This window comes from Sinohyriopsis cumingii, chromosome 17 (genome assembly GCF_028554795.1).
Source record: "Sinohyriopsis cumingii isolate HCF-2022 chromosome 17, ASM2855479v2, whole genome shotgun sequence".
Lineage (NCBI taxonomy): Eukaryota > Metazoa > Mollusca > Bivalvia > Unionida > Unionidae > Sinohyriopsis > Sinohyriopsis cumingii.
In genome coordinates, this window is record NC_142977.1 from 55,786,814 (window position 1) to 56,047,806 (window position 260,993).

Sequence of the window (260,993 nt, forward strand, 5' to 3'; positions counted from 1 at the left end):
TAAAGCATTATGGAAGAAATCAATCTGGCATAAGAGGCAGCAAAATACTGATTCAAGGAAGTGAATCTTTCTTTGACAGGATTCATGTTAGTGAAGACTGACAGAGGTCTCGGAAACGCTTATAATCACGCGTATTTGGACGCCAATTTTTTTTAATTTAGGTGGGCGGTAAAATTCAAAGACTTGCCAGTCCTGCTTCAGTCACCTGCACAGTGGGAAAATGTGTTGGTCAGTTAGCTGTGATGATATTTACAATGACAGAATTTAGTGGTTGAAAGCCATCCCCCTCCCCCGCGTCGTCACCATTATAAGAGTACATCAAAAGAACATGCTGCAATAGCTAGCTAAGCGGCGAGATCAAAGGCTTTGACTGGCAGCTGGGTGGGAAAATCTACTTATTATTTACAGCGCTTGAATTCAGAGGCAGAAATACCCAGAGATGTACATGTGGTCATTTATAACAGTACATCAAATAAACAACTTTAGCTTTCATTATTGTGTTCATTTCCGAGTGTAACCGAATTAAACAGTGCACGTGACCTCGGAATCATGACATGTTGAGACATAGACTTGAATGAGTTTTGTGGGGTTCAACGGCAAACTGACGAAGATTGTGAGATTCAGGAGAGAGCTAAAGTTGCTAGAACTGATAGTTTGAAAGGGACATTAGCCAAGTGTAAGAAAGTGTGTGATGCCTAGCATAGTGCTTTGAATAAGACCTTCTTTGGATCGAAAAAATTCAGACTCACTCTGATGAACAAGCAAGAGCTATGTCAGTGTTATAAAGAATGTAGAAATTAAACTCTGGCAACCAATAGTTCTTATAATTGGCATAGTTCAAAACTTTTCTTTTTGGGACAGAGATATCCAAGAGAGAATACCCATGGGGCCATACATGTGAGATGTTGAAAATTGCACAACCATAAAGAACAGTAACTTGTTCAAGCTAGTTATGCATATGCGTTTCAGACAGCAGGCAATGAAAGGAGTTCACAGCACAGAATAATATTTGTACACAGAGGATGAGGAGGATCATATTAAATTCAGATACAATTAACAGATTAATGCTCATAGGGAACATCAGAGAATCCCCATACAACATAATTAAGTGTGTGTAATCTCAAGTTGGCAGAACCACTGAACAACAAAAGAATAAAAAGACAAACTTTTGTATCATACAGATGTATGACCAAATGATGTACATGCTGTCTATGTGCAAAAATTAAATGGCATTAAACATAAGAGACTGCCTGATCTGTGTAAACTCAAAGCAAGATGGATAACATTTGTCATGTTGGTGTTCGGTTCTTCCTATGTATATTGTGATCATGGTGGTATTTTCTGCAGACCTTTTGGCACCTAGTTCCAAGCCATCATTTGGTATTTGTATTGCAAAATGGAGAACTAAAAATGTCTATCATCTAGTACAATACATTTTTAAGCAGTATCATTAACTGATGATGAAATTGATGAAATAATACTTGATGTCATTCTGATATATGGATTCTTTACTACACTACTAATCTGTTCATCCCGATTCTTTTCTTTTTTACCATCTCCTTTAGTCTTACTGGTACCAATGCTTTTAATAAAATTGTAACTTCTGTTTTCTTGCAATGTAAATATTTGTAATGATGTGTTATTGTCAGAAGGTAAAATGTGCTTAGTATTGTAAAATCTAAAACTATTAATTAGCAAGGGACTTAAAGTAAAAAGTGGACAGAAATTATTACCATATTACAGTGCTGTTAGAAACAACAGAATAGTCGTACAAGATGTATTTTACACGAAGTTGTAGAACTAGCGCTTGTATTGTCACCATATATTCTACTTAAATAATTATATCATTATTTCTGTAGATTCCTATCAGTATTTTCCTAGTGGTAGTAATTTTCTGATGTTCATTTCTTGGGCAATTTTTACACATCAAGAATTCTTACCATATCATTAAAAAAACAATGTAATCTGCACCAAATTGAGTTGTTTGAGAAGAAATTAATTTTTTTTAACCCAAAAATCACTGAAGCTATGAGTTCTTGCATTAAAGTCTCACATTAAATAACATTTGAAGTAGCCACGATAGTAGTTTAGGATGCAACTGTACCAATTTCACCTTTGGTATATCCAAATCTTGAATGTGATGGAGGAACATAGCTCCAAAATAAACACATCAGTTTTAGAACCTGTTCACCGACTATGAATCAAGTATCCAAGTCCAACTGAATTGCCAGAAATTTTTGAATTCTTTTGACAACATCATAATTAGCTGTCAAATATGGAGTAAGCCTATAGTCTTTATGCCATCCCAACCAAGACCCCACCACAACCACGTGACCATGCCCAATGACATCACAGTAATAATCGCTATACAACTAGAGATGACATCTCTTCGAGAATTTTGATTTCAGTAGAGCTGTAACAGAGTGGAACAGTAAGAAAGAGTGACAGATATTTAAGTGTTAGGGAGATATTTAACAATGGCTATTCCCACCACCACCACTTTCTCACTGGAGCTCACACACACACAAAACTTAAAGAGTACATCCTGAAATCCTGACAGCATCTCTGCAGAGGAGATAATTTGACTATTCAATTGTATTGGTCTCTGGTTATCCCATTGTATTTCTGTTACTTGAACATTATCTTACAGTGTGTCCATTCAGCATGGTCGAAAAAGGCTTACAACCATTGAGAGTTGTTCAAGGACTCGCATTACTACAGATGTAAAAGAACGAGAACCATACTATAAATCAGTGAAGATAAAATAGAGTATATATGGTTGACTGTCCCTGATTGGTTGATAATGAAAGTAAAATTTTAGTATAAAAAAATCTTTTGAGAGCTTGTTCTACTTGTAACTGAAAAAAGTGAGGGACATTGTTTTATTAACGTAATTTCCATCCCTTTACAGACCCGAGTTTGGGCGACTCATTACTGAAATCAGCAGCTGACTCTTTGGTGCAGTATTGAAAGCACACATTTCAAATTTGTATAGATCCAGAAAATGGGGCGGCTGTTATGTTTTTTTTTCTTCACAAAAGCTGTCATAGATGTGTCTATACTGATATAAATTTGATCATGAGCACTCAAAATTTTAAGTTACTGAATTTTATTATCGTGGTGTTTGCACAAATTTACATTGGGAACTAAATTAGTGCAGAGTCCTGAACTCTTGAGTTTTGTGCAGAAATATGGAATCCAAGCAGAATACATCCAGAAATGTTGAAGTTTTCAATCTTGGATTTAGTCTCCTCATTGTGTTTCACACTGATATGCATATTCACAGAACATTTGTGTAGTAGTAGGAAAAGTAAGTGAGAAATTTAGATACATATCATAAACAAGACAAACAGTATGTGGGGGGAGAAGATTATAAGAATAGGCTGGAATGGAGAAGTATAATAAAAACAATAGTGAGTAGAAGTGTGCCTCTTTTTTTATGTGCGCAACATTATTTTCTTAGCTTCAGTAAGAAATTTCATCAAAAGGAAGACAAAAAAGGGTGTACAGTTAACTAAACCAATAGGAATTTAGCTACTTAAAAGATGTATCAAATTGATTTTAACCTTCTGATCTGTTTCTGTCCATTCTGGCGATATGTCCAATGAATCAGTATGGTTGGAAAAATTATCTGGCAAATTTAAAAAATTAAAAATCTTTTGTCAGATTATAATTATACCCTACTTTTGCCCGAGAGATGTGAATAATTTTATTTCTTGGTTTGTTGATTGTGGTTGTTGCTCAATTCAAATGCATCATTGAAAAACATTGATGCATTCTCATACTTTTTTTCAAATATTTATTACAGATGCATATCATCAGATATTGGTGAATATAGCTTGAATAAGTTATAACAGTTCTAGTTGGAACAATGAACATTGTTAAGAGAAAATTTAAGTGAGCTAAAATGTAAACTTTTCGGCAGTGTGGGATGCAGGATTGATCAAGACTTTTCGATCTCATATGCTCACCATGAAAATTCCATTTGCACCAACTGATGATGACTTTTAAGTAACTGACAGAAAGGCATAACTGACGATATTCTAAGGTCTACAAAAATTACTAGAGTCAAAAGTTATAAACTCGTACAGCTGTGGCAAAAATAATTGACTAGTACCTTTGCTGCCGTTGCCACAGTTGATTAGTTGGTTGATTCAGTGTGGTTTGATTTGGGGTTTTTTGGTGATTCTTTTACAATATATTAGGTGGAGGAAGAACCCCAAAAGACTATATATGGCAGCCAGTTTTACTGCCGAAAAAAATCCAAGTCCTTTTGAGACACCAAACACCACTTATGTAGAACCACTGACCTTCCACAAGTAACTGGCAACATTCTCATTAGCACATTGGAGGCAAGTAATCACATGACAAGCATCTTGTACCACTGCCATGGAAGCCCCTCAGTTCTGTATCACAAGACAAGCATCTTAAACCACTCTGCCATGAAAGCCCCTCAGGCCATAGGTATAAGTCTCATATGAAAGACTAGAAGTGGGAGATAGAACCTGTGACAACTGGATTGAAAGTGCAGAATGTTACTGCTAGGCCATCAGTGATGATTATGATGCTGTTGACAATACAGTTAACTGCAATGACATTGATTTTATGAGTGATCTGGGAAAAATGATTCCTTGACTTTCTTCCATTTTTTTAAATCTATGATATAAAAATGTTTGACTTGCTATATTTTTTTATAACTTATACTTGCAACAAGGCGTAAAAATAAGACATCAGTTAACTGAAAAAGATGTTCTTACAAGAAATGATATAGTGTAAAAGTAGACATGATGCAACATCACTTCCACAGGCATCATTGGTTTTTTTTCTGACAAATCATACAAGTTTACCAAAACATTTATTGGAAAAAATAATAATGAATCATAGAATCTGACCACACATTTAAAGCAATACAAGATTTGACTATTACTCTAATCAAAAGCAGCATGCCTGAGAACAAAGAAAAATAGCAAGACATATTGATCACTTTAGGAAACACAGAGTTTAGTAAGGATACAAATTCATGATTTCTGTATTAGAATGGAAATATCTATTATAAAATCTGTATTCATGGATGTTAAATTAGTAGTTATTTAGGGACTGGTCAATGACATCTACAAATAATAAGCCACCATGAAAATCTTTGATTTCACAGTATCAGAGACATACTTGGCTGACAGACAAACAAACAAAAGGACAAAAGACTCATTATAATGAATGAATACAAATAAAAATATGCAGTAGATTATATGATGTATATGAATTCAGTAGATTACCTTCAGCCAGCTGTCATTTAAATTGCTTCTGTCCCCAACCCATTATTAAAATTGCTTCTACCGCCCACTAACCCATAGCCAGAAATTATGTTTAAAAAAATATACTTCTGTAGGGGGTAGTGTTTCTCGATTAAAACACATCTGACAATGGATCACAATTGTGGGTTATGTTTTGCTCTAGTAAAAGCTTCGAAGCCAGTACAACATCATACCAAAAAGCATTTTTTGTCTTTTTGGATAAGGTCATCACATTTTCATCTCCTAGTAGGAACAGGTATCTAATCTCGTGTATTTCATATTAAAATAAATTGCCCAATTTTATGTGAGCTAGAAGAACTCCATGAATCCATTTTATTTTCAAATATAATATAAATTTATCAATATCTGTCAATGCCAAGCCACAATTAGAAAAAGTTTGAATCATAACCTCTCATAACTTTATTCACTTTTGATTTCCATAAAAAGGTGAAAAATAATTCATGTAATTCTGATAAAATTTTGTGGAGGATTTGGTAATGAGAAAAACAACCAAGCTTTGGAATAATTAAGGTTTTCAGAACTGTTATTTACTAACTTAAATGTTTTACCCAATGTTTTAAACAAGTTTTATTCATTTTAGTTATATTTTCACAATTCATTTTTACCGTTTTAAACAAATCCACCAAAAACGTAATGCTGAGCGATGTAAATTTTGTCACCCACTGTAACTTGAACCTTTGATGAAATGTTTCTTCACTGTACTTTTTGCTTCCTATCCAAACGTTTTGTTTAGGCAATGTTAAGTTTCAGTCCTGAAATCTTTCACTTTATCAAAGTAGTTAATCATACAGTGATTAAGAATCAGTAAATTAGAGAAATATCGAGATCAATAAATAAAGTCTATCTTATGGATCAGATTAGAGAGCCCTACATTTGTGAGACAATTAGAACATTACACTGAAAAGATGACACGTATACCATGTGAAGATTGTTTAATGACCATATATTGTACTTTTCAACAATTGTGTCACTCGGCACATGAAAATCAGTGGTTACCAAATGAATATGGGAACTTCTTAGCTGGTTCCTGAAGGTCTGAAAAAGAAGAAAGAAAAAAATTGTAACTTCTATTACTGGCAATGTTTGGTAAGACTGAAAAAGATGTACATTGCCATTTGGTAGAGTATAAAAGATGATATCGTGACCAGAAAAATATGATACATTCACTTCTTTTTGTTCTTGCTGCAATCCAGGTATGCAAGAACAAAACCAACAGCAATACTTCTTTGGAAAGAATAGGAATTCTTTTCCAAACCATGAATTCAAGTACCTACAAAGATGTAGTCCTCAGTAATTAAAACTTTTGAAATGAAACCACTTGGCTTCTTTCAGTCAAGCTTCTTCTTATCACAGGTGTAAGCCATCCAAGATCTCTGGTTGTACAATATCAAAAAGATTCTTAACTGAGTTCACATACAAATATTTCTGTGTGACTGGGAGTTAGTGACAAAAATGTGTTGTTTTTTTTTACCGCTGATAGACACTGGCATTGTATGCACTCTGGTAGAGGTTTGCTCATTTTCCATTGCCAGATTCCACCGACTGCTTTGACAAAAAGCACGTTTCTGGTTGACCTAACTATTGCCTAACCGATCCCAGTCAGTATGGTCTGAAATTGTTATCAACCGGATTGATTCAAAAATTTATTTCTTGGTGATGTGAAATTTAGGATCATGAGAAAAATACAAAATAAGAGTGTGTTTTAAAGTTTTTACACCTAATAAATGCTTTACAAAATTCTCAATGAAATGGTTCTATAGGTCCTGAAACCAGTATGCATGTTGGGGCAAATTCCCATCAAAGTTAATCTACTGGCAGGAGTACCCAGAATTAATTTGGTGGCAGAATTTCAAGCCAAGTCACCGTCTCGTTGAGAAAGATGATGATTTACACAAATATTATAGGATTTCCTACTATAAAGAAAACATAAATTGATCCAAAATGCAACTGATAAAAATGTCTTCCCCGATTACAAAAAGTTAACAAATTTTCTATCATTTCAAAAAAAAATCTGCAGTATGGTGTGAAAATTCTGGTACACAAAATTCTCAACAACTTGAGACTTGTGTGATGAACACAAAACAATTGCAAAGATATAAAAAAAATCTGACAGAAACTGAGAGAGTACTGATGTGGTCAAGAAAGAAAGCATTAAACCAATAATGAAGCAGACACAAAGCTTCCCTGACCAGACGTGCTTGTACACACCACATTTAGAATTTTACAAAGTCTAATTATCTTTTAATAGTAATGGTGAAGAGAGAGACAAACAAAAATTATTACATAAATGTTTATACCAACAAAGGAGTGCTTCATGTCATGTTTTACGACAAAGGAGACTTTATACTTGTTTGTGTTGTTGTTGTGTTGTGATTGGATTTTTAACGTAGCTTTAAAAAAAATTCAGTCATATCACTACAATGTCTGCAATGTGGGAGTTTACAGTGATGTCTAGCAGTGGGGCATCATGTCGCAGACATGTAGCATGATGTCCCACCCAGTCACATTATCCTGAAACCAGGCCGACCAGTCCTAACACTAACCTCTTAATGCTGAGTGCCAACCGAGGCAGCTGTTAGTACCATTTTTGTAAGTCTTGTGTATGACTATGAACCTAATACACTAGCAGTACAATACTATTACTGTTCTCAAACTTTTTGCAAGGTGACACTATCACCATAAAATCATGTTGAAGTTTACTTTAACCGATTCTTTAATCCGAACCCTGTAACAATTTTCAAGTTGTTGGCTATGGCTAATCAAGCGCTCTGTTCTTCAAAAATTGCATTGCTAATGTCAAATTTGTTTTCTCTATCCAGCTGTATTATTTCTGGACTGTTGGACTCCCACATTCCAATTAGCTCATAAGTATAACCAACACAGAGCTGTACTCGGTCATTTGCATATGATGCTGATTAAATGGTAAACCCTTTCATTAAAAATCATAAGGAATTATGTTTGCAGACACATCAATGGATTCATTATGATTGTAACAGAATTAGGCAGATTTACTATATATTGCTTGTTTATGATGGATACACATTCTAAAGCTCCTATTTTGCTGTTCTACCCACATCTGAGTATAGCTGTCAAGATGATTATATAATTTATGGACTTGATTTAACTTTTTCATGAGATATATATGTAAGAAAAACAGAATTTACAATTCTCCTTCCTCAATATAATTTGCTACCTCCCCGTTTCACCCCAACTAACTTTAGGTCTATCTCAATCTCTTGTATCCTCACTAATGCCACTGCCTATGTTTTGGCACCCCATCGATTGCAAGTTATAAAGGAGGTATATACCAAAACAGTAATAATTCCTGAGCTCTATCAGTAAATTATAGTTGTTGTGACCTACTTTGCCCATTCTACATTGAGAATTAGGTGGTCATATCCAAATCCTGAAACACCAGCTATGGCTCTTGCAGCATCCTCCCTTCGGTGAAAGTTGATGAAGGCAAATCCCTGCAATGAATAAACAAACAACAATTCAACAGAGTGATTTGTCACAAGTTGTGGCCAAAGAAAAAGCACTGTCAAAACAAGTCAAGTTTTACAAGGCAAATTTGAAGTGTTATAATATTAGTGATATGTAATGGGCTTCTGTGTTTGGTGACTGTGACAAAGCTACTTACTGAATGAGAACTTGCAAGAAGAAAATGCAACAATAACTTGTAAGAGATTGAAGTAACAGAATTTTACAGAGTTGTGGAAAGCTTAGTTAAGCAGTTTGCATACTAAAAGTTCAGTAAACTTCCAGTCTCTTGATTCATTTTCCAACAATAAAGAATATTCTCATGGCAAGAAATATTCCATAAAAAGCATAAGAATTCACTTTCTGAAAATTTTCTCCATAACTGACTCTGAAACTGCAATACATTTAGATCAAAAGGGCGAAGTGGCTGGCATCTGATTTATTTTATAACCAATCATCAGTTCTTCCTTACAAATGAGGGACTAAATCTACAGAAACAGATCAACCTTAGACTGTCCTGTATTTTTATCTTTAGCCAGATAAATTCTCTGTATTGGCCCAAATGGTCTGAAGAGTTCCTGAAGGTCAGACTCTCTTGTGTCCTCGGACAAGTTGGTGACTCGTATTGTGGCTGATTCATCTAAAAAGAAAACCACAAGAAATGACAAACTATCACTAACAAGCAAACAATGCTGGCTAAAATGAAGCACACACCAGAGCTATAGATAGGAATTTAATAAAAGTGGGCATTTGATTCCAAGGTTTGGAATAAACTGTTATCTAAAATTCAGTGGTGTATTTTTGTCAACAGTGCACAACTTACATAGTATGTGGCAATCATCATGATATGAAACATGTCTTTACTGATGTGTGAAAGACTAATCCAGTCTAATGGCTTGGTTACCAAGCTGAATCCAGGGTGCATTCAATGACATGGCTCTATATGAGTAAGTGTTCTATCATTTCAAGCAAGTATGTAGACTCTGGAACCTGAATTTAAAATATTTTAAAATATAAGTATTGTTAACATTCTCCAAACACACCATCATACAACATGAACTGTGCTTATTTCAAGAGAAATATGCGAATAACTTTTGACTGAATGCTGAAGTTAAATTATTATACATAATTTAAAAAATTCATTATGTATTCTCAGTCTATTTTTCTGTATGAAATATACCAATATGCTACTGTTCTAGAGCTCTGACATGAGTCAATGATAACTATTTCTGCAATGAGCCATTGAAAAGATGTACAAATCTACCACATATACCCACAAGTCCCATCCCAATAAAAACAACACAGATCCAGATCTGCTGTTGCATAATGCACTGGTAAATCAGGTTTTATTCTGTTTGTTGTTACAACTATTTCTAACAAACTGCATGCACCCATATCTGATTGCACTTTATGAGACAGCAGATCGGTGTCTACAAGGTTTGTTGCTGGATCTGAATTATACACATGTAAAAGATGGTAGTTTTCATTGTATATCACCTATTCAAATTCATACCGAACATCCTGCCACTGGAATTACTGAACAAACTCTTTTGGCATATCACTTCTTAGCACTGTTTAAGGATACCTGTATATTTTAAAACAAAAATCAGTAATTCTATGAAATCTGGATTCTAAGTATAGCATTTAGGTCAAATCTGATAAACCCTATGTGCATGTAAAATCTTGATATTCAAGACTTTTTATAAAAAAATCCCTACAGGACTTTAAATTTCTGACATGTGAAATCACAGACACATAACTGTACACAAACTGAACCAGATGGATAAAGTCAATTAATGAGTTGTTTTTGTCAGAATTATGTAATAAAACCATGACAATGTCTTCTCTAGTCTTGTGATCTGCTGGGATTACAAGAAGAAAAAAAGAAGCAACTCAATGAATATTAACAGTATTAAGAATGATATCAAGTTCATACTGGACTAACAAATTAATTTCACCTCTTTTACTCTGCATGACCTCTCCTCGTCCTTTATTTGCACCTTCACGTAAACTGGGTGGGACATATTTTCCAGCTGATTTTTGTGGTGCTGCCTGTTGCTGCTGAGATCCTGGTGCTGTTTCTGCAGCCTTTTTCTCATCCTGCTGAAGCTGTTCCTGGAGAGGGGCCAGAGTATCTTTATAAGGACATTTTGTTGTCCAGTGGTCACCCTTACAGATACGACAAGACACCATCTTCTGGTTTTTTAGCTTTAGTAGGGGATCTTCCTCCTGCTCCTGCTGCTTTTGCTGTGAAAACAAAAATGGCATCCAAGTTATTTACCATTTTATGGCACCAAAAAAACATAAAGTTTGAAAATTATAAAAAATAAAGAACTGCACAGCTGTGGGAGAGACACCAATTTCTACAAAATTGTATTGAAAATATACCAAATACAAGAAAATGGTACATTATATTTTGAAACCAAACTTTCAGTTATCGATAAATCCCTCCAAGATTCAGAAAATTTCTGCAATTTATTTGAAATTATGGAGGTTGTAATGGGGGGTATGGTGGGGTTATTGTCTCACTAAATTTTCATTTTTAAAAAAGACACGGATGCGGGAGGTCATGGGTTTAAACCCCAGTTAAGTCATAGCATTGAAAGGTTAGTATTAAGACTGGTCAGCCTAGTGTCTGGATAATGTGGCTGGGTGGGACATAATGCTACATGTCTGCAACATGATGCCCCAGTTTATAAACTGGTATAAACTGCCACATTGCAGACGTTATGACGATATGACTCAAATTGTTAAAGCTATGTTAAATATCCAAAAGCACACACTTAGAAAAGACCCAGGTCATGTGCACCTGCATTGACTTTGGGAGATGTTAGGGTATTTAACACCCAATGCATGTAAGTTACCCATGGAAAGACTGAGACACAGAGTAATCAAATACTTTTCTACATAGTACCACTTTAGCCAATATATATAATCACAAAAGATTTCTGTGTATTTATATATAAATGGTTGGTCTGCTTCTATACACATTTTTCTTTGCCTTTAATCATGGATATAAAAAATCTAAATGCATTCCTAATTTTACATCCTGATTTTCATCAAAGTGGACTTAACTCTGGGAATTGTACATTTTCAATTTATTTCAATGAAATCTGAATTACCTTATGCATGAAAGCATGGCTTTCAGTTTCTCTCATAGTGTAATAAATTTATATAATATTAGAAAGATATGTATAGAGGTTAACAGGTAATCTGCACAATAGTGGCTATATAATGCTTAATTAAAAATTGTGTTTTACAAACGTAAAGATAAAAACTGAAAAAATCTCTGTGGGAACAAAAATATAACTAATCCAATGGACTATGCACAATTTAATTCCAAGTGACAACGACTTATATTTAAATTATGTGTGTGTTTTGCATTTTTTTTTCTCGGTCATATCGCTACAATGTCAGCAGTGTGGCAATTCATAACGATGTCTATCACTGGTACACCATACTGAAGACATCCAGCAGAGTGACCTTTTGTGCTATTTCTGATGCAGCTGTTATATAATCCATCAGGAACAAAACATGTCTCAGCAGCTTTTTCCTGTAGTTCAATTTGGCCGTCTGGATTATCCCTGCATCCAGGAGCTGAAGTTCTGAAGTTGTATTTGGAGGAAAGTATGAAACCTCGACATTTGACAAATCCAGTTTTTGGGTGTGCAGCACAGTTGTCGAGGAAAAGCAGGATCTTCCTGTTCTGCACTTTCATCTGCTGATTAAGTCTTTTGATCCAGGACTCAAATATCTATCCTGTCATCCATGCTTTTCTGTTTGCCTCATATGTAACTCTCAACTGTGTCCGGCTATATCCTTTAAAGCACCTTGGATTTTGCGATTTTCCAATCACCCATGGCTTCAGTTTCTCACCAGAACAACTGGCGCAGAGCAAAACTGTAAATCTCTCCTTTGCTTTTTTCCGACCTTTACATGAATCTCCTTTTTGTACCAGTGACTTTGTTGGTAACAATCTAAAAAACAGACCAGTCTTGTCACAATTAAAAATACCCTTGCTGTTATATCCCCTGCATATATCGTTCAGTCTTTTGTTTCAATCTTCAACAACTTCATTATTAACATTAGCTGATTCTCCACTAAGGACAGAACACTTAATTATTGTGTCGGACTTGAAATCTGTGCAACCATCCGTTACTTGCAGTAAAATCATCATATCCCATTTCAAATGACAAAATTGTTGCTTTTTCTTGGATCATTCAACCGGTGAGTGGAATTTTTTAGCATGTGCAGCACAAACCCATTCAAAAACCTTGTCATTCAAATCGGGATACAAACATCTGGCTCTAACAATCTTCCTTTCTCCGTCCATTCCACCTTCCCATTTCCGCAGAATTGTTTCCTTATCTTTCACGATATTGTTTATCTGAGTCTTTCCGAAATCATAGTTTTCTGCCAGGATCCTTGAACTCTCATTTTCTGTTAGTTGAACTACTTTCACTTTCTCTTCTAAGTTCAGAATTTTTCTTTTCCTCGATGACATGTTGATCTTTTCTTGCAGTAACTTATTCCAATGTTGCCAACTACAAGACTGATAAAACAATTTTTCTGCATTTAAACAAACTGCCATGTGTTTTTAAAGGAAGTAATCATGTCATGTGATTCGTTAGTCACAGTCTGGTACCCTATTGTCTTTATACATTTCTTTACACTAAGCAAGTGAAGCCAAAATGGCTTCGACATGTACCATTAATTAACATCATGCAGATTTGACCTTGCGGCCATTAGGATTTGTGATCATGACAATTATTTTCATTAGTAATAACCACTAATTATCAAAGGTGAACAATCTCAACATCTTACTAAGGGAAGCCATAAAAGCTATCAAACCATTTTCCTGCTTACTTGTGTATGTAAATCGATACTGCCACTTCTCAGCTGTAACTACTGTTCAATAATTGTAATCTTAACAATTATCAGTGATTAAACCGGACATCTCACGATAACACAGCAGTATGGCTAATCAGATTACATGTACTTACTCTTTTGTATGGATTAAAATTTGAGTCTTTCTCAGCTTTATGGAATAAATGTGGCTTCTGGTGAGGCGTAAATGATATTATATTAACCTTAGTGGTACATGTACTCTAGTCAACACTTCTTTCAGTAATGAAAACCTGACATCGGGAAACAGAAATCAGATTACTTAACACATGTTATGAATAAAATACTGGTTCGGGATACATATTAACTATGTAAGTTTATATTATTGCACTAATATGCTGGCTGCTGGTTGCGTAAGCAGGGTGGCTTTTTGTGAGGGGCACTTTTTGAACACAAACTTGTCGGTGCGAAAGGATTCTGGTTGTAAGGAGCAGCCGCTGGTCAGGGGGGCCGTTCAAGAGGGGGATTACTGTATGATGTTCACTGTCAGACCAGCTTTGAATGGTCATCGCTGTTGGCCTACCCAACAATTATTACACTGGACACATTCAGTGCAGCAATTTGTACCTGAAAGGATATCTATGTGACACCATTCACATGCCAAAAGCCCCTTTTGATATCCTTGTGTGTATGTCCACTACAGCTGCAGTTTGGCTAGTACAGTAGTCCCCCTCTTATAAGGCCATCCCTAATGCAGCAGGGAAGTGGCCTTATAATGCGGGTGGCCTTTCTAGAGGGGGATGACAAATGCGAATAGTAAATACATATGAAAAAAGTCACAAGTACATTTAATTTTAAATATTTAATATTTTAATTAAAAAATTACATGCATGATGTGAAATAAATGTAAAACAAACTTTGTCATCATTTGCAAAAGAATGCTGTGAATAACCATTGATACAGTTTTAAAACTGTCTTTATAATTATGTTACAGTTCACATCACGTCACTTTGTTGGTAACAATCTAAAAAACAAACCAGTCTCATCACATTAAAAATATCCTTTAGTCTTTTGTTCCAGTCTTCGACAACTTCATTATTAACATCAGCTGATTCGCCGCTAACGACAGAACACTTGATACTGTGTCGCACTTGAAATCTGTGCAACCATCCATTAATTGCGGTAAAGTCGTCATATCCCAGTTCAACTGACAAATTTTTTGCTTTTTCTTGTCTTTCAAATCAGGATACAAACGTCTCCTGGCTTAAACAATCTTCCTTTCTCCGTCCATTTCACCTTTCCACTTCTGCAGAATTGTTTCATTATCTTTCACAATATTGTTTATCTGAGTCTTCCCGACGTTAGTTTTCTGCAAGGATCCTCGACGACCCCCTCCCCCGTCAGTTGAATTACTTTCACGTTCTCCTCTAAACTGAGAATTTTTATTTTTCTCGATGACATGTTGATCTTTTTGCAGTAAGTTATTCATGTTACCAACTACAATACTGATAAAACAATTTTGTATGCATCTAAACAAATTGCCGTGTGTTTTTAAAGGAAGTGATCTTGTCACGTGATTCGTTAGTCGCAGTCTGGTACCCTATTGTTTTTATACATTTCTTGAAACTAGGTGAGAGAAGCCAAAACGGCTTCGATATGTACCATAACATCACGCAGATTTGACCTCGCGGCTGCTAGGATTTGTAATTTTGACAATTATTGTCAGTAGTAATAGCCACTGATTACCAAAGTGAATAAGCTCAACATCTTACTAAGGGAAGCCATAAAGGCTATTAAACCATTTTCCTGCTGACTTGGGTATTGTACATCAATACTGCCACTTCTCAGCTGTTTCTACTGTTCGATAATTGTATTCTTAACAATTATCAGAGTGACTAAACCGCACATCTTATGATAACACATCAGTAAGGCTAATTGGATTACATATACGTACCCTTTTGTATGGATTAAAATTTGAGTCTTTCTCGGTTTTTATGGAATAAATTTGGTTTCTCGTGAGGCGTAAATGATATAACATTAACCTTAGTGGTAAATGTACTTTACTCAACACTTCTTTCAGTAACGAAAACCTGACATCGGGAAACAGAAATCGGATTACTTAACACACGTTATGAATACAATACTGGTTCTGGATACATATTCAAATAAAATGCGGCCGCTTGTGAGGGGTAAATTTTATGATTTTGCACTAATATGCTGGCCGCTGGTCGCGTTAGCCGGGTGGCCTTTCGCGAGGGGTACTTTTGAACACAAACTCGTTGGTGCCAATGGATTCTGGCCGTAAGGAGCGGGTGGCCGCTGGTCAGGGGGGCCGTTCAAGAGGGGGACTACTGTATTCTGTTTCAATAACATTCCAAATCTCTTAGTTTTATGAAATCTCAATTCTGGGAAAGTATACTGTTTTTGGACATTTTAATTCCGATGTTTTTTCCAATCTCTCTTTTATACAACCATTGAATATTAATAGACAGATGGAGAAAACACTACTGGTAAATTTTTATAGATGATGCTTACTTCAAGAGAGAGAGAGAGAGAGACACTGTAAAGAATAGACTGTCTTACACATACCTCCTTGTTCAATATGATCTGCATATTGATTTCTTCTACCTGTACAATTGTGTTTGCTGGATTTGGACCTGGAGGATCTCTCTCAGCTGCTCCAAATTTACGCCAATTCTGAAGAAAAAAAATGCATGATAAAAGCTCAATAATTAAAAAAAAAACAATCACTTTAACACATAAACCAAACCTGACATACATGTTCTAACTGTAAATCCTTATACCAAACATAATTTCAATCCATAAAAACATGCAAAAGTTACAAAGCAGAAATGAAATTTGTGATGAACAGATGATTGGTAACTCTATTTATGCTACCTCCAATGATATGGTGAGGTCATAAAAATACACAAGTACTTACAAATCTGGGCAAGGCATTGCATCCCTCTAAATATAGTAAGGGGAGGGGGCAGGATGAGGATGGGGGAGGATGACGACAACTGTCTACATCAAATATACAATAGGTTCTGGTAAACAAACAAACACAAAAAACTGTTTTATTACCTCTTTTTTAACATAATAACTGCAGTTTTTATAAAAACATTTCACCTAACCAATCAATCAGCCACTGCAAGTTTAAGCTTATGTCCATCCACATGACATTTTTCTTGGAGCCGTGAAGTACCATTTGTCAATGGCTTGACTTGGATCATAAATCTCGGCCACCAGTCTGTTAACAGATCATGCTGGGTGGAAGTGTCTAAAGCCAATCTATGTTTTGTTTTAATTCTGTTTATGTAACTGAACCCTCACTCACACGATGCTGTTTAGACAGCAACACAATCTGTGGCTTCCAGAAACTTTTAATTATTTAGAATTTTTTTAAAAATAGCTATCTTAAATATCACTGTAAATAATAATTAATAATCCAAACACAGGATACTCAGTGAAGTGGGGGACGAATAAAAGACGCTGTGAACACAAAGTAGAAAAGAATGAACTTAAAACAAAGCAGGCGGAAACCAACACACAGCACATGATGTCTGAGCAGGACAGAGTGCATGCTGCTGACATAATTTTTTCTTCTGAATCTGAACTGATCAGAATATTGCAGAGCTACTTTGGTACAGATGCGCAGTTGACAATATGCCAAAAGGGGTGATTATTAATGTGCAGAATATGCGTCTCGCCCATGCATGGCACACATTCAAGACGTATAAGTACATTATTATTGTTATCCTAATTCCATGTTCTCGGCATCTAAATTAATTTCCAGTAAATAATTTTTTTTTAACAGTAGATAGAAAAGCATGATATTTTTTTGAAAAATATCGCTGTAAGATAACCTACTTATTTTCTGAGCTCACAAATGACATTTCTCCACTCGCAAATTGCAAGCTTTCGAGTGGGATTTTTAAGGGTTGAACACTGCATTTTCCTGGTGTAACGTGTTTCCAAATGATATCAGTTTAGACCAATGTCTTTAAGTCTACAATGCTATTACAGATTTGGCAGTATACTAGTTCATAATGCTGCATAGCTGCCAACCTTCCAGGCTCACAATTAGTGAAAATATGGATAAAAAGTCGTGAATTTGGACACGAATTCGTGAAAATTACCATGACAATAACTCCATCCACTCTGACTACTCCTACCGTCAATACTACACTATATCAAGTTTGCAAAATAAAAATAAAACACTACATATATGCAGAAATATTTATTTATCAAGACATGATACTGTGGCAGACTTGAACTTCCTCAACTGCTTGATCGTAAATTTGTTTTCTAAACAGTTCCGACTTCTTGCCTGCTGGTAGATCTTGGGGACTAAAATTGTTGACAAATTTTCTGCAGCTAAGGAGGCCCTAAAGTCTGTCTTTTTTTTTCCTCATTAAAGAAAATACTCTTTCGCTGTCACTGTTCCTGTGAGGAATGCACAAGATCTTGCTGCAGCATTTTTGGTTCTTCCACAGGAAAATTTGGAAGCGATTTTCGAGTCCGGGAACATATGTCAGAACAAATGTTTAGCATGGTCTCCAGCTGATAAAGGTAGATTGTGTTCGACACAAGAAAACTCACAAATAATGCTTAAGTGTTGGTAGCCTGCGGGTCTTCCGCCAATGGTTTAAAATATTCCAGATCTGAAATCTGCGAATTCTTAATTTTCCCAACTTCTACTTGTTTTTTGCAACCGACATTCTTCCTCACATCGTCTCTGCGATGGCACACTGAGTGCAAAAAGCATGAATGAATATCGATGTTTAATGGCAGAATGCATGGCCAATTTTTGATATATTCCAAATTAAACTTCACTTTTTGAGTAATACATTTCTTTTTCCTTGGTGGTGAAGACATTTTCAAAATCTTACATGCGATGCTGAACGGTAACTCCAATCAGTGTTTTGACGCATGCGTGGAGCAAATTTCTGGTTATGTCCTAATTTCTCTCAAAAGCACTTGTAAAACTACTCTTGTACATATAGATTAAAATAGGCTAAAATGCCTGCGACCGGGCCAACTGTACTAATCGGCTGTAGATCTACTAATATCGTGACCAGCGGTACCGGACCGTTTCGGCAACTGCGAATATCACGATTTGCGCTTGACGGGAAATCGGTTATTTTATTAAAGATTTAATATAATTGAGGATCGGCAAATTCGTGAATTTTTGTCTTATGGCGTGAATCCGTGAATCGCTGAAAAAGTCGTGAAATTCACACCAAATTCGTGAGGGTTGGCAGCTATGATGCTGTTATACATCTACCAGTCCATAATTATATTATATATCTACAAGTACATAATTCTATTACACATCTACCAGTACATAATACATTAGAGCGTCAGCCTCGGATGCGGGAGGTCGTGGGTTCAATCCCTGGCCGAGTCATACCAAAGACTTACAAAAATGGTACAAACAGCTGCCTCGCCTGGCGCTCAGTATTAAGAGGTTAGTGTTAGGACTGGTCAGCCTGGTGTCAGGATAATGTGACTGGGTGGGACATCATGCTACATGTCTGCGGCATGATACCCCAGTGCTAGACATCACTAAAAACTGCCACATTGCAGACATCGTAGCGATATGACTGAACAATTGTTAAAAGCTACGTTAAAATCCAAATCACCAGTACATGATTCTATTACACATCTACTGGTTCAAAATGCTGTTACACATCTACTAGTTCATAATGGTGTTACACAACTACCAGTTCAAAATGCCGTTATGCATCTACCAGTTCATGAAGGTATTGTAATATTGGCCAGTTCAAAATGCTGTTACACATCTTCCAGTTCAAAATGCTGTAACAAATCTACCAGTTCATGAAGGTATTGCAATATCGGCCAGTTCAAAATGCGGTTACACATCTTCCAGTTCAAAATGCTGTTACACCTCTTCCAGATCAAAATGCTGTAACACATCTACCAGTTCAAAATGTCATAACACATCTACCAGTTCAAAATGATGCTAAACATCTACCAGTTCTTAATGCCACTGCAATATCTGCAAGTACATAATGCTCTTATACCAGGTGATAATGCTATTACACATCTACCAGTTGATAATGCTGTTACACATCTACCAGTTCATAATGCTACTGCTATGTCTGCCAATACATAATGCTGTTACACATCTACCAGCTCATAATTTACCTTTTCAAAATCATGTTACACTTCTACTTGTTCAAAATGCTGTTACACATCTACCAGTTCAAAATGGTGTTACACATCTACCTGTTCAAAATGCTGTTACACATCTACCAGTTCCAAATGGTGTTACACATCTACCAGTTCCAAATGGTGTTACACATTTACCAGTTCGAAATGCTGTTACACATCTACCAGATGAAAATGGTGTTACACATCTACCAGTTCCAAATCTACCAGTTGAAAATGGTGTTACACATTTACCAGTTCGAAATGCTGTTACACATCTACCAGTTCATAATGCTATTGCAATATCTGCCGGCACATAATGCTGTTACACATCTGCCACTTCAAAATGCTGTAACACATCTGCCAGTACATATTATTATTGCAAATCTGGCAGCACATAGAACTATTACACAACGGGCAGTAGATAATATTATTACAAATTTGCTGAGTACCTAATTCTATTAATAACCAGGCAACACATAACACTGCTACATTACAGCAGTACATAATGTTATAAATCTGGCAGAACATAATGTTTTGACAAAATCCTGATGTATATAATACTACTGCAGACCTATCAGGATGTGCTGCAAGGATCTGAGGTCTCGGAAACTCTTAATCATGTATATCTTTACACATTTTTTATATATCTGGGACGCAGAAAATCACTTACGCAGGAGTCCTCTGGACACATGCAAAATCTTAACAGCAAATTCAAAGGTATGCCAGTCCTGCTTTAACCACTTGCTGAGTGGGAAATTATGATGATCGATTGATCATTTTAGCCGTGCTGATATTTACGAGAAAATTCAGTGGCTGAAAGGCACCCAGATGTAGATGTTATCATTGTAAGAGTATATTGAAAGAACATGACCCAATAGCTGGGCGGCAAGTTTAAAGACTTTGACTAGCTGCTGAGTGGTGGGAAAATGTCCTGATATTTACGATGACTGAATTCAGAGGAAGAAAGACCTAGTGATGTTTTTATAAGAGTACATCAAATGAACAACTTTAGCTTTCATTACTGTGTTCATTTTCAAATATAGCCAAATAAATAGTGCATGTGACTTCAAAATCTAGATACATTGAGACTTCGATAAATGCCGTTGCAAATTTGGATAAGTACTTTGGGGTTAAAGGTAAATTGACTAAGATTGTAATGAGACTCAGAAGAGTGTTAAAGTCGCTAGAACTGATAGTTCACATGGGACTGTAGCTAGATGTAAAAAAAAAAGTGGGTGATGCCTAGCCTGGTGCATGGTATAAGACCCTTCCTTGGCATGGCATAATTCTGTCTCACTATAATGGACGAACAAGAGCTATAAGTCAGTGGTTTAAATAATTTACAAAATTAAATTAAATAGCAAGCAAGGGTTCTTCTCATCTAGAAATTTAGCTATTTCAGGTATGCGCAATATACTTCTGGGAGGTAACTGCAACTTTTGCTGGTGGGACTCCTATTTTCCAAAATTAGAAGTCCTGTAAAGTGAGACCTCTGGATCTGTCAGTACATAACACTATTACAGATCTGTCCATATATAATAGTAAAGATCTTGTTGTTCTTGTTGTAGGGTTTAACGCCATTTTTCAGCACATGATAGGCTATACATGGTGGTCAGTATTAATGGTGGAGGAAGAACCCGGGAAAATGCCGGAAAGAACCACCAACCCACAAGAAGCTACAAGCAAGCTTTCTCACATACCCACATTAGCCGAATCCGTGACTCGAACCCATGCAGACAGAGGTGAGATGGCAGTGATCCATAACGGAGAGCACTTTAGACCACTCGGGGCCCCTAGAACAGATATGTCAGTACATAACCTAATTACTGATCTTAAAGTTCATAATTATACTATTACAGATCAGTCAAAATATAATATAATTACAGATCTGTCAATATATGATTCAATTCAAATGTGTCAGTACATAATATCACAGATCTGGCAGCAGATAATACTATTATAGATCCATCAGCATATAACACTATTACAGATCTGTCAGTATATAATACTATTACAGATCTTACAGTACATAATAATAATACTATTACAGATCCATTAGTACATAACACTATTACAGATTCAACAGTACATAACACTATTACAGATCCATCAGTACATAACACTAATACAGATCCATCAGTACATAACACTAATACAGATCCATCAGTACATAACACTAATACAGATCCATCCATATATAACACTATTACAGATCTGTCAGTATATAATAATAGCTGTCACTACATAATATTACAGATCCATCAGTACATAACACTATTACTGATACATCGGTACATAACACTATTACAGATCCATCAGTAAATAACACTATTACAGATCCATCAGTACATAGCACTATTACAAATCTGTCAATACATAACACTACTACAGATCTGGCAGCACATAACACTATTACTGATCTGACAGAACATAACACTGTTACAGATCTGGCAGTACATAACACTATTACAGATTCATCAGTACATAACACTATTACATCTCCGTCAGCACATAATACTATTACAAATATGTAGATATATAATACTACAGATCTGGCAGTGTATAATACTATTACAGATCTGACATTACATAACACTATCACAGATCCATCAGTATATAATACTATTAGAGCTCGGACAGCACATAATATTATTACAGATCTTCATAACTGGATGTGGGATATACATAGGTAAATACTGTGATATACACAAAATAAATTCAATGGTTACCTTCCTTCGAGCTATACTCTTAGCAGCTTTCCTTTTCTCCACTTTGTATATTTTTACAACCTGTAAATATAAAACAATCTTAGAATATTTATTCCTTCAAAGCACATAAAGTAACTTGTTTATTGGGTGGCAACAAATAAAAATATAAACAAGAAAAGTGCTCATTAAGATACAGTTATGCATCACTTTTCATTACTCTGTAAACAACCGTGTCCCAAAAAATGAGCTAAAGCCAACGACTAAGGCAGGTCATAGGTTGCATTGATCTAGTTTAAATAAACGGATGCAGTAATCCACACGTTACATTAACATAATATTGCTATCATCTCTGTCTGAAAACTCAGCAAAACTTGAATTTTAAAGCAGGTCACTGGATCATGAAATGTAGGTCACAGTGACCTAATTTTGACTGAAAGATGCAACACTCATCATCACACAAGTTAAAATTCTCTGCCGGCAATAGTGTAATATGGTGTCCAGTCATCTCATAGTGGTTGATTTTATTTATATACAAGGGACTGATTTTTCACCCTAATAGTCGTCAGGTATCTATCTGGTCTCAAATACATGACATTTACAAACTATGGTCAAGGTATCTGGTATATAAATCAAGTAACTTTGTTTAATGTTTTTCCTTTGTCAGTTCCTGTGACCCTGACATTTCATTTTGTTGACCCCAACATTAATTGGTTTCTTCACTGCCCTAAAACAAGTTTGGTAACTGCAAATGGAAAACTCCAGTTATTGTGAACAAAAATAGGGAACAAAGACACACCGACAGATGGGCATTATAACATGATACACTCTTGCCTTACAAGAAGTGTATAAAAACAGTTCCTATTGTCATACTTTGCAATAAACATCATAGAAAAACACCATTCCTCGACGTGCTTTTTATCAAAAGGTTGATTTCAAATTTGAAAATGATCACAATACATAGCTTCCAAATTTAATGGATCCTAGTCCAAATATTAAAAATACAGTCAAACCAGTCCAAAGGCCACCTGGTGACAATAGCACGGCAAATTTCCTATATAAATGTCATGGAATCACTTGTCACCTGTCTTCTGTGGTTATGTTTCTTAACCAAGCATTGCTTTCACCCTGCCATCTGCAGTCGCTGGCGCATACCAACAATGACCACTCCAATTAGGCAAATTAAGCTTCCTTTGTTTGATGTGCAAGTGATGGTATATATAAAAGTATATTACTCCACTATTCATTCATTGTAAGCAAATATCCTCTTTCACAGCACTCAAATTTAATACTGTCAGTGGATATGTCACTTCATTATAATGCTGCCACCTGATACAGCACTTTCTCATTATAATGATATTACCTGATACAGCACTTCCTCATTATAATGATATTACCTGATACAGCACTTCCTCATTATAAAACTGTCCACAACAGCAATGGAGTATATCACCTTACAGTTCAACAGCTGTATTATTATACTGCTATGCAATAAGAATGGATCCATGACCGTATCCACTTTATAAAATAAACATTATAATAATGAACTCGCACACTCATTTAAGTCCAACTGCAGACTGCACACACCCAAATCTGCCATCACATAATGCACTGGCAGATCTAGGTTTATGCAGTTTGTTTTGGCATAATCAGTATAACAAACAACACAAATTCTGATCTGGCACATTATACGACAGATGAAGGTTTGTTGTTTGCAGTTTGACTTGACTTCTAAGCAAGAATATATTTTAGCTTTGTAGTTAACCAACCTTGACCACTTTTCCATCATCATTGTACTTGTATTCTGTGATGGTTTTGATAGCATTCTCTTCATCAAAATCTTCTGATGAGGGAGGAAGTGAACCTGAAAGTGCAAAAATTGGATTCTTGTTAAAACATTACCTAATATTTTGCCACTTTGAACGCCAGGAAAAACTTCTTATATAAAAATTAAATGTACGTAAATGGAAAATTAACTTCCTCAAGTTACTCAAGTCCTTATAAAGTTTCTTGTGATGGAATTTCTTTTACACTCATGCTATTAAAGATTCCAGTAAAAAAGCTGAGGTTGGAGTTGAAACATTACTGAAATTTTGAAAGAGAAAATAGCTAGTGCCCAAATTGCCAACAAAAACAAACCCTTAATGAAATTTATGACATGTGGTGTGCCAAGTTCATAAATGCACTGTGATTCCAAAGTTGTTAGTAAATCCATAGAATTTCAAAAGATAGAAATGTACAGGTTTAAACAATATTAGACATGATTTTGGTCTTCCATAAAAAAACTGAAAAAATGTTAAGGGGGCTTTGGGGGTTCTCGAGGGGCAGCGCACCAAATCTGGGAATCCAGGGGCAGAAAGCCTCTGGCAAAAAATGCATTTTACACTCATAAAAACTGCTCCTGGTGAATCTTATGATCATAAAATAAACCAAAATAATCATCTGAAAAACTAATAAATCATTTTTTTTCCTTCTCAATGACAGCCTTATACCTTTCAGGCTGGTATTGGCAACATGGTTGCACATATTCTGACAGAGGGTTACATCTGTTCTCTCATGCAAGAAATCTTCTGATAGTAATAAACTGCACTTTTTTCAGATGCCTTCTGAGCTTCAATTTTTCCGTATGCAACTTCTTTAGTAGTAGGTGCTGTTCCAAACTCTTCCAACCGTGATTACCTTAATTCATATCTTTCTTGCAGAGGTCACAAAATGCCAGTCCTCTAGCGTTCAATTTTCCTATAAAATAATGAACTAAATTTCCATCATATTTTTGCTCCAGCCATTCCCATTTCCATATGTTATTTAAACCTTTCTCTAAACTTTTCCTGTCATGGTCTCTCTCAACAACTCGGGATGCCATGTTTTGCAAGTATGCTTTTTCTTTCCATTGAGATCAGATTCCATTACATGAAGATTCATTGGATGAATTTAAACCTTTGACCAATCAGAATACTCTTTATGACAGCCATGTACTAACTAATATATGGAATGAATAATTTACAAGGGTCATTGCAGAATGGGATCGGTAAGACCATTTTAAAAAACCTGATAGGAGATGATATAAAAAACAGACTATATCAAGAAAAATTTGATAAAAGTTAAGTGAAAAGCAGAATTCAGCTTTAAAATAATGTCTGCAATATATTTCAGCAGTTAAGTGCTGCTGTGGAATGTTATTAGTTGGGTTTTGATCATGCCAAAATGTACCTATATACAAAGTGAAGTGAAGTGATTGTTCCTGCAAGTTTCTGATCCCGAACGTATTGAATAGTTTTCAACATAGTGTATAGCATTACAGATTGGGTATGGCATTATATATAGGGTATGCCATTACAGACAGAGTATGGCATTACAGACAGGGTATGGTAGAGACGAATGTTATTACCCATATAATGCTGCATAATTTCCCAGTGGTACATACCACGGTACATTTTCACATTATGGTACATCATTAGTTTCCGTCATTAAGGAAGGTACAGAAATTCATTAGAGGAATCTTGTTACTGTTTTAATGATATTAACAGCATGTTTTCATTATTCTAGAAAAAAATTAGTTATCAGTTAAATTAATTATCTTTTCTTTAACCAAACTGTTGCATCTGTCACAATTTAATGCTGAGTGCCAAGCAAAGCATCTGCTAATACCATTTTTAAAAGTCTTTGGTATGACTCAGCTAGGGTTCGAACCTGTGATCTCCCACATCTCAGGCAGATGCTCTAACCACTTAGGCCACTAGAATGGTCAAGTATATCTGTCAGCATAATGTGCTTAAAGTGATGCATCAGCAGACAGAGTCACTAAGGAAAATAACATATCAGACAATTAATAATTAGTTAAGTAACTATTATTCATTGTAGTGAATTTACTTAGTTTTGGTCCCACTTGCACTTTCCTGCTTAAATTTATGACAAAAATAGTTGTTATGCTAATCTCTCTCTGTTATAAAATTAGCATCAGTGTGTGAAAGGTGGATTTCTAACATGAAGCCATCTGACTTAGCATGGTAGTTTACTGCTCAAATTATGGTTCCTTCATTAACAACAGAAGTTTGATAATTGTTCCTAATTAATCTGACCTGATCATATTGTTGAAATGAATAATAATGTGGAAAAATTTCAAATCTTAAATGTTCAACAAATTTAAGTGATTATGTGTGTTTGATCCACATGCATCCTACTATCTGTTTGTTCTTGTGAAGTAAAATATAAAAACAAAATTTTTATCATGATATAAAAAAATAATTAGTTGTATGGAAATGATGCATCAATAACCTAATTGTAATACAGATCTTAGGCATTTAATTATATCAATACAGTTTCCTGTTTCTGACTATTGGATAATTTGGCTACTGAGACAAAAAAATTAAACATGCAAACCAATTTCCTTTCATTAGTATCTAGCGGATTTCTGCATTTGGTATACAGATTTCCAAATAAAATGGATCCAGTGGATGAAATGGGATCCGTTCCTCATCTCTCTCTCTAGATCGATCAATCAGTAAAATGATGGCTGATAAATTTACATTTCTCTGATATAAAGTAATGACTTTACATAAATAAAAGACCTATCAGTAGCAGTAATACCATGTTTGGTCTGTACATTTACCTGAAACTAGTTTAGTGCTTTCTAATGCATATTATGAAATCCAGAACTTAACATGAAATACAAAGCTTCAAAAAGTGTTAATGGAATTATTTAGAGTTTATTTGGAGCAATGAATCTTATTTTTTTTAAAGCTCTCATTACTATGTTGTTGAAATGTACAGACACATTCACTTTCCTTATTTGTGTTGCAGTTTGTGCGAAACATACTTTGCTCAGTATCACATGAAATTCAGTATTATTGCACTCTTCGCAGCGAAAGAATGATAGCGAATGATATACATCAAAACATTTTACTACAAAATTGAATTCATATTTTGAATAAATATTGCACTAGTTTCAATAGTTAACCCATGCACGAGCACAGCTGGATCAGGTCAAGTGAGTGGTGTGTCCCTAACTTTCGTCAAAAAGGCACCAAAGCAAAAGTATATGTGTCTATTTACTCAAAGTTGTGCATAATACCCAATTAATGTGTGCAAGAATAAAACATGGTCAATTTAAGTGACATGAGACTAAGTTTGTGTGGGTGTATCTTTTGTTTATTTCCGCACAGTGGGGTGGGGGCCCTGATGAGTTCTCAGTAATCTTGTACTACTGCTTCGGACATCCAATCACATGATCATAGGCAGGGATCGTCCTGGGCTTTGCCAATGTCGCAAATTGCGATTTTTTTCCCTTATTGGCGAAAAAAATATCCCATCTGGTGATTTTTTTGGCGACATACTTTTTGGTTATTTAATTTGTACATACAATCATGGATTTGGACTGGATAAATTAAAAGGGAGAACAAAAGGAAGCCACAAACTTGACTAAGCAATGCATTGGAATCAATCTGTTACACAAATGATCCTATGTTCGTATTGACGACCCCATCTTTACAGTGCATTGTTACATCATAATCTGCTTATGCTGACATCTGGGCTGAGTACTGTATGCTGCGATAGTCAATCATGCTACCGCACTATACCTACAACTGACTGACTTCTGAAGATGCGAATAGCACAGATACAATTAATTGTATGGCTAATCCTTCTGTGGGTTTTTTTTTTTTTTTTACATATACCAATACAATAATTTCGCTGAACCTTTATAGAAAACTGATAACGTTTGAAGTACCCACTGTGTATTTTTAAATACATGTATGTATAGCTTTCTCATAACAGAAAGAAAGAAAAAAAATTTAAGTACAAGAAATAGTATCTAAAATGTTTATTATCATTTTGGGGAAGAGTTCACATATGAATTTTAATATAATACAATCCTGGTGTAGCTTCTGAAATTTAACAATATCATGAGGTTCTTGAAGTGTTATGCCAAAATAAACATTATCGGTAATGTTACTTATTACTGGTCCATGAGTAAATCCACGCGTGAAGCCAGTAAGTCGTCTTTGTGATTGTCTTCAATTAATTCTGTATACAATCATTGCTCAAACAATAGCCAACATGTGTTAATTCTTTAACTGCATACACAGCCAAGCAGCAGACAATGCTGTGGGTGATAAAAGATTCTCACAATTTAATAAACATCAAAAAAAAAGAAGCGGCCAACACGTTTGCTGAGCTTGGCGGTGTTATTAGATGCAATCAGTTGGCCAGTAAATAATATCCGCTTTATTAGCTGGAAATTGAAAGGGTATGAAATTGTACATGCGTTCAGCTTAAATTTTTTTAATATAAAATGCAGGCTTACTTCACTTAGTTCTCAGGTTTTACATGGGTACGGTGTTTGTTTATTAACTCGTTATTAATTTCCTATTTTTATAAAAAATATTTTGCCATTATGGAAAAGCAAGTTCACGAACGCAAGTCATTCTCTGCACTTTGCATAATGATTAGTATAGTAGTTTTCACATGTTTCTGTCGATATTCACAAAATCTGAAGTAAAAGTTATATGCATGCCGAAAGCATGTGTTGATTGTTAATTATTCTTGCTGTTGTCTTTCAAACAAATAGACATACAAGTATTAATTATTGGAAATTTGCAATGGATAAATGTACATGGAAACACATATGAGAAAATTGTAGCAGTATGAAATTTGTAGATATCGTTCATAAACCCTGGAATGTAATGAATCATACATGTGCTTCATCTTTCTTAACCTAATTTTGCTGTTAATTTTTCCCATTGAATTCAGACATATAATGATGTGTGGCAAAATTATTGAACAGTTTAAATCTGTGCGCAATTTTTCAGTGGAATTACATGCATTATAGATTAACTGAATGCCATGACGGCATGACAGTAAACGGTGCTGATACCCTATTCATCATATACATTTGACATGAATATACATATATGTGCCAATAAGTTGTTCTCGGGGAAAATGGAAAATACTGTAAAACCCCGCATTAACACAACCCTGATATTAACACAATCCAATTTTCTGGACCTCAATTAATGTGTTATAGTGGGGTTCAACTGTATCATGTGATACATCTTACGCTGTAGGACTATTATCTGAATTTGAATATATACAGTGCAGGGCCAGCTACAGCACAAAATCACACTGGATGAGAAAGCCACTAAAAATTTATTAGAATTGTTCAAGAGCTTTCTTGACATTCTACAATGTTTGCCGACACACAACATCACTAAGATAATTCCAGTCCACAATTGTTTTTACAAAGAAAGAATTTCTGAATTGTTCTATCTACAATGTTCAACTACAAAACATGTTATTTGTTACTTGTTTTTCTACATTGTTTATAGTTTCAAAATTAGGAAAACTTTTGGCTTTAATATGGCATTTAATTGGGGACGTATCTTTCTAATTTGGTTTTGCTTATCTCTCTAGTTTGTGCTTCTTTCTCATGTTATCATGCCTGTACGATTTTCATGGTATATTTAAAAGTTTATATGATTAAATCAACATAAAATGGAATGATAATTAGAGAAGCAGCACTATATAAGCTGCATTATTTGTATGGGGCGAGTTGAATGGAAGAAGGGTGAGTTGACATATGCGCATTATTTTTATGGGGCGAGTGGACTGCAAGTGTGAGCTAGTTGACACAAACGCATTATTTTTATGGGGCGAGTGGACTGCAAGTCGGGGCCAATTGACTCCAAAGTAACTGACGGAAAAGGGGGGGGGGGGCAAGTTTGCAATGGGTGAGTTGACTAGAAACCATGTATTAACAGTATAAATAATGTCTCCAACTCCGGCTTCTATGACAATAACGTCGACGGAAAAAAAGATGAAACTTTGTACCCGAATATTAATTATAAACCACAAAAGACGAGCAATTTAAAAATATGGTAGCATATGTCACTATATTTTTGCATGCCGATTTCTCAATTCAACATACTACTTACGATCGTCTCCTTTTTCAACTTGCTCAGCCCAACTGATTGGTCTGAAAAAGAAGAGAAGCAATTTAAACCAACTTTTAAAGTTTAAACTATGCAAATAGTTGCTTGAAAGAGCAGAAATTTAGTTAAGGTCATTATTGTACGAAATTCCTACTAACTCGTCCATTGCCGGCATGTTTTTCACCCCGACGTTGTTATTTCCGGAAAATGCGCGCACTCTACAGTATTCAGTCAAAAGTAAGAGAACATTTTAACTTATATTTTGTCTATAGAATAAATATTTAGTATAAATATTAGAAAATGCAACAATTTATAGTATTTATACTATATCTACTTATGATTAACCAAAATGAAACAAAACTATATCATATCTCTGCTACCTTTTATCACTTCGTTTTCACTAATGTAAAAATGGCAGCGTCCATTCAACATTTCTCAGTGCAGGATTGCAAAGGTTGCCAGTTCGTTTACGAAGTAGTTTTTATGGACACATTTTATAAAACGACCCAGATAAATGGAATTTATTATACGTGTCCTTTACAACTAGCAGTGATACTTGTCTGGTTCCTCAATTTCGTCATGATTATATGTTCATAGTGTATCATTATATATATAGTCCTGCATGTAAGACTTTGACACTGATATTTATGTTTTGGGCGTCACCAAAACAAAATCAACATGTGATATGTCTTACATTATAGGACCAAGTGTATCATATGTCATTGTGGTCATGTATGCACAATTATTCAAATTAAATATTTGTTGATCAAAACCATAATACTGAAATAATGTAACCCAAGTGTCTTCATTCCACAGGTGCTCGACGCGAGCTTGATGTTAGGAATAAAATAATAATCTGAAGGAAAAAATTCATACAGAGTGACAAAAATACCTTAGATTACCCCAATGACCCGTTCTGACATAGGACCCTCTCTATCATTATATATGTGATTCATTCCTGAGTGTTAAATGCTCTGCATCTTAAATGTCGTCAGTAAACTTCTAGACTAAAATTATTGATCGCTATGAAGTTTACATTGGTAGCCATGTAATAAACACAGGTGCTCGACGCGAGCTTGATGTTGACAAAAAAACAATAATAATATGAAGGAAAAAAATCATATAGAGGGACAAAAATACCTTAGATTACCCCCATGATCCATTCTGACATAGGACCCTCTCTATCATAATATATAAGAGAGAAGGTACGTAACTTCCAAATACTTCGTTCCACCCATGACCCTCGATTTCCTTTTGCTATTTCCGTCTTTAAAGGCAGAAAAGTCTATGATGGCTTGATGAACAGAAAAATATCTCAGGCGTAAAATAAGCCATTTAATATGGTCGTGTGCATTTAAAGACACAGATAGCTCACTCATAAACCGTAGTCAAAACATACCTAAACAGAAACATAACCAACTCACTGTCAAATCAGTGTGCGCCTTTTCACCACAGAACACATCAAATTGCACCATTGACATCTAATACAAATATTTTTTTAGTAGCTGTAGTAGTTTTGGCATGTGAAATAATGCTTTAAAATACGAAAATCTATCATCTTTATATAATTATTTGAAATGATTATAGAATTGGGTGATTTAAATTAATATTCCTGATTTTATACATTAGATTGTTGTATATATTTATAGGATTTGTTTAATTCTCTTTTATGTTTTGTTTTCTACATTGTTTCTGTCTTTATAATATTCTGTTGTTTATTTTTCCGTTGTTTATTTTTCTGGAAGTAATCACAGTGTAATTTATCAATTCATTTAACTCTTTATTTGTGAGATCCAGAATTTCTAAATTATGTCTATATCTATTATTGAAATAAAGTATCGCAGCCATTTGTCCCATTTTTCCTCTATTTGTCCCATATTTTAGACCTGAATACAGGTGTACATTTTTCTTGTTAAAAATCATTTCTTTTAAAAAAAAATTAAATAAAAAATTTCCTTGCAATTTCCTGTTTAGAATTAGCTCCAGTTACATTCTGTGAGTAAATGTGTCACATATATATATATGGATATAGAGTTCTTGAGTATGATTAGTTCATTTGAAATCAAGGCTACAATGCCAGTCTTTAATCTTATTGGATTGCACAAAGCAGTTGCTGTTATCAATGTATCTCATCTTTGTATTATTCAGTTTCAACTCGTGTTGCAAAGGAAAGCAGAAGATGCAGAATTTTCTCCAGCAATGAATAGAAAACAATACAGGAGATACAATTATCCCATCATATTTAGATTTGTAAACCATCTAGTAAAGGAGAAAACTTTGCATTTTCCAAATTGCGTAATTATGATTTAATTATTGGGCATCGAGGTGCCCATCAGCTTGCTGCTTCATCATCAACTATACGGCCTGAACTTGAAACGTTTATAAATACCAGAGAGAGCATTGATGTAATTTGATTGGAGGTTTGTTTTACTGAATTTCTTTTAGCAATGAACCATCCTCTTTCAGTTTCTGGTGTTACTGGCAATTTATTTCACACACTTTTTTTGATAATTTCCATTCATTGAAATTCAATATATAATGCTGTTCTTATGGTATCATGGTTTATATACATGATACTGTTTTTGGTACATAATGCCGTCAGTGGTTATGGACTCCTGCTACTATGTTATAATGGAGGAGAGCTGTAATAGTACTAATAATAACAATAATAATAATAAGAACAAGCCCAACAACACTTCACAATGAAATAAGCACAAGATATTCATTTAAAGACCTCTTTTTTGAGGATTATTAAAGTTTTCTTCTTAGATTTTAGGAAAAACAGTTAGTTGAAAGTTACACCAGAGTGAAATTTATTGAGAATCTGATTGTATATGTTTGCATGTGCGTGCACAAAAACATAAAAATACTCCTTTTGTTTGCTCATGTGTTAGTGTGTTTGTATGTTTAAAACAAAATAATAAAATAATATCCCCTACCTTGGTATGTATGGTTATATGTTGGATTGTTAGTATATATATATATATATATATATATATATATATATATATATATATATATACTAACAATCCAACATATAATCATACATACCAGCCATTCCCGACTAGTTTCCACATTGTGATTATTAAACATTTGGCAGGCATATAATATGCTATTTACAGTAGTTGTTTTGTATTTTTATGCCCAGTCAGTGTGTATGCGCTGTTAAATGGTCAGCTCAATCATGGCTACATAGAGTCAACTAAATTTCATTGAATGCAGTGGCAAACCACCTCATCCAATCAAAATTAAGTTGTTCAAATTTGAACACAATTCCTATATGATTAAGACAAGGGGAGCACACAGTTTAAATGGACTGATCAGTAGCCAATTTTCCACTGCCAGTCTGTTTGTACAAATACATTTCACTCAAATACCCATGTAATCACTTCCCTCTGGTACATAGTCATACTTTAGATGATAAACTTACAAAGTATCCTTTTTAAGTCAATTGCCTCCACTATTAAAGACTGATGTACAAGGCACTGCTGTAACATACTATTGGTTAGTTGGCATTACATAGTAAGGGAGGCAACCCATGATATCCAATGGATGTTGCTAGGACAGAGCACTAAAATATCTGTTTGATCTGCCAAGGAGTAGATAGGGGTATCATATCAGAACCTTTGTGTGTGAAGATGGGATAATTACTTGATTGATCAACACCTGTTTCAAACGAATGCTGATCATGAGTGTATGGCATGAATCATATGATGCCACTTTACAGTTTTTATACATGTATTTGATATTTGTATCACATCACAATGTGTACATGAGGGCATACTCAATTAGCCATTCAGATGTAATTCAATTGTATTCACTAAAATATTGTTCACTTTTTTTATATCACAGTCACAGATTTCCATCTTCCGACATAAAGTTTATGAAACTGATTGAATAATTTGAGTTTTTACTTGTCTGAACTTGCCCAAATGAAACATTTTGAAATTACAATTTGTGATCATTTCCTCTCAACTGCATTTATTAGACTGATTTAATAATTTTTTTGTTTACTTGCCTGAACTTGCACAAATTAAAATTTTTAATAATAATTTGTGCTCGTTTCCTCTGATGCTTATTTAAGTTACATCAAATAAAAGTTTAAGTTTGCTAAAACTTACACTATATTGTAATATAGGTTATTTTTGTTGCCTATATTTTTTCAGACGTTTCATAAAGTTAAAATTCATTGAACATAAACTGTCGGTTTGCCAAGATGTACAACACTGAAAATTATTCCGTTGATTGAGAAGCTTTATATATTACCCTTACACTCTTATTGTTATGCTTTTAACTGTTTGATTTTTTTTATTGCTGTTCGATAGGAAGCCCTTTATCACTTCTTAATAATCCTACATATAAACTTTTGTGTGGCATAAATAGCCTAACAGTACTGATGGGCCATGAAAACACAATTAATAATTACCCGTTGATCGGAAAGATTTATATATTATCTGCACCATCTCATCATTTTGCTTTCAACTGTTTGATTTTATTATCGCTGGTTGATAAGAATCCTTTTATCAACTGTTGTTAATGCTACGTGTAACCATTTTGTATGGTATTAAATAGCCTAACACTACTGGTGCACCGTAAAACTAAAATCAATCAATCAATCATTCAGTTAGTTGCCTAAAGTTTATATACAATGAACACTTATGATTCTGTGTGTGTTCCAGCTGCACTAGGTGACATACTAATGGCACTTCAGCAACATGACAATGTTTTACGCCTTGATGAAGCACGAGAAAGTGCTGGCAATGACATGCTGAGATCCATGCAACTTGTCTTCCCACTGGCTACACAGATAGAAATGGAAGTTATTGAGAAGTATGGCTTTCAGCCAGATGGAGATGGTAATTATATTTATTGAATACTTATAACCCTTTTCTTCTGTATTTTACCTTGATAGTACATCAAATGCCAGTGTTGAACCTAAGAGCATTTGGGCAAGACTGCCCTTTGCCCTCCAAATTTGGAGGACACACATCATTTCAAAGGGACAAAAGAAAATTATGGTATATTATAATATATAATGCACTAGAAGTGCTAAAAAAGGAGATAATCTTATTTGCTTTGACATTTTTGGTACCTTAATTATGCCATATTTTCCTTTGACATTTACAACCTTGCAATAACTTTTTATCATGTGATTAAGTAACTCATTGAAAAATCAACATTAAAAGACTGTCCAGTTTGGTTGTCTACAACAAACCATGCATCTTTCATTGGCCAGGTAAACTGTTTTGATATGGGTATTCATTGCTATCTTACAGTTTTTAACACCTTTAAGCGAAACTGGCCAATACAATCATGGACATATGTCCAGTAAAGAAATGTGGTAAGCATATTTTTAGATATTTTTCCCAACAAACAGAGTGCACCCAAGGGTAAACAGGGACAAGATTTGGGAGACATGGGACCCAGAAATTGTACTATCACAAGTGGCAAAGCAATGAGCAACACACTGACATGCTAAAATATTAAATAGCTTACCATCCATTTGATGGCTTCAACTTTAATGTGATCCAACGTTTTAGCACACCAGGCTATAAGGCCAAATGAACTTATGGTATGGCCTTGCATCCATCATGTGCTTTGCATTGTCCATCCATCAACATTTGTTACCTCTCTGGAGTCCATATTTCTGATCTGATTTTGATCAAACATAAAATATTGGCTTGTAACATAAAAGATCTGGGAAGAGTTTAATAATGGGCAAGATTCACACATATTAAGCATGATCTGGGAAGAGTTTAATAATGGGCAAGATTCACACATATTAAGCATGTAACTTCAAATTGGTTGAGCTTGTCACCACTCGGGAAGCCTATTTTTACCAAACATGGAATATGTGCATATATCATCAAGATCTTGGATAATTTTGATAATGAGCAAGATTCAAGCACATTTTTGGGTGTTTTTTTTCTTCTTCTTCCAAATGCATATTAATAAGGGATCTTGAATCTGATTAGCTGATCTAATTGCCACTCTAGTAAACTCCAATCTGACTTTGCCCTAAATCATCAAGATATGTAATGTTTTGAGCAAGAGACTGTGCACATTAATTATGCCATTATCTTTAAAACATATATTTATCAGGATATAATTAAATAAATAAACTAAAAATCACAGTAAGTTTGGGGAGATTGATTACCTTGGTTGGATTCATACAATACTATATACTGGGTAAGTCCAGGTGATGATATTGTTACCTGTTAAGTTATGTGAGCCATTTTAGCAATAATAGGTAACTTGGGTCTCTTGGTTTGATCTGATTTAGATCAAATGCTGAATATATGCTTCTGTGATCAAGGTCTCTCACAAGTTCAATAATGTGTGGAATTAATATATATTAATGAGGTGATTTGCATAGGCTGGACTGAATTAATATATATTAATGAGGTGATTTGCATAGGCTGGACTGAATTAATATATATTAATGAGGTGATCTTGCATAGGCTGGACTGAATTAATATATATTAATGAGGTGATCTTGCATAGGCTGGACTGAATTAATGTATATTAATGAGGTGGTTTGCATAGGCTGGACTGAATTAATACATATTAATGAGGTGATTTGCATAGGCTGGACTGAATTAATATATATTAATGAGGTGATCTTGCATAGGCTGGACTGAATTAATATATATTAGTGAGGTGATTTTGCATAGGTTGGACTGAAATTAATGTATATTAATGAGGTGATCTTGCATAGGCTGGACCTTTTATCACTCTAGAGACAATTTCTAGTCCAGTTTTGGTCAGACTAGGTAAACAGGCTCAAATCACCAAGATCATGAATTAATATAATAAGTGAGGTGATTTGCATAGGCTGGACTGAATTAATATATATTAATGAGGTGATTTGCATAGGCTGGACTGAATTAATGTATATTAATGAGGTGATCATGCATGTGCAAGATACATGCCTATTGATAAGGTGATTTTGGCATCTAATTGGTAGAATATTTCAACAAGATCTTAGACGATTTTGATTATAGGTGAGAGATTCTGCATATAAAAATGCTGTTGTCTATGAATTGTTTTTTTGTGTTTCATCAGATTATACTAAAATAGGTCAAATGAACATGCAGTAAAATTTGGGAGATAGTTTACATAGGTTGTGTTTTTACAATGCTGCATAAGTATACTTAGTGAAATTTAAAGCATTATATTTACAGGTTGAATTTGTCAATCCTAACATTATTTATTTAAAAAATTCTGACCTTTTTATCAGTGTATTAATGTAGCTGTTAATTGCAGTGATATTTAATAGAGCAAAAATCCACACAAATAGACAGTTTATAATTTTTACAAATTATATAATAAAAAGAAAATATAAGGTTTTTTGTAAAGTACATATATTGGAAATATTTTACTTGTGAAGTGCAATCATTTTGCATTTTCACTCATAAAGTTTCCTACTTAACTCCTGAAATATTTCTTTATATCTACTCAAGGAACATACATATTCTCTGTTTATTTTGTTTCATTTGCTGTCAGATGTGTGATTTGTTGCCAACGCAAGAATTAAAATTTTAGATCTTAATGTACAAGCTAAAAGGCACAGTTGGTGTCTGTGACTACTTCACTTACAACAACATCACACTTTCTATGCTAATGAAACCACAGATAACTATCAGCCACCATCTTTGTATAAGGTACAGAAATGTAGTGTGTATGATCAACATTAGGTGCAGATGAAGGCTGTTTGATATTGCTGAAAGTTTCAAATTTTGAAGATATTTATGGTCTGAGTATAGAAAATTACTAAAGATCATTAAGTAATTCACAAAACAAATTGCTTGGCTCAAAACAGGAACAGCGTTAAAATGCTAAAATTAATCAGCAGTGTTTTATCATAACAGTAAAAGACAAAAATTTGAGATCCTCTGTATTTACTGCGAACAGTGTATTTTACAAGAATCTTTTTTTGTTTTGTTGCAGGTTTAATTAGATTCACCCAAGCAGTGAAGGTGTATGAAAAGCAGGATCCAGAAGTAGCCCAGCTTAATAGACAGTTGAAATCGATACTGATTCCAGGACTTCCTGAAACGGTTGCTGTGACCAACACAAATGGTGCAGCATGAAACATCGTCTTGCATGATAGACAAATATTCTTCATAACTATAATGAATGCTGAAGGAAAAAAGGATCTGATATACAGGATGTGACTTAGATCCAATCTTCGTGCAATATAATATGTCTGTATCCTAGATATTTCTATTTAGGATCATTAAGAAACTTGACAATTTATTTTATTATGTACCTAATATACACACTTAAAAGTAGACCCAGCTGCAGATTGAACAGATCCAGATCTGGTCACATAATGCACCAAAAGATTTGGGTCTGTGCTGTTTGTTAGGAATAATCAGAAGAAGAAACAATATTGACCCTGGTCTGCTGGTGCATTATACAATGGCAAATCAGGGTCTGTGTTGTTTGTAGTTGTGGTCAACTTATAAGCAAGTATATATGGGCCCCAATATTTTATGACTCATGCTTTAGCTTCTGAAATCTTGTATCTGGTACATGGCTGATAGAGATTTAGATTCCTTGCTGTTAGGGATGACATCACCTAACATTGGTTGCCTGAATGGACAATACAATTTATAATGTGAGTAGATGGATTGAATGAAAGAACAAAGCATAAAATCTGTTCCTTTATTATGAAATTATTGTTTAGGGTATATAATAAATACATCTACAGTACAGTAACTTCAGCTGGGTGCTTGTATTGTGACTCATTTGATAGCATATGGACATCAAATGAATAAAATACTTCTGATGTTTCTGATCTCAATATCCGATGTTCTTCTACTTCCAAACTCAATGCAGTACAAGCAGATTAAGTTACTCTACTGGTGTACCAGCATTATCCTACTGGAAACTCTCTGATTAGAAAAGATCATGAGATCTTTAATGAAGACCATGATTTCAACTCTAAGTCAGTTTCACTGACATATGCCTATCATCTACGCTGAACAAAGTTTTCAGTGACATATGCAGCTGTGTTGAACAAAGTTTTCTGGCTGCAGTGTTAAATGGGAGGTCTTTTCAGGTTTCATGAATCTGTTTATATTGAATTAATATTGGCAGGGAGTCATGTTGAACTCCACTTTTCCAGTTTAATATGGTGCAATATGGAGTAATATCAATTTTAAGCAGAATGAACCACTCCTGCTGTAGTAGAAATCTGGTGTACATCCTTGCTTGAGATTTCGGCTGATCAGATTTAGATTTGGTAAAGTGCATGTCCATGTGTGACCACTCATGGCCAAGTAGAAATTAAGTTTTTAAGGTGGGATAAATATTTCTGCTTGACTTTTATAATAATTTGGCAGGACAAAGATTTTTCTAGGATTCAGATTGTACAATTAAACTGGCATATGTTATTTCCTTTCTTATGGTTGTACAGTATTCTTGTGTTTATAAATTTTTCATTGGTTCATATCAATTACTAGCTGCAGAAATAACCCGATTCTGTTGTGGTACAAATGTTTGCATACATATAGGAATGTGCTATTTCAACTTAAGCTTCAAATATGAAGAATGTTTTCACATTCTATTTTCAAAAGCAGGATTATAAAATATCTGATGAACACATATGTATATGCACAGAGTACTAAAGAGACCATTTCTGAATTGTACTAATTACATTCTGTGTTGTAATAATTGGTGTCCATATGACCAAGTCAGTAGATCATCACACATTTGAATTTAGTTTGAGCTTGAGATTTTGTTTCATCCAATCACAGATTATTTGACTTTTGAAAGGCAGAAACTGAAAACTTTGCCTCAAACTTGCATGATTGCCACGACTATTTTTTAAAGGCTTTTGTTTGGTTACATTTATTTTGTAACTAGATGCATCCACTGTATTGTTTATTCATATGTGGAAAGTTTTACATCAGTATTTTGTTAAATTTGAATTTGACACAGGAAGGTATCATTTTCTATTTATTTTCATTTAGTTCTGCAAAATTTAAAATTAAAAATCTGCATATTTGTTGAAAAACTTATTAGTTTATACCTTTTGACTATCTTTTTAACTAACATTAGTGTTTGTACTCAATATTTTTGTTGAAAGAGTAAATTTTATGGACATGTCTTTTGACATTACTTACATTTTAATGACAAAAGCATTTTATATGACTCTTTTATCATCACTAGTATTTACATTTTAATAGTCATTTCAAATATGATTTTTTTAAAACAAACTGCTATTGAAGTAAAACAATAAAGTTTATAAATCTCTAAATATATAGTTATGCTTTGGAATTTTTTCAATATGTGTTAATCACTGAACTGTAATATTATTGATCAAATGGGAGAGATACATATTGTATCACACGAGGGAAAAGATAGTTCATGAATTCAGGTTAATATGACCATCAGTTATCAAATGAACTTCTGAATTCTTCTTGTATATAATTTTTGATAAAAGTAAATGTCAGTATTTTAGTAAGTGGTTGTTTGGGGTAAAACAAGTATTTTATTCAAACTTACCCCTCAATTTCTTAATAGCGTTTGCATATACATTGATACATTTCAATAATCTAGGTATAATTTTAATGAGATGAATTTTAGCATTTCGACAAGCTATCACACATTTTTATGAGTTAATGCTACACCTGTCTCAATCTCAGATCATGGGTATTTTCAAGAATGTTAAAGCAGCAGTGCCAGCTGATGTTATATATATGTATGTACTTACTATTCCCACACAAAATATTGCTAACTTATATTTGAAAGGAGAATTCCATTCATCTCTACAATTTTCACCAACTTTCATACTAAGTAATCCATTTTAGTCAAACCTCCATTTCTCCAGAACTTATGCTGGGTGACAATTAAAGGGAAGATTCCTAACTGGCCAGTTATTACATCATGACCCAATTAAATTATGAGTGTTTACCTGTTGTTACAACATGTGCATTATAAATAGATGTTAATTACATACATTGTATTGTTTGGATGCAAGTTGATAGGATTTGGGGGAGACTTGTGACAAACTTCTTTTAAACACATTTGTCTTATGAAAATTAATTACATTCTTATAGAACTATCTGCTAGTGTCTTCACTTTAATGTGACTATAGTAACAATACAGCTGCACAGTCTTGAAAATACCTCTGACCTCGGGTGTGCACAACGCAGTGTCTTGATGACATTTACAAAAATGTTGATACTGGCTCATAATACATCACATGTCTTACCAATAAAACTTGTGCCATAGGTTGTTGAACAGGAAAATTTCTTATCATAAGTATAACTGTAAATACAAAAGCCATTTAGAAGTTGAGGGCTGAGTTCAACTGCACTATCTTGATTAGTATATATACCCTGTCTCTTAGTATGTATTTATCTAAGGAGCTGTGTATTAGAACATTTTTGAACCCACTGTCTTCACTTCAACATAATATTTTTATGATTTAGATCCATTTTAGTATCAAGTTTGAATTGGGTACCTGTATTGAAAAACAAAATTGTCTGTCTTTGGGACATGTTCTGGACTGACAACAAATGGACAAAATGTGGGAGTGTGATTTGGATTTTTAACGTAGCTTTAACAATTTGAGTCATATTGCTATGATGTTTGCAGTCTGGCAGTTTATTGTGATGTCTAGAACTGGGGCATCATGTGCAGACATGTTACGGGAGTTAGCCTTGGATGAAGTGGAAGAACTTAAAGCCAAAAAGCTGCGTCTTGGAGCTGACATTGCCAGCCTACATGCTTCCTCTGTACAGAAAGCAGAAGAGGCAGAGTTAAAAGGACTCATTGTGCTTGTCACAGAGTCAAATGCTCATAGGAGAAGAGCAGAGGAAAATATGACAGTGGTGGCATCTCTTTCCAAAATGATTGAAGAGAAAAAAAAGCAAATATAATAATGCATTTAAAGCAGTGCTGATGTCTGTTAAGAGAACAATTTATTTTGTATTAAATCTGACACGTATGTTACATATTTCTGAAAAAATAACAAATGTTTACCTATCTTCCAGATCATTATAATGCTATTTTAGGAAATTAATTATAGTTTGACTTTAATCAGTAAACAATATTGTAGTATTTGGCATTCGTTGTTTTCTCATATAACCTGTATACACAATGTTAGCAAAAATAGGTCTTGGAAATCTCTGTTTGTGGTCTTTGAAAGTTTGGGAAAAGTCTTTGAATTTATCATTCATAGTTCAGTAGGAACCCTGATGTAGCATGATGTCCCACCCAGTCACCTTATCCTGACATCAGGCAGACTAATCTCTTAATGCTGAGTGCTTAGCGAGACAGATGTTAGTACCATTTTTATAAGTCTTTGGTATGACTTGGTCGGGGTTCGAAAACACTACCCAAATGTCACCACTGTCCATATGAGTTTGAGTCTCTAACTCAGCCTGTATGGGCATGTGAGAAAGCTTGATGGTTCTTCCTGGGATTTTCGTAGTTTCTGCCTCCCATCAGAGATGCTGGCTGCCATGTATAGTCTATCGTGTGCTGAAAAATGGCATTAACCCTACAAAGCCAAAAGAAACCAAACACTGACAGAGAAGGATGACAAATATTACCATAAGAGATATGCATTAGAGAATAAAAAACCTGCAAGAAACAATTTGTTGAAAATAAAATCCACATAATTATGGAAAATGCTTGTAATACATTCAAGACATTGTGGGGGAAACAGCACTGTCAAGTCAAAGTCAGCAGTGATAAAATAGAGGTGACAGTACTCATCAATACTGCTAGCAAACTGTATTTTATTTCTGCAAAATTGTTGACCCTGAATATTGTTATTTTCTTGAGGTGAAATTAAAATGTAACTATTTAAACAGGTAACTTAAATCAAACCATTTAATGGTGCAAAGTATGACCCAAAGAGGCATAATAACCTTTTATTAGAATACCAGTATATATAAATGCAGTATGAAATTCCTGCTGTACCTTTGGGTTTTAGCACATCTGTACTCTCAGTTGATTTTTGCCAAAATGTTTAGGCTGGTAACAACATTACAAGTCAGATCAAAGCAGACAAAATGGAAGATGAACAATATTTTTTCTCTTTCAAAATGTAATTTTTTTGACCATTCTTTCAAAATAATCATCCAATTTGCATCACCGCTGTTGAAATCCCCAGATATTAAAGGAGTTGAAAATTCATGAACTTACACAAGACATTGTTGATGTCATGGTTATAGATGTCAAAATTTTGGGAAATTTCCACAGGGTACCTGTCGATCCTACCAATCAGGTACCCAATCAAAGGAAATTGTACTAAATTTGAATCTGAACTGCTTTCTTGAAGTTTCACACATACCAACCCCAAGAGAAGTATAAGTGTAATTATTACTAATATAAGTGGCAAAAAAGCATAATTATTACTAATATAAGTGGCAAAAAAGCATAAAATGAGCAATCTGTATATATTATGTGCTATAATGACAGAAAACTGTATGAAAAATGTACACTTATTTTTGCTACCTACCTGGATCTGCAGTTAAAAATTTTGTCACAAATTGGCTAAATCCATGTGGATTAGTAATTAGTACAAGAGTATAGACACAAAAGAAATTGATAAATTATTTATGCATAACACCCACTTTAACTATTTTACATGTCTACTGTAACTTTCGATAGTCATAAAGTCCAGAAATGATAACTGTTATATTATCCTCAACCTGACATGGTTTGTCCCATTACAACGGTCTGGTGCAACATGTTTTTAAGTTTAATAAAATCCCACTTCTCTTACATTTTTCAGTCATATAACATCCATCAGTCACATCGATAAAGCCTGTTTAATATTACGATATCTGGTGCCAATCATTTTCAATTTAGACTGGTCTGCTACATTGTAGTATCAAAATAGAATGAATCTGTGACAAGTGGTTTCACATTCAAGAAACGGGGCTGTTTCTTGGAACCATTTCATGTAAAACTCATCCAAAAATTACCACATTTACACACATGAATTTTTAGTAGATTTATTTTTCAATGTTATTTGATAACAAAAAATATTTTTCCCTTATATTTAAATATTTAAGAGAAAAATTTCATTCTGTATAGTTGTCCATTTCGTTAATTTTTTCCTAACATGGTATAAGAAGTTCATGTTATGGTAACCAAGTGTTTGTGTTACCTTTGCCATGATAAAATATATCTATTTGGGTTTCCCGCTAATAAAAAGGTCCAGTAAATAAAACTGTAAATAATGGCCCTGACTTGAACAGTTAACACTTGCTCCAGGGCCACAAACTTGAGGCAAATATGGCATTAGTTAAACCAGACATTTGTGCTTTCATTTTTTTTGAATTGTTGTACTATATTAAAAAAATTCATCTTATATTTCTTAATCAGTACTGAATGTAGCTGTCAAAGAAAGGTATTGACCCAGCTAATGACATCAGGATCTGAAAACAAGCATATTTGAGTGGCAAGAAAAATGGTGCAGGAACCATGGATGGGCACATAGTTAGGATGGTCTAGCTTGAAATATTAGCATTGATTCTTAAATAGGTCGCACGAGAAAGGAGAGAAGTGTCATCACTTGTATTATTATATAGTACATGTTTAACAAGTAAATTGTAAGCAACCATATGAGCCACTGTGATGATGAATAAATGTGAACACATTGCCAGCCTTTAACTGTAATGATCGTTATTCTGTATCTTGATCTAAACAAGGAAGCCTTTTTTTTTTAAACGGATACCCTATTGTTCATTTTATTTCACGGATTATTATCAACGGTCGAGTACCCGGGTACCTGTTGGCATCTTTAGTTATGGTATGCACAACCTTGAAATATCTTTGAATTTGAGGGCTTGCCTTGAACAAATGCTTGAATTGTTGAAAATGGTGTTGAATTTGTAAAGCCTTTCACTTTTATATAACCTTCTTGGATTTTTCCCACAACTCCTTTGAATTTATCTAATTGAATTCAGAAAAATAGTACTAAATAAAGACTATCACTTCGATAATGCAAAGTTGTTGTTGTTTACATATCATAAAAAGTTTTTTTTTAAAAATTGGATCAAATGACATGAGTAATTACTAGATGAAGTAGCATCCCTTTGATGTAGTGTTGAATTAATTTTTTTATTTTATCATCCTTTTACTTTTGTATCTATTAATGTAACTGAGGTGAGAATAACTTTTGGGAGTATGAGAAAATTCCTTGAGAAACAACTCTTTTGTACTATATGAACCCTGGATGTTAAATTTTCTCAAAAAACTAGGACATTGGTAGAAAAAAACAAAAGAAAACTGGAAATCCTAACTACATGTGAAACACCTAATTATGCTGTTAAAGAGTAGTTCCATAGAGCTACAAATTAAATCTAATTTTGCTGCATAGACTCAAAGATAAATGTGCACTGATGATCAATCTTACATGATCAATCACAAACTTTAAAAGTGCTCATTTTCTTAAACATGTTTTAATGCAGATATGATAATTTTTAGTAATTAGTTACACACCAACATCTACATTTACATGTACCAGATAACTGGCAACATTGTCAGAAAACAACCATATGAATTGACATATTTAAGAGCTATCTGCAGTAGCAGTTTTACAGTCTGATAATCTGTGTAGGTTTGTGTCTAGGATTGGGCTAATGTGGTTATGTGAGAAAGCTTGCCAGTAGCTTCTCGTAGGTCAGTGGTTCTTTACAGGGTTTTCCCGGGCTCATCCTCCACCATTAATACTGGCCGCCATGCATAGCATATCGTATGCTGGAAAATGGCGTTAAACCCTACAACAACAACAGTCTCATAAAATGCCAGCAATTTTAAGCTCAGCTTGAGTAGTGTTAGATATGTTTTGATATTACTATTGATATTAGAAATTAACTTTTTGTTTTTGTTTGTTTAATGGTACAGTTAAGACATTATCGATTATGTCATGCCAAAGAAACAGGAGTAAAATGCCAGTTTACACACTGAGGCAGCTGGTGTGAATTTTTCTCGGCTGGTATTTAACCAACAACCCTTGGATTACAAGTCTGATACTATCCCAAATGAGGTACTGCAGCTCCTGACACTATGAGAGGTTTAAGGGAAATGAAGGAAGCTATGAGCCAAGGAATATAAAAAGAATATTTTATATCTTTTCTAATGAAATTATCATTTATAATTACTATTGAGTTCATTCATGGTCCTTATTTTATGATAGTGAAGACTAGGAATGAACATGAAACAAAAAATAAAGAGGACATCTTAGTAGTGAAAATTTGATCAAAATATGTAATTTTTAAAGATATGAGTGTTTCAAGATTTTTTAAGAGCACAGCTTATCACAAAGGTATTACATGTACCTTCTCTTGATTTTGATGTCACAGATGAGGAAAATTAATGTACACTAATAACAACTTTCTTTAACAGTATTAAATTTCCTTTATTTTCAATGAAATGCATCCAGTTAACATTCATCTTCAGATAAACATATTTGAAAAGAAAGGAATAAATATTATTTTTATTTCAGGCAATAATGGATGTTTAAATTTGGGTTGTAAAATGAACAAGAAAAATATGGTTTCAGTATAATTTAGTTGTCACGATATTTAAAATGTGTCTAGCAGTGTATGATTAAGGTCTGTCGGAAATAATTTTGATATTTTAAGAAACTTTAATTTTACATAACAATTGAAATTTCATTTTTCATTATTGTGCATTGCTATCTGCTGTATCTTTAAATTGCCAATGATTTGTATTTTAAGAAATCATTCAAATATTGTTAAAAAAACTTCACCCCATGTATAGGAACAGAACTCATAAAGGTTTATGAGTGACCAAAGTTATCTCCCCTGAAATTTATTAAAGCTCAAAAATCTCAAGAACTTCTAAACTGAATTTGATGGAAATTTTCAGTGTCATTTATGTTAAGAGGTCCTCTTTATGTTTTACAATATTTATATCTAAACTTTAATATCATGAGCCGTAACTTCCAATTGGCTTCTATGGCACTGTGGTCTTCATGGGTCAAATATGAAACATTAATTTAGATAATTCTAAGAAACAATTTAATTTAGATCTGTCTAGCATATAACTGTATTTGTCAACTTTATCTCTTAGAAATACAAGAGTTATTTAAAACATTCTAAATATTAGTGCTAGTGAACAGTCATCTTTGCTAGCCAATTTTCTTAATGTTAATTCTATCTAAACCATGGTGGAGCGAGCAGATATTTTAGTGCTTTGTCCTAGCAACATATGTTGGATTTCATGAGTTGCTTCCCTTAGTATGTTTTTCCAACTAACCAATAACGTGTAACAGCAGTGCATTGTATATCAGATGAAAGTAGTGGAGGCATTTGACTTTAAAATGATACTTTGTAACTTTGACATCGAAAGAGTGACTATTCCAGAGAGAAGCCATTACAGGTGTATTTGAGTGAAAGGTATTTGTACATACATGAACCAGTAGTAGAAAATTCCTTATTTATGAGTCCATTCAAGTTATGTGCTCCCCTTGTTTTGATCATGTTGGAACAGTGTTCAAATTTTAACTTAATTTGACTGGATGCAAAGAAATATCTGCTCGATCCACCAAGATGTAGATAGGGTTAACATATCGGAACCATGGCTAGCAAAGGTAGTGAACAGTCTGCCAGTGCATCTGCTAAAAACAATCTCTCTCTACCTCTACACACTTTCTCTTCCTGATCATCCAACTTTTAACTGTCATTTTGTATTTACTTTTGGATATGATGTTGTTGATACATTGGAAAACTGCATGGCAACTTTCAAAACATCTGCCCCTTAGGAAATCATTGTCAATGAAATTCAGCCAGAAATCACTTGGAGCTAAATTAAGACTGTATGAAGGATGTGGCAAAGTTTATTCTGCATCAGGAAGCCTTGGCATGAAGTAGATGGATATCTCATATATCAGTGTGCAATTGGGTGTTTGATAGTTTTCTACAATGTTTGGCAACACTGGTTAGGCATACAAATTCCCAGTGACACTTGCATTCAGGCACAGGTACCTCCTGGCCAGTGGCCAAGTGGTTTAAAGCACTCACCATTACGGATCACTGCCATCTCACCTCTGTCTCTATGTGTTCGAGTCATGGGCTTGGCCAATGTGGGTACATGAGAAAACTTGCCAGTAGCTTCTCGTGGGTCAGTGGTTCTTTCCAGGGTTTTCCTGGGTTCTTCCTTTACCATTTATATTTGCCGCCATGTATAGCTTGTATTGTGCTGAAAAATGGCATTAACCTCCTATAACAACAACAACCTCCTCCTGACCAGGCTTTTTGAATTGGACATTATTGTGTTGTAATCTTTTCAGCCATATCTTTCCTGTTTTATTTCTGGCAATAAATTGCATTCTCCACCAATTATAGTTACCAAACATAATGGATAGTTGGATTTGGGTCAAGAAAGAAAACTTGTGATTAGGGAGTTAAAAATTGTAAGGTCAGGGTCACTGTGACTAGAAGGTACAAAATGGTTTCCACCTAATAACATGTGTTCTACATCACATACCAGGACCAGTCTTTGAGATAGCTTTAACTTGGGAGCTGGAAGAAGCCTACTTATTTGGGTGTCAAACAGGTAAGTGGTCAAGGTCACTTGACGAAAGAAAAAATATGTTTCCTGCACAGCAGATTCTGTTCTTGACCATGTACCTTTACCAGAGTTATTGGTCAACTTGTATGTTGGGGTACAAAGTGAAGCCTATTGATTTAGGGGTAAATGGGACAAAGTTCAGGGTCAGTTTGGCTCAAAGAAAATTAGATTTTGCACATAACATTTTGTACCAGAGTAAGTTCCTTTATGGAAGACTAGTACATTAGGCAATAAAGAAATCCATTAGATTCGGGGTAAGGGTGGGGTTGTCTAAAGTTCAGAGTCATGCTAAGGTTAATAAGAAATTAAATTATACCATTGCTATAATAACAGATAGGAAGTAAGACAGTTTGTACTGTACTTAAAATCAATGGATAATTAGAAAAAACATTTACTTTGCTTCACAACTGATGTGCATGATCTGCACACCAAAATATGCTTCCTTATGGAAAATTGTTTATTTTGGGAGAAAAAGAAACATTTCCGAGATATGTTGCAAATTCATAATGTAGCACTAAAGAGTTTTGTATGATTGGCCATCAGTGGGGTACTTCTCTTAGTATACAAGAGGCATGGACAAGGCATCTACAGTATCTCAGTCATTTATTAGCAGATGTGTCACATTTATGCATGCTTATGGTAGGCCTTGTGGAACATCAGCTTTTTGCAAGCAAATCTTTGTGCCATTTGGGTTTGAGATTAAGCTGAAGATCATATGTAGTACTGAGTGGCTGTTAAATCTGGAGTAAGTCAGCATGACTTGCTTGTCATGGTCAAAGTTTCCATTGATGTTTCACATATTTGGGTCTCATTTCATAAACCTTTACTAATGTCATTTTCTCAGTTTTTATTTGTTGTTCACCCGTACTGGTTTTAAAAAAAGTACAATTTTACTGATTTCAACTCTGTGATGGGGTGTGTGTGAAATTAAACAGGTGAAATAATCTAAGGAAATGTTTATCTAGCAAACTGTACCAAGGATTGTTGGATGCAAAAGGTCGCAGGTTCGAACCCTGGCTGAGTCATACCAAAGACATATAAAATGGTACTAGCAGCTGACCTGCTAGGCATTCAGCATTAAGAGTTTTGTGTTAGGACTGGTCGGCCTGGTGTCAGAATAATGTGACTGGGAGGGACATCATGCTATATGTCTGCAGCATGATGCCCCAGTGCTAGACATTGCTATAAACTGCCACACTGCAGACATCGAAGTATTATGACTGAAAAATTGTTAAAGCTACTTTAAAAATCCAGATCACACACACACCAAGGATTGTTGGGTTTCAGCCAAATTGGTATGCAGATCTGTATTGATGAGACCTTGAAAGAGTTTGATTTCCAATGTTCCATGATGTTCATTTACAGGAGCTATGGCCTTTGAGTGCTTGTCCTCCTGTATTTGGCTTCTACGGACTAACTTTATCTAGAATTTTAAAATTTCTACAAAATTTAATATGTGGCTTTATTTTGATGGGATTTTTAAGGTGTTTGATGACCAGCATTCAGTGACATCTTGACTTTGGTTTCCATGATACATATTTATTGGATTTTAACTAAGTTTCATTTGCATGTCTATATTGATGAGCTGGAATAACTTTGATTTCTGTTATTTCACAACAGCTTTTATATGAGTTATCCACCCCACCCACCCACCCCATCCATCCTCCTGACTTTTTCCATGCAATTACTTTATAAGGATTGTTAGATTTCAATCAAATTTGGCATGAACTTTATACTGACGGGACTGAAAATGAATATGATTTCCAGCATTCCATAACATTGTTTAGAGGAGTTATGGCCCTTGGTTTCCAGTCCTCCTAACTTTGGTTTTTGTAACTTGCATTGACCAAGGATTATTGGATTTAATTTTTTTTAGCCTGCATCCTTTAGGTGGCGCTCTGCAGTTTTGTATTTTGCATAGGGTTAGAATTTTAAAGAAAAAGCATTACCCCCGGCTTTCCTCTCTGGTTATACTGGCTATTTAAAAAAGACCTTGTATATCTTGGGTATAGTTCAAAGAACTTTTAATTCCCTTTATTTTGGTGTATGATTGATGGGTGTAATATGGGTTATAGAGTATACAGCTTGGCCTTACCCAGATGTGCACCTTTCAAAAAAGTGCTAGCTTCACTTGGTTGTTTTCACTTCCTGAACTTCAGAGGTAAATTGTATAAAAAAGAGCTGATAACTTTTTTTTACGTTTTATATATTTGGTAATTCATTCATTGCACTTTCAGAAGCTTTATTGTCTAGTCTGGCAAAATTCATTTTCCTTATTCTAATAGCTGCTACGGATAAACTTAAAACTAAAGCAACCATGTAAAAATTTAAAATAGTTTGTAAGTTGTGGTAATGTTTAGATAAAATGCAAAACGTATGTGAGAATATCTAAAATGTCAGGAACTTAAACAGGGCAATATGAGCAACTGTCAAGGTTTATTTAATGAAACATATCAAATATGCTTCCAAAGTTTAAGAATTTCAGATATGGTAGCTTTTTTTCAGTAAAATCAAAATTAGAAGAAAAAAAAATTGCTTGAAAGTATCTATCATTGTGTAAATAATTCTGAATTTTAATTACAACACTACACACTGTTTATGCAAGCCTGAAATTTTACATATTCTCCAACTTATGATCTAATGTGTCCTCCAGATCTCTCATCCATTCACCTTTCCCAGCACATCATGTTTCAAGATTGTAATGATTCACCGTGTTATAAACTGACCTTATTGCCAATGAAATTTTTGATTTAGATGCTATGCTACATTGCTTATCGCCTTGTCAGCATGTGTGACCTATTAAAATTACAATTATCTGCCCAAGCAGGCCATGAGAAGAAAAGGCAATGACATGACCACTCGCCAGACCCAAGTTCTTGTTTTCCTTCACCCATGATTCTGCTTGACTTCGTTTGACTCACTGCTGTCATAATGTAGAGTTTTATCAAATCTATTATACATGGTTTATTTCCATTTTATTTTTTTTTCAATTATAACATGTGAATAATTATTATCAATCCAAAGATACATTATTTTGCTCAGTTTTATGAACTTATCTGTAGAAATGTATACAAACTGTATTCGAAACTTAAGTTTTAGATAAATCTGGTTTGCAATTATTATTATTATTATTATTTAGTTTGTAGTTGCAAGGGGGAGAACCCCGTTTAACCGCAACTCGTGATTCTCAAGAGGCAATATAATGGGTTACGTATCCTGCTTTTATTTATAGGTGGAAGGTTACATGAGAATCAAATTGATTACATAACATTGAAATTGAGAGCCATTTAATTACTGTCCACTGATCTTTGCACGTAACAAAACTCGTTGGATATCTTGTGGATAACAGTTTGACGTTTTTTTTCCTTCTTCCCCAGCAGCCATGTCATTCAATGGTCGGCCCCATTAGGTTTTTCATGGTAGTCTATTAAACGGATGTCGTTGTTGATTGATTTCTGACCCAGTTGAGCCTTTCGTTAGCACTCTAATCATGTCCATTTTTTAAAAAAATATTTAACCTGGTATCTTGTATGGTCGCTTCGTATTAATACCTGTGGCAAATAACATTAATATTGCACGAAATTCTGTTACTTTTCGTTCCACTGCCTGCCTCTACTTTTTTTATTTTGTCGAGTTTCTTACTTTTATTATTTCGTTTCTAAAAATCGATGACAGAATTTCGCTTATAATGTTATACAGACACTTATAATGTGAAAGCAAATTCTTCACGTATAACACTGTATGGATTGGTATTACATAACTTGTACAAAGGAATATGTCCGACAAATGTTCGAAATTTGATCATTTGATGACTAATATTTTGAAGGTGGCCTTCCAGGTTACCTCCCTTGAATTAATAATATATAATTTTCTTTTCGTTTTCTATGCCTTTTGGAAACTACTACAGAAGTCTTTTTTTTTAAATAGAACATGATTGTTTTTGTAACCTTCTGTTCATTTTTAAGAACAATTGACCCATTGTAATGAAAATAGTGCTTCTTCGCATTTGTACGAGATTTGAACGAGATCTATAACAGCCATAATGGATTTGTAATGAAAAAAGGTGCAGAAGTTGACTAATAAGTGCCAGATTATTATGTGAATTTTACGGACCCAAGAACTGACACTGAGTATTGCAGCCATGAGCTGGGGAGCGGAGCTATGGGTAAGTGCGCTAATAAATGTCATCAGTAGAAAAATCTCGAAAATGCAAACCTATCCTAAACCTTAACTTAGGTCGGGATCAGGAAGAGAATGATGTACTACCGGCTCAGCAGCCGAAGCACGAAACGGGAATGTCCTAATCTAACTTTGTCAACGAGTATTTCTAAGTATTGTTCGTGTTAGGTCTTTAATGATTTTTTGGCTTAATTCATATCCATTTCTGAAGCACAGCATAGTACCAACCTTGATGTTCGTGTGCCAATGTTTACATTGGATTTTAAGGACTCTTGCCCTTTCTGCAGTTAATCAAAATGTAGATTCAGCTTTGATCTGAAGTTTTGAAAATGCATGCGACCATTTATCCCATTTATATATAATTTGACGCGTATGATTTATTACATACGGGGGATGGAGTCACAGTCTCACATGTATTGACATTAGACTAGCTGATGACACATGCAAATTATGAGATATCTGAGGTATACAACTATGGAATGTTTGCAGTTTATGTAATTGCTCTAGCTCCACCCCAGGATCATGATAGTAATTAATAAAGTGTAGGCACATTATACTCATAGGACTATCATTGTCTCAAATTATAGATGTATATAGTAAATGTTTCACAGGTCTTGTATGCGTTTAGTAACAACTATTTTAGTAATTGGTGTATTTTTTAAAAAAATAATTTGATTACACATATCTTTAAATAGCAGGTATTCAGTTTATCTATATCTTCATGCATATCCCTTTGGAAGGTCATTATTTAGAAGCACATGGATATTTTTTTGAGGTCACCCTATAGGTGTGATTCAGTACAGAGTGGATGGAACGTCACATACTGTTATGTAACATTGAAAGCTATGCATGTTGAATTTTTGTTATATTACCCCAATATTTTTTTTTATTGGACCCACCTAATCCTACAGCGTAAGACACATCACATGATATTTTTATTCTGGGATGGTGTTGATGGGTCTTTCTTCCAATATAACGGCGCTGTGTAGCATGTTTTGATGTCGACTAACAGTATAACGAACGTCAAATTTTCAGAAATATCACACACAACTGGCAACCAATGACGATGTTTTCCTACAAAGTAAAGTTATAATGTTTTTGTCAGACTTTACTTACCCTGATATCTTTTCTCTAATAATTCAAATTCTCACAAAAGAAATGGACCTCTTTTCAAGTTTCAGTGGCCTACATTTCAGTGCATAGATAATATCCTAATCCATTTATAAGAGAATGTTAATTACAAGGGTTGGATATTTGTCATGGCAAGTCATGAAAATAACCCTAGTTCTTGACAGGTCATAATTTTGGTCAAAATAGGAGTTCCACCAGCAAAAGTTGCAGTCCCCATAAGCATATTGGGCATATCTGTGGCTAAATGTCCAGATGAGAAGAATCAGTGGTTGTCATTAAGTATAATTTTCCAGATTCTTTACACAACTGACATATAGTTCTTTTCTGTTCATTAGAGTCAAGACTGAATTTTGTTAATCCAAGGATAGGGATTATTGCAAACACTAAGCCAGGCATCGTACACTTTCTTACACTTGGCTACTGTTCCATCTGAACTATCAGTTCTGGCAACTTTAGCACTCTTCTGAATTTCATTACAATTTTCATCAATTTGCCATTTAACGCCAAAATACTTATCCAGATTTGCTAATGGTATTTTGTCTAAGTCGCAATGTGTCTTGATTTTGAGATCATATGCATTGCTTATTCGGCTACAGTAGGAAACAATAATAATGAAAGCTAAAGTTGTTCATTTGATGTACTCTTAAATTGACCACATCTACATCTCAGGGTCCTTCTGTCTCTGAATTCAGTCACTGATAATATCAGCACATTTTCCTACCACTCAGCAGCTAGTCAAGGTCTTTGAACTTGCTGCCCAGCTATTGCATCATGGTCTTATGATGTACTCTAATATTAATGACAACATTTACATCTGGGGCCTTTCAGCCACTGAATTCTTTAATTGTAAATATCATCACAGCTTAGATGATCGATTGATCAACTCATTTTCCCACTCTGCATGTGGTTGAAACAGGACTGGCAAGCCTTTGAATTTGTCGCCCTGCTATTGAGTGTGTATAGACGACTCCTGCATAAAGCTGTACCGATTATTCTGCCATAATTGTAATCGGGCCGATTATTAGAACAATCGGTATAATCAGTATCAGCAGAAATAATCAGTGCCGATGAAAACAAATTTCCAAAATATAAGTTCAATCATAACACTCATCTTGACATGGCTTGAACTTTAAATCAGAATTAAATAGTGGAAATTAAGGAATAAACATTTGATTTAGGGGTTAATTGAAAGACAATATATTCTTAAAAGTAAATACTTTTTAACACACTTGCTGTAAACTACTGCTGATTGTCTGCACACAACAAATTATCAATACCAATGATGCACTCATCCCAATCACAGCAGCCAACAAGGCCTCGTGTGGCTGTTGAATTTTCAGCATACACATTAGCAAATAGCTAGGCAGATTAGATAGCTAGCGAAATTTCCAACTACTACGAAACTATGGCTCACTATAGTTAATCTGTTCTTTAATCAATCCTGCAGTGCTGTTAATCAGTGAATAGCGGTCGCACGCTGAAGCAGCTGAATGCAGACATACAGATATTATGCAGCATTGATATTGGCATGCCAGCGCCAGCGATGTTACCCCAGCTTCTTCAGTGCACGACTCGCAGCTTGGTGTGTGCATCCATCCAGCCTCGTGGACAACTTAGTAGTAACTTACTAGATTTAAAACATTGTTTCAAGAGCACTAATTGATTGGATTATTAATAGTGACTAGTGATTGTACACTATTAAATATACTCCCAAGCCTATGTATAATGTCAACACCTTAGGCCCATTTGCGGACATTACCAAAGAAGTAAGTGATAGCCAAACATCAGTATCCGTCATTCTTCCTATGCTGAAAATGCTCTGAATATTGCTGGCTCAAGAGCATGAATCAAGTCAAGGTATTCAGACAATGCGCCATGATATGTTGACGTCACTGAACACACGCTTTGCTGACGTTGCCAGCAACAAGAAGCTTGTCTTGGCCACCATTGTGGATCCACAATTCAAACATTGCCTGTTCAGTGAAGAATTACTTGTGATAAGATCCAAAGAATGGCTTATAGCAGAATGCATCATAGTTGCGTTAGCTGACAAGCAGGAGAAACCCCCGACAAAAAAAACCAAAAGACTGAAACTGAAACAAAATTAACTGGACTATCAATGTTGCGTCTCTGGGATTTGTTTTTTGTGGCTTGTGTCAAACCTATCCACACCATCAAAAAAAAACCCACGTGGAAGATGCCGTTGACTCGATGCTTGAATTGTATCAGCCCTCTGTTGACACGAGAAGACATACGGCTGGTGGAATGCTCACAGGTTTCAGTTCCCCTACTTGGCCAAATTAGCTAGATGCTATTTATCTGCACCAGCTTCAAGCATTCCGAGCAAGCAGCTGTTTAGTGTCGCAGGCCAGATTTTTGTGGATCGTTACTTGGCGAGAAGAGAGAAATGTTACTGTTGCTTAAATGCAGCCTACCTCAACTAGGCTTTCATTAGTAGCTGCAGCCAGCATACAGCGACATTTAACTTTAGTCTTAAAGCATGCATATTATTAATTTTAATTATTATTGGGCTTTTGTTATTAACATTTTTTAGTAATTTATTGAACTCTAGTAATGGCAACCTGCATCACTGAATGTAAGTTAAAAGACTAGCTTAATACATTTATATTCATTTATATCTTGAATTGGCAAACCGTAAGTTTTATCAGTGTTAGTTTTAAAGTTCTTCAAGTTTTATGCTTGTGTGATCATTGTTTTCTATAAATAGCAATGTTCTTCTTATCCGGTTTCTGTTTGTTTTTTAATAGAAGTTCAAATTTACATGCTGCACAAACAACCTTGTTATAACTCTGACGACAAAATACCTGCTTGCATTACACTAATATTTTTGAACCAGTCATTGTTATAAAACAAATAATAATGGAATAATTGGTCTCATAAGCGGTATCAGCAATTTTAATAATCTGCTATACGCGGTATCAGCATAATCGGCAAAAAATGACATCGGAACAGCTTTACTCCTGCGTAAGTGATTTTCTGCATCCCAGAAAAAAAAATGGCCTTCATTAAATTTGATTAAGTATTTCCAAGACCTCTGCCAACATTTCCTTTCTTAATATTAGTCACACAACTTTGCAGCATCCTACAGTTCAGATATAAATTTAATCAGAGTTTGGAGGTAATTAAAGTTTCATGATTGTTTATCAGTATCCTCATTAGAGACTGGATGGTTCTGGTGTTCAAACTTCCCTGCTGGATTCTCTGAGAGAATTATTCTGACAAATGAAATGATTATGCTTTGTGTTTTATACATGCATTAAAATCTGACTTAAAAGAAATGTTGCTGCTGTTCACAAACTAGTCAAAAACCTATAATACTAGGCTTGAACAGTTTCTTTCAAAGCAGTGATACATATAACTTTTATTCTCTTATATGCATCTAGCAACTCTTTGATTTTACCTATATTTAGTTGTTCCATGTCCAGATCGTACCTATGCAAATTAGCACAATGTGCTAACCTACTGCAGTCTTCAAACACATCTCTAGCAATTATCAGCCATTTATGTAATATGTGAAATGGTGGTTTATACTTGATCGCTTTGCCTTTTAATTACTGCTGTTTAAACCAACCAAAGTATAGATTAACATAAGTTCCAGTCATGACTGTTTAATGTTTATATATACTACATATAACAGGCATATACAGAAAGTGTTTCTTTTTCTTCTTCTTTTATTTTTGAAGATTATCGAAAATTGTGTTTCCTCAAAACATGACATGTCAGGGGTTTGGGAGTACAAAATCTTGTTTTTGTAGATGTCCTGTAACAATTTGATTAAAATCAGCTCTCTGATTCACGTAGAACAGTTACAATTATCCAATATGTTGTTGTAGTAATTTATCAGTTAAACACGTTGCAAAGACTATAAAAACATCCAGCAGTTGTTTTTCATATTATTTTTTAAATATTTACATGGTAAGACATTTGATTAATGAAATAACCCTATAGTCATTTTTTTCTTCTTCAGATATGAAAAATAACATTTTATGCTGTAATACATGGCATTGTGACTGACACTTGTTTAGATGGCCTTTGACATGTATCAAAATAGCTTTTTAGTGTAGTTATAATAGTGTAATTATTAGTGTAATTATTATTATTTAGTGTAATTATAATACATTTCATCGTGACTAACACTTGTTTAGATGGCCTTTGACATGTTTCAAAATAGCTTTCTAATGTAAAAGTTACCAGCATGACTACATTATAAACAGATACACTGTTGGAAGAATTACCTAATTTTGCTAGTGTATATTACTCTCACTTTAAGATTTAATTAAAAAAAATAACATGTGATTTAGTTTCCTGCTTAAAAGTTAGCAATATTACTTATTTTGTTATGTAATGAACATTTGGGATAAATGTTGTTCATGGGAGCAATACAAGTGGACTGCCTTACAGGAGAAGTCACCTTATATTGAGGTATTCTGTTCATAATACACATAACTCCTATGCAACAGGATCTAAAAACATAGCACTATGAGCAAGTGCACGATATACCAAGGGACCTCCCCGAAAAATATGCCATCCCTACTGGATATTGACTAAATCGTGCTAGGAGGTAGGATTTGGTGGGCTTTTAAATGGTTGAACACTTGTTTCGTATTTGTGTTGGGAATAATTGTCAATAAAGTGCTTTTTCTTATGAAGTTGTTGGTTTGTCTGTAAAAATTACCTTTATTTATAAGATGCACAACCACTTGAGGATGGTTAACATTCCAACTGGTTCCAACAACCTTTGCACCAAAACTTGGAGTATTTCGTCACTACTTTTTGTCGTTGATTTAATTCACAACCAAGCAAGATTTCTTTTTTCAAGAACATGGGACATTGTTTTCATGAAACAGCTGTCAATGTTGAAACTATGTTTTTTGTTCTATTAGTAAAATATAAGTAATACTGAAACTTCGCATCTTTCAGGAGATCTTTGTGCACCAAATCAGGGATTTTAATTTCAGTACAAACTCATGAACTTTCTTCTATACATGAACTATGTATATCTGTGAAAATAAGCTTTTTTTTCATGAAGCACTCGTTTTGCTTGGTTGACTTGCAATCTTTTATCACAATTGTGAATGAGTAGGCTAATTTAAGGTAGTTTAGTTATATTACTTACGTAATGATATACATAACGGTGTTTGATTGGTCAGTTGAAAAAAGATGACCTGACACATGACCATGAACTCAAGTTATTTCACTGGCAGGATTTGCATGCCTTTTAACTTTTCTTTTATTCCATTTATTTTATTTGATTTGATGACAAGCTGAGGACTTTTGAAATTGAAGTGTGGAATAAGTTTTTAGATTTACATTACTTACACCCAACACATTCAGTGTGTGTGATGACATTATACGACTTGGGGCCCTTATTCCAGGGATGTGACATCACCAATGTTTACCATTGGCATACATGTACCGTTTGTATAAAAAGAGGAAATATCGTGTCACAGTGATGTAGCTTAGTGAAAATTATGACAGATAAGTCTGATTAAATGATTAGCTAAGGTCTTGATTATGACTAAATAGCCAGTAGCCAATTCCAGATGACTCCTGGTGACATATATAGCATCATGTACACTTAGATTTCATTTGATATGCTTAAGATAAATGGTCATCTTGTGGTCCCCCACCCCACCCTAGCCATCTTGGGTGAGAAAATTATCAGGTGGTGAATGAATTAACAAAACAGAGCTTGCTATCTTGAACAACCACACCTTTTGCAAGCAGAATAATATTTTCTGGCAAATCAGGTCTCTCATTAAAGGTAGTTACAGAAGGCAGCTGACTGATTTATTAAATCATGTTTTGAAATCAGGTTTTATTGTGTATTCTGAAATTTGTTTGGTCCATATTCCATGTAGACATGTTCCCCTGTAGCTTTCTGATAGCTAGGTGCTCCCTGTTCTTTTATATTTTTATTTGGAAAATTGAATTCTCAGATTCTGGTCATGTGTGCTGTCTGTACATGCCTTGTATCTATACGGCTCACAATACACTGCCTGTGTCTTGATGTTGTTGTTGTTGTTGTGGGGTTTAATGCCATTTCTCAGCACACGATAGGCTATGCATGGCGGCCAGTATTAATGGTGGAGGAAGAACCCATGAAAACCTCGGAAAGAACCACCGACCCACAAGAAGCTACTGGCAAGCTTTCTCACATACCCACATTGGCCGAATCCTAGACACGAACCCACGCAGACAGAGGTGAGATGGCAGTGATCCATAACGGAGAGCGTTAAGACCACTCGGCCACCTGTGTCTTGAAACATTATCATACATGTATCAGATTAGATGGTCTTTTCATAGTTTGAAGGTTTCATTGGTAAAGCTCTCAGAATTTTAGGAAAAGCTCTCAGAATTTTAGGAAATGTCTACCTGTTAATCCTAAAGATCAATTACTCTGGTACTCGATCAAAGGGAAATTATATTAAATGTGAACCTGAATTGCCTTGTTGTAGGTTCATTCATGCCAATCTCACAGAAGTATAAGCGTAGTTATTTCTAATGTAAATAGCAAAAAAGCATCATCTGAGCATAAAAGAGTAATTGATATACATGCCATAATTACAGAAAACCATATGAAAAATGTACATTTATTTTTGTTTCTTACCTGAATCTGCAGTAAGTTACAATTCTTGTCACCAATTAGATTTGTACAAGAAAACAGGCACAAAACAAAATGATAAATCGTTTATACACAGCATTAACTTCACCTAGTCTACATGTCAAACTATTGCTTCATGGTCATAATGTCAAGTCCACACATTCTGAATGCAGCATTACATTGTCACATTTCATTTTCAGAATTCGTAAAGCGCTATTAGGTTTCCTTTTCTTGATGCGACTTGATCTTCATTTGAACAAAATCCCTTTTCTCTAATATTTTTCAGTCATATAGCATTCATGAGTCATATCAATAAAACCTGTTTTGTTTATTGTCGCCATGTTTTTGTTTGTTTGTTTGTTTAATATTGACTGGTCTGCTATCTAAGTGTGTATCATATATATATATATAACGAATCTGTAAGACATGGTTTCAGATTCAAGAAACCCATCTGTTTCTTGGAAACATGTTATGTACAGTCAGGGTACTAGTAATAGAAAATAAGGAAACTATTTGATTCCATGGCCAAATGGCTGCACATGTTAAAAAAATACAAGATTATTAGGCCTGAATGGAGGTCTTCAGTGGATAAATGCGCAGCAGCCAATGGTCACATGATATAGGCCTCATACTGTACTATTATTCTGTGTCTTGCTTGCTCCAGACATTGCCAGATATAATCTTTGAGCTGAACGTAGAAGCTTTCACGTTTGCATGAACTAAATGGGTACCCTATAGCTCATTTTATTACCTTGGTAATTATGAATGGGTGAGTCCCCTGGTACCCGTTGACAGCTCCATTCATTGGTTGTTAAGTGCCATTTTATGTTTTGTCATACCAGTTGTATTTTGTTGTGTGTTTAGGCTCTCATAAACAGTAACATGAAAAAAGTGAAGACAACAAGCTTTGTAAAATTTAACAAATAATTTATTTCCCTAGAAAAGCTAGGTAAAAATGAGGAAAAGAACTTAAGGTTTTAAGAATCAAATCCAAAAATAATTCAAGAATTAAAAATTACAAAAAAGTACTAGTAAAAAAAATGTTCTAATGAATTTGAGTTCGAGTCCCGACGAACATCCAAAATGGAAGGGGATGACATATGCTGTAGTCATTATCATACTGATGAGTCAACAGTTCCTTGTTGAACCACATAAAATAATATTCCAGTTTTAAATTCCAAATAAAATTTTAATAAATGTCTTTGTCCAAGATTTCTGTATGAGCACTTAAGTATTCCCAGGGAAAAGAATTAATCTCTTAGAATCCAAATAATTTGAAGAAAAATTAAAACTCCAGCTGGTCACAACAGAAAGAACACCTTGACGTCTAAGTGTTTTAAAAGCCCAATTGAAATTATTTCTCAAAACATCACTATTAAATCCAGCTGCTGTGCAATTCCGGTAAAAACAGAATTTTGAAATAACAATTTCTACTAAGCAGATTACAGACAGACATAAACATATCATTTGTTTATATGTTGTTCTCATCCTTGACAAGATACAAAAGGTACCTCAAAGCAGACTACCTATTAGGTATTGGTGATTATTCATCCTTTTAGACTATCTCAGGCTACTCCATTTGATAGGTGCAAGACTCACCTCAGTCACCATGCCCTTTGTTTTGCACTGCATTATCGTTTTTAAAGCATCTTACTACAAATATCATGTGTGCACTAAATTTTGGATGTCAGTACAGTGCTCTCTTCAAACAGAAGAAATAGCGCAATTTCCTTGTGCAAAGAAAACCATTTCTAGAACAAGTTTGCATCTGGGAGCAGAGATGACTAACAACCAAATCCTTCGCATTGTACTTTCATCAGGTGCAAAACAACTGCCATGGCAATAGACACTTGCTAATGCACGTGAAAATGGAAATTGTGGACAATACCCATTCTCCTTCCAGAATTTAACAAGGGGAAAGTAACTCATGCAATTTGGAATCAACTCCCTTGTTAATCCAGTGATAATTTATTTTAATCCCATCATGTTTAGTCGCTGATTACATTTATCAGCATTAAAGAAGACATTACAAACTTCCCACATACAATTTTAGTACTTTACAGATAGTTTAATATCCATTCTTGTATGTAGTTTCTCTGTTGCATTGTATCTCAAAGACCTAGTTTGCATGCCAGTGTGTCACCTAATGAATATGCCAGTTTGTTTACTCTGGACCAGCAATCAGAAATATATGTAACATTTCTATGCGAACTGCACCAAAAGTGTATCCCTCAAATTCGATGCAAGCAGACAAGATGTGAAGCAACAGAGAAATGTGGGTATCACATGATCAGTAAAGTACCTAAGTCGTACACGGAGAACAAATTTGGAATGTCTTTAAACATAAATGTTATCAGTGGCTGAGCATGTTGACAGGATAAAATAATCAGCATGGAATTGATGGGATTGGGATGTGGGGCATATTTCAAATGATGCAGTCAGTCACCTTGTGTTTCTTAATTTGTAAAAGGTGAGTGTGTGTTCCTGCTATGGCTGTCTCAGACGAATTCTCATTTTAAAGAATGATAAGACAGATGACTAATAATTATTCACAATTGCTAAAAAATTTAATTGTTGTCAAAACGAAAAGTGTTTTGCATACTAACATTGACAATTGTAATTTTGTTCTGGGAGAGAGAAAGAGTACATTTAAAATTGCAAAAACATGTCCAGCTGCAAGCAGATTTGTTTGTTTTGAAGATTTGACTGTCTTTTGGAAATGGTCAGTTGACTAGTGGAAGGTTGTAATTGAGGGGTAGGGGACAGGAGAGAACCTTCAAACACGCTTTCAAATATATGGTACAATCTTTTGCCAACAGATAAGTGTAGGGTAGCACTGTACAGTTTATGATACGGTTATAATGTCTGTTGTTTTTTCGTCTGTCTGTCTGTCCATCCATTACCACAAGTTTTTTATCGCTGCTTCTAATAAACTACTTGGAGGATGGCCATGAAACTTTACACAGTAGCCATCTTGAAAATATTTTATCACAGCTTCTGAATGAAAGCAATATTGATGGATTTTCACCAGAAGGCTGCTTATGATATCTAGCTGGTCCTATGCTGATCTGATGGCAACTATGGCTGCCACAGTGACCATCATGAAAATCTTGTTTTTGCTACTCTCTCTGAATGGATGAGTCATATCAACATGTGGTTTTCATTAAAAGATTTCCTATGTCTGCTTGGTCCTAAATGAAAATGGAGCTGATCTGATGTCTAGTATAGTTGCTGTAGTGGCCATCTTGACAATTTTGATGTCTGCAAGGAATGTCATATTGATATGAGTTTTTATCACAGGACTTAAGGTCTCATTTGTCTGAAAGAAAATGGTGCTGTTTAATGGCCAATATGGCAACCACAATGGCTGCCTTGAAAGTTTTGTTATAACTTCTCCTGGTTGAAAAGTTATATTACCACATGGTTGTCACCTGAAGACTTCTTCTGATGCATAGTTAGTCCAAAATGAAAGTGGTTTAGATCATGTCCAATACGGTCACAATAGCTGTAATTTTTAAAATATTGTTATCACTATTCCAGAATCTATTGTATGTCTCAGTATGTAAACAACTTCTTGTGATGCCTGGTTGATCATTTTGGTGCCACTTGGATATTTGATATGCCTGGCACAGAAACCATCTAAAGAATCTTGTCGCTTTATTTTTCTGACTGAATGGTCACATCAGCATGGGGTTTTCACTTAAAGACTTCATAAAATATCTAGTGATTGATGGAAATGGTGCTATTCAGGTGAATATAATATTACTGTCACAATGGCTGTCTGGAAAATCTTTTTATCACTACTTCTCTTAGATGGTTAGTCTTACTGTCACATGACATGATATGATGCCCTGTTGGTATTAAATATAAATGGTGCCAGCCAATCTGATACAGAATGTGGCCATTATTATGGTATCCATCTTGAAAATATTGTTAGTGCTGCTCTTGGGCAGGTACTGAACACATACCCCATGGATTTTGAGTCCCACCCTCTGCCAACCTAGCTGCCTTAGCTCCCCTCATAAAGTTTAATATTCTGTGTAATGTGATTTGCAATTTCTTGACCCTCTGTTTCTATTTCCCCTCAGTAATTATTGACTGTTCCCAAACAAATGAATCATTGGATAAAGCAGAGAAAAGCAAACTTTAATTAACAGACTCAAGATAAGCAGCGTATTTAAACAAATTGATTAAAAAATTCAAAGAGACATATTTTCATGTTTTTTATTATGTTGCATTTATAAATAAAAACTACGTTATCAGTTCCCAGAATCCTAGTAATGCACAGGTCACTCCCATTAGGCATTCACTTGTCTTAAGCAGTCGTTTTTATTCATGTAACTTACATAGAACCCTTGTACTAATGATCAATAAAGTTGCCATATTCACTTGTGTCTTTATTTAATATTGAGACTTAAATGTTGAAGAAATTGACATTTATAGGTGTTTTTATAGCGTGTCTAACCTCAATTCCACCATTTTATTAGACCAAATGGTTATTGACCAGAACAGCTTATGGGATGGACTGTTCATCATTCATCTGTTAGCACAAGTTTGTTACCTCTGATTCTAAACTACTGGGAGGATTGCCGTGAAACTTCACACAAATTCATCCCAAAATCTATTTGGTCCTAATGGAAAGGGTACTACAGTGACAATAGCCATCAGTGATGTTAACAATCTTGTTACTTCTGCTCATGAATAGATGTTCATTTTGACATGGGTTTTTACTAAAAGACTTCTTATGATGTCTGGTTGTTCCAAAATGAAAATGGTGCCAATCTGACATCCAGTGAGTTAAAATCTGATATCCACCATAACAACCCTGGTAGCCATCTTATAAACATTTTTTTTTTCACTAAAGAATATCAAAGATGGTTTCAGCACACAGCAAGCAGAGAAGAAGCTGTCTTATGATTGATTTTTGGAAATTCTTATCAACCATTAGAAACAGCAGTATTTTTACACCCTTTTATTGAATTTGCACAAAATATACTCCAAATCCCATAAGAAGAGATTTAATAAAATTAAAGTGGTGCAAACAAAATGAACAAGGCATGTTTTTTTATATATACCTTTAATCAGATACAGTTATGCCAGTCAATTATTATTATGTCCAGTCCATCAGGCAATCTTTTCTAATTGCTCTGGTTGCTATGCTGGGACTATAAATTGTTCCTTATTCTCCTAATCCCAATATAGGGCAGACTAAGAGGTTGATACAGAATGAAGATAACTGATTTCATTATCACAGTATCATGAAAGGGAGAACACAGATGATTGTAGAGATAATGACTCTCATGAACCATGCTAGTAAAATGCACAAAATCTGACGTACAAGTAAAACAAAAAAAGTGTAATTTCCATTGAACAGTTGGATTCCAAAATGGCTGAACCACAGAAGACAAACATTGCCATACCCTCAAGAAAGTGCCTGAAAGCAAAAACCTTTGTAAATGTTGATGACTACAGTGCGACATAAAATTGCAGTCTTCTCACACGCTGTTAGAACATGGTAAAAGGCATCAAGATGGTGATTCTTTAACATTTGTTTCATTTTTTTTTCTCCCATCCAAATAAAATGTACTTTATTGTAAATGAAATCCAATTATAGTGTGAGGTTAGCCCATTATGATTACACAATTGTTTGACATCTTGAAATTTGGCCAAAACACTTGCAGAGCATCAGTCCAGCTAAGGTAATCTTATTTGGATGAGAGTTTCACTGGGCTTGTATTTTTAACATCATTTTTTAGTGGTTTAGTCACTGAAAAAATCAGTCAGCATTAGTTACACGCACAGTAATGATTTATTGTATGTGTGTGTGTGTATGTATATATATATATATATATATATATATATATATATATATATATATATATGTGTGTGTGTGTGTGTGTGTGTATATATATATATATATATATATATATATATATAGTGCTGGAAAACTGAATGATTCTGAAATATTTATAATTGAGATAAGAGTTAATGGGGGTGGGGTGGGAAGGAGGACCCCAACAATAATCAATGTTTACCTGAGTGTAGAGCAAGTCTTCTGTGAATCTTTTCCTTGCCCTTAGGTCTTATTTAAGAGTTAATAGTTTCCTGGTTGGTGTGCCAGCCTTAGTGTTTCATTTGGATGTCCCCAACAAAATGTCTTTCTGGGCTGAACAAGACCTGTTGGCAGAATCATTTTACAGACTTATCAGAAATAATTAGATGTGTATTTGATGAAATTAATTGCAAACTTTAAAAAGGAATCCATTTTAAGTCTGATGAGAAGGTTATTCCGACTGAAATTTTCTGTAAAATAAAGTGCAGCTATTGACCTTTCAGTACGGATATTTATTATTTTATTTTGAAAGTTGTGAAGATTGTCATTTTGTATATTTGATTCACTACTATAAAATTTTTTTGGATAAGTTGAAAAATAATAAAATGAATAATTCCATATATAATTGCTTACAAGTCGAGTTTAACTGCAAACATATGCGCTGATCAGCTGTAATGCATCGGCAGCTCCGGGTCCATGTTATTTATTCTGCTGATTACTCTTAAGGAACTGCACAGATCCTGAACTGCTGGTGCATTATGTAATAGTTGATATGAATCTGTGCAGTTGACAGTTGGACTTGTCAGCAGCTATATAGATTAATTCATTAAGGTGTCATTTATGTTAATATATACTCCATATGTAGGAAGGGGAAGAAACCTCTAGGCTAGTGGAACAAATCAGGTGGATTATACAGTGGACTTTAGCTCACATGTTGTTTTACTTGGAACAGATTGCTTTCTTTTGGTGGCTCCTATCACAGACTAGCCATGAATCGTTATAAAATCAAACAATTGGATAATTCTGCTGTAAACAAAGAGCAGGTCACTCTGCGCATGGTGAAACAGAATGGATCTGAGATAAAGCAGAAGCGAGCCCGAAGTCTCAGTGTTGAGACTTTAGAAGTTGATAAAATGTCATTGCTTTCACAACCTTCTTTCAGTCTTCCGATGGATTTGTCAGTTTATTCCCATGCCAAGCCTAGTCTGCTCACATATGATCAGATGTATGGATACAAGGTATAAAATAATTATATTTGGATAAAATGCGGCCATGGATTTATTATTGTATTTCATAACATATGTCCACTTGGCAAGATGTATAGTGAATTAAATGTTGGAGTTTACATGGTCTATTTAAGTGATCACCGATTTATACAATTTAGTTCTTTTTGTTGGGAATAGGCCTTGTTATGACAGAATTTAATTACTTTCATTCTCAAAAAAATTTAGTGATTTTCGAAGTCAGTGGTTTTAAATAAATATCATGTTATATTTAAAGGATGATGCATTCAATGATGTCAATATGTATATGCTGTATAAAAAGCATACAATATCATATATTTGTTTTTGATTTTGAATTTTACTTGTCGGATGTGTAACTTGCCCCAAAAATTATATTTTACCATATAGTAGTACTTACACTCAAATGATTTTGTGTTGTAAATGTTTTTCATTACTTTTTTGTGTCCGAACAAAATCAAGATTCAAGTCTAAACACGTTTTTTTTCTAAACATGTTGAAAGTTAAAAAAACAAGTACTGGCCCAACAAGTATGTTAGCTCATACATAGGGCTATAGACTATATGAATTTATAAGATGGGAGTTTTATTCTTCAGATTTAGAACTAATTGCCTTTATTGACATATTTTGGGAACAGTTTATAAACACTGAAAAGCAAAAAGTTTTTATGCTGCAAGTCGGAGACCTAATCATCAGGGTGTTAACTGTGCCATTTTGAATGTATTAAATGGTGTATTGACCAAGACTTGTTGACTGTGCATTGATTATATAGCTCTGTTTGATGAGTGTTTTTGCAAGAATCAAGTATAATTTCAGGCATGGAAGAAACTTGGAACTTGATGCATTAGAATCGCTTTATATTAATTGAACATATAAACATCAACTGTGCTTACACCAGGAACAATACACTTCAGAAATGCTTAAAATTAAACTTTTGCAAATTTTTGGACATTAAATATTTCTTGATGCATTTTAAGTTAAGTTTGTCTGTCTAAAATAAGCAAATGCATTGCTTATCTACAGCTTTGTTATGCAGATTTTTATCTTAGAAAAGGAAATATTTGTAGCACCCCAACAGATAGTTCTGTATGTTATTTGATTTTTGTCGAGTCCAACTTGGCAGAAGTTTGATACTGTGATCACTTTGTTCAATCTTCCAATAGATTTGTTAGGATCCCCATGTACATCTCTGTCCAACTACATCCTAAATGTTTAATTTTTATATGCCCACAATAAGGCAGCGCATTAATAATAATAATAATAATAATAAAAATAATAATAATAATTATACAATGTCTTCATTTAAAGAGGGTAACTCAGTTAGTTAAATTGAGCTTATCTCCCATGAGGCCCTCTACAAATAATGTTATGTCTGTAGATCCTTCTATCTGTTTCCAATTTTGTTTTTGCACAAAGTCTTTGAGTTGTGCATGATTTACAAAATTGATCAACTGGAGGTTTGTATTTGAAGTTAAGAAGAATCTCATTGATTTTAGAGTCTAAAGGTAAAAGATCAAGTAAGTAAAATGGTTTCCTCAAAATAACTAAAGTTCTTCAACAATCTGTGCTTATCAAACTTTGTGGATGACTTGCACATGTGGTAATGAAGACCCCTAAAGGTCATTGTCACTCTGGAATAAAGAATTTAAAAAAAATATTATTTGTTGCTTTTAATAGTACTTTTAACAAAGAATTGGCAATATCATGCAGAGGAAATGGGTGTTAGGTACCTGTTCCAAGCATTTGCTGAGGTTGTGAGCTGGCTTAGGCAAGTATCAAACTTCAGAATCTTGGATTATGTGTCCAATGCTCTACCAGCTGAGCTACACTGCTTGGTTTCTGCACAATAAATCGATTCATCACCATCAACAGTTATTGGATTTTGAGCATGGTTTGTACTTGAGGTAAGGAAGAAGCCTATGGATTTTTGGTTAAAACCTTCAAGGTCTCTGTGACTAAAAAATGATAAAAGGTTTTTGCACACTTCAGTAACATTAGTTATACCTCACAGGCCTTGACCTAATTGGTACATGACTTGCACTTGGGTTAAGGGAAAGCCTGTTGCTGTTTGGGGTCAAGGTTAAAGGTGAAGTTAACTACAGAAACAGAATTTCTGAACAATACCACCAGCTCTCCATCATCCATAGTGGCAAAACTTTGTGGATGGCTTATACTTGGGATAAGAAAACACCCTGTGGATTTTTGGTTTCTGCACAATAACATTAGTTCTAAATCACGAATTGGACCGAACTCTGTGGATAACTTGCACATGGAATAAGGAAGAAGTCTATTGATAGCAGCTTCAGAAGTGAAAGGTCAGGGTCACTGACTGAAAAAAGAAACATGGTTTCTGTTTATAAATTTCATTTATCTGTTGAGGAATATTAAACATGGTGTTTGTGTATAGTGTGTCTTTATGATATTCTTAATAATCAGTGTATTAATGTTTGGGGAATGGTTCCCAGAAAAATGCTGAGGCCGCCATAGCAGCAGTGTTAGCACTGTTTGAAGCTTGTTGCATATTCTTGCACCTTTAGGACAAAGATTTAGTATCCCATAGGTGAAGAGTGTGAATTTTGATTTATATCTGCTTGTTTATACATACATGCCCCTTATACCTCTGTGCTTTTTATACATATGTACAACAGTTTCTCACAGGTTAACACAAAATACAATTCACATATCCTCAGGGCAGAATGATTTGTTATCGGCCTATCAATACAGATTTGGTTAATGTCCCTTCAACTCTGCTGTTATTTGTGTGGTCAGGAAGAAAGGGCTCCAATATTCAGGAAATATATACGCAGTGGATACCTCACAGAGCATGAACCATTGTGGGTCAAGATTGTTTGTATGCTCATTATTTTGAAATTACTACACAAAAAGATTACATGATTTTTTAAAATTGGGTAGGGACCATTGCTATTGCCTGATTTCACTGGATCCCATCCCATATTAACCATGAGTATATACAAAAAAAAGCAATCGGACAATCCTGTCTTAAACAAAGACCAAGTCACTCTGTGCATGGTGAAACAGAAAAATTATGAGATAAAGCAAAAGCGAGCCCGGAGTCTAAGTATTGGAGCTCCAGAAGTTGAAAAGATGTCATTGCTAACACAACATTCATTCAATCTTCCGATGGATTTGGTTGGATATTCCCATGCCAAGTCCAGTACATATACATTTGAGCAGATGTTTGGATACAAGGTATTTAATATGAACATTTTTATAAATGCAGCTACGAATTTAGTGTTGCAGTTCTAAGCAGAATGTCCATTTTGCAACATGTATAGTTAATTAATATTTGATTGAAACTGATTAATATTTATTGTTCATTAATATTTGAAGACAATTATAGAGTTGACAGTTTAAATGCCATCATTAATCTCTTCCTTGCAGAATTTCATTTCTTTCAGTTTCATTGAGTTTTCGAAAAAAATAGTTACACTTGATTTTTGTCATTTACTCGAGTGAAGAGTTCATAGTGAATCTAGTGTTTATATTTAAATGATGAAAATGCCAATTTTGAAAATATTTACCAGTATGCAGTTTCACTACAGATTTGGTTAGTGTACTTTAGTCTCTACTCTTACTCATTTGATCAAGAGGAAAGGACTCCAGTATGCAGAACAGACTCCAATATTTAGAAAGGACTCCACTATGCAGAAAATATTTATATAGTAAATACCTCACACAAAAGTGAACCTTCCTGGGTTTAATATTGCTTGTATGCATGCAGCACATTATTTTAAGTCATCTATAAATAAGAAGTACAAGGATGAGATGATTTCAAAATAGATTGGGAACCAGTAGTTTGTTTCAAGCTTCAAACTTGTGGCAGATATTTGAGTAGTGGCTTGGAAAACAATCTCAAGACACAAAATATTGGATTCATAATTAAGTAGCTGTCAGAAAAGTCTCAGTTAACAAATTTCATTGAGTGGATAGTTTTTAATGAAAACTGTTGACTGTTAAGCAAGTACCTTTATAAGAAGGATCACAAAGTTTGGGGGCATTAAAATAATTGGTCTGTCACTTGCTCTTAAGTTTTTGCACTGATGTTAAATTTTTAATTTTTGTATTGTAAAGCTGGGGCTACTCTTGGAAACACAGTTGCAGGATTGATGCCAGCTTTTAAAAAAAATCGTGCTGAAAACTAAACAGATTGTTAATACACATTGTATCATATTTTCAAGCCCTACTAGACCACTCCAGTGGCCTAGTGGTTAGAGCGTCCACCACGGATGTGAGCAATCGTGGGTTCAATCCCCGGCCAAGTCATACCAAAGACTTACAAAAATGGTACTAGCAGCTGCCTCGTTTGGCCTTCAGCATTAAGAGGTTAGTGTTAGGACTGGTTGGCCTGGTGTCACGATAATGTGACTGGCAGGGACATCATGCTACATGTCTGCAACATGATGCCCCAGTGCTAGACATCACTATAAACTGTCACATTGCAGGCATTGTAGGATATGACTGAATTTTTTTTAAAGCTACCAAGAAAAGTATCTCACCCAGTCTGCTAGATTACATTTCTTAAATTGTCTGAGTAATGATTGTGAAAAGTATCTCACCTTGTCCCCAGGATTACAGTTCTCACAATGTCTGTGTAATAATTGAGAAAAATGTCTCACCCTGTCCCTTAGATCATTTTTAACCAAACTGTGGTCCATGGGGACTGTGAGGTAATTCCATGTGGTTTGTATTTCTAATTTAACAGCTAGTAGTAGAGCTATTAGCTGGGGGAGTGGTCAGCAATAGTTTTGAAATTGAAAAGGGGTCATCATACATGTACTCAAAAAGGCTGTGTGCCACTGTCCTTGGTTACAGTTCTCACAATGGTTGTGTAATAGTATCAAAAATATGTCTTGTTGTTGTAGGGTTTAACGCCTTTTTTCAGCACAGGATAGGCTATACAAGGTGGCCAGTACAAAGACTTATAAAAATGGTACTAACAGCTGCCTCGCTTGGCGCTCAGCAATAAGAGATTAGTGTTAGGACTGGTCGGCCTGGTGTTAGGATAATGTGACTGGGTGGGACATGATGCTACATGTCTGCGGCATGATGCCTCAGTGCTAGACATCACTATAAACTGTCACACTGCAGACATCTTAGCTATATGACTGAAAAATTGTTAAAGCTACGTTAAAAATCCAAATCACACACACACATAATATTTATATTTGTTGCAATGGTTTCAATATACCATTGCAGTGATATTCACCTACCATTGCAGTGATATTCACCTGCCACTGCAGTGATTTTCACCTGCCACTGCAATAATATTCACCTGCCATTGCTGTGATATTGATTCATTCACCTACCACTGCAGTGATACTGACTTACTATTGCAGTGATATCCACTTGCCACTGCAGTGATATTCACCTACCACTGCAATAATATTCACCTACCACTGCAATAATATTCACCTGCCCTTGCCATGATATTCACCTACCATTGCTGTGGTATGCACCTACCATTGCAGTGATATTCAAATACAGTGCAACATTGTTTTATGTCATTTCATTGGTGTATTTTAATGTTGGAATGGTAATTTTTCCAATTCAGTAATACAAATTACAGTTATAATAGTAATAGTATGGTTATGACATTAGGGTTACCATTGCAGTATTAAATTTTAATTGTTGTTTTGTGTAGGTAAAAACTACAATTATGAAGGTATTTTTGTTGCAAGACAAAAAGTACTGTTTCACTCATAATTTAATATTGCAACTAGTATTTTAATATAATTGCATCTGTTAGTGGATATTGTTGGCACAGTATATTTATCATTAAAATGACTCCAGTGTTAAAAATATTAAATTGGTAAATTGTATCAGTGTGATGGCAGTTTTGACCCTTTTGCTAGTGGATTCCATTTCATTATTTTACTGTAATTTTATGTATAGCTCTATACAAGGTAGTATACAAGGTAGGTAGGTGCAGTTTAATTGGCGTATCAGTACATTATGATAGGGATAGTACCTGTATCATTATTATATAGGATGGAACTAAAATGTGTGATTCATCTGCTATTGAAAATTCTGTTGATAATACAGGTAGCTTCAGTCTACAAGACAGTTCAGTTATATGGCTCCCATGAAGGTGTACTGTAGAAAGATTTCAGTCATAACAATGGTAACATTTGCACCTTGGAATAAACACGTAGATTATGTCCAGTGTTGTATACTGTTTGTCCTGTCAGTGGGACATTTTATGTACATCGGTCCCACTATAGGGGATGCTGGCAGTTTGGGATGGAAGAATGACTTGGTTAAAGTGGAATACTGAATTTTCCCTGATTATTTAGTACACATATTCAACACAATTGACTACTTACTGAAATAAGATATAAGTGAATTCGGAGAACAGTTTACATTTTATACAAGTGCACATGTACTATATGACCTCATAGATAGGCAGATCTCACAGAATTTACTTAAATCTCACAGAATACCGAGCATTAATTTATTTCCATATGTATAAATTTTCATGGTTTAATGAGAGAAAAAATGGTTTTTTTTTTTATGGAATCAACAGAATCCCATATTGGTAGCTATTTCTTTTTGTTATTGACCTCCTGAATAAAAAATTGCTGCCTTTGGTTGTAATGGTCTTACTGCTTTTAAGTTCATTTGAGGAATCTGGAGTTGAATGATTTCATTTTAGACAGAGCTGTAAGGTGGTTTACATTTTGCACACTTCCAAATAACTGTGTATTACATGTGTTTTATTTTCCATCCATTTATTTTTCTGTCCAACCATCTGTCACCAATTTTGTTTCTATGCAATAAATCAAGTTCTTCAACATTCACAGTTACCAGAATTTAAGGAAGATGCCTACTGATTTCATTGTCAAAAGGTCAGAGGTCAAGATTATTGTGACAAAAAAGAAATGGTTTATGCACATTGATATTAGTTCTATAAGTGGCATGTACTGTGGGTAATAAAGTGGTCCATTGATTTTGGATCAAAGGTTATAAAAATAAAAAAAAACATTTCAGTGTCAGCATACTGACATGAACTCAAATTTGCTTTGATTCTCAGTGCTGAATTCATGGATTGCAGCAGAGGTCTTGTTGTTTTCATGTATAACAATATTCATTTGGGTTTAAAAATTCATAGTTTGTTGCAAGCATGATATTCTGAAAAAAATTGGTACACCCCTCCCACCTCCCCACCTCCCAAGTGAATTCATTATATTTTTTTCACAATAGCTCATTCTGGTCTGCTGTAAGTGTCACTGGTACGGATATAGTGCTCTAGGTTTTGCAAGTGGTATAGTAACATTTATCATGAGCATTTAGCAGGTGGTATAACATTTATCAAAGAGTTATAGTAGGTGGTATAACTATTGTAGGGCCTGTCTGCAAGTGGTATAACATTTAGCAACTGTCCTGTCTATAGATGATATAATATTCGTGGTAGGGCCTGATGGAAGGTGGTGCACCATTTATCATAGTACCATTTTGTGAGTAGTAAAACAACCGTCACAGGAGCTGCATGCAAGTGGTACAGTAACATTTATTATATGGCCTGTGTGTAGGAGGCATAACATTTAAGATAGGGCCTGTGTGGAAGTGGTATAACATTTATATTAGGAAGTGTTTGTGAGTGGTGGTATAACATTTATCATAGGGCCTTTGTGTAAGTGGTATATAGTGGAACAAAATTTGTCATATGGCTTGTCTCTGAGTGGTATTAAATTTTCATAGGGCCAGTGAGCAAGTGGTAACTTTTAACATAAGACCTGTAACTGAGTGGTATAATATTTATCATGGGGCCTGTCTGTAAGTGGTATAACAGATATCATAGGGCATCTAAGCGACATAACATTTATCATGTGTTATATTTGTGAGTGTGGTAAAGGATTTATGATGCATGTAGGTCCTATTGACAGTAATACATTTATTTTAGTTCCTGTGTATAAGTGGTACAGCATTTATTATAGGGCTGGGCCTGTTCTTAATTGGGCCTATTTCTGCATATTGTTTATACTGTTGTTTGATTATGAAAAAGCTATATGAATAATAGATGGCAGTTTTGGACTATCTCTGAATGAAAGATTATCTTGATAAACCTGGCTGTGAAAACTGCCCAGTTAAGAATCATTCAGAGGTATTGACACCAAATATATGTGGTTGGTAATAAAATCAAGACTTTATTCCTCTCAAGGTCAAAATGGTCTTAACTGCCTAGTATACATCTCTTGTGGCAGTATTTATTGGTCATCAACTTCATGGTGGAAAGTGAGTAGGTAGTCTTTATTGCCATTGCATGTTGTGTGTTATATTGGCATGCAAGACAGTGATAAACTGTCAGATGGGTTTATATTCTAGTTAAATAGTTTGACCTGAGTGATACAGAGTTTAACCTTTTACCCATCTTCATTTTACAAAAGTTAGGCAGATATTTACTAACATATCTTTGATAAAAATTGGTTTTTATGGTTTTATGGTTTTAAACACTAGTCATTGGCAGCCAGTGTATTTCGTGGAGGAAGAACCCTGCAAAAAATGCTGGGGAGAACCACTTACCCATGGGAAGCAACTGGCACGCTTTCTCACATACCCGTGCTGGCTGAGGCGAGACTTGAAACCTTGTGGACATAGGTGATATGTCAGTGATCTGTAAAAGTGAGTGACTTGGCCACACAGGGCCACTGTCAGATTATGAACTAGGCTGGCAACCTAGTCTTGTCAAGAAATATGCATTATAAGGAAGTAGGCATTGTGCACATGCTAGATAAGTAAAGTGGTGTGCATGCACTTTGCATTCTGTGACATATTTATCAGAATAAACATGGAATGTACATAACTACTTATTTATTGATGAGATAAATATTTTAAACTTGAAATGAAACATACAAAAATCATTTTAAGACAGTAACAGCCCATGGTAACAGCAGTTCTCTCCAGGCTGTGCCCTTCTGTCTTTTTTACAGTAAAATTTGAACAGGGGTTCACATAAATATTTGCAGCATGTCAAAGATAGTGCACAGTAACTAGCCATCCCAAGAATAGCGATCTTCATCATTTACCATCTTGTGTTATGCATGTCAACTATAGTCATGCCAACTGAGTCAATAAGATGAATGATTTTTTTAACTCAAGTGATGTTGCAAGCTTCTTGTTGATCAAGATTAGTCTGTGCCTTGATAAAGATTTCAAGGAGCAAATCGTACAGAATCACTTTTTTATTCTGAATACTTGCCATACATACTCAGTTTTAAGTCTGGTCCAACTGCAAACAGCATAGACTCTAATATGCCCTCACATAATGTGCCAGCAGATCAGGGTCTGTGTTATTTGTTCACCTTATTGCTCCTAGTAAACTACATAGACCCAGATCTGCTGGCACATTATGTAATAGCAGATCTGTTTCTATGCAGTTTGCAGTTGGACCCAACTTATAAACAAGTGTATACCATCAATCATTGAGGCAAATGTAAGAGTAAAGCTAACATTTTATCCCTCAATCATGAGGGCATTTACACTGATAATCCAGCTGACATCTCAAATACTTTTAACAACTTTTTTGTTCAAATTGCCGAAAAACTTCAAGAACCCAGAACTTCATCTGATCATCTGGAACTCAAACATTTTTGTGCTAAAAAAACTACCAAACAATATAAAGTTTGAAATTCCTGAAATGAGTACCGAATTTGTGTTGAAATATATTTAAAAAATGGATGATTGTAAAGCTACAGGACTTGATATGATTGGACCAAGGCTACTAAAGGTAGCTGCACCTGCAATTGTAGAGAGTATAGCTTTCATTTGCAATGAAAGTATTAGGTCTAATAAATTTCCACAAACATGGAAAACTGCCAAGGTTATGCCATTGCATAAAGCAGGAACAAAAGATGATGTAAATAACTACAGACCCATCTCTATCTTTCCTTGTCTCTCCAAATTACTAGAAAAACATGTACATGATTCTTTTCTCAACTATTTAAACACTTATGATCTTATTCATGATAATCAGTCTGGCTTTCGCCAGAATCAGTCCTGTAAAACTGCACTTGTATCTTTGATTGATAAATGGCTGAAAGCATTAGATCAAGGAGAAATGGTAGGCACAATTATGGTTGATTTTCGTAAAGCTTTTGATCTTGTAGACCATGAAATTTTGCTTGAAAAACTAAAAATCTATCAATGCAGTGAAAACTCCCTAAACTGGTTTACTTCTTACTTAACCAATAGAGTGCAAAAAGTATCTTTGAATGGTCAACTTTCTGAAAGTAAAAATATTAATTGTGGAGTACCACAAGGCTCTATCCTTGGGCCTCTGTTATTCATACTATTTATCAACGATTTACCTCTTAAGATTGGAACTTCAATTTCTTCCACTGACCTTTATGCAGATGATACTACACTGTCTGAGATTGGTAAAACCAAAACAGTACTTGAAAATAACTTACAAGATGCTCTCAACAGACTTCAAGTATGGTGCAAGGAAAACAGTATGATCATAAATACAGAAAAAACGAAAGCCCTACTAGTTACAATGCAACAAAAACGAGCAAGGCTAGATAGCGACAAACTCCAGGTTCTATTTGACAATGTGAGCCTCAATATGACCTCTCAAAATAGAATTCTTGGTGTATTCGTGGATAACAATCTTACTTGGTCTATTCACATTAAACATATTTCTAAAAAGGTTAACTCTTATCTTTGGCTACTGAGGAAAATCAAAACATACATTCCTCTTCAGTATAGTGTCATCTTTTATAAAAGTTATATTCGGCCATATCTGGACTACATACTGTAATGTAATTTGGGGTAATACCTCTAATTCAAACTTAACAACACTTTTAAGACTCCAAAAGAGGGCTTGCCATTTAATTCTAGATCAAAGTATAGACAATTTTCAGGATGCAATGAATAATATAAAGGTTTTAACAATACATGTACTTGAAAGAACATTTCTTAGAAAGGCCAAATTGATGTATAAAGTATCCAGAAAAGACATTCCTGTCTATCTAAGCAATATCTTTCACCAAAGAGATGCTTTATGGCACTCCAAATTTAAGGTCCATAAGAAAAAAAATTACATTATACCAAGGCCAAAGAAGGAATTGTTTAAAAAATGTTTTCAGTATACTGGTCCACTGGTATGAAACAACATTCCCAGTGACATAAAGCAGGCTCCTATCATTTCATCTTTTCACAATCAATGTCTTAAATGGATGAAATCTTTAGAAAATTGAACAGTTCAGTACAAAAAATACCGCCTGCTTTTCTGTAATTTTACATAGTTTTCATAGCTGAATTTTTCAATGCAGGATTATATTTTATGTTTTATATATGTTTATGTTTTCACTGATGCCTGTGAATGTGTTCCAGGCTTGATACTTTGAATTAAAAAATTACTTAATTATTTAGTGTCAAGCCAGACTCTTCACATCATGTTGTATATACTGTATGTATTGTACATAACAGATAGAAGGCCTCAAGGTAGATTAGTTCTGTAACTAATTGAGTTACCGTCTCTAAATAAAGTCTTTATTATTATTATTATTATTATTATTATTATTATTATTGTTATTGAAGGTGGTAATAATTGCTGGTCTAATGCAACAACTTTTCCCTCATCCTCAGATACAAATGCAAGAACTCTGAGTTTATTGTAGGAAACTAGAGAAATTAATGACACAGCCAATTGGGACTTTCCCTCATCCTCAGATACAAATGCAAGAACTCTGAGTTTATTGTAGAAAACTAGAGAAATTAATGACACAGCCAATTGGGATTTTCCCTCAGCATCAGAGTATGGCCTATCATGTGTAAAGAATGCACAAAAAAATGGAATAGCCACACTTTATATCCTAGATAAAGTGTTTGGCTTCAAAAGAAAAGAACAAGGTGAAAAATAAGATTTCATAATTGTTTACAGCTTCGTAGCCATTTATCTGAGGCAAAAATGATTCAGGTTACAAGAGTCGATAGAAGATCAAGGTGAATCTGAAGCAGAATGGGAGATTTATGTTACTGCATCTTGTCACAAATGATAAGGTTTTAGATGTGCATGTTGATAACGTAATATGAAACGAATATGTGAGACATGTAATGAAAAAGTCTCTTCTACACTTTAGTTGCTATCCAGGATTAAATACTTGTTTCTTGGCCCTACTTTGATCATTTTAATATGGTATGGGGAAACTTGTAAAATTTCTTTGACTGCACTGTTCAGACTCCAGAAATAAGCACTGAAGCTCGTGCAAGATGAAAATTAGATTCCATTCATGTAATGGACCTACTATGAATAAATCCAGCAGAAATATTTTCAATTAAAGAAACTATATTTATATGATGTTGTTGTTGTTTTGGGCTTATTATCATTTTTAAGTGCATGATGAGCATGACAACCAATATAGCTGGTGGAGGAAGAACCCAGGGATGAACCAGTGACACACAGGAAGGTACTGGCAAGCTTTTTCACATAACAACATTGGCTCTGCCAAGCCAGAGACTCTAACCCATATGGACAGAGGTGAGATGGCAGTGATTGGTAAAGGCAAGTGTTTTGACTACTCTGCCACCTGGGGCCCCAGCTATTTATATAAGAATCTAAATTAGTTTCAGAATTTCAAGTCAAGCCTGTCCTCATTGTCTTCTAACTCATGTTAAACCACACAGCAAGTAAATCCATTTTCATCCTTTTTCTGATCTTCATGAATTAATAATTAAATATTCCAGAAAAACAAAAAGAATTAAGTGATAAAGTTGTGCATAAGTTTGCCTATTGATTTGGACTCTTTTACCTAAAGGTGTGAAAGAAGAACCCTTATTAAATGCTTTCATGAATTTATAAGAAAATTACCTTATAAAATAGCTATTATGATTATTATCATTGATTATATTCGTTCATTCCTTCACAGTTTGTTACCTTTCCTGTTCTCATCACAATATCTTGCTATCTTTTTATTTCCATCTCCTTTAGTCCAGATTTTTGTTATGGCTACTTAAAAAATGTTTTTTTTTAAACATTTAATTAAAATATTTTTTTTTATAATAGAGTCTCAAGGGAAATTAGTTTTGTTAATTAAATTTGTTACCCTCTGAAATGTAAGACATTGTTGTTATTATTATTATTATTATTATAATTAGCTTCTTTATTCATAGCCAAAAAGAGCATATGGGATGATTTGTAGTACATCGTCCATCAATTCATTAGCACAGATTTCTTATTGCTACTCTTCCTGAAGTACTCGTGGTACTAATTCAGTTCCATTAGTAAACCTATTAAAAATTCAGTAAGTTTAAATTTCTGAGTGCTTGTGATCAAACCTATATTTATCAATAGATGAAACCTGGATGGAAACTTCTGCGTAAACTAATAATAGATACTTTTTTGTTGCAAAAACAAGTTTTCGACTCCTTTCAACATTTAGATGATCATGTGACTCGAGTCCAGAAATTATTCCTATGACTAAGACCTTGTGGAAAGGTAAAAATTTTAATGGAACCCTACAAACTGATGTCATTGTTAATATTTACTATGTACTTTTAATATTGTTTTTCTCTGTTCTTTTTGTTTTCCATTTATATCCATTGGGACTCTTTAGACCAAACTAATGGAATCAGTCTGAAATGAATCATCTGTGTCTTGAAAAATGCTCCATGGATTTTGATACACTTTTGATATAGTATTTACATTAACTTGGTATATTCATTTGAGGCACATATACAAATTAAACTTTAGATTTATTTTATTTTTTAAAATTCATTCTTTATGGTCCTCTTGCTTTGTCTGTAGCATGTACACTGTTATTTTTGACATTTTATAGGTCTCTGTGCCTGCCTAGCAATACATAGGTTAAATTTCCTGTTACTCTTTCTGTGCTATAGATCAATGTTCACTTTCTGTTAGCATAAACAGTATATGCTGAAAGAAAAATATGGTTGTACTGATGTACCCTGCAGTGTTGAACCTATGACCACATTTGTAGGGAATCCTGTGTATCCTATCCTTCAGATGATGGGGAAATGCAGCATATTTAAAGGGACAATTTAGGAAGATAATAGAATTTAGTATATAATACACTAATACTATTAAATAAAAAATGACAAACATATTTGCTTTGAAAGCTTGGCCACCTTAACTCTTTACATGTATCAAGTAATGAAATAACTCAGGAAAACATTACTATATATTAAGTTATCTGGTTTACCAGAAATGAGCTGTACTGTGGAATTTTCCTTTCTTAATCATGCTCTGTTTTAATTTTAGTTTTCACTGTTTATCTGCTAGCCATTGTTGTTATGATTGCCATTGTTAGCTCTACTGGCCATATATCAGAAGTGCTTATGGGATGGTCACTTCTGTGTAATCCATCCATATGTCAGCACAAGTTTGTTACTTCTTTTTCTTCTAACTACTTGGAGGATTACCATGAAACTTTGCAAACACATTCATCCCATAGTCTGGCTGGTCCTAAATGAAAATGGTACCAATCTGATGTCCATTATAGCCACCACAATGGCCATCTTGAAATTATTGCTCTTGCCTCTCCTTCTACAAGGATGGTTGTATCACCTTTTGGGTTTCCACTTTTTGTGGTGTTTTGCAGGTCCTGAATGAAAATGGTGTTGATCTGACATCCATTATGACCACCAAGGCAGCCATCTTAAAAAACGAACACTTTTTGTACATTTCAAGAACACTGGAAACCAAATTGGATATGTGTTGAATATGATCAGTATACCGGAAAAATGTGTTTAATCTTTTTAAAGTTGCATTATTTAGCTGACATTAAAGGTTGATTTGACTTCAGTTATATTGATCTTGAGTCCTCTGACAGGCCATTTACGATTACGACACAATTTTATTCATATTAGTAATGAAAGAAAACTACATTCTTTAAAAATAAAAACTTTTTTCATTTATTAAAAGCTCATACATTTAACTGCTTTTGTATTGAATTTGGTGTTTTTCACAACAGCTCAGCAACTTGACCAGTTTGTTCGCATGTTGGACCTCAGACTCTAACAAAAGGTGACAGGACCTGGACCTGCAACCCATCAATACTATTTTCATGCACTGATTGCCATTGTGTTTTTGCATAAATTGAGTTCCAATTGTAATTAGTTCAACTTCCAGAAAAATTAAATCTTTGTTGTTGCACGGGTGTGCATTCAACCTTGAAAATATGTTGCAATACTGCCCATCTAGACTTAGATTGCAGCTTGACAGACTACTGCAAATTTTGAATGTTTTGATTGCCAAATATGCTGTTTTCAAATGGATATTGATTACCATCTTAACAGACTTTGGTGACTGCTAGCACCAGCAAAGAAATCACTGGATGTTCACTAAAGAAAAGTTGAAATCATATTTTTATTATTATTTCCTAATTAAGTGTGTTAAAGGCTTGTACAGATGTTGAAACTTCTAGAGATAGGACAAAAGTGTGCCAAGGGGTGCATAGGTATCAAGATTACAGGAGACATAAGACAAAAGGTGTGCCCAAGGGGTGCAAAGGTGTAAAGATTTCTGGAGACACTGGATAAACTTTGTGCCCAAGGGGTGCAAAGGTGTCAAGATTTTGGGAGACATATGACAAAAGTTTGTGTAAAACCCACAATCTCCCACTCAGGGTGCAGCCAGTATCAATTTAGACTGGGCAGCTTTTATGTGTTATCATCCCCATATGCCAGCAGTCCAGCAAACAAAATGGGTATGTTTGTTAATATTCTAAGCAGGTAACACAGGGATAGGTAATGAACTAGACAGGTGACTGGCAGTGTAGTGGACATGAGATAAAAGACTATGCTATAATAAATAAAAAGAAAAACTGCAAAGGTTTGTGAACATTTATAAGGGGTTTAGGGCAGGGGTGGGCAAAATATGGCCTGTGGGCCAGATCCAGCCATTGGCATGGTTTTATCCATTAGGTTATATCCTAGGGTGTAGCTTTAAAAATCACTTATCTGGCCCATACCCTGGAGGATGATGCCCATTTCTGCTATAGGATGTAAACTTAACTGTGATTTTCTTAGACTGTGTGTTTATTAATTGTTACCTATTCTACATCATTAATTTTCACAGTTTGGATATACAATTATAACAGTCATAATTGCAATGGCTGAGCCACTGGGTATTTTTTGTATAAAAAAAAACATTTATTTTTGCACCTGAAAGTACAATTATGTTAAAGTTGCAGGTATGACTTTATGCTTATAATAAAATTCAGACATCAGTAATTATTTTTCTTCTATGGTTTGTGTATCTATTATGTACAGTAATCAAAACGCATACAATTTAAAAACAGAATGCAGTTTTCATTTCTGTTCTCAAAACAATTCATGATTGAGAGGGTTTTGTGCTACATGACAATAGAGCACTTGACTGGTTTAACACTCGATTACCACAAAGCACAAGACAAAAGAGTTGTGAAAGCTTATCTCCTGGATATCAAGCAACCCTATAATTGACTGACTGCACCAGGATCTGTACTAAAGATGGCACATCAGTCCCTCACACATGTTTGTTTAACTATATTGTTATCATAGTCTGTCCACACATCATAAGATCAGAAAAACAATAAGTGAAGCCTAGACCTCAGTTAAGAAAAAAAGATGCTTGCAACAACTTTCATTTTCCTCATCCAATACCTATTTGTGGAATTTATGAAATGAAACTTCACCATGGACATTACGGAAAGGTCTACACAGTAGGTTATACATATTTTCAGGGTAGTATGCCTGCTTGTTGTCAGTTAACAATTTTAAAAAAAAAAGTATAATGGAATAAAATACTTTTTTTCCCAATAAAATGTTATAGTATAGGTTTTAAAAATGATTTTGTATAAATAATTAGTTTCAGAGGAAACGATTTTGTATAAATAATTAGTTTCAGAGGAAACCAGTAAATCATTATAGGATAATGTTAATACTAAAGAAGCATTAAATATGGAATGATACATTTTATGGTACATTATACTTCGGCATATCATTGGTTTTTTTGTTGTTACAGTTTGCTCTATCTTTGAATGTTTTTATATTAAATTTCACAAAGACATGACTAAAGCATTAATTTTCAGGATAAAATGTCTGGAAAGAGCCATTAGAATTTTAGGATCCTGTTGTTGTTATTGTTGTTGTTTAACACCATTTTTCAGCACACGATAGGCTATACATGGTGGCCAGTATTAATGGTGGAGGAAGAACCTGGGAAATCCCCAGAAAGAACCACCAACCCTCGAGAAGCTACTGGCAAGCTTTCTCACATACCCACATTGGCCGAATCCGAGACTTGAACCCACGCAGACAGAGGTGAGATGGCAGTGATCCGTAACGGAGAGCGCTTTAGACCACTCGGCCACTCGGGGCCCCTTAGGATCCGTATATACATGTATATATTTCAGGCAGTACTGGCATGGTGATTATCAAATTAAAGTTTTCTGTTAAATTTCAACAGTGAAGTTTTATCCCCACACTTTATTGGCAATTATTTGATGCCCTCCATCCATCTGTTACCATTTCTCCTACAACGCTGTGTGGAAATTAAAACAATATTGTACTTTCATTGCTCACCTAATGAACATATTCTCTACCATATTACTTGCTTGTAAGTCAAAGCTAACTACAAACAACAAAGATCTTGATCTGCCTTAGCAAAATATGCCTGTATATCAGGGTCTATATTGCTTGTTCTGCTGATTACTTCTAACAAACTGCACTAACCCAGATAACCTGGTTCATTACATGATGGCAGATCTATGTCTGCAGAGTTTGCAGTTGGACAAGACTTATAAGCAAGTATTAATGGTGTTAACATGGTATTACATGTATATGGTATGAAAATTTGTAGTTAGTCATGGATGTACAGTAGGTTCGATAACCCTTCAACATGTCATAATTATTGACTGAATAAAGGCAAGGCAGATAAGTGGTTGGCATACCAGACTGACACCTAGAATTCTGCATGTTGGAATCACATCATCTGATCAGGCCAGGTTGACTACTGTGTTGTGTCTTTGGGCAAGGCACATTACTCCAAATGCCTCATCACTAAATAGCCTACCTGTGTCACTGTGCCATAAAACACCAAATTAACATTGTGACATTTTTCGTTATTATATTGTATACATGCAATGAAAGTGCAAAAGAAAAAAGGAAAATTTTAACTCTTGGGTTATGATCAATGGTTCACGTGTGGGGGAGGTTGGGCAGGTGCAGTTGTAGGGCAGTGGTGTAGTATATTTTAGCATTGTTTGTAGGCAAGACAGTGTTCCATGGATCTTGTATGAATCTACAAAACTTTATTCAGAGTTTTTTTTTTGGAGAATTTTGAAATTAAATTCAAGTGATGCTGCTTCATAAAAGTTGGCCCTTTGCATAGAAGGATGTAGAGCAATATGACAATACAAAACTAAAAACTGGAATTATTAGAAACAGGAACACACTACCAGCAGTCATTATTTGTTTTTGGTGACATTTTTATATCATATTTTCTTTTTCACTTATTGACATTTCTTGTTTGGAACTAAAGTTGTAAATAAAACTGTGGAATGACTCGTGTGCAGATTGGCTCAATACCTTGGGTTTTTGTTTGTTAGTTGTTGTTGTAGGGTTTAACGCCATTTTTCAGCACACGATAGGCTATACATGGCAGCCAGTATTAATGGTGGAGGAAGAACCCGGGAAATCCCGGGAAAGAACCACCGACCCTCGAGAAGCTACTGGCAAGCTTTCTCACATACCCACATTGGTTGAATCCGAGACTCAAACCTATTATTTGTTAGAATTGATCACGAAAGTTAGGTTGTGATTTCACTAAGATTTTTGCATACATATTTCAAATATTAAAAAAAGTTGAATTATGTATTTTACTGCGCAGCAACTCAAGTAGGCTAAAATTGGTTGTTTGTCTCCATTATCATGTTGTAAGGAATTTACATGTTACTTTTATGTGTTATTTTATATGGATTTTACAGAATTGTAACATCTTTACATTTTTGTTATATCTAGTTCTTTAAAATATTTGCACTTGTTTTGGAAGGGTTTATCTTACTGAACTTTTATGCAATTCATTATACATTATATATTTTGGCATTAGGCCAAAAACATAAAAAGAAATAGGTGTGTTTCCAGTTGGTTGGTCATCCCTGTTTCTCTTTGCAGACCTTGGCACTTTTTCCCCCATGGTTAAAAAAAGATTTAAATCACATTAAATATATACTATGTTTATATAAAAGAAACAATCCACTGAGCCTAATTTTAAAACCAGTGGAATAGGAAAAACATTTTTTTTCTTGGTCTTACATAGCCACTTTTTGTGTTAAGGTGCTGTAAAATATACATACATACATACATACATACTTATCATTTTTGCATTTATTTAGAAGTGTTTATTTTCATGGGGGTTTGTGCAGTTCATTTTTCATTTTTTGGTGCCAAGGCTTTATTTTATTTATTAACCAGTAAGTACGTGAAAATCACCCTGCTGTGAAATTATAAAACCTGTAACATTCCTTAATATTATTATATAATATTACAGAATGTTCAAAGTTTTCATTAGCTCACAGCAGATCAACAGCCTCATTTTCATGTACTTACTAATTTTTATGGGGAAATTAATTTGCCCATTTATGTCCTGGAGAAAACATAGGGATATTGTTACTGCTGGAGCATCTGAGCCACAGATAAGTGATCTGTCAACAAGCCATTGACAGACAAGATGTTAGTTTACTTGAGAGGTAAATAAATGTATTTCCTGGTCAATGGCTACTGTATTCACTCCTGTAATAGTCACCTTATGCATTCATCTGCATTTCTCATTTGCTTAGAGATCCTGCTCTCTACCCAGATTACAAAGTAATTTGGGATTTAACCAGGGGACAGTCTGCATGACTGCATTAAGTGAGATATTTATCTTCCTACTCTTAATTGCATATTAAGAGCAGGAAGATAAATATTTCACTTAATAGCCCAAGAATGGGTACAACATTTTCATACATATAGATAGACAAGAAACTCTCATCTTCCAAGGAATTTCATATTTACATTGCTCCCATTCCACAGCACACCTGTTTGTTTATGGGAGATAACTGATATCAAACACCTGAGACCCTCTTCTGGGTATGTCATGCTCAACACCCATTGTAAATACAAGAAGTTAAATTCAAGAAGTTACCTAGATCCACAGCATTTTGTAAATACATGTACAAGCAGGCAGGTAACTGGTTGGTATTTTGTGTACAATAAATTCTTATTTGTTACTTTTGTGATCAAACCTAGAATGATGAGTGTAGAGACAAATCTAATGGAATAGAATAAATAGGTCTTTTGTGAAAACTGTATTTTATGGACTGCAAATAAAACTAGCCAAGATATCCATCCGTATATACCGGTACCTCAATTTCCAGTGCATTATGGACAAACTACCAGCAATGCTCCCTTGATGACAAACTGTTTGATCATGGGCTTAGCCTCATTTTGAAACGATATTTCTGTTGTTTTAATGATGAATTTATGATGGAAAGATAGATAAATTTAATTTGACAATTTCAGAACTGCTAGCTCTTGTTAAAATTTCTACTTATCCAATATTTTTGGCTGGATCTTATGGTTGTAAGATTAAGTTGTGAAAAGCCTTTCTGCGAGTTTCTAACTGGTTTCAACTGGTTATCTGTGCTGCAAGGTCATTAATCCATTTTCAGTTGTATGCATTAAGCAGTAACATAGAAATATTTGGGTCTCGTATTTGTAAGATGTTAAATGACAAGTTGCGCAAGGAACTTCAAGATTGTAAGCTATATAAAACTTTGTAATATATATATATATATATATATATATATATATATATATATATATATATATATATATATATATATATATATATTCCTTGTTATGACCACACTTTTTTGATGGATTTTTTTTTGGTAGTCTTGATGGCACTTTCAATACTTTATTGGTTATATCACACAGAGGAAATGGCAGCAAATTGATTTTCCCAGGGAGGCAAAATAAACAACCAACCCTGAGGCTAACTTTGGCACGTATCAAACCTGCGACCCTTGGATCATTACTAATACGCTTTACTGAATTTTCTTCCATGGTTCCAATTGGTCTTTGTGGACAGGTGTTCTTTATATAGATGTTAAAATGAAAAGAAGAGGTCCTATCAGCAGGTTTCTCATTTTATGGCAGTCTCTGCTTAGACAAATTTTCCTTTTCATTGAACCAGCATTATTACGCGCTTCAAGGGAGTCTTACAGACGTAGCATGGTGAGATCACCTGATAGTGTCTGTGGCTTTTCTTAACTCCCTGCAGGCTCAGGATGTAGAATAGACCAGAAGAGCTCTGTGCATATCGTAAGAGACAGCTATTGGATGCTGGAATCATTGTGGTTCAGTGGTTTGCATTCCAGACTCACAAACAAAAGGGTGCAGGTTCAGATCTTTTTATGATTGGAATAGCCCCAGTTGCAAGCCCTTGGGCAAGGCAGTTTAAGGCAGTTGCCTTGGCACTAAATAACGTACTGGTGTTGCCATGCTATTGAACAACAAACCAATCCCAACTTTCGTAGTCTTGACTGCAGATGATTTAGATAAGTTTTCCAGTCACCATATCAGCCTTCCAGTATCTTGTCTGAGCCTTCCAGTCACCATATCAACCTTCCAGTCACTTGTCTGAGCCTTCCAGTCACCATATCAGCCTTCCAGTCAGTTGTCTGAGCCTTCCAGTCACCATATCACCCTTCCAGTATCTTGTCAGCTTTCCAGTCACCATATCAGCCTTCCAGTCACTTGTCTGAGCCTTCCGGTCTTTATATTTCTCAATGCAATAGTTATAAAAGGACTCCAGAATTGTCCAGGATATGACAGATCTTGTACCCAGAACCCACGACTACCAGAATGCTTAGTTCTGGGCACTGTAATTTTAGCCTTAGGCATCTCATTGATAACAGCTGGACTTGTACATTTTTGCAAAGTATAATTACAAAATATTTGGGTGAGAATAATTATTAATGACTCTTAACTAGAAGGGGATTCTTAAAATCAACAGCTCCATATTATAAAGTTACTGTTACTGAATTTAAGCAGGAGACCAGGACAGGTACACCCTGCTTAACATCGGGGTGGGGGGGGAGGGATGTGCATCATAAGTAACGTGTGAAAATATGTACATGTATAGTGAAGCAATTATTCCCATAGTAATTAATGTAATTGATGGGGGATGTGTGGACATCGGCAAAAAAAAAATCAGCAAGGTTGAACAAAAACACATAATTTCATGGACAAATCTTCACCTTCTTTGGATTTGAGGTCATTAAAAAGGAAAAGGGCCTTCTCCTTGATGAGCAGCTGGTTCACTGGTATCTCATTTTTGTTCATGTCATATATCCCTCTTTCCAGCAACAACACAGTGCTCCCATGTCTGATCATGTGTGTGGATGACATGGGTGTCCCAGAAGTAGCACTATTCTTGATAACTCACAATGACTTAAAGATTATCTTCACCATAGCAGGAGATAGATTCAACAAATACAAAATATCAGCAGCTGGCTTGCTGGCTTCCATCCCTCGAATTACTTATATTTTAACTTCTCAAGTCACACTATTCCATGTCTTTGTAATATACCCACTATTAGAGTTGCCAGCATCTTTTGGAGAGTGGTTGGAAAACATGATGGCTATTGATTGCAGAGATATTTTGATGAAAATAACAATTGTGAAGATGCAATCTGAATGTTACAGATGCAGAACAAAGACTGGGGTGATGTTGTAGTTAGCAGTATTGGAGATGCTCAAGTTGTATATACTAGTGCACGTAGGTCAGCTGTTAACTTTTAACTCTGCATTGGATTCAAAGAGAGAAGTACATGTATAGAACAAATGTAATATAGTTACATGACCCATATAGATCAGTTGACCAGTTGCAAAAAATATGCAAGTATTCAGAATTTTACATTGTGAATACATATTTATCTTAGTATCATTTGTGACTTGTTTGCAAATTTTGTTGTACAGTAAATATTTAGTAGTTGAGACATTTATCATATAAAACTAAGTCTGCTTTCCTTTGTTGATATGAAACTTTCACTGTTGGCCTTGTCTAATTAGTGCTATGTAACGTATGGGTGTATAATGTGTATATAATATTAGCTATCATTAAACAAACTTGCAACCCCTTAAACTCATTAGTTTTTTAAGAGCTTATACTAGCTCTTTTACAAGTTGTACCGTATTACCCTATTTACACCTCTTATCTTTTGAATTGTTGGACAGTATATCTCTGTGTGCTATATAAATTAACACAGATATTAATACACATAATTGTTGATTCAAGTATTAATCTTTCCATTGATCCATCTATGTTGTATGCTGAGAGAGAAGAGAGAGGGGAGGTGTGTGTGTGTGTGATTTGGATTTTTAACATAGCTTTAACAATTTTTCAGTCATATCACTATGATGACTGCAGTGTGGCAGTTTATAGTGATGTCTAGCACTGGGGCATCATGCCGCAGACATGTAGCATGATGTCTCACCGATTTGCATTATCCTGACATCAGGCCGACCAGTCCTAACACTAACCTCTTAATGCTGAGTGCCAAGCAAAGCAGCTGTTCGTACCATTTTTATAAGTTTTTGGTATGACTTGGCCAGGGGTCGAACCCACAACCTCTCACATCCAAGGCAAATGCTTTAACCACTAGGCCACCAGAGAAGTCGAGAGGTGATAGGTAAAGAATGCCTGCATGCAATGGGAACAAGGATTTTAGTACCATCTATACTCACTTCTATGTTGAGTCCAGCTACAGACTTCACTGTTGCAAAATGTGCTGGCAAATCAGGGTCTATGCAATTTGTAATCAGTAGAACAAATAACTTAGATCTTGATCTGCCAGTGCATTATGTGATGGCAAATGTGAGTATTTGTTTTATGCAGTTGGACCAGACTTACAAGCTTGTATATACAGTAAGTGTCATGAGATAAAGAAAGGAGGATGGCAAGTGCCTTAACGCATTGTTTATAATATTATTTTATAGCTGTAAATGCTCTCAATGCATGGTAAACAAAAGTTAAGATTAAAGTATCCCGCCCCAATTTTACCAACATAAGTTTTAAAGTGAAGTCTATAAGATTGTGTTATGCAGTTGTTCAAGATCAAAACCGAACTTTAACTGTCAAATAAAAAATAATCCATCCAGTAAACAGCTAGAAATTTCCACTCACATGTTGATATATACCAGTGGTTCCAAACCTATTTTTGGATGTGACCCTGAAAACAGTTTTTCTGAGCTTAATGAATCCATTTCCACATTTTGGTACGTTTTGCCACCCTCTTCCAAAAATCCTGCCTACCCTCCAGAACAACCTCGCAGCCGTGATCTTTGTCATGACCAGGGTTTTGAGAACCACTGGTATATACCAGTAGTTGCTGAAAAAGGGCAAGTCACATTTTCAATATGCTCATTGTTTCTGCTAATAGTGTTAAGCAGTCAGTAAGTCAGTAAGTTTATATTACAAATAAATAACATGTTTTTCTGCATTTGGGAGAAGGATTGTGGGTATTACCAGGCAGGAGACAAGTGTTTGCAGGCTAAGATCAGTAATGACTATCACAGATGGCCGATGTTGACACGTGCATGGCAAGATTACTAGTTGTCCCTTCAGAAAAGCTCAGGGCATCGAAACATTTATGGTGTACTGCTATTGATTTTTCAATTTCTGTATCCTTACCATTAAACCAAAGGTGACTTAGATGCTTCTTTTGGGTTGCAAATGAGCAGTACTCACTAGAGCATGTACTCAATCATTGAGTACACGATTAGTTACCATTACTGCTCATTTGTACAGTGACTGGCTATCAGGAATTTCTAAACTGTGTTTGACTGGTCAGAGTGCTGTATTTCAATGTTTGTACGTAGAGTTGAATATATTGTCAGACACAAAACTAAGAATTTGGTGACCAAGACTAGGTGATACTTTGATGACATTTTATTAGTACAAAATTTATTATCACTGAGCTGAAGGAGGAGTGGTGGTTGAAAATTTTAATTACTAAAAAAGAAATACAAAATCAGTGGTTTCAGATATTTATCTTCTGATGTATTAAGAGTGCATTAAAGTACATGTTTACATCGGCATGCATTACTAATAAAACAAATTCCACCTCGGGAAGAGAGTAGAACTTTAAAATTATTATATACAACAGTATGCATCAAAATGGTAAATATTTACTTTGTTTTAAAAATTAATTTACCTCTAAGACAGCATAAATGGAAGTCAGTTAAAATTAATAAAGATAAGACTGTATATACTAAATACATTAACATCTTTCGGAATGAATTTCCTTTTATGCAGATATGTTCTCAAGCCAGTTTAAAATTGATTTTCATGATTTACAGAAATAAATCACAGGTTATTACTATACAAATATATTTTGTATTTAACATCACTATGGACGCAATTCTTTAATTTTTCAATTAATATGAGTTGTCTTGAGATAACTGTAGTCTTGACCAACCTTCTCAACAGAGCACCACTTATTAAAAAATCGTTCTCTTTCACTTGCGATTTTGACGTAGGTCTCTTCAATTTCGTTATTTACAGTTCCTAACCTTTGTTGATATGCCTCAGGTATCACATCATATCTCTTCAAGATACATTCCTTAACCACATCATAATCAGCACTTCGTTATACCATCAGTTAAGTGCAGACTTCACGAGCTTTGTCAATGAGTACACTTTATAATAACATAGTCCAATGCTCTTTTGGACATTTGAAATTTTTAGCAATTTTTTCAAACAAATAAAATATTTTATTTATTTCTTTTTCTTTAAAAGTGGGTACTAACCTTTTTATTTTTAGTAATATCAAAACTTTAATTTGTGTTTAAAGGGGAATATATTTCCTCTTGCCAGTTTTAATCTAAATTTAAATTCTCTCTTCTTTCTATTTCTGAAGCTGAAACTTTCTTAATTCTATTTGTAGCTGGTGTTTTAATTTCAATTGTATTTATTTTATATCAGAGCCATATAGAGACTTAATAATAAACTCAAAGCACTTTTATCCATAAAATTTATATTCTACCAAATATTGGAGCAGAATATTTTGTAATATACTGCTTTGTTAAAAAAGCCTTCACCTCATAAAGATCATATTGTCTAGCAAACTGGATCACTTCATCCGTTTTAAGGACTCTAACCCTGCAGTACCACATTACCCATTCTTTTGAATATTCAGCTGATAGTACTTGCAATAACACTGCCATGCCAAATTAACCATCCTTTTGAGTGCTGAATGATAGTACCTGGAATAACCCTGGATCTGAGCACTGGGTGGCCTGGTATACTATGTTATCCCATATACAATGAATGGTGCTTAACAGCAAAGGTCTCTGTACAATGTGCTACTTTATCAGAATATACACTGTTCATTGTATTTAAGTCTGGAAAGAAGCATGACAGACTCTGATCGGCAAGTACAGAATACTATGATAATAATAATAATAATGACTTTACATAAAGAACCATTTCTGGTCCTTTGACTAATCTTCCATGATGCCCTCTATAATTATACGTACACTGCTGTCAGGCATTTTTGTGCATGTAAGGTTTCTGTAACCAATACTGAAGCAAAACACTGCATGGCTTACCATTTGAAAGAGCAACTGTCACCAGAATATTCTGTTCAAAATGATATTAATTTTGGACATACATGATATCACTCGTGTTTCATGAATCACGATATGTCTTGGCCTATTCTGTGAATAGTTTTGAAAAGATGTAATGTTTATCCATTGGGCTATGGAAATGAAAGACATTACTTTGAACTGTTTCTGTCAGCATTTTAAGTCTTGTAACTAAGGTCTAGTTTATAGCTGGTTTTACAAAATTCATCATAACAATGCCAATAAATGGTAAGAGATATTAAACAAACTAAACCAATCTTGCAAAAAAATTAGTAAAATTCACCATTTTATATAAAATATAAGCTATTATTTTGAAGAAAAACAACAATGAATAGGATGTAATGTGTTTACAATGTCTATGGGAAAAAATTACTAAGGAATTTAGAAACAGACTATATGCCAGCGAATTTCTTGAGAATCCTATTCTTGCGGCAAGTTGACATATTGGATAGCAGACGATTTTGTATGTGTGGAACAACTTGCAAAATTTGAAACGTGGATTAAAATGCATTATTGTTTTAAGGTATACATTTCCATCTTTTATATAATGTATATTTTTGTATGATTCTAAAATATACATAGTAAATAGGATTTTCTGGGTTACAAGTTCAAGAAGGTCACAGGATTGTATCTTCATATTGACAATTACAAATCATGTTTTCTTATGCATTTAGGGTAAAAATGTGGGATGTTTTTGTACACTTTATGAATATCACTTTCCTTAATTAAAGGAAGATCATTCTTTCTTGATACAAATTGGATTTTCGACCAAAAACATGTGATCTAATGTTTACAGGAATGTCATATCGTTGCGCAGAATTACCAAACACGCAGAATAGGTAGACATGGTGGTAAATGATGTACAATTTTTAAAAGTCATTATGTCAGATGGCAATGCTACTAAAAACTAGAATTGACCATCTACCAAAATGAAACATGTAGAAGGCATTAAAAGTGAGGTTTTGTTTTGCTTTGTGCAGGTTAATGCCAATTTTTTGCATATGATAGGCTATACATGGCAGTCAGAACTGAGGAGGAAGAACCAACAGGAAGCTCATCTTTGCTAGCCAAGGATCCCATATGTTAGCCCTATCTACACCTTGTCAGATTGAGCAGATATTTCTGTGCTTTGGGTCTGTGAATTTCACAGGATGTGGCGGCAAGCCACTGCATCCAACCAAAATTAAGTTGTTCAGATTCGAAAACTGTTCCTACATAATCGAGACAAAGGAGCACACAACCTGAATGGAAATTTTCCACTGCCGGTTCCTGTTTGTATAAATATCTTTCACTCAAATACACCAGTAATGGCTTCTCTCTGGTATGTAATCATGCTTTTGATGTTAAACTTACAAAGTATTCTTTTGAAGTTAATATCCACCACCATTTTCAGCTGATGTACAATGCACCACTGTTACATGCTGTTGGTTAGTTGGTATTACATACTAAGGGGGGGCAACTCATGAAATCCTATAGCAGTCATTAGGACAAAGCACTAAAATATCCACTCGATCCGCCAAAGTGTAGATAGCGTTAACAAAGATGCAAAAAGCAACTGGCAAGCTTTTTCATATGCCCACATTGGTGGAAGTGAGAGTCAAGCCCATGCAAATATAGGTGAGAATTAACTGTAAAGATTAATGACTTGTACCACTCAGCCACCCGGGGCCCCATTCACAACATAGGATTCATAAATTATTAGTGAATATAGTGTTTCAAAAGAAAGTGCTGAAATCATACAAATGATTATTTCTGAAAATGTTGACTAAGATGCCTCTTAAAAGCTATTGACCAGTTAAATGACTTTATATAAGGTGGTAGGTAATTCCATAAAAAGCTAATTCTTCATATAAAACTCTGAATCGGGTTTAAGTAAGCATAAATAAATCTTACTTCACAAGTTTAAGATAATCGGGGAGCCAGCTCATGTAAGAATTTGTGGACAAATAACCCTTCTGAAGCTGACTTGTTTATGGTTTTGGGGCTTAACACAATTGTTCAGCACATGGTAGGCTATTCATGGCAGCTAATATATTTGGTTGACGAAGAAACTAGGAAAACTCCAAAAAGAATTACTGACCCATGTGAAGATGTTGGTGATCCTTCTCACAGACTCTAACCCAAGCAGAGATTAAATGTAACTGGTCTGTAAAGGCGATCATCTTAAACAACATGCCACCCAAGCCCCCATTTGACGTTGAATTCTACATAATTACTGCCCTCCTGGAAAAATTAAGAATGCTTTACTGACTAATTATCGTAACTATGAATTTAAATCTGAACTTTTTCCTTGAAATTTATCATTGTCAATCATATTAAATTTTAAGAATATGGAATTTATAGAAATTGGTAGCTATGGTCAAACATACATGCTAGTCATTCAGAACATTCATGCAAGCTGGATAATTTAATTGGTTATAGTGTGTTCACAGTATTAAAAGAAATGAAAAGAAACAAAGACAAAAATGAGACAAATGTAAACAGAGTATGGTTTTGCCAACCAGTGCTACAGTCAGATGATTTACTGATTGTTTTAACTAAGGCCAGACCTGCTGTGTCAAATGAGGTGAAAGGAGTAAGACCCAATCCAAAACAAAAACAAATACAGCTTGGACTCCAATATCTATTATGTAATAGTGTGGCCAAAAGGGCAATAAGTCATATGCTGTATGGGTAAACACACTACACTGGCTGTGGACCAGTTCTTAGTGTACCAATCGATCATATGCAGATAATGTGACAATAGATGGCTGTCAAAAGGTTTCTGTAACCAATACTGAGAAAATAAATCATATTCCTATAGATTTCATGTCTTCCTCCACCATTAATACTGGCCGCCATGTATAGCCTATCTTGTGCTGAAAAATGGTGTTAAACCCTATAACAACAACAACAACAGATTTCATGCAGGTATATCTTGATGAAAGGTCTTTGTTGGTCCAGCTAGTAAGCAGCTACCCCATGCCGAAATCAAATGGTGTCAGTGAATTCCAACTTTTCGATAGGGAATGGACTCTGACCCTACATCCCAACATAAATGTCCAAATATTAAAAATGGGTTGGCAAGGGTCAGAGGAAACTTGGACTAAGTGATGGGATGATCAAAAAAATGATAAATACGGAGAGGAAAAATGATGCCAGGAGGAATACAAGTCTTTTGAAAGTCAATTTGCCAACCAGTAATGAGTCACATAAAGAGAGGGAGTGTACATATAGCTATTTTTTGGTCAGAATTATTGACAGTGATATTTAAAAAATAAAGGTCATTTATTTGAGATGAAAATTCCATTTAAATGTCACTCCTCTCCTTGCATATTTAATATTCCAGGGTTGTTCTACTTTATATTTGCTGCTTTTGTTATTTCTTCTTTGTTAATTGGTAAAGCAAATGTTAATTAAAGAAATATGTTTTAAGTTTACTTTCTCTCTTACCCCCCCCCCCCTTCTCTCTCTCATTTCCTGTTTGGATATAATTTTAAAGTAGATTGGCTTCACTCCCTGTAGGACTTGTGCACTTGCCTACATTGTACATCTGAATCCTGTTTTGCTTAGTGACCTCTCTCAAGCAAAAATTGGGATGTTATCTTCAAGGTAATGAGCACAGTTAGGTATTTTGTTTTCCATCACACCTTCCTTTATGCTATAAAACTTAAAAGCCATCTGAGATTAAGGGATAATCTTGGTTTACTTGTAGGTCATCACCAGAAGGTGTGTGTGGCATACCACATTGAGGGTCCCATGTTCCAGATAAGGGTTGTGGTACAATAGTTTATATTTTCCATGTACTTTTTTTTGCACACTTAGACTTTTGAACTGTTTAAGATTACACATATATCATCATTAGCAGGTGTGTTGTGGCTCACATTGGGATCATACTACGTCAAGGTGTTACGTGTTGAATGTTTCTGATATACTTTCCTTTCCACTCAGTAAAGGAGCCATGGTAACTGAATGGCTAACACACCAGACTTGTGACTGGAAAGATGGGGGTTCCACCGTCAGATCTTCCTGGGTCAGCTACCATGGTGTGTCCAGGGGCAAGGCTTATTGCTCTAGTTGGCATTAAATAACGTACTTTGGTTGAGTTCAGGGTAACAGATCAGTAGTTTTGGTTTCAGCCATTTTCCTGCTTTCTAACTTAAAGAGTTGTTTAAGTTCATGGATCATGTTTTTATATATCGTGTAAGTTGAAGATGTGTTGTCTTGTATGTTGAGGTCTTAGGCTCAGTGTCAAGGTCATGGATAAATATTTTAAGTTTAGTTTCTGCTGTGTATCGTTAAAGTTGTTTGAGGTACAGTGATAAACCATATTACATTTATGCAACTTAGTTTGATGGTACCTCATGTATCACAGTTACAGTTTTATTTTTAAGGTCAAGGCCACTGACTATTTTTATCCTTCACTTTTTTCTAATGTTCTTTAAGATAGGATAATACAACTTGGTAATTTTCTATGTCTGTTCAATAACATTACTTTTGCGTCTTCAGGGTCTTATATTTCATTATTGTGAACTTTTATGACCTCACAGTGATAGAATGGGTTTGAAGGGGGGTACAAAAATTCACTGAATGTCTGTTGTGTGTAGCATTTGTGGAATGTCAGGATATTGAACCATGTATACATAATTTCAGTGAATGCAGTTACTATATCAGAAAAAAGAGAAAAGTATTTGGTTTGGTTTGGTGTTTTACAGCACAGCAACACAAGTAGCTTAATTAGTGCTGTGGTAATTGGAGTATTCAGGACTAATGCAATTAAAGTAAAGTGCTTTGTTCAAGGGTGCAGTTGTAGAGAACTTGGGCTGATCCAATGGTCGGAATCAAACCTGTGCCTTGTCACTTATGAGTTCATTACTCTGACCTTTGAGCCACTGTGGATTCTGCAAGGGAAATAACCTTTGGTTAGGACTATTTAGAATAGCAAGGTCAATTGTACAGAGTTCTTCACCTTGCAGAAGCCAAAGCTAAAAGCCGAGAAAAATCTTTTAAAATACAAGAAACAAACATTTCAGTAGAACAGGGCTTGAAAAAATAAATCAAATTAAATACAGTAAGGATTATAATGAATTATTTGTAGCTTTTAAATGGAATGAAAATATGAAATGCCAATATAATAGTTTTGAGTTGATAATAGATTATCATGGTCTTGTGGATGAAGAATGTTTTTTTCCTTGAAAAAATGGGGAATTTACCATTAATTCAAGAAAGCTGCTAACATACATACCAACCATTACAATTTTGGTATAATCATCATACTTTTTTCCAGTAAATTATGTTTTCTGTGAGACTGCATATTGATTACACTTTTTTTACTACATTAAAAAAGACCATTACAAAAGTTGTTTTTGTCATTTTATTATCATCTCTTTAATTCCACACATCATATAAATGTGAGGATATTCTTAAAATGGTGACTGCTGCATAAATACAGCATAAGAGTACTTTCCTTATTTGATATTTATAGCCCATTTCCAAGAAAACGGACAGGTTTCTTCAAAAGTGCACTTTGCCTAATAGATTCATTTTATTGATAAAGTCATTAGTTAGTGAACCAGTCTATATTTTTAAAGAAAATGGCACCAAACGTTCAGTGAAATGCTTTATGGTGTGAGTTGTGGATGTTTTATGATGGAAAATGTTAGAGTAGATGGATCTTTTCAAACTTCAAAACATGTCAGATCAGAAAAAGTAACAAATCAGCGCCACTTTACAAACTTTAAAAGAAGAGTGATGTATTACAGCACTCTCAGCACATGACCATGATCATTGCAGAATTCTAGTTCAGGATCATTCAGCCAAAGTTGCACATGTAGACTAGTTGAAGTGAGTGCTGAATATAAATCATTTTTCAGTATATTTTGTGTTTGTATTCTGGTTCTAACTCATGGATTTTGCCCTTTGTGATAAGAGTTTTGACAAGCTGCAGAACCAGGCTAGTCATAAAAATGTTTCCTTTTGATACATGTTGTAATTCTGGCATATAAAATATAGATTACACTTTTTACGCCCAAATTGCACTTTAATGCCACTTACAATAGCAATAATTACACTTATACCACTTGGGAGGGGGGTCATAATGTACTAAGCTGAATAACTGAAAGTGTTTCTGATGCACAGCTCTCTGGGTATCAAAGTATGAAAATTTCTTTACATATTTGATTATATGCAAGAAAAACATTTTGTTTTCAAAGAACGTACTTTTTATTAAACCCATTTTGCTAGTATTGCCATCTGAAAATGCCTAGAATATTTATCATTGATATGATACCACATGTATTGTACAGGTGGGGTGGGGGGCATTTCATATATTCATGCACATATAAATGTCCATTTTGCATTTTAGTTTTTAATACCAAAAAATAACTCAGTATTCCTTCCTCCTAAAAAAACTTCAAAATTTAATTATTAAAAGCAAAGAAGTCCATTGCAATAAAAAGGAAAACCTCTGAATTGTAATTTCATTTCATGTGAAAGCTTTGTAACTGTAGAACACAAATTATAGACCTTGTATGACATTGATTTGAGCAAGAGGCTATGCATACTAGTTAAGCTTTTACCTTTGGAGACAGATCACTCTGGTGGCCAAGTGGTTAGAGCATCTGCCTGGGATGTGGGAGGTCGCAGGTTCGAACCCCAGCCAAGTCATACCAATGACTTATAAAAATAGTACTTACAGCTGCCTTGTTAGGAGCTCAGCATTAAGAGGTTAGTGTTAGGACTGGTTGGCCTGGTGTCAGGATAATGTGATTGTGTGGGACATCATGCTACATGTCTGCGGCATGATGCCCTATTGCTAGACATCACTATAAACTGCCACACTGCTGACCTCATAGCGAAATGGCTGAAAAATTGTTAAAACTACATTATAAATCCAAATCACACACAAATAACCTTTGGAAACAATTTTTATGACTTGTGAAAAATGTAAATTAACTTGAAATAAAGTTTGGGAGATTGTACTTAATTCATGTTCTTACACAGTACTACAGAAGCCCATTTATAATGGTCAGCAGTTTAGTGATGCAAGTCAGGTGAGCAATATGAGGCCCACATGAGCCTCATGTTAATACATCATAGCAAGGTGTAGAACCTGGTGAAAGATTAACAGGTAGTGTCACCTTCAAGGTGATTAAATATGCCACCTTACCAAATCCATGGCAATACATTCATACAGATGTATATAACAGCACTTGTTGTGCTTGGCATCAAGTTTCCAAAAATTTATTACTGTGAATACTGTATATGTTTATCTGGCAGTGGTTTACTTTGGCTTTATTTCAGAAAATCACCCCAGAAATATTCAGCAATATTCAGAATGATTTACTTAATACAGTTAGACCTACAGTTGTCATTGTTAACATTTTATATTAGATAATTAATAATTGTGTTGTCATTGTCATGTCCTTGTTTTGGATGAAAGACATTTAATTGTGATGTCATGGTTTTAGTTTTTGTAGGTCTTCAAAATTAATGTTGCAGCTACAGTTTTCTGATAGCCTTGCTAAAATGTGGGACATTGTAGTCCATCTAGGCCTTAGTGAAACATAGCACCAGTGTAAAAGTAAACCCTCATTAATAGCATTCAGTTTTCATCATGAATACATGTCATATAACAAATGTTGTGTATCATGGTGCATTTAATGAATTGTCCATGATGGGGATTACTGCAAGAAGTTTATGTATTTAAACATCTGGTTCTTTTTCAAGGTAGGGCCTGTGATACTGCTTATCTGTACAGTGGTGAAGGCTCATTGGGGCTGGGACATTTTACTTGATTGAGCACTGAGTGGCGGAAGGATAAATAGATTAATGACCATGGTTATAATTTCTTATGATGATGGAACCAGTACTTATCCAGACTGATTAGACATTGGGATTTTTAGTAGCAGTGGAAGATGAAATGCTATTTTTGCAGATTTATGTGCATAATTGATAATAAAATTAGTCTGGCTGTCATTGAATGTACACCAACATACTACTGCCCTTGCCATGATATTGTGTTTTCATACATTATCAACCAACAAGCCATTCTGCATTACCTATACTGGTACATAGTCCAGAAGAGTTTATGGGATGGCATTTTTTCCATCATCTGATGTTAGATGTTCATCATTAGCACAAGTTTGTTATGCTATTCCTACAAAGCAGCTTGGAGGATTGCCATAGAACTTTACACACACATTCATCTCAAGGTTTGCTTGGTCTTAGGTATCTGGTCTGGTATGCCATAGCAGCCATCTTGAAAATCTTGTTATTGCTATTCCTCCAGAAAGGGTGGTTATATCAATATGGGTTTTTTACTGAAAGATTTCTTATGAAATTGCATCTGAATAAAAATGATGCTGATCTGATATCTTGTTATTGCTACTATTCCTGAAAAAAGTAATATCAACATGGGGTTTTCACCAGAATACTTCTTGTGAAGTCTAAATAGTCTTAAATGAAAATGGTTCTACTTGGACATTCCTTTAGGCTGTCATACTGGCCATCTTGGATGGTTATATCAATATGGGGATTTCACTAAAAGGCATGTTATGATGTCTAGTTGGTTTTACAGGAAAATGGTGTAGATTTAACATCCAATATGGCTACCATGGCGCCATCTTGAAAATCTTTTATTGGTTCATCTCCTGAATAAAAGTCATATCAACTTGTGGGTTTTACTGGAAGACCTGTTGTCATATGTATTTGATTGTAAATGAAAATGATGCGACTCGGACATCCAATATGGCTGATACATGAGCCATCATGAAAATCAAGGAGCTTTCATGTAGTCTGGGGTGTGAGGAAGTTGTAATTTGGTTGCACAGTGTATCATAGGAAGCAAGTAGAACCATGACTGAATGGATGACAAAAGCATTTAATGCCCTTTTTTCCAGCCCAAATTATTCTGCATGAGAAAGAACACTTAATTAGGCAAGGGGGGGTGGGGGGTGGCAGGACTTAAGGATTTAGAAAAAAAAATATTCCAGGATCCTAAAAACCTTGAAAAAAAATATTTTTGCTTTGATTTGTGCAGCATTTGAAAAATTAAATCGTCTTAAAACAAACAAAATCCTTGTTCAAAAGAAAGTCATAGGCCCCTCTCCAGCAATAATTATATGATCAGTCACAGAGAGTTTAACAAAGCATGTCAGCAATTCCAGATAATCAATATAGGACACCTGTTATCTCTTTATTGTCTGATTCACACACATACATACATTCACATACACAAACACACACACACACACATGCCATTTTTCCAATTGGCTTGTTTCAGGTGCTTATCTTTGTCATATTCTAGTGGTTTATTATAGAGGGAGGTATGCTTTACACCAGGGACTCTAGTCACTATCTTGCATAGTTTTCCGAATTTCCTCTGCCCCTTCCCACCCCATTTTTTATATTTAGACATCAATGTTGGGATGTCCAAGTATAAAACATGGGGTGGGAAGGGTCAGAGGACATTGAACAGCTTATTTAGGAGCTGTGCAAATCTTGAAGCATTAAAGCTTCTAAGCTGATAATTTAATGACATGACTCAGCAATGTTGTGGGTAAACAAGGCATTCAAGTCCATGTTTTTTTAAAAAATTTCTTATATTCCTGAAATACATAAAATTCCAGTAATTCCTTAACAGTGATACTTCGCTTTGGAGATTCTACAAGTTCATATGTGGCCTGATCATTTTCATCAAAAGGAATCCAGGACTATTGCTGCTCTATTTTGTGCCATAGTTGTATGACTAGAAAAAATTGTCTGCTGACAGTTTGGATCACACATCAGTTTTACTACAGTAGGATCAAAAAACTCTGTCATCATTATTTATTTTCAATTTTAGTATGTAACTGGTCCACTTGAGATTTCAAGTTGACCACTATTGCAGAACAATTCAGAGAAGCTTACACTATTGTACCCATAGCTCTTAATTGTGATTATGGTAACAGCATGTCCCAGCAAATGCAGAATTTCTTCCTTCTGTAAGTGATAATACCTCCCATTGAGTTATATTTTGAGGTTTCTCTTGACAAAAAGTGAAATATTTCCGGAATTTTGTCTGCTCTTCATTTATGTCAGAAGCTGAGTGCTCTTTGGCTTCCTTCACAAAATTTCTACCAACAGTCCATCTCCCTTAATGGGATTTCTGTTGTATGATGCCACCATTGTCTGGCATCGACCTAATAACTAGGCACAGAAAATAATCGATAATCACAAAGTACTTGCTGCATACTGAGTCGCAGAGTTTAACAAAATCATCTATAGTAATTGTTGCAGTAAGGTCCAGTGATGAAATCAGCTAATAAGTCAGATTATTATGATGTTGACAAGTCGCTGGACAAATCCAGCAGCACATGAGGGAAATAAAATTTAATATTTACCGTGTCCAAGGGGATGTCTAATGACATCAGATTCCACACCATGTTGTAGAAGTGGGTGAGTGGATAGTGGGAATGGGGTGTGTTGTTGCAAAGGACTGTCTTATTGCTGTCTAAAAAAAGTGTATTATCCTTACCAATCATTTATTTTTGAGCTGTTAATTAAGTTGTAATAGCTGATGAGTAATTTCTAAGTTTCATTTCATGTGAATATCAGCAACAGGAATATCTCTGTGTGCCTTGTAATGGATGAGGAAAGTAACAGTACTGTACCCATACTTATCGCTTAGTGCTGTATTAGTGCTGCAGTGCTCTGACACATAATGAATATTTTATCAGAAGGGGGTTCCATTAATGTAATCATAATGCTTCACTTTATGCTCTTAAATGTTAGAACTACATATATGTGCATGAACTGAAATACATGTACACAATTAATAGACATGTTGCTTTTGTGTATTCATAGGCAGATACTGCATTTTCTTATTTTTTAATTACTGTATATTAATGCTTATAAATACAATCCAACTGCAAACTGCATAGACCCAGATCTACTGTCACATAATGCATGAACAGATCTTGATCTTTACAGTTTGTTAGGAATAATTAGTAGAACGAATAACATAGACCCTAATCTGCCACCTAAAGTTGTCTACATAGAGGAATATTAAACATAGGGTGGCATATAATGTATTGTTTACCAAAAGACTTTTTATATGTCGAGTTGGTCCTAAATGGATATAGTGCCAATCTGATATCAAGTATGGCCACGATGTAGCCATCTTGAAAATCTTTACTTGGCAAAACGGAAAGTCCTATCAGTATGGCATTTCCACCAGAAGACTTCTTATTGATGTCATGTAGGTCCGCAATGAAAATAGAGCCAATCGGACCACAACAGCAGCTAATTTTCAAATATTGTTATTGCTAAAGAATATCAGAGACAGTTAAAAGGAAGTTCTTTTAAGCCATTACAGCATCAGTCCCTTTAAGATACTCTTGGTTTATCTGCTGTAAGATAAATCTGGAAAAATTAGCAACCTAAATTACACAAGTGCTGAAGGATAATAGATTAGAAACCAGGCACCTTTGTTTTTACAGTTTCCCGAAATACTCATTTTGCTTTTAAAAAAAATCCCAATTTGTGTGATGTGTGCCCCAAAATTACATTGTTGGAATTATCCCTGGGTTTAGCATGATTTCCTTTATGCAAGCAAATTTGTATTTAATAGGAATAAATGATGATCAGTGACACCCCATGCAAACAGACATTTTCACAAGAGGTGATTCACAAACATGCTAAATAATATTTCATGGAAATCACCCCAAATTAAAAATAAATTGATATTATCCAACTGTCTCAAGAGTCTTCCCTCATTTCACCCAGTTCATTATCGGAAAAAAAGAAAATGAACTTTGAGAACATAATTTGAATTTTGTTGTTGTTGTTGTTGTGGGGTTTAACACCATTTTGCAGCACATGATAGGCTATACATGGCGGCCAGTATTAATGGTGGAGGAAGAACCAGAAAACCCCGGAAAGAACCACCGACCCACGAGAAGCTACCGGCAAGCTTTCTCACATACCCACATTGGCTGAATCTTAGACTCGAACCGCCGCAGACAGAGGTGAGATGGCAGTGATCCGTAACGAAGAGCGCTTTAGACCACTTGGCCACTCGGGGCCCTCTAATTTGAATTTTAATAAAATCAGCGGTACACACATCATGGCTTGCTTTAATAATATGCTGAACTTAAATCCAGTATGGTTGCCATGACAGCCATCTTGAAAATCTTGTTATCGCTACTGTTGAATGGCATAAAAAAGGGGGGTTTTACTAAAAGACTTCTTGTCTATTTAGTACTCAGTCTGATGTCCAATATGTCTGCCATCTTGAAAATCCCGTTATTGTTAGTATTCCCACATGGATGGCATTTATCTCCCATTCCTGGACATGAATAAATTAGTTGCTGTTGTACCGTTTTTCTTTTCAATTAGGGCCTAGTCTTTAATGTTGCTTTTTTTTAAAAGGTTTTTATACGTGGTGACACCACCACCACAATATACAGGAAAAAGCACATGGTGAGGACTGGTGCAGTGTGTATTGTATGGACCCTGAGACAATCAATCCTTTTTAAGCTTTTGATAAAAGTCCAGAAAAGCAGCTTTAACACCTATTTTGTTTTGAGCTGTGTGGCTGTAGAGTATCTAAACAGTGGGAAAATATAATGACCAAACAATTGCATGGGATGAATATATGCATCTCATATGCCCAGTATCTGACATGTAGGATTAGCAAATGGTCACTGGGTCTCATATGTGGATCATGTCCAGCAAATAAGGCCATTTTAGATATATACATCACCTATCTTTATACAGACAGGTCACTTAAAAGGCATCAGTTATGTCCAGTGAATGTTTAAAGTGACATTTTTTTTGTTTGTTTATTCCACTAAATTGCTGACTACAGTATTTGATTTGGAACTGGGTCAGTGAATACAGACTGTCTGTATTTATGAAAATAAGATTTTGTGATGGGTGATAAACTGTTAGAACATGAGCTAAAGATTTTAAAGCAACTATCAGACTTAGTGTATAAAAAAAGAAAAACTCATGAATACCTCAATAATGTAAAATGATTCTGATAAACTCATGACTTTTTTAAACCCTGCGCTGCCTATTGATGAAACAGATTGAAGATAGTCTGATCTGATTAAGAACAACGGTGTACAACAGTGGCAAGTGATGAAAGTAACCAGTTTTATTTACCAACTTATGCATAAAGTTTGCTGCCAGACACTAAACAATCTTTTCAGTTTTGATAAATTGGCAAAATGTAACTTAACAGATTGTTGAGAATCTCAAGAAATATCTAGCTTCTCATCAGTCGTGTCATCAACATATAGATTTGGTAAGTTTCGAGGTATTCAGATAGGATATTTGTTGATGAAGGTGTTTTGCATCTGCCCTTTTTTGGAATGTCTCTCACCAAGGCATTTTGTATGAGATTCTTTTGCATGATGTGTATGTAACATGCAAGGATCATGTTGATTGATTGCATCTTCGTTTATATGTCACCACAAGTCAGAATGTATCATGATGATGTCCAGCTGTACATCTAGACAGTTGTTCCCTATTTCATTTAACACAGTAACTAGAGTTCTTTTTCATCTACTGTTAACAAGCATCTTGCATTTGGCATCAAGAAATATGCCAATTTTGGGCTCAAAAGGTCAACATTTAGAATCACATATATTGAAAGAACGAGTCTTTCCACATGACAGCAAGACTTTCCTGTCAGGTACTGTACTTTTACTGTTCTTTGTACATGCTTGCATTTGATATAAGAAAGACACCTATTGATGTGAGTGTCAAAGGTCAAGGTGACTCAGAGAAGGAAAATGGTTCCTGCTCAATATCTTGAGTTTGTTATCACTTATAACCACATTTGGTGGATGGCATTTGAGACAAGTTAGACACATACAATATTCATTGTGATATTAAAAGGTAAAAAATCAAGACTCAAAAAAATCACAACTGTTTCCACATAGTAACTGAAGTCCTATTGTTATAAACATGGCCAACCTTTGTTGATCACTTGCATTTGAGACCACCCAAAAAGGCATCAGTAGATTTTGAGTTCAAAGGTCAGTATCACCAAGACTGAAAGAAAATGTTTATACAGAATAATTTTGTTTTGTGTATGTTTCATAATTCTGTGAATGGTGTGTGTTTAAGTCAAGGGAGAAATCCATTGATATCACATTCAAAAGGTTAATAAAACCAGTGTAAGATGACTTTACATGAAAACTTACAGACCAATGAAAGATAGTTTTACATGAAAATAATTACAGTAATACTATTTACCTCATTGTAATATTGTACCTTGAGAACAGGATTGCAGGTTTTCTGCACATTTTTATCCTTTGTACCCCATATCTTAACCCCAGGCCTTTGTGTCCCCCTTGACATGCTTTATCAGGAAAAACATGCCTATGTTGGTGCTAGCACTAGCCCAAGTAGCAACAGTCGATAAGAACTGTAACAGTGCAATCAATAACTGTTTAAAACTATCAAAGTTTGAGGTAGTCTGCCAAGTTGTAAATTCTTTGACAGATGCCAGCATTTTCAAGGTTGAAGGCATATAATCAGCAATGAAGATTTCATTTATTTAAGGTTGAATTAAAATTTTATTATTATATAATATATAATTATATAAGTTATAATGGGGGTAAATATTTGCAAATACACAATTTGTCATTTAATCTATTAATAATTAATTTGAACAGAAAATTAAGTTTTTAAAAAACGGGAATTATTATAATAAATGATGGCAGATAATAAGGGAATTCTAAAGCTAAATCAGATCCAGAACCAAAATTCCATAGTGCACCTCAGGTGAACCAGATATTCAAACATGTTACTTGAGCACTTGATTTAGTGTCTATTATGATAATGTAAGTGTTCAAGAAAAAGCTGATAGTACAGTGCAGATAACAGAGTTAATGTGGCAAAGCTTGCAAAGCAAATGATAATATCTTTTTAAAAAATATATTTTTTAAGCACTACTTGCACTCTAAATATAGTATACTATTTTTCATTCTAAAATGTTGTCTCTTGGATTTGGAGGATGGATGTACATAGTGTCCCCTGCCCTTGCGATCCTGGGTACAACACAGGCACATGTTGTGTATATAATGTATCATGTTTGGTACTCTAGTTGTAAGTGGTAGTCATTCAAATTCAGTTTCTCTTACAGCTTTACCAGACAAACAGCTTCAGCAGATAGTAGTATTTGTCTGAAGTGGCTGATCTATGTATATAGTCAGGCAGGTGTGGCAGATGGGATCACAACAACCTACCATATATACAAGCTTATAAGTCAAGCCCAACTGCAAACTGCAGAGACCCAGAACTGCCTTCACATAAAGCGCCATCTGATTTATGTGTGTGCAGTTTGTTAGGGGTAATCAATAGAACAAACAGTGTAGCTCCTATCATTTAGCACATTACATGACTACAGACTAAGGTCTATTTGGACTGTACTTATATGTGAGTAAATATGGTTCATTTTTACAGATTTATGAAATTATGTTGCTGTTGTTGGGTTTAATGCCATTTTTCAGCACACGATAGGCTATACATGGCGGCCTGTATTGACTGTGGAGGAAGAACACCCCGGAAAGAACCACAGACTCACAAGAAGCTACTGGTAGCTTTCCCACATTGGCTGAATCTGAGACTCGAAACACGCAGACAGATGTGGATTGAAAGTGATCCATAATGGAGAGTGCTTTAGATCACTCAGCCACTCGGGCCCCGATTTATGAAATGAAAATTATGGGATATATCATGCCCCCCTCCCCCACCCTCTGCCAAACTTTAAAAGAATTGGTGAATGTAGAAATTTTAGGACATTCATTGAATTAAACAAAGGTAGGGCTTGCAAAGATTATGCAAGATTTTACCTTATTTCTTCAAATATTTGGCATGTATTCTGGTTAACTTCTGCTATGACACTGTGGCAATGGCGCAAGTGTTGGTATCTGTTTGTGTAGACATTATGTTAAAGTTTGTATTAAGTTTCTGTATGGCTCTTATGAGGGAACTATGTAAATAAATTATGGTGACAACTTTTTGATTGCTTTCAGAGAATGCAAACCATTTTTGTATGAAAACTGTAAAGATAAAGGGACACTTAATGTTAAACTCTCCTGCATACCCATTTGTCTTTCTTTCTGTCCACATGTCCGTCCTTTCTGCTGTTTCTTGATATAATTTTTCATTACTTTGGTGGCTGTTTCAGACAAACTAACTTATAATGTCTTGCAGTCAAATTGGTGGATTCAAATTAGGGAGAATCAACTCTTATGCTGAAAGTAGGGTCATTTTGACCTACATTAATACTTCAGCAACTTCTTTAACCTTGGGCGTATGGTTAATAGTCTAAACATTGGGGATTGGCAACCTATTTTACTTAGCGTGACACTTTTATCCGGATTAATTACAAAATGAACGAGTACGTACCACCAGTAAGCGATTAACAGTTAAAATTTAGATATTTGGCTGCCCTTTGTGTGCCATGCAAAACTTCTTGACGTGCCACCTTGTGGCATGTGTGCCATAAGTTGCCGACCCCTGGTCTAAACTTTCTGAGTAAGAGCTCTAAATTTCCAAATCAGATACTTAGTGTGCAGTTACAATAAGGCAGATTAGCAGAAAAACTTAAATTTAATTTTTTAAAAAATCATTGTTTAGTTATTCAGACTTTCTTTCAATTAAAGAAATCGGTTGTCAAAGTGTTGGGACTTTGAACTTGAACTCCTTGTTGAAAATACCTGGCCTGGATGATAACACTTTGCAGTGGCATACCTACTATATATTCTCACTTATAAATTGAGTCAAAATGCAAGCTGAATGATGTACAGGCATAGCTGAATCTGCATTTTGTTAGTAGTAATAAGGACATTGGGCAACATAGACCCTGACCTTCTAGTGCATTATGGGTTGGCAGATCAGGGTATGTGTTGTCTGGACTGGACTTACAGGAGGGTATATACAGAATTACATATGTAAGTGTGCTATTTCAAAATGGCTGTATTCATGTTTCAACATTTCTACCACTTTATGGCAAAATCATAATTCACAACCCTTACCATATCTTTAATTCCCGGTTGTCTGACAGTGATCTGGTTTATGAATGCAAGGTCTCCAAAATTTCTAAATCAGAAGGCTACCAGAAAAAGAGCCTGGTAACACTACTGTAAGTAAGTAGTCCCAAGAGGCAAAGAAGGCACTTGAATGTATCCTGTTTTGAACATTATTCAGCAGTCTATATGTGGTAGCCCCTTAGGCCTCCCACCCCACCTTGCCCAGCACACACAACAAGTAGACATGTTTCTGCTAGCAGTCTGAAAAAATGATAGGAGGGAAAGAGCTGCATTTTTAAATTACTTTTTTATCAATCTGCATGTGGATGTTCATATCATAGTTTTCATTTTAAAGTTACAGGATCAGAGGTGAAAAACAGGGCACAGTAGGTACTGAATTTTGTATCTGTTGTGTAGATGATGGAATGTTTTAGGGTTGGGGCCATTAAAGCATGATGGGTCACATAATCAAAACCACACATTTTCTGATTGTGCTGTAGGTTCTGGCCACAAGATTTTTTTAAATCCTTAAAATAAAATTTTGCCTGCAAAATGGTTTGTTTGGGTATTGAACTACATGTAGCTCCAACTGGAAGCTTTTTTTTATGAAAGAGAAATATGAGATCACATACAGACTGGTTTGGTAATTGTATTTTTTATCAGGATTCATGTGTACATATGTATTTGTAATAGTCACATTCCAAGCAGTGTTAAATAATCAACAAACACCTCAAGAGCCCTGGTTAACCCGCATGCTAGATAACAAAGAGCCATTAACTTTCACAGACTACTCTGTTTGTTACTATCAGGTTGGGAAGAAAAATTCTCCATATCTCTCAGGAATGAGAAAGATCACATTTATTTGTGTTTTCTTGTATTGCTTCATTGAATAGTTTTTGCCCAATAGGTTTCACAGTGCCAACAGCAACATGCATTGTCCTCAACTTTATGAATATTATCAATAATTTTTTAGATTTTCCTACCAGAATTTGCAATTAAGTCATGTTGCAGTCTTCATAGATTAAACATACTATTATTTTTTATTTATTTCGGGTGGGGAAGGGTAAATGTACATATATTAATAATTTAATCTTTGGCCCCATTTAGTTGCCCAAGAAACATTTTCATTTATCTTTGACAGTTAGAATGTGATATTATGCAGTGACAGTTTATCATCCTGTCATGTGCCTTTAATATGCTTGTACATGCTCCTGAACTCTGAATCACATATCCTCCCTTACAATAACAGGTCTTTTTTTTATAGTAACTTTTAAATTGAAACAATATGTCATAGACCTCATAGGGCAGTGTCATGACCTGGGTTGTCTTTCTTTATTTTCCTGGTATAGGTAGACTAATATTTTTATGGATGGACTGTTGTCCATAATCTGCCTCTATCCATTGACACAAGCTTGTTATTGGCTGCTCATCCTAAACTTGACACAAACACACACATTGATCCCAGGGTCTAGTTTAAAATAAAAGTGGTACCAGTGTGACATGTGATATCTGTGACATCTGATAGCGCTGCCACAGTGACCATCTTGTGAACCTTGTTATGGCTATTCCTCCTGAATGGATAGTCATGTTTTTACTAAAAGACTTTGTAGGATGTCTGTTTGGTCCTAAATGAAAATGGTATCAGTCTGTTGCCCAATATGGCCACCACAGCAGTCATCTTGGAAATTGTATTATTGATCCTCCTCCTGACTGGATGACTGGATGGTCATATCAACATTGCATTTTCACCAAAAGACTTATGATGTCTACTGGTGCTAAATAATAATGGTGCCAATCTGAAGTCCAATATGGCCACTATGACAACCAATATGAACATTTTGTTAATCTCTAATCCTCCTGAATGGGTGGTAGTATCAGCATGTAGTTTTCACAGAGAGATTTTTTATGATGTTTTGCTGATCCTAAAACAAAATGGTGTCAGTTTGACATCCAGTATGGCTGCCAATTTTCACTAAAATACTTCTTACAATGCACAGTTGCTCTGGAATCAAAATTGTGCCAATCTGATGCCCAGCTGCCATCTTGAAAATCTTTGTTATTGCTACTCTTGAATGGAAAGTCATCTTGCTCTAAAAGTGAATTTTTCAGATGTTATTGTAACATTCAGCAATTTTAAATGATTTTGCACTGATAAAAGTTTGTGGCATGTTTAACAATGCTAGTTCTTGAGAACATCTGGTTGGGACTTGATTGATTATTAATGAGGTTTTGTTTGATAATTATGTCAGGCAAAACTGGACAGGGTTGAAGATTGTGTTTTGTGTATTGAAATGACAAGGGTTGAAATGTTGCAGAAACAGCTTTTGTACTTGTTGAAATATTTGTCTTAGCTGAAACATTGCAGAGAACAGTATATAAAGAAAAATGGGAAATGTAGAATTTTCCAAATGCTGGAGGGATGTGTGTTCATAATAGCTGTTAGATAAACTTGAGTTCTGATTGGGTTAGTTAATGGTTAATGATGTATTGTTGATCCTAAATAAAAATGAGTGCTAATTGTACAACTAATATTGCTTCCATCGTGGCAGTATTGACAGTTCTGCTGGTGCTACTGTCTCTGAATGCATGATCATATTAACATGGGATTTGCAGCAAAAGACTGCTAATGATGTCTGTTTGGTCTTGAATGAAGTTGGTGTCAGTCTGATATCCAATATGACCACCACTGCAGCTAATTTGAAAATCTGTTTGTCGCTGAAGAATCATAGAGGTGGTTTCAACACTAAGCATTTGAAAGGAAGAAATGGTCTTATCTTCAATTCCTAGAAGTTCTTTGTGATCAGTTGAGTATGAGTCCCATCAAGGGACTCCTGTTTGAGTATGAAGACAGAAACAAACATTATTTTAGGTCCAGTAAAACTTCAGAACCATGAAGAAAGCTAAATATGGTAAAAGTTTGTTTCCAGCCATTATTTACGTACAAGTAACTATAATTGCAATGATTCATCAGCTTTGAACTATGGACAGGAAATCCACAATTAGATCATTACTTACTAATCAAATGATTTTGTTCCTTTCCTGCAATTAAGTCCTGTTGTGTTTGCATATGAGCCAGCATCATAAGTACACTGGGAAGAATGAAAAAGATTTGGAAGTGAGTCATAAAGTTTGAAATTCTGAATCAAGACCATAGTTTAGTCTGAATCCCAGTTGCTGATATTTAACATTTTTTTTCAGGAAAGTGCACAGGTTTGGAATAAAACAAAATAATTTATCAGTTTTGATTAAGTGGGTGTTTTGTAAACTTGATTGTGTGCTGTATTGATTCTTTTATTACTAAACCATTTCAATAAATATCATGGGTGTTTTTTTCATTGATTTTAAGGATGAATGAGTGATAGTTGTAGGGTTACTGGTGATGATTACAATGATAACATCATCAGCATTTGCGATTTTAGATTGAGTTTGGATAACAATACTTCACATATGTCATGCATTGAATAAGCAACAGTTCTGATTGGTGGTTTTTGTTATACTAAGGACTTGAGCAAACAGTAACCACTAGTCTGAAGTGAATGCAACATATTTCACTGCTTGATACTCCTGAATTACAGCACATGCTGGAAGCTATGGCTAAGACATGCTGGCATTCATATTTCTGTTGTTATGTTTTATTGGCAAAATTCTGCACATACACCGTGATGTTGCACTGTACTCCTCAAAGGTCATTGAGTCCCTCTTCGCAAGACTTGTCCGTACTGTTAAAGCTGTCAAAATTTGAGAAAACTTATATCGGGTACCTGTCGAATCCTAATGATTGGTTACACAGTACCCACTAAGTGGGAAATTGTATTAAATGTGTAAAAACCTGAAGTCCACAGTTTTTTAATTCACTGTATCCTATAAATATCACTGTCTAATTACATCTGGTAGAAAGTCCAAGAATTGATCCTTATTGTCTGAAAAATTTCTGAAATCCTCTATTGCCTGACTTTCTTTTGCCTGTGACTGTTATATGTGGATGATTATTTAGAGACCGAGCTTAAGCTTTGTAGGTTACACTTCCTGAAACCTATTCAAGGTTGCAGCTGAACACATGTCACTTGTGCTGCAAGATCAAATTACCATCCTCTGTTACTTGCCACTGTTCCACATTCGTGTCAGTGGGAAAACAAGCTATGAGATTATGGTCAACTATTTACTGCAAGAGGCAGACAGACCTCTTGCTTGGCACTGAAAAAGTACATTAGTGGCTTAATCAAAAAGATTTTCAACTTGAAAACAATGTGAGTGCTGCATTTACAAGCACTGGCAGAAAACTTGTAAAGGGGTACCATAAGGCTCATTTTATTAACTGGGTTAATTCAAGTACCCGGATACCTGTTGGATCTTTATCTACTGTGGCTTCATAAGATTTGAAGGATCATCAACGTTGATCCTTCACAGTTGCTCTTGGCCCATCCCAAATGGCCAGGAAGTATGCTAATTTGTATGGTTCCCAGTGGCCATATGCTAAATTTTTTAAGCAGATGCATAGTCCAATGTGCAGCATTAAAAATGAAACCTCTTCACTAGTTGGGTTCGCAGCATGAGACCGACACAGAGTCACTAGGAGGAAGTTCTCTAACCGACCTTGCCCAAAAAGCAGAGTTTTGTGACTTAAACCCTCTCCTGCCCTGCATTCCTCTAAAAAAATGTCCCCTTAGGTGCTCGTCTAAACCTCTTGGTCAAGCATCACAGATGATGGGTGGGTCTTTTCTATTGCGAAAATGGGTTACCAAGTTAGTCTCAGGAACAGTCCTTTCTATCAAGGACTCCCATGTTCATTTGCCAGTCTGGTGAAATTAAGAGAAGAATCATGCCAGTTTGTAGATATGGGCCATTATAAGGGTCCTCAGCAATCAGTATCCCACATTCTAGTCCTAAATATTCCTTGTCCCAAAGAAAAGCCAGAAATTTGTCATTGAGCTCTCCTCGCTAAATCAGTTTCTTCTAAATGAACATTTTGAGATAGTGACCACTTCCTCAATCTGGAATACTGTGCGCCCATCAGACTTGGCTGTCTCCATCAACCTGCGGGATGACTGTTTGCACATCCTGATATTTCCTCCACATCTAAAATGCCTCAGGTTTTGCTTGAATGAGGAAGTTTGTCAGTTCTGGATTCTGCCGTTAGGATTCCATTTTGCACCCAGTGTAGTTACCTGAGTCATGGGAGTATGATTGTCTTACTGGGAACTCTGATCCTCCAGTACCTTGACAACTGGTTGATATACCATGTTCAGGTTCAGTCCCTCTGTCAGAATCTGTTCCATTGTTGGTCTGTGTTAACTCAGATGTTTCTCTACCCAACCTCAAAAAGTCAGAGCTCATTCCATCTGAAGACTTTGTTTCTGTGGGGATAAATTTCCTCATGAACTAGAATCTAGCTTTGGTCCCATGGGATCACGTAGTTCAAATCCTGGCACTCACTGAGGTACAAAAGCATATCATTGACTATTCACCATTTCCAATCCCTATTGGGACTGTGGGATGTCTCCTTATGCACCCTCTACAGTTTCTCCATCTTGCAAGGTGGAAACCATATAGAGTATCTTTATCAGCCCCAATCACTATAGGACCAGATTTTCATCACCATTTGTGCAGAAACATGAATCTGGACAGATCCCTGATTGGGTCCTCAGGCAAACAAACCAACTCCAACTCCTCTCTTCATTGGCACATTAGAGGGGTGCTCATTTAGAGCTGGAGGGCATAATTCTCAAAGGGTTACTGAACTTGGGATGAATCATCCCTCCACAGTAGCAGTAAAGAAATTAAAGCTTATTTCTAGCTTTTCATGTGTGCATTGGCAGAGTCACAGGTCAATGTGTCATGGTCTCAGGCAATACATCTATGATGGCATTTCTTGGATGTCAAGAAAGCACACATCCCTTTACTCAGCATAGATGTCTGCAACTTCCTTCAATATGCAACCTCAGAGAGCATCACCTTCTGAGTTTGTTACATTCTGGGGAAGAAAAATGCACTAGCAGACACTGTCCAGGGCAGGCAAAGCAGTCCTCATTAAATGGTCTTCATACTGCTGCATTAAAGAGTCCCTTTTCTCACAGTGTGGAAGCCTCTGGTGGACCATTGTGTGACCAGGCTTAACAAAAGACTTCATTCTACATTTCCCCAGTCATTTGTGCAACATTCAGAGACCACCAAATTGTTAATTGAACCCCAGTTTTGGTTTTTACTCACTCTGACCCCCACCCCCCGGACTTTTGATACCTGGGAGAATTTTAAATCACACTCTTGCACCTCTAGGGGAAACACTGTAATGATGTTTTTTGTTCATCAACGTATTTTAGCTGTCAATTTTGTTATATGCCAAATGATAATGCCTCATGCTGGAATAAAATGTTGCTTAATTTCATCTATATTGACTGTATCAATCATGGATATCAATTTCATTAAATTCATGATACCATATATACTTGCTTATAAGTTTGGTCCAACTGCAAACAGCATAGACCCTTATCCTCTGGTGCATAATGTGGTGGCAGATCAGGGTTTATGTTATGTGTCCTATTTATGCGTTCCAACAAAATGCAAGACCCAAATCTGCCAATTAATTATGTGATGGCAGGTCTAAGTCAATGCAGTTTGAAGTAGGATCAGACTTAGAAACAAGTAGCTTCTATACTTGATTATAAGTAGAGTGCAACTGCAAACTGCATTGACCCAGATATGCCATAGTACATGTACAATGTGCCAGCAGATCTGAGTCTCTGCAGTTCGTTAGGAGTAATCAGTAAAACAAACATAGGCCCTGATCTGCCTGTACATTATGCTAGGGAAGATCAGGATCTTTGTTGTTTTCAGTTGGCCTCAACTTATAAGCAAGTATATACACAGTATATAGACAGTATCCAGTATAATTTAGATCTGTTGTTGTTATTGTAGGGTTTAACGCCATTTTTCAGCACACGGCTATACATGGCGGCCAGTATTAATGGTGGAGGAAGAACCCGGGAAAACCCTGGAAAGAACCACCAACCCACGAGAAGCTACTGGCAAGCTTTCTCACATACCCACATTGGCCGAATCTGAGACTCGAACCCACGCAGACAGAGGTGAGATGGCAGTGATCCGTAATGAAGAGCACTTTAGACCACTCGGCCACTCAGATAAAACAATACCAGAAATATGTCTGCTTACCTGTATATCATACTGTACTGTAGATGATTGAGGGCCAAAAGGGAGATTAGCTTTTCTACTAATTGTGTCACCCCTCATAAAATAAAGACTATATATTATTATTGTTGTTGTTGTTGTTGTTGTTGTTGTTATTATTATTATTATTATTATTATTATATGTGCTTTTTTTGATGGCTAAAGTTGCCATATTTTCAAAAAGGGTGGTGGAGTTGGTGCAGTTAGATAGTATATCTTGGTGATAACTGGTTATATAATGCAATTACTTGTTGAAGTTACTGACCTTATATAAACCTTGCACAACAATATCAATAAACTGTCTCAAATTTGGTCAGTGTTTCAGATTCCAATTTCCCATTTTAACCATATTGGATGATGTATTTAACATACAGCTGTGGACAGCATAGATACATATCTGCCATTACTTATACATGTACACTGGTATATCAGCATTTCTTTCTACACAACATTTCAAGTGTACTAGCATAGACCCTAATCTGGCAGTAATTTCTGTGACCACAGATCTGGTTTTATACTGGTTTATGGAAATAAAGTTACCATCTACACTTGCATTCAAGTAAGATCCAATGTTAAACAGCATAGACTTTGATTTGCTATTGCAGAGTACTATGGCAGATAGGGGTCTGTGCAGTTCATTAGAGCAAATCATTAAAACAAGCTAGATAAACCCAGATCTGCTAGCACATAATCAGTGGATAGATCTGAGTTTCTGTTGTTTATGTATATGCGAGTACATAAAGTATGTTGACCTGTTAATTGTATAAATTGAGATATGAATAGTTACTAACCTCAACCCTAATTTCATTCTTCTAATTTAACAGACTGAATGCTCAACATTTCTAAGGTGACAAGGAAACTGCCACTTCTCATTGTAAACTCTTTAATGGTTTATCTGGGCTGTCCTTTTTACAATGTTGTATAGACAATATATACAGTCATGTAGTATTAAGAATGTGTGGCTTAAATTTAATGTTTTTTAAAAAGTAAGCAAACTTCGAATTTTAGCATCCAGCGATAGAGATGACATAAACGTACACGTGTTTTACATTTTTTATATAAATTTGCTCATCAACAAAGGTGAGAATGTACTTCAGAAGACCATGTGTTTGACAAATAGCTTCTTGTAGGTCGGTGTTTCTTGACGGGGTTTTCCAGGGTTCTTTCTCCACCAGTTATACTGGCCTCCATGTATAGCCTAATGTGTGCAGTAATTATTGGCGATAAACCCTATAACAACAACATTATCGCTGTGAATAACACATGAGATGGTCTTCATAGAGATGATAGAGCAACAGTTGATAGTTCATTGGGCTCGTAATCAAGGGTTGTGTGTTCAGTACCCAGCTAGGCTTGCCTAGGTTGACAGCCTCAGCGTGTCTTTGGGAAAGGCACTTAGCTTCCATATACTTGGCGTGATACATGTATAGCTAATAATGTGTTAAAATGCTGTAGTTTCTTTAAACTCCACCCACCCAAGAATTGTGATGTTGCATCAGCCAATCCATGCAAGTTACACTTGGTATTAGATTGGGGTGTGGGTGCAGCTGATTAGGTCATTAACACTCGATAAAGCCAATTGCATGCTTTGTGAGGTTTTTTTAAATTTTTTATATTATACCAGCTGGCAGTGTTGGAGTGGCTAAAATTGCAGATTAGACTTTGGGAAATTTAACATATGTCATAGTAAAAGATCTCAATACATGCAATGTTTCCTTTTACTCTCATTTGTGCATCAGAGACCCCTGAAGTTTTTATTTGATGCCCAGTTCTGACAGCAAGGGGATTTTTTGTACTCACAGTCTTGCGCCCCTAGGGAGATGACTTGCTTAGTCAGGGCAAAATTCTTTGTTTGCCAATAACCATCAGAAACCACGAAACAGCCAAAGTCTTGAACAAAAATGCAGTCTTCCATGTATAATGCATAAGCTGTTGGATACATAAGATTTAGTAGTGATTTTTCTGTTTTTCTTTTTTTTTCAGGATCAATATGATAATGTAGGGATCCACACACAGAAGGGGATAGATTTTTGTGAAAAGTATGCCCACTTCCTTAAGGAAAGAAGTGTCATAGAACAGGAATATGCCAAGAGTTTAAAGTAAGTCAAAAATCGTTTAATTGTGTTGTGTATTCCATTGTCTTTGTAGACCTTTTTCAGTCTCCTGAGTTGGAGCATTCACAGGTTTGTCTCCTGCACTTGGATCATATTAAGAATTAGTTGATGGGTATCAAGCCACTATCTGACAGATCATGGTAAACAGTGCATGTTGCTCTCATATATTTCAGTGTGTTACATGTGGAATGATAATCCATTTTGTTAAATGGGTCAGATTGTTATTGTTCCAATAATTTCTTGTATTGATAAATTTCAATCCCCAGGCCTGTCTTGCCAGATACAAAACTGATGGTCACTCTGCATTCCACATATTATTTCTTAAAGCACTCATTTTCCTTTCAAATAATTTTGTTTCTTGTCCCTTCTTTATTTCACACTATTTGATATATATTCTTTAAAGAATCAAAACAAATGTCTCATTTTTTCTCAGCATACGACATTGATTTTTAAAACAGTTTTCCTATGTCATGACATTGATTTTTAAAACAGTTTTCCTATGTCATGACATTGATGTTTTTAAAACAGTTTTCCTATGTCATGACATTGATTTTTAAAACAGTTTTCCTATGTCATGACATTGATGTTTTTAAAACAGTTTTCCTATGTCATGACATTGATGTTTTTAAAACAGTTTTCCTATGTCATGACATTGATGTTTTTAAAACAGTTTTCCTATGTCATGACATTGATTTTTAAAACAGTTTTCCTATGTCATGACATTGATGTTTTTAAAACAGTTTTCCTATGTCATGACATTGATTTTTAAAACAGTTTTCCTATGTCATGACATTGATTTTTAAAACAGTTTTCCTCTATCATCATTACTAGTAAGTTGGATGGCAAATTAGAGTTGCTTACAGAAATGGTGTGGTTTTGTTTTGTGGGGTTTATTGCAGTTTTTCAGCCTATGATAGACATTGCATCGCAGCCAGTATATTTGGTGAATGAAGAACATAAGATTTATTTTGATGTTGGATTTCACTCTAAATTGAGTTGTTTTCGTCAGAGACATGATGAAGAGTATAATATCTAGCTATTAGAATTTAATTATCCTGATCCTTTCTTTATTCATGTAATTTTAAAAGCCCTTTCAAACTAGGACCCTATTTCCCTTGAGTATTTTTAACCAACATTGTTTACTGTCAATCACCTAAAATATCTTTCAGTATCTAATCACCCTTTATAAATACTTTTTACATTACCCATTTGATGGGGAACCTTCATATATTATCCTCACCATCCTACCTGTTAGAGAGGTGGTGCAATGCACAGCACATAACCATGATAGCATGTTGCTTCCACCAGTTAGGGAGGTGATGTACTTACATACATTGTGTTTGTCACTGCATGTTGCTTCCTCCCACACGGGAGGTGGTGCACCACTACCAACATTTTACTGGTACTTGTTGCACCCCTTAGATGGGAAGGATCACCATCGCACCCATCTGAGTGATGATTCTGCTTAGGATGAGGTATTCTCTGATTGTCATTCAGTGGACTCAAGGAATGGGAATTGGGTACAGACTGAGTAAATACCCCACCTTCTGTCCAGTCCTGAGCAGGACTGGGAGTTTGTCATGGGGCTTAGATTAGGGAAAGGAATAGGAATATTATCACAAAAGAACCTTCCATTTTATCCCAGCTAATCCTTATGGGATTTGGGGCCCTCCACCTCAAGGTCATTGGTCTTCTGTGCTCCTGGACCCTGCCCACACAGTAGAGGTAATGATGTGGCTTGTGTCCCACCATCATCTCCTCAACTAAGTCACATTAACTAGGAATGCTATAGGTTGACATCATCCAAGGCAGACAGAGTCATCTCCAGATGTACGAGTGGATTACATTGTAATGTCAATTCTCCACCCTGCAGGAGGATGTATTCACATCGAATATATGTTGGTTGTTTCATTTGAAAGAACTATGAAGCTACCCATTAGTGATGAGTATTACATAATGAAAACTAGCTTTACACACCTCACTTCCAGAAAATTTGTTTTGTGGATATATGTGAAGAATATGTTAAATGAAATCACTTAAGTAGCATGAGTTTTTTAACATCAACAATGACAGAAATTATAATTAAACCAAACTTAGCAAGTTCAGCAATTGTCTATACATGATATCAGGTTCAAGGTTGACGGGAATGTCAGTGATTTATGTACTGTATTTAATCTCATAAACAATAATTCAGACATACAAGTAAATATTTTGTTTCCTGATTTGTTTAGTTTCTGATCAGTATCTAAGACTTTTTGGGGAAAAAGATAAAATTATGGGATAAACAGACCTCATGAATTCCTATTTTAAAAAAATTATTCTGCAAGTAGAGCATCAGTCCTTGAATTGACTTCTGTTTTTGGCTTGATACAATTTTAAGGCCACATGTCCCTTTGAAAGAATTATGCTTTATTTTATGTAATTAAATGGTCTGCCTGTAATATATTTATTTATTAAAGCTCATTAATTTTTACGTTTGTTGTCTTCAGAAGATTAGTGAGATCTTATCAACCAAGGAAAAAGGATGAAGAGGATTACCAGTAAGTTTTAAATGCAGATCTGCAAATAGACATTATGATAGACAGTCATCTTTGCAAATAGACATTATGATAGACAGTCATCTTTACAAATAGACATTATGATAGTCATCTTTATAAATTTACATTATGGCAGACAGTCATTTTTACAAATAGACATTATGATAGACAGTCATCTTTACAATGTTATAATAGAGTAGTTTTTACAAATAGACATTATGATAGTCATCTTTACAAATTTACATTATGGTAGACAGTCATTTTTACAAATAGACGTTATGATTGACAGTCATCTTTACAAATAGACATTATGATAGTCATCTTTACAAATAGACATTATGATAGATAGTCTTCTTTACAGATACTACAGCCTCCAAGTGTCCCGTTTTTACCGTATTATGTACCTCAATATGAGTGTATGTTTTTCTTGTTAAAAATCTGTGTTTTTTAAATTTAAAAATTTAACAAAAAATTTCCTTGCAATTTTCTATTTAGAACAGGCATTTGGTTCCATTATGGTAGAAATGTATTGCATGTATATAGGAATAGAGTTCTAAAATATGATTGGTTCATTCAAAATCGAGGCTAACTGCCTGTCTTTGACTGCCGTAATGGATTGTGCAAACAGTTGCCACTATCACTGTATATCATCTTCGTAACATTCAACTTCTTATAATGTCGAAAAGGAAAGCAGAAGATACAGAATTTTTTTCAGGAAAGAAAAAAAAAATAGAACTGAAATTACAATTGTGCTATCTTGTTTAGATTTGTGAAAACATCTAGCAAAGGAGAAAACTTTAATTTTGCAAATCATGTAATGTGATTTCGCTGTTGGGCATGGAGGTGCCCATGAAATAAAACAGCATGAAAAGCTAATAAACATCAGCTTGCTGTTTCATCAACAACTCGGGGAGAACGTTGATGCAATTCGATCAAAGTTTGGTTTACTGCTTTTAGAAATGAACTTTCCTGTTTCAGTTACTACTGTTGCTGGTGATTTGTTTCTTACATGTTTTCCAGACAGCAAAATCACAAAGGATTACTCATGTGCTAGAACACAAACAGTTCAGTAAGAAATCACTCAGAATTCATATCAGCAATGAAAAATGTTACATTGTAGTCGATAATGATTGAAAAAAAAAAAAATGAGGTGTGTAAAATGCTTCTATAAATGGCCTGTGTCTTAGTCTGTGTTGCACTTGTGCATCTTCTAAATGGACACCCGAATGGAACAGGGTGCCCGTTCAGAAGGCGCAAGAGTGCAACACATGCATCTTTGACATTAAATAATTAAGTTAGTTACTGCCCTACTTTACTGATGGGTGTAGATGTTGTAAATGGTTATATATGCATTAAAGTTGTAAAAGTCAGTATTTGTTCCTGAAAATCTGTATTTTTGTCATAAGCAGTCAATATTTTTGTACTTAGGGGTTGGCAGCTGTGAAATTCACAGATGGACATGATAGGCAATCATCTTTACCAATAACAAACAGACATTATGATAGACAGTCATCTTTACAAATAGACATTATGTTAAACAGTCATCTTTACCAATAAACTATGATAGTCATCTTTACAAATAAACTATGATAGACAGTCATCTTTACAAATACACAGATGGACATGATAGGCAATCATCTTAACCAATATACAAATAGACATTATGATAGGCAGCCATCTTAACAGGATATAAATCCAAAGAATTGTATATGGTGTACCAGCCATACTGATTTAGAACTTCGCAGTTTGGACATGATGCCCATGCATAAAAACTTTTTTTAGAAATGAAGAATAAGCATTAATAGTCCTTATCATCTACATTTTTGGCATCAACAAATGACACTGTATTGAAACTCTATCTGTGCCTTCATCTAGAGGTGTATATCACCATTATACCAAAAGTAGGTCATTGCTACCAACTTTTTTTGCTTCAGTCAATTTAATGACTTTGTTTTCAGATTTTCATGGGCCAGAGGTTTCCTGGACATGATGAAGGAACTCCATGATCTAGCAGGCCAGCATGAAGTTATTGCAGAAACCACACAAGCCAGCCTAATTAAGGACTTGCTAACACTAGTACAGGAACTTAAACAGGATAGGAGAAAGGTATAGTAAAGTTTGTTGGTTATAGTCCTATGTTCTTTGCATGGAGGGTCTTCTGGAAGCTCAGTAATGTTAAACTCGATACAGAGTTGCCTACCCTTACAATATTGGTGTAATTCTCATGATTTTCAAGAATAACTTGTCATTACAATTTTCCTTCATCCCTTATGAATTTCAGTGGGGCCCCAAGTGGCTGAGTGGTCTAAAGCACTCACCGTTATGGATCACTGCAGTCTCACCTCTGTCTGCGTGGGTTCGAGTCTCAGACCCACCTAATGTGGGTACATGAGAAAGCTTGCCAGTAGCTTCTCGTGGGTTGGTGGTTAACTGTGATTAATGATAGCAAGGCAACCAAGAGCGAAAACAATACTTCATAAAATAAAGAGCTTTGTTTCATAGATATTGACCATTGTGGGGAAAACGAGTTTCAGAGAATTCCTTAATTCACACGTAGAGATATTCTCAAGGATGATAAGAAGTTTCACTTTTACTTGCAATGAAATCACTGCATCAGTATTTTGCTAACTGAACAATTCAAAATTGAGTTTCAACACAGATGATTGTCTCATGAAATGTTGCTTTTTATTGGATAAAAAGGAATCTTGTTGGGTAGTGTATCAACAGTTAGTCTGATTCCCTGCTTCATAGATTCCTTGTTTTGGAAAAACTATTACATGCTACTCCTGGAACCAGACTAACACAGAAAGGCATGACATAATACACTATTTTCGCAAGTATATTGGTTGTTGAAACCAGTTGGAATCATGTTATCGATCTTTCAGATGTTAGACATTTTGAAAATAAATGTGATTTATACAGAATAATGAACAACTTCGTCAGAAAAAGCGCTTTATTGACAATTATTCTTGACGTGATTATAAACGAGGATTTAGTCATTAAACAGCCCAGTTCCCACCTCACCCCCACCCCGCAATTCTCGGGATGTCTTTTGTCTAGCGGATTTTTGGGAGGTCCCTCGGTAACTCGCACCCTCACTTATAGTGCAGTCTATGTTTTTGGACCCTGATGTGCACGAGTTATTGAGGGAGAGGTGTATATACATTCATTCATACATACATGCATACACACACACAAACACACAGACACACACACACATACATCACTTACAGATGCACGTATGTGTATAAGTTTGTACATATATATATATATATATATATATATATATATATATATATATATATATATATACACACACACACACACACACACAAGACAAAAAGCCTATTTTCAAGATTAAAAGGTCAAAGTTGCTATGACCATTAACAACACCAGCAGTAGGCATAACTTGACTGTTCTCAGTACTCAAGTATTAATAGACAGTTTATAGAGTTCCCATTCAACAAAAAGTATCATACTGAACAAAGTATTGTTACTGTGGATATTAATTAGCAACTACCCATACATACAAAATGGTCATCATAATAACAGATTTTGGTTTACTGTGCAGTTATTAGAACAGGCTACAGTTGTGTATGAAAGTTAACTTTTTTTTTAAACTTTAGCCTTTTTTTTCTCAATTTCAGTATCTTCTAGAAGGTACCAAAGTTCAAGAACAGTTGAGGAATTCATTGACCCAGTTAGACAAGGTAAGCTAATAAATTGCATCCTCTCAAGCAGCCATGTATGTTATGATCAACGTGTGCTATATAAGGGAAGTTTCTCTTGAGGGGATGTAAAATAGACTGAATGAAATGAATGGGGAGAATCACAACTTTGTGGGTATTAGAGATTGTTGCAGGACCATGAGTGGCCTAAAGCACTCACCATTATGGATCACTGCCATCTCACCTCTTTCTATGAGTTTGTGTCTCAGGCTCGGCCAGAGGTTGGTAAATGAGAAAGCTTGCAAGCAGCTTCTTGTGGGTTGATGGTTCTTCTCCCACCAGTTATAATATTGGCCACCATGTTTAGCCCATCTCGTGCTGAAAAATGGCATTAAACTCCATAACAACAAGAGATTGTTGCTTAATGAAAGTTACTGCCATGGAGTTGAACTGTGTAACATAAACAGATAAAAGTGAATAAATACTGTAAAATCTTAAACATTTGTGAAGGATTTAGTGAGGTTGGAGGATAAGGAATATCCATGAAATGAAGTCGGTCTTGAATGATAGTCCTTAATTTGATGTTAAGTAGTTTGGACCAATGAAATGAAATCTGTTATGTTGTTGTTGTTGTGCTAGGGTTTAACGCCATTTTTCAGCACAAGATAGGCTATACATTGCAGCCAGTATAATTGGTGGAGGAAGAACCCTGGAAAACCTAGGGAAGAACCACCGACCCACGAGAAGCTACTAGCAGGCTTTCCCACGTACCCACGCTAGCCAAGCCTTGGACTTGAACCCATGCAGACAGAAGTGAGATGGCAGTGATCCGGAACGGTGAGCGCTTTGGGCCACTTGGGGCCCCCAAATCTGTTATGAAAAAATAGTGTTAATTAGATGTTAAGATAAGTACTGCGGACCTGTGAAATTGTTTTTACATGAAACTGTCTTTGTTACTCCCAGACCACAAATTTTTGCCAATATTATTCACATTCCAATTTGCAGTACAATGATTTTGAATAAATATACCCATGCTCTTGTTCTGACATCTGCATTAGCAGACATGGAGACATGGGATTAACTTTGAGCATTGACTGAAAAGTTGTATACATGTTAGTGTGATGTGTTGGCATAGCATTTAACATAATTGTTGTTATTGGTTCCTTGCTGTTGTTGTTGTTGGGTTTAATGCCATTTTTCAGCACACGATAGGCTATACATGACAGCTAGTATTAATGGTGGGGAAAGAACCCAGGAAAACCCCAGAAAGAACCACCGACCCACAAGAAGCTAGCTTTCTCACATACCCACATTGGCCGAATCCGAGACTCGAACCCACACAGACGGAGGTGAGATGGCAGTGATCCATAACAGAGAGCACTTTAGACCACTCGGCCACTTGGGTCCCCTGGTTCCTTGCTGAAATCTATGTTATATTAACCAGGACTTTTACCATATATACTTGCTTACAAATGGCAAACAGCATAGGCCTAGATCTGCTGTCACATAATGTGGTAGCAGATCACTATCAGTGTTGTTTGTTCTACTAATTAGTCCTAAGAGACTGCATATTAACAAGACCTTCCAACGAATTGTGGGATGGCAGATATGGGTCTATGCAGTTTGCAGTTGGATGCAACTTATAAGTGAGAAGATATGGTCATTAAAAAATAAGTCTTTAAATTCATGTTTTGACTATCAAAAGACAACAAGTTTTGTTATATGTTTGCCTGCCAACGGGTACCTACCTGTTGATAATAACCTGGGTAATAAAATGGGCCATCAGGTACCCGTTTAGTTCATGTAAAAAATTGTTTCCAAGTTAAGATCATTGATTATATCTGGCGACATCAGAATTGAGAAAGACATACAATAAAACATACAGTTCGAGGCACATGTTATGTGACTATAGGCTACTGTGTATGTGCACGACACAACATTGATCTGCCAAGAAGCTTTCACTCAGTCTGATATGCAGGGCAGGGGAGGATAGTGCAGTAATTTAAAATTAGTAACCTTTTAAAATCAAAAGTTTGTAAAACATAGAAAGTGTAGGCGTATGCTAAGCAGCTGGATGAAAATAGTGTTCAGTGCAATCTGTGTGAAATACCATCTGCTAAAGGTGGTAACATAAGTACCTTGTAACACCACCTTGTCAGGACTCTTTGCATATATGTGGAAAGCACTACACATTTTATAAAATATTCCTTTGATCAGGTACCCAGGTAACTGATCATAGGATCAACGGGTACTCGGTCGATGTTTACTAAACTTTTGACAGACTTGTGAAAATATACTTGTTTGAGGTAAGCATATACAAATCGATTAATGCCATGATCACTAGAAATCTAGCAAAACAGCTCTCTTCACTAGAAAGACAGATGCCAGAATGAATGTCAGCTTCACTGTCATACTTCACATAACAAGGTCCTTTGATATGGAAAGTTGCATGCTTAAATTGCTGGTTCATGGTGCATCAGAATCGGTAAGGATCTTTGCATTTGTTGGTGAATGTGAAAATCGGGATCATATAATTATACAAATATATATGTTCTTCTTTTCTAGGTGAAAAGACTGTATGAGAAAGCATTTAAAGAAGCAGAAAAATCTTACGATGCATACAAAAAAGCAGATGCAGATATCAACCTTTCTCGTGCAGAGGTGGAAAGGGTATGTTATATAGTAGTTGTTGGACAGACATTATTTTATCATATAATGTTATTTGAAACAGTCAGACATTATTTTATCATATACCATTATTTTTTAAGTCGTTTAATGTGGCATCATACAACACAACACTTAGTAATATCATACTGTATCACGCATAGTAATATAGTAACTAAAAAAATGATTTCTCAGACATTTATGAAACATACTCAGTAATACAATATACTACTGGCTAAAAGTGCTTGTGCATATACACTTCTCAGCAGTCTCATGTTAAGGCTCATATTATAACGCTGTTCTTTTTATAATGCATTCATGATCGTTGTTTGTTATAAGGCAGTCTTTCTATAAGGCCCATCATTATAACACTGTTCTTTTTGTAAGGCATTCATGATCATAGATTCCTTTTCATTAAGCATGGTTTGTTATAAGGCAGTCTTTCTATAAGGCCCATCATTACAACACTGTTCCTTTTATAAGGCAGTTATGTTAATGAATCCCACTTCATTAAGTGGTAATAAAATTATATAATGTACTTCATTATTAGGTTGTCACATTATAAGGAAACCGTTATGATGGCCTAGTGGTTAGAGTGTCCGCCTCGGAAGCGGGAGGTTGTGGGTTCGATCCCTGGCTGAGTCATACCAAAGACTTACAAAAATGGTACTAACAGCTGCCATGCTAGGCACTCAGCATTAAGTCATGTGAACTTGATCCAATTCCAACATCACTGCTGCTTGAGTGCTTAGATCCAGTATTGCCTTCACTAACTGATGTTATTAATACCTCTCTCTCATCTGGAGAATTCCCATCATTTTTCAAAACTGCCATTGTAAAGCCTCTGCTGAAGAAACCAACACTAGACCATAACGATTTAAAGAACTACTGCCCAGTTTCGAATCTCCCATTCATATAAAATATCTTAGAAAAGGTTGTTCTATCCCAGCTTGTATCTCATCTAAATTCAACACAATAGACCATGACATATTACTTCACCGTCTCCAGCATGTATTTGGCATTCATGATACAGCCTTACTGTGGTTCAAGTCCTACTTTGGTCAACAGGACACAAATTGTATCTGCAAATGGAATACACTCCAGCCCAGTTGATCTGTGTTGTGATTTTCCACAGGGGTCTGTTCTTGGACATGTTCCCTTCATTCTGTACACTCAGTCGCTCTCAAGTGTCATAGATCATCATCCAGTGTCTCACCAATTGTACGCTGATGACACCCAAATATACAAATCTAGCCACCCAACTGAAGTTGATGCTACCATCCAGGGTGTAGAGAGGTGCATTTCTGATGTGAAATCATGGATGACATGTAACAAGCTGCAGATGAATGATGATAAAACTGAGGCCATTCTGATCACAACAAAAAGACTTTCTCATTCACATCCTTTACCTCAAACAATAAATATCAGCAACGCCAACATTAAATTCACACATTCAGTACGAAACCTAGATGTTACTCTGGACAGTACTCTCACATTGCACCAACATGTCATGAACATATGCAAGGCTGCATATCTTGAGCTGAGACGCATCAGCTCAATTCACAAATATCTTTGAGTTGATGCCACTAAAACACGTGTGTTCATTAGTACTTTCAAGACTGGACTATTGTAACTCCATTCTGTCTGATTCATCTCAATATCTGCTCCAGAAACTTCAGAAAGTTCAAAACACAGCTGCTCGGATCACACTTAGAATACCATGATCAGAGCACATCTCCCCGCTGCTCTGTACCCTACACTGGCTATCCATTCGATCCAGAATCAAACACAAAATTTGTTCTCTGTGCTACGTTTCACTGTCAGGCTCTAGTCCAACATACCTATCCGATCTCACCCATGTGTACACACCAGCAAGATACTTAACGCTCCTTTTCTGACAATCGTATACTCATTATTCCCACTATGAAAACAAAGCCATATGGACAGCGTTCTTTTGCATACCAGGGCCCAGCAACGTGGAATGACTTGCCCACTGAACTTAGACACAAAGACACAGTGATCACATTCAATAGGGCTCTCAAAACTCACTTATTTTGACTGCAAGAACAAACTTAAAGACTTAATAATGTTTCCTACCTGAAATATTCTCAGCATGTTTTTTATTTTTTAATGTTTTTCTAATTTCATGGTGTTCGTTTTTGTAATAATATTATTATATGGTTTTTTTTTTATCTTATAGGTGTTGTCTAATGTTGTAAAGCGCTTAGAGCTTCTAAAGATTAGGCGCTATACAAAGTCCTCATTATTATTATTGTTATTATTATTAGGACTTGTCGGCCTGGTGTCAGGATAATGTGACTGGATGGGACATCATGCTACATGTCTGCGGCATGATACCCCAGTGCTAGACATCACTATAAACTGCCACACTTAAGACATCATAGCGATATGACTGAAAAATTGTTAAAGCTACGTTAAAAATCCAAATCACACACACACACACACAATATGGAGTTTTCACTAAAAGGTTTCTTATGCCTGCATAGCCCTAAATGAATATGGTGCTAATCTGAAATCCAGTATGGCCAATATGGCAGCCATCTTGTTTTATGTTATTGCTACTTCTTCTGAATGGATGGTCATATCAACATGCAGTTTTCATTAAAAGACTTATTGTGATGTCTCAAATGAAAATAGTGCTGATCTGACGTCCAGTGTGGCTGCCACAGCTGTCTGTCATCCATCTGTCAGCTGACTCAAGTTTGTTATCGCTACTTCTCTTAAACTATTTTGAGGATTGCAATGCAACATTTCACACATATTCATCTCATGATCTAGTTGGGCTTAGATAAAAATTGTGCTGGTTATGCATCCAATATGGCTGCCACAGTGACCACATCAAAATTCTTGTTATTACTACTTTATGAACATTGGGTTTTCACTCAAAAACTTCTTGTAATGTCCAGATAATCTTAAATGAACATGGTTCCTATCTGGCATCCAATATGGCAGCCACATGACCTTGAAAATCTTGTTATCACTGCCGCTCCTAAATGGATGGTTTTATGAACATGTTGTTTTCACTAAAAAGACTTCATACATGTCTACCTGGTCCTACATTGGAAATAGTACTGATCTGACATCCAATATGGCCACCACAGCAGCCATCTAAAAATCTTTTTGTCACTACTCCTCCTGAATGGAAAGTCATATCATCATGTGGTTTTAACCAATAGTCTTCTTTATGTCTACTTGGTTCTAAATGAATATTGTCCTAATCTGGGGTCTAGTATGGTTGCTTAACAATTTTTTATCACTATTTCTTCTGAATGATTAGTCATATCATCATGGTGTTTTTGCTAAAATTCTTATTATATATATATATTTTGTTGATCTTAAATTAATATGGTAGTGATCTTGTGTCCAGTATGTGGCCATCTTGAAAATCTTGTTTTTGCCACTCCTCTTAAAAGTAAAGTCACTTTGACCTGTATTTTTTTATCTGAGGGTCTCTGGCAGCATCTTATTCGTCCTAAATGAAAATGACTAACCCTCAACATGGCCACCATGGTAGCTATCTTGGAAATATTGTTATTAAATGAAAATGACTAACCCTCAACATGGCCACCATGGTAGCTATGTTGGAAATACTGTTATTAAATGAAAATGACTAACCCTCAACATGGCCACCATGGTAGCTATCTTGGAAATATTATTATTAAATGAAAATGACTAACCCTCAACATGGCCACCTTGGTAGCTATCTTGGAAATATTGTTATTTCTGCCCACAAATGGGTGATATATCAACATGGGGTTTTCTCCAATAGACTTCTGATCATACCTAGTTGGTATTAAATGAAAATGGTGTCAGACGTACATTCAGTATGGCAGCCATGACAACTGTTGTGAAAGTTTTCTTGTCACTGTTCCCCTTGAATGATGCTCATTATGACATGAGGTTTTTACCAAGACTTGTAATGATATCTGCTTTGCCCAAAATGAAAATGGTACCAGTCTGTCACCCAATATGTGCACCACAGAGGTTCAATTGAAGATTTTGTTATCTCTGAAAAATATCAGAGATAGTTTAAAGATTCATCAATTAAAAAGAAGAATTGTCTTATCTTGAATTTCATGAAATTCTTTTTGCCCAGTAGAGTGTCTGTCTCTTCAGGGGACTGTTGTTTTTTATTGGCTGTTTTCTTCCAGCAGCAGAGATTTTTATAATTGGAGGAGGAGATCAAAATTAACAGACATATTGTAATTATATCATGTAAATATTTTAGAATTTCATTCACTGTCTGCCAGTTTTCATTCATTTTATCACCTTTAATGCCATCAGCATAGGATTGATTATGCTCAAATAAGAAACTGTTGATGTTGCAACCATGCTGTATTTGTATTTCAGCAAAAGGCGATTAGCAGGGGAAAACAGCAACTATGTGATGAAAGTAAAAGTGAATATGCTTCCCAGTTACAAGAAACAAATAAAAATCAGAAAGATTTTTATACAGTACAGATGCCATCAGTGTTTCAAGTAAGGATTTTTTTAAACCAAAACTTTCAATGTTTCCCATAGCCTGGTTTAAGAGTATGCTGTACCCTGCCCTCCCTAGGTGTTACCCTGCCCTCAGTGGGGGCTGCCCTGTCTTAAATCTGTGGTGAAATCTGTAACAAATGATAATATTTTACATGTTTATTTTCAGTATCAACTTTGCACCAGTACTGTTTGCAAATATTATTTTTAATAGACTAGTGCTTGTGGAGAGGATTCACTTAGAAGAGACTTTGCCACATTTAACATACCTTGACAGACAACCAACAAATTGCCCTGCCCCCATTTGGGGCAAGACTGACTTTTAAAACAAAATTGAGTCTTCAAACTTTACCCATCTACTACCAGCTTTTAAGCATTGATCATTCAAGATTGCAATTAACTGCAAACAATCTCAACCCAGGCTGCAAGTGAATCAGTATGTAATGAAGTCTGCAGTACTCAACTCATCCAAGTTTTTTCAGTGGATAGAGACCTCAGCATTTTTCACCATGTTACATGTACAAAGTCAGATTTTAAAAGTCCACAATCCTTTATCAGGTATTTGTGCAAATTTCACTGTCAGCCAAAACTTTCAAATAAAAGATAAATGTATTTTTTTAGAAAATATTGAGCACATGTATGCTTAGTTCTGCTCTTGATATTTGTCAGTTGGTATACATACATTATTCAAAACAGTCATCCAGCTTTCAACATTTTTTAAACTATTCTTATGCTGAGTTTTTAAAAGTTCATTATTCAGTTTTATTAATACCCATTTTATCTTGCATGCTTAATTTGGCATTCATTACAACTGTTCAAGCCATATTTCATTATCAGACACAAATTCAAATTACTCAAGTTTCTTCTTTGATGTTGCTCATAGATATTTTTCGACACATTGAATCAAACTTTTATAAACCACAGTTCATTGAAGACCATTAGAACCCAAAAATCCTCAAAGAAAGGTGAATGTTTCATGTTACTCGTCTTCATATGAAATGAGAAAAAGAGGCAAAAATGAATCTGATGATTAGAAAATAACTGTCTAAAGTGTTCGCATTTTTTGGGAAGATTGATGGCAAACTTGGTGACTAGATTTTCATTTAAGCATGTATGATATTTATGGAACAGCCATTGAGGAAGTGTCTTTTGTAGTCAAACTTTTGTGTAGGAATCGGGAAGTCTCTGATGATCGGGGATGTGTCACTTGTTTGCTTATGAGAGAGAGTTTGAATGTGAAAATAATGGTTGATTGTTGTTGTTTTTTCAGGCAGGTAAAGAGAGGTGCCAGTAAACAAAGAGAGAGAGAGTTTAGATTCATGTACAAGAAATCAGTTATAATACGAGAAATAAATACATGTCCTGTTAGGGCTCTATTCAACAAAGTCAGCATAGTGCCTTAGTACTAATGTCCAGCTGTCCAGCCATCAGCAGTTTGGTTTCCATAAGAGAACTTTACAGTGAATTATTGGATTTTTGCCAAATTTGGTATTTGCTTTATATTGAGATGTTGAATAAGTGTGATTTTCAGCATTCCATGACATCATTTACAAGAATTATGCCCCCTGGTTTCTGCAGCATAGCGTTATGAAGATTTATTGGATTACAGTTAAATTAGGACTGTGGCTTTTATGTTGATGAGAACTTGATTTAACTCGATTTCTAACCTTCCATGACATCATTTACAGAAGTTATGCCCCTGACTTTTGTTTCCACTGTATATCTTTACCATTGTTTGTTGGATTGTTATCATATTCACCATCCAGCTTATTTTTACAAGACTTCGAGTTTTAATTCAAGCATTTCAAAACATTATTTACAGGAGTTATGCCACCATATTACCCATCCATTAGACTTGTGTTTCCACATCATACCTTTATCAAGGTTTGTTAGAGTTTGGTATATATGCTTTGGTTTTTGCAGCATAATTGTACTATGGTTTGCTGGACTTTAACCAGATTTGGTTTTTATAGTGATGATAACTTGAATGATTTCACTTTCAATTATTCCATGTCATCATTTACAAGAGTTATGCCCCCTGATTGCTTGTGCTTCTGATTGTTTTTTTAAAAGTATTTATTTACTTTGGATTATTGGTTTTCAGCCATCTTGGCAGGTACCATTATAATGACATGAATAGATCTAATTTCCAGCATTCCACATTATCTTTTGAAAGAGTAATGGGCCCTGTTTCCTATATCTTAGTTTAATGTCCTCGTGAGCATATTTTGGTGAGTGGGGCCCTTTGAAGTGTGCCCATTACTGATAGCATTGGTTCCATCATTTGCAATCTTAACTTTATGTCCTATGTGATAGCCTTTTTCTTTATGAAGTAATTTTGATACTGAGAACTTTGATGATTTTCAAATAACATTTTTGGAAGATTTAAAATTTGTGTCAATTTTCTTTTTCAGCAATTACAAGAACTTGATGAGAAGAGAATAAACAAGATAAGAGAGATTATAAAAGAAAGTGCAAATGTTGAAAGAAATGTGATACCAATTATTAATACATGTATTGATGGAATGATTAAAGCTGCTGATAGTATAAATGCTTCAGAGGTAGGTATTTAGATGTGTAGTAAAGATTGCTTATAACGTTTCACATCAGATGGAGAATTTAGAATGTTATAACTGAGCGACGTTACATCTGAATCCACTTATTTTTCAGAAATAATTATCTGCTTGTCCATGTCAGTGGTGTTGGACATAATGTAGTAACAAATTTATACTGCTATAATTACTGTCAGAATTCATATAAAATGGTAATACAATTTTCAAACAACATACATTTGTTTAGATATATATTATCATTAAAAAAGGAAGATAAACCCGTTAAGTTTTACCATCTAATGACAGTATTAATGTGCATATACATGTAGCAGTTGTTGAATCACAAAAATTGTCATTCTTTAACTAATTTGGCTGCTTCCTGATCATCACCAATTTCACAAATATAATCCTAATGGTACAGGAAATTTACATTTCAGTTGTTGCTATTGCAGTTTTGACAGTGTTAGCTTACTTAATCCAAGAAATTAAGATCTATTTTACCAGACTAATTTAGGCTTTGTGCACCATAGAAGGGGAGCATTAACATAATTATTGCTATAATTGCAGGGTTAGCGAGGCCATTCAGCGTCACTGAAAGTCATTGAGAAATGAACACCTCTATTCAAGGCCTTGAAAGTCATTGAGAAATGAACATCTCTATTCAATTCCTTGACAGTCATTGATATTTCACCTAGGTCATTGAATTTTAGAGATTTTGCACACAAAAATAAGTGATTTAAAATTTTACTTTCCAGTCATTTATTTTATGTTGTATGATGATTTGATTTTCTGTCAACATGCTAGCAATTCCACTGTTACCCTGATCCACATGAAGTAATCAGATATAATGGCTAGTGACCTTTTCACATGATGTCATTAACACTCTTTGACTTCACTAAGTTTAATTGTCACATTGGGTCCTGGACAAGACATTCTATTGTAGTTTGAACCATGCATCGAGGTAGTTTTACAAATACATGTTTAAAACTACAGGCTACCTAGACAATCCAACAAGGGCTCATTCTCAGCACAGTTCATCTTAGATGATTCAGTTTGTCAGATATGGCTACTAGCTGACAATAGTGATGGCAATTTAATATAAAGTTATTAATTACATCAGATTATTGGAGATAGAAATGTGTGAAAAGTGAGAATTATAGCTGATGCGCCTTGACTGAAATTGAGTGGATAACATATGTAATCAAAAATAGAACCGACATCATTTTGAAAGCTTGAAAATATGTTCCACTGCAAATGTATGTCAACATTTTGATCAATCAGCACACCCTATAACAAATTTATAACGTTTCAGACACTTGATATTTTATTTTATTAGGTCTGATCACCAGTGTAAGAGGACCAACTTGTGGATTTATAAACACTGATTAACTCTTTCTTATTCTTGAAGAGTGTTTTAAAGTATTTGTATGAATATTTTATTGAATACTCAGTTTGCATGTGCTAGAATGAGTGCAGTTGAAACAATGAATAGTAACACAAATTTATTTTCTTTGATTCATCTGGTTTAAAATTTCTTTTCTGAGTAAATCAATGCGAGGTGAATTCTAATATATGATCGGGGGTGATTTACTGCCAGTTTATCCTAGATAAAAACAAAACTGTGGATATATGTATTCACTGTCATAATTCACTTGAAGAAATGTAGGGATATCACACATTTATTTAATTTATGGTGCTATAAAAAGTGTTTATATTTTTGTCATGTTTGCAAATTCCCAAAGTCCGGAAAATTGTGACTACATTCTACTTTTAGATTTCAATTTTTAATAAGTATTTGTAATAATGAGGGTAAATAAAAAAAGTTAACTATTCTCCTTCAAAATGCATTATTCAAGATACCTTGAGCATAGCTACATATAGCCTTATAGGGGTTCATGTAAATTCAATAAATAATCTAAAAATAAAATTACAAAGTAAATATATTTATTTGATCAAATACCACTCTCTGAACAAGCATGCTTTGAAATTAATGGACTCTAAATCTTAATACAGTATTATTGAACAGATAGTAGATCAGACATAGTATTGAGTAAAGCACTAATTAAAGAAAGTGAAACTTAGGCAGTTTTTGTTAGTGAAAAATCTTATTTTGGAGCCAAAGTGTCCAAAATACATTACCCATGAGCAGTGAAAAATGTACATAATAAACATAAGGAACAGTTTCCTAACTTGTTCTAGCTGGCTAAACTAGCTATGTATAAACTAGCTATGTATGCTCCATCAGCAGGACCAAAGAACATTATAACAAAGATGTTGGGGTACGTAGTATTTAGGAAATTTTATTGGAAAATTAAACTCAGACATTGTAACATAGAAAATGTATTCACACAATAAACAGTCTTTAATGTGTATGAATATATGTGTGTGCGTATATATTATATTTATTTATGTTATTGATATTATATTTATTTATATTGTTGTTATTCGCAACGGCAGGCAACATAGATCAACAGCATGAGACATAATATTTACATTGGCTTTCCAATCAACATAAATGTGATGCTTAACATTTTTTAAACTGCAGTATCTCCTGTATTCAACAGTAGATCATCAGACCTTGTCCACAAATGCATCATAGGTAAATAACAGCACTTGAGAGACCAATGGTCAAGGTCACAGGGAGCCAATGTTTACTTTTTAGATGTATGGTCAGTTAAAGGCTTTGGATCAGTACTATATATTATTGCTATGGATGAATTGTCATTAAAATAGTAAATATGTTTACCAGGGAATACCAATTATTATGACATATGGAAGTCAGAAGGCTTAGGGTCAAGGTCATTGGTTGGTTTTCAAATTTTATATTCATTTCTGGACAACTAGATTAAACAGTATGCTCAGAGCATCTTTGGGGATGACAATTCCAAAAGTCAAAAGTCCAGGTTGCTGAGTGAATTCCTGTATACCCACTGAGGGCACAGGTTCTAGAGATGTATGATAGTGCTCAGTCTTCATTGCCCATACATGATTGTTATTAATTCTGCTGCATTTTGTTTAATGGCTGATTGGTTGATGGTTTGGTTGGTTGTGGGGGTGATTTTTAATGACACTTTTAACACATTGTCAGTGTCATGTCAAGGAAATGAGACCTAAGTGCAGCGTGAAGGACACACTGGGGCAACAGACAGGGCTGACCTGGGTGTGTACCAAACCCATTATGACATTTTGCCAGCTACAGAGGAATTGGATGATTAAATATTTAGAGGTTAAAGTCACAGGGATTGTCTGGTTGTGTGTTATAAAGGTCAAAGCAACAATATCACCAGCAATGACAAACAAAATATATATTTATGTATCTGGGGGAAGAAACAGTTGTTAAATTTAAAACCATTTAATTTTTTGAAAAACATGAATTTGTGAATATAGCTGTCATTGGCATGAAGATTGTACAAAGTTGTGTCATTTTTAAGGGTTTTAATATAATTTCATAGATTTTTAAACTTGTTGAGAAAAAAAGCAAGCTGACAGTTTTTGAAACTTTATTGCACCAAATGTTGAGTTTTCATGTTCAAGAAGTGCAAATTTGATGAATCTTTTAAAACTTGGCTATTATTTACAATGGTTTTAGTCCATTTGATTAGTTGAACTCTTTTCAAAGTGTTACTTACTCCAACATTTCACATGCAGTCATCCTTAAATACTATATTTACTTGTATCCTTTGTACACCTACCTGCAGACAGTGCAAACCCAGGTTTGCCACTGCATAATGCGCCAGTAGATCCTGGTGTATGCTGTTCGTTCTCCTTATGTCACCACATTATCCGTTCTCAGGATTTTCATTTCTGCTCAATAACTTTAGAAGGACTCTTTGATTTGAAACCAAATTAGACATTTAGAAGCCAAAGGTTAACTTTAATTTTCTCCATTTTATGACAATAGTAAGTAAGTGATTTGCCCTTCAGTTACGCCATATTGGCAGGGTATGTCTCCAGTGGATTTTTGTGTACTTTGGATGTGCATTATGCATGCTTAAATATGGAAATATATTTTCAGGATTCCAGATTAGTAGTAGAGAAGTTCAAATCAGGATTCCAAATTCCAGGAGATATTCCTTTTGAGGATTTAAGTAATCGGGTAACTGATAACCAAGCAAACAATGTTGCCAAACCTAATCCCACACCAGAGACTAGAAAGCTTCAACCATCAGGTGGAACATTGTCTGGAAAGACCAAGTCTAGAAAAGGCATATTTGGAATATTTGGTTCTTCAAAGGTTTGTATGTATTATCTAATGAGTTCTGAAAAACTTAATTTTGTTATTCTTCCAAAGTTTTTAATGAATGAATATAATTGTTGACAATGTTTTAAGTTCTTTGAAAGGAAAAGAACCTTGGACAAATGTAGTCAAGATTCAAACAGTGACAAGAAAAATGTAATCAGTTTAAGGCATTCTCAGGGTTACATCTAGGACATGCAGTCATGACCCCCCTCTCAATTTTTTAATTATATGCAGACAAAGTCAGACAGAAATAAGAATTGCATGCATCTCTTCATGTAGAATGTGTTAAGTATATATTTTTTATGTAAAAATCACAGTTGTTATTCTCACTGAATATGTTGTCCTTGTGTGGTTGTGAATCAAATCATGTGTTTCTTGTGTGTCATGTGCTCAGTTATGATTCATTAGTAAGAAAGCCACCACTCCAATGGCCTATTGGTTAGAGCATCCGCTTCAGATGCAGCAAGTCACAATTTCGAACCCTGGCCGAGTCATGCCAAAGACTTATAAAAATGGTACTAACAGCTGCCTGACCTGGTGCTCAGTATTAAGAGGTTAGTGTTAGGATTGGTTGTCCTGGTGTCCGGATAATGTGACTGGGTGGGACATCATGCTGTATGTCTGTGGCATGATGCCCCAGTGCTAGACATCACTATAAACTGCCTCACTGCAGACGTCATAGCAGTATGATTGAATTTTTTTTAAAGCTATGTTAAAAATATAAATAACACACACAGTAAGAAAGCCCAGGAGAGCACATAATTGATAATGAGGCCAACATGCAGGGACAGTTTGTTAAATGGTAAAGCCAGTTGTTGTTGTTTTTGTAGGGTTTAATCCCATTTTTCAGCACAAGATAGGCTATACATTGCAGTCAGTATGACTGGTGGAAGAAGAACCCTGGAAAACCCCAGGAAGAACCACTGACCTACAAGAAGCTACTGGCAAGCTTTCTCACATACCCATGTTAGCCATATAAAACCAGTTAAAAGTAGAACACGTTTTCATTATTTTAGCAATAATAATTCTAGTAACAGATTGCAGATATTTCTGTCAGTTGACACAGTGACAGTGAACAAAGAAATCCTTAGTCTTATCACGTACCAAATGATGCTAGAGATGGCGATGCTGAAACTGAGGCTTCATCCGTGTCCAAAAAATTAAAATAACTTTCAATTTCAATTCAGACTAAAAAAAAAAAATCAACCATGGCTGGAAATAAATAAATGAGATGCTTTGCAGTTGGTGTGTAAAAACTGGCAAAGAAAATTCCTTCAAATTAGGTAATACTAATTTCATGACATCATATACTCATTAAATTACCAGCTTACAAACAAGCAATTCAAGATTTGAAACCAAGAGAAAATCTTAAAATGACATGAATGACAACTATCATGTGATATGCAGAAAATACATGAATCTGTTCTTTAAGATATTAGAATCAACAGAGGAGTGGCACCATTTGCAGTGTTAAGTGTGTTATACTGAAATATACAGAACATATGTATTTAATGTTATACCATAGTAAACAGAACACATGATATGCATTAAGTGTTATACTGTAATAGCGATTTAAATGATCTCAATTTGTGTGAATTTGAAATAATGCGAGATGGAGGGAAAAATGCGAAAAAGATCGCTGCTATTGAGATAACTCTCCCATACAAATAGATTGTGCCACTGTTGCAGGCAAACATTACCCACAATGCCCAGCTCTTACGCCCCCACCATTCTGTTTATTGTAGCCTCAGTGCTGCATATGTATGTATATGTACAAATTGTTACAATTTTGGAACATTTATTAGTGATGGCATCTAAAAAATGAGCAAGTGATGGTCCAAAGAGACCAAGGAAGGCTAATTCTTTAGAGGTTAAACTTGAAGCAGTGAAGAGGTATAAAGCTGGTCAGAGTACCACCATGATAAAGCATGCTTTGAACCTTATTGAAAGTACATGTAGAACAGTACATATACGTGACAGTACTGAAAAAATAAAAGTTCGTGTGAAAATGGAACCTCCTTTCAAACCAGAAAAGTTACTATACCCGCCCCAACATAGTGGACAGGATGGAAAGGATGTTGGCAACGTGGCTTGATGAACACTACTGTTCTATGCAGCTTTCATTTTTTTATTACTTGTACATATGTTCTATTGATTAAAATTCATAATGTCATGTTTTTCTTTTATGTTTCCTATGTTTTAAGTTCGTTTCCCTATGGTTTTTATGAAACCTTTTATTATTTTTTTATTTTAATCTACTTTGCACAAGCATCCCCTAATTTTAACATACTGAATTTATACAGAGAAAATTATCTCAATTTACGCGAATCTCAAATTATGCACATGCTTCAAAAATGTAACCCTCATGTAAATCGTGATCACACTGTACAGCATTATACAGAACACATGATATGCATTTGTTATACTGCAGTATAAAGAACTTGTATATTAAGTGTTACACAGCAATATACAGATAACAGGATACAGAAAGAGTTATACTGTACTATATAGAATTCATGATATGTCTTGAATACACTTCTTATATTTGCTATTGCTCTGTTTGAATCTGTTGAAGTCTTCTGTTTGCACTGTACTGGTAGGCCCCCCCTCATCACTATGTTGCTTCCCTCTGCCCTTTTCAGATTCGGTGAGGGCAATTGCCCACATTTACCAAATCCTAGATGCAACCCTGCATTCATTAATAGTGCTTTAGTCATAACATACATCTCAAATCAATATCATAAAATGACTGGAGAAAAAATACCCCTTGCAAATTATTCTTAAGCATGTTTTGGATGAAAGTACTTTGCATTTGCAAAAATGTTTACCTTCAAGTTTATATCAAATATAATAAAAGTGATTGAGTGACTTTCCAGCAGTGAGTAACATTAGATCAAATATCTCTACTGCCTGGGTTCCATTACAGTCAGGGTTTGATAGATTATTGGTTATTTAGTTGTAAATTGTATTTATCAAAGGACCATCATAATTTTTATCCCATTGCTTTGAACAGAGTATGGGGCTATTCTTATTCCATACATCTGTATGTACATGTGTACAGGCTAACATATGTATATGTGTAATGTCCTTGACCTTAAATTACATTGTTACATTTTGACATACGGCTCAATGATATTCCTATGTGTGCTGATTATACTGACACTTTTATAATTATTTTCTTGCCTCAGCTGATTGGGTAGCCGAGTAGGGGTGATTTTATATAAATTTCAGGGAAATCCAGAGTTCATGATTATTAATTTCCCATATTCAGAGCATAAATATCTTAAGAGTTCAAAATTTTAGACAATGTTACACTGCCTTCATCAGCAACTAATGTTGATCACGTAATTTATAATGGTCGTGTGCTATGAGGAGACTGGTGTAGATGGAATGTAATTCAGGCCCCTCATCCTTGTATAGTTGTATTTTCCATAGTGCTACAATATTCATGTATGACCAGAGGACAATATATGGAAAAGGAAGGTGAAGGAGGTGATCAAAATATGACAGCAGAGGCCAACACTAATCAGGGGCTTAAATTGCCACCCATCTACGCCAGTCTCCTTGTATCACATTACCATAATAGGTCAAGTAATCAAGACATCACTGATGAAGGCAGTGTGATATTACTGAAAATTTAGAACTCTTATAATATTTATGCTCTTAGTAGGGGAAATTACTAATGATCATGAATTATCCAGAGCAAGGAAGTGATCTTTTCAGTTGTAAGTCCAGAGTTGTTTTCTCACTTTGTAACACAAAATTATCTGAATACACATTTCACAAGATTATTTGAATGCACATTTCAGTTTCTTTTGAAATATACATTCATGTAAGATACTCAGTTTAAAATATTTCCTTTCATTCTGCTTAAAATAGATTACAGCGGAATGAAAATTTTAATTTGACAAAAGGGAAACAAGTAATTTAATCTGTCTTGGCCAGGGAAATAACTGTAAACTGCTATTTGTATTGCCATCCTTTCTCATTTGACAGTATCAACATATTTGAGAAATCATGGTCATGATCTTCCTTCTCAAATACTTCATCACAGCTTAGTTTTAGAAAATTGCATTTGCAGGTAAACTTCCTTAATTTTATTTTAAGTGAAATTTCCTTAATTTTATTCCAAGTGAAATTTCCTTCTCTTCGAATCCAGCCATTAGCCACAAGATTGCTACATGACGACCATGTTCCTCACACACAAAAACTGAAATTATTTAGTAATATTCATGCCTCAAGTGACCTACTTTTTAAATATTGTAAGTTACAGGGCATAATCCTCATTGTGTGTTCTGTCAGCACGATAGTGTTCTCTTTATTGATGCACAGCATCTGTGTGCAGTTACATCCTAGAAATACTGTTCAGATATTGAGCTTTTTAGTAACAAGATATATCTAACTAGTATTGTTATTCTGCCAGATCATTGGAATGCTGGTATGTATATTCAAGTTCAACCTTGTCAAAACTGCATAATGGGGACTGCATGAGTTACCTCCCTTTATTTGCCCTTTATTTGCTTAACTGACCCCTTTTTGAGAAATCTTGTCCAGAACAGTTCCAGTTGATCGATAGTTGAATGCATTTAACACCATAATGTGTAACTGAATTTTTTACCTTTGATCCCAAAATACCATTGCTTAGGAATACCTTGTCATAATATACCAAAAGATACATATATCCCTTGTAGAACACATAATACCTACAAAATGTAATATTTCTGGTCCAAAATAACAGTGAAGATTACAACTAGAACCACACACATACACACACACAGAACAAAGAAACAAACACATATTTAGTCTTTGGTCACTGCATGTCGCTTGTGTTGGTTTTATCATTTTTCACAGATTTTGTTATTCCGCAATTGTGTTTTGTTCAAAATGTTCTTATGCAGTGTTTGACATTTCCTGTATTGCAGGTAATATAGTCCAATTAAAACTGTTTATTACTATAAAAATAATTGTAATTTACAGTGGTATTTCACTATACCAGCTTTTCAACAAGGAAGTGTAATGTTATACAGGTGAGGTTACCTCATGCTGGAGTATATTACTGATACCATATACATAGATCCTGATCTGCAATCACGTCATGTCGTAGCTTATCAGTGTCTATGTTGTTTACTCAACTGATTACTCCTGACATAATGCAGAGACCCAGATCTGCTGGTGCATTATGTGATGGCAGCTCTGGGTCTGTTCATTTTGCAGTTGGAATCAACATACAAGCAATGGAAGGAATACAATTTAGTCAGTATAATGGGATCCATGACTTTAAACATGTTATGTTAGGGACCATGTTATACAGAGATGCTTTATAGTTAGGTACCACTGTACTTAAAATAATGGGATATTTCTGTCTCGCCTGTATTAGCAAATTGGGAGACAAAGCCATCACTGTGTGTGTGTGTGTGTGTGTGTGTGTGTGTGTGTGTGTGTGTGTGTTGTAATACATTTTATACATATTGCATGATACCAATGTGAAGTAACTCATGTTCATGGCATACCAATTTTGATGGCTTTTGTGGTTGCTACGAACCACAAATTGACATGCTTGACAAACAGTAATCCAGCTGTAAAGACAGATGAAGATTCTGTTTTCTATCCACAAATTTAAAGCCATTACAGACAGTAATTCAGCTATAAAGACAGATTAAGATATATTCTCCATCCACAAATTTAAGTGCTGAAAAAAATGTTTTTAAAACTGAAAATCAATCCCTGTAAAAACAAAAAAAAAAAGAAGTTTCATTGTATGCTAATTATAATTGAAGAAACAAATTTGGGACATTAACTTAAAACTGGCATATAACATTTATTTGATATTAATGACATCAAAATGTGTCATAAATCAGGTTTGTTATATATAATTAACCAAATATCTAATGCTGAAATAAAATAGTAGAAAAATCTTGTTGAAAAAGCCATCCACCTTCCCTGCATCTTCAAGTTTGTTATTTGTATAGAGGATATTTGCTTTAGCTTCATTCAATTTTTCAGCATGGTTGCTTGTCCAACATTTCTTGTTTCTTTGTTTCAGCATCAGTTTTAAAAGAGATCACTTTGCTTTTGTCTTCTTTCTTGTAGAAGCAAGTGCTTCCCATTTATACTCACTTGTAAGTTGAGTTCAACTGCCAACTGTTCAGACCAGTATCTGCTATCGCATAGTGCACCCAGCAGATCTGGGTCTATGCAGTTTATTAGGCATAATGTGTAAAACAAACAACAAAGACCCAGAACTGCTGGCACATCATGTGACAGCATATCAGGGTGTATGTTGTTTGCAGTGAGTATAAATGGTAGAGAGGTATCACTTGTTTGTAGGAAAGATACGGTGTTTTTATACCTGCCATAGTGTTTCCTTGTCCATTCTTGTCCATTGGCAGTCAATGCAAAAAGTTTCTAGTCTTTCTGCATTTAAATTGCATTAAGTGATTGAACACCTTAACACTCTAGCTCGTGCTTTTGAGATGTTTGTTTTGAACAGATGTATTGCAGACTTAGCTGAAAATTCACTGCAAGCATTTATTTTTTGTTTCTTTCTTTAGTTTTGCAAGTGGAATGTATAATTTGATTTTTGCTTGTCGACAAGATTTTCTCTTGGCATTAACATTATCATGATCAGGATGTATTGTTTAATTTGTCATCTAATGACACAGCTTTGAGAGACTACCTCTCTTCAGAAACCACATTGTCAGTGCACTGATTCATCAGTGATGTAGTGTTCTAAAGCAGTATTAGAGATAAACTTTTTATTGACTTAAGAGGTGGTTGAGACATTTTTATTTTGCATGGGAGAGGAACATTTCAGCAAGGTTTCAGATGAGAAATGACATTTTGTAAAACCCTTGATCATCTTTAGTTTCATTTTTTACTTTTGTCTATAGTGTCATCATCAATCATGTCCAACAAAGAAACCATTCAGATGCTCTTATAACTGTTAGAACAGGACAAAGGTCTTCCAAATAGGTGGCATATACAGCTGTATATGTAGCACAAATACTTATGTAAAAGAACTATGTAATGGTCAAAGCAGATCAATTATCATCATGCTTGCACAGCATTTAATTGTTTTTGGTGTGTTTTTTTTTTCATTATTCAGTAATATGCATGAATGTTCATGTCACTTGTGTGGCTTAAGTATGCTAAAATTAGAGCACAAGCACAAAACAAATTACTTACAAAATTAATGTATACATACACACTTTAACATACACTTGTACAGTTTCACTCAGAATCAATGTTAAAAATGATCAAGAACCCCCACCCACCCCCATCATTCTCATTATATGCAGGAGGAGTAGTAATAAAGGAATTGTAAATAAAAGTAAAAACATAATTAAAAAATATATATTAGAATGTTAACGTAAGAAAAAATTAAATAAAAATTAAATATTGTCAGTGGTTACACTTTCATCCCAATTTGTAAGAAATTTAATGTTAAATTATGTATAGATCAGTTTACACAGATATCTAAATGAGGTACACAAGTTACCCCCTTTCTCTGAATTCCATTTTACAAGGTTCCAAATTTTGTGGATTTCATGGTTAGTACAAAGTATGAATTTTATAACCCAGTGAGCAATGATTCTACCCATGGATACAATAAGACCCCTTCCTCAATCCATCCAATGTCACCTTTTGAATGAAATTGTATACACACAAAAATAAATTATTTCTCTGTATCAGATCTGTTCTGTGATAAGTCGATGCACAATATGATTGATGTGTATCCAGTACCTACTTTAACCATTATTCTGTGTTCATGAAATAATTGTTTTTGCTGGTTTTATAAAATGTTTTCATCACTAATATTTGTGATTTGTTTTTTGTTTTTTTCTTCCTGTCACCTGGATTAAATAAAAATCATGTAAGTTCAAAATGTTATTTCATCTTTGATGTTTGATGTGTGCATTTCGTTGTTCAGTATTGTTCATTATTTGGATATTGTCACTTTGTCTGTGCATTTTGAAAGCTTATCATATTGCATTATATGCTACCTATCTGGTTGACCTACTGTTAATTGGTTAATTAGTTAATTGGTGTCTTAGAAAAATAAAAGTGCTACTGCATAATAGAATACTAACCATATATACTAGCAAATAAGTCAAATCCAACTAAAAATTGCACAGACCCAGATCTGTAACAATGGCTAAACTGGGTGTGTGACGTTTGCTGAGACTAATCATTAGAACAAATAACACAGACCCTGATCCACTGATGCATTTTGTGACAGCAGTTCAAGATCTGTGTTGTTTGTAGTTGGTTTGGTCCCAACTTATACATAAGTAATTATGGTCGTTAATTATTGTTTTCATATGAGCAAGAATAGTCTTAACAGTTCTTTTGAATGAATTTTGACTTTGGTTATGAGTTCGTTTAGTAATCAGTGTCGTTGACTGTGTTATGATGAAAATGTGTATAAAATGGTATGTTTATTACCATATATACTAAGGAGAATTCAAATAGAAGCAACATAGACCCTGATCTGCTTCACATAATGTGGCAGCAGTTCAGGATCAGTGTTGTTTGTTCTACTAGTTGCTCCTTACAAACTGCATATTCCTAGACATTTTAGCACATTATGAGACAAGATCTGGGTCTGTGCAGTTTGCAGTTGGACTTAGCTTGTAAGTGAGTATATACAGTATCCCCAAGACTTAATGTAAAATCTTGAATTTAAACATAACTGAAATCCTCTTTGGTCAGAAATGGGCTTCACTTCAGTGATGAGAAACAGCTTTTTAAATCTTAGAGAATTCCCAAGTGCAACAATTTATTGCTGCAAAAATGTTTAAATTAGATTGACCCAGGTCCCATTTCTAATAATCCTGGCAAAAATAGCTTTACAGGAAATGGAACTCGAGCTGAGACATAATTAATGGACTATAGCTTCACTTTATTTTAGTCTGAACTTATTTTGTCTATTCTTGTTCTTTGTTAGTTCATGTTTATAAAAGTTTACTGGTAGACATGTGTCATGCTTGTCCATTATATCCCCTTGTCCATTCAGTCACTATAATGTTTGCCTTTATCTGCTCAGGAACATTTGAAATTAAAAAATTCTGAAATCACTGTTTACAGTTTTGATGATCTTCATAAGATGTTTGTTTTATAATTCCATGAAAAAATAGCAAATTTTGAAAATTATTCTTGGATCATTATCATGCTTTATTTGCTCTCAAATTTTGTAACGAGTCTGAATTAGGCTTTGTAAACATGTTCCATTTGGGTGGTAAATTAGCTCTACCAGTTATAAACCAGAAGCACATATGGGATGGTTTTTTGTCCATCCATCCATTAACACTGGTTTTTTTATTGCTACTCCTCCTAAACTACTTGTAGGATTGCCATGAAACTTTAAACACATATTCGTCCAGTATGGTAACCACAGTGAACATCTTGAAAATCTTGTTACTCCTCCAGAATGGATGGTCATATTAACATGGGGTTTTCACTAAAAGATTCTTATTATGTTTAGTTGTGCTGATCTGATGTATAAGCCATCATCTCCCCATCACCAACAATTATAGGCTGGGCTCCTTTTCAAAATTGTCCTTGGAAAGTCTTTAATGTGGAAACAAAAGAGCACAGGAACAAATATGGCTAAACAAGGTTCCTGTGTCTGCAGGGTGAAACTTTTTAAAACAAGGTTTTTTATTTGCTGCATACTGAACAGATTTTCACTTGATTTTGTTATTGGTATTGTAAAATGCTGAGTGAACATACTGATTGTACTTGTGCACCTAGAGAACCAATTCAACATCATATGAAAAGGTCTTTTTATAACTTGGGAACAAATAGCTGCTTGAAAATTTCTTAGCATACAGTGGCTTCTGTTTGCACTTTCTGTGAATAATTAATCCTCATGTATAATGTCAAGGATTAAGGTCATGTGCAAGATTATATGTATGATGTCAAGGATTAAGGTCATGTGCAAGATTATATGAATAATGTCAAGGATTAAGGTAATGTGAAAGATTATATGTATAATGTTAAGGATTAAGGTCATGTGCAAGATTATATGTATAATGTCAAGGATCAAGGTCATGTGAAAGATTATATATATAATGTCATGGAATAAGGTCATGTGCAAGATTATATGTATAATGTCAAGGATTAAGGTCATGTGAAAGATTATATGAATAATATCAAGGATTAAGGTCATGTGCAAGATTATATGTATAATGTCAAGGATCAAGGTCATGTGAAAGATTATATATATAATGTCAAGGAATAAGGTCATGTGCAAGATTATATGTATAATGTGAAGGATTAAGGTCATGTGCAAGATTATATGAATAATGTCAAGGATTAAGGTCATGTGCAAGATTATATGTATAATGTCAAGGATTAAGGTCATGTGCAAGATTATATGTATAATGTCAAGGATTAAGGTCATGTGAAAGATTATAAGAGTATATGTATAATGTCAAGGATTAAGGTCATGTGCAAGATTATATGCATACTATCAAGGATTAAGGTCATGTACAAGATTATGTAAATAATCTCAAGGATTACGGTATGTGCAAGATTATGTGTATAATGTCAAGGATTAAGGTCATGTGCAAGATTATATGTATAATGTCAAGGATTAAGGTCATGTGCAAGATTATATGTATAATGTCAAGGATTAAGGTCAAGTGAAAGATTATATGAATAATACCAAGGATTAAGGTCATGTGCAAGATATGTATAATGTCAAGGATTAAGGTCATGTGAAAGATTATATGTATAATATCAAGGATTAAGGTCATGTGAAAGATTATATAAATAATCTCAAGGATTAAGGTCATGTGCAAGATTATATGTATAATGTCAAGGATTAAGGTCATGTGAAAGATTATATGTATAATGTCAAGGAATAAGGTCATGTGCAAGATTATGTGTATAATGTGAAGGATTAAGGTCATGTGCAATATTATATGAATAATGTCAAGGAATAAGGTCATGTGCAAGATTATATGTATAATATCAAGGATTAAGGTCATGTGCAAGATTATATAAATAATCTCAAGGATTAAGGTCATGTGCAAGATTATATGTATAATGTCAAGGATTAAGGTCATGTGCAAGATTATATGTATAATGTCAAGGATTAAGGTCATGTGCAAGATTATATGTATAATGTCAAGGATCAAGGTCATGTGGAAGGTTTTATAGAGCCAGAGCAAGAAGGAAGACTTTGAATCTGTGTTAACTCATAGTTGACATGCCAGACTTGTTTGAAAGGGTGTGGGTTTAAATACTACCATTGGATCAGCTCTGGTCAGTTACCTTGGTGTGTACTTGGGTAGTGTCATTGCTAGTTTGCGCTGGACAAAACAGTGCCCCAGGCAATCACCACATGCAGTGCCCCCCCCCCCAAAAGATACTGCAAACTCCACAAAATTGCACCCCATCTGTCTTGGCACCTTGGGCAGTCGCCTCTATCACCCACCCAGTATGATAACACTGACCTTCGATGAGATACTTTGCTCTAGTTGCCTCAGTAGTAAATGAGCTACATGTGTTGATGTGCCATAAAAGAACAAATAAAACTTGCATTAACATTATCCTATTGAGTAATTATATTCCTTGTTTTATAGAGGTGGGTGCAAATAGTAATCCTCATGCTAATCCCCCTCGATCATACAATATTGTGAATAGAAATAGTCACTCAGTTTTTAACTCACCTAGCTATAAGGTATACCCTAATGCCCATTGTTTGTCATCCATCATGTGTTGTGTATCCATGACTCAGCAGTTTATTGTTATCACTGCCTTTGATCATGAATGAAATCTGCAGATTTTAGCCAGATGATCTTGCATCAAATTTACTGACCTTGATACCACTTGAGATGCCATTTTTGTTATCTGATTTTGATCAAATCTGGAATAAATGCTTGCATCATTAAGATCTTGGATGTGTTCAATTATGAGCAAGTGACTGTGCATATTAAATTTACTTTCATTTTTAGAGAAACAAAATTATGATGCTACATTAAAATATGTAAAATCAACATCATATAAAGTTTGGGAGATACTGTACACAGGATGTGTTCTAATACTGCTGCAATAACCTGCTTAGTGAAACAAGTAACTGTCAAGTTTTATAAGCCAAGTGGGCAAAATCAGCCCCACTTGGATATCTTGTTCATGTGTTTGCATGAAAGATTAGTAGGTAATGTAGTCATCACATATACTTGCATGTGTCAACAAATCATTTTGCTCCTGCACTAATTTTTAGGAGTTCACTTTTTGACTTTTAGCTGAGCTGGATACAGTGTATGACAGAATTATTGTGATTGCAACTAGTCTCACAGCTTCATTGATTGACATGAAACCTGGGAAATGTTATGGTCCTCATCAGACGATGTGTATGTAAAAAAAAAAATCACTGTCAACTCAGTTTTTCTTAGAGTTATAAACGAAACAAGCTTGTGTGATGGCCTTTCCTCTGTCATCCACATGTTATCTATCCATTAGCAAAAGTTAGCTCTCACCACTCCGCCTACGCTTGTATGAGCATTGCCATGAAACTTTAAAAACACATCCATCCCCTGGTCTAGTTGTCCTTGAAAATGTTGTTATTGCATCTCCTCCTGATAAGATATTTATATTGAAATAGAGTTTTAGCTAAAAGACATCATGCCTGGTTTGTATTAAATGAAAATGGTAAACCTTTGGACATGTAGTATGGCTGTCTTGAAAAATCTTGTTACAGCTGAATAGTTGGTCATATTGACACATGGTTTTCACTGAAAGACTTCTTATGATGTCTAGTTTATTCTAAATAAAAATGGAACTTCTCTGAAATCTGACTTCCAATATAGTCACTGTAGTGGCCTTCATAAAAAACTTATCATTACCTCACCAGAACAGACGGTCGAATTTGATATGAGAATTTCACTCAAAGGCTTCTATGATATGTAGTTGATCCCAATTGAAAATGGCACCAATTAGATCTCAAACATGGCAGCCAGGATGAAAATCTTGTAGCTACTTATTTAGGGTCGTCTTAACAACATTGTAGGCTCTGGGCAAAGCAATGCATTGGGGCCCCCTACCGGCCCTACCCACCCACAGGAATTCAGCTAGATGTCACTATGTTTTAAAATTAGGAAACGTGCTTCCCACTGCACTTTTAAAGCTAATTAAATTGCCAAAAGATCTTTCAATATTCGTTAACAATATGGGCAGCATGATGCCTCTAGAAGCGTGAGGCCCTGGGCAACTGCCTAGTGTGCCCATGCCTTAAGACGGCACTGTACTTATTCTGATCAGATTTTCATATTGATACCCTCACACATATTTTATGAGGCAACTAATTTAAGCAACATTTTTGCCCATGAATGTTCCTATGATGATATTTCAGTTGAGACAGTTTGTGACTTTTTAAAAAAGAGTCAGTTTATATATAAAAAAGCAGACTTTATATTTGTAAGGATTTGTACATTTTTCAGTTTTATCTTTCTTCCATTTGACTTTTTGGAGATACCTAAGCTAACTTGATACAGAAAGGCCAGGATTGTGCTGATGTGTCATTAAGCTCTATACATACATTCATACTTTCACTAAAAGAGTTCATATGGTATCTAGTTATTCATAAATGACATTTGAAATTGCTTTACTTTAAAGTGAAATGAAGGAATATTAAAATAATACCTTCAGATTTTGTAATTAGTTTATATCAAAGAACTGTGGATGCATACAAATTACAGAAAACATCTATTTTGTATATCAATGGAATCTGCAGCTGTTGACTCTGAACTAAATGGATTAAAGTAAAATTTAATGATGCTAATCCTTTAAGGTTTAAAACATTGTCCTGGAGACTCTTTTTGGTCACTAATCCTCAATTTAGCGTAACTGTCAAACAGTTGCATAGTTACCAATCAAAATGTATTTAACTATTAATGCGTCTCTGTAATATGAGCCAGGGACATCTCGTTATTATTCATGAAGGATAAGAGAGTGCTAATTATAAGTTAATGTTACAATACAGAGAACAGAAATCGTATTGCATTGCTTTGTGCACAACATTTATAGATTTTGATGCAAGTAAGTAGATAACCTTCATAAGGATGAAAGACTTGCGATTGGAGCCCCAACTGGGGGTTGAAAATTAATAATTTCCCAGTGTCTTTTAAGACCGTTTTTTTTATGTTTTCAAGGTGTGTAATACACATAAAACTACACATAGCATTGATCCAGATCGGCAGTCACATAATGTTTGTATTGTTGTTCTATATCTCATTCAAATCAAAGAGTATTGAAACAGACCTGGAAATATATGACGTCTTTGCATTTTGTCTTCTTGTTATTTAAATTGAACAGCACATGTATAGACACAGTCTGAAGGCACATAATGTCAGTGTCATTTGTCCTATGCCCTTGTGATTTAAATTAAACAGTACATGTATAGACACAGTCTGTAGGCACATAGTGTCAATGTCATTTGTTATATGCCCTTGTGATTTAAATAAAACAGTACATGTATAGACACAGTCTGAAGGCACATAGTGTCAGTGTCATTTGTTATATGCCCTTGTGATTTAAATTAAACAGTACATGCATAGACACAGTCGGAAGTCACGTAATGTCAGTGTCATTTGTTCCATGCCCTTGTGATTGAAATTAAACAGTACATGCATAGACACAGTCTGAAGTCTCGTAATGTCAGTGTCATTTGTTCTATGCATTTGTGATTGAAATTAAACAGTACATGCATAGACACAGTCTGAAGTCACGTAATGTCAGTGTCATTTGTTCTATGCCTTTGTGATTGAAATTAAACAGTACATGCATAGACACACTGAAGTCACGTAATGTCAGTGTCATTTGTTCTATGCCCTTGTGGTTGAAATTAAACAGTACATGTATAGACACAGTCTAAAGGTACATAATGTCAGTGTCATTTGTTCTGTGCCTTTGTGATTGAAACTAAACAGTACATATATATACAGATTTGCTGCCACATCAGCTCTTTGCTGTTTAGAGTTTTGTGTACTTGATATGCAGGTAAATATGATATGTTAATCACCTAGTGCATGAATAAATCCAAGAAAACAGTAGTTTAGAGGTTAATGTTGTTGCACTGTCAAGTCTCGTTAATCATACAGTAACCATTTCTGTTAAAAGCATTGGATTTAATAAACTTTATGACACACTGGTAAGGTTTTTTAATAATTAGCTGTAAATTATTATATGATGTAATAAAAATATGATAATTGAATAAATGAAAGTATGATTAACAAGATTAGACTGTACATGTGAACCAATCACCATATCCCTGCATCTTGTTTATGGGCTTTCAGTATTTAATGTTAATTATTGTTGAAATAGAGACTCATTCAAGTGCATGCCACAAAATCCAGTGCACAGGATTGATATAGGTATAATGTATAATACATTTATTACATCAGATTCTGGATATGATCCTGGATGCATCCTCCACCACTTTCCTAGAATGTGAAATACAGATGTTTACACAAAAACATTTCAAATTGTGGAATAGATTTAAGAGGTGGAAAGTAAGGCCATAATTGAACCATATATTTAGTATTTTGTTTCATATGGTTTGGTTAGCTACTATAGTTTTCATAAATCTAGGAGAAAAGTCATTATTCTCACCAACATGTAAAGCTGTACAGCATACTCAAAGTGTATCCGCTCTTGGTAGCTACATATGTACCAGAGTAGAGTGTTATTAAATGTTGTATAGTGACATGTACCTTTTGTCGGGTGCCAGGTGAACTGCAGTCACATGATTAGGACCTATCGATATATTACACTCAGCAGCACAGGTACAGAATTATCATTCACTCTGGTTTATTTCGATCTCTCCCTAAAAGACTTGAACAAGATGGCATATTGGTCTCTCATAATTAATAACACTATACCAAAGTATGTTGAGTGGAGCCACAGTGGCTCAGTAGTTTGCATGCTGGACTGTACCTTCAGACCAGCCTGGGTCAGCTACTGTGGTGTGTGCTTGGGCAAAATACTTAACTCCAATCACCGTAGCACTAAATACTACTTGTGTTGCTGTGCTGTAAAACACCAAACAAAACAAAACAGTATGTTGAGTGTAGATCAGTAATAACTACACAGGTATGAGTAGAAACTGGTCAATACACTTTGTAGTAAATAATCTGACAAATATGTCTAATTAACTGGAATCAGAAGATACCCTAAACTATTAGAACTAAAAAAAATTATTTCAGGAAAATTTTAGCTGATATGGTCATAAGACTAAGTGAACATATTGTATGGTCCTATGTCCATCATCTGTCATCCATCAAGATTTGCTCTTGATTGATGTCATGTCAAAACTACTGGATTAATTTCAATCAAACTTTGCACAGATATTATGGTCATCATCAGAAGATACCCATATTGACAAGTCACTTGCTCCCACTATTTTGTTTAGAATTATCATCCTTTTTATATGCCCATCTTAAGGGAATCAGATTTTATGGCATTTGTCTGTGTGTAATATATTTACTTACCTGATCCAAAACTATGTGGTTGGTGGAGAGATTTTCATGAAACTTTATCCAAAAATATTATGTGTTTAGATAGTATGTCATATGTCAAAGCCATATCTCCTGCCTCAAGGTCAAGATCATGCAATTCTGAGATCATGCATGACATATCATATTTACATTCCCCACCTCAAGGTCATCACAACTGAAAAATGTTGTTCTTTGACTTGTATCTATGTCTGGCATGTAACTTTTGAACCTTTGAAAATATTTTAAAGAATCTTTTGTAGATTGCATAGCATGTCCAGGTGGTGTGTTGTGTACTATAACAATGCCACTGCCTCAAGGTCAAGGTCATATCCTTTTGAAACACAAGATATTTTAATGAAATTGCCCAGGTATCTCTCATGACCAGACAGTATGTTGCATACCTTAGAAATGCTACCTGCCTTAAGGTCAATGTTGCAGCAATGGGAAATGTAATTCTTTGATTTGTATCCTTGTGTGAAGTATAACATTTTGAACACTTAAGATAATTTATTTATATATATATATATATATATATATATATATATATATATATATATATATATATATATAATTCATTTGGTTTCAGTTTTCATTGAAATGCTGTATACTTGGGGCATATTATGATCACAATCTGAAGATACTCATGCCAACAGTTCACTATGTTTCTAAACATTTTGTTCTTGAATTTTTTGACATGAAGCTGAATATATGATGAAATCTTGTGAAGACATCTAATCTCAGAATTTGTTATGAAATCACCATTTCCTTTTATTTCCAAAATTCCTTGAAGGAATTCATGCATTGAATGAACCATTATGAAGGGAAGACAATTCATAATGCAACATTCTTACTCAACCTTTTGACCTTGGGTACAGTGTCACATATTTTATAGCAATGCTTTGATTATGGGCAGGACGTGCAGGTCCTGGCCTTGTTTGACTATAGACTTACCTGTATCATGGTAGTTGGGGTGGGATGCAAGAGAGCTGGGGTATATTTAGCAAATTATTCAATGATCTTCTGATGGAAGTTTTATTTTAATACACCATCTTGATATCTTCAGCTGGATGAACAGAAAGAAGATTTCAGTGATCTTCCCCCTAATCAGAGGAAAAAACAGTTGTTGAAGAAGATAGATGCATTTAAAAAAGATATTGCAAGAGAAACTGCTGAAAGGTAATGTACATCCCACTTCCCTCTCTGGTACTTAAATCGGTAATAAAAGCCAGGTTTGTAAACCAGCTGGTTGGGCTTGAAAGGGTAAAGTAGCACGTGTTACATAGATAAGCTGGTCTCCACCGTACAAGATGGCCGAGTTTATCATGGCTCAATCTGAACTTTGCTGCCATCAAGGAAGCTTTGTTATAGATGAACAGTGGTTGAAAGAAGAAAAATCACTTTTGCACAGTAGCTCTAGTTCTGGACCTTGTACCTTGAACAAAGTTTGTGGAGGACTTGTAATTAAAGTATGAAAGAGGTCTCTTAACTCTAGGGTCAAAATCTCAAAGGTCAAGATCATTGTGACTTTTTTAAAAAGTGGGTTTTGCAGAATAAATTTAATTTTAGTCCATGACCAAACTTTTTGGAAGGCTGTATTAGGTAATTAAGCAACTTATAGATTCTGCAGGTTATAGATTACCATCATGAAAATGTAATAAAATAATAGTTTCTGAACTAAAAATGTAATAAAATAATGGTTTCTGCACTGAAAATGTAATAAAATGATGGTTTCTGCATGTAAATTTTGTTCAGGATCACATACTTTGACCAATGGTCAAGGTGGACAACCACCAAGTGGCCAGTAATTTATCCAAGACTAGTAAACACAAGGCAGATATATATTTTTTCATCATTCTTTTCAAAATTAGAATACACAAGATTGTTACTTTACTCTTTACATACCAGCCCATTCTTATCATGATTCCTGCACCATGATCTGGATAGAGTCATGGGGGGGGGTACCATGGCAAGCAATGGAAGTTGCTGTGGTTCAGTATTTTCTCTTTTTTCAGGCCAACAATGATTTAGTATTGAATGTTTACATATATCAATTTTTCTTCATTTCAGAGAAGGAATGTTAAAGCTGAAGGAAGTGTATGCAAATAACAATGCATTAGGTGACCCTCACTCTCTAGACAAGAAATTAGAAGAAAATGCACAAAAATTAGAAGCTTTACAACAAGAGTGTAAAAAATTCCAGGTAAACTAAAAGTTTCTAATGAACAAGCATTATATATATATATATATATATATATATATATATATATATATATATATATATATATATATATATATATATATAAATAAAAAATGCTGTATATACTTGCTTATTTACTCGGTTATGTGTCAAATCCAGCAAGCAGCATAGACCCTGATCTACCATTGCATTATGCTTCAGCAGATCAGGGTCAATATTTTTTATTCTATTGATTACTCCTTTCAAATGACACAGACCTAGATCTGTCTGTGCTTTATGTGATGGCAGATCTGGGTATGTGCAGTTTGCAGTTGGACTTTGCTTATTCGCTAGTATATATGATTTATGACATAAAGATTTTTGTTAAGTCACTGTAAGTGGAGAAAATGTACAAGGTGCTTGCTTTTCCAGTGCCAGCAGTGATTTCTGTGCAGGGTTTTCATAGAAATGTTTGTTATATGGGTGCAGTGTCCATTCTTGGATGTGTATTTGTGGGATTCAAACTTATTTCTAAAACAGCTATGTCAGAAAGATCATGCAAAAATCATTGATTATATGTGAATTTCCCCAGAAGTTTATACTTCTAAAATGGATACTGTGGGTATAAGCTTGTCATGCAGCTACCTTCTTGTATGGTAGATTGCCCGAAGCTTACTTTGATTATTTGTTTTACTTATAATAAATAGAATGAAAGTCAGACATAGCAATCAAAATGCTATCTTCATTTGGGGTTTTCTTTATCCAAATTTTAGTATTTGTTATGCCATCAGACTTTGCATAAAGGTTCAGTAAAAAATCTCCCAATGCATTTTTGTGCAGGTTAGGTAATGAATTTTTATGGGTGAGTGGATGCGGGATTCTTTTAAATATAAATATTTAAAGAAAGTTCTCATCTACAATTTTTCACTTACATGTATATGGAACAGATTATTTACAGGTTTACCATCATTGACATAAATGTCTGGAGCCGCCAATTTAGTTTTCTGGACATCATAATCTCAAAATTTGTACCATGTATGCTGTCAGGTTGACTTGGCTGTAAGTCAACCCCTCCCTCCCTTTAGGGTTTCAAAATGCCATATTTCTCTTTGACCCTCCTATAAATCAAGGTGTACTTCGCAAGTCAGATCTGTCTGAAGAGTTGAGTTGTTATCAGTGAGTCAGAGTTACTCGTTGAAAAAATAAACAAGCCCGGCTGGAGAGGTAGATAAATGGATGATAGGCTTGTATTATTGAGTGAAATGTGTCACAGATACAACTTAGGATTTGTTCTAATTAAATTCATTAAAATCCATATTACTTGACATTTTAAATCCATTGATATGATAAATCCATAAATTTAATTATAGGTCACATACCAGTATAAAAATAGTTCAGAATAATCTGATTCACAATATCCCATAATATGTTAATTCCACATGTCTTTCTAATAAACAATGAAAAGTTACATCCACATTTTTGTGATTCACAGTATCTTATACTGGATCTGGTACAAAGTCCAAGAATTCGTCCTCATTGTCTGATAAAAGTTCTGAAAACTTCCATCATTGTCTAGTCATTGCAAGTTGCCATTATCTAGTTATAAATATCATCCAACTCTGTTTCCTCTGTTTTGCTGTCACATGATAGTGCTTTTGTAGAGATGGGACTTGGGCTCTGTAAGTAACACTGATAATACAGCATGTAAAATCTATGAAAGGCTGCAACTGAACACAGCAAAATGATGGTGTTTAAATAACCACCATCTGTTACTTGTCACTGAGCAAGTATCAAATGTGCAGCATGTTCATAGGGTTGTCAAATGGGAAAACACATTCACTGGAAGAGGTAGAACTCTGCTTGGTACTGAACAAGTACATGTACTAAATTCATGGCTCGATCAAAAGGATTGTCAGCTTGAAAACAAAGAGAGTTCTGTCTTTACAAGCCAAGGGATTATTAAGCAACAAGAACATGCAAAAAACTTGGGAAATATCACTTAGAAATTAAATCTGACTTATGGAAAAGGGAAAATAAAACTTTAATCAAAACGTTATTGCATTAGACAGTGTTAATACAGCAAAACTCAACTATTAATGCAAGTACAGTTTGTTAGGACTTGCACATTAATGGAAGCAATATACTTGCTAGCAAACAACCACAGGTGGGTAGTGTTTAATTTACCCATAATATTTTCAAATTATTAAATCCAAATAACTGTAGATACAAGTATTGTGTAATGAATACCATCATAAAACAGATAAACACAGTGCATACTATCTCTCAACATGGGGTTTCCCTAAAAACATTCTTATGATGTTCTATTGGTCTTAAATGAAATGTTGCTGATCTGATACAATGTGGCCACCACTTCAGCTATCTTAGAATATTGTTATCATTACTCTTAAATGGAAAGCCATATTGACATGGGGTTTTCAACTTAAAACTTCTTACAATGTCTTGTTGGTGCTGATCTGATGTTTAACATGGCTGCCACAGCAGCCATACTGAAACTATTGTTTCACTCCTCCTGATTGGATGGTCACATCAACATGGGGTTTTCACTTAAAGACTTTCTATGATGTCTAGTTTGTCTTGAGTAAAAATAGTGTCCATCTTGAACATCTTGTTATTGCAACTATTCTTGAATGGAAGGTCATATTGACACAGGAATTTTACCAGAAGACTTCTTTATGATATCTAATTGTCCTAAATGAAAATGGTACCAGTCTGATATCCATTATGGCCACCACAGTGGACATCTTGGACATCATCTTGCTACTCCTCCTGAATGGATGATCTATATGGGATTTTAACTAAAAAATTTCTTATGATGTCTTGTTGGTCCTAAATGAAAATGGTGCCAACCTGATGTCCAATATGGCTGCCACATTGGTCATCTTGAAATTTTTACTATCGCTATTGCTGAACAAAAAGTAATATTGCCATTGGGTTTTCATATGGCCACCACTGGGGCCATCATGAAAATATTATCGTTAATCCTCCAGAATGGATGGTCATATCAGCATTGGGGTTTTACTGAAAAATTCTTAAAATGTCTCTTTGGTCCTAAATGAAAATGGTGCCATTCAGATATTTAGTATGCCATCCAAACTCACCATCTTGAAAATCTAGTTATTAAAATTTCTACTGAATTAATAGTCATATCATCAAGACTTCTTGTGATGTCTATTTGGTCTTAAATGAAAATGGTGCCAGTCCAACTTCTTTTGTGACCTCCACAATGGCCATCTTTAAAACTTCTAACTTTTTGTCCTAGATGTTTGGTTGTACCAATATTGTATTTTCACCAAAAGACTTCTTATAATGTCATGTTGGCACTTTGCAGGAATGGTGCCAGTCTGGTATCCAGTATGGCCACAGAGTAGACATAAAGTAATTTTACTATTCTAGTGTTATATAAAGGATCATGTTGTAATGAGGCACATTATAGTGAGGATGACTGTGTATAGTGTTATATCATAGCTTTATTCATTGAGTAGACATATATGATTTTGTTCTATTTTAAACTTATTGCACAGGTTTTTAGTCATAATTAATTTATTCACTAATTTTCTAACCACAGGAATACCTAGCAGATGCTGAGGGGAAGTCACGGCGGCATAGCACTTCTGATGATTCCATTTCACAGAGTACATCAGATGGCAGTGTTCAAGGAAACATTATATCTGCTCCAGGAACACCAATCCCACCTCATAATGTTTATGCGTAAGTAGTTTGAAGTTGATAATAAAACATTTCTATAAGGAATGCAGAACCAACTTGCAAATAAAGTCCTTGAGAGCTAGGCTGTTCTATTCATGTTCTTGTTTAAGACAAAATAGTGCATTGTCAACCTTATTGGTTCTTGGTTGGATCTGGTAATGAAATTTGTGATGATAAGTATACACTCAGACCATGGTGGTTCATTGGATAATGTGCCAGACTCCCAGTCAATTGGTTACACAATTTAATCCTACCTTGAACAGCCTGGTCAGCTGCAATTGTGTATCTCAGGGTGATGCACTTTACTCCCCTTACCTAGGAATTGAATATATTCCATCATATTCAGATCAATCAGCCAGTCCAGGGCAGTGTTAGTTTCCTTCACCTCCGAGATCACAGTAGAGTCACATCACATTTACATCAAATAACATAAAATACAATAAATTTAAATATAAATTTGCGTGTCAAAACTACCAAAAACCATTCATCGCTCCTTCAGTTGTTATTACAGCATCATCAAATGCTATGTACAGGCTTCCATACAGTGCTTACCTTTCCAATGGTAACAGAAGTGCCATTATCAACAGCATCATCAAATGCTATGTACAGGCTTCCATACAGTGCTTACCTTTCCAATGGTAACAGAAGTGCCATTATCAACAGCATTAATGTTTTGCCTGAAAGTTTTTTAAAGTCATGTATCTTCTTCATCACTTGCTACATTCAGGTGAAAGCCTTTGATAAATCATTATAGGTCTTCAGTTTATGTTTTGATAGAAGTGCCAATCTTGCTGGTCTTGAAGGTTTAAGCTTAAAAGGTGAAACAAGTATTGAAGTTTTGCATTCTCATTTTTAAAATCACCTATCTTTTACATTGGAGGTTGAATTCAGCTGAAACTTTAGTATCATATTAAGGCCCTGAGTGGCCGAGTGGTTTAAAGCTCTCTCCGTTACGGATCACTGCCATCTCACCTCTATCTGCGTGGGTTCAAGTCCAGGATTCGGCCAATGTGGGTATGTGAGAAAGCTTGCCAGTAGCTTCTCATGGGTCGGTGGTTCTTCTCGGGGTTTTCCCGGGTTCTTCCTCCACCATTAATACTGGCCACCATGCACAGCCTATCGTGTGCTGAAAAATGGCGTTAAACCCACCACCACCACCACCAACAACAACAGTATCATATTACTGTGGATCTGAAGTTTATACACTGATTTACTATGAGATTCTGTCATGATTGTCTCACCAACTTAAACAGAAAGCTTCATTTATCATTGAGAATAGTGTTGAAGTCTTGTGTAAAAAAAGATGTGTTTGAATGTCATATGTTGGCATTTTGTCGTGCATTCATATTTAATATTGCAATAGATTAGAAGTTTAAATACAGATAAGCTTGGAGTTCCCTTACTGCCTCTCTATCCTACTTAAGCAGAAAGCAGATTTTATTATTGAAAACAGTATTAACAAATGTTGTGTTCAGACTTTTGAATGACACATACTTTAAACATAAGTTTTTGTAATCAGCTGAAAATGTAGAATAGTATTGCTGTAGTCTTAAGGTTTATACATCGATATTCTAGGAGTTTGTTTCTTGCCAGTCCCACATAAATATGCATTAATTTCGACAATTATGTAATTTTCTTTGAAAGTTAATGAAAATATGATAGATACAGAGGTTATCCTTACAAATGTGCAGACACAAGGTTTAGGAAATAGCTTAATTTCAATTTAGTGACTAAATCACTTTGCAATGAAAAATATGGGAATCATTCCCATAGCAACCAGGACATCAACGTAAAATTTACTTCAAAAATGAAATAGCACCACCTCATGCACATCATCTGAAGAAAATTCAGAAGTAACCAGAAAATGTTTCTTGACAAAATTGTATGAGCTACATCCCTGCCCCAGTTAAAACTTTACGACCAGTTGCATCGTATTGGTTGATGCATCCATGTCACATGGGGTACTTATTTCTAGTCTGAACTGTCTGGTTTCCTCCACACAGAGACCACCCCACATTAACATAAGAGGTGTTACGGCTACTTATATGACAATTTGCATGTTTGACATGAATCCAAAGTAAAGTTAAAATTTCATTATTGGGATTTACATAGCTTAAAAATACTTCATTCACCTATAAGTCAGGTCCAAACAACATTGACCCAGATCTGCTTTCACATAACACATTGGCAGATCAGGGTCAGTGTTCTTTGTTCTACTAATTACTTGTGGAAAATCACATAGACCCAGATCTGCCTGCACATGATGTAATGGCAAACCTAGGTCTGGGCAGTTTGTAGTTGGACCCAGCTTATAATTGATCATGTATGGTAGTTTAATTTCCATTGATTAAGAAGCTCAAACAAAAATTTATTTTAACAGACCAATTGCTGGTGAAGAGGATATGCCTCCAGAACCAGATGTTGATGAATTTGAAAACCCGGGAACAGATGATTACCCTGTGATAGGCACATGTAGAGCACTTTATGGATTTGAAGGTAAGTTGATGGTTAACATCTTATTATCTTGTTGTCAAGGTCCAGGTGACACAGTGCCGTCCATCACACCTATTTATGCACAAGCTTGTAAATACTCTTGTTTTTCCATGTGTTATTTTAATTTCCATCAGGTTTCCTGAGATGCTTCATTCTTAAAAAAAAAATGAAAACATTTGCCTTTGTTTCTTGTAGCTATGGACCTTGATCAGCTGATCATAGTAATTTAAATGGCTTTTGAATACTTGAAGCATTCAAATTTTGTAGCACATCTATCCATAACACTAAGTATTAGAAATGTCAATGCATCTATTGTTGATCTGTCAAATGGGCCAGTTTTAACAAAATCTTTGAGATAGCATCTTGCCGTAAATGGCGTTTGAATTTTTACAAATTAAGCAATTTTGCTTTTAAATATAGCCAGCCTCATTACAAAAATTAAAAGACTTTGAAACAACTTCTTCATGAAGACAACTCAGCAGAATATATCCAAATTTAAAAGAAAGCATCCTGGCATGAAGGTTATAAAGATTTATGCAGATGATGCCAGTGGACTGTAAGATAGGATTGTTGTTGCTAAAATTAGGTAAACCTGACCAATTTCCATCAATAATTGCTATTTTCATCCAAATTTGGTACATCTTGGCATAAAGATCTTTCAGTGTTCTACAAAGGATGATAATCCATTATCAAATATGGATGCCATTTCAACATTTTCTCAAAAACTGCTGAACACAATTTGATCAAGGTTTACAAAAAGCAGTCAGGCATTTAGACATTTCAAATTGGTGTAAATTATGTCAATCAGTAAAATATCACAGTAGTTACAAACAGTATAGCACCTGTAAAGGATTTATTCTCCAGTGGTACTAGAGAAAAGTTGACTAAACTTCACAGAAATCATCCTGGCATAGAAGGCCCTGTTTTATGCAAATAATGAAAATCCACTTTAAAATACTGGCACTATTACTAAAAATTAATAAAACAAAATTGAAATGATTTATTCACAAAGACAAATGTTCAACACAATTTGACAAAGATTCCTGACACAAAGTAGTTTTAAATTTGTTCAAATGATGATGATCCACTTTCAAATATGGACACTACTATTCTAAATATTAAAACGTCAATTATTTCTTTGGGAAAAAAATAGAAATTCTTTTACCAACCATTGCAGAAAGCATTCTGGGATATATTGTGCAATCTGCTGTTAAATATGATTACCATTACTAAAAGTGTAAAAAAAATGTATTAAAAACATTTTTTATGACTTTTTCAAATGTGGACACATTCAACAAAAGCATTCTGGCATAAAGTTCCATCGTTACTTATAATAGAAAAACAGATAATCTAATTCAGAAAACTTTTTTGACAAAATGTTTGAGAAACATACTTGCATTAAGCACTTTAAAATATATACAATAAGTACCAATTCACCATCAAATATGGCCACCATTACTGAAGTGGAAAATATTTAAATAACTTCTTGAAAATGACTCAGTGGAATTTAACCAAATTGTAAAGGAAGCATTCTGGTTTTAATGTCTTGTAAGCTGATACATTTGATGCCAATAAATATGACTACTGTTATAGATAATAGAAAAACCTTTAATAACTTCTACTAAATAACTGATTAACAAAATTTTAACTAATTCGACTTGATTAGCTTGAAGCTTGATTAGCTTGACCTAATTAGGTTGAAGATCTTGGAGATTGTGTACAAATGATACCATTTTGATATCGCTTGTTATTGCTAAAAGTATGAAAATATTTACACTACAAAGCAAGATAAAACACGTAACAGAATTTGACCAACTTTCATGCAACACATTCTTGTATAGAAGCCATTCAATATTGGATGAATGATGCTGATGTGCAATCAAATATAAATGAATATACACAGAAAAGAGAAACCTTACAGATATTGCTTTCAATACATCTGCAATGAAAATCATCGGAAAACATTTTTAAAATTTAAAGACAGTATCCTAGTGATCCAGATTTCTTGGCCAACTGCTTTTTTATTTGCCTATTAGGTGCATATCAGCCAGGTGAGTGAATGCCATGCCCACTTGGGCCATTTGTTCTGTGCATTCATCCTTAATTGCATGTGGCCTTGATTGACTAAGGATACTGACATTGATCATGCATACTGACATAATGTACACAATGTACACTTAAGGCCTTTGTGACCAGAGGCAGTTGCAGTGTTATTGGCAAGTTCTTGTTTGCATCCTTTCATTGACAAGTGTTTGAAGTATTGATACACCCCCATTTTAGTTCACCTGGTTATCAAGACAGGTGATTTATGGTGTGGTCTTGTATCAGTTGTGTGACATCCATAACATTTGCTATTTTTAAGCTTCTCAAAAAACCACTTGATGATTTCAACCAAACTTGGTAGTTAGCGTCTGGGCATGAACGGCTTTAAAGTATGTATAGACGATGCCAATCTGTGACCAAATATGGTTGCCATTACTAAAATTAGTGAAATCTGTAGATTACTTCTTCAAAACTGCTCGGCAGATTTCACCAACTTGACCTGAAGGACTTTTCAGAATTTATACAAAATAACGATATTGATATGCTACCAGATCTGGCCGGTGTCAGTAAAAATAGACAAACCTTTAAATGGCATTGCAAAACTGCTTTAAAAAATTTGATGATATTAACAGAAAGTATCCTGGCATGAAGGGCTTAAAAGTTTATACAAATGAAGCAGAAGCTGCCATTACATATGGCTGCATTTACAAGAAAAATAGGAAAAGCTTTTAACAACTTGTCAAAAATCTGTTAAGCTGAATATTTTGATGCTATATTTTAAATATTTTACATTTTTTAATTTATTGGGTTTTTTTTTTCTATAACTTTTATGGAGATTTGACATTTTAATCTGTTATCTATCCATACTTCATCTTTTTGTTATTAGGAAGGTTTTATCTTCCTAAATTTTTTAGTTTTATTTTCAGTTTCTTATCTGTACATTTATAGAATGTGACTTTTAGCCACTATTGTGTTGATATGCCGTTAAATCCTATACATGCCTGCATACATGCATATTTACAAATTGGACAGAAATCATCCTGCCGGAGATTTCGTGTTCGAACCCTGGCCAAGTCATAACAAAGACTTACAAAACTGGTACTGGCAGCTGCCTCACTTGGCGCTCAGCATTGTGATATTAGTGTTAGTCTGCTTGGCCAGGTGTCAGAATAATGTGACAGGGTGGGACATGATGCTTCATGTCTGTGCATGATGCCCGCATGCTAGACATCACTATAAACTGCCACATTGCAGATATCGTAGCGATATGGCTAAAATTGTTAAAGCTAAATTAAAATTCCAAATCCTGGCTTAGAGGCCTTCAAGTTCATACAAACCTTGCCAATCTGCCATAAAATACTGTTGCCATTGCTGAACTATGAAAGGTCGTCAACAATAACTTAGAAAGTGTTGAATGGAATTTGACCAAATTTGACAGAAAGCATTTTGGAACAGAGGGCTTTCAAATTTATACTAACGAATCTGATCCACCTTTAAATATGACTGTCATTATTAAAATGGAAAAGCCTTTAAACAATTCATTTGCAAGGAAAATGCTCAGCAGAATTTGATGAAATTTCACAGAGGCTTCAAGTAATTAAGGGCTTTGTAGTTTTTTTATAATTGTGCCAATCTGCCATCAATTTTGGTTGCTGTTTCCAGAAATAAAATAAAAAACACTTAAACAACTCTGATCTCGGTGATCGGTTCATTACAAAATTTGACCAGCAAACAAACTGGCCTTTCAATATTGGTCAGGTGAGTGATGTGCCTTCAAATATGGGTCTAGTTACTAAAATAAGAGAAGCCTTGAATCAACCGTTTTAATAATATATTTGCAAGCGACAGTATTGAAAGAAAGTTCTCTGGAAAGCATCCTACTGACCCCGATTTCTTGGTCAGCTGCTCTTGCATTTGGCATTTAAGCAGATGTCATTTGAGCGGTCTTAGGTCCACTTGGGCTGTTTGTTCTGTGCATTCCTCTCTATATCTGTTGGTCATACCTTTTTGTTCTACACCATTGGGCAGAATTACATGAAACTTAGTACAGTTTATCCTGTTAACTGACAGTATACAGTATTTGTATGCAATTTTTACCCATGCAAGTGCACACAACAGTCAGATGCCATTACAGAATTTGCTGGTGGTATTGCATACTATGTATTAGTTGGAAATACCATTGATGAGCATACTTCAAAACTTCACATTAGAAAGATTTGGTTGCACTTTACATCAATAATTTAAGAAATCTTTAGTGTACACCAATAACATGCATGTAAGTAATTTATTTATCTTTCAGCGACGAATCAGGGGTCAATATCAATGAAAGAAAATGAAGAAATGTACATACTAGAACAAGACCAAGGTGATGGATGGACTCGTGTTAGAAAACATGACAGTTCTGAGGGCTTTGTACCCACCTCTTATATCCAATGTCATTTCTATGACCAAGATGCAGTCTAGCCAAACTGACAAGGAATTCTTTGTGATATGATATTCAACAGATGGGCTATATGTAGGTGACAGGAGATTTTCTACAGTATAATCTGAGATTATATTGTAGACACAGTCATGGATAGTGTTGTTGAATGACACTACTGTGTAGTTGTGTCACATGCTCAGAAAATGCCAACCCCTCTGAATCTGGTGCAGAACTTGAAGAAATTGTATAATGTATATTTAGTGAAGTTAAATAATTTACAAGCAAAACGTCTTAGAGAAGAAGGGGAGAAAAGGGCTTTTGAAGCTCTTCCAGTTGTCAAAGATGGCCACCATGATGGCCATATTTGGATATCTGATTGGCACCTTTTTTATTTAAAATTAATGAACTCAGAATCACTCGTGCATGAATTTGCAAAAAATATTTTTACATAAAAGAGAATGATGAATGAAAACTTATCTTTATTGGATTATTAATTCATAATTTTTTTGTCCAGAATATTTCACATCTGTTAAATTTGCAAAAACTTGTTGACACTTAAATAATCAAAATTCCTTGTAACTCAAATGATATGCTCAGTCCAAGTTGAAAGTCAGATGTTGCCTGCAACTTTGAAGACTTAAAAAATTGAAAGCTTTAAAAAATGTAAACACTTGCTGCTTCAATTTATTCTGTTATACTACAGTTTACAGTATTTTAATATCTTCAGTAAGAAAATAAGCTACAGTATTTATAGTTCTCCCATGTCAGTGGTGTGTCATTGATCACACCCTATAATGCCTTACAACATGACTAATTTAGTGCAAATGGTGCTTACATTTTGTTGTATTTGAATACCACACTAGCTCTTTCATTTCATTTTCCTTCAACACAGATGAAAAAAACATTTTTCATGTTTTTGGAATTAGGTTAGTTGGTTTTACAGCACAGCAATACAAGTAGGTTATGTAATGCTAAGGCAATTGGAGTAGAGTGCCTTGTCCAAGGACATACCACTCTAGCCAGTCTGGGTTGATCCATTTGATTTGAATTATCACCCATATAGTCTTGAGTTGGGCATTCTGTCTCAACAGCTCCCTTTTGGAATAAGATGTCTAAAAAAACCTAAAAAGGAGATTATCTCTATCAATAGGGAGTGACCCCTCAAAGTAAAATAAAAAAGATAAATTTATATTGCTTTGAAAACTCAGCCTTGTTAAAAAATATCTGTTGAGGAAAGTAACAGTAAAAAAATTTCAAGTAAATTATAGTAACATTGGTGATTTTGGGATTGTCTTGTTTAAATTTTATTGCTAGAAAAAGTCATTATCTACATATTTACACATAAATCCTATGCTGGACAGAATAAATTTTACTTAGATATTTTCCTAAAACTTGGTATCTTTACAAGAGTTTGTTCCTCATAAGATGTCAGAATAGTACTTTCAGAGTTATCTCCCTGTTTTTTTAAACTTGCACTTTTACTTCATCACAGTTAGGTGAGGTATTCCATCAATATTTGCTAACTATCAGACCTAGTTTCTGTCTGTCAAACATGTTTCAATGGTGTTTGTCAGAAAAAAGAGACAGTTGGAGCTTTTAAAGTATTCTCATTGGTTTAAAATAATCCCCAATCCATATATAAATCATCCCTATTCCAATATGAAACATGTAGAAATATCCACAGTTTGCAATTTAGGCAATTTGTCACATGTGAATATTAACCTTTTTTATCTTAAATAATTTGTTGAGGCATTCTTCATAAATGCCTTAAAAATTCCTTTTAAGTAGCTGTATATAAGATGGAGACAAAAGAATATGGGTCAGTTGGGGTGGGTAGATGGTATGAGAGTTTGTACATTATGACCATTTGTTTATAATGTGTTCAAGTAGTCATGTCAGATTCAAGTATACGATATTTCACCTGAGTTTGAAATGATATTTTATATTTACAGCCAATCAGAATAGAGTTTACTAAGTAATATGACTTTTGATTGGTTGGGAATTAAAGTTCATATTTGGACTTAAGCCCAAAGGTTGTATAATCAACCTGCCAAACTTATAAATAACAAATACTTCACTGTTGGTCATTTTATATACATTTTTTATCAGTTATTTTAAGTGCATACAAATATTTATAGTTAAAAAAAACACCTTTCGGCTAACTAATGCAAATATTTAAGAAATCTTAATAAAAATATTATACTATCCGTATAACAAAGTGTATAAACACAAAGGAAAACAGTGGTTATGATTTTTATAATTTGTATAACAAAACACAGGGGTCCTTAAATTACAGACAGTAATGTAGCCTATCAGATGCTGCTTAGACAAGGAAGAGCTTCAATAATCCCAGCTCTACCTCTGTTCCTACCCACTTCAGTCAGGTAGATATACTTGCTGACTGGGGCAATATGAAAAGTGCAATGCTAAGTGCAGATAAAGGTTGCACACAGACTTCCTTTTGATGTATGCAAATGGTAAATACACTTGCAGCTTCAAAATCAGACTTGGATTGGCAGTCACGTACTGCACATGCAGATCAGGATCTATGCTGTTTGTTCTACTTAAGTTTTCAATCAACAACATAGACAAAGATCTGCTATTGTGTTGCGTGACTGGAGATTTTGTCTTTTCTGTTTGTATTTGAGTAGGCATTATATACATAGTTAAATCTGTTATACTTTGTATTGTGTCTGTGAAATATGATTCTTCTCCAAAATTGTGTATTAAATAAATATATTTTAAACTCCTTAAATAAATAAAACATCCCCTTGCCAACAAAGATGAGAGGGAATAGAGTGTTTTCCCCATTCCTCTCATTTGTGTGTTCATTTGTTACCCTACCAATAGTTAGTTACCCACTATAAATATCTTGGATCCTATTTGGATACAACTTGTGAAGACTAACTGTCATAGTTAAACTTGATCACTTTGACCTAATTTGCATGCTTGAGTTACTTCATTATTTTCGTTTTATTCATTACACACTCAATATCTTGGATTCTATGTCACCTACATTCATGAAAAGTGGCATGTAGATACATCTTGAAGAAAGAAATGATCATACTAAAACTAGGTAACTGTTACTAACCTTAATTGCTTGCTTGAGTGACTTTTGTATTTTCAGCTCTTTGTTATACCCTCAATATCTTTTCTGTTATGCAGATAACATCTTGTTGAAACTAACTTGATCCTACCGAAATTAGGTTACAGCATTTGGACATTTTAAGTGACTTAAATACTATCAGCTATTTGTCCATTACACCCTCCATATCATGGACCTGTTTCATCTACATTAAAGAAAATTGGTTTGTAGATGCATCTTGATGAAAGTAGCTCATTCATACCATATATAGGTCAGTTTGAAACATTTTCCGTGATTGAGTGAGCTTGTATTTCAGCTGTTTGTTCATGACTTCCTCAGTATCTTGCCCTTATTTCAAGTACACTTATACAATTTGGTTTGTATGCTTGTTTGAATGAAAGTAACTCAACTTTAACAAAACTAGAGCAGTTTGATTTAATTTTCACACTTGAGTGACTTTTTTTTTAAAACTGCTTTTAACACATGCACTATCTCTGACCTTTTATGATCAGTACATGAAAATGGGAGAATGGATACATCTTTATAAAAGTAACTCAACATTACTGAAACATGGTCACTGTGACCCAGTTTTTATTGTTGCTTTTTACTTTTGTACTTTATTTTCAGCAACACATACAAATTGCTTCTTCTTACATCCCAGAGAAGGTAACTTTACCATGTGAAACTAGATCTGTGAGACATAATTTTCATGCTTGAGTGACATTTAAATATTCAGCAGTTTATTTCTTACACTCGAAACATTGGCTGCTATTCACCTGTACTCAGGAAAATTGGTATGAAGATGAATCTTAATGAGAGTAACTTGACTACCAATTAGGTCATTGTGACCATACATTAAGTCTGTTGTGTAGGTATCAGTCCATTATATATTCAATATTTTAGACTATTTCACCTGTATTTATGAAAGTGGTTTGTGGAAGCATGTCAAAGTGAGTAATCCTACAATGTACAAACTAGGTAATTTTGATTTTTATGCTTGAGTGACATTTATGTTTTCAGCTATCCTTTCGTTATTCACTCAGTATCTTGGGCCTATTTTTACCTACACTTTTGAAACTTGGCATGTGGAGGCATCTCGTAGAAGTCGAGTCAAGCATATCAATATCATGTACATGTAATTGTAGTTTATTTTTCATGCTGGAGTGACTTTTGTATTTTCAGCTGTTTCTTATGTCCTCATTATCTTGAACTGTATTTCACCTACACTAAAGAAAATTGGTGTGTGAATGTATCTCGAAGATAGTAATTCTTCAATAATAGAAATGGATAACTGTGACCTAATTTTAGGCTTGAGTGCCTCAGGAGTGATATTTTCCCTTATTTTAGTGTATATTGTTGGCTACTCCAGATGTGCTTCTGTTGGCATGGGGATTCATGTTTAAAAGTGAATACCATGTTTTAGTAATGTACAGGATGTATTCTGTAAGAGCTATTCCATCAAAACTTATTTTGATGTTGGAATACTTCCAATATTTATACTTACCAGTAGGTATATTCTATGAATATTAATAGTTTTATTACAGGACTCAAAACACTGAGGATATCTTGCCTGGATGATGCATTTAATGTGTTTAATCTGTCTTTCCAGTGAAACGTGTCAACCCTATTTATTTCTTTAAAATTTGCATGCAGCTGTAAACAGTGAAGACTCAGGTCTGGCTTCAGATCAGGGTCTACTTACAATATCTGTGAAACAGCTTTCAAAACCCACCTGGTGCATTATGGGATATCAAAACTGGGTCTATGGTATTGGCAGTTGGAAGTGTGTTTTATGGTAAATGGAACAGCTCAACATGATACAGATCTGTCTTCACTACCATATTACACTGGACCGCTATAATGTCAACCCTTTATAATCTAAGAGAGAGAAACTAAAATGGCTGAAATAATTTTTGGGAACAGAAAAAAGTACAATGACTTCTGCTCAACAACACTGCTCAGCTTGTTGGCTTTCATTATCTTGATAATTATCAGTGGAAGTTATAGCTGGCAAAAGTGAAAAAAAAAAAACATTTAAGAACACACATCAGAAAGGATAATCTGATTACTTTACTTTATATGGGTTAAAGTTATTTTATTGGCATGTTGGAACAGATTTAAGTATGTTGAATTTAGAAACCAACTAATGTTCGAGAAAATTAGGGAGTTGGCCATCCTTGAAGGGTACTTTTGAACACTTGCTGGGGTCATGGGATTCTGGCCATATAAAGGGGGTGGGCACTAGTCAGTTGGTCATTTAAGAGGGAACCACAGTATAGAAGAAGAAAAAATTGATTGGGTTAAATACCAATCACAAAGTTAATGTCAGATGGCATTACTACTAGCCAAGTTAACTTACTGTGTCAGGTTTCTTTAACTATGACAACATTTGTAATTAGTGTATATCCAGTTTTATTATTAATAGTTCCTGGCGCCATTACCAAATACATTTTTCCTGTTAGTTTTTCATCTGAGAATAAATATGGTGTTTTTCGTCAAGCCTTTTTAATGGTGCAATGGTGAGATGCTGGTATTGCATTTCATAAGGCAACTTTGGGGGCCGTATTCAGTTTTTACATTTTATTTTTTATTATCTTATGAAAGTAACTTTGCTTCTTTGTCGGTCACTGTTGAGATGAAACCTTACGATAGTTTTACTGTTTGCCAAAAGTTTGTAACTGATGTAATAGGATTTGTGTCTTGCCTGCTTAACACCATTCATAATCTTGACACTGCATTTTGCAAACCCTTGTGTAGTACTGATATATATCATGTGTTTTATTATGCAACTAAATACAAGTATAAAAAGTTATTACTACTTGGTAGTGAAAAATACAGCTCAAATAACATTCTTTCTTCCTGTTGTTAAATAACCGATGTTAATCATATGATTATGTTAATGTATTCATGATTACTCTGAAGCACTTTATTCTTGGTAATAAAAAGATAAGCATCTGAATGTCTAGTTGGCTACCATATATACTTGCATATAAGATGAGTACAACTGCAAACTTTACAGACTCGGATGCTGCTGTCCTCAGATCTAGGTCTTTGCAAATTTAATTAGGAGTAATCAGTAGAGCAAACAGCATAGACATGGTTCTGCCAGTACATTACAACAGAAAATCAAGGTCTGTTTTGCCTGTGGTTTGACTCAACTTATAATTGAGTATGTACAGTATTTCTTTCTAATTCTTATGAATATACTTTATCTGGGCATGTTTGAAAATTTAGAAAATGCTTCTCATCATCATACTGGTCCCTTCTGAAAGATAATTGAATAGTTGAACCTGGAGTGTGTTTTTATGTAATGAACACATGGTTTTGATAGCCTAGTGCAGAATATTTAGTCCTAGTGGCTGTTTATAGTGTTTTCTTGGATTTAACAGCACTTTTAACACATTTTTGGCTATGTCAAGCTGAGGAAACGGGAGCCAAGTGCCTTTCCCATAGGCACACTCAGGTAGCTGATTTGGACTGGCCTGAATGGGTATTGAACCCAGGATCCTAGGATTACGAATACAGCAGTTTACCAACTGAGCTACTGCAGTTCCACAATAAGACTGTGATTATCAGATTTACTTTTATTTTTCTGGTGCTGATATTTCATGTAGCATTTACCATTTGTACTTTGCCTGTCTTTACTATGCTAATGAACTGATGAACATCTTTTGGAAAAGTCAAGGACCACTTGACGTGCTCAAGGGCAAATATAGAGGCAACAATATAAATACTGTATAAACCACTTGAGTTGTGCTATAATGGGGTTGATGTACCTTTGTTCTTGCATTCATCATTACCAGTATTTCCAAATTGCATGCAAACCATTTTCATTGCATCAGTATGAACCATTTTTTCATTTCCTTGGTACATAACCTTTAACCTTTATGATGAATTCCCTCGCATTATCATTCAATAATATTTGTTAAGTAAATTAATGTGCTCAATACTTAATGTACAAAGGAAGATAAAAACTTATATTTTCCCGGTCAGTTGTACATTAATTATGGTGTTCAAATTGCCCTAAATTCATTGGTAGCTTTGAGATGAAAAAACTTATGAATATGGAATATAAGTTCTTTGTCTACAGTGTTTTTGGTGCAGATTGTATATGCCATTTTTCTTGCACAATCTTAACCCTGTCACTGGAATCATATCATGTCCACTGGTTTAGACAGTCGGTGTTTATAAAGAAATCCTTGCTTCTGATTGGATAGAAATTATTTTCTTTCCACGTTACTGTACAGCTTTCATGCATTTAAAGTTTCATTTTGCCTGTATTTTCACTGTCATCAAGAGAATGAAAATATTGAAAATGATGTTTGCAATGTTGTGAAATACAAAACTGAAAAAGAGCTGCAGTCCAATAATTTATTTCCTCATTGACCTCATGTTGGTCCAATATAATAATTTTCTTTAAAATCAATTTTTAGCAGATAGATGTTATGAGGCATTATGTTTGAGAATTTGTCATTTTTTAAATCAAGCCAAGCTAAAGTAATAGTTACCTCATATGTACTCCTCAATGATATTGATTGATCAGCTTTAAGATTGCAGTTTTATTTCTACTTATAAAATGTGAATTAATTAAGTCCTATATGTGTATACATGTCTTTTAAATAGCTCTTACAGGAAGATTTTAGATAAGAAGTATGAAGTTTTACAACTTTGCATTGAGAATTTATGTGCATTCAGTGGAGCTAATTTATGTAATATATTGAACTATAGTATTTGCACACTCTCATGTTTGTTTTTACCCCTACCACCAATTTAAAAAACAAAAAGTATTAAAAATATAAAAAATGCACAAAAGTTAGTCATTTCATTCATTATTTTATAATTATCGACCTGTTGCCAAAGTGTCCCTAACACTGTCAGCTTGTGTTTTGAAGCAAATAGAAGCTCTGGCACAGAAAGACTGTTCACTATCCTTTTTCTGTTTCTAGAATAGTCCATTTTAGTAAAATCTGTGTTGTCTGCATCCAGTATTTGTAGTGTCTAGTTTTAATATTTCTAAAACAAAATGAATAAATGAAAGGAGGAATGCTTGTATACATGTGTTCAAAGATATGCGTCTCCAGAATTTTACACAGTTAGTGACATTATCAAAGACAATAAACTACATCACATCTGTTGCTTGAATATATCAACATGCCCATGCAAATATTTAGACTGTATTACCAAAGAAAGTTCTGTTTGATTCTAAATGCCCACAAGGTGACAGTGTTTGGGACCCCAGGCATATCAATCAATGAATGAAATGATCAAGTTTTGTACATTTTCATATCCTTGAAGCCTTTTGTTTTTAATATCAGTGTGGGGTTTACATGCAAATAGAATGGTGTGCAAATACAATAATGTATTACACATTCTGCTTTCATGAAAGTAAAAAAAGAAAGAAAAGATCATGAAAGGAACACTTAATATGTAGCAGATTCATCAAAGAGATTAAATTTCAGGACTGTTTCATTAACAACAAAATTATTTAATTGCTTTCATCATACAGTTATATCGGGATTTGTTCTGTATCATGTCTATGAACAGATCTATTATCATCTTTTGTATTTGGTTGTCTCTTTCTAGTATATTGACATTTTTCCACGACCTTCCCAGTATTTTCATTTTGCATGGAATGCATATTCATTTAGCTTACCATATTATACTCGCTTATAAGATGAGTCTAACTGCAGACTGCATAGACCCAGATCTGCCATTGCATCATGTGCTTTGCAGATCTGGGTCTGTGCAGTTTGTAAGGAGCGATCAGTAGAATGAACAACATAGACTCTGATTTGCATGCACATTATGCTACAGCAGGTCAGGGTCTTTGTTGTTTGCAGTTTGACTTGACTTATAAGCAAGTACATATGGTAATCTTAGCTCTTAGATTGTAATAGAGTTGCACTTTACATGAAAAAGGGGTTGCATCTGGTTATTACAAAAAATACTCAAATAAGAAAAACAAATATCTACCATATGTTCTTGCTTATTATATGTCAAATCCAACTCCTAACAACACTGACCCTGATATGCTGTCACATAATTCACTTGCAAATCAGGGTCAGTTTCTTATACTGATTACTCCCAACAAACTGCATCAATCCAGATTCACCAGCACATTTTGTGATGGCAGATCTTGGTCTGTGCAGTTTGCAGCTGTACTTGTCTTATAAGTGAGTTTATATGAAAAAGATCTGAATTATACTTTTGTGTGACTTAACGATGTTTTTTTCTTCTCTCTAACATTATTATTGTATATTGTCTGAATATAGTAAATTTGGTGCAGTTACTGAAAGTAATTTTTCACCAGATAATTGTTTTCATAGAGCTTGTAATTGTTTTATTTGAAATTGCAAAACACTACAATGTGTAGTCAAATATACATGTAATTAACAGCAGTAGGAAAAATTTACATCTCAGAAATGATCAGCCATAGGTCTTGTGTAAACATGTTTAAAACTGAAGCAAATGGAAAATGTTGCTGATGTCAAACAGTATATATAACTTTATGATAACAAAAATATTGAATGCTTGATTTCTATGTTAAATGAATGGGGTATTATATTGTGTTATTGCAGGATAAAAGGAGGTGTTTTGTGTTACTGTCAGATACACATGCTTTCGTATCAATATGCACCACAAAAAGGTTTGCAATTTTACTATAATGTATGTAAGTCTTGGGACAGGAACAAATTATTTTTCATGTTCCAAGACAGTGCAGTGTACAAGAATATAACCCATTTCAGTGCACAACAAATTTGAAAAATAATAAACAAAATTGATAGATGTTAAACCAGCTTTTGTTCAGTTACCAAATGAATAAACTGCTACACACTACTATATTTGATTTTACTTTGTTATTTTTACATGCATATTTTCATATTTTGCCAACACTGAAAATTGTATCAAAATGCTGTACTCACTTTCTTACTCCAAAATGTCGGCAGAATTGATGTAACTGTGAATACATGTCAGTGCACAAATTTCACTAACATCAAAACAAACAATCTTTGAACTGTTCTTGAAAATACTTTTAGGGCATCAGTTGCGTGACATTTTCACCATTGCACACTAGTGTAATTTTTAGTCAGCATAGAGTGGTCCCTATGATTGAAACTGAAATTCATTTAGCACAAATAGAAAATGTTCATTGTCCATGTGATGAAGTGATGTAAAGAAGGTCACTCAATACATGGGTGCTCTTTTCGTTTTTTTTTAATTTTTTTAATTACTGGTATCACATTCTAATGAATTACCTATTTGAAATTTTCAGGTATGAATGTTGTAATTACTGATGACTGGTGTCGGTTTTAATATAATAGTGCCTAAAATAACAATATTAAACAAGTGCACAAGAAGGACAAATTGTTGTTCACATGGATACAACATTGTGATAATGCTAAATGGACAAATTGTTGTTCACATGGATACAACATTATAATAATGCTTAATGGATGTCTTTACCAAATGAATTTAAACATGAGAAATAGAAAAAGAAAAACACATGAAACTTAAATATCCTAATTGATATTTTTTAGAAGTGTATCACCCCTATAACAATCTCATCTATTCTGTAATTGGAGTAGGCCTTAAGGACTAGTATATTAGGAATTCTTAACATTATCAGTAACAGAATATACTGAGTTGTACGTTATAAAAATGAATGTTCTTAGATGTCCCAAAATTACTATGATTTTGTCCCAAATTGTCTAGTGTCCCATTCAGTAGATCTACATTTTCAACAAAAAATCATCAATCCAGTTTGGAAATAATTCCACCTCATTAAATTTCAACAGCACAACCTTACAGTACCATTTCCTCTTGGAGGATTAACAGCATATACAGGGTATTTCTGGAAGTTTTTTTGCAATTTGCTCACTTATTATACATGTAAAACAAAAAGAAATAAAAAACAGCATTACATTTATTATTATTATTTTTATTATTATTATCATTATTTTCCCTGTGTCCAAATTTTAAGGTGGACACCAGTTTAGCTGAATTATGCACACATTTGCATATGTATTTGTTACTAGCCTTAGTGCGATAAAGTCCATGGACATTGGTTCAGTTAATATAAGTGGGTAGTTAACATTTTGGCATCTGATAACAGATTTTAATTTTTATTTTTATTATAACCACAGTTGAGCGCAAAATTAATTGCTCACATCAACAATCAACTTATGTTTCAGTATATGCTTGATTAAGTACACACATTTCTCCCTCAATATATGACTCATCATTATAACACAGTGTTAATAGGTGTGTATAGTCAGGAAACCCGTTTCATCAAATAGTAGTAAAAGTGTATGTACTTCATTATAATGGGACTTGCTATAGGGAGTATGGCTCCCATGGACAATATTTTAATCAATGAGAACTGTACCTTAAGACCACCACAGTATCCAACAGAATTTTCTGCTTTCTGCTATAGTACTGGAAACTTAAAGATGGATCATAAATCCAGAAAATTTTGTGTCGCATCATAAACCTTAGTGCTAACATTGAGCATCCAAAATGAGATTGGAAAGGTCAGTGTTAAATCTACCTGGTAAGCATTCTGAAGTAATCTTAGCATAGCTTTCTAATTATTAGTTTGAATTAATCAGGATGTTACAGAAAAATTGTGTTGGTTACAAGCTTGTCCATGCAGGTTTATGCAAACTGGTATCAGGCCACCCAAAAAGAAGTAATGCATTATAAATGTAGCATGGAAAATAGGTCACATTCACCCACCTACTTTGCATAGAAGGTCTAGTCAGCAAGATATCTCCACACTCTAAGGCACATAAACCTGTTTTGTGCAACAGTGCACAAAAACTGATCTTTAATGCCAAAAAGACCATGGTTGCAGTATAAAAGCCTGCCACATTTATTGTGAGACATGAATTTACAACAAAGTCAAAACATTTTGACTGTCCATATGTTGACTCAAATAGCATGTTACTTGTCTATATGTTAAACCAAATGGAATGTTATTAGTCCATATTTTGACTAAATAGCATGTTATTTGTACATATGTTGACCCAAATAGCATATTTTTTGTCCATATGTTGACCAAAATAGCATGGTATTTGTCCTTATGTTGACCCAAATAGCATGTTATTTGTCCATATGTTGACCCAGATAGCATGTTATTTGCCCATATGTTGACCCAAATAGTATGTTGTCTGTAACAAATGCAGACTCCAGTGTTTTAAACTACATTGCTGTCTCCCATACAACCTTAGGTCTATCCAGCAGATCTTTTATTTTCAAAACTCATATTACTCATTTTATTGTCTATAAAATATGTTAAGTTTTTTTTAATTGATTATTTCCTCAAATGTACAAATAATGATCGATAAAAAAAATTGTCATTTTCGTTGTCACCTAAATTTGATAATTTTTATATATTGATTATTCATGAACAGTGATGGGCTATGAAAAATTTAAGACAAAATACAGATATTTTATTTCTCTTAGCATTAAAATCTCCTACCCAGTAATTGGCAGATAAAGATAAATTGCACTGTGATCATATTGTACATTATTTAGCTTCAGACAATGTATGTACACACAGACATTTGAGGCAGAAGGAAGTTATGCATGTGCAGTAAAGATTGTTTATTACGTTCTTGGATACAATGTTTTCTCTATTTGAATATTTAAGTTTAATTTCCCCAGTCATATTCGCAGTTACTGTATATTCCAGATACTTTTGTTATAATGTTACATTATTTAATTAGTAATAGTTTTGTATTTATGTGGTGTGCCTGAGAAAGTCTGATCAATTGTAATATTTTTATCACCTAATGTGCCAATGCCAGCTAAACACTGGTGGTTGTTTAAATAAGGAAAGCATAACAAAGACACTGGATAATCCACACATTTCATTCATAATTGGCACTTTAAAATCATGCATTGCTTGTGCAATCCATTTAAAGCATGAAAAGAAATGTTTTTGTTTTTGTACCTTTTTGACTAAATAATTTATAAATATCTTTTATGTCATTTTTAAATGGTATGTTGACAAACTGAACACAGCTTGAAGTTGTGATAATCTTTTGTGAAGTAATCAGACAGCATAAATTGTTTACTACATATATATCCAACATCATTGATTTGGACAACCATATAAGGATTTTGAAAAGTAAACTATGAATTTGGATAAAATGTGTTTCTTTCTTTTAATGTATTAACATTCTAAAAATCACAGTCCAGTTTGAAACAAACAATCTTTACTGCATTTAGATATTAATGTACTTAATTCCATGTAAGAATTATGATTGGGGTTTTTTTGCAGGAAAGAAAATCTTGTTAGTTTCAGTAGAAAATATTAGGGAAAGCTTTGTATTTGGAATATGTACCTCATATACATTTGTATCAGTGTGATACATGTAACATTTATCAGTGTGATACATGTAACATTTGTATCAGTGTGATACATGTAGCATATAGTATACATAGTCTTTAGCTTGTATGAGAGAGAGAGAAATTGGGAGGGGGGATATAGATAGCTTTTGATGCATTATCTTTATTAGATGTAAAATTGTGCAAATAAAGTATGTTCAAGAAAGAGTCCAGTTATTGTGAACTGTTTAAACATTGATTCACTATTTTATTGCGTGGTATCAATTTATACTTTCCAATAAAATTTCATGTATAATATGGTTATATATACATGTTTTTAAAATAGCCAACAAAATAATTGTTTCCAACATAACATCCATTATTGCAGATTGTCAGCATGAATTATTTTTTAGCTTTCTGGTTTGTGTATTCTTGTGGGCATGCATATTTAAGTTTGTACAGTTCACAATATGGTCGTTCTTTTGTGCATAAACTGTGTGCTAGGATTGAAATAAATTTATTGCTTTGTAAATAAGCAGGATGTAATTATTATGAAAATGGCTCCTTTTAAACTAAGTGGTACAAGATAAATATTAGTCCATATGATGTAATTTGTGTGGCAGTAAACAGCTTATAGTATGACATATAGACTTGTGTAGATGCTAGCTATTGTACATCTTTTAACTGTTCAAAATGAACATACAACCAGTCCAGTCACTACTATACTCTACTATTCTAGTTAGATTTATTTGTCATTACATAAACATTTTCATTCTTCAAATAATAGTATGACAACAATCTGTGTTAATATTTTTTTTTACTAAATGGAGTAGCTGCATTATTCTCCTTACAGCTATACTTTCCTCAGTATAGCATGATAGTTTTAATCAAAGAAAATCTTTTATCATATGTAGCTTATTACGTCAAAAATAAAAGTGAAATTTCTGAAGTTTTGTCATAATTATTTATTTTACTGATTCGGGTTACTGTTGTGTATATGATTATTATTTTATTATTATTATTATTATTATTATTATTATTATTATTATTGCCAAGTAGGCATAAGTAGGTGGATTGCTGTACCTACCTACCTACCTACATACCTACCTACCTACATTTGGGTGATATGTACCAATGCATACTGTTTTCTCAGTATGATACACACACACACACACACACACACATATGTATGTGGGGGCCGAGTGGTCTAAAGTGCTCACTGTTACGGATCTCTGCTATCTCACCTCAGTCTGCATGGGTTCGAGTCTTGGGTTCAGCCTATGTCGGTATGTGAGAAAGCTTGCCAGTAGCTTCTCTTGGGTCGGTGGTTCTTTCCGGGGTTTTCCTAGGTTCTTCTCCACCATTAATAATGGCTGCCATGTATAGCCCATCTTGTGCTGCAAAATGGCATTAAACCCCACAACAGCAACATATGTATGTATCAAAATGACTGCCTGCCTACCTACCTTCAGTTGGGTGATATGTTCAGTTGCATGCTGTTTTCTCAATATACATTAATGGGAGCCACTGAAAATACCACCTTATTGTGTGATCACTTTATCATTGAGTACATTATAATTTTTTGGACATTGAATGAAGTGGGATCTATGACAGTGCTTTATAATAGAAAAACATTCTTATTAAGGCCTTGTAATGAGAGAGTGCTTTACTAGACTATTTCTTCCAAGGATAGTATTAATAGTTACCTCTTAATATTATTAGGAGTGAAAAAAATGAGTCTATATAAGATACCAAAGTTGTTGACAATTCAGTTTTCTATGTGTGCTTTCAAATTTCCCCTCTGTATTCATGCTGATATGGAAGATATGTCATTAACCCTCTTACAGCTTTGATTTTCGACACAAGGAAAAACACTGAACATTTTCTCATAAGGTCATATGCATTATTTTCAGTGGAATTGGATGAGTCAAGAAAGTCAATCATGGGTCCTTGATAAACAAAATTTACTTTTTAGAGAAATAAACATATAGTATGGTAAATCTATGAATATCAGATGAAATCATTAAGTAAAGTTCTAATAGATACGGGCTTCACACCCCACGTACCACAAACTGTTTTCAACTTTGAATTTGTCTCAGGATGTACAGGATATAGTGTGTTCTATGTAACTTTACTAATTAGAAGATTGAGGAAAACTTATGTTAAGGAAAGGGTTTCTTGTTGCAAGAAAACATGTTATTTAGATATATTACCAGTAGGATGACAGCAAGTCTTGCCACAAAGATGACTTAAAGACTTGCCATAAGGATGACAGCCAGTCTTACCATAAGGATGACAAGTCTTGCCATAAGGATGACAGCAAGTCTTGCCATAAGGTTGAGAGCAAGTCTTGCAATAAGGATGTCAGCAAGTTTTACCATAAGGATGAGAGCAAGTCTTGCCATAAGGTTGAGAGCAAGTCTTGCAATAATGATGTCAGCAAGTCTTGCCATAAGAATGAGAGAAAGTCTTGTCATAAGGTTGAGAGCAAGTCTTGCAATAAGGATGTCAGCAAGTCTTGCCATAAGGATGTCAGCGAATCTTGCCATAAGGATGAATACATGTTTTAAAATAATGATGGCAAGAAGTCTTGCTATAAATATGAGAGCAAGTCTTACTATAAGGATGACAAGTCTTGTCATAAGGATGACAGCCAGTCTTACCATAATTATGACAAGTATTGCCATAAGGATGTCAGCAAGTCTTGCCATAAGGATGTCCATAAGTCTTGCCATTAGGATGAGAGCAGGTCTTGCCATAAGGATGACACCGAATCTTGCCATAAGGATGACTACATGTTTTAAAATAAGGATGGCAAGAAGTCTTGCCATAAGGATGAGAGCAAGTCTTTCTAGAAGGTTGTTTCCTTCTAACTCTGCCTATGCATTAAAAACATCTTTTCAAATAGGGTGTCTTAACTGTCTAGCTAAATCTTATACCCGAGATGCCTCATAAATCAAAAGAATGTGTAATAATTTTAATTTCATTTGCAAAGAAAATAATTTTGACCATTCTGATTTATTGAAAATTTACCATTTAATCAATTTATATTTTTAATAACTTCATGCAAGATATAAAACGTTTCATTTAATTGGCCTGGTTCTGTACTCGGTTTATCAGGACCATTATTCCTCTTAACTTTGCAGAATGTCTTTTCAAGTCTTAACACAATATCCTCTAATGGCAACATTGAAAACAATTTTGTTAGTTTAAACAATGCATTAACTATCACTTGCTCATAGAACATGGATTTTCTCTTCACTCAGTTTTCACAAAAATATTTGTTTATTTTTATTTTCAAAGTTATATGTTGACAGGTGAATTCCAAGTAAGATATGACATGAAGCCAATTCCAATTTTAAACTGGTACAGCTTTGTCTCTAGTAACATTTTAAAGTTCTAATATTTATCTCTGCTATGTTTTCAGTATAAAATTTTAAACTTGTTATTTTTTAAAAAACATTTCATGTTAAAATAGTGTTCCTTTAATAGTCCCATCCATATTTTTCAATAGAAACTGTAAGTTTTGCCCTTGCATCAGAAATACTGTTTATGTAACCATGGTTTTCCTACCTCGGAGACTCAATACACATGTATCTGGGCTTTAGTCAGCAAATACAAAAAAAACAACTAAAATCATTCATAATAGTCAGCATTTCATTGGTTATAATATGTGCTTCAAAGTTCATTGTTTGGGTTAATTTGTGACACTGGAGTAAATAGTAATAGTGCACACAGATGAAGTTGTAAACAATATCCCTTTTATGTGCACTGCTCTGGTGGCTCTGGCTCAGATGTGAGAGGTCACCAGTTCAAATGCTGGCTGAATCATACCAAAGACTTAAAAAAATGGTACTAGCACCTCCCTCACTTGGTGTTCAGCATTAAGAGATTATTGTTATGGCTGGTCGGCCGGGTGTCAGGATAATGTGACTGGGTTGGACATGATGCTACATGTCTGCAGCATGATGCCCCAGTACTAGACATCACTATAAACTGTCACACTGCAGACATTTTAGTGATATGACTGAAAATTGTTACGCTACATTAAAAATCCAAATCACACACACACAAACACCCTTTCATTTGTATGCACTGCTCCTGTGGCCTAGTGGTTAGAGCGTCCGCCTCGGATGCGGGAGGTCGTGGGTTCGATTCCCGGCCGAGTCATACCAAAGACTTACAAAAATGATACTAACAGCTGCCTCGCTTGGCGCTCAGCAATAAGAGGTTAGTGTTAGGACTGGTCGGCCTGGTGTCAGGATAATGTGACTGGGTGGGACATCATGCTACATGTCTGTGGCATGATGCCCCAGTGCTAGGCATCACTATAAACTGTCACACTGCAGACATCGTAGCGATATGACTGAAACATTGTTAAAGCTACGTTAAAAATCCATATCACACACACTCATTTGTATGCATATACCATATGAGTTAGCTCCGTTTGTCTATGTTGTGAGTTGTTCACTTTATAGGTTTACTGTCTATCCCGTTATGGTTGCAATGAATATAGCGTATATGAGATTCATTTTAAGAGAGATTTGTCTCATTAACATAGTGTTAAGTACCAAGAAAATCAAGCTTTTTTAAATGCGTAAAGGAGCTGTACGCTTTCCATGAGATACACCGAAATCAAAGATGTACTCACTCAGTATCGGAATAAAGGCACATGTGACTATTAAGTTGAATATAGTTTCTATACATCAGCATCATATATACTTGCTAGTAAGTCGAGTCAACTCCATGTAAATTAGACCCTGATCTGCTCTCACATACTGTTCTGGCAGATTACCTTATTCTGCCAGTACATTATGTGAGAGCAGATCAGGGTCTGTTTTGTTTTTTCTACTGATTACTTCTAACAGACTGCATAGACCATGATCTGCCAGTGCATTATATGATGGCAGACCTGGCTCTGTACAGTTAGCAGTTTTGGCTCAACATAAAAGCAAGTATATATAGTAACTAATGCTGAGGGACTGAATGGCATACCTATCAAGTCTGTGGATAGTGACAATAACTGACAAAGCACTTGTTGGATAGATTTATCTTACTGATAATATATAATTGCAGTCTGTAACTGTTCAATCATTAATCATTCATATAATACTAAGGCTGACAGGTTTATCAGTGATAATAATGTTTCTGTTATCTCTCTCATCATTTTCCTGTTAATAAAAGTGTAATGTTATTATCACACTTGTTGAGTGCACATGTTTATAACTCAGACAGGAAAGGTTTTTACACTGGCATGATCAATGTTTAGAATTACATATTTTAAGTCAAGTCATTGATATTACTAAGATAAGCATATATATCTTATCTCTAAAATGAGTTTTCACAGGGTCAGATTTGGAAAGAATTTTTCTTCTTCTGTTGGACCGCTTTGTTGGCCTAGTAGTTAGTGAATCTGCCTCAGATGTGGGAGGTTGTGGGTTCAAACCCCAGCCGAGTCATACCAAAGACTTATAAACATGGTAGTAGCAGCTGCCTCAGAGGTTAGTGCTACGACTAGTCGGCCTGGTGTCTGGATAATATGACTGGGAGGGACATGATGCTACAAGTCTGTGGCATAATGCCCAAGTGCTAGACATCAAACTACAGATATTTTAGCGATATGACTGAATTTTATTTACATCTACATTAAAAATCCAAATCACACACACACAAAATTTTCTTCTGATGATTGGTGTTGTCATTCTATCTATCATTCAGCCTGCTCAGGAGTCACAGCTTGGTGCTTGATGTTGTCATTTTTTGTTTTAGCTGTGTTTCTCAGACTTTATAATCTGGAGAGTTGTGTTGGTTGCTTTATACTGCAGATGTGTCATGTTGACTGTACATTCACAAAACAACTAGGTCATTATTACCTATACTTCATCCTCCAGTATGATTTTGGTTAGTTTTGGGTTCATCTTAATATCCTAGATTCTGATGACTGCAAACTCATATAGATGTGCGTGGTTCAAAATAGTCCCTCTTAATAAGGTATCTCAGTTGAGCCAGTCCTCTTTATATCGTGATTATGGTAATGGATCTTATTACATTATGTAATAGTAATATTATGCATGGATTTGAATTTGGATTCTTAACATAGCTTTAACATGTTTCCAGTCATATTGCTATGATGTCATCAGTGTGGCAGTTTATAGTGATGTCTAGCACTGGGGCATCATGTCGCAGACATGTAGCATCATGTCCCACCTAGCCACATTGTCGAGACACCAGGTTGACCAGTCCTAATACTAACTTCTTAATGCTGAGTGACATTTTTGTAAGTCTTTGGTATGACTTGGCTGGGGTTCAAACCTGCAACCTCCCACATCCAAGGCAGACTCTCTAACCACTTAGGCCATCCGGAGCAATAATATTATGTATAAAATTCCTTAATATGAGGAAAACTTGTCTGTAAAGAATCCATCTTTCATGGTTTACCTGAACAACCTAATAGAGAGGGAGTACTTCCTGTTTTCTAAAGCATGCATGTGGATCTAACCTAAACTGTAAAAGCTCATTAATCAATATGCACCATTGACCAATTATTAATGCACAGTGCCAAAATAGGGTGCATTGTGCATGTGTACAACCAAACCTTTCATAATCCTTTGTAATAAATTGAAATGACATCTTTGCATTAAACTGGTTCTGCATGTAAGAGCTAAGTCCGCTGAAGATAAGAATAAAAATGATGCTGAAATAAAAATTTATATGAAAAAGTTGTTTGATGGTAAGGGTTTTCTTTCATTTTAAAAAAAATAAAACAATAGATTGATGGAGACATAGAATGTAGCAACTATTTCAACGTTTTTCCAAATTTTAGGTAAGTAAAATTTAGAAACATACATAATAGTCATTATTATTTTTCCAGACAATGAACTAATATTGCCAAAACTGTCTCATTGCAAGGCAGTTCTAGCCTATGGATTGATAATATATATCCATTTACTGATCTTCCTTTGCCCTGTCTGTCCATCTATCTGTCCCAAAGCAGAATAACAAAACAAGACTGCATAGAGCTTCTTTGGGCTTCGTATAGCTTATGTGGGCTCCATACCTATTCTGTAGATCCATTTTAAATATGCTAGAGAATTAGGTCTTCAGATAAAATGACCAGTCATCTCTTTAATTGATAATACTTAAGTTTTGTAAAGTATAACATGTTTTAATTGTAAGACAGGTTGTTGTTTTTTTTAAAATGGAACCTACATAATTTAAAAATAATTTTTTGAAACAACATCCCTGTGGATTTTATAATTTAATTAAAGGTCATTCATTATTAAGCTACCTGTTCACAAAATGTCATCTGATGAGATACTGTCTTGTCAAAAAATACTATGATTAAAAATGCTTGAATTTTTGTCTCCCTTGTATGAGTGCTGGTGTTAGGTTGAAAAGGCTTCAAATATTGTCTCCCTTGTGCGAGTGCTGGATGTAGATTAAAAATACTTCAAGTATTGTCTCCCTTGCATAAGTGTTGGTGGTAGATTGAAAATGCTTGGAATATTGTCTCCCTTGTATGAGTGCTGCTGGTAAGTCAAAATGCTTGAAATATTGTTTTCTTTATAGAGTGCTGGATATGTTAAATATACTTGAAATAATGTATCCCATGTGTGAGTGCTGGATATAGATTAAAAATACTTCAAATATTGTTTCCCTTGTATGATTGCTGGAGTTAGGATAAAAATGCTCAAGATATTTTCTCCCTTGTATGAGTGCTAACAGTAGGATAAAGTACTTTAAATATTGTCTCCCTTGCGTAAGTGCTGAAAGTAGGTTAAATATGCTTGAGATATTGTCTCCCTTGTATCCGTGCCAGAGGTAGGTTAAAAATGTTTGAGATACTGTCTCCCTGTGAGTGCTGGAATATGTTCAGTATACAGAAGACTACAGCCAATGCTGGAGTCATGAAGGGCAGAAATTTTCCAGAAGAAAGACATTTCTTTATAGAAGAGAAATCACTCTTCTTAGGCAATTTTTTAATAACCTCACTGCTTGCAGCTGGGTATCTTTATTTGGCTTTGTCCATTCATCCATGTGTATATCCATCCATCCTTTCCAACAAGCTTGTCAGTAAGATTGCACAAATACTATATCTACTCTCTCACAAGTCAAGTCCAACTAAAAAGAACATATATTCTTATCTGCCATTGCATAAAGCTGTGGCAGATTAGATCTATGTTGTTTGATCTACTGATTACTTTGAAGAAGCTGTATAGATCAAGATCTGCCAGTGCATCATACGGTGGCAGATCTGGGTCTGTTTAGTTTGAAGTTTAACTCAACTTATAAGAGAGCATATATGGTACCACTATAACTTAATACAGACAAGTGAAATTTGGCAGGCATATTTGTATGCACGTGTAGATTACCTCATAAGAATTTCAACCCATATCAGCAATTTTTCAGATTTGTTCTCACACTTTTGTAAATTTTGGACTTCTTTTGTTTTGTTTGTTACATAAACCATGCTAGCACAATTGCTGTAAGGATATAACACATGCAGCAGACAAATCAAATTTGATAGGCACATGTAAATGACCTGATCAGATTTTTCAGGCCATTACACCAAGTTTCAATTTTGTTACTAATTTTTAATCTTTTCTTTCTTACATTTTATTATGAAAACCTTGTCAGAGAAGTGAAGCAAAACTCATTTGAGGTAGGCTAATTAAATTTGTTTTGCATGATTATATGCGTATAAAGATGGTCTGTTATAGCAATTTTTCAAAACGTTTTGTCTCTTTTAATTGTGTTTGTGTCTTTTGGTCTGCAACAGGAGAATATAAGTTTTACAAATATGAATCTAGTTGCTACAGTAAAACCTGTCTTGAGAGACCACTGCTATGAGAGACAATCTGCTTTGAGAGACTGGGATCTACCTGCACAGCTTTATTGATTATATAGTGTTATGACCTGTTATGAATTTAGAGACCAGTATTTCTTGGCAAAAGAGGTGGTCTTTCAAGACAGGTTCTACTGTATAACTTTTATCTATATCAACACTTTTTGCTGAAAAACAAAAAGATAATTTTGCAAAGTATCAAATTTTCTTGAATTATTACTATTTGTTTTTTTTATACCCCCCACTGCTTTAGACCCCCATCCTGATCTGATCCTGTAGATATGTCCACACTTTCAAGTTGTATTATATGTTGTGACCAGTATTTTTTATTTATTTTGGGCTGGAATCTTTTTTTTTGTTAAAATTATTGAATTCAAGTGATTATTTTTTTTAGAAATACAAAAGTGCTCTGATAAAATTCTTGCATAGAGATATTCACTGTAATTTATACTGAATTCAAACCTAGAATTATATTTCTTTGATTCAACAAAAGACTGTTGAAATATCAACACTTCAACAGCAACCACAGACACATCATCTACTTCAGTTTCGGATATTTTCTGGACTTTTAGTGAATTTTATTAGAACTTTAAATTACTAGGACTTGTCTGTAATTCTTGGATTATTTTGGGATTTAATTTGCAATACCTTAAGTTCTTTTTTCTCATTTTCACTTTGTATTCTAGGGAAATAAATTAGTTGTTAAATTTTACAAAGCTTGATGTCTTTCACTCTTTTCTGTTACTTATTTCAAGAGCATAGACTCATAAGACTTGTCATAATATACCTGCTAATCCAACAGCAAACTTCACAGATCTGATCTGCCATTGCTTAATGTGCCAGCAGATCTGGGTCTATGTAGTATGTTAGGAGTATTTTGTGGAACAAACAACATAGACCCTGATTGTTTACACATTATGCAACATTAGATCAGGATCTATGTTCTTTGCATTGTTACCTGACTGATAAGCAAGTGTATATCTTAATAATTTCTTTATCAATTCATAAAAAATTTCAAACAATTTCTATGACTATGCAATTCAAGTGAACATGAGTTGTAAGGTGACAGAGCTTGATCTTCTGTAAATAGCAAATTTCTGGTTATACACCCAGAAACATGTTACAAACGTTTTTTTCTTCATATTAAAATCATCTATTTTTCTTTGAGTGTTTTAAATATTCTTAGGTATATTAATTGTACTAACTTTTTTCGAAAAAAGATATAAGATTATTAGGGACCCCATATAATAATCACCTTTTCTATCAGTCTGTGTTTCTCTCAATCTTTCCTTCTGTCCATTTTTATGTATCTAGTTCTTATAACTTGAATAGCTCAACAATCTATGGACCTATTTCATTTTTAGGTGAATTACCATATATATGAACATATGCATTTTAAAGGTTTGATCTTTTCACATTCAAATTTGTCAAGTACAACCCTTTTTCAATCAGGTTTATATCATGACTGGTGGCATTTAATTGTAAGCAGCATGACTCCAACATATCCTGATGCATGTTGTCCATGTTGTCTGCCCACACTGTTGTCTGCATCTATATTTGGACTTGTCCATGGATCATTATAGAGACTGCACAAAAGCAACAAAATGTAGACACGTGAGACATAGCTAGCATATTTCCTTCTATACCTACATGAGCCAATTACATTTATAGGTCAGTTATTTAGAAATATTTTCCTTTTCTTAAAAACAACATTTTTATATCTTAACTGATTCTGCTATTTTAGGTTGTTGTTGTTGTTGGGTTTAACGCCATTTTTCAGCACACGATAGGCTATACATGGTGGCCAGTATTAATGGTGGAGTAAGAACCCAGGAAAACCCCAGAAAAAACCACTGACCCACGAGAAGCTACTGGCAAGCTTTCTCACATACCCACATTAGCCGAATCCGAGACTCAAACCCACGCAGACAGGGGTGAGATGGCAGTGATCCTTAACGGAGAGCGCTTTAGACCACTTGGCCCCCTGCTATTTTAGGAATAACCTTGTTAGCATGAGCAAGCAAAAAGCATTGAAGGTAGATAAATTAAATTTGATGGAAAGATTTATGTTTATAGGTAGATGACCTGAATCGATTCTCTTTTTATAATTTTCTTTTACCTTTACTGAACTTTTAATTTTTTGGCAAAAACCTTGTCAGTTGGAGAAAGTATAATCCACATTAGTCGAGCAAATTATGAGAAGCAATAAATTTTATTTAATTTTAGTGGTCAAAATGTATATAAAATGTTAGCTGTGTTCAATCTATTTTATGGTCATGACAATACAAAAGTATTTTATAATTCAGCAGATAGGTGTATGATAGTATATATTTACAGTGAAACAATACACACATAAACATTGCAGTGTCACTGGAAATAACAGGTTAAAAGACCATACAAGTAAGATGCAAATATACAACAGTATAGTATAGCATGCAGCTAAAAACCAAAACATTCATTGGATATGCAATATGATATCAAGGGAATGACAGTGCTACAAGTAAAAATTGAAGCAATTGAAAAAGGATGGAAAAAGATAATTGAAAAGAACCCCAACAAGTTTAATATAGAAATTTAAGTAGAATAGAGTTTCATGCCATTATTGTAAGTTTTCACAAAAAAATTGTTGTTGTTTTAGTTTGGGATATCTTTCTACATAGAAATTTTAGTCTGTGGTACATTCATTAAAATTATCTTGTAATGATTCAATTTCATAATTCAGAGTTCAGTTTTTTTCACTTATTTATTTTGTAATTTATTTTTGTTATAAAAGGAATTTGTTTGCAAAATCATAGAATTTAATGAATACTTTATGGTCAACAGCGAGACTATTGCAACCTTTCGTATTTTTCTCTTGAACTGATTATCCTCCGGATCGTAGTTTCAAACTTACAATTGTTCTTCGTCAAATTTTATGCGGCTTGTCCAATGGTAACAGGTGCTTGCTAGTACAACAAGTATGCTAATGTTGGAATTTATTGATGCTCTTTTTATTAAGTCACTGCCTCCATTGTAATATTTTAAATTCGATGAGTAAATGTGCTTTTGAAAATTCGTAGATGGAGAAAGCGTAACAAGAGCAGAGATCGATGTAATGCCACGTAGATAACAACTTGGAAGCAACGTTTGTTTTGATCACCGCCCCATCTTCCCATTTTCCGAGGAGTTTGTGAACAAGGTTACATCGGATTATAAATATATTATTTGTACCGTAAATGTAAGTTGATTCTTTAGATTTCAGAATGGTTCATTTTAAAACTATAACGTTCAGTCATTGAATGTAGTTTGTTTTGATTTGTGGTTCAGCGGGGAAACGGTGAAACAAGTTGCCTTTCTTTAAAACACACATTAGGTTCATTACCTCTGGACCTGGGGGGTGGGGGTGGGGAGATTACGTCAGAGTACATTAAAAACGAGCGAACTCTCATTTATTATAGACCGCTTCGGTAGCCTAGTGGTTAGAGCGTCCGCCTCCGATGTGGTCGGTCGTGGGTTCGATCCCCGACCGAGTCATACCAAAGACTTTTAAAAATGGTACTAACAGCTGCCTCGCTTGGCGTTCAGCATTAAGAGGTTAGTGTTAGGACTGGTCGGCCTGGTGTCAGGATAATGTGACTGGGTGGGACATCATGCTACATGCCTATGGCATGATGTCTCAGTACTAGACATCACTATGAACTGCCACACTGCAGACATTGTAGTGATATGACTGAAAAATTGTTAAAGCTATGTTAAAAATCCAAATCACACACACACACACACTTTTGGTATAGGTGAATGCTTGGTGTTTACCCATAATGTAGACCTGAATACTTGCTCCTTATTTCTTAGTACTGACCATGTTGTACAGTTATAAACAATATTGTAAAGGTATTATTTGCAGCACTTTTCAATGTTTTCACCATGTTTGATAAAATTTATTAAGAAAATTGAATGAATTTTCTGTCACAATCGTGGTGCCTTTTTGGATAAATTTATTCTGCTGCAGGATGTGTTAATTCTCATTTTGAATTTTTCATATTCTTGGTACATGGATGGATACTAGTCCAGTATGTATAAGACCTCGACACTGATATTTATGTTTGGGTGTCAGGGTCTTACGGCGCTGTTTAGCATGTTTTGATGTTGTCTAACATTTAATGTACGTCAGATTTTCAGGAATATTTCACAAAACTGGCAACTAAAATAATAACGCTTTTCTGCAAAGTAAAGTCATAATGATTTAGCCAGACTTTACTTATTCTGGTGTCTTTTCTATAATAAATTAAAATTCTCACAAAGAAATGGACCTGTTTTCAAGTTTTGTTTGCCTACATTTCATTTGGCTTGAAAGCAATGAAAGCCAGGAATGCCAAAATCAGGTTACGTTGAAATATTATTGATTAATGAAATGAATTAAAATATATTGTGCCTATTGGAATTGTAGGCAACATTTCATTTCCCCACATGAACCTACTTGAACATACCTCAGTGTACCTTGACTACCGTCACATTTCAGAAAACTGCTCCAGTGGCCTAGTGGTTAGAGTGTCCGCCTTGGATGCAGAAGGTCATGGGTTTGATCCCCGGCCAAGTCATACCAAAGACTTAGAAAAAATGGTACTAACAGCTGCCTCGCTTGGTGCTCAGCATTAAGAGGTTAGTGTTAGGACTGGTCGGCCTGGTGTCAGGATAGTGTGATTGGGTGGGACGTCATGCTACATGTCTGTGGCATGGTGCCCCAGTGCTAGACATCACTATAAACTGTCACACTGCAGACATCGTAGTGATATGACTGAAAAATTAATAAAGCTACATTAAAAATCCAAAACCACACACACACATCTTTCAGAAAATTCAAATGGAACATGAAAATGCGTTCATTTGCTAGTGTCAGATTTTGATTCCACCAGGATAAAAACAGCACAGGAAGTATATTAATTATATATCAATTTGTGGATAAGTGTTGATATGGGTTGCCAAGTGTGTGAGATATTCCTGAAACTTCGATTACTTGTTCCTATGTCAGCCAACATCGGAACACACTATAAAAGCCCATTATTTGGGTAGTAAGACTTAGCACTAAAACAAAAATAAGAATTTAAGGGTTGTTTTCATGGATGTCTTGGTTATGTACACAAATACCCACAATGTAACATGTGTGTACCTTGCGTCTTGAATCCCTACCAAACCTTTTGTCAACATTAGTCAATATGTATATTCAAGATAAAATTCTTTTTTAATTGTCAATAAGGATATTTACTTCATCAAAATGATACATAGATTATACTTGCAAATTAGTTTCCCTATAGCACAAAAGTAAAACAATGCTTTAAGTTATCAAAGTTGAGCCATAATAATGCATATTGCTCTCAAATAAAAATGCAGTTATTTCTGACATTATTGAGATTTTTTTAATATTTTGTATTATGTCCCTAAGATTGTCGTCTAGAAAGAGTATTTCCAGACAGTCATCTTCGGATACACAACCAGTTAATTTGTACAAATACATTTTGCGAAAACAAGTGATTGTGTTAAAGTCAGCTGACAAACCTATATTAACTAGCATGGTCAAATATTGCATCAGTGGTGGAGATGATGGATGTAAGTTGATATTGAATGAAAGTGAAAACCTTTTAAAGAATTTTCATCTTCATTTGTTTAAAATCAACCATGTGTCCAGTGCAACATGACTTTGTGTGATTGCCATAACCGAGTATTGAAATGTACTTAACAACTGGCTTTTTAACTCTATCGATAACCAGATGATTGATTTCAGCCCAAGAAAATTGAAAATTAGTGTATGTTTCTACTTGTTTGTGTATCCATTTATCTATGCGTCTTTTTATTGATGAATCTGTTTGTTTATAAATAATATAAAGATGGTTGAAATTTGAATGTTTTACTTAAAGAAAAAAGTGGAAACGTCACACATTTGGTCTCATGCAGTTAACATGCACAACAGAATTTGCTGTATTAGGATATCCTTACACACAGAATGAGATATGCCTTCATAATTATGTTGGAAGAACAGTGTTGTTAGATGCAGCTAGCGAATCAAAATGGCAGATATGGAAGTGCACATGTTTTGTGAAGTGACGTGAAAACAATGAAAAGTGTGTAAAATGTTTCGATTTGTGGATTACTGAGAAAGGATTGAAGCAAGTGGCTTTCTTGTTTCAAAGCCCAGCCCAGCAAAATTTGACATGGCTGGTTTTGACCCTCCTCGAAAATGGCTTTAAGATAAAAATTTGATCTTGCCAGGTGAGGTACCCCCATCCGTAATAAAATACAAAAAATAACAAAAACAACATTTTATGGTTGACTAAAATGGGTGGGTGGGGGGATGGGGAGGAGAAATCAAATAAAATTTGAGTGGGTAAACCTGACCTGGCTGGGTACCTAGCAAAATTTCCCCATCCCTAGTTCATATGTATTCCATATTCACACAAGACCTGATCAGAATAACTACAATCATTATCACAACTATCACACATATGTTAACATCTTCACAAATATAAACATGAACTAGCAGTCAAAAAGGCAACTTGAACTGTATTTTGGGCAGGGGAGTCACTTTATTAAAAAGGGATTTCCGTTATGTCTATGTTTTTATTGATACCATGTATACTTTAATATGCAAGTTAATGTCACTTAGGGTCCTCTTAAAGATCACAATTCAGATTGGACCCATGTTGGAAAAGAGTTTTGTATTTTGTATCATATGTTGATCTTTGCCCATTACGTACATCCTCTGCCTTGCATGGGTTGTTGTGTGTGACACTATTGCTAGATCAATGTTTTATTGAGAAGTTGAGAAGTGTTCCACAAGCCCTGACTGAAATTCCACAAGCCCAGACATCAGTTTTCATATGCCCAAAATATCCCCTTTTTCTGATATTATTTGTCACACAATGTTGTGATTGCTACACTGCAGCTATAAATTGGGGGCTGGTTGAAAGTAATGCAAGTATCTTTTTTTATTCATCACTACATTCACTAGAGACTGGATGGTCCTGGTGTTCAAACTTTTCTGCTGGTTCTCTGAGCGAATCCTGGTCAGAACTTAGTCGAGTTATGTTGTTTGCAGCATGTAAAAAGAATTAATTGCTGCCCCCCCCACCTTATTTTTGGGCTGGTGCCAAACACTATTCTAACAACTTAAATAATCTTGCTTTGCTTCTTTTATATATGAAGTAAATATCTGACTTTAAAAAAATGTTGCTGCTGTTCACAAATTGTCAAAATTCTATAATGCATGGGGCTTAAACATTATCATTCAAGGCAATGATATGTAATACATTTTCTTCTCCTACACGCATCTAGACCAACAAGTAGATCTACACTTTGTTTCAGACATTACTGGCAGTGCTGGCAGTAATGTCAGAAAAAAAGCATTACTAGCAGTGCTACTAGTAATGTTGGGACGAAAAGTGGAGATCTACTTGTTTGGTCTAACATGCATCTAGGATCTCTTTGATTTATCTATATTGGGTTGTTCCACTTCATGATCTTACCTATGGAAATTAACATGATGGGCTAACTGTCTGCAGTCTTCAAATACATCTTACTAGCTGTTGTCAACCAGTTAAGTAGTTGTAGTAGTTGTGCGGTTTAACACCATTTTTCAGCACAAGAGAGCTATACATGGCAGCCAGTATCAATGGTGGAGGAAAAACCCTGGAAAGAACCACCGACCTACAAGAAGCTACTGGCATGCTTTCTCACATTACCCACATTGGCCGAACCTGAGACTCAAACCCACGCAGGCAGAGGTTTGATGGCAATCATCTGTAAAGGTGAGCGCTTTAAACCACTCGGCCACTCGGTGCCCTCACCAATTAAGTATAATGTGAAATAGTTTATACCTGTCCTCTCTGTGTTTTAATTGCCACTGTTAAACTGCTCAAGGATAGTTTTACATCAGCTCCAGTCATGACTGTGTACTATTTATACATGCTATGTGTGATGGACATATTCTGAAAATGTGTTTTATTTTTTTTAATTTTTTTTTTTATTTATGAAGAAACAGTACTGTGTCGGACTTGGGAGCACAAAATCGTGTTTTTAGCATGACACGCCATGTTGCAATTTTATTAAAATCAGATCTCCACTTCACATAGGATTTTAATCAGATTGATCTGTGTTATCACAGGTATGTAAACATCTTGAAAACACATTTCCACATTTCATCAGCATGATCCACATTTGTTCAGGTAAATTTATAAGTTTTTTCAACAAGCCAAATGGGCAACTCACTTAGAATACAGTATGGGCCTGATCTGAAATTTGTGTGGCTCCAGGCATCAGGCTATCAGATTTTTTGAGTTCTAATATTGAGACATTATTTTATTGAGTAGGAAAATAATTTCCTCTATGCTTATGCATTGCAAGTATAACTGATTGACTTTATTTCTTGTATGTATGTATGTATGTATGTATGTATGTATGTATGTTTATGCCTGTCTGGATAAATAAATAAGAAATGAAATTAGCCATGTATCCTGCTTGATGATTTAATTGTCTACAATGTCAATATATTGTATTGGTATCACTGCAAACATTTTGCATATTTTCAGTAAATCATTACAGTTCTATGTTATGAAAGAAAAAAGTAAAAAAAACCCACAAGTAACAGACCAGTATAATATTTTATTAATTTACCCATTGCATGTACCATTGATAATGATCATACATATTTCATATTTTCTAAATCATTAAACATATGCAACATAAATATAAATGAAAAGAACTGATAAAACATAAATACCAGAAGAAATACCGTAATAGGATAAGGAATGACTACCGGTATTTTGATTGGTGGGTCTACTGACTTAAATGCCTGGTTTCAACTGCAAACTTCAAATACCCAGATCTGCTGTTATATAATATATTGGTGAATCTGGATCTGGATCTATTTAGTTTGTTAGGAATAATCAGTAGAACAAATAACACAGACCCTGATCTGCCAAAGTATTATGTGATGGTAGATTAGGGTCTGACTTGTTTGCAGTTAGACTTGACTCATCAGCGAGTATATACGCATTCCGTACATAGGTGATTATTTTACGATTGCTTTTACACGGTCTTTTGTCATCCTGAATATACCAATTAAAATCATTCTGATTCAGGACTTTGTTGAACTCTTTGCTTGTTCACTTTACAAATGTTAAATTTAAAAGCTTTTCATTTTCTATTCAGGTGAGCTAACCAACTCAATAGTAACATCTTCATTATTAAAGTCATTACATTAAAAACAATTTCCTAAATCTCCATCTTGATTCAGAACGTAAAAAGGCAGAATGTTGTCCTTATAGAATCAGATGATGCCACAGGAGTTTGTTGTTTAGTCCATAGAAATTTTTTTGTTTTTGTTTTTGGGTGGACAAAACATTAAACTCTTATAATCCTATGCTTTAATAATCCATTTCAGATGCTAGCATTCAGATTCAAATTATTCAAATCTAACTGTTATCGTAAGCATTTTCATAAATTCTTATATGAAGTTATGAACTCATCCTATCTGCTAACAACTAGTAATCATCAAGACAGAAAGCCTTTCATGACAGGTCTGTAAAGGAAGTAATTTGTTCAGGTCAAAATTCAACAAGGTTTAAGTGGAAAACCCACAACTACTGTTGATGTATTTTATACTCAGTTCATAGTTCTCATTAAAATGCATTCATTATAAACTAATTGTATATCACAACAATCAAAACTGCACTTAACATTAACATAATTACCAGTATCTGTGTAACAATAAACATATCTTTGCTCATTTGTAATAATGACTGTAACAGTTCTGATAAGAGTTAGTGTAAATATGAAATATATATGTACCAATTAAATCAAATTACAGAATTCATTCATCCAGAAGAAAAGAATAAATTTACTACGACAAAAGCACAAATCTTAATTCACCAATGACATAAATCATCAAGCAGTAGCAAATAATACAGTGACATAGAATTAGCTATTTTTGATTATGCAGGTTACTTTTTAAAAGAAAGGATCTCATTCAGCCCAGGCGTTCACAAATTGTGCTTAACATGCTTCCGTGAAAGTGGAGAGAGAAGATATCTCATTATGATAGCATCAGCGTTTTACAGGTTTTCACAGCTGATAAAAAACCATATTAACCTTTAGAATGATTACATGTATGTTCATCCATGACTGCATTCTTTAAAGAAGGAAAGGTTAATCTTAATTGGAATTTAGAGAACATATTGAGAACATCTGTGGTGTTTAGTGACATTTACATTACTCTGATTTACAGAATATAACATATAATGCTTCATGTACATAAACAATATGAATAAAATCTAGATCTCTGGTATAGCTGATTGTTAAGAGTAGCATATATTTCTTTTTTTATTGAACGTAAGTTGCCAGGATTTTGCATGTTCCCCTACATCACCACCTGACCAGGTGTATGGGACATTTCTTTAAAATGATTTTCCTTCCTGATCTTCTCATATGTTCTCTTACATAGACACAATACACAAACACACATAGAAACAATTGCACTCACACAAACACATACACTCAGTCACTCACACATATCGTTATTGTTTTTGTTGTTGTACGGTTTAACGCCATTTTTCAACACATGATAGGCTGTACATGGTGGCCAGTATTAATGGTGGAGAAAGAACCCGGGAAATCCCCGGAAAGAACCACCAACCCTCAAGAAGCTACTGGCAAGCTTTCTCACATACCCACATTAGCTGAATCCGAGACTCGAACCCACGCAGACAGAGGTGAGATGGCAGTGATTGTACGTAGAGAACCATTCTTGCATATATATATATATATATATATATATATATATATATATATATATATATATATATATATATATATATATATATATATATATATATTATTTTTTTCATTATATGTCAGGTCCGACTGCAAACAACAAAGGTCTTGATTTGCCATTGCATAATGCACTGACAGATCAGATTCTGTGCTGCTTGCTCTATTGATTACTTGTAACAGACTGCATAGACCCAGATCTGCAAACATTATGCAATGGCAGATCTGTGTCTTTGCAGTTGTATTTGACTTACAAACAAGTGGATCATAATCTTAATTAAATTTTCAACATAATGGATTATTATTATTAGAGCAATATATGGATTATTATAAATAGATCTCAGTTTTATTCGGTTTGCCAGCATAATGTATTGTTTTTCAATCAACATAATGATATAAGACTGCTCCAGTGGTCTAGACAGTTAGAGCAGCCATCTCAGATGTGGGAGATCACAGGTTCAAACCTTGGTCAAGTCATACCAAAGACTTATATAATGGTACAAGCAGCTGCCTTGCTTGGCGCTCAGCATTAAGAGGTTAGTGTTGGCCTGGTGTCAGGATAATGTGACAGGATGGGACATGATACTACATCTTTGTGGCATGATGCTCTAGTGCTGGACATCAGCTAGAAGTTGCCATACTGCTGACATTGCAGCAATATAACAGATTTTTTTTTTTAAAGCTATGTAAAAAATACAAATCACATACACATAATGATATGTCACAAGTATACAGTTTTAATCAGTTTGCCTGTAGAACTGATTATTAATGGATCAACATTATGGATTACTATAAGTAGCCCTTGATTTTAATCAAATTGCATGCAGAACTTATTATTAATGGGTTGACATTATGGCTTACTATAAGTAGCCCTTGATTTTAATTAAATTGCATGCAGAACTGATTATTAATGGATCAGCATTATGGATTACTATAAGTAGCCCTTGATTTTAATAAATTGCATGCAGAACTGATTATTAATGGATCAGCATTATGGCTTACTATAAGTAGACCTTGATTTTAATAAATTGCACGCAGATTTTAAAAAAAAGGCCTCTGCAACATGAAGGTTAAGAATAATCTGTGTGCCTACCTGCATAAAATATTCACTGATCATCAATACAAATTATTGAAAAAAAGTGCTTGAATGAATTATTTATTTCTAGTTCTACTACAGTATATGGTCCTTCATTGCAGCATTGAAACATGTTTTGCCTTAGATTTTGCTCAGTGGTTGTGTTCTGTAGGTTGTTGCTCATGATAATGTGTGATGTATTGGATCTTATACAAGTTACATGTTGTGATAATGTGTGATGTATTGGATCTTATACAAGTTACATGTGATAGTGTGTGATCTATTGGATCTTATACAAGTTACATGTTGTGATAATGTGTGATGTATTGGATCTTATACAAGTTACATGTGATAGTGTGTGATGTATTGGATCTTATACAAGTTACATGTGATAGTGTGTGATGTATTGGATCTTATACAAGTTACCTGTGATAGCGTGTGATGTATTGGATCTTATACAAGTTGCATGTGATAGTGTGTGATGTATTGGATCTTATACAAGTAACCTGTGATAGTGTGTGATATATTGGATCTTATACAAGTTATATGTGATAGTGTGTGATATATTGGATCTTATACAAGTTACCTGTGATAGTGTGTGATATATTGGATCTTATACAAGTTACATGTGATAGTGTCAAGTACTTGAAGATGCCTATGCATTATGTACAAATGAAAATGCAGATGGGTTTCAATGCCATGTAAAGCACTATCTAGGGGTGATTTTTTTTAACCTTTGTGATTCAGAAATACTAATTTCTATTGACTCCCTTTTACATATGCAGAACATTAGCAGTGCAGAGCCCATTTTGCCTTGAGTCTCAGGCTTTGCAAACATGGGTATGTGAGAAAGCCTGCCAATAGCTTCTTGTGGGTCAGTGGTTCTTCCCGGGGTTTTCCAGAGTTCTTCCTCCACCAGTTATACTGGCTGCCATGTATAGCTTATCTTATGCTGAAAAAAGTGGCCCAGAGTGGTCTAAAGCGCTCTCCGTTATGGATCACTGCCATCTTAGCTCTGTCTGCGCTGGTTCAAGTCTCGGATTCAGCCAATGTGGGTATGTGAGAAAGCTTGCCAGTAGCTTCTCGTGGGTCGGTGGTTCTTTAAGGGGTTTTCCTGGGTTCTTTGTCCACCATTAATACTGGCCACCATGTATAGCCTATTGTGTGCTGAAGAATGGCATTAAACCCCACAACAACAACATGTTGAAAAATGGTGTTAAACCCTACAACAACAACAACAATAACAGCATCCACAAGTTCTTTGACCAAGGATGTTTCCACTATTAGAGTACTTATAGCCCAATTTCTCTGTTATCATCACAAAGCAGATGAATGAGTCTTGTCAGGAAGCTGCCGGCTTTATGAAAGTAATTTTCAGCTGTAGAGCTGATATGGGAAGTCATAAAACTCTGTGTAACCCAGGTAATGTAGTGAATGATAATTTTGGTTTGAGGGGCAGTATATTGGTTAACTCATTGTGAAGGGCCAATGGGTCTGCAGAGTAGGGAGGACCTTGTGAGATCCTTTCTGTAGGCTGGGAAGAGTGGACCATTCAAGGTTGTTCCTTTGCAATTTATTGGGAACAGTTGAATCAGAATCTTGTTATTATTGCCATTATGCCATGAGAGATCAATATTGTCTATATATATATATATATATATATATTAGGTTCTGAACCTAAATTATAATGTCACTTACTGTGCATGGCAATCAATCAAATACAGCAATATACTTGTCAATGAACTTTGATCATACTTGTTAATTAGTCTTATTATTCATAATCATCGTGATGAAGAAGAAATCCTTACATCAGTCATGTTTTTGTTAAGTGTTTACATTGGTCATATCTGTTGCTATTTCAATATATAAGCCGTATCTGCTGTTAAGTTCCACATATCAGTCATATCTATTGATAAACTCCGTATATCAGTCATATCTGTTGTTAAATTCCATATATCAGTCATATCTATTGATAAACTCCATATATCAGTCATATCTGTTAAGTTCCATATATCAGTCATATCTGTTGATAAACTCCATATATTAGTCATGTATTGATAAGTTCCATACAGTGATTATATCCATTGACATAGGAGATCATATTTGATTATTTGATCCTAACCCATGTTTTGATCTTATACATTTAGGAATGATATCATTTTATTATATCAGTTATTAATCTTTGTGTGCATGAGTATGAAGTCAGATTCAGTCATCATTAACTTGCATTATAGTAAACATCTTATTTTGTGTGATTGGATCAAGTGTTTTCACTTGATTTAATCCCACCCAGCTCATCCTGTTGCATCAGGATATGTAAATGTGTATGTGGAATAGTTCACGTGTGTAGAGGTTTGTTGTCATTTGTTGTGAGGGTTTGTTGGATCTTGAGCTCACAGGAATTACATGTAATAGTGTCATGATAGATAGATGTATATATGGATTGAAAGTCATTCGTTTGCCGCTAGAGTACACCTGTCACTGGCAGCTTTATTGTTAGCAGGGGTCAACTTGATTATTATTTTTCATTTCAAAATGCTTTGTGTGATTTGAGGACTTTGGTGTAGGTTTGCTTTTAAGTGATTGTGGTATAGTGAGGGTAAACATAAGCATGTATGTTGTCTTGTCATGGTCATTATTATTATGTACTGTTCTGTCTTGTGTATTAATAGTCCTTGACAAATGGTTAGCAATAGTTGATACAATGATTTGCTTTACAAAACTTTGCTTAGCCACACAAGAAAGCATGTGTACTTGTATATTGGCAACTGGCATTTCTAAAAACACAGGAGAAATTCCTGATGTATGTGTACGTTTTGCAGTTCACTAAATATATTTGCTTTATGTATGTCATTCTTCCTTTTCAGATTCTAAATCTGAACATTGTAGCTGCTTGTTTGGACAGAGTATGTCAGATTACCAAAGGAAACATCCAAGAGTAAGAAGGAAGTTTTCAGTCAACTTAATTTCTTGAGGAAAGATGTCTTTGGAGCATGCCATTTCTTGACAATGGACTCTGTATTCTTTTGGACTTAAGTATTGTACCATTAAAATTGAGAGTTTTTCCAACAGAATGATGTCCTTCATGATGAAGAAAAAACGGTTCAAATTTCAGATAACTTTTGATCTGGAAGAATTATCAAATGTTCCCTTTGTCAGTGGGATTCTGTTTGCTAAAATTCGCCTACTGGAGGGTGGAAGTTTTACAGAAATGTCTAGCAGGTAATAGAAAATACATGATCTCTTTGTTTTAACTTCATTTACAGGGCTGGAAGAATGATCATCTCACTCACTCACTCTCTCTCTCTCTCTCTCTCTCTATATATATATATATATATATATATAAGATCCCTCGTGTTGTTTTAATATGATTGTAAAGAGTGATAACTGATAATTAATCTCTACAAAAGACCAAAGTTCCTGTTGTAATTTCAATGAAATATACCTTGTATAGAAAACTGCAAGTGGCTCTTTACATGCTGTTTTTGAGAGAAATTCTCACAACAACATAAAAATGCGAGGCAATAAGTAAGTGAGATATATAACACATTTTCAGTAAACATTGTCTTTAATTCTGCCATTTTTTGTCCAGTATTCACATTTACCATTTGGTTTGCAAATGTAACTTTTCCAATTTTAGACTTCATTTGTTTTTAAATAGAATTCAAAATTTTCAAAAATAAAAACAAAGTTATGTGTGAAAAAATTATCTACCAATAAATAATTATAAATTTAATGGATTGAGATTATAAGGTATGTAAAATTACATTATGGTAAAATGTTTTTTATCAGCAGGGAGAATGGACATTTAATATTCAAAAAGGTGTCCGTATTATACAGCTGCCAGGTATATGAAGATTCTCAGTTGGGATTCAGAGAGGTGTGCAGTCTAATTGATGCTTCTTTATGGAAGTGTCCATTATGGAAGGTTAAAATGTGTCTTTTAATCTGAACTGGCAGCATGTCCCCTATTAAAAAGCAGATTTAAATCAAGCCATATTTGTTCTGATATACACATATCTGTAGTTTGCAAGATCACTGAACACCAGTAGAAAATTTTCTGAAAGTTTAATGCAGCATAGGCATGCAGTGTTAACCAAGATGGTCATTTATTTTTGTATTTTATCTTTCCTCAGGGAAGAAGTGTGTAATAACTGTGTTAAATGGAACTTCAAGTCCAGGTTTCTATGTAAAATGTCAGCCAATGCCAACACAGGGATCCTTGAGCCATGCATATTTCGAGTGTCAGTCAGAAGGGTATGTCTTCATTAGAGATATTATGACAGCATTGCTGCTTACCCTGAATTATTGACGATAATTCAGATTTTGAATAACAGGCAAAGTAAGTCACAAAATTTGAATCTTTGTTGTGTCATCTATGTGAAAATTGGACTAATTAGATAAAATACAAGTTGACCATCAGTAATTTCTAGTTGTCTACGTTACTTGGGCTCAGAAATTGTTATCCTCTGAATGTGGACTAACTAGGAGCCCCCTCCTCGACCAATACACAATTTATTGTCTGTTTTCAAATAACCAGGTGTTTCCAGAGAAACAGTTTCAGAGCTCTCTATAAATCCTTCTGATGTCAAAGATGAACAGTTTTTTTGAAATATTAATTAATATCCACAGAGAGCTTATTTTCTAATATTAATTATTAGCCACAGAGAGCTTTTTTGTAATAATAATTAATATCCACATAGAGCTTATTTTGTAACATTAATTAATATCCACAGAGCTTTTTTGTAATAATTAATATTCACAGAGAGCTTATTTTGTAATATTAATTAATATCCACAGAGAGCTTTATTTTGTAATAATAATTAATATCCACAGAGAGCTTATTTTGTAATATTAATTAATATCCACAGAGAGCTTTATTTTGTAACATTAATTAATATCCACAGAGAGCTTTTTTTGTAATAATAATTAATATCCACAGAGAGCTTATTTTGTAATATTAATTAATATCCACAGAGAGCTTTATTTTGTAATAATAATTAATATCCACAGAGAGCTTATTTTGTAATATTAATTAATATCCACAGAGAGCTTTATTTTGTAATAATAATTAATATCCACAGAGAGTTTTTTTTGTAATAATTAATATCCACAGAGCTTATTTTGTAACATTAATTAATATCCACAGATGGCTTTTTTGAAATAATAATTAATATCCACAGAGCTTATTTTGTAATATTAATATCAACAGAGAGCTTTATTTTGTAACATTAATTAATATCCACAGAGAGCTTTTTTTGTAATAATAATTAATATCCACAGAGAGCTTATTTTGTAATATTAATTAATATCCACAGAGAGCTTTATTTTGTAACATTAATTAATATCCGCAGAGAGCTTATTTTGTAACATTAATATCCACAGAGAGCTTTTTTGTAATAATAATTAATATCCACAGAGAGCTTATTTTGTAATATTAATTAATATCCACAGAGAGCTTTATTTTGTAATAATAATTAATATCCACAGAGAGCTTATTTTGTAATATTAATTAATATCCACAGAGAGCTTTATTTTGTAATAATAATTAATATCCAGAGAGCTTTTTTTGTAATAATAATTAATATCCACAGAGAGCTTATTTTGTAACATTAATTAATATCCACAGAGATTTTTGTAATAATATTTAATATCCACAGAGAGCTTATTTTGTAATATTAATTAATATCCACAGAGAGCTTTATTTTGTAACATTAATTAATATCCACAGAGAGCTTTTTTGTAATAATAATTAATATCCACAGAGAGCTTATTTTGTAATATTAATTAATATCCACAGAGAGCTTTATTTTGTAACATTAATTAATATCCGCAGAGAGCTTATTTTGTAACATTAATTAATATCCACAGAGAGCTTTTTTGTAATAATAATTAATATCCACAGAGAGCTTATTTTGTAATATTAATTAATATCCACAGAGAGCTTTATTTTGTAATAATAATTAATATCCACAGAGAGCTTATTTTGTAACATTAATTAATATCCACAGAGAACTATTTTTGTAATAATAATTAATATCCACAGAGAGCTTATTTTGTAATATTAATTAATATCTACAGAGAGTTTTATTTTGTAACATTAATTAATATCCACAGAGAGCTTTTTTTTGTAATAATAATTAATATCCACATAGAGCTTATTTTGTAATATTAATTAATATCCACAGAGAGCTTTATTTTGTAATAATAATTAATATCCAATTAATTTTTATTTTGTAACATTAATTATATTAACAAAGCTCAATCTAATCATGTAAGCACGTGACTTCTAAATCAACCACTATAATGAAGCAGTTACTAAGTGACATTGTGCAGTTTGGCAGTTAGATGCTTTTGTTGATTATGTGGTTATTTAAAGCATTTTACCAGCTGCACTTGCCAAGGTTGTATATTGGTAGACATAAATTTTTAGTATTCTTTAGTACTGTCAAGTTCCAGTGCATATTCTGTAATGCCAGTGTCAGAGCACATGATTGCTGCCACCATGACAGAAATGAAGATGAAAAGCTTTAAGTTTTATCTTGATTCATTACACATTATTTATCACATCTGCATTGATTAAGTATATTATAAGGGGTCTTTACCCCCACCCCCAAATTAACTACACCCTATATCCCTTATGAAAATTCTAGAATGGAAATTCTCCCTTGTTGTAAAATTCTTGGAGAAACCACTGAGAGAAGTTTACATAATTGCTGATTTCCTAATCATTGTAACTGTTGATTTTTGTATGATCCATTGTAAAATAGCACCTGCCAACTTGTGTATATACTTGCTAACAAATTAAATACAACTGGCAAAAGAAATTACTCATTTCTGCCATTGTATAAAGTGTAATTTTCAGCAGGTTAGGGTCACCATTGCCAAAAACTGTTTAGTGCTGAATACATCTTTGACAGTGACAACAATCAAAAACTCTTTAGTGCTGAGTACATCCTCAACTATGGCCATAATAAAAAACTTTAGTGTTGAATACAACCTTGACAGTGACCATAATCAAAAACTGTTTAGTGTTACCATATATCTACAATATATGTATCAGTTATCTACTTCTGTGTGGATGGTCACGTTGATACGGAGTTTTTGAACACAGTGTATTTATTATGTGAAATACAGTACTTTAAACCAAGAGAAAACATAAAATGCTATTTTATGCACTGTCATTGATATACACACATAAAAGACTGTTATAAATGTAAAATTCAATTTTCATCTTGATGTTATTGGATTTAAAGACCTCCTCTATCACAAATCCTGTGATTAAATTAATCCATTCATACGGGACCTCACACAATAGTTGTGATTTTTGTGGATCTGATAACAGTGTTTCACTGGTTTTTATTGTGGCAGAAATGCTAGCTACACGTTCTGCTTTTGCTGATGTATATTCATTTTTGTAAGTAATAATGTGTTATTGTTATTTGAACATATTCATCTGCTTTCAAGTGCAGTAAATGGTTTGGAGTACAAAAACAACTCTGGTTTGTACAAATTATGTTTCTCTGTCCTTTCAAGTGGCACTTACCTTTGACAAATTTTGGAGTTACATTTTCTTGTTGGACAAATTGTAACCAAGATGCCACTTGGTCGTAACCACTGTCCTCTCTAACATCCACATTGATCACTATCACTACACTGCCAACATTACCATCACGTCAAAGATTTCATATAAAGTCTAAAATACTATGAACTCATTTATTTCTTGAGAATCGATTACCATGGTTTTGTGATGAATATACTTCTGTCTTTACTTAAATTTCTTGATCAGAAAAGGAGCCCTGTAGTTTCTGTCAGGGATAATTGTTCTTTGGGTCTTTAAATTCATTGTGTCAAGGATAATTGTTCATTGGGTCTTTAAATTCACTGTGTCAAGGATAATTGTTCAATGGGTCCGTAAATTCATTGTGTCAAGGATAATTGTTCAATGGGTCCTTAAATTTATTGTTCAGGGTTAATTGTTCAATGGGTCTTTAAATTCATTGTGTCAGGGATAATTGTTCAAAGGATCTTTAAATTCATTGTGTCAAGGTAAATTGTTCAAAGGATCTTTAAATTCATTGTGTCAAGGCTAATTGTTCAATGGATCTTTAAATTCATTGTGTCAAGGATAATTGTTCAGTGGGTCTTTAAATTCATTGTGTCAAGGTAAATTGTTCAAAGGATCTTTAAATTCATTGTGTCAAGGCTAATTGTTCAATGGATCTTTAAATTCATTGTGTCAAGGATAATTGTTCAGTGGGTCCTTAAATTCATTGTGTCAAGGATAATTGTTCAGTGGCTCTTTAAATTCATTGTGTCAAGGTAAATTGTTCAAAGGATCTTTAAATTCATTGTGTCAAGGCTAATTGTTCAATGGATCTTTAAATTCATTGTGTCAAGGATAATTGTTCAGTGGGTCCTTAAATTCATTGTGTCAAGGATAATTGTTCAGTGGCTCTTTAAATTCATTGTGTCAAGGATAATTGTTCAGTGGGTCTTTAAATTCATTGTGTCAAGGATAATTGTTCAGTGGGTCTTTAAATTCATTGTGTCAAGGATAATTGTTCAGTGGGTCTTTAAATTCATTGTGTCAAGTATAATTGTTAAGTGGGTATTTAGATTCATTGTGTCAGGAACATTGTTCAGTGGATCTTTAAATTCATCATGTCAAGGATAATTGTTCAGTGGGTTTTTTAATTCTTTGTGTCAAGGATAATTGTTCAGTGGGTCTTTAAATTCATTTTGTCAAGGTAAATTGTTCAAAGGATCTTTAAATTCATTGTGTCAATGATAATTGTTCAGTGTGTCTTTAAATTCATTGTGTCAATGATACTTCTTTGGATCTTTAAATTCATCGTGTCAAGGATAATTGTTCTTTGGATCTTTAAATTCATTGTGTCGAGGATAATTGTTAAATGGGTATTTAAATTCATTGTGTCAAGGATAATTGTTCAGTGGGTATTTAAATTCATTGTGTCAAGGATAATTGTTCAGTGGGTATTTAAATTCATTGTGTCAAGGATAATTGTTCAGTGGGTATTTAAATTCATTGTGTCAAGGTAAATTGTTCAGTGGGTCTTTAAATTCATTGTGTCAATGATACTTGTTCTTTGGATCTTTAAATTCATCGTATCAAGGATAATTGTTCAGTGGGTATTTAATTCATTGTGTCAAGGATAATTGTTCAGTGGGTATTTAAATTCATTGTGTCAAGGTAAATTGTTCAGTGGGTCTTTAAATTCATTGTGTCAATGATACTTGTTCTTTGGATCTTTAAATTCATTGTGTCAAGGATAATTGTTCAGTGGGTCTTTAAATTAATTGTGTCAATGATACTTGTTCTTTGGATCTTTAAATTCATCGTGTCATGGATAATTGTTCAATGGGTATTTAAATCCATTGTGTCAAGGATGATTGTTCAGTGGGTCCTTAAATTCATTGTGTCAATGATGCTTTTTCTTTGGATCTTTAAATTCATTGTGTCAAGGGTGATTGTTCAATGGGTCCTTAAATTCATTGTGTCAAGGATGATTGTTCAATGGGCCTTTAAATTAATTGTGTGAAGGATAATTGTTCTTTGGATCTTTAAATTCATCATGTCAAGGATAATTGTTCAATGGGTTTTTTAATTCTTTGTGTCAAGGATAATTGTTCAATGGGTCTTTAAATTCATTGTGTCAATGATACTTGTTCTTTGGATCTTTAAATTCATCGTGTCAAGGATAATTGTTCAATGGGTATTTAAATTCATTGTGTCAAGGATGATTGCTCAGTGGGTCTTTAAATTCATTGTGTCAATGATACTTGTTCTTTGGATCTTTAAATTCATTGTGTCAAGGGTGATTGTTCAATGGGTCCTTAAATTCATTGTGTCAAGGATGATTGTTCAATGGATCTTTAAATTCATTGTGTCAAGGATGATTGTTCAATGGATCTTTAAATTCATTGTGTCAAGGATGATTGTTCAATGGATCTTTAAATTCATTGTATCAAGGATAATTGTTCAATGGGTCTTTAGATAAATTTTGTCATGATAATTGTTCAAAAGGTCTTTAAATTCATTGTGTGAAGGATACTTGTTCTTTCGATCTATAAGTTCATTGTGTCAAGGATAATTGTTCAAAGGATCTTTAAATTCATTGTGTTAGGGATAATTGTTCAGTGGGTCTTTAAATACATTTTGTCAGGGATGATTGTTCAATGGATCTTTAAATTCATTGTGTCAGGGATAATTGTTCAATGGGTCTTTAAATACATTGTGTCAGGGATAATTGTTCAATGGGTCTTTAAATACATTTTGTCAGGGATGATTCTTCAATGGGCCTTTAAATTCATCGTGTCAAGGATAATTGTTCAGTGGATCTTTAAATTCATTGTGTCGAGGATAATTGTTAAATGGGTATTTAAATTCATTGTGTCAAGGATAATTGTTCAGTGGGTATTTAAATTCATTGTGTCAAGGATAATTGTTCAGTGGGTATTTAAATTCATTGTGTCAAGGTAAATTGTTCAGTGGGTCTTTAAATTCATTGTGTCAATGATACTTGTTCTTTGGATCTTTAAATTCATCGTATCAAGGATAATTGTTCAATGGGTATTTAATTCATTGTGTCAAGGATAATTGTTCAGTGGGTATTTAAATTCATTGTGTCAAGGTAAATTGTTCAGTGGGTCTTTAAATTCATTGTGTCAATGATACTTGTTCTTTGGATCTTTAAATTCATTGTGTCAAGGATAATTGTTCAGTGGGTCTTTAAATTAATTGTGTCAATGATACTTGTTCTTTGGATCTTTAAATTCATCGTGTCATGGATAATTGTTCAATGGGTATTTAAATCCATTGTGTCAAGGATGATTGTTCAGTGGGTCCTTAAATTCATTGTGTCAATGATGCTTTTTCTTTGGATCTTTAAATTCATTGTGTCAAGGGTGATTGTTCAATGGGTCCTTAAATTCATTGTGTCAAGGATGATTGTTCAATGGGCCTTTAAATTAATTGTGTGAAGGATAATTGTTCTTTGGATCTTTAAATTCATCATGTCAAGGATAATTGTTCAATGGGTTTTTTAATTCTTTGTGTCAAGGATAATTGTTCAATGGGTCTTTAAATTCATTGTGTCAATGATACTTGTTCTTTGGATCTTTAAATTCATCGTGTCAAGGATAATTGTTCAATGGGTATTTAAATTCATTGTGTCAAGGATGATTGCTCAGTGGGTCTTTAAATTCATTGTGTCAATGATACTTGTTCTTTGGATCTTTAAATTCATTGTGTCAAGGGTGATTGTTCAATGGGTCCTTAAATTCATTGTGTCAAGGATGATTGTTCAATGGATCTTTAAATTCATTGTGTCAAGGATGATTGTTCAATGGATCTTTAAATTCATTGTGTCAAGGATGATTGTTCAATGGATCTTTAAATTCATTGTATCAAGGATAATTGTTCAATGGGTCTTTAGATAAATTTTGTCATGATAATTGTTCAAAAGGTCTTTAAATTCATTGTGTGAAGGATACTTGTTCTTTCGATCTATAAGTTCATTGTGTCAAGGATAATTGTTCAAAGGATCTTTAAATTCATTGTGTTAGGGATAATTGTTCAGTGGGTCTTTAAATACATTTTGTCAGGGATGATTGTTCAATGGATCTTTAAATTCATTGTGTCAGGGATAATTGTTCAATGGGTCTTTAAATACATTGTGTCAGGGATAATTGTTCAATGGGTCTTTAAATACATTTTGTCAGGGATGATTCTTCAATGGGCCTTTAAATTCATCGTGTCAAGGATAATTGTTCAGTGGATCTTTAAATTCATTGTGTCAGGGATAATTGTTCAATGGGTCTTTAAATTCATTGTGTCAAGGATAATTGTTCAGTGGGTCTTTAAATTCATTGTGTCAAGGATAATTGCTCAGTGGGTCTTTAGATAAATTGTGTCTTAGATAATTGCTCAGTGGGTCTTTAGATAAATTTTGTCAATGATAATTGTTCAAAAGGTCTTTAAATTTATTGTTCCGTGGGTTATTAGTGTTGTGGTTTGCAGTAACCATGAAATCCAAACAGATTGTTATGCAAAAAAAATTGTGAATTCATGGATTACTTTTTTATTACCTGGCCATCATTGTCTGTGATGCCATGTTTTCTGTAGACAAAATTACTTCCATGTCACATGGTTGGCAGCAAAACATTGCTGAAATTACAGATATGTAACAACAATGCAGATGTTATGGAAGTTGATTTAAAATATGTAATAAACCAAGGGGTTAATGCATGACATATAGAAATTGGCTTAAATTTGGTAATACACCAAAGGTTTATACATAACATATGAAAATTAATTTAAATTAGGTATTATGCCAAGGGATTAATACATAACATATGAAAATTTGTTTATATTTGTAGTATGCCAAGGGATTAATATATAACATATGAAAATTAGTTTAAATTAGGTAATATGCCAAGGGATTAATACAGGACATATACAAAATAGTTTAAATTAGGTAATATGCCAAGGGATTAATACAGGACATATATCGGTTTGAGGTTTTGTAAGTATTAATCCTACTTCCCACCCATTCACCAGTCTATCCTTCTAGGGAATACAATTTACTCATAATTCTAGTATTTTTCTGAAGAATATCCACCACTTATAGTGAACCTCATGATATTGCAGGAACAAAACATTGGGCCTATTGAAAGCTAGTTTTTGTTGTTGCTGTGATTTTTTAGTTCGTTCTTCTACTGAAGAATATCTGCCACTTACAGTGAACATCTTTATATTGCAGGAACAAAAAGGTGGTAAGGCCTATCAAAAGCTAGGTTTTGTTGACGTTAACTTAGCTGAGTTTGCAGGGTCAGGAGCTGTCAATCGCAGGTTTCTGCTGGAGGGGTATAACTCCAAGAATCGTCAGGACAACTCTACACTGAAAGTAACCATATGTGTCCAGCTAATGTCAGGGGATCCAGTTTTCAAAGTGTGAGTGATCTAGTATCAACTGTACAACATCTTCAGAGACATAGAATATTTCTGATTAGCCTTTATTTAGCAGATGTCAAGACATGCATGGAGGAGACTTTCTTTTCCTATGCTAATACCAGATATATTTCATCATGTGTTACTAAAATCTTTATATTTTAATGAGTATCAATCAGATTTCTTTATCAAAGATTAGTTTCCATGTTCAAAATGTAAGGAGAATCTATTTAGTTGTTCTTGCTCTCAAAATACTCGTTTTTGTTGTTGCAGATACAAATTTTGTAGATACACACAGTAAATCATTGCATGGCATGATGGGTGAATCTATATTTTTGCATGTGAAAATATAGAAATGAAGAAAAATTGGAAAATTACTTTGCCAGTGATTCTCTATATTTCACACTTAAGTATGCAATAAATATCATTTTTTCTCTAGAGCTGAGAACAACAGCAATAGCAGCATTAAGTATTTTGGCAAAGTTTTAAGATACGTTTTTTTATATAGTCATATTCGTCATAACCCTATATGCAAGACACAGCATTCTGTTGAACAATTTTATACCCTATAATATTCTTTATCTGTCAGTCATTCTATTCATCGGCCAGTCCTGTGAGCTAGCTGGTCTATCAGTATTTTGATAAATTGGCAAGAAGCTTGTTAAATATTAAGGCAATCACCAGAAGATGCATATCTCACTTTCCTCTTGCACTTGTTAGCTCACTTAGTCTAAGGTCTTGTGGGCTTTTGGCATGGTTTGTCATCCATTCATCCTCAGCACTTGGCATGGTTTGTCATCCATTCATCCGCAGCACTTGGCATGGTTTGTCATCCATTCATCTTCAACACTTGGTATGGTTTGTCATCCATTCATCCTCAGCACTTGGTATGGTTTGTCATCCATTCATCCTTAGCACTTGGCATGGTTTGTCATCCATTCATCCTCAGCATTTGGTATGGTTTGTCGTCCATTCATCCTCAACACTTGGTACGGTTTGTCATCCATTCATCCTCAGCACTTGGTATGGTTTGTCATCCATTCATCCTTAGCACTTGGCATGGTTTGTCATCCATTCATCCTCAGCACTTGGTATGGTTTGTCATCCATTCATCCTCAGCACTTGCTTGTGAATAATCAAGATGCTTCAGATTTCAGTTATAAATGGTATACAAGTCCATATCATCAAGATCGTATGTGAGTTCAATTATGTGTGACATCCATGCATAAAAAAACAAAACAAAAACAGTATGTTCTAGCATCTGATTGATTGAGCTTGTGGAACCTCTAGAGGCCATTTCTTATTGCATTTTGATCGGATTTGGTTTGAAAGCTTACACAGTTAAGATCTCATGTGAGTTGACATACATTCATAATAATTTACTTATGCTAAAGGAATACAAACAGTTTGGACTTAATAAAATATATCACTTTTTAAATTCAGTTTTACTTTTATTTTTGTATATTTTCAAATAATTAATAAATAACTAATATTGAATAAAATTGGTTGAATCAAAAGACATGTGATACTAATAGAGTTACCTCATGGAGTAGCTTCCCTTTGCTGTTGATGTAGTCACTGTACTAATTTAGTTCCCATAGTAAACCTATGCAAACACCATGATATTAAAAATTCAATAACTTAAAATTTTTGAGTGCTCATGATCAAATCTATATTTATCAGTATATATGAAACCTAGATGTCAGCTTCCGTGTAGAGGAAAGGATATGAGCCAAGTCATTTTCTGGACCTGCATGTGTTTGAAACATGTGCTTTCAATTCTGCACCAAAGAGTTAGGTGCTAATTTTAGTAATGAGTATTCCAAACTTAAGGCTGTTAAAGGACTGAAATTCCATCAATAAAACAATGTCTCTATTTTTTTTCACTTACAAGTTGGATAAGCTCGCAAAAGATTCTTTTTCCTACAACATAATTTACATTATTAACCAATCCTGGTCAGCCCAACCCATATATACTCTATTTTATGTTCACCCATTTCCAGGCTGGTTCCCATTTTTCCATACCATTAGTACCGTGTGTCATATAGCGCACAAGTATGTGTTTTGCTTCTACTTTTACACCTGCTTATACAGTAATAAGATAATATAACGTGGAGAAAGTAATGTTTGTATAAGAAAGAATACACCTTGAAAGCATTTAGAAGTCCTGGAAAACAGAGTCATCAGTGCTGTAGTAACCATGATCTTGCATCTTATTCCTAGAGCTAGTTAACAATTCTGGAGGTCATATTTATGATCAGATTTTGATGAGACCTGGAGTATATAAACTTGTATTATCAAGAACTCGGATGAGTTCTATAATGCGTAACATTCACACAAACAGTAATGAAGTGGTCTTGTGTCAGATGTGCTTGAGAGACCATAATTCTGAACAGATTTGAATCTAACTTGCCATGGAAGCTTGTATCATCAAGATTTCAGATGAGTTCATTTATAAGTGAGATCCATGCCTATTATTGAGGATATAGGCATTTTGCTCTATAGTTAGTTTATAATGTTTTCATCACTCTGCAGTTAAAACGAAGAAATGGTCATATTTTAGATTCATGGAGATTCCTTTCAGCCAGTAAAATATCAGTCTCTTAAAGGGACTGTCATCAGAGTTATTACCCTTTTTAGCTTGCAGGTCAATGTATGCAATTGGTCTCACAGATTCCAGTGGCTTATCATCATGAAATTTGGGAAATATGGTCATCATTAGAATTATTGCCCTTTTTGACTTATATGATGTGATCTTGTGACTAAAGAACATATCCTGACCAAAGGTCAGTGGCGTTCTGACCCAGTTGTCACTAATCTCCAGATTCAACAATACCCTACTTATGGAGGAATGTTAAACACTGTGTCCATGGCAGTCTTAATTGACTTATGTTTTATTTCCCACATTAGGATACAGGCGAGGCAGGGATGTACTTACTTGAGAAAATTGATCATCATTCCTTTAGTTGTTCTTGTTTTTAGACTTTAATTGAAGGAAAGTCTTCTTTGGATAGAGTTATATTATTCATTAAAAAATAAATGAAGTTTTCACACAGACATTTGTGTCATGAAAACTTCAGGATATAAAGTGTTTACTCTGTCAAAATTTAATTAAAATTTATGTTATTTTAATATAAAAAATGGATGAGAATTATGAAATTTCTTTTACACAGAGATTTTATTCACGTAACTTCTGTTAAATCAGATTTGTAAAGTTCATGTAGGTCATATGCTAAAATTAGATATTATGTATAATTAAAAATAACTTACGGATTACAATTTATAAATAAGACTTTTCATTTTCATTCTGCCTTTGGCCATTTGTTGACACATTGAAAATGACAAGAATTTTGCAAAGAATGTTACATAGTGATTATATTCTCCTAACCAGGCCTACACAGTCCTCATTTAACATCCCTGGGGAATCCATAGAGGATGGGCTTGATGTCACAATAACACCACCAGAGGAGGTTGGCAGTCTTGCGTCCAACAGCAGTGGATTTGGAAGCTTGCCAAGACGTGACCGTCCCAGCATTATTTCTCATGGTAGGGGTTTATTAAGAAAAGTGACTAATGTCAGCAAATAGGAATAAATATTACCTTGAGATTTAAACCCATGGAGAAATGGCTTCAGACAGGGATTTATGAATCAACTTGTCCAACTCCCAGGACAAGCGCAAATTTGGTCCAGGCAAGCTCAGATTTGTAAGGCATTAGCCCACAGGCAAAAGTCTGCCAAATTGAGAGAGAGATACAAGATACAAGAAATTTTATTGAACATTGTTGCATGAGTAAAAATAACTATGTGCGAGCGAAGTTACTGACAGGGGGTCATGTTCTGTTCCTGATGCTTTAAAGTTTTATCCCTGTGATCTCACCACAATACATGTATCAACACCTTTTTTTTAGTGTTTATACACATTCTTCTCTTGCATAACTAGCTACAATTTCTTTCATCTAATGTATATGTCATTTCCATCTTGTAGGCAATGTCAAGGTCAGTATCGCATTTTCTCATGTAAAAGACATGATGATAAGAATATTTATGTTTTGACTTCTCAGTTACATTGTAATTATAATATCTGTACGTATCAGGAATTTGCAGACTTTCAGGTTCTAAGTTAGCTTCAGGCAATTTGTCAGATTTTTAAAGGTAGTTTTGATCCACATCACCATGTTAATTGCTAAAAGTACAACTCATAAGATTTTTTTCAAAGGTGTGTTTTTGGAAATAAAAGGCACTTGCTTCTAACAGTTAACTATGTTAGTTAGTTAGTTTTGCCCGTCACCCCTGCCAGGGTATAGGCTGCCCACAAAAGATCACCAGAGGCTTCTGTCCTGTGCCATCCAAATCTTCCAGAAGAAGACCCTTCCTCCCTCAGGCTTTCAGTTTCTGGTTTTTCTTCTGTTGGTGTTTTTGTAGCAAGTTGGGGTTTTACAGGGTCGGGTTGCTAGCCCCACGCCCAACCCTTCTCCTTTTACACCCGGGCTTGGGACCGGCCATGGCGGAGTTTGTTAACTATGTACCTGGTCAATTTCATTTAAAGTGTGATTATGTTTGTAAAATGTATCACCCACAGGTGACATTTATGATGTGTTGTTTGTGTAATAAATACAGGAGACTCGATACTGCTTGGCAAACATTTAAATGGGCAAATAAGTGTTCTAAAATCATTCTCATAAGTCAGACTCTCAAGTATATGTCACTGATGTGAAGGTGACTATGATAATTATAAAATAAATGGATGAAATAAGTGAACTGTGGGTATAAATAAATCAATACAAACAGTCTTACTTTTATTCTCTCTTTCTCTTAAAAATGTAGCTATTTGCAAAATCTATTCTATCTATCCCTTTATCTGTATATATACATGTACATGTCTGTTTTTACTCTTCCTAATTATGTCTGCATTTTAACTTTTTCTGATCTTCATATTTATCTATGTGCATTATTTACATTTACATATATTTTTAAGTAACATTAACTATTGACATATGGTTGTAAGGTGCTGACAGAAGTACAAAGGAAACAAAAGTTTCACTTTATACATGGAGGCTGGTAACAACTTTATACACAACACACACACACACACACACACAGATACAATATTTCCCTTTACCGTTATTTGTGCTTCAGAGATGCCCTAATTTTGAATTTGACCCCCATTTTTGATACCAAAGTTTATTTTTTACTTAGTCTGACCACCAGTTTTGACTCCCAGTATTGCACCCCTAGGAGATTTACTGATTGATATATATATATGTTGCATATGTTTGAAATTTTATGATGCCTGTAGATGGCAAGAGGTTATCATCTTTGCAATTCAGAAAAATCAAAAGATTATCGTTTTTGCAAATCAGAAAAATCTGAATACTTTATGAAGGTAGATTATTAAATACATTTTAATTTTTCTCTTGGTTTCAGATGTGAATGATCCAGAACAACAGGACCTTGAGAGAGTGCTGTGTCATTCACGGAACTCCAGTTATGCTAGCCAGCACTCAAGGGGTTCTGGTTATGGCTCAATGTCTCACAGTCGCCAGTCCAGTACAGGGACTGGTAATGATACACTAACATTAATAGGCAGTGGCCACACTAGAAGTCCCAGTACTGGATCCACACTAGGAGATCTAGCTAAAGCAGATAGGAGAAGGGTATAACTACTTATTTCCTTACAAAATCCATTGTACTCTTTGACTGTAATATAATATTATACCTGCTGTACTCCAAGTACATATTTTCTAGGGTCCTGAGGGGCCAAAATTAAGCCTCACTCATATTGTAAATGGATGCCAGTTCTTATGTCAGTGATGTGAAAATTTTGCCTTTCTGTGGAAAATGGAGATTTAAATTGTCAGTTTATACATCTTGTGACTGTTTTTTGCACTGATGATTTCATCAGTGCTCATGCATGTTCTCGTCACATGCCTGGCACACTAGCATGCCATTTTGAAAGTACACTCATCTGTGCCTTCAAAATGAATGGTATGCCAGTCTGAATGTCATAAACAGAACATTGTTGACCTTTGTTGTCAAAAATAGATGTGGTGCACTGCACTCTGTCAGAGACAAATAATCAAACATTTGAAATTTATAACAGCTTGGTAGGTTATTTCTTGATTTGAAATGGACAAGTGATGTTCAGATTGTTTCTATATATCAAAGATTCACGTTCCTTGGTTGTCATTGGAAGACATGCAGCACACAAAACATATTCTGTTTTCGAAATTGACCTTGGTGAAGACATTGTATTGGGTATGAATTCCAATTTTATAAATAGATGCAAAATGGTGATTGGAATGGATAAAGAAGCAGAGTTTATGGTGTGAAATTAGAGACTTTATCCTACACAGCCAGACTCAAAAAGGAAAGGTATGAACAGGCTTTTTCAATGTTTTAAAAACAGGTAAGAAAGACCTGTTGTTGTTGCTGTTGTAGGGTTTAACACCATTTTTCAGCACACGATAGGCTATACATGGCAGCCAGTATTAATGGTGGAGGAAGAACCTGGGAAAACCGCTGTAAGAGCCACCAACCCACGAGAAGCTACTGGCAAGCTTTCTCACATACCCACATTAGCTGAATCCGAAACTCGAACCCACGCAGATAGAGGTGAGATGGCAGTGATCCGTAACAGAGAGCACTTTAGACCACTCAGCCACTTGGGGCCCCATAAGAAAGACCTACCAGCACACAGACTTTGAATTTGTCACATGCAACATGTATAAAATATTTGTGCATGTAGTATTTACTGACTTTTGAGAATGAAATTGCTTTTAATTGATATTATTATGGCAGGATGTTAAGTTTGGAATGAGATGTGATGGGATATATGTTTGTGACAGATTCAGCGGAATTTGCATTTGTTTAAAATATTCTTTTAATGCTTGTGTCATTATATAATTTTATCAGAGAATGATGTTGTTCATGTTTTTTTAATAGTTTAACTCCCTTTATTTAATTAGATAGCATACATTTTTCTGCTTCAGCGATTAAAGTGAGCAAGTCATTTAATGGTAATTAATGTCTACAGATTTTTATGTCTGTTTATTATACAGCGTATTCTTGCATATAAGTCGAGTCAAACTACAAACATCATAGACCCTGATCTGCTACATAATGCACTGACAGAACAGGGTCTGTGTTTTTTGACTATTTACTCCTAACAAACTGCACAGACCAGATCTGCCAGTACATGGTGTGATGACAAATCTGGGTCTGTGCAGTTTGATGTTGGACTTGACTTATAAACCAGTATGGATTGTAGTCTTTAGGGAAAATAATTTTATTGAAAACTGTCAGGAAAAGGCAAATTTTATGCCATACTTTTTCTGCTTAAGAGAGATGCAAATCGTTAAATACTACTGTTTAATGATTTTATGTCCCTTGTAATATGTGTGAAAAAATTGTTTAAAAAACTGTTAGAAAAGGCATTTTATTTAGTTCAGTAAATGGCCTTTGCCTCCCTGGACACTATTGGCAGTTTCGGCAGGCACAATATAGCAGTTATTACACTCTTTTGGAAGGTCGTGCAAGGCCCAGTAGTCTAGAATAGCTACCTGATAGATCAGCACATATTTTTAAATGGGTATGAGTGTACACATCAGCAATATGGTAGAAAGACAGTTGAGATTCTGTTATTTAAGATCTATTCTAATTCATCCAGACCAAATTACCTATGGGCTGTTCCAGTAAAACATAGGCAGAGCCCAGGGAAGGCACTTTCTTCATTGTGTGGTCACCATACATGCAATTAAGAATTTTCATCTTCATATGAAATCTATGAGTAATCAGAGTACCATATTATATATTTTGAAAAGCAAACCACCATCCCTGTGCACCATTTAGTTTAAATTGTACAGCCTTAATTTGGTTGTGTATGTTTGTGTGTTTGTAATGTGTTTCGGTTATATCTCAAAACAGAATCTTTAACTTCTAAATTTCATTTCCTTTCAATATCTGGTTAAGTTTGTTTTGCCTATTTCCTTCCTTTATACACAAAAATTCTAATAAGGCATCCATGATCCTATTATGAATAAAAAAATTATTTTATTTTAGAAACTAGATGAGACCAGTAGTAAAGAAAGACGAGTTGACCAGTCCAGAGTGGACAATGAAGATTTGGTGGAAGAGATTTTTAGGTCTACCAACCTACAGCCTTCAGAACAAGAGGAAGGTAAGATGCTTGCGAAGCACAACATTGCCTAGGGTTCTTGCAGTCTTTGAAGGTCTTTGACAGTTTGGGAAAAATGAGGTAGCAATTTCAAGGCCTTAAAAGTTTGGGAAAATTGAGCAGATTACCCTGAGGTCTTTAAAAGTCTTTGAAATTTGAAATAAACCCAGACATTGTAATTTCTTTCCATAATCACAAACAAAATTGTCCAGGGTTGTTAGATTCAGATGTAGTCAAGTTTTCCTGGTTTCTTTCATTGCTGCCACAATAACAAATGAGCATTGGTTTGGCCTTCCAAAGTTGGCCTTGGTGGCAACTTCAATAACAACTTCATCAAAGCAAGCAGGCTACAATCTTCAATACAAACAATGCACCCTTCATCAAAGTTGTACAGAGTTAGAGAAAATAGGTCTTGGAAATCTGTGCTTGTGGTCTTTGAAAGTTTGGGAAAAGTCTTTGAATTTATCATTAGAATTCTGTATGAACCCTGTTACCATGTTTCTCTGTTATAATTAAAGTCTTTTGATGGTTCAAATCACTCCATAGTACTATTTACATAGTTCCTGTTATTAAAAATTATGCACCATCTTTATATATGCTGTACCAGTAAAGTAAACTTGCTGCAAACCAGAGTTACTTTTGCCTGCAGATGTTCTGTATGCTAGGAGCTCAGAATGAAAGTGGCTTTGCAAAGATTTGGATTAAGTTCCATAGGATTGATGGCCCAGGTGAAATGTAGCAAATTACTACTTGGTATAGACATATCAGAGGTTTTTATGAATTATGGGGAAAAGATTTTTTTAAAAATATTTAGTTTGCTACACTGTGTCTGGCTCCATTAAGCTGGCAGTCTTGTTGATACATCTATGATGAAAGTTTGCATTAGTTCTTTCTTTCTTAACACTGTGATTAACTGACAGGCTCATGCTTTTACTGCAAAGTATTCATTCCAATACAAATTAGTTTAAATATATATTATTAATTAACTGTTCTTGGCCTATTTGTTCCAACAATCTGATGTTGAGTGACCGGCTTTGATATGCCTCAAGGTCATGATAATGAATGTGTACCCAATACAGTAGTCAAGAAGTGTTACAGGTACCCCTCACCTAATTAAACTGATAGGTAAATAACACAGAAATGTGAAACAGTGAACTTTGTCATTAGATAAAATAAATTTATCCAAAAGTCACAGTCAGTCCAATAGTTTCTAGTACAACATACTTTATGAGAGAAACAGGAGTAGACTGCTATTTATCTCTCATGCTTTAATAGGTGTATCGTTAGATTATGAATCACTTTCAAGACAGGTAATTAAGAACTTGAGAGACATGAACTTGAGAGACTTGAACTTGAGAGACATGAACTTGAGAGGCTTGAACTTGAGACATGAACTTGAGAGACATGAACTTGAGAGACATGAACCTGAGAGACTGCTTCAGTGGCCTAAGTAGCTAGAGCATCTGCCTTGCATGCAAGAAGTTGGGGCTTCGAACCCCGATCAGGTCATACCAGAGACATACAAAAATGATACTAACAGCTGCTTGGCACTCAGCATTAAGAGGTTGGTGTTAGGACTGGTCAGCCTGGTATCAGGATAATGTGACTGAGTGGGACATGATGCTACGTCTTTGGCATGATACCCCAGTGCTAGACATCACTATAAACTCTTTCAGATAACTGAAGTTCATGTTTCTGGAAAGACAACTGTGCTATGGGGGTTCGGAGTGAAGAAATATTTTTGAATTACACATCATGTATGGCAGTTAAGTAAGCTAGGTGTGTGATGTTGGGCCTGCATAGGCGTTTTGTTATTTTTTTATTGGGGTTGGGGGCCCATTTGTATTGGGATTGGTGCATTTTTGCCAGCCCCTAAAGACTGTTTAAAATTGTTTCTGTGATACTATACATCTCGTGCACAGTACCTGTTGGTCATTGTTGTAGTTTCTCTGGCATTCAGTGACAGTTTTATGATAGGATAGATGTTCCACATCCACATCTATGTTATATCTCTTTCAGCTGTTGGATTATTGGATAGCATAAATTTAAAATACTTGTATCTTGTTTCATTTAATGTATTTTAATGTTGTTTATTTTTTTAAATATTTTTGTAGCATCTGGTCTTCAGCTGCTGGTAGGGAAAGATGGTACCATGGCTTTAAGATGAGATGGTGACTGTCCTTGTCTGATATACTGGACCTTTTGTACAAACTGAATAGTTCAGTCTTCTGTGGATTCTTATGATGGGAACTTGGATCTGTGGGATAATCCTGTGTAATCAGTTGTCTAATTTTTGGGGATCTACACCTGTAAAAGTGAAAAATGAAGAGGATCTCATTGTGTTGCTTGAGAAATAGTGTCATAGGCAATCATGGCCTGGATTTCACCAAATAAACTTAGTCTAGAATCCAGCAATCCCGGCCTTGATTTCACCAGTTAAACTTAGTCTAGATTCCCGGCCTGGATTTCACCAACAGAACTTGAATTTGGGCTTTAAGTCCAGTATTTTCCCAATGGTCTTTTGGGATAACAGTCCCACTATCCTGTAACAAGCAGCTGCTGTCCTTTCAAAAATTATCTCATACAGCTAAGCTTCCATGACAGTCTGATGAGATTGGACTGAAAATGGGTTGACTTGGCTATTGTTTTCAACTGTATAGATTTGATTGCAGTTAAATAATAAGAATGTGCCATCATTTTCACCCATTGCTAGAGATGAGTGCCAGTTTGATTTAAATTATATAGGCTTTGCATTTGATCTGTATATCGTAAGATCAGCTGTGGATGATCACAGTATATTATATACAAAAAGTCAAAGAACTCAAATTCATAACAGAGTCAGATTAGGAAAGAAGCCAGCAGTACTGTTTAACATCGCAATAAATATACCAACAAGATGTTCTCTGCCACTTTTTATTACTTTCTGACATTACTAAAAAAACACCTTGTTGGTCAGCATGATAAAACTCACATGGATTAAGTAACTAATGCTAATTAAAGATTCTGCCTTTAATATAAGGGACAAAGGTGAGCCCCCCACCCAAACAATTGAGTGACTTCTTCCTATAATGGCATTGTATGCAGGATCAATGAAATGAACTTCACATTTTTCAGACACCTGTCATAAGGCAGACATTATTTATTATTAGGATCAATGAAAATGAACATCACATTTTTCAGACACCTGTCATAAAGCAGACATCATCTGTTATTAGGATCAATGAAAATGAACTTTTTCAGACACCCATCATAAGGCAGACATGTTGTGAAGTCTATCAAAATCTTATTAATTTCTGCATGCAATTATAGTAGTAAAAGCCCAATAGATTTAGAGGTCAGAAAGCTCAAAGGTACAGGTCACTGTGACTGAACAAAGAAAAAGTGTTTTTGCACAATAACTTGAGGCATCCACTATCTACAGTTACTAAATTTTGTAGATGGTTCATACTTTTGGGAAAGAAGAATCCTATCAATTTCAGGCCAAAGGTCACAATCACTGTGAAAAAAGAAAAATTCTTTCTTTGCAGTAACTCCATTTCTCCACCATCTACAGTTACCAAACTTTGTGGATGACTCACACTTGGGCTAAGGAAAAACCCTATCAATTATGGTATCAAAAGGTCAAAGGTTAAGATCACTGTCACTGAAAAAGTAAAATAGTTACCATGCAATAATATTAGTGCCACATTTGAGACCTGGAGCTAACTCCATCAATGGATACTAATTTTGGGGTTAAAGGTCAATGGTCAAGGTCACCGAAAGAAGAAAACCAATGTTTGCACAGAAATATAAGTGATCTATATAGATGACATAGCAGGCATATAATGTGCTGTTCACAGTACTCTGGCTAAAAATGCTATTTGCGTACATGGGTATATTTGGCTTGACACAAGTATATGTAGTTTTTATTTGTGTACTGATGCTATGGGGTCCTTTTGGACACACCTATCATATGAAAATTTTATGGGAAGCTCACTTATATTAGATTTAATTCTACTCAGGTATAACTTATTAAAAGCTGAAGTCTAAATGCATTGAAGTTTAAGTCTGGACTTAAAACATTTGATATAGCTGATTTAAAGGCAGACTTAAAAAATTATTCCTATCATTTTAATAGATTCTAGGCTTATATTCCTGACAAAAATTCTGATGCTGTGATATATCCAGCTGATTGGATGAAATTTAAGCCCACATGAAGCTTAGCCAATCATTTGCCTTAAGGCTGTTGGTAAACTCAGGACTTGGTACCTTTATACAGAGTAATGCTTCTTATATAAGAATATAAATATATTACCCATAGATAAAACATGCCCATGCATAATACTTGCCCATACATAGTACATACATAGTACTTGCCCATACATAGTACATACATAATACTTGCTCATAACCCATAGATAATAACTTACAAGTACATAATACATGCCCATACATAATACTTACCAATACATAATACATGCCCATACATAGTACTTGCCAATACATAGTACATACATAATACTTGCCCATACATAGTACATACATAATACTTGCCCATACATAATACTTACCAATACATAATACTTGCCCATAGCCCATAGATAATACTTACCAATACATAATACATGCCCATACAATATACTTACCAATACATAACACTTGCCCATACATAGTACATACATAATACTTGCCCATACATAGTACATACATAATACTTGCCCATAGCCCATACATAATAATTACCAGTACATAATACATGCCTGTACGTAATACTTAGCATAGATAACACTTGCCCATCTTTGTCAAGTCCACTCCGATCTACTGTCCAGTAAACTTCTAGCATATCAGAGTCATAAGTAAGAAAGTTCAAATGTTTATATTCTCGCACTCATTTGCCAGATGCAATTTGAAGAACTTTGACTCTCTGAAATAGACTCTGAAGTAATGAAAATTTCTAAATTTTTTGGTTGACTTCAAAATGGCTAGCTGTGCAGAGAACAGAAATCCAAGGTATTTTTCTGGTATGTGACAGAAAAGGCCAGGTGTGTTCAGATTGACAGCACACTGTTTTTATGGTATATTCGGGTCTACAATGTTCATTGTTAAATACATGTTGTTCTCGCACAGTGTAAAGTTAGATCTAGCTCTGTGATGTTCATTGTTAGGTAAAGGTTGTTATCACAGTGTGTTGATAGAGCTGGCTCTGTGATGATCACTGTTAGGTACAGTTTGTTGTTACATTATGTAATGATAAATCTAGGTCTGTGATGTTCACTGTTAAGTACAGGTTATCACTATGTGATGGTAGATCTGGGTCTGTAATGTACATTGTTAGGTACAGGCTACTATTACACTATGATGGTAGATCTGGGTCTGTAATGTACACTGTTAGGTACAGGTTACTATCACACGATAATGGTAGATCTGGGTCTGTAATGTACACTGTTAGGTACAGGTTACTATCACACGATGATGGTAGATCTGGGTCTGTAATGTACACTATTAGCTACAGGTTACTATCACACTATGATGGTAGATCTGGGTCTGTAATGTACACTATTATGTACAGGCTACTTTCACACTATGATGGTAGATCTGGGTCTGTAATGTACACATTAGGTACAGGTTACTATCACACTGATGGTAGATCTGGGTCTGTAATGTACACTATTAGGTACAGTTTACTATCACACAGTGATGGTAGATCTGCATCTGTAATGTACATATTAGGTACAGGTTACTATCACACTGATGGTAGATCTGGGTCTGTAATGTACACTGTTAGGTACAGGTTACTATCACACGGATGGTCGATTTGGGTCTATGATGTTCACTGTTATGTGCAAGTAAATATAAAATTACTGTTGCAGGAGATATTTGTCATGGCAGGTAATGATCACTATGATTCAGAACATGACATGGTTGGTAATGATCATGGTATGATACAGAATATGACATGATGGTAATGATCACTTTGTGATTCAGAACATGGCATAGCTGGTAATGATCACTTTGTGATTCAGAACATGGCATGACTGGTAATGATCACATTGTGATTCAGAAAATGGCATATCTGGTAATGATCACTGTATGATTCAGAACATGACATGGCTAGTAATGATCACCATAATTCAGAACATGGCATGACTGGTAATGATCACTGTATGATTCAGAACATGGCATGACTGGTAATGATCACTGTATGATTCAGAACATGGCATAGCTGGTAATGATCACTGTATGATTCAGAACATGGCATGACTGGTAATGACCACTTTGTGATTCAGAACATGGCATGACTGGTAATGATCACTTTGTGATTCAGAACATGGCATAGCTGGTAATGATCACTTTGTGATTCAGAACATGACATAGCTGGTAATGATCACTGTATGATTCAGAACATGACATGGCTAGTAAAGATCACCATGATTCAGAACATGACATGCTGGCAATGATCATTGTGTAATTAAGGTGACTTAGGTTGTATTTTACTAATATATATTTTTGATGGTTAAGAGCTCATGCTTCAACCCCTTATATCATTAATTCAAGTCCAGTTCAGGTATAGCAGAAAATGTAAAACTGCTTACTTTCATGTCAGGATAGAATTTCATTAATTAGGCCAGATTTTGTATAGCTTCATTTCTGAAACTAGGTTAGGGCCATTTAATTTCAGTAATTTATTTTCTTAAGACAGCTTGCACTTCATTCATACCCGAAATATTTTTGTACTTTATAAAGATCAAGCAGCAATTGCATTATCACTTCCAAACAGTTTTCCAGTTTTGTGGAGATAATAAAATTATCAGAGTTATCAAGAATATCAGTTGCACAAATTTATTTTTATATTGACACATGCAATATCTTGTTTGCCAACTTTGAAATTTAGACAGGGATGTAAAATAATGGTGTAGTGTTATTCTGTCATTTTAAATTAAAAAACTTAGTGAAAAGTACAAATCGTGCCTTTCAGTCATACATAAAACTAATGGGAAATAAATTTTCTTTTCACAATGCCTAAGATATGATCTTTATTATATAGCCAGTGGGGCCCCGAGTGGCCAAGTGGTCAAAATCGCTCACCGTTACAGATCACTGCCATCTCAACTCTGTCTGTGTGGGTTTGAGTCTCTGGTTCAGCAAATGTGGGTATGTGAGAAAGCTTGCCGGTAGCTTCTTGTAGGTTGGTGGTTCTTTCTGGGGTTTTCCCTGGGTTCTTCCTCCACCATTAATACTGGCTGTCATGCATAGCCTATCTTGTGCTGAAAAATGTTGTTAAACCCTATAACAACATCAACAACAACAATAAATACCCAGTACAACCAGTGAGGAAAACCTGGGAAATTCATTTTCTATGATAATCTAACCCAATGCAGAATATGAAACCATTAAAGCATACTATTCGGACATGTTCTGAATGTTTCATACATGTTTGAAATGATAGTACTTGATGACTGTAAGAACACTCACTCAGATAAAGCTGTACAGTCAAATGCACCCAGAATTAGTCTTGGTTAATGTGTCATTTGATGCATTCTGAAAGGCATAATTAATGTCTTGAGAAGAAAGACTCTGTCTGGTAGCATAAGTCATTGTTTTGTGGTGTTCACAAAATATCCTGTAAGTTTGGAAAAATGCATTTAGTTTTGAATTCTAGAGCCTGTGATCCAGTAGTTACATGACTTATAACAGGTATTTTCATCCCTTTAAGATAGGCAATCAGGACATACTTTGTGCTATTTTATATCCCATTTAGATATGCGATCGGGAGATACTTTGTGTTATGTATGTCCCATTAATGGGACCTCATTGATACTAATTTATATCCCATTAAGATATGTACTTGGCACCTACTTTGTATTAATTTATATTCCATTAAGAAATACAACTGTGACCTACTTTGTATTAATTTATATTCCATTAAGAAATACATTTGTGACCTACTTTTTGCTAATTTATGCCATTAAGAAACATATCTTTATACCTACTTTGTGCTAATTTCTGCATAAAGAACTTGTTACGATGTTTACTTTGTCATATTTTCTATTGTGTCTTATCACTTGCTCTCTAACCCTTATATTGAACTGGCATTGAATTTCACCTAAAGAGTATTGATTTTGTCACAAAATTCGAGTAAGAGGAGGTAATTATGGATTTTTTAAAAAAATTGCAATCTTTTTGTACTTATGCTGTATGATGTGTATTCAGGATCAACAATGGATTCAAATTTTAAGACCAAATCTCTGCAGCAATAGGGTGAAGTTTTGGGGAAATTTAGTGTAAGCAGTGAAAAATTAGAAAGTTCAAAACAGTTGCTCAGAACAGCAATTTTACTAAAATAGTTGGAGTCAGATGATATGAAAACAAAATAAATACAGTTGACCTCCAGAAAGTTACTAATTTAATATTAATTTGCTTAAAGTTCAAATTAAAAAATAAATCGTTGGTCAATAGGATAGAGGGGTGACGACATCAGCTTCAGAAAAGGCAACATCAGTTTTACTCTTTCTGCATATGTATTGTTACAAATGTATTGTTACAAATGTGAGTAATTCCTAAAGGTGTTACAGTATTATTACAAATATTGGTAATTCCTTAAGATGTCAGTGTTGTTAAAATTTTGGTAATTCATAAAAGGTGTCACTGTATTGTTAAAATTTTGGTAATTCATAAAAGGTGTCACTGTATTGTTAAAGTATTGGTAATTCCTAAAAGAGTCACTGTATTGTTAAAGTATTGGTAATTCCTAAAGGTTCATGGTGTTGTTAAAATTTTGGTAATTCTTAAAAGGTGTCACAGTGTTGTTAAAATATTGGTCATTCCTAAAGGTATCATAGTATTGTTAAAATATTGGTAATTCCTAAAGGTTCACGGTGTTGTTAAAATTTTGGTAATTCCTAAAAGGTGTTATAGTGTTGTTAAAATTTTGGTAATTCCTAAAGGTATTACAGTAATGTTACAGTGTTAGCATGATGTAAGGATATATGCTGTACAGGAAAACTTTTGTTCATGAATCTGAGCTAACAAACTTAAAGAAATTATATAGTTCCAATTATCCTTTTCAGTGGATCATTCTTAAATGATACAACAGACTTTTATTAAGATAATAAGATTTCAGGCAGTTTGCAGAGAGCAGTTTCTTTGTCAGAATTCTGAATTTCCAAATATATCCTCCATTCAAATAAAAGTGCACATGCTTGTCAGTCTATGATGGCAAATAAAGTGCAAACGATACAGACTCAGCTCTGCAGTTGTGTAATGTGCCCACAGATCAGGGTGTATAATGTGCCCACAGATCAGGGCCATTGCAGTTTGTTCTATTACTTCGAATTTCAAAATAAAATCAGTGACCCATATCAGCCAGTATAACATGCCCACAGATAGGGTGATTGCAGTTTGTTCTATTAGTTAGAATTTCAAAATAAAATCAATGACCCATGTCAGCCAGTATAACATGCCCACAGATCAGGGCCATTGCAGTTTGTTCTATTACTTAGAATTTCAAAATAAAATCAATGACCCATATCAGCCAGTATAACATGCCCACAGATCAGGGCCACTGCAGTTTGTTCTATTACTTAGAATTTCAAAATAAAATCAATGACCCATATCAGCCAGTATAACATGCCCACAGATCAGGGTGATTGCAGTTTGTTCTATTACTTAGAATTTCAAAATAAAATCAGTGACCCATATCAGCCAGTATAACATGCCCACAGATCAGGGTGATTGCAGTTTGTTCTATTAGAATTTCAAAATAAAATCAATGACCTATATCAGCCAGTATAACATGCCCACAGATCAGGGTGATTACAGCAGTTTGTTGTACTACTCAGGATGTATAATATGCACACATATAGTATGATTGCTGTTTGTTCTACTGCGTGGAATTTCAATTTGACACTGATGACCATATCAAGGTGTATAATGTGCCCACAGATCAGGGCCATTGTAGTTTGTTCTACTAATTTCAAAATAACACCATGGACTCTGATCAGCCCATACATTGGTTTTTGTTGTTTGTTCTGTATCTTAGAATTTCATTGTAACACCATAGAATTTAATCTTGATGTGGGACATGTCCACATATCTGGGTTGTTTATTTTCTAGTGCATATGATTTCAGAGTACTGATATTGACCCTAGTCAGCCTGGCACACTGTACGAAGGAAACTCTGGGTCTCATGATACAGAGATTCAATAATGTAATAAAGTTTGTTGGAATAGCATGTACAGTGGCTATCTAATTTGTGTATTGTATATACTTGCGTACGAGTTGGGACCAATTGCAAAACAACATAGACCCTGATCTGCTGTCGCATAATGAGCCAGCAGATCAGTGTCTGTGTTGTTTGTTCTACTGATTACTTCTTACAAACTGCACAGCTCCAGATATACTGGCCCATTCTGCAGTAGCAGATTTGGATCTATGCAGCTTTGCAGTTGAACCCATCTTATAAGTACAAATGATAAGTTATGATTGTTAAACATGAGAGAGGATGATAAATTTTGTTAAAGTGGTTTACATATTTATTGGTTTTTAATAAGGTCAGTAAATAGCAAACTACTATATATACTTGCTTACGAGTCCAACTGCAAACAGCATAGACTGATCTCTTCCGTCACATGATGTGCCCGCAGATCTGGGTCTATGCAGTTTGTTAGAGGTAATCAGTAGAACATAGAACTTTATCTGCAGGAGTGTTATGCTATGGCAGATCTGGATCTTTGTTATCTGCAGTTGGACTCTACTTACAAGCGAGTATATACAGTATTTCCAAAGACTGTTTTTAATAAGTATGAAGAAAATGTTAATTCTGAATAGGGCATTGAACTATTTTTTTTTCTTTTTAAAGTTTAAAGATGGTTGGTTGAGCATTATTAGATATGCTTTGGAATATACATTTTGTATTGTTTGTGAGGCTTATTTTACACCAGCTTTACCTGTGAAATGAAAATAATAAACTTTATACTGTTACAGCATGTGATAAGCAGCTTTTATAGGAAGTAGAAAAATTGTCCTTTTTTCAAGATGGTTAATTATTATATAAATTCTTCAAAGGTTTGATTGAATGGACCTCAAGGATTAACTGAAATGGGTGGTTGTTTAAAAGAGGTGATCTTTTCTGCTAGTTTGAGTGTATACATATTCTGCTTAAATTTAATTATTTAATTTCATAGGTCTCTCCTTTGATTTAATGGGAGTGCCTATGGTACCATATATGCTTATTTGTAAGTTGAGTCCAACTGCAAACACAGACTGATCTTCCATCACATTATGTGCCTGTATTGCAAATTTTGCTGATTATTCCTAACAAACTACATAGACCCAGATCTGCAAGTGTATTATGTGGCAGCAGATCTGGGCTTGTGCAGTTTACAGTTGGGTTTATGAGAAAATATGGATGGTAAATCATGAAATGTATGTGGAATTTATTTCTGTTTTAAAAAGAAAAATTAGTAAAAATTATCTAGCTTACTAGAATTTTTATTTACCAAATAAAAATAAATATTTAATTTTTCTTAGAAGCAGAGTTAACACTGCAAAATTTTCTGGAGCATACATTTTTCTGGTTGGAAAGGAAAAGAAAACTGGTTCATTTGTTCAAGATAATAACGAAATGTATTCCGTTAATGCCTTCAAGAAATTTTTATATCACTAATATGTGGATTGCCATCCTCAAAAAATTGAAAATTGCTACTCTTCTTCTAAGGCTTGTATTTGTTCACTTAATTTAATTTGCAGTGTTTGATTGGAAAAATCCACCTTGTGCACAAAACACTTGTTAGTATAATTAGACAAGTGGAATTTGCAGGTACTAACTTGACAAGTGGAATTTCCAAATACTGCTAAATGCAGCATATTTGTATAAAAAAAATTGTATGAATCTATATTATTTTGAGCAACATTAATTAAAAACCACTTCTGTTAGATAAATGAAAAAAGTAATGTTTGTCTGCATATGCAGAACAGCTGATTAGATTTTCATTATATTATAGTACTTTTTCAGATTTGTCTAAAAATTTTAACTTTTGAACTTTTTGGATCTGCAGTGTTTTTAAAAGAAAATTGCATAAGAATTTGTAACTAACATTATATTTATAACAATAGATGTAGTTGATGCTTTTAATGTTTACGAGGTTATACACTTTTATTGCAGATACAGTAAGTAATCATTGACTAAGATTATTTCTTTTATAAGTTGGTTAACTGAGAAACATTGTTTTGGGGTTTATCTCCATTTCTCAGCACAAAAAGGGCTATACATGGCAGCCAGTATAACTTGTAGAGGAAGAACCCAGGAAAACTCTATAAGAACCACCAATGCACAGGAAGCTTCTTGCAGCTTTCTTACATATGCACATTGGCCGAGTCTGAGACTCAAACCCATGCTGACAGAGGTGAGATGCCAGTGATCAGTAAAGGCGAACGCTATAGGCTACTTGGCCACCAACTGAAGAGTATAAAAGATATTTTAAACGGCTTCAAGATCATTAGATATTATGCTATGACAAGAAGTTTTTTGCCCCAGTTGCTTTGGCAGGCATTAATGAATTAAGTTTATTGCCCCAGTTGCCTGGCAAGCAGTAATGAAGTAAGTTTATAACCCCAGTTGCCTGGCAAGCATTAATGAAGTGTATTGCCCATGGCAAGCATTAATGGCTAGGTTTAGAATTAAACATGGTTTTACAAAATAGTTTGCCAAGAGGCAGAAGTCACTGGAATTCTTTTTTTTCTTCGAAATACTTGGTAGCAAAGATTTTATATTAGATGTAAATCATAAAACATTTAGCTAATTTGCTACTGTGCTTTTCAAACCCTGAGGTCTCCAGTGTCATTAAACATCACTGATTGTACCTCAAAATGAGAATTTTAAGTTTCTTTACTGTTGATTGGCAACAGTTAATTTTTTTACTACAGGTTTAGCAGACACTGGGGATTAAAATATGGCAATTAAATCATAGATTTGTCTTTTTTCATCTCACATGAAAGGATTTTCTCATGCTTGAAAAAGTTCTCCATTCTTTTTCCCATACTAACAAAGGTCTTAATGTACCAATCTGCTGCTACTGGACTTCACTCTTTCAAGTAGTAACAAAGGTCTAAGTGTACCAGTCTGCTGCTACTGGACTACACTCTTTTGGCAATAGTAACAAAGGTCTTAGTGTACCAGTCTGCTGCTACTGGACTACACTCTTTTGGCAATAGTAACAAAGGTCTTAGTGTACCAGTCTGCTGCTACTGGACTACACTCTTTTGGCAATAGTAACAAAGGTCTTAGTGTACCAGTCTGCTGCTACTGGACTACACTCTTTTGGCAATAGTAACAAAGGTCTTAGTGTACCAGTCTGCTGCTACTGGACTACACTCTTTTGGCAATAGTAACAAAGGTCTTAGTGTACCAGTCTGCTGCTACTGGACTAGACTATTTTGCCAATAGTAACAAAAGTGTAAAAGTACCAATCTGCAGCTGTGCATCTGTTCTCTGGGCATTCACTTTGATTCCATTTTAATCACCCAATAATCTAATGTCAGTACTATATTGCATCTTCAAACTAAAACCATTGAGTGCAGTCCAAATGGTTGCCCATGGTATCCCCAACTTAAATTGCAGCCCAGTCTTTCTTTCCACGCAAGAAACTTTACTCATAGTTTATCCACAACATTCTTTCAGTTATGATTTCACAGACCAGCTGTGACCATTGGTACAAACCTATTGTGCCCATTCAGTTACCGCTAGACAGTCACTGACAGAATGCCTCGCTTGGCGCTCAGCATTAAGAGGTTAGTGTTAGGACTGGTCGGCCCAGTGTCAGGATAATGTGACTGGGTGGGACATCATGCTACATGTCTGCGGCATGATGTCCCAGTGCTAGACATCACTATAAACTGCCACATTGCAGACATCGTAGCGATATGACTGAAAAATTGTTAAAGCTACGTTAAAAATCCAAATCACACACACACACACACACACTGACAGAATGATACAAAATTCATCAGTAGCAGGAGAATGTCCCTCAAGATAATACACATACTTATAAATAAAAAGTTTAATGGATCGTTATTTTCAAAAATCTCCACCTCTTACAAAAATACAATATTTTTGGCAAAAGTACTATAAGAAAAATAATGTGAAAGTTGAATTTTAGTATAAATTTTGAGAAATGTTGTAAAACAGGGACCTGGTGTTATTTTATCCCACAATCTTGTAAAGTATTTTTTAGATTTTTAAAATTAGCTTCCTTTCTTCATATCCTACAGGGGTGGCTGAGTTGTCTAAAGCACACTCCGTTTTGGATCACTGCCATCTCACCTCTGTCTGCGCTGGTTTGAGTTTCAGATTCAGCCATTGTGGGTATGTGAGAAAGCTTGCCAGTAGCTTCTTGTGGGTCAGTGGTTCTTTTTGGGATTTTCCCAGGTTCTTCCTCCACCAGTATTACTGGCCGCCATGTATAGCCTTCCAGCATACCTCACCATAAGCATTAACTATTTTGAAGTTCTTTTCAAAACAAGTCACCGGACAAGTTTCAGCCAAAATTGATAGAGAGACTTTTCAAGTTTGTACAAATGATTCCAATCTACTATCAAATATGGTCATCATTGCTAAGACTGGAAAAACCATTGTACAAATGATTCCAATCTACCATCATATATGGTCATCATTGCTAAGACTGAAGAAGCTTTAACTAAACATCTTGTCAAAAACCACCGATCAGAATTTGACCAATTTCAACAAGGCTTCCTCACACGGTCGTTAAATTTTTTAGAAATGATGCCAATACAACATCAAATATGATGATCATTAATAAAAACAAAAAACCTTCTGACGAGTTCTTCTCATGAACAACTGAACAGAACTAAATTTGAGACAAAGTGTCCTGGTATGAATTAATTTCTGGTTCGCACACGTGATGTCAGTCTGTTCATAAAATATGGCCACAACTACTACAAAATGAAAACTACTAAATGACTTCTTTAAAAAAAAAAAGAAACTAAAAAAATGACCAGATTTGACAGTGTTCTGGCATAAAGCTTTTCAAAGTTGAACAAATGACAGATCTGCCATAAAAAATGGAGACCATTACAAAAGTAGTTAAATCTTCAATGACATCTTAAAATTTGCTATGCAGAAACCGACCAAAGTTGAAAACAAAAGCGTCCTGCCATGGAAATTATCCTTCTCTGACATTAAATATCACTGAAGACAGAAAAACCTCCAAAGGACTTCTCAAAAACACCTAAACCATGTTTGACAAGCATCCTGGCCTGAAGCGCTTTCAGAATTAAACAAATGATGCCAATTTGTCATCAAATGTTCCAACCATTACTAAAAATAGGAAAACATTCAAATGAATTCTTCTCTGATGGTGCTAAACCAATTTTGACCAATTATGACAAAAAACATCCTTCCATTATGGACAATACTGATCTGCTATGAAATAAGAACATCATTACTGCAAGTAGAACAACTTTTTAAACGACTTCTCAAATACCAATAAATGGACTTTGAACATATTTAACAGAAACCATTCTTATACGAAGGCCTTTCAGTTTTTTACATATGGTGTCGGGCTGACATCAGATCCAACCATTATTACCAAAATAGAACTTCCTTTAAAAGGCTTTCAATCAAGAAAACATGAACATCTTTTGACCAAATTTAGAACAAAGCATTGTGGCAAAGAGGCTTTTCAAGTTTTAACAAATGATGCTGATTAGTCAGTAAATATGGCTGCCCTTACAAAAAAAAAAGAGATCTTTAAATATCAACTAGCATCATACTATCTCAGATTTCTTGGCCTACTTCTTGGCATTTGGTTTTAGGTAGATTTTAATCGGGGTGAGTGCCCCTGTTTTTTCTGGCTCTCTTTTGTTCCCCTGGTGTATTCAAGTTCCTTAAGAAAATAAGGCCATGGATACACAGTTGAGGCAAAGTTTCATTTTTGGCCTCGTATATTTTCAATGCAAAGTATTGTACTTGTACAGTATCCAGAGTATATTTATACAATATCTAGTGTATTGTACTTGTACAGTATCTACTGTATTTATACAGTATCCAGAGTATTACATTTATACAGTATCTAAAGTATATTGTACAGTATCCAGTGTATTATACAATATCTAGAGTATCTTGTACTTGTACAGTATCCAGTGTCTTGTACTTGTACGACATCCAGAGTATTGTATTTTTACAATATCAAGAGGGTGTTGTACTTATACAGTATCCAAAGGGTATTATATTTATACCATATTCAGTGGGTATTGTTTGTACAGTATCCAGATGTTTAAAGTCCTGTTTTGTACCACAGCCTGACTGGAAATATTACAGTCTTTGGGTTAAATCTAAAATGTGTTACTTTAAACAGACACTAAATATTCTTAAATAAAAGATAAAAAATTATCTTCAATGGCTTTTTATTGACATTTTGTATTTGTATAAATACTGAAGTCATTTATTTTTGTGGAGTTTTAACAGACGAATGACACTAAAAAAGTATGGGTCTAAAGCTATGTACCACCAAATGACAGATGCTGGAAAGTTATAGCGACAGGAATCGGGTTTTAATTTAAGATACCCAATACAGTAGAATCTGAAAACTATTTTAAGAATTTTGTTAAGTCATTTCTTCAGGTCAAGATCACAAAAAGAAAGGTCAAGGTGAAATATTGATAATATAGGAAATGTTGAAGTAACTATGCAGATAGAATACTGATTTAGTGATGTAGCTATTACTGTCAAAAATATGAACAGATGTCAGTGTATTCAGACCATGTGCCAATAAAATGTTACTATTGTGTTTCATTTGTTCAAAGAACTTGTAATTGGTTTATTTACACATTTAGTGCAATGCATGTTTCATGTTTCTGTGCTAGGCATCTATTTATTTTGCCTAATGTATGTGCATCTATGTACCAGGTGCTTTTAGTTATCTTTAATACGTATTGCTTACGGCTTTCTTTTGGAAAAAATGGGGATTTATGGTTAGTTTCTTAATTTGTTCATAAATTTTTGAAAATGTTAAGACTGTCGATCGAAAATAGATTGTGTGTCGAGACTAAAGATAAAGGCCTAGACCAGGTGTGTGCAACTTCCTCCAGGAAAAGTGATTGTTAAGCCACACTCCATGATGTAAATACAGAAGTGGATAAAAACAGGTCGTAAGCTCGGAACTGACCTGCAGGATATAGGTTGCACATGCCTGACCAAGACTATGCCAAGTTTCCACCTATTTCATTTTTACTTCATGGAAATGTTCGAGGTAAATATACACTCAGAAGAAAAAAGCATCAGACTTGGATCAGTGTGTCCTGTATCCATCTGCAAACAACATAGATCCAGATTGATGTCACATAATGCACCAGGAGATTGGGGTCCCCTCTGTCTGTTCAAATGATTAGTCCTAACAAAATGCATAGACCCAGATCTGTGAGTGAATTATGTGACAGCAGATTTGGGTCTGTACAGTTGGACCAGACTTATAAATGAGTATATATTGTATGCCTATACATATATTTTAATAATCCATGGTTCAGAATATTGCAAGATATTCATGGATTCTAGTTCATTAAGATATTCACAGATCATGAATAAATAATTATGATGGGAAATTCATGGATTCTGGATCAGTAATTACCATATGGTTTTAAATTCCTAACAACAGTAAAATGATTGATATCAACCTATAAATATAAAGATAACATTGCTTTACAAAAGTGCATTTTGCATCTGTTCATGTTCTTAACTTTAAGGTTTTTGTGTACCTGTATAAGTACATTATATGTCTACATGTTGTATTTTTTTATTTAATAAATCTATTTGTAGTCATGAAAAAAATAATGTCTTTTTAGTACCTATCAAGCTTAACCTCTATATACCAGATCTCTCCAAGCTAGAAAAAGGCATTTTAGGACACTGATGCCCACCAAAGTACCTGAAAAATGGCCTAAATTAGATGTAAAACTTAAGCAGATGGGTAGATGGATAATGATAACACTAGACTGTTTGGATGTTGAAGCGAACCGTCCCATCTGCTGGGGTGTCCTAGTCACCCCCTGTCCCAGACTGGTTTCATTACTATTTTAACTCATCAGAGGGAATAATATGAGTTGATTTATTTGTTCACTGTATTATGTCAGTATGTGGTTTAACTATCCCTTTGTCGACAGTGTTAAATATCAGACAATAAAAATTATTAAAGCTGATCCTGAGCTCTCCAGCAGCAAAGGTAGAGAACTTAATTGGATATAACAATTACATATTCTACAGCTGGTAGGGATTAATATCTTGGTCAAAATGTGAGTATAGGCATTTTAACTACAGAAAATAGCACTTTAATAGTGGGGCATAATTACTTGTCGAACTACCCATATAATACAGAATATGAAAAGTTAGGGTCCACATACCTGTATGCTCATAAATAAAGGGTAACAAAATAAATGTATCTTCATGAACACAGACACTATCCAAAACTTGAATCACTGTACTTGAGCTTCCAAAACTCAGTCCAAATACCTCTACAGTGTTACATGTTTACTTTTGTAAAAGCTGGGATGATTTCTGAGGTAGACAGGAGTTATTGGGAAAAAAAATTGTCAATTAAATTTTCTCATCTTACTACAAATTATCAAGTCACCTAGAGTGGACAATCCCCGGGTAAACTGCTTATGTAATGACTCTTACTGGAAGTGCTCTAAGGTTAGGTGCCCTCAATTTGTATTAGCTCGTGTAGCCATAGGCCAAGTAGCTTATGATATTGTCTTGTTTTTCGTTCACAATCGCTATTTGCATCATTTAATAAACAAATGAATTCAATTTTACCAAATTTTGAAAGCAGGTGCACTGGCATGAAACATTCTCAAACATGTTCAGATGATGCCGATCTGCCATAAAATATGGACAGCACTACCAAACTAGCAAATCCTTAAAATGATATCTTCGCACAAACCGCTTAACAAAATTTGAAAAAAGTAAACAAAGCATCCTGGCATGAAGGTGTTTTGGATTGATTCAGATTATTCCAATAAGCTATCAAACATAACCACTGTTACTAAGAATAGAAAGTGATTTTAAAAAAAAAACACTCAACAGAATCTGACAAACTTTGACAGAATGTAACTGGCATCAAGGCCTTCCAAATTAATGCAAATGACAATCCACCATTAAATATGTCCACCATTACTAAAACTTTTCAAAGAATCTTACGATTTCTCAGACACTAATCATCCAAATTGGACAAAAAGCATTTTCTGGTATGATGGGCTTTCTAATTTGTATGAATGATGACAATTCTCTATTAAATATGGCCACTGTTACTAAAATCAGAAAATCCTCTAAATGACTTCTCATCAAACTACTTCAAAGAAATTTGACCAAATTTGACAAAAATTGTATTGGCATAAAGATATCACTTTGTTCCTTACATATTTCCTTCATTTGTCTTCAGTTCACATTTAATCCAGTGTCCTGATGTACCAAGACTGTTTTCTTAAGTTAACACCAACCTGGGCATGACATATTTTGTAAAAATTGTCACAGGTTATGTTTCATTTTGTAAAGAACAGTTGCATTGGAATGAACTGACAGAAAATTTGGTGACTATTCCAGAACTGACTGCATCATACCAGTTTCCTTTGTAAACCTACACAAAAGTCAATATGCTAAAACTGATAACATTTTCTTTCTTTAGCCTTTAATGCTGCTTTCCATTTAATGCAAGAAACATTCATCAGTGGAAAGAAAAATTTCCAAGAAAAATTAAAGAATATTAATAATTTTATTATGGACTACTATAGTGTGCAATAACAATGGATTAACCCAATTTATGTAGCAATATATGAGGCTCTTTTAAGATTTCACAAATGATATCAATCTGCTGTTACATATGGCTGCAGCTATTAAAAAATAAAAACTTTTAATAACTTCTAAACAGCCATCCAAAAAAATTTGACAGAAATATTCCTAGCTTGAAGGCCTTTCAAACTGCCTGAAATTATACCAATCCACCATCAAATATGGCAGCCATTATTAAAAACAGGAACAAGCTTAAAACAACTTATCTTAAATGAATTGGTTAATATAATCTGAAAAACTCTGATAGAAAGTATCCTTGCACAGAAACCTTCAATATTTGACAAATGATGCTGAACTGCCATCAAATATGTATAAGGTATACAAGATGTAGAAGCTAGTGAAACCTTGAAACAATCGTTTCCATGACAAAGAATCAAGCACGTGAACTCTTATGATTTTCCTGGGTACATGTGTAACTGAGATCAGGCAGATCACTGAACTAGGATCAATGCTAATTTCCTTTGTTCATTCATCTCTCTTTTTGAGGATAAATAAAGTGTTCATCGGGAATCACTTGCACCTGTTTAAACTACAATACAAGGTCAATGTCCATGAATATAATTTTTGTCAAGCCTGAATAGTTTTCTCATTAGAAAGTCCCATGTCAGAATCTGAATGTAATCAGTTACATCAGACATGTATAGTATATATGAATCTTTTCAAAGGCCTGGTAGTTTTACATGTTTGTGTGAGTTTACTAACAAGGCCGGGTAGTGTTTCTTATGTCAGTGCGAGTTATTAGCAAGGCCTGGTATGTAGTCATTCATATACGAGTTTACTAGCAAGGCCTGGTATGTAGTGTTTCTTATGTCAGTGTGAGTTTATTAGCAGGCCTGGTATGTAGCCATTCATACGAGTTTATTAGCATGGCCTGGTATGTAGTGTTTCATATGTTTGTGTGAATTTATTTGCAAGGCCTGGTATGTAGTCACTCATGAATTTATTAGCAAGGCCTGGTATATAGTGTTTATCTTCGAGTTTATTAGCAAGGCCTAGTATGTAGTGTTTCACCTGTTTGTGTGAATTGATTAGCAAGGCCTTGAACTTGAATGTAGTGTTTCATATGTCTGTGTGAGTTTATCTGCATGTCCTGGTATTTAGTCTTTCTTATGTTTGTGTCTTTATTAGCAAGGCTTGGTATGTAATTTTATGCGAGTCTATTAGCAAGCAGTTAAGTATCTAGATTCAAGTGAATTATAGCAGAGAAAATTCAAGAGTTTAAAAACTGCAATGTAATTGTGCAACATCTTTCCTTATTCTTCAAAAACTATTTTCACTGAATTTAGTCACATAATGATCTGTGACGGGATGATTGGAAATTAACTTTTTTGTGATCATTTCAGACGGAATTAACAATTTCAAATGCACTGAAATTGGCTTGTGAGTACAAATGTACCTAAAATATCCATGCTATTCATTTTCCAATTTTCCTACACATCCTTCAGTGCATGGTTCCCTGCAAAAAATTTAAATATTAATTGTGCAATCATTGTTTTAAGTAGTTCTTATTTATTAACATCAGTTTAAATTGGTAACCGAGTCAATGGAGCCAATATTTTTGTGCCCAAACACTCATCCCTCGTCTACTACAGCCTTGATGACATAACATGCAACATTTTCTTCAAAAGACTTTTTCAATATTGCATGATACATAACACAGTGGCAATCTGTGAATCATGACCATCATGTTATATCAATGTTTTGCTATAGCAATAGCTAGAAATTAATGGCAGTGTTTTGCTACAGCAGTTTTGCTATAGTGTTATCCATGTCCATCTGTCACATACAGTTGTCAGGTCACACACAGTTATGTTATGTTTGTCTGTCAGGTCACATACAATTATGTCATGTCCATCTGTCAGATCACATACAGTTTTGTCAGGTCACATACAGTTATGTCATGTCCATCTGTCAGGTCACATACAGTTTTGTCAGGTCACATACAGTAATATTATGTCTGTCAGGTCACATACAATTATGTCGTGTCCATCTGTCAGGTAACATACAGTTATGTCAGGTCAAATACAGTTATATCATGTTCATCTGTTTGGTCACATAAGATATGTCAGGCCAAATAGTTTTGTCAGGTCACATACAGTTTTGTTATATACATCTGTCAGGTCACACATAGTTATGTCATGTTCATTGTAAATTTCATTTCCACTCAATTACTATTGAAAGCCTTCATGAATTGGTTTGTGGCTTTACATTCTAGGCCTTGATAAATTTTCATAATTTTCTAACAAAATTTAATGGAGTTATGTCACAAGCTCGTCTTTAAAATTTGCCCTTGTACTGCGTTATATTGGTATGGCATTCATGTCCTATGGATGCATTTCATTTCACTGGTCACAAACTTTTTGTTATAAACTGGAATTTGTATTTTTCAAAAGTCTTTTAAAAAATACCATGTATCAGTCATACTGTATAAAAGATTACTGGGGAAGGGAGGAAGTACCAAGATCACACATTATATCATTGTGTCATGGATATTTTTTATTTTTTTTAATCGTACAGCAAAAGGAGTCACTTTAAATCTTCCTTCTAGTATTTCAGAAGTAGACCGATAACAAACAATAATCTTAAAGTCTATTTTACTCGTACAATTCAAATCTAGATATAATATGACAGCAATGAAAACAAGAGGCCCTAGTGGGTCTTATACAACTCACCTGGCTTACATAACTTTAAAGTTGACCATTTCACTAAGCAGGCATAGGTGCTATTGTAAGAACATAACATAGATAAACTATCTCCCAAATTTGTTACCATGTTGATTTTACCTATATCACCATAATAATCTGTCAAAAAGATAATGGCAAAATTAATATGCAGATTCTCTTGCTCATAATCAAAGTTATCCAATATACTGAGGACGTAAACCCATTTACTATGTTTTATAGAGACCACTCCATTGGTCTAAGAGCTTATAGCATCCGCCTTGGATGTGAGAGGTCACGAGCTTGAACCTCAGCCAAATCATACCAAAGACTTACGAAAATAGTACTAGCAGCTGCCTCACTTGGTGCTTAGCATTGAGCGGTTAGTGTTAGAACTGGTCAACCTGGTGTCAGGATAATGTGACTGGGTGGGACATGATGCTATGTGTCTGCAGCATAATGCCTCAGTACTAGACATCATAACCTGCCCCACTGGAGTCGTCACAGCAATACAACTAAAAAATTTAAAGCTACATTAAAAATCTGAAAACCACAAACAAATTTTATAGAAATATTGTCTCTAAATCAAGAGAGCTGAAAAAATCAGCCAATCAGATCCAAGGTATCTCATTTCTGACAAATTCAGCCAATCAGATGCAAGGTATCTCATTTCTGACAAATTCAGCCAATCAGATGCAAGGTATCTCATTGATGTAGCCTACATCTCTAATATCTAATCAAATTTGGTTGAAAAATAACCTTCAAGAATGATGAAAAGTTTAGCCAGTCTTAAGCAAAATCACCATCCTTTTCACTTCTGATATTGTCTAAGACCTTAATGATATAAACCCTTATAAAAACTTTGACTTAAAAAAAGCCTGGATCAGTGTGGAGAGTAATCCTAGGCAAGCATATTTTCCAAACTGAATCAAAATCAGATTATAAACATGACCTAAGCTTTAAACATTTTAGTTGTATTGCTATGACGACTCCAGTGGGGCAGGTTATAATGTATAGTACTGAGGCATTATGCAGTGTGGTCACAAGCTCAGTTGATCAGAAGCAATAATGCCTCATTATTGTGTGATATTATCAATTATTATCTCACTCATTATCAAACCCACCCAAAATCAGATGATACAAGTCCATATTCCAATTTGGATCAAAATTAACTCAGAAATGTGGCTTCCTGAGAGGTAACAAGCTCAGCCAATCATGTGCAACAACACCTGCTAATTGGACACATAATTTTCATCTCCTGGTGACTTCTTACTCCCAATCCCCAACTTACCAATCCTCAACTTATCCTACTTTTTGCAAAGCTTCACCTGTCTTTGTGCATTTAAGATCCATCTGCCTTAGAGACCAGACACAAAATCTGATTCCGACAATGGGCAAATTTTGGTGTAAAAAAATCTGGTCTAAAGAAATATGGTTTTCCCTCTGCATTTTGTAATGCAAGTTAGAAAGTTCAGGTTATCTGGTATATTGTTGAACTACCTCTGTCTCCTTTTTTTAAATACCACCCACTGTGGTGTACCTTAAATGACCCTGACACTACAGAGCATGGAAGTAGGGTACAGCCTCACCGCGCCTAGATGCAGGATTGGGGCTGAATGAGTTAATTCCAAATTTGATCAAAATCATATCAGAGATCTGACCTCAAGAAGGAAAAGCAAGCTTAGGCATTCAGACATATGATCACCTAATTAGTATGCATGGATCTCACCCAATACTGAACTTGTTGATATCTTAATGATAAAAGCATTAATTCCAAATTTGATCAAAATCAGTCCAGAAATATGGCCTCAAAATGTTAACAAGGTTAACCAATCAGATGCAAAATCACTTCAATACCATGCAAGGATCTTGCTCGTTATTGAACTTGTCCAAAAGTTTTACAACACAAACCCTAATTCAAAGTTTACTTAAGTCAGAGAGACATATGGACTTCAGAATGGCAACAAGCAGCTGTTGATGGACAGATGGATAACGCAAGACAGATGCAGGTCCATACCATAACTTCAATTGGCCTTATGACCAGGTGAGCTAAAACTTTTTAATGAAAACAAAATGCATTTAACAAGGTCCAAAATACATGTCATAACAACAAACATTAGGAAACGATTAGAATTTAGAAGTAACAATGCAAGAGTGTGGATTTCGCTGTTGCTTCTTGTCTTTGTAAATGTCCCAAATGCATGCTATACGATGAATAAGAAAATATTCAAAGTTACAACAAAGCCACAATATCTATTCAACAAGGAGAGCACAAACTGCTCTCTTTTCTTCGTCATTTCTGCAGTTTGGTCCTTTACATGGACAGTACAACATCAACGTATTATACAAATCCCTTAATTCCCTCACTTTCCTGCTTTGCTTTTCTCTTTTTCTTCTTTCTTCTTTGCAGCTTTTTCCTTTGCCTGAAATAGTTATGCAGAAATACTTTTTCAAAATCGTTCTGAAACAAATTTAATTGCAATTTGCAAAACTTGTTGAATTAGAGAAGTTTTCTGAATGAAGAAAAAAAGATTTAGGTAGAAAAGGTTTCCTATAGCCACCAGTTTTGTTTGCTCTGGTGTGAGTATCTCCTAATATATTACCATCATACTGTTCATTTTATTTATATTTTATATGCATTAAAAAAAAATGACATAATTTTCTATGAAATCCAGATAATCATTGTATATGAATTATTATGCAACATTTTCCAGTTTCCCCAAGATTACAAGAAATATTTACCATGTAAATTACAACCATTTTTTTTCAGAATGTAAAGAGAAATAGTACCTTGGATCACTGATATAACAAAAGAGGCACTCTAAATGTATGCTCTGTTTTGAAATGTTCACTAGGATGAAATAAATTTCCACTGAAATACTAGCCTGAATGATAACATCTGACCTATTTCACCTAATATAAACACCCTAAATCATAGTCACAATAATGAGTAGGTCACAGCAACCAAATTTTCACAAGTCAATATGAATCAATCAATCAAATTGAAGAAATTCATTCAACAATATCAAGGAAAGCAATTGAACTGTAAATGCAATACTTATCTGATACCTACAGTTTACAAGCCTGACAAAAAATTATCAATCTCTGATGATTCATTCCATCTTTTCTCGTTTTCTTTTCAATAACCCCTGAAACGTACCCAAGAAAACTTACCTTTTCTAACAAGGGCAACAGTTTTCCTTGCTCTGACAAAATTTTCAACAGCTCCATGATGAAAGGGAGGTAATTATGTTTCCTGCGTACATTTTCAATCTGCAATGAAATAACATTCCTGATTTTGTGTGGCTGAGAACATTAGTAATTAATCTACAATCCCTATGTCTGCGACACTTAAGTTTTATTAACTCACCTGGCAATGAGGCATATATATGGCTGCAGCTGTTATGCATTGTCACTTTTGCATCAATCGCTTTCACAGCACCATATTCAAGGAATACCCCATATTAGAAACTTTCGATGCTGAAGAAAGTAACCATGACATCAGATCACATGAGTGCTATAAAAGATGAAGTTGTTATCTGCTATTTAAAAAGAGTTCCTTGAAGGGACTGATTCTCTTCTGTCTAAAATTGATTTCCAAGCAATCAAGTTAAGACAGTTTCCTCTTTTTAAATGCTGAGATCAAAAAGATTTTCTAAAGCCCATGTTAATATGACCATCCATTCTGAAGAATTAGAGGAAGGATTTTCAATATGTTCCATTGTAGGTCCGATTGGCACCAGTTTCATTCAACCTGTTATTATAATTAGTCTTCTGATGAAAAACTCGTCAATACGAGTTTCCTTTAAGAGAAGCAATAATAACAGGATTTTCAAGATGATTGCCATAAGGGATGTAAGTATTAAACATTATATCATGACATCATGACACTGTACATCATGAGAAGTCTTCTGGTGAAAAGCCAATGTCGCTATGACTTTCCATCTAGGAGGGGTAGGAATACCTTTTTCAATACAGCTGCTGTGGTGGCCATACTGGATATTGGATTGGCAGAATTTATATTTAAGATCAACTTGATACTTTAAGGAGTCTTCTGGCCAATATGTCTTTCAGTTAAGCAGGAATAGCAATAACAACATTTTTAAGACTGCTCCTGCGACCGAAGTGATGTGGCATCCACCTTGGATGGAGGAGGTTGTGGATTTGAACCCCGGCTGAATCATATCAAAGATGTCTAAAAATGGCTCTCAGCATTAAGAGGTTAGTTAGGACTGGTCATCCTGGTGTCAGCATAATGTAAGGAGGTGGGACATATGCTACATGTCTGCATCATGATGCCCCAGTGCCAGACATCACTAAAAGCTGTCACACTGCAGACATCATAGCGATATGGCTAAACTGTTAAAGCTACATTAAAACTCTAAATCAAGCACACATCACAAGATTGTCAAGATGTCTGCTGTGGTGGCTATATTATATGTCAGATCAGCACCGTTTTCATTAAGCACCAACCAGACAGCACAAAAAGTCTTTTAGCAAAAACCTCATTGATATGACCATCAATTCAGGAAAAGTAGTGATAACAAAAATGTCAATATGTCTATTTAGGAGTAGCACTGAAGCAGTAACAAGATTGTACTAATAGCATATGGATGGTGGATGAATCAGGGATAACAAGCCATACATTAAATTCTTGTAGTGTATGACCAGTAGAGCTAGAGCCTGCTGAATAGAACTAAACTATGGCAGAAAGAAAGGTGCTATAGAGGCCTTTCAGTGCTGGAAAAAAGATGCAGCTGTGCTTTCAATTATGGATGAAGTTTCTACTGACATCCATTGAAACTTGTTTTTATAACATCAACAGCAATGGAAAAAGTTTCCACAGAAAGCATCCTACTGGCCCAGGATTCTTGGCAAACTGCTCATGCATTTGGAAATTAAGCAGAAATTAGGCAGGTGAGAGATCTCTCACGCCTCCTTGGGCCTCTTGTTTAATCTGAAACTGTCAAGAACCTTTGCGAGAACACCAGCTTGTTTTTTTTGGAAAAACTTCATGGAATGTAAAATCTGGTGCCCAAAGCCCAGAGGCTACCACAATTAAGGGTCTAAGCTACTATTTTGATTCCATTAGCCCAGTGGGCTACTGTTATATGACTTTTCTACATTTTTCAAAACAACTCATTTTCATGAGGGAAATTATTTATGATTGATAATAGGAAGAAGGACATACAAAAAGCATTGCTGTTTTATTATGATTTATTTCATGTAACATTTCAAGGGTTTGGGAAATATAAGCAAATGAAAAATACTTTAACCAAACTCTTCACACAAATTTTCTATGACTGTGACCTTGACCACAAGGTCAAAGGAGGCAAGCAAGCCTGTCGCAGAATAAATTCATGCCAAGTATGATGAGAATCTGCAGGGGTTTAGAATATATACAAATGAAAATAGAAAATATATACAAATGAAAAACTTTAACTAAACCTTAACTGTAAACACCTGCAGCAGCAGACTTCTAATTGTAACTTTTCCCTAATGTGGACTCAGCAATTACAAGTAAGTTTCCTATTGAATTTCCTTTTTTAGGCTACTGAAATTAAGCTGGGCTAACATCTGATTTTGAAATTTTTGGGATCTACAGTTATTCAGAAGTGTGAATATAATGAGCTTAAATCCAATATACTGGTTAGAAGAATCCCTGAAGAGGGGCTCACAATTCATGGGCAAGAACTAGACTTTGATAGCACAGTGTGTGTTTGAGTGTAATTAGGATTTTTAATGTAGCTTTAACAATTTTTCAGTTATACTGCAAACTTGTCTGCAGTGTGACAGTATATAGTGATGTCTAGCACTGGGGCATTATGCTGCAGACATGTAGCATTATGTCCCACCCAGTCACATTATCCTGACACCAGGCTGACCAGTCCTAACACTAATCTCTTAATGCTGAGTGCCTTGTGAGGCAGCTCCTAGTATCATTTTTATTAGTCTTTGGTATGACTTGGCTGGGGTTCAAACCAGCAACCTCCCAGATCCAAGGCGGATACTCTAACTATTAGGCCACCGGTGCGGTCGCATTGACAGCACAAGAGTGGCAGTTCTCTTCCATGTTAAAATGCATTCTTTATTATTTCTCCTCATATTCAAAGATCAAAGTCACATATAAACAAAATGGGAAACCAAATAGTTGGTATAACACACTGTAACTTAAAATAACAGTGATGAGATACCATAGAAATCCCTGCATTAGTATTTCAAACTACTGAAAAACCAAATTACAAAATTGGAATGTGAGAAGAAAATGTCTGTACACATTCATTTGCAAACACAAAATAATCATACTAATTGAGTCATGTTAAACTGCAAACAACATAGACCCTGATCTGCTGTCTAATAATAAGCTGGCATATCAGGGTCTAGGTGAATGGTTCTACTAACAATCTGCAGAGACAGATCTGCCTTCACATTACAGTGACATATTTGGGTCTGTACAGTCTGCAATTAGACTCAACATATGAACAAGTATCTATAGTATGTTAATAAATTCAAACTTGCTGTCAGTAATACTTGGTGATCTCTCAAATGTATGCATGAACTTAGGAATAATGACCTTCTTTATATGTACCTTGTATTTCTTCATTTTTTTCTCTTCCTCCTCTATCAATGAGGTGAGGTGACCAATCTCTGAGTGTACTAGGTCTGTTTCCATTCCACCTGACTGAAATGGAGAACATTTATGATATATTATAGTAAAACATCATAAAACAATTCAAATATTAGCATAAAGCCTCTTGATTTCAACTTTGAAAACTCAAATAACTGAACACATAATAAAAATATCAGGCCCATAACATTTCAACTACTCTGTAAAAAAATGCATGTAAAATGTTTGTCAGATTTTTGTAAAAAATAGAAATTTTTCATCATGTAACATAGTTCCAGCCCATACTTTTTGTGCATGTGGTTTGCAAGTTAAGCAGAAAATGTTGACTTAATCATTATTTGCTTACAAGTGCTTGTTACTCAAAGACACACACTACTGTAGTTATCTCCCTTTAATGATATCCCTTGGAAGAACCTTAGAAGGGTTGAACACTATACCTACAAAGTGCACTAGGGTGTTTCTTATATGACTTGTATACTCGGTTATCTCCCTTCAATGTTACATATACCAAAAGAATTAAAAGGGTTCTATCGAACACTGTCATATTTACAATGTAATCTGTGGTGTTTGTTATCGTACCTGTATACACAGTTATCTCCCTTGATTTATAGGCTATAACATGCAACTGATAAACACATATAAATCGATGTTCCAATGGCATTGATCTTTGAATCCAATTTTGATTTAATGACAATTCATCAGTTTAGAGAAGAACTAAGGAAAATTAATGTGGGGAATGAAAGAATAAGCTGGTTGAAAGATTTATATGTTAACATGCATCTCTTAGTACATGCTACAAGATGTCATTAAAGAAAAATGAAATTAGAAATTCTATAGGAACAGGTAGCATGTATAGTTATTTTATGATCCTAATGTGGTTTCATGGTCAAGTGCACTAACCAGTATACCACAGACTATGGGCAAATTTGTAAATAAAGTGTAATTACAACTGTTACAGATTTTAAATGTTTTTCTCTCTTTGATAATCCATTGTATCATGGGGTTTTTGGTCGGACTTTAAAGTTTTATGCCTGCTGAATATTTTACATGCAAGTGAATTTATTTTCCACCACACTCCTTTTTATATTTTTATATCGATGTACACATTACACTCATAATCGAATATAAATCAATATACCAATGTTCCAGTTGAAAACAGCTAATGATGTAAAAGAGATATGAAGTTCAAAAATGACAAATGTACTGCCAAAAAGTGATACAGTTCACAGTTAAGTAAAAAAAGAAATTAAAACAAAGCAGAGAAATGATAGTGGACACTTGCTTATAATGTACAGCATTTATTAACCCCTTTATTTACATATTTCACCCTTACATTCATAAAAGGCCACCTGCCAAATAAAGATATTTCGTGATCCTTTAAGTGTCCTTTATAGAAAGGTTTCATTATGCGACTACTTCCTGACATTTTCTGAACAATACTTAAGTCTTAATTTAAATAAAAAAGTGCACGTATACTAATACAGTAAAGCCTGTCATGAAAAACCACCTGTATTGAGAGACCAGGATCTTCATGCAAAGATTTATTGATTATATAGTATTCTGACCTGTTATGACAGACCACCTGTCTTGAGAGACCATTGTTTTTTGGAATAAGGGGTGGTCTTTCAAGACAGGTTCTAATGCACGAGATATAAATAATGCATGAACTTACCTCAAGACTGTCTTTTAAATCGTGCAATTTCTTCTCATAAAGCATTATCCTTTCTGACACAACAGCCATAAGATTGAAGTGGATTTCATCAGCACTGTACCTGAAAATTACACAAATGCGAGTCAATAAACAACCTTATATCTGCTGCTTTTGTCGGTTTAATGCCATTCTTCAGCACACAATAGGTTATACATGGTGTTATATATATCATGTTCTCAGAAGTGGTGTTAAACCCTATATGAACATTTAATTTAGCAAAAGCTAGTCTGACCTTGCAGGAAGAAGAGAAAATTAATAAAATAAATTAAAAAAGCACACAAACTGTATTTAATATTAAAATCATGTAACAGACCGTGAAAAATTACATGCTGACAATCCATGTAATCCACACCTATGAAGTGTCATCTCAATATGTTTCAGAACTTGAACAGGAACAAAAAGAAATACAAATGAATAGGATTTGGATTTTTTTTAATACATAGCTTTAACAATTTTTCAGTCATATCACTACAATGTCTGCAGTGTGGCAATTTACAGTGATGGCTAGCATTGGGGCATCATGCCGCGGACATACAGCACTATGTCCCATGCAGTCACATTATTCTGACACCAGGCCAACTAGTCCTAACACTAACCTCTTAATGCTGAATATCAAGCAAGGCAGCTGTTAGTACCATTTTTGTAAGTCTTTGGTATTACTCGGCCGGTGTTCAAACCCATGACCTCCCGCTTCCGAGGTGGATGCTCTAACCACTAGGCCACCGGAGCAGTCAAATGAATAGGATGCTACAGGCATATATTGCACTCATGAAATAGACAAATGCTTCAACATCAATGGACGGATGAACCACATGGTGTCAGGATTAAACATCATTGGATGGATGAACCATGTGGTGTCAGGATCTAGCCACTTTTAACAGTGAGTCAGCCTGTCTGATCCATATCTGATCTGGTCCATGATCTTTAATGGCAGAACAGAAAGTCCAAAACTAAAATGCATAGGTCATGTTATTTTGTTACTTTGTCTGAGATAGGTCACAATCTCCAAGTTGTCTGACATGAGATCTAAGAGTAAACAGAGCACATTACGGGGATGTATTCTATTTCCCGACCTTGACCAGAAGAAATATATGTTGTTGGGCACCTCAACCTTTCTCCATATGCTTCATGTAGCGCTTCAGAGCATAGACTGGGTCATGCATTGCTGCCTCTCTCAATGTATCAATCAAAGAGATGGAGCAGAGGACCACTCTTTGATTGCCCACTGACGGCAATCTACTTGTAGCTATGAAGACCAGTTGCATCATGAGGCCCATGAACTGGAAATAGTTCAGGTCCAATGAAAGGGATGCAACTCATTTATTCTGCATGCCAAAGCTTGTGCTCTCAGAAAATGTTTTATATGATAGCAGCTGGAATGTGATTCTGACTATAGGCTCAGGTGATCTGAGTTAAGCCATGTCAAAACCCCCAAAGACTCCATCCAGGAAACAAAGACCTATTAGAGTAAAAAAAAAACAAAGACTCCATCCAGGAAAATAAAAGACCTATTAGAGTTAAAAAAAACCAAAGACTCCATTCAGGAAACAAAGACCTACTCAAGTCGAAACACCCAAAGACTCCATCCAGGAAACAAAGACCCATTCAAGTCAAAATTGGCCATTAAGTCTGGTAGATCCTTATTGCAGTCATGATTCCTCAAAGTGTCAGATATTATTGAGCATTAACCTTTAACAGTAATTGGGGAAAACAGTTTCTCCACAAAATGAGAGAAAAAGGTTACCTATTTGGGGAATTGAGGCCCTCAAAGAGACAATGCTGCTGATCTTGCACCAGTTCCTGAAATACTGCCTCTTTCCACTCATAAGCCTTTCATGTAAAGGACATTCTAGCTTGTGAAATTCTCTCTACAATGAAAATTTAAATTCCTTTCTGCACAAAGCTCTCCTTCTAAGAGCCAGGAGTGAAGGTAAAGACTGTTTAGGTGGAGATGAAACACCTGTGACTGTGGCTGTTTGGGCCTTGCCACGATATTCCTGGGGATGTCTGCTGCTAGACTCAGCAGATCATTCACCCAGCACATGTCCCACCTCGGAGATACTATCAGGATGACTTTGCATTTCTTAGCCCTGATTTTCCATATTACCTTTGGTACTAGAACAGTGTGTGGATGGATGTAGGCATAGCCCTCCAACCCCCTCACAACTTACTGATAGTGCATCCACAGTCCATGCATCTGGGTCTGAGATTGGATATACAAAAGTGGGGCAGTGTGATTAAAACCTCGTCACAAAAAGGATACAAATCTGCTGCAACACAGACATATGGATGGACCACTTGGTGTGAGAATATGGCTCCTTTTCAACAGTGAGTTAGCCATGACATTGGACTTGCCAGGAATATATCTGGTCTGGACTGTGATTAAAACCTCGTCACAAAAAGGATACAAATCTGCTGCAACACAGACATATGGATGGACCACTTGGTGTGAGAATATGGCTCCTTTTCAACAGTGAGTTAGCCATGACATTGGACTTGCCAGGAATATATCTGGTCTGGACTGTGATCTTTAGCTGGAGTACCAGCACAGAAACCCCCAAGCCAAAATTAATAGGTCAGGTCATTTTGGTCCTTTGAGGAAGTAGGTCACAACCACCACATCTGACATGATGAGAACTACCTTGCCAAAGCGATGATCCTTCCAGAATGAAATGTACTGACTACATCCCTCATTTTTCTACAAGGAAGATTAACTCCTCTGGCCCCGACATACCCCATATCATAGTGAAACAGGGCAACAGGTGGCTTTCCCAACTATACTAACCGATATCCAAACAGACAGTAACTTCTAGTTGGGCTTTCTCCAGATTTCCTGTCATAAGTCACTGTTGTGCCAATGATGTGAAAAAATACTATTTTTGGTCAATTTAGCTGACTGAAGATGGGGCATGACTGGACCAGCAGGACTAATGAAAAGGCAGCAAAGAAAAATCAAATCCACTGCCATGTTGAAGAGATGCAAAACCACTCTCACTAAAATCCACTCCCTATTGGACAAACTCCATGAGGTTAAAAATCTATGTCTCACATACATGAAGGTAGTAGAATGAGGATGAGATTCTTGTGTATATTTGTTTTTTTTTAGATTTTTAACACAGCTTTAACAATTTTTCAGTCATATCACTATGATGTCTGCAGTGTGGCAGTTTATAGTGATGTCTAGCACTGGGGCATCATGCCGCAGACATGTAGCATGTTGTCCCACCCACTCATATTAACCTGACACCAGGCTGAGCAGTCCTAACACTAACCTCTTAATAATGAGTGCCAAGCGAGGCACCTGCTAGTACCATTTTTACAAGTCTTTGGTATGACTTGGCCAGGGTTTGAACTCGCAACCTCCTGCATCTGAGGCAGATGCTCTAACCACTAGGCCATCATAGCAATCTATTAAGATTGGTAATAAAAATATAAAGATGGATAAAATTATGGGATGAGTTGAGGTCTGACATGCCCCATTTTATTGTCTGACATGTCCCATTTTTATTAAGAGCCCTGATCTAAAAAGGAAAGAAGTGCTCTTCTCCAAAGATGAATTTTCCATATGCTCTGAAAGATGTCATCATGGTATGCTGATGATGCTGTTGACTTGAAAAGTGATAATGCAAATGATGGTTTTGTGATTATCCAAGGACTGATGCTGAGACCAAATAAGTGCATGAAACTGGTACATTGTTCCTTAGGAACCAAACCAAAGGAGCTTGCGTTAAGCCAGGAAAATAGGAATGTGGAAATATGTGTTGGTTAGTTCGTCATTCTTTATGGAAAAACTGGCTAACCATGCCATTTCCATTTTGAACCAGAGTGAAGCTATGTACTTTTTCAGCCAGCTAAGATCTAATACTGGCCTGAGCTTTCTACTGGCTTTAGGCACTAAGAAAAGCTAGTGCCTGAAATAAACCCCAGACAGATCAGCTTGTTAACTCTCTCCACTGCCTATATGTTGATTAATGAACAGATCTCCTGCAAAATTTCTACCATCTCCTGGTCTGACGTAATGGTTGTGATGGAAAAGGAAGAAAAGAGGGGAGGGGACTAGATAAACAAAATCCAATGCCCCTGGAAAACAACTTGACAACTACTCGCTTTGTAGAAAAACAAAGGAATCTGGAGTCTACTGGCAGGTTGTGTGCAGATGGCAAAAATGACAAGTCAGCAACACTTGTTGGGAGGCTTGGGGAAGGAAACATTTTGCTTCCCAATTAATGAACTGCCTCCAGAACTGAGGTGCCTGTTGCTACCTGAAATACTATGAAGGTCAAAACTATTTCTGTTGGACAGTGTTTGGCCTCCTTATATAATTTCCTACGGTTGTCTCTACATTGTGGCAAAGACTGATTTGGCCTGAT

The 260,993-nt window shown here is 34.7% G+C and overlaps 5 protein-coding genes across 10 annotated transcripts in view; 3 read left to right on the forward strand and 2 right to left on the reverse strand.

Annotated features, from left to right (window-relative positions):
• Positions 1-6,229: 6,229 nt before the first annotated feature.
• On the reverse strand, positions 6,230-30,662 carry LOC149778801 (eukaryotic translation initiation factor 3 subunit G-like). Its single transcript, XM_089939555.1, has 9 exons — positions 30,603-30,662; positions 30,448-30,488; positions 24,289-24,383; positions 22,544-22,603; positions 16,227-16,334; positions 10,751-11,039; positions 9,299-9,432; positions 8,676-8,782; positions 6,230-6,347 (listed from the first exon to the last, which is right to left on the reverse strand). The coding sequence occupies exons 1-9, from the start codon at positions 30,617-30,619 to the stop codon at positions 6,329-6,331; spliced, it is 870 nt and encodes a 289-aa protein (XP_089795681.1). The 5' UTR covers positions 30,620-30,662; the 3' UTR covers positions 6,230-6,328.
• A 182-nt stretch (positions 30,663-30,844) lies between these two features.
• On the forward strand, positions 30,845-42,519 carry LOC149778802 (protein C10-like). 2 transcript variants are annotated; one of them, XM_089939558.1, is made up of 4 exons: positions 30,845-30,898; positions 32,593-32,864; positions 35,124-35,300; positions 38,395-42,519. In XM_089939558.1, exons 3-4 carry the CDS (start codon positions 35,144-35,146, stop codon positions 38,535-38,537), a joined length of 300 nt encoding a protein of 99 aa, XP_089795684.1. In that variant the 5' UTR covers positions 30,845-30,898; positions 32,593-32,864; positions 35,124-35,143; the 3' UTR covers positions 38,538-42,519. The 2 variants fall into 2 exon arrangements, with proteins under 2 accessions (XP_089795684.1, XP_089795682.1); XM_089939556.1 differs by lacking the exon at positions 32,593-32,864 and having other exon boundaries at positions 30,849-30,898.
• Positions 42,520-52,952: 10,433 nt separating this feature from the next.
• Positions 52,953-184,872, forward strand: LOC149778803 (formin-binding protein 1-like). 3 transcript variants are annotated; one of them, XM_089939559.1, is made up of 15 exons: positions 52,953-53,179; positions 120,853-120,968; positions 123,473-123,523; positions 125,479-125,626; positions 127,168-127,230; positions 129,754-129,858; positions 134,224-134,352; positions 136,767-136,913; positions 140,920-141,138; positions 145,568-145,582; positions 158,710-158,822; positions 159,714-159,846; positions 163,409-163,551; positions 165,929-166,044; positions 170,384-184,872. In XM_089939559.1, the coding sequence occupies exons 1-15, from the start codon at positions 53,156-53,158 to the stop codon at positions 170,545-170,547; spliced, it is 1,686 nt and encodes a 561-aa protein (XP_089795685.1). In that variant the 5' UTR covers positions 52,953-53,155; the 3' UTR covers positions 170,548-184,872. The 3 variants fall into 3 exon arrangements, with proteins under 3 accessions (XP_089795685.1, XP_089795687.1, XP_089795686.1); XM_089939561.1 differs by lacking the exon at positions 145,568-145,582 and having other exon boundaries at positions 52,954-53,179; positions 158,722-158,822; XM_089939560.1 differs by lacking the exon at positions 145,568-145,582 and having other exon boundaries at positions 52,956-53,179.
• Positions 184,873-195,514: 10,642 nt separating this feature from the next.
• Positions 195,515-243,611, forward strand: LOC149778804 (early estrogen-induced gene 1 protein-like). Of its 3 annotated transcripts, none has more exons than XM_089939562.1 (8): positions 195,515-195,985; positions 207,508-207,862; positions 208,777-208,897; positions 217,426-217,616; positions 221,005-221,159; positions 223,039-223,268; positions 225,673-225,790; positions 227,902-243,611. In XM_089939562.1, the coding sequence occupies exons 2-8, from the start codon at positions 207,714-207,716 to the stop codon at positions 227,952-227,954; spliced, it is 1,017 nt and encodes a 338-aa protein (XP_089795688.1). In that variant the 5' UTR covers positions 195,515-195,985; positions 207,508-207,713; the 3' UTR covers positions 227,955-243,611. The 3 variants fall into 3 exon arrangements, with proteins under 3 accessions (XP_089795688.1, XP_089795690.1, XP_089795689.1); XM_089939564.1 differs by lacking the exon at positions 195,515-195,985 and adding an exon at positions 206,996-207,048; XM_089939563.1 differs by lacking the exon at positions 195,515-195,985 and adding an exon at positions 207,004-207,145.
• Positions 243,612-248,094: 4,483 nt separating this feature from the next.
• Positions 248,095-260,993, reverse strand: part of LOC149778805 (ubiquitin carboxyl-terminal hydrolase isozyme L5-like) — a 46,179-nt gene continuing 33,280 nt past the window's right edge. Inside the window, exons 8-11 of the mRNA XM_089939565.1 lie at positions 256,585-256,684; positions 254,874-254,966; positions 251,459-251,557; positions 248,095-250,707 (exon numbers count right to left, since the gene is read on the reverse strand). Coding sequence (XP_089795691.1) covers positions 250,648-250,707; positions 251,459-251,557; positions 254,874-254,966; positions 256,585-256,684 — 352 coding nt within the window. The 3' untranslated portion in view covers positions 248,095-250,647. The remainder of the gene's footprint in view (positions 250,708-251,458; positions 251,558-254,873; positions 254,967-256,584; positions 256,685-260,993) is intronic.

What these genes read in the sequence shown, in the direction of transcription:
- LOC149778804 (XM_089939562.1), top strand. Translation starts at nt 207,714, where the DNA reads ATGATGTCCTTCATGATGAAGAAAAAACGGTTCAAATTTCAGATAACT. An exon ending in TTCGAGTGTCAGTCAGAAGG is followed by an intron (nt 208,898 to 217,425) that starts GTATGTCTTCAT and finishes TTTATATTGCAG; the next exon opens with GAACAAAAAGGTGGTAAGGC. An exon ending in GCCTTCAGAACAAGAGGAAG is followed by an intron (nt 225,791 to 227,901) that starts GTAAGATGCTTG and finishes ATATTTTTGTAG; the next exon opens with CATCTGGTCTTCAGCTGCTG.
- LOC149778802 (XM_089939556.1), top strand. Translation starts at nt 30,856, where the DNA reads ATGGCAGCGTCCATTCAACATTTCTCAGTGCAGGATTGCAAAG. An exon ending in CTCAGTGCAGGATTGCAAAG is followed by an intron (nt 30,899 to 35,123) that starts GTTGCCAGTTCG and finishes TGTGTGTTCCAG; the next exon opens with CTGCACTAGGTGACATACTA. An exon ending in CTTTCAGCCAGATGGAGATG is followed by an intron (nt 35,301 to 38,394) that starts GTAATTATATTT and finishes GTTTTGTTGCAG; the next exon opens with GTTTAATTAGATTCACCCAA.
- LOC149778801 (XM_089939555.1), bottom strand. An exon ending in ATGATGGAAAAGTGGTCAAG is followed by an intron (nt 22,604 to 24,288) that starts GTTGGTTAACTA and finishes TTATATTTACAG; the next exon opens with GTTGTAAAAATATACAAAGT. An exon ending in AAAATACAGGACAGTCTAAG is followed by an intron (nt 8,783 to 9,298) that starts GTTGATCTGTTT and finishes TATTCATTGCAG; the next exon opens with GGATTTGCCTTCATCAACTT.
- LOC149778803 (XM_089939559.1), top strand. Translation starts at nt 53,156, where the DNA reads ATGAGCTGGGGAGCGGAGCTATGG. An exon ending in AGATGCCATCAGTGTTTCAA is followed by an intron (nt 134,353 to 136,766) that starts GTAAGGATTTTT and finishes TTTCTTTTTCAG; the next exon opens with CAATTACAAGAACTTGATGA. An exon ending in GCAAGAGAAACTGCTGAAAG is followed by an intron (nt 158,823 to 159,713) that starts GTAATGTACATC and finishes TCTTCATTTCAG; the next exon opens with AGAAGGAATGTTAAAGCTGA.